Below are 288,358 nucleotides of genomic sequence, written 5' to 3' on the forward strand. Positions count from 1 at the left end.
GTTCCTGCTGGGCTTTTTCTACAAAAAAAAAAAGCCCTGGTAGTTGCACGCTTCATGGAATTAGAGGTGGGGAGTGCCTTAGGCAAGGCCAGGGGACCTTTGGGACATGGTTGTCCCTCACAAACTAGTCAGGACTGCAGAAATATGAACCTAAGGATAAGTATTAAATTTGACTTGTGAAACAGTGCAAGAAATGGTACTACATAGGCAAAAATAAAATGCAGAGAGAGCAAAATAAAAACATATAGTAACAGACTATACATTTCTACAATTCTGTTTCCTCTATTGAAACATCTTCCTGGATCATTCTGTTACAATGAAGTCCTCTTTCCTCTAGGAAACTGCCCCTAACAACGCAATAGTGATAACTATATCTGACCTAAAAGCTGTCAGCAGGCCTCAGATTCAGCAAGAGCTCACAAGAACACAGCTCCTGAACCTTTCTGAGGGTTCCCCCTCTTCCTCCCCACCTACCTTGTCCATTGAATAGCAGGTGCAGCTGCATAACAATCCCTGGATTAGGATGGCGGACAGCCAGTCAGCCACCAGGGGCTTTGCCACGCCCCCAACAGCCCTCATTAACCCCTGGAGAAGCCTGGACCACCCTTTCTCCACTTCTTATGTGCTTTTGGGGAGCGGGTGGCTTGCTGGCCTTTTGACTAGGGGGAGGCGGCCCAGGAGAGCCGCAGGCGAGTGAGGCCTGCTTGGGCTGGCTGGATCTCAAGCCTCGCTTGCCTGGGGCTCTCCTTTCTTGCATTGGGTTGTTTTTGGCAGGGGGGGGGGCATATGCTAAGGAGTTATGCTAATGAGCTCCACCACCTATTTTTCTACAAAGCAACCCCTGTCTGTCAGTATTTGTATATTAACATGGACCGCATCAAAGACACACACGCTGTGGTCCAAAGCTACCCCAAGCCTGTTTCTCACTGCCTTGTTCATAAACTTACTAATTCTCAGCAAAGGATAGGGGTCCAACTACCATATACTTCCCATAAAGCTCAAGGAAGGGCCTAGCAAGAAGGGCTTTAAAAAACTGACCCTTGTGTCCTCTCTTTTCCTTTCCCTCATGATAATAACTGGAGCCATTCAAATCAGTCCAGGAAATATCAGAACAGTGTCCAAACTCAACTGAAGCACAGTTGCCAACCTCCAGGTTTTGGTTTATAGTTTAGTTTATTTACAATTTATATCCTGCCCTTCCCACCGAAGTGGCTCAGGGCGGCTCACAGGTGGGGCCTGGATATCTCCCAGAATCACAACTGATCTCCAGGCCACAGATATCAGTTCCCCTGAGGAGAATGGCTGCTTTGGAGGGTGGATTCCATGGCATTATATACCGCTGAGGTTCCTCCCTCCCAAATCACCACCCAACCAGAAGCTGTGGCAACCCTAAACCCGAAGCTATTCAAGTCATTCTAGTCATAACAGGAAACAAGCAGAGGTAGCATAGAAACAGGCAAGTTTTCAGGGCTTTTTTTTTAGCAGGAATGCAATTCCAACTGGCTTGGTGTCAGTGGGTGTGGCCTAATATACAAATGAGTCCCTGCTGGGCTTTTTCTACAAACAAAGCCCTGTGTGAAACAATGGAGATATCAGGGCTGTGTGGCCTAATATGCAAATAAGTTCCTCCTGGGTTTTTTCTGCCAAAAAAAGCCCTGCAAGTTTTTATAAGCCTTCTTCTACAGGCGTGGCCTTCCCCACTCCACGTCTCTTTATGTCAGCTGAGCATTCCCGATTGAGCCAAGGAGGGAAGGAACTTCGAAGTCCAAGTTGTTCCAATTAGAAGGAAAACAAAGGGGGGGGTTGTTTTCTCTAATTTCCACTGCTATAAGGAAAAAAAGTAACTGACAGGCAGCCAAAAAAAGGGAAATCCTAAGTCATGCTGCCAGAAAACTGGCTGGACAGCAGCCCTTTCTGTAGATGTTCCATTCCTGCATTTACAGAAAGTTATACAGTTAGGCCATTCGTAACCCAGCATGAACTCATTTGCATATTAGGCCACACCTCCTGGCATCGGCATAGTTTCACGTAGAGTTTTTTCTAGAAAAGCCCAGTGGGAACTCATTTGCATATTAGGCCACACACCCTGACATCAAGCCAGCCAGAACTGTGTTCCTGCTCAAAAAAAGCCCTGTTCATAACTATTAGTGCTGATTAGATGTGGAGCCTGCTGTTTATTATTAATGCCTTCTGAGTTAATAAGAAGGTACTCCAGACCTGCACCTTACTTTTTTAGGAAAGAAAATATTGAGTTTAACAAGCTTATAATAAAGGTGAAAATCTTTAAGATATCAGTCAAATAATAATCCTTTCCAAAAAGTGAAATAATAGGTATGCTTTCCTTTAATTACATTACAAAAGTTGTCAAGTTATTCAGAATTGTTCCCTTTGTTCGAAGCAGGGGTGTCGAATTCATTTGTTATGAGGGTCAGATCTGACATAAATGAGGCCTTGTCAGGCTGGGCCATGTGTGTACCTATTTGAGATTAGGTAGCAGAGATATAAACTTTAAAAAGGACACAAACGCAATTAATGATTTAAAAAACCCTTAAAACATGCTTAAAACTTCAGCACTCGGTCTTAAAGATGCTTTCATTGTACTGAGTGGTGACATGATAGAGGTTTACAAGACTATGCATGGGACAGAGAAGGTAGAGAAAGAAGTACTTTTCTCCATTTCTCACAATACAAGAACTTGTGGACACTCAATTAAATTGCTGAGCAGTCAGGTTAGAATGGATAAAAGGAAGTACTTCTTTACCCAAAGGGTGATTAACACATGGAATTCACTGCCACAGGAGGTGGTGGCGACTACAAGCATAGCAAGCTTCAAGAGGGAATTGGATAAACATATGGAGCAGAGGTCCACCAGTATCTTTTAGCTACAGCGTATTGTTGGAACGCTCTGTCTGGGGCAGTGATGCTCTGAGCCTGTATTCTTGGTGCTTGAGAGGGGTAACAGTGTGTTGACTTCTAGTGTCCTGGCCCCACTGGTAGACCCCCTGATGGCACTTGGGTTTTTTGGCCACTGTGTGACACAGAGTGTTGAACTGGATGGGCCATTGGCCTGATCCAACATGGCTTCTCTTATGTTCTTATTTAAAGCAATATTCATTTTGGGTTCTATTTTTTAAACAGAAAAAAATAGAACAAATACTAGAAGTATTCTGAATGTGCAGAAACAAATAGCTCATGAGTGAAGAGCAGGAACTCTAAGGAGCTAATAAGCAGGGATGATGAGAAGGCAAATCTCCCTCATGATTCTGATTTTGGAGGGGAAAGTATCCCTTCCTTCCATCTGCATTCATTTGCCCTGAATTTCAAAGCTTTTTTTTTTTGGGGGGGGGGGGGAATGGTTTCATGTTATCATTTTATAATCATCATTTTTGTAGTCCTTTTTGTCATTGTTTGACTTGGGCACCTGTTACCTGGGAGAAAGACAAGCTTAAGGATGCTTTAAATCAGGGCTGGCCCAAGACTGGCACCCTAGGAAAGGCTAACTTCTGGCACCCCTTCCCCACACCGATAATATCAGCGAGGCACATGAGGGGTGCAACCCGGTTTTGATCCCCCAGAAGGCTGGCACCCTAGGCGATCACCTAGTTTGCCTAGTGTCAGGGACAGCCCTGCTTTAAATAAACATTTTGCTGCAATCCTGCCTAGCGATACCCAGTGGAACGTATAGAAGAATGGGTTTTTAATATAGCTGCAGAGGGATTTTTTCATACCACATTTCCTCATAAAACAGATACAGGTCCGACTGGCTTTCAAAGACAGCTTTTACATGAATGGTCACTACTGTGAGCTGTTCTTCTGTTTCCTAAGCAAACATTTTTGGACAGCGAAAGGTTATAAGGAAGACCAGGATTTCCTGGTATGCCAAAGCGACAATATTCTGCAACTGCCTGGACCGCCAGGACAGAAACTGGAGCAGCTAAGCTGCCAAGTGGAGTAAACAGTTCTGAATTCCCTTTGTAAAGCTTGGCACCGAAACAGATTCAAATATAAAGAAGCTTGCAAGGAGCAACAGATGTCAGAGTTGGTAATTTTTCCTTTCTGCCTCAGCTCCTCAAAACTGCCACAAACTGGCTAAGTGCCCACCCAAAGGCCTCGCTTGGAGAGCTAGCCAAACATATGCTGCCTCAGGAGCTTGCCAGCTCCACTGGAAAAATGTACAAACCTCAAACGCACCTGTGAAAATGCAGCCATCTGCACAAGCCACTCTGAACATTTCCTTTGCTGAACCTTGGGCCCTGAATGGTATTGGGAAATGCCAGCCAGCTCTGCAAGCCACACACACACACATTCACACACACACACACACACAGAAAACCTCCCACAACAGCTGTTGAAATGCAAACTGCCTGCAGTTTAACAGTTGGAGGATTTAAGTACAGAGTGTTACGCTGGCTGCAGAGAACTTGCACAGAAGAGCTTGGAAGTCTCAGTTAGTTGTTCAAGAACGGAGGTGATTCGCCATAACTGGTTCTAAATAGAGGCAAAGATTAGACAATTGCTAAGGCCATGAGATCTGGTACCCCTATTTCCACGTGGTATCCACAAACCCACAAATCATTCTTGCATCTCTTTCAGTGGTTCACTTTAATCTGCAAACACATTGCTGGGGGGCAGCCAAATAGCAGGACACGGATAAGTTAAAATCCACAGGTTGTGATGTTTCCTTCACTCTTAAACAATTGTGTGTGTGTGTGTGTGTTGTTTGACTAATTATAGTCTCTCACCAGACCAAGTAGGCATCCGTGTTGGTCTGAAGCAATAGAACAAAGCAGTAGACAAGTTCACCTTTAAGACCAACTAAGTTTTATTCAGAATGTAAACTTTTGTATGCACTAATCAGACTTCATCAGACAAAACTGGAATGGCAAGCAGCAATTCTTAATATAAGCGGGCAGTGAGTTGGTATGTAGAATCATGGGAATGTTTTTAGCAGATTAAAAGAATCACAAATTGGGGTCTGTGTTTTTTAGTGTTAGAACAAGGCAGTGCTGAAACATTGGAGGGTGATAAAAAGCAGACTGATGTCGTAGGTGTGAATTGCTATAAATCTGGGTGACATTCTGGCTTTGTTAGTTTAAATGTTGTTTCAGCCCTGCTTTGTTCTAACACTAGCTAACAAACACAGACCCCAATTTGTGATTCTTTTAATCTGCTAAAAACATTCCCATGATTCTACATACCAACTCACTGCCCGCTTATATTAAGAATTGCTGCTTGCTGTTCCAATTTTGTCTGATGAAGTCTGCTTAGAGCATACGAAAGCTTACATTCCGAATAAAACTTAGTTGGTGCTAAAGGTGCCACTTGTCTACTGCTTTGTTCTCTCACCAGACCAGTTTGGAAACTCAGGAGAGTTATTTTTCAAGCCTAAAACGGGGAGTGGTTTAAAAGAACTTAAAAGTTGCTTGGAGAAAAACTTGACCTTCGGTATTGAAACCGAAGTTACCATTTTACAAGACCCAGATTAGGTAATCCTATAGGCTTTGTGCCTCCAACTGGGAATAACCTGTATGGATACTTGTTCAATCTGTTTTAAAATATGCTACTTTTGACTGTTTTAACGGTTGTAATTTATCTGATGCTTTTAAATTCAGCTGTAATCAGCCCTGAGCCTGCCTGCAGGGAGGGCGGAATATAAAGTGAAATTTTACACACACACACACAAGCTTTTTTTCTGCAGTTCCTCTGGCTGAGCATATTTTGCAGATTTTGGAGATATACAAAGCTTCAAATATCATTTACTCAAACCTGGGATGAGCAAACAGACCATATGCAACTCCCCACCCCCCCCCCCACTCCCCGCAAACTTTCTACACACCCTAAAAAAAAACTATGATAGTAAAAGCATCATTGTCTGCGAAGTCGTTTCTCATCTGATTAAGCACGTAAAAACCCCTCAGACAGTGATGTTAGCCATGTAACAATGGTAAGGATGCCAGTAGGGTTGCCAATCCCCAGGCGGGGACAGGGGATCCCCCAGTTTGGAGACCCTCCCCCCGCTTCAGGGTCATCAGAAAGCGGGGGGAGGGGAGGGAAATGTCTGCTGGGAACTCTATTATTCCCTATGGAGATTTATTCCCATAGAAAATCATGGAGAATTGATCAATGGGTGTCTGGGGCTCTGGGGGAGCTGTTTTTTGGGGTAGATGCACCAAATTTTCAGTATAGCATTTAGTGCCTCTCCCCAAAATACCCCCCCCCCAGTTTCAAAAAGATTGGACCAGGGAGTCCAATTCTATGAGCCCCAAAAGAAGGTGCCCCTATCCTTCATTATTTCCTATGGAAGGAAGGAATTGAAAAGGTGTGCTGTCCCTTTAAATGTGATGGCTAGAACGCCCTTGGAGTTCATTTATGCTTGTCACACCCTTGCTCCTGGCTCCACCCCTAATGTCTCCTGGCTCCACCCCCAAAGTCCCCAGATATTTCTTGAATTGGACTTGGCAACCCTAGATGCCAGCCTCCAGGTGGGACCTGGGGATCCCCTGGAATTACAGCTCATATCCAGAGTACAGAGAACAATTCCCTTGGGGAAAATGGATGCTTTGGAGAGTGGGCTCTGGGGCACTGCCCCACACTGAGGTCCCTGTCCTCCTCAGGCCCTAGACTGTCTGGCACCCTAGGCAAGGTTAACTTCTGGCACACACACCCCCACACACCAAGTCACTGAGCCACAGAGGAGCACCCAATTCAGTGCCCCAGGAAGGCCAGCGCCCTACGCAATCACCTAGTTTGCCTGGTGGCAGAGCCGGCCCTGCCTCAGACTCCATCCCCAAATCTCTATGAGTTTCTCAACCTGGCAGCCGGGCGACAGGGGGGACCTGGTGGCAGCCCTATGTAACAAGCATAACACCAGTACAATAATCTCCTTCATTTCATGCTCTCCAGTACTCAACTTTGAAATTAATTCAGAGCATCAGCTCAGGAAAAAAGATGCAATACTCTTACCAGCCATATAATATCTATCATCATGCACGTTACATGCATATTATGTTCCCTTTCATGGGATCTGTGGCTTTTGGTCAACAAAAGTGTGAAAGTTAGGTGAGGCCCTCAGCCTCAAGATACATTCCAGTGCTCCTTTTAGAGTAGAACAAGTTGCCAAGCTTGTTTGGCAGGTCCTTTTATCTACAGTCATCCTTCCAGCTGTTTAGGAAAACTGATCAATGCACTTCAAGTACAGCAGCAAGGAGGGTTCCCAAGTCCAATTCAAGAAATATCTGAGGACTTTGGGGGTGGAACCAAGAAACATTGGGGGTGGAGTCAGGAGCAAGCTTGAGACAAGCAAGCTTTCATATGCATGCACACTTTAAACTCCAAAGAGAGTTCTGGCCATCAGATTTAAAGGGACCACACACCTTTTAAATGCCGTTCCTCCACTGGAAATAAGGATAGGGGCACCTTCTTTTGGGGCTCATAGAATTGGACCCCCTGGTCCAATCCTTTTGAAACTTGGAGGGTCTTTTGGGGAGAGGCATCAGCTGCTAAGCTGAAAATTTGGTGCATCTACCTCAAAAAACAGCCCCCCCGAGCCCCCAGATACCCATGAATCAATTCTCCATTATACCCTATGGGAATTGGTCTCCATAGGGAATAATGTAGTGCCCAGCAGACATTTCCCTCCTCTCCCCACCTTGCTTTAGGTGACCTTGAAGCGGGGGAGGGACTCCCAACCTGGGGATTCCCTGACCCCACTTGAGCACTGACAACCCTAGCAGCAAGTCAGAGCTGCCCACTTCTCCACCCAGCTAATTTCCCTTGGATTATTTACAAATGCAGCTCTCTGAACTCACATTTTCAAGACTCACAAAATATTGGATTTACACAAGTTTGTTCATGTGGTATTATTTCCAGAGCTGGTCCTATTGTTTGTCTTTCTGCTTTATTGAATCGGTTATACTAATGCTCTGAAACTCATACAAGGACAATGTTCTGCAATCTACCGTTAGCTTCACTGGGATAAAGTATGCTGGACCTAATTTCGATATTCAGTCAGTAGTGTGGCTTTGCCAGCAGAAATTTCTGCCATGTGGCTGGAGCACCAAGTTGTTATGACACTGTAGGATTGCTTGGTCAGTGTAGGAAAATACCTGGAGGCTTTGGGGGTGGATCCAGGAGGGGGTGGGGTTTGGGGAAGGGAAGGGCCTCAGCAGGGCTTTTTTTTGTAGCAGGAACTCTGTTGTATATTTGGCTACATCAGGGGTGTGTGACCTAATATGCAAAGGAGTTCCTGCTACAAAAAAAAGCCCTGGACCTCAGCATGGTACAATGCCACAGAGTCCAGTCTTCAAAGCAGCCATTGTCTCCAGGGGTATGTCAAGATAGAGAGCTCACAGGAATGAATAGACAAAAAAATCTAGAACACTCTGTGAGGGTTTTTACTAATGCATGTAATAACAAAACATTTTTTTTACTAAACAATATTGAATAGTATTCCAAAAATTCTTTTTTTACAAAAAATTATACAATGTTCTCTTTGATTGCAGAGCTACACCAAGTCCAAGAAATTCCAGAATAAATATGACTGCTTCCCAAAGCAGTGTGGCTGCAAATGAACTGCGCTTCTGTCCTTTTTTTGGAGTTTCCTTCTTCAGGCAGCTCACCAAAAATACTCTTATGTATACTCACTAAAATAATTTAGTGAGTATACATGGGAGTATCTTGAATAAGACTTAAGTAAATATGAATTTAAATATTGTTTAAATGCTGTTTAATTTTTATGACATGCCAGCCCTTTTTCGTTCCAGTTCCCACAGTAAAATCCAGTTGGAAAGTGCACTGAAAGTGCATTATTTAGTGTGTGTGATCGCAGCCTAAATTTGTATATAAGACATACTTTGCAATCAGATAGCAACAGCACATGAGATTTGTGTATAAGACACGCTTTGCAATCCAGATAGCAACCATTCATCAAATGAGAAATCAGAAGCATACCCAGACCAAGGAAACAATGGGTTTCACACTTGGGTGCTTCCCTGAGCAAGTTAAGAGGAAGGAGTTGTAAGTACCTCTGTATCGTACTGTGCCCCGCTCGGATGGAGGCCTGTCACCAAGTACATTTAATGCAGTAACACATGTACAAGCTCAGCTGCAGCTATCCCACATTCAGCCTCAAGCTCGCCACACTCTGTTGCTTCCATATTGGAACCAAATTTAGCAGGCAACTGTAGGATTTCCGGCAAATGTCCAGCTGACAACCAACTGCTATTTTTTGTCCCTCAGGCTTTGGGGAACAGAACAACAGGAGAAGCTGTCAGGCCTAAAGAGATGCACTCTCCTGCACGTCAGCAACTTTCCTGCACACTTTTAAGTGACTTGGCGGCAGGGGTCCGCCAGTATCAGGAACTGAGAAGGCACGAGGGTGTTTACATGGTTCATTACCCTCCTTGCAGTTGTCGCGGCAACCAAAGGGGACAGTTTATAGAAAGAAAGGAAGTTCACATATGGGGAGTACAGCTTTCGGAGTCTAGAATCAAATATGGATGTGAAACAAAAGATCAGAGGCTAGGGAGGAAATGCTGCTAAAGAAAAATTCCTGAGTGCAAAGTCATGCCAACGCTGGCAACACTTGGCAGTGCTGTTTATAAAAGCCTTCATTAAAATAGCCCAAGACCTAATAACATTTTTTTAAGTACCAGCTGACCTCATAGGATAGTTTAGGGGATATGCCATTCCGAGCTTCTTGCATGTATGAAGAATGAATACAGTGATTTCTCCGCTGTTCCAGTACTTTGAAAAGAAAAATCCAAACTCAGACACAACCAGATGAATGCATTGTTACATTTATAGAACTGCTGGTCAGCTGAATGGTAGAATCAGTGTTAAGAAGAATACAAGGTAATACACACTGAATAAAATAATCCCAACTATGCTTAATGAAGATAAGATACTGCCTTATGCTAAACTAGGCTTCTAGTCCATGTCGCCCCTACTTTGGAGGCAGCGTTTCCAGGTTCTAGGCTTGTTTGCCCTAGGGTTGCGAAGTCCAATTCAAGAAATATCTGGGGACATTGGGGGTGGAGTCAGGAGACATTGGGGGTGGAGCCAGAAGCAAGGTAGTGACAAGCATAATTGAACTTCAAAGGGAGTTCTGGCCATCACATGCAAAGGGACCACACACCTTTTAAATGCCTTTCCACCATTGGAAATAATGAAGGATTGGGGCACCTTCTTTTAAGGCTGATAGAATTGCACCCCCTGGTCCAATCCTTTTGAAACTTGGAGGGCCTTTTGAGGAGAGGCATTGGATGCTATGCTGCAAATTTGGTGACTCTGCCTTAAGAAGCAGCCTCCCTCCAGAGCCCCAGATACCCGCAGATCAATTCTCCATTATACCCTGTGGGAATCTATCTCCATAGGGAATGATGGAGTGCCCAGCAGACATTTACCTCCTCCCACCCTGCTTTCTGATGACCCTGAAGTGGGAGGAGGGCCTCCAAACTGGGGGATCCCCTGCCCCCACCTGGGGATTGGCAACCCTAGTTTGCCCCTTGGATAGTCCTATCTCCTCCGGTCTTGGAAGCTAAATTAAGTCAGCCCTATTTAATACTAGGATGGGAGACCACTAAGAAAGTCTAGGGTTGTAAGACAGAGGACGGCAATGGCAGACCACCTCTGAACAACTCTTGCATTGAAAATCTTATGGGGTTGTCTTAAATCAGCTAGAACCTGATGGCAAGAAACAAAAGCCATGCAACTCAAGATCATTCTTACTAGAACCAAATCCACTCAGGACTTTAGGAGGTTCTGAATGGAAAGCATGTGGTCTGCCATTGAACTATAGCATCTTTCTCCTCTAGTCCAAACCCCTGCTGACCCTGCGTTTAGGCAAAGGTAAAATCTGAACCCACAGCCAAGGCAAAACCACTCACCTTCCAGCTTGTTCTTCTTACAGGTTCTTTTTAAAGGTGGCTGCTGTTCTGGCTCAAAAAAAAAAAAAATGTGGTGGCTTTATTCTTTGCAGCCAACTTGCATTCTTCCAAGCAGTTGCCTGGGTGCTGGGATGAGAGTCCAGGGGCTGTGAAGAATGGGGAGCTACTGGAAAAGATGAACCCTTTATTGCACAAGGACAGCAATTCAGAGAGACTCGGAGCTTACCTGTACTGAAGCTTACCTGTACTGGTCTCTCCAGTGGCAGCAGTTTCATGCTGTGAGCCACCACAGCAACTACAAGCTCTGTGTTCTTGGTGCTTGGGGAGCAGCAGTTGGGAGCATTTCTGAAGTGCTGGTGGACCGCCTGTTGGCACTTGGGTTTGGGCCACTGTATGATACAGAGTGTCGGACCATGTAAGCCGCTGGCCTGATACAACATTCTTAACTTCTGAGGATCATTTTGCAAGGCCAGATTACGCCATTATGCATCAAATACAATAAATAAGTAGTGTACTAATAATGTCAGCCATCTGCACGTATGTAATAATGTTATTTGTACGTTTTAAAAAATTTCTGGTGGCAGAAATCCTAGCATCTGTTGGCATTTCTGATTCACACAAATTGACAATTACGAATGGCAGCTTTGGCGTACATACAGGTCTTTTCCTAATAGTAAGTACCCCAAGAGCCACTATAGGGGCTGTCGGCTTTTATCTAGTAACCTGCACAAACTCTTGGAAAATCTGGAAAAAAATACAGAATTGCAACCAACACACCATGCATTCAAATATTTCTTAATCCATTGATTTACCAGAGGTGGGCTTTTTCTATCTGATGTTGTAATGCGAGTCCTTTAGCTGTAATAAGAGCACAGAGGTTCCATTTTTGTTCACCATTGGTTAGCCTCCAAGAAAATGACAGATAGTTTAAAAATATATAAGCGTCCGCAAAAATCAATGAACATTCTAATCCAAAACTGATATAAGAATAACACAGCAGATTTATACCCCGCCCTTCTCTCTGACTCAGAGACTCAGAGCGGCTTACAATCTCCCCCCACAACAGACACCTTGTGAGGTAGGTGGGGCTGAGAGGGCTCTCAAGCAGCTGCGCTTTCCAGGACAACTCCTACAAGAGCTATGGCTGACCCAAGGCCATTCCAGCAGTTGTAAGTGAAGGAGTGGGGAATCAAACCCGGTTCTCCCAGATAAGAGTCCACACACTTAACCACTACACCAGACCGGCTCTATAAGTAATAACTTCTTCCCAGAAAAAACCTGAAAGGACATGTTTAAGAGATGCAACCTGTGAGTTACACCAGCAGCTAGACACTTTACTTAGTCCTTTGCTATAAAGTGGCTGTGGTGTAACAATCAATTCCTGATCCCCTAGGGCACTGTTTCCCATTTGCAGGGTCGGGACCCGGTACCGGGCCACAGAAGCCTCACTACCGGGTCACAAGAAAAGCCAAAGCTAGCCCCACCCCCAGCAAAGTATGACCTCTGCTCTGCTTCCTTCCTTCCACCATCTCTCTGTTGTGAAGAGAAAAGCTAGCCCTGAAGACTGACACAGGCTGCAAAGCCTGAGCTCCATTTGGCTTCTTTCCTTCCCCCATCTCTGTGTTGTGCAGAGAGGAGCTGGGCTGCCTCTCCTTCTTCTCCCCCCTCCCCCTCCCAGAGAGAAAAGCTGGCATCCACTGGCACTTTAGATCCATGAAGTGTTCTTCAAGGTATGAGCTTTCATGTGCCTTGCAGTATGTTCTTTTGGGGAGATTCCCGTGGGAGCCCTGGGTGGCAAAGAAGGGGGGATGTTTTTTCCAGCCAGGAGGGGCAGAGAGTGGGCATTCCAATAGCTTTTTTAACCAAACGACCCCTGAGCAGAATTATTGCTGGCTGGGGTAATCTGATGGTAAGGCTTTTTTCCCCTTTGTCCCCCCTTCTTTTTCCATCAGCAAGGGATGCTCTGTCAGTATTCTTGGTGCTGGGGGTGGGGGGAAGCAACAGTGGGAGGTCTTCTAGTGCCCTGGCCCCACTGGTGAACATTCTGGTGCTTTTTGGGCATTGTATGAGTAAATTTTGGACTGGATGGTCCACTGGTCTGATCCAACATGGCTTCTCTTATATTCATATGTTCTTTCTTTCCATGTCTTTCTTTTCTTTTCTTTTCTTTTCTTTTCTTTTTTCTTTTCTTTTCCTTTCCTTTCCTTCCATTTATTTCTTTCCTTCCATTTTTACTGGATGAAACTTTTCTCTTCATCATACTGTTGTTGCAGACATAGGAGCTCTGTCAATGAAAAACTGGCACCCCCAGTTGTAGCCAGCTGGCCTTTCTATGAAATTTCTGTGTGAGTGATTGAGAGTTAGAGGTGTGGGGCAGAAAGAGATTATTGGAGATTACTGCTGTATATCTCAACAGCAATGGAAACGATGGTACTATGAACTTGGCACCATTTTAATGGTCCTGCTTTTAACAGCTGTCTGCACCAAAATTAAACTCCTCCTGTATATATTAAAAAGGATGAAAGAAGTTCACTGGCTAAATATCTGCACAACAGGTTGCTTTTAAAGGCATGGGAAACACAGCCAGTAAAACACTGCAAGCCCCTCATAAATATCCTTTTTGGGATAACTGCAGAAAAGTTTGTATGCACTTTATATAACTTGAAATTAATTCATTAACTGCGGTACAATTCTCTGCTACCTTTCACAACAATTTCCCAGTGTTTCAGTCAAGGAAAAGTATGCAAAACAGCTGTCAAAAGTTTTTCTTGAAACCAAGCAAGCTTGGTTGTAGCTTGAGGCAGGGTTCCAGTAGTAGCAGTTAAAGGAAGGGCCTACTAAATGTGTCAGCATATTTTGAGGTACAGCAGCTGCCAGGGCCCAGTGTGGGTGGTACACAACACTGGCATTCCTGATGGCAATGGCAACAGTACTTCCAACTGCATACACTGGCCAGTGCTGTTGAGGAAACGGTGTGTAGGTGGTGCAGGCAATTGAACATGGGCATTAAGAGTGCTTGCAAGCTGGAGAAGAACACACAAACAGATAGGTGCATGCAGCTGTGAGGGTGGAAAGAGAGGACCCTGGGAATGTATGAAAAAGTTGCAGACCACCCACTTTCCACCCCCATTTTGGCTCAGCATGAGTTTCAGAGATATTTTTCTGAAAACGAAGTTACTTCAGAAGAAGAGGCAGGTTTGGGGGAGTGCCCTGGAAGTGACATCACTTGGCCTGGAAGTGACACCACAGGAAATGACATAATTCCTGTCTCCAGTCCTGGATTTTAGGGGTCACAAAGGAAAAGTGTAAAAATAACTGGGCCACAGGAAAGAAAAGTTTGGGAAACTCTGCCCTAGGGTGTATGTAAATTCTTAGAGCTTTCAGCCAATGTGAGGCCATGGATCCCTCTGTGGCAGATGTGGGGGGGGGAGTTGTGAGAGGGGTTCAGAGTATGAAGAACTGAGTTATCAGTTAGGGCAGGGGTGTCAAACTCATGAGGGCTGGATCTGACATAAAAGAGACCCTTGTCGGGCCAGGCCACGTTGGGCTGGGCCATGTGTGTACCTTTTTAAGATTAGGTAGCAGAGATATAAACTTTTTAAAGAACACAGACAAACACAAAGATTTTTTTAAATAAAAATAAAACATGCTTAAAACATTAGCATTTGTTGGTCTTAAAGGTGCTTTCTCTGTATTTCTCCCATGGGATCCAGGGAATTTGGGAAAGGAAGCTCTGGCTCTTTCCCTCCCTCCCAGGGGACCAGAAGGTGGAGGGCCCTCAACCAATGGAGAAAATAGAGGCTTTGCTCTTTAGCTCCTGTGCGATTGAGCAAGCCTTGCAAAGCAAGCTGAGATGTAGAAGGAAGCAAGAGAGAGGGAGAAGGAAGCAGATGACAGCCAGTTGCTTGGGGGCCTGATAGGAGCCCTCCGGGGGCCTGATTCACCCCCCAGGCTACATGTTTGACACCTCTGAGTTAGGGGGCTCAGACAGATGCACAGAAAGCAGATAGGAATTATCCTGTTAGGAGGCGGTAGGTTAGGAATGGGTGAAAGGATGAAGGGAAAATCCAGAGACACCAGCCAACTTTATCTTTAGGGTCTGAACTAAGGGGTGACTAGACTGGGGAAATGTAGAGAGTAAACAGATAAGGTCCACATGTCTACCCCTAACAGTGTGATGAAGGCAGTAAGTCAAAGGATTAGAGATCCCCAGGGTTTTTTTGAGCAGGAACGCAATTCTGGCTGTCTTGGCGTCAGGGGGTTGTGGCCTAATATGCAAATGAGTTCCTGTTGGGCTTTTTCTAAAAAAAAAAGAAACCCTGTGCAAAACAGTTGTGAAATCAGGGTGTGGCCTAATATGAAAATTAGTTCCAGCTGGGCTTTTAAAAAAAATACAAAAAAGCCATGGAGATCCCAGTGTGTAGTTAGCCTTTCCTAGATAAATTTCTCACCAAGAACAGCAGCATGTCAGCTCTGATGGGGAGAGGGGCAGGTCTATGGTTGCCAGCCATAGTTCTACTCAATAACGTCAGCAAGTTATCTAGCCTTAATATCTTCATTTTGCTTTCCTGACCCCTTGCCAATACACATTTATGTTCACTGCTCTCCACAAACCAGGCCTTAGGAAGACTGCAGATTTATACCCCACCCTTCTCTCTGAATCAGAGACTCAGAGCACCTTACAATCTCCTATATATCTTCTCCCCCAACAACAGACACTCTGTGAAGTGGGTGGGGCTGAGAGGGCTCTCACAGCAGCTGCCCTTTCAAGGACAACTCCTGCGAGAGCTATGGCTGACCCAAGGCCATTCCAGCAGCTGCAAGTGGAGGAGCGGGGAATCAAACCCCGTTCTACCAGATAAGACTCCATACACTTAACTACTACACCAAACTGGATTTGTTACAGGTGGAGGGGTTGAATCAGCCAGCCTACTCATCCCAGGGGAAAGATTAGTAGAAATCATCTCTCCCTTCTCACACAAGCGGGAATTAATTTTTACTCACAGAACAGAGGTTTGGATCCAACACACTTTATTGTCCATACCTGCCAGCACATAAAGCTTTTAAAAACTGAGGCTAGATGTTAAGAGACAGCAGCAGTGCAGATTTTGCCCACATCTGATAGGACTGTATAAAAATAAAAGTTATCTTGAGGAATATTCTTTATGAAATCTATTGTGTATTTCCAAACACCCATTTAATCCAATTTTATTTGATAATCTAAGTGATATCCTAAATAAGAAACAATTTAAGTTTTCTTGGAACTTACAGGTGCTTAAAGTTCACTAACCACTAAATGGTGTTGTTTGTCTATACTGGAGTACTTTAACAAGCTGTTGAAAAAATCAAGGAACATGGGAACAAAAATAATATAAACCAAGTGCGAGACTGGTTCTTGTACTGGTTCTTGCCTTCAGGACCCTTCAGGGGAGGGACGGTGGCTCAGTGGTAGAACATCTGCTTGGTAAGCAGAAGGTCCCAGGTTCAATCCCCGGCATCTCCAACTAAAAAGGGTCCAGGCAAGTAGGCGTGAAAAACCTCAGCTTGAGACCCTGGAGAGCCGCTGCCAATCTGAGTAGACAATACTGACTTTGGTGGACCGAGGGTGATTCAGTATAAGGCAGCTTCATATGTTCATATGTTCAAATACTTTGGGGCCAGGATACCTGAAGGACTGCTTCCTCTCCTATTGTCCAGACCACCAGTTAAGATCTGCCTCCCAAGGCTCATTCTTGGTGACCTTCTCTACCCTTCAAAGGTAAGGAAGCCATCAACTAGAGAAACCATTTCCAATATGGCACCTCACCTTTGAAATGCCCTCCCCACTGAGGCTTAAGTGCCAGGCCAAATGTGGTTACCCAAGTTCTTAATTAAGAATGTTTACCCTTTTACTTGCTTGGTAGTTTGTCTCTTGTAAGAAATCTATATTATGGATATCTTTAAGCTGTTTTGTGTTCTTGGTTTGTTTTATTTTTATACTGATAATTTACAATGATGATTTATCACGTTTTTATTTGTAAATCACCTCATGAAGAACTCTGGAGACGCAGCATAAACATTTCATTAATAAGTTTAACACAGGATAACATTTAACTGCTGTAGCTCATTACTTTACCTGAACCGGTATGTTTTATACACCTTCTGTTGGTTGATATTTCTTTAAAGAGCAGTGCCTCAAATTTTACACACTCTGTATGTCTGAATTAGAAGGGGAAAGCAAGCGACAAGTTAATCTGAGCCTCTGGAAAAATCAACCTAAACAAATTAACACTCCTTTTCTTCAGCACACTGAAGACAACACGGGGGAAAGAGAAAATTTAAATGTTTCAGGTGGAAGGAAGAAACCAGCTAGAGCAACCAAAGGTCAGTGTGAATATTTTAGAATTATTCTTTTTATTATTACTAAAGCTCAGGTTTATATATGGGTTTGTTTAAACAGAAGACTCCTTTCCAGCACCAGGGCGGTGCCAGGGGTTGGCATGGCTAGACCTGTGTCAGGCCCTGTTACTCCAAGATGGCACACTGCAAATTCACATGTGGCAATCAGTGCTGGCCCGAGGATGCATAGCACCCTAGGCAGACTTCCTGGCCCCTCATAGCACCACAATGCAGTGCTGTGCTCCGTTGTCCCCCCGCACATCGAGGCTCGGCTCCCCCTTCCCCCCAGTGCTGCAATGCACCCACACTCCATCTCCCCCCCTCAGAACACACTGTGCCGAGGCTGGGCCCCACCAACTTCAATGTGGCCGGTGTGCCATCTAATGGTTTGAAGCCTACGTGGGAGAAGGCTCCCCCCCTCCTTCCTGGAACCGGAAGTGAGGGGAGCAAAGCCTTCTCCCGTGCAGGCTTCGAATCATCAGATGGCATACTGGCTGCATCAAAGCCAGTAGGGCCCAGCCTCTGTGTGGTGCGTGGGGGGGGGGGGGTGACAGAGTGCAGCTGCTTTAGTGCCGGGGAAGCAGGAAAGGTGGGCGGTGGGGGGGAGGCAGGCAAACTATGCGTTTGTCATGGGCACTGAGAGGGGGGAGCCCAATTTGGCATCCCTTCCTCCTGGCACCTTAGGCAACTGCCTAGTTTGTCTAGTGGGCAAATCGGCTCTGGTGGCAATATATTTAATATCTCTAATTAGTCAATGTAAGTGGAGAAAACCAGGCAGGGACTGCAAAGATGAGGGGGTGGGGAATAGAATATTTCTTGGCACATATGCTTCCAAAATTTTGGTTAAACAAGGTGCACAGCTTCTTTTATCTGGAGCTTTGTACCTTTGGGCTAGCTTGCCACTGACTATCAAAACAAACACCCCTCTTTGTAAGATTACCTTTTTTGCTCAGCTGTTTGATTTTATTACAGTTATTTGTTGCTGTCATATTGTTACCTGTCTGGGGCTCCGGTTGTGCTGAATAAAAGGAAGGTCTAGAAATATTTTAAATTAACACAGGCCCTACTTGGCTTTAGTTTGTGAGGTGAAATGTAAATATTTACTATGTGTAGTTGGCATCACATCTTTCTCTGTGTGTATATCTCAGAGTTGCAGCACTCCCCATCCACACACACACACACACACACCACAATAAATACATTAAGTCATACAAAGAGTGATGCCTATTTTAAAACGTCAAATTTTTTTAAATATAACATTTTATTGCGTAGATTGTTTTATACAGAACAGCATTATTTTCATCATTTTGAATTTGGAAGTAACATACAACTGAGTAAGAGGAGGAATAGAAGTACCCAAACAAAAATGTGTGATTCTCTGTTCATGTGGCATAAACCAGTCTTGTACACAACTTGTAGCAGCAGTTTTATAAAGTTCCCTTTAGAAAAAAAAATATACATATAAATTCTACAAACTAATTGTTGTTTCCTTGCATGGGCTGAAAAATTTAGGATTAAACTTCCTTCTTGAGTAGAGAAAAGGAGAGACACCCTCCTGGTAACAATTCTACTACCAGTGTAGATAGGCTACAGAAGGGAGCTTACAATGAATACTTTGGCTCCTCAAAAGCAATACGATGTCCTACAGGGACTGAAAGAAACGGGGGGCAAGGATTTATTACACAAGGTGGTAAGGGTCTGTTTTGTCCATTCCTGATGTCTTCACCCTCTACAGTTGCTTTGAAAAAATAGAGGACCTGATGCAAGGCCTGCTCCGTCCTCACTCCCACCCCGCCCTCTAAACCACAGTTTCATGGGGGGAAAACACAACAACACACACAGGCTCATCACTGGACAGGGGGCATTCCAGTGCATATAATAGGGTAAATGGAAGAACTGGGGGTCAGAGGGAGAGAAATCTGAACCATTCAGAAGCTGCAACTGAACCATCAACAGAGCTATTCTCAGAACAGCTATTTCAACATAGCTGCCACCATCAGCTCTTGTTTATTGGGTTTCCTTTCCTTTTGATGCTTTCAGTTACGTGCTTAATGTAGTGATTGAAAATCTAAGGGGAGAATTTCAGAGGGGCGGGTAGGAAATGCTTGCTTGTTTTGTCTTTTTAAAGCCCTGAGAGAAGGGGGGAGGGAAATGAAATAAAAACCGGAGAGACAAATTATCTGAACACGCAAAACTAAGCCTACCTAAAGATTCACCCATAGTTTAAACACATTACAAGTTTCACAGTTTAATACAGGGAGAGTTGAGAATGTGAGGAAGGGCATGAGCGACAAAGGCGGGGTGGATCACAAACAAGGGTTTTTCTTCCTCCATCAAATGCAAACTAATAAAAAAAACATCAATAAAATGTGGCAAGATTTTATAATCTACTAGGATATAGATAAGGCTAAATAAAGCTTTAAATCAATAGTGATTATTGCTAGCAGATGTCCCGGCAGGATGCTGGGAAATTTATTTGCTACATTATTCCTGCAGCATACAGTTTAGTTCAGGCCTGTCAAACACAGACACCCCACCCTGCCCCACCCATACATGGCACACTGCCAGATGCCGTGCCCTGCTCAGGAGGTAATTAAGCACCTGGCAGGACACAAGGGGTCTTTGAGCACCCTTTAGAATCTGGGAGAAGGGGGGGTGGGGAGTCAGATTTGCCAATCCTTATTTAGTTAAATTCTTCTCCCCCCACAGTGTTATGCCATTTAGTGTGGAGAGTTGCAAAACAAAATTTTTAAAAAGTCAAGAACAAAAATACCCCACCCCCCAAAAATAATAATTATATAATAGCAATAAAAATTAAGGGATGCATGAACTACCTTTGATTAAAATCATATAGCAGAATGATTTATATATTTATTTTAAAAAAGGAATCACTGGTACTCTTTTATTCTATTCTGGAGGAATGGTTTCAAAACTGGGTTTAGCATCTTCCAATAAAAACCACATTATTCCTCCCCTCTTTTTAATTTTATATGAAGTATTTTATCATTCCAGGATGGGGCATTTTTCACCTCTTCCTGTGCAGTGGACACAAAACAGAAAAACTTAACATCCTTTTTTGAAGAACATATGGTGCATGATAAGTTTCCCCCCCCCCCCATACAAGTTCCATTCATTCAAATGGTGCTTGGTCTGGAGTCATCACTTGAGGTATTGACTCTGAGGACAGAGGATGATAGACGCCTGAACTGGATGAACAGCATAGTGGGGCTCCAGAAATACCGCTTGCCAGGGTTCGCTTTGTAACAGGAGCTCCTTTGCATATTAGGCCACACCGCCCTGATGTAGCCAATCCTCCAAGAGCTTACAGTAGGCCCTGCACTAAGAGCCCTGTAAGCGCTCAGAGGATTGGCTACATCAGGGGTGTGTGCCGTAATATGGAAAAGACCTCCTGCTACAAAAGTGAGCCCTGCCCTTTGCCTTCAAAACTGAGGGACACGATATACGCGTTGAGCACTCTAAAAGCTATAGTTACTTCAGAAGGATGTCCATGCCAGATCCACAACTCAGTCTGGACCAGAATACTGGGATGGAAACTCACTTAAACCTTACAGCAGACTGTGGTTATGATCACAGAACTACCGCACCCTCCAAAAGCTCCCTTCCTCATAGAAGAAAACAGGGAGTCACTGTGGACATATTATGGCCACTGGCCAGGGTTCCAGTGTCATCTTCCTGTTCCTGCATCTTACAGATGAAAGCACAGAATCAGATAAACAAGCAGAAGCCATGGGAGGGCTCATGAAACGTGTTCACAAGACTCCCACTAGTCCCTCACCTTTGCAAGAAGATCGAAGTTACTACCTCAAAATTAATACCTTTCCTGTTTCTTTACCCCGTTTTGTACTTGCATCTTAAGTAGTGATACAGGCATTTAACAAAGCAGCCATCTTAAACACTGAGTTTCCACTGAAATCCATGGGTTTTTTTTCAAAATTAATGGACTTTGCATAACAATCCCAGCACACCAGCTTAACTGACCTATGGATCGTCACCCGAATTATCAGCAGTTAACAGCGTCTCCTGTTGCCAGCAACAAGATACGCATTCCAATCCCAACTCTCAGCATCACTGCAAATTTAGGGAGAGAAAAACCCCACCAGAATCTAAGCATTAACCCTAGAAATCTTGAGAAGGAAGTTTATTCTGTCAGCCTGACATGTCTAATAGTTACCTGTAGTTTTATTGCCAGTAGTATTTCTTTGCTTGCTTTAAAGCACATTATGGTAGCAAGATCGCGTTAAGGCTTTCAAATTTATTTTTTTCTTTTCCATCTTTCAGTTGGAAGACTGAATCATCTTGCTCATAAATGTTAAAAAAAAAAAAGAATGCAACTATTGCCGTTTCAAACAAGTATCAACACTTCAATGTATTTGCAGTGCCTCCCATGTGCATTTGAAGAGCCTTCTTCCCCTGAGACTCCACCCAGCCTTTCACTTCATCCTTCCCCCTTTCTACTCACTCACATTGAACTTCAACCACTCAGGCTTTCCGTAACCGGTTTCTTATCAGCAGGGGTGGAGTTCTAGCAGGAGCTCCTTTGCATATGAGGCCACACACCCCTGATGTAGCCAATCCTCCAAGAGCTTACAAAAAAGAGCCTTGTAAGCTCCTGGAGGATTGGCTACATCAGGGGTGCGTGGCCTCATATGCAAAGGAGCTCCTGCTAGAATTCCACTGCTGTTGATCACTGATTAATCGACCTCCACTTGAATCTCCAGCCAGAGGAAGAGGGGTTCCATTGAAATACAGTAGAAGAGCTGCAAAGCCATGAGGGGGAGTCAGTGAGAGAGATCAGGCCAGAAACATTTAAGCAGGCAATTCAAGCTGCGTCATAGATCTCCGTGGACAAATATTGCCCATTGGTTTCTGCTGAACGCAGAGATTAGCAAACTGACAACATTTATAAAATATTAAAAATAATAATAATAATATATTGAAGCACAAATCAAACATATATAACGGTGCATAATTTCCATAGGTTTTTTTTTAAGTCACTATGCAACTCTTTCTGTATGTTCAAAGTCCACAATAGCCAGAAAGAGCCATTTTACAACATGACAGTAGCTAGAACATTATCGTTGCTAATGTGAGGGGAGTGGGAAGCAAATGTGTGGTTGCAGATTTTGTTTTTTCCTGGTTTTTTTTGGCTTGGACCAACTTTGAAAACCTTAATCAACATATTAATACTCAGAGCTGGATTAACTCACCCCCATGTGGCAAATATATAAAAAAATCTAACAAAGAAAAGAAGAAAAAAAACAAATCAACACCATTATCCCTAGGTTCCTCTATTGGGGAATTCTTAAACATTTATTCCAGTTATTGGCTGCAGTTTTCAGAGGCTTCCTTGCCCCTCTGACCCCCTTGTTTCCAGCTCAGAGAACACACACAGCGGCTATCACAGATATACAAGAACAAGCTCACACACCTCAATACAAAAAAAAGGTAACATTAATGCTTAAATGAAAAAAAAAGATCCTCTCCAAATAGTTTCATTAAAATATTTTTTAAAAAATCATCTTTTTTGCTTTTTTTTTTTTAAAAAAATCTATGATACCAAAAGACCTAATAAAGTAGTAAGGCACTCATATCAGTATAGAACTGTAGTCTTTTGCATTATTTATACTGAAAGGTGTATGGCACTGAATCCAAGCGGCCATCCTCCCCCACCCCCAACACTCTGCATCACAACTACATTGACTCGGCATTGAGGGATTTTTTTGGGGGGGGGGCGGGGAGGGAGAGAACCCTTGCTCCATCAATTTCCCGTCTGTGTGCTGGATCAGTTTGCTGGGGTGTGGTTAATGCCGTAGCTGTCACTCAACTCCCAAGAGCTGAGGAGCGCTCTCTGCAGAGGCAAGAATGTGACTCATGGGAGGTTTCTTGTTGTGTGTCTCCAGTAAATCCTGTATGCATCCGGATGAGCTCTGGTGGCCAACTTTCCCTCGAGACTCCTGATCTTTTGCTGCTGGCTTCTGTGCATTCTTGCTAGATTCTGCAAAGCCAGGTCCAGTTGTTCTGACATTAGGCCTTTCGGCCTTGCAAATTAAATCCTTTGCAGCACTAGCGAGGCTCTCTTTCCGGCTTCTAGTGAGGGGTGAATGGCTACCAAGACCCACAAGCAAGTCACACTCGTTTTCAGAGATGGGGTTGGTGCTGCTATGGAGAGATTCGTTTTCGCTGTCCTCCTCACCCCTGGAGCGGGTGTCCTCTCGGTCACTCTCCTTCCCATGATGCCGAGCGTTCTTTGCCTTCTGATGTATACGCTGATGGCGAACCAAGCTGTGCTTCAGAGTGAAGGTCCGTTCGCAGGTTTGACATTGGTACGGTCGTTCCCCTAAGACAAAGATAAAGAGCTGTTAAAAGGTTTCCCGTCTCCTCATTTTACGATGTCACTTGAAATTTGCAGATCAGCTGCATAACAAATGGGAAGTGACAGAACACAGGAGAAATTAAAATGCCGCAAGTGCATCATTCTTAAGGGGTTTTTCACAAGATAGTTAAAAAAACCATTTTTTGCATTTTAAGTGTCTCCACAATGACAATGCATTACAAATGCTGCACCATCACATTTTGTCTACTACTGCAGAAGATGCTAAGAGCCCCGTGGCGCAGAGTAGTAAAGCTTCAGCACTGCAGTCCTAAGCTCTGCTCATGACCCGAGTTCAATCCCGGAGGAAGCTGGGTTCAGGTAGCCAGCTCCAGGTTGACTCAGCCTTCCGAGGTCGGTAAAATGAGTACTCAGCTTGCTGGGAGGAAAGTGTAGATGACTGGGGAAGGCAATGATAAACCACCTCGCAAAAAGTCTGCCGTGAAAACGTTGTGATGCGACATCACCCCAGAGTTGGAAACAACTGGTACTTGCACAGGGGACTACTTTTACCTTTACAGAAGATGCTGCACTGCCAAGATGATGTTTCTCACTATAGCATTTAATTTGCAACAGGAAGTCATGTTTCCAACAGATCATTTGCATTCAATAGTTTATGCTTCTGGGGAAGGACGTATTTGCCAATCTAAGAAAAAGCCGCCCATGTTAGACTGTTCCTAGGGTCAGGGCTTTTTCTGAGCAGGAATGCACAGGAACACAGTTCCGGCTGGCTTGGCATCAGGGGTGTGTGGCCTAATATGCAAATGAGTCCCTGCTGGGCCTTTTCTACAAAATAGCTCTATGTGAAACAATGGTGATGTCATGAGGTGTGGCCTAATATGTTAATGAGTTCCTGCTGGGCTTTTTCTACAAACAAGGCCTTGCCTAGGGTCATCTGTAAATAAACTTCCAGATATCTGATGGTGGCTTGTTACCTCAGAATATGCATATTGGGATTCAGGTGATGGCCAAAAGCCAGTGGCCGAGAAAAAACATCCCCTTCCCCCTCAGCAACTTGGTCAAGAAAAACTGGTTTGGGTGCATAATATCAAAAAGTCCTCTAGGGTAGTAACTAGAGATTGCAATATCAAAACTATGGTTAGAACATGAGTCACCATTTAATATAAAGACAGATAGGAGGTAAGGAGAAGTTTTATGCAAAGGGTAGGAGTCACTGAACTCTTTCCTCTCCCATTCTTTTCCTGCTTCCCTCCTCCTCCATTGCTTCTCCCCTGTCTGGTCCCCAAGACAGAAGTTAAGTTCCACCGGGTGAGAACTGGGAGGGGGTTTATCGGAGGCGAAAGGCTTCTCCACATGAATCACAAAGTTGGAAGGGACCTTTAGGGTCATCTAGTCCAACCCTCTGCACAATGCAGGGAACTCACAAACACCTCCCCCTAAATCACCTCTCCCCTTACATCTTCTATAAGACCTGCATTCTAACACAGTGGCTCCCAACCTTTTTGGCACCAGGGACCAGTTCTGTGGAAAACACTTTTTCCATGGACCAGAGGGAGGGGGGGCATTGCTGGAGTTTTTGCTGCCCTAGGCTGTCCCCCCATAGCCCATTATTGCCCCCCATGGAGGTCTCTATGGGGGTGGGGAGACTGGGGCTTTTTCTGCCACCTCCCTGCTAGGAGGTCAGGCAGCAGAAGGCCAATCTGCCTTCCCTTCCCATTTAAAGACCCCCGCCCATCAGCTGATTGGTGGGGGTCTATAAATGAAGGGTAAACTAAGGTTGCATCCCCTCTGCCCTTTTCACCTGCCCAGGACCTGAGCAGGCAAAAGGGGTGGCAGGACTGCTCTGCCTCACTCCAAGGCTGCCTCCCTGCCTTGGAGTGAGGCCACGCTGCCTTTGCCTCATTCCGCAGCCCGGTTGCTAGCAGGCCACAGACCGGTATTTGGGGACCCCTGTTCTAACACACTTGTAGTCCTGTTGTCAGATCTAACTGGCACTCCATAGCATTTCCATTCCAGCTAAGCTCCTTTATAAAACCTTTTCTATGAAATGGACTCAGCTCTAAAGATCTTAGTTCTGGCTAAATATTACGTCCTCGTTGTTATTAAGACATCTTATGGTTCCATTATTATACATTTACCAATAACGCAAAATGCTTGGAAAGGAATCCATACTCGCAATGGGCTAATACACCAGTGAAGAGCTGTGTACATTTCTGTGATGTGTAGTTCTTTAGTACATTCCTTATGTCTTCTGGTTGTGTCTCAGATACACACCCTATTCGCATGCACGGCACACTCCCATCCCCTCTCCATTATTAACAGCTGTTAACACTATTCAAATGTCGGTCTGTTTCCCTGTTTGTTTTGCCCCTTCCCACCAATAGCGCACTAGTCCCATGCAACAACAGTCTTTATGCATGAACGTAAGATCCTTGCATGATCAGACCAACGGCCCACCTGGCCCAAAAGCCTATTGCACAGAGTGGCCAACCAGTTCCCCTAGAGGTACAACAAACAAAGCACAGAGGCCTTCCCCCCTGATGCTGCCTCCTAACGCTGGTATTCAGAGACTTCAGATGCAATCACTAAAAATGCACTTTCCAATCGGATTTTTGCAGTTCATACAGTAAAATCCAGTTGGAAAGTGCATTGAAAGTGCATTATTTAGTGTGTGTGATCGTAGCGTTCCTTTAGTCCCCATGGCTTAAAAAAAAGAAAGAAGGTAGTCCCCTGTGCAAGCACCAGTCTTTTCCGACTCTGGGGTGACGTTGCTTTCACAACGTTTTCATGGCAGACTGTTTTACAGGGTAGTTTGCCATTGCCTTCCCCAGTCATCTACACTTTTCCCCCCAGCTGGGTACTCATTTTACCAACCTCGGAAGGATGGAAGGCTGAGTCAACCTCGAGCCGGCTACCTGAACCCAGCTTCCACCGGGATCGAACTCAGGTTGTGAGCAGACCTTAGGACTGCAGTACTGCAGCTTTAGCACTCTGCGCCACGGGGTTTTTCAAGTCTCCATGGCTAGTAGTTATCAAATACCGTTTTAAAACCACGTGCTTGTGGCCATTACTACACTTACCAGCACTGAATTCTACAGTTTTAATTATTTCCTCTTGTCTGCCCTGAATTTGTTGCCATCAACTTCATTGAGTGACCCCTGAGTTTTAGTATTATAGGAGAAGAAGCTCTTTATCCACATTCTGTACCTAGTGTATAATTTTATACACCTCTGATGTCTCCTCTTCAGCTGTATTTTTTTCTACACTGAAAAGTCCCAAATCTCTTGTAACACAGTCACCACAAAGCTAATGGTTATGAATAGGTCATTTCAATATCTTGAAGCATTAACTATGTCCAACCAATTGTACCACCTCATATCATTATCCTAGGCCTAGTGAGGCTTGAAGGCTCCAGGGAAGGCTGTGTAGGAGTGGCTACAGGGCCTACATCTCCCAGGATCCCTGATTGGGTGGAAGAAGTTTTGGAGGGGAAACTTGCCCAGCAGGGTGGGACCTGGGAGGAAAGCATAAAAAGGCCAAGCTACAGGCTAGGTTGGTCTCGCTGAAGAGGCTGCAGTCTGGAGAGAAGACAGCCAGAGGATTCCCTCACCAAGGAGGGGTGAGTCCATTCCAAAGTATAGAAAGGGAATGTCTAAGTTAGACATGTCAGGGTTTTTATTTCTTTATAGCAACCTTTACTATTTTCTATGTTCACTGTGCATTAAAAGTTTTACGACCCACTTACTGTTTTTGAACACTTAAACCTGTTGTTATTGTAAAACTGCCTGGGTTCTCACATCTTTTCAGTCACAGCTAAAAGGTACTTGCTAATAAGGAAGACACAGGGGTTAGGTGGGTGCTCTGGGCCTTCCCATACAGACCCTTACCAGAGTGGTGGCAGCCAGCAGAAGGCCGTTCCTGGCCCCAGACCACTCAAGGCATTAAAGGTGTAGTTGCTGCAGCACTGGATGTATATTTGCTGCCCATGGCTCTCCCGCCAGGACTCACACCACTGCATTCTGGACCTGTTGGAGTTTCCAGGTCAGTCTCAAGGGTGGGCCAGTGTAGAGCGAGTTACAGTAGTCTAATCTAGAGGTGACCACTGCATGGATCACTGTGGCAAGGTCTGAATGGGACAGGAGGGGAGCCAATTGCTGGGCTTGGTGCAGATGGAAAAACACCACCTTGGCAATATGCATGACCTGGACCTCCATAGAAAGGGAGGTATCCAATGTCACACCCGGGCTCTTGGCGGATGGTGTCGTTGTTAAAGGTTCCCCATCAAGGGTCAGTAGTCTGAGCTCCAGCCCCAATCCCCCCCAGCTACAGGACCTCCATCTTTAATGGGTTCAGCTTCAACCATTCAGCTTGAATTATTCAATTCAACCAAAAGCAATGACCTAGCATTTTACTCCGCAGCCCCTATAAGCTCCTTCCACTAAAAACTGTAAAAATTATTTTCCAATTGGCACAGTACTGCTCCAGAAACACACAGTTCATGAATCTGCATTTCCTGTCCAGCCTCCAATTGAACAGCAAAGTCCTTTAGGCAATGATAAAATGAATGGAGCTCTATTTTCTTCTAAGTGTGCTCAGGGTAAGGCACTTAAAAAAGGGGGGGGGGGGACAAAAGAGGACAAGAAGAAGGCAAAGAGAAAAAAGACAGAAATTTGGAGGAAAAACATTAAAAATGAGTTTCATGTTGCAGCTAAAAATGGAGCCCAGATCTGAAGGCTGAAGGGAATCCAAGAGCTGATCTTTGAATAAGGTGCAAGTAAAGACTTTCCTGGTTATATGTTTTTGGAAGTGATAAAATTCTAGTATGTGTGCTCAGTATTAAGTCGAAAAATACTTGTTATTGGCATTTATCGGGTATTTTCTCAGCCGATCACTGAGGAAGCTGGTGATTTGACTATCTGAAAACAGCTGCCTGAAAAATGCAATAATATTCAAGATTTTTTGAGCGGTTACAGGGCATTTAAAGGGCTCTCGATCTATTTAAATGCCTTGGGAGTTCACTCATCATGGTGCGGAGTCACACTGCAGCATGGGGAAGACATTTAAAGGGACTGCATCCCTTTAAGCACCATTTCCCACTATTGGAAACAATGTGGGATGAGGGCACCTTCTTCTGCGGCCCATAGACCAAGGGGTCCAATTTTTTTGAAACTTGGTGTATGTGTGCTTGTGTGAGAGCTATGCTGCAAATTCGATGCCTCTACTTCAAAAAACAGCCCCTGATCAATTCTTCATTATACCCTATGGGAACTTCATTATACCCATAGAGCAGGGGTGTCAAATGTGTGGACCGTGATCCATATTCAGCCTCCAGAGGGTTCTGTCTGCTTCTTTCTCTCCCTCTCTTCCTTTCTTCTGCTTGCTTTGCCAGGCTCTCTCAATTGAACAGTAGAGCTACTGAGCCAAGCCTCTCTTCCTTCTATTGGCTGAGGCTCCTCCCCATCCTCTTCCCCTGAGGGAGGGAGGAGCGTCCTTTGCCCAGTTCCCTCAATCGCATGGGAGAAATAAGTACTGCATTTATTTCAGTTTTCCACAAAACATCAGTTTCCCTGCCGCAAATATGAAAGGGGGGGGGGGAGAGAGATTTCTCTCCATAGCATCAAAATTTTATGGAAATCTCTAGTCTCCCCCAAACAGAAACAAATGAGAGCGAACACTCAAAGAGACAACTTCTTAGGTGGGTCTGAGTAGCATCTCAAAAGAAGCCTTCGGGTGACAGTCGATGCAATTGGCCTGCAACCAGGGGTCCTGCTCACCCAATGGGCACAAGGCATTCCCCACCAGGCCAGGCCTATCCTTTCAAAAAAACCTCCCAACTATATGGCCCCTCCACTAGAGGCTCCCCAATCTGTCTCCTTTGCTCACTGCCACTCTGAACAAGTAGTACCATTGCTGCAGGTATTTTCGCTTTTTTCTCTCCCCTTCCCTAACACAGTGTGCAGAGCAAAGGGGGGGAAGGGTCAAGAGCTCTCTGCCTCTCTGAGAGAGGGGCACATAAGAAAGAGGTGAGGGGACCAGAGCTGCTGTGACTGCCCAGGAGAAGGGAGGTTAGCTTGTGGAACTCAAGGCAGCTTAGATTTCCAAGAGCCCTGAGCTGCCAAACTGGGTGGCCCTCCCTCAGCCCCCTCCAACAACAAAACCTACTGTGAGCCCCACCAAACATGAAATCCTGGCTACAGCCCTGTTCCCCACCTCTGTTCCCATTGCAAGGGGGAAAACCAAGTAAGGACACATGCAGCACTATGTCACTTCTTGTTTTTTTTCACGAGGGGTTGCTCTAGGTTTCGTCATAGTTTCTGGAGACTCCTAGAACTACCTGTGTCTGATTTTTGTTTTAAAACCAGAAGTGACATTGTGGGTGCTGAAGCCAGCACCATAGCCCCCACATCCCTACAGCTGTTTACCAGGCACTGCCTGTAACCATGACTGACGGCATCTGTGCAAGTGCAACATGCCCAGATAGATGAGCATTTCATTCTTTTAGGCCACATCAAGGGCTCCCCCCCAATAATTCACCTCCTTAGCTGTTCTCATGCAACTCCCCATCCCACTTCTGCAGACAACAGGTGGGATTATGCAGCGGTTCAAAAGAAAAAAAAATAATTTTGAAACAAATCACTGAACGCTATACTGTTATAGAGCAACGCTTTTCAGGAGAAGGTGAGTATTCCAAGGGCTACTGGCACCAGCTGTGTTCTTTGCATACCCAGTGTGCAGAAAGCTTAGCAAGGCATTGCTTCTTAATAAACAGATGCCACAGGCTAAGAAGCAGTCTGCAGGTGTATCCTTTTGGACTCCAAGTAAACATAACAATGGTTTGCTGTATGTGAAGTGGGGGGAAAAGACTGCAAATAAAAAAGGCACTCCAGTAATTTGCTTTGTTTAACAAACTTGCTGCCTTCCCTTCTCAACCCATCCTGCATTGCTGTAACGATTTCATCTGAAACCTGAAAGCATGTCTATACCATAAGTATCATATAAAGGAAGATACAAGATTTCTTTCCCTCTCTGTCCAATTTCACCTCCAGCATCACATTGCAACAAGTAAGACTTAGCAGCTTCTTACCCGTATGGGACCTTGTGTGCCTCGTCAAGTCTTGTAGAGACCAAAATCTTTTGTTGCAAATCGTACAGACCTTCTTCCTTTTGTCAGCCTTGGATTCGTTCTTCGCTGCACCATTAGCTTTTGGCTTTCTGTCATCGTCACTCTTTTCGGAAGACTTCCTCTCCATGCTTTCTTCCTCTGAAATGCTTTCGCTTTCTTCGTTCTCTTTCCCTGTGGCCTCACCATCTGTGGGAGACTCAGCTACCTTCGTGTCACTCGAGGGTTCGTCTTGTTCAGGAGAAAGGACCTCTGCAGCATATGCTTGGGCTCCATCCTGAACACTTCTGCTTTCGTCCTCACTGCTCTTTTCATCTTTCTTGTCTTCCTGTGCATGGGCCTTTTTGTGCCGGGTGAGTGTGCCAGCAAATTTGAAGGATTTCCCACAAATGTTGCAGGTGTGTCTGTTTTCAGTCTGAACACCACTTCCTGTGCTCTGGTCACTCTCTGCCAGCTTGAAGTCCATCAGCTTGCTGGCAAAATTGAGGTCCAGGCTCCTGTTGCTGGCGGAGTCTTCTTCCAGCCCTTCTTCATCCTCGCTTATTTTCATCTGTGCATCTTCCTCTCCTTGGGATGAGTTGAACTTGTCCTCCTCTTTGGGACTGCCTTCCGGTTGGAGAAGCCCAGTGGCCTCCTCTGGGGGGTCTCTTTCACCAGAGGTCAAATCCAGTGCTTCGCTTCCTGCACTTGTGTTCTCCAGGTCTGACTGACTGTCTGCAAAAAAGAACAAAACACGGAAAACCCTCAGTCAGCAAGAATGCCCTGCTACGTCATCAGAAAACTTCACTTCTAATCATTTCAACACTTCTTGTATGTATTTCTTTAGGTTCAAGATCCAGTACAAATAGAGCAGAGGATAACTTTAGACCAGGGGTTTCAAACATGTGGCCCAGGGGCCGAATTAGGCCCCCAGAAAGTTCCTATCAGGCCCCCCGAGCAACTGCCCGTCATTAGCTTCCTTCTCCCTCTCCCTTGCTTCCTTCAGTATCACAGCTTGCTTTGTCAGGCTCGTTCAATCGCACAGAAGCTACAGAGCAAAGCCTCTATTTTCTCCATTGGCTGAGGCTCCTCCCTTGGGGAGGAAGGGGGGGAGGGAGAGCTTGCTTTGGCAGACTCTCTCAGTTGCACAGCAGAGCTACTGAGCCAAGCCTCTCTTCCTTCTTTTGGCTGAGGTTCCTCCTCTCCTGGTCCCCTGGGGAAGGAAGGAACGAGTCAGAGCTTTCTTTACCCAATTCCCTGGATCCCATGGGAGAGATACAAAGAAAACACCTTTAAGACCAACAAGCGCAAATGTTTTAATCGTGTTTTATTTTAAGTTTTTAAAAAATCTTTGTGTTTGTCTGTGTCCTTTATATAGTTTATCTCTCTTCTACCTGGCGTTATATTTTATAACACACGTGGCCCAGCCCAACAAGGTCTCATTTATATCACATCCGGCCCTCATAACAAATGAGTTCAACACCCCCGCTTTAGACAGCCAATGGGGGTATGCGTGAATGCAGAAAACATGGGAGAGACAAACTGATACAACTTCTCTTATAAATGGAACGCAAGACAAACTGGTTCAACTTCTCTTATAAGTGACAAGTGATGGTCATGATCCAATGAGAGCCAGTTTGGTGTAGCGGTTAAGTGCATGGACTCTTATCTGGGAGGACTGAGTTTGATTCCCCACTCCTCCACTTTCAGCTGCTGGAACAGCCTTGGCTTAGCCATATCTCTTGCAAGAGTTGACCTTGAAAGGGCAGCTTCTGTGAAAGCTCTCTCAGCCCTACCCACCTCACAGGGTGTCTGTTGTGGGGGAAGAAGATAAAGGGAGATTGTAAGCCGCTCTGAGTCTCTGATTCAGAGAGAAGGGCGGGGTATAAAACTGCATGAGTCAATTATCAAGCACAAGATATTTTCAAACACAAAGTAAGATGCTGCAGACTTGAGTAACTTAATTTTTTTTAAAAAAGAGTGATCAATGTTTACTGCGGCCACACATCTGCCAATGTAGGAAGGTGCAGTGCTTTCGGTTACATAGAGCCTTTCAGGCAAAACAGAAAACCTAAGTAATACTCAAAGAGCAAAGTATAAACATATGTGTGGATATAGGGTTGACAGACAGTAATTATCACAGCATTCCTTGCATGTCAGTTCTACAGAACACACTGGGCTAGACTAGCTAAAAACTGGTGTTCAGCCTAAGAAACCCACATGACAGAAAGTCGGAAAGGCTTTCTTGACTTGTAAACCAACAGCAGCAAGCCAATCATTTCAGCAAGGTTATTCTAACTTAACCTCTTGCACACAAAGAGCATTCAAATGTAGCATGTCACAAACACAAAGTGGAAGATCCATTGAAAACAACTTTTGGTCTTTAAGAATCTAGACTTTTACATCACATGCTTAAAATTTTGCTTCTCCAGGGCAGCTAGCTTCAAGTCCAGTAGCACTTTATGGACCAACAAGATTTTGGGGTGTATTATCTTATACCCTGAAAATCTTGTGGGTCTCACGTGCGACTAAACTCAAACCTAGTTCTTCAGACCAGCATGGCTGCTCTCTGAAACTCTCTTTTCTGGGAGAGTATAATCTTGCTAGGATTTTGAACAACAGCTGTGCTTCTCAGTTCTTCTGATCAATCTTCTCCATCAGCACTGATCACAGCAAAGACACACAAAAGGACACACAGGTTAAGGCAAGTAAATATACAAACACAGCACCTGTGATGCCGCCCCCAATAACCCTTCCTAAAAGACTCAACTTTACCCATAGCCAGTAACAGTAGGACAAATCCTAGAATAGAGCCTTTTTCTTTCTTTTCTTTCTTTCTTTTTTTTTGAACTTTTCATCTTTAGGGGATTCTAGCCCCTAAAAATAAGTTACTGAAAAATGGCATGCTACCGATAGGGTTAAGACTCCATAAATGCAAGGAGAAAATTCAATTTATTCTCCCTGCAAGTCTATCATCTGGTAAACTTTGATTGTTACAGATCCCCACCCCACCCAGAACACACTGCTAGATTTTGTAAAAGTCAGACTAGGAAGCAAAGTTTAACCCTTGGCATGTGTGCCCACACTGGCACACCAGATCATTTTGCTTGGCACGCAGGACCAGATCTTAGCTTCTAACTTGGTTGAGCCAGACTTAAAAACTCACAACAGGGCTACCTGAAATGCTTTCCTCTGCATGACAGAAACAATAGAGTTTTACTTGCATGACATTCAGTTATGTAGCACAGGCACACAGTTACAATGGTCTGTTCAAGGTTCTCCAAAGGTTTCCTTTTTATTCTTTCAGTTTCTTAATCCAAAAATGGTAAACAAGAGTAAGGAGGATGCAAAAACTCAAGGTAATAAAGATCACCCAGATCAAAAGGGCAAGCAAGAGCCATTTGCCAAGATAAGGCAAACAAACGAAAATCCCCCAGCACCAGTAGACTTCAGTAAACAAATGGGTATCCAGAAAGAAAAAGAGCAGTTATTCTTCCCCCCCTTATGTTGCTGCAGCATATATTCCATTTCCTTTCAAGTGCTATGTCCACAAGTGCCAGAAACTGGGACTTAACCAATGGTTTTCAAGTGCACCTCTAAAGTCTTTCTGCAGAACAGCAACATCTCTTTGCCAATCTCCAACATCTTCCACTAGGTGGAACACTTTAGCAAGACTGCAAGTTTAAAAAAATTTTTTAAAGAAAGATTCATATTTCTGTTGATTAAAAGAACTTAAATTATCCCTAATGGGTCAATTCATAATATATGTTTCTTATTCAATTTCCCTCTTTCCATTCCTAATTGTATTTAATCCACATATATTAGACACTTGCAGATTTAAGTTAAAACCATAAAATTCCAAATTCATACCAGATTAGAACAGCATGTTTTAGTGAAGAAAATCAACAGTTGATATTTTGCTTTTTCTAGTATCTCAGGCCTTAAGCAAACATTAGGGTTGCCAAGAAATATCTGGGGACTTTGGGGTTGGAGTTAGGAGCAAGGTTGTGACAAGCATGACTGAACTCTAAAGGAAGTTCTGGCCATTATTTAAAGGGGCCACACTCCTTTTAAATGCCTTCCCTCCATTGGAAATAATGAAGGATAGGGGCACCTTCTTTTGGGGCTCATAGAATTGGACCCCCTGGTCCAATCTTTTTGAAACTCGGACACTGTTTGGATGCTATGCTGCAAAAATTTTGTGCCTCTACCTAAAAAAAAAAAAAAAACGCCCCCCCCCAGAGCCCCATGGATCAATTCTCCATTATACCCTGTGGAAATCAGTCTCCATAGGAAATAACAATGTGCCTAGCAGACATTCTCCCCCCTCCCTTTCTGATTACCCTGAAGTGGGGGGAGGGCCTCCAAACCGGGTGATCCTCAGCCCCCACCTGGGAATTGGAAACCCTAGCATACATTAACATTTAATTTATCAAGACCCAAACTGGACCCATAAGATGGGTGCTGCATTAGCCTGTTAATAGCCAGAAGCTGCCCTTGAAGGCAGAAGCTATTTGAAAGTAACTGAACAACACTTGGGATGAAAAGGACCCCAAAATATACTTCCCTAGAATGAATCCCAAAACATTATAACCTTTAGGTTCTGATCTTTCCAGTACTGCTCTTTAGCGATGGCTTCCACAGTGGTAAGAGTTCCCTCTAAGATGTGGAGTTTTGTGAGCAAAAATGCTACTTTATGAGCTACTGCCATTAAAGAAGAAGAGGAAGACTGAAGATTTATACCCCACCCTTCTCTCTGAATCAGAGACTCAGAGTGGCTTACAATCTCCTATATCTTCTCCCCCTACAACAGACACCCTGTGAGGTGGGTGGGGCTGAGAAGGTTCTCACAGCAGCTTCCCTTTCAAGGACAACTCCTGCGAGAGCTATGGCTGACCCAAGGCGGTTCCAGCAGGTGCAAGTGGAGGAGTGGGGAATCAAACCCGGTTCTTCCAGACAAGAGTCCACACACTTAACCACTACACCAAACTGGCTCAAAGTTGCGAGTTACTGCATAAATTAGTGTGTTCTGGGGCCATTTTTCCTGAGCTAAAACAAAAATGTGTGAGCCGGAGGATTAAAAAACCCGTGAGCTCGCTCACACTAACTCAGCTTAGAGGGAACACTGCCCAGAAATAGCCTAGTCAGTAGGTTAATGCCAAGAAACAATAACTAAGCTGTTCAAACAAATGAAAGAATCTGGATATTGTACATGCTTCTAAGAAGAACACTGACTTTTATTGGGGGTATACTTCCTTCATGCCTTGCAGAGAGATCTGCACACTCCAGATATAACTCAGGTATCTCATTGTGATGCACAATTGCACTCTACCCCACCCAGAAAAGGAAGCATGAGCAGAGGTTGCAACATCCTTTCAGTACTAGCATGCATCATTCAAACTCGCCTCAAGACGCGCCAGGATTTCTCAGGTGCATATTTTTCACTGCATATCACTGTGCACTAAACACACAGTCTGGGAACAGCTGCTGAATGATGCTGTAAACTTTGTAACCATCGGTCAAAGTTCTTCTCCTTTGACTACACAATAACATGAAAAATACATTTCTCTTACTAAAACTCAGGAAATAGTAACCTCTAAGCCATGGGTGTCAAAACATGTGGCCCAGGGGCCAAATCAGGCCCCTGGAGGGCTCCTATCAGGCCCCGAGCAACTGACTGTCATCTGCTTCCTTTTCCCCTCTATCTCCTGCTTCCTTCCACGTAACAGCTTGTTTTGCAAGGCTTGCCCAATTGCACAGGAGCTACAGAGCAAAGTCTCTATATTCTCCATTGGTTGAGGCTCCTCCCTTGGGGAGGAAGGGGGGAAGGCAGAGCTTGTTTTGTCAGTCTCTCTCAATTGCACAGCAGAGCTACTGAGCCAAGCCTTCTATTGGCTGAGGCTCCTCCGCTTCCTGGTTCTCTGGGGAAGGAAGGAAAGAGCCAGAGCTTCCTTTGCCCAGTTCCCTGGATCCCATGGGAGAAATACCAAGAAAGCACCTTTAAGACCAAGTTTTTTAAAAAAAAAAATCTTTGTGTTTGTCTGTGTCCTTTTCAAAGTTTATATCTCTGCTACCTAATCTTAAATAGATACACACATGGCCCAGCCTGACATGGCCTGGCCCAACAAGGTCTCATTTATGTCAGATCTGGCCCTCATAACAAATGAGTTTGACACCCCTGCTTTAAACGGACCAGTCCAAAATACATCTGCACAGGATCTAAATAACTTCATGACATGGTGTTATATGAACGAGTTAGTTAGTTGCAGGAGTAAGAAATTTTTGTTGTCATTCATAGGTTCTCTACATTACCAGAAATCTCTCTTTTCCTTCATATGGGCAGTATTCTTTGGGAGGGGGGGCGAAGATCTAACCAGAATGTGCTATGCACATTACTGTAAATGCCAGGGTCTGGATCATGAAGATAAGGCATAAAACTGAAACTAATCTGACATAACAAAAACAAACATCTGAACATATTGTTCAGAGTCCAAACTCTGCTACGATATATGCAATTTTACATTCTTTTAGAAAAAGGTGTTTGATAATTTTGCATTCAGGAGGACAAATTCATACTCAGCATCATTCTGGTTCTGATTTTTCAACAATACCATCAAAGTCTGAAGGAAAAAAAGGTCTCCCAGATAAAATTGCATGTACTTAAACCAGCATTGCAACTACAAATTTAGATTAATTAATGACCTAGACAAAATGCCATCAAGGCTCTTTTGCTAGCTACAAAAATCTATGAATTCTTATCCTTTTTACCAAACCAGGAACAACAGAAAACTGTTTAATTTGTTCTTTCTGAACACAAGACCAAACTAGACATTATAGTAATTTAGCCCCCATTTTACAATGTGGGTTGCACCAGGAGTGGGCCATTTAAATCCAGCATGGGGAGAAGGGATGTATGCTGAGCTACATATTTCTTTGCAGCTGTCTCTCTCCTGGTAGGGGTTACTTCTAGTCTCAGAGCACTATGGGCTATTCCACATTCTCTCTTTCATTGATTGTGTGTTCTTAATGCTTCACATTCCACCACCCCCTCCTTTTCCACAAATGTTTTGCTCCCTCTAGTGGCCAATTTGTTATTACATTGATGTATGTCTGGCAAAAAACCCTGTGGTTTAAATCTACAGGGAGATATGCTGGACATACAGCAACGTAATAACAACTCAATCACTAGAAAGAGCAAAACACATGCAGAAAAGAAAAACTGAAACAACAGAGAAATATATATATGGAAAATGAGAATGTTGAAAGACCTGCATGTGAAGAAAGATGATTAGGAAGAAACCGATCCAGGGAACACCACAGGCACTGTTCAGTTCAGCCCATACACTCTTCCTAGCATGCAGCTTTGAATACTTCCAGCTTCATAGCCCGCATTTGTCACAAACCGGTCATGCTTCCATAACCCCTAGCATCTGCCCCTCATGTTCCTTGAAGGACAAAGGTCTCATTTATTTATCTAGGGGACCCCAAGCAAAAGGAATACAACTCATCTTAAAATCTGGAACAACCTAAAAGAGCTACCTGTGCTATCATGAGATCCAGCATCACTTTCTTTAGACTGGGGGATAAGCCCATTTCTTCTTAGACAGTAGCTGGCAATTCCGTGTTTGCGTAAGAGGTGGCGTTCACAGTTAGATTTGGTGGAAAAGAAGGCATCACATTTTTGACAGGGGAAGGGCTTCTGACCTGAATGGAGCAGGGGGAAAAAAACAAAACACGTTTATCTATCTTCTAAGGCATCAGAGGAGCTCCAGCGTGCTTTTCTCTGTGCTTATTTTATACAACTTGTGGTTAATTTTCAGCTTAATACTTGGACCTAAAGTCCTACAGTATTCAGTGGGATTTAATTCACAGTAAGAGTGTTTGGGATTATAGCTACAGTCCAAGTTACTTTAAACATAAAAACACTAGCCTGAGAATTTGCCGATACAAGATATTCAAGTTAAACCACTCAGGTTCAAAGCAGAAGTACCATTTAAAAAGTGGAGTAAGTTAAGATGACCTCAACTGAGGGGAAAAAAACAAACCTGGCCTACTCTACCAAGCAGCTGAATATCAATCCGATGCCACCAGTTGAAAATAAAGGTAACTGCATATTCAGGTGACTCAACAGTATTATAACCCCTCATGAGAGACTTCGTAAGACCACTAAAGGAAAGGTCCCCTGTGCAAACATCAGTCGTTTCCGACTCTCGGGTGACGTCGCATCATGACGTTTTTACGGCAGACTTTTTTACGGGGTGGTTTGCCATTGCCTTCCCCAGTCATCTACACTTTCCCCCCAGCAAGCTCGGTATTCATTTTACCAACCTTGGAAGGATGGAAGGCTGAATCAACCTTAAGCCGGCTACCTGAATCCGGAAATGAACTCAGGTCGAGAGCAGACCGTAGTACTGCAGCTTTACCATTCTGCGCCACGGGGCCTTAAGACCACTAAGTCCAGAGTCTAAACTTAACAAATCGCACCTAGTGACTACCAGTGGCTGAAATTTACTTGGGTTCATTCAACATCCCATCTCACAAGAATAGAACATGAGGTACAACAGTGAGGCCTCCTTCCCTTTGCTTGGTAGGGACCCAAAGTCACATGGCTCTTCCCTTCCTAGAACAGTCTTCCTGCATTGTCCTTTCCACCTGGTCTGACTTAATTGCACTTGTATACAAGTTATTCAGTAACTGGTATCCAAGAAGCAGGCAATGGCAAGCCATCTCTGAACATCTGATCATGGGGTCACTGTAACTTAACAGCATGTTCCATCACCATCCAGCCTTTCTGGATCGCCTTTTGTTGTGTTATAGGTAACTCGTTTGACCTGTAAAACTACCTCAAGAACCGTGACAGAAAGACCACTGCATGTTCTGCATGAGAGCTTTGCTCCTCCCAACAAGGAGGGGTGTCGGGGCCTCCTTTGCCTACATCATGTTCTGCTGCAGTTGAGGTTTCAGCTTTTTAGTAGCTACCCCCATACTTGGGGATCAGCCTCTCAGAAGAGGTCAGAAGGGATTCTTATCGCTTCTGGATTCCCAGCAAAGCTGGAAAACATTCTGTAGAGCAGGAGTGTCCAGATCTGACATAAAAGACCTTGTCAGGCCGGGTCATCTGTGTCATAAAATCTAATGCCAGGTGGCAGAGATATAAACTTTATAAAGGATACAGACAAACACAACAATTATCAAAAAACTTAAAATAAAGCATGCTTAAAACATTAGCACTCATTGATCTTAAAGGTGCTTTCTTTGTATCTCTCCGGTGCAATCCGGGAAATTGGGCAAAGGAAGCTCTGGCTCTTTCCTTCCTTCCTCATGGGACCAGGAGGGGGAGGAGCCTCAGCCAATAGAAGGAAGAGAGGCTTGGATCAGTAGCTCTGCTGTGCGATTGAGAGAGCCTGGCAAAGCACGCTATTCCTCCCCAAGGGAGGAGTCTCAGCCAATGGACAAAACAGAGGCTTTGCTCTGTAGCTCCTGTGCAATTGAGCAAGCCTGGCAAAGCAAGCTGTGATGCAGAAGAAAGCAAGAGAGAGGGAGAAGGAAGCAGATGACAGCCAGTTGTTCGGGGGCCTGCGCGTAGAACTTCTGGGACAGTCCAACTTCAGGCAAAGAAGGGAATGCTCTTCTGGCTATAAGTACTTTTATACTGCTTATTTTAATGTAATGCTTATTCTACATTAATGGGTCCTGAGATATTAGGAGAAAAGCAAGCTTACAAATACTTCAAAATTTAAAAAAGGAAGGCCACACATACACAGAAAAAATTAATGCATAAATAACGATTCGGAAGGATTCTTCCGATCTACGCAGCAAGTGACTTTACAGCAGTTACTTGTTCAGGTGCCGTTTCAGTCTACCGGCATCCCAAAATTTATTACAATTCAGAATGGCAGCATGATTCTACACAAAAAATGTAGGTTCTGATGGGAAAAAAACCTGTTCCGCTAAAAATAACCCGACTAGGAATCATCCCAGTTTGTTTTCCTCATGCTGCAGAGAACAAAATAAGAAAAAAAAGAGAACCTCACCTACTCCAAGAAAAATTCATCTAACCCAAACTCACAATGACTAGAAAGGGTTTGGAGCCCTGCTTGATATTCCTGCAGGAATTATTTCAGAATAAATGGAATAAAAGGGACAAGGGCAAAAAGATTAAAGATGCAAAGACAGAGTCAGAAAAAAAAACAGAAAGCCAAACAATTAAAAAAACACATAAATACAACTTAACAGTATCTGTAAAAGACTCTACAGGATGGAAGAATGAGAAATGGCTAAAAGGCCAAGAAGGAAGTGGTTGCTATAGGAAGCCTAGGGTGCCCTGCTATTGCCTCCCCATAATACAATGGAGGCTTTCTAGATATTTCCCCCACATTAATCTTCCTCCATAAGTTGGCTTCTGCACTAATTAACATCTGAATCTGAATTAGGGAGGATCATGTGTTGTTTAAACAGCCCTGAATCTCTTAAGTGTGGCAGTCATGTGGTTCTGTCTGCTGAGTTTTTTTTTCTTCGCTGCCTGGACTTTCCTTTCATTCCCCATCACAGATTTTTTTTTTTTGTTTAAAGTTTGCTATTTCAGAAATAAGCACAGAGAGAGAAGCCGATCAGTTATTAGCTGGCTGGAATGAAAATTTTGCCTAGTTACATGCAGGTCACTTCCCAAACTTTAACAGATTGTGAAGCAACTTTGCGCTTGCCCAGTGGTTCCATAGCCTTTTAAAAAAATTATTTGGGTTGTATGGAAGGTGATTAGTTCAGATGAGAAAGGAGGAGAGAGAGATCTCCTTCAGCATCACCAAAGAACACAAATACTTAAGCCTTAGTCAACTTTCCATTTTGTCTGACAAAGAAGCCTGCCTAGTTTGAAATTCTGCACCCTCTTGTACCAACGTGCACTTAGCATACCTAGTTCAGATTTTATTATCTCTTAGCAACGTCCCTCTGTACAAACAAGAGTCATACTACACTGAAGACAGAAGGAGAGGGGAGAAGCAGAACAGCAGGTAAAATTCCAACAATGTTGGAGCAAACTACTACAAACATATTGAACTCAACCATCTACAGGAATTCCTCTGATTTGATACACTTCCTTAAACACAATAAAAGGTAACTACATTTCACACTTACTTTTCCAATATCAGCTCTCGGTTCATTACACTGAAATAAGGTATAAATGTAATTAAAAATAACTTCCCCAGAAATTTAAATGCATCAAGTGTACTTATATTTTAACTCCTACCTCCAGTGAGCTCAGAACTGCAAACAGGGTTCTGAGCAGAGTTCCCTCTAAGCTGCGTTAGCGTGAGCTAGTTCACAGATTGTTAGCCTCCACCTCACACATTTTTCTCTTAGCTCAGGAAGGATGAGCCCAGAGCACAATAATTTATGCAGTAGCTCACAACTTTAATGTCAGTAGCTCACAACTTTAACGCCAGTAGCTCACAAAGCTGAGTTTTTGCTCACAAGACTCCGCAGCTTAGAGGGAACATTGTTTTAAGGGTAAAATGGGGAAGTCAGAACCAAAGGCTGAATGTGTGTGACTGGCCCAAGAGCACCCAGCAAACTTACATGGCAGGGTGCAGATCTGAACCCAGGTCAACCACATTCTTGTCTGGGGGTGGTCAGACTGCAGCTCGGGAGGCACATATGGCTCTTTCACACATATTGTGTGGCCCTTGAAGCCCCCAATGCCCGATCAGCCAGACTGGAGAAGGCATTTGTCTCTTTAAATTCCTTCTCCAAGCCAAGCCAGCCAGTGGGAGGGGCTTGGAGAATGCATTTAAAGTTAAAATTGCTTTCCTTTCCCTCTCCCTCCCTCCTTCCTTCCAGCTCTCAAACATCTGACGTTTATTCTATGTAGCTTTTAATTTAAGCAAATTTGGCCATCCCTGTCCTAGTCTAATACATTTGCTGTCAGTATATATATTAGAATATAGATGCTGTTTGTCTGTATTTGTTTGGACCATACAAATGACTGAACAAGATTGTTTTCTACTTCCTGCTGGCAATATAACATTGAATTCCTATATTGGTTGCATGCTATAGCACAAGTCGGAATGTTCAAAAATAAATTCAAAAGAGTACATTCTTCAAAAAGGGCTGGGAAAAGGTGGTATTTTCAGAAGCGCTACAGATATTTCAAACACCACACTACAGCGATTCAGAAGTGCAAAGAAGACCTAAAAATGGAACAAAGGAGGGGTTTTTTAAAGGCTCAGGCACAATTTGCAAATGGGACACATGCAAGTTTGTTTGAAAAGGTTAAAAAAAAAATCCATTAGCAGCCAGGAGCCCAAAAGGTTGTGTCTGAAATGACACACACACACACACACAAAATGTTCGCATCCAGCAGCTAAAATGGATTACAAAGGCTGTTTGAAAGAGGTCTTCGTTTCAGCATGACACAACTTCAAAGAAATTACCTAACTTGCTTCAGTTTCAAGACTTACATACATGGGTAATAGAACCAAATTTGAGTCCAGTGGCACCTTTAAGACCAACCAAGTTTAATTCTGGGTATGACAGGGGTGGCCAAACTGTGGCTCAGGAGCCACATGAGGCTTTTCACACATATTGTGCAGCTCTCGAAGCCACCAAAGCACTGTTGGCCAGCTTGGAGGAAGCATTTGTCTCTTTAATTTCCTTCTCCAAGCCAAACCAGCCAACATGGGGGTCTTGGAGAACACAATTAAAGTTGTTTTCTTTTCACTTTTCCCTCCCTTCCCCTTCTCCCTTCCTTTCCACCTTTCTTCCTTTCTCCGCCACGTTCTCCCCCTTGCGGTCATGTCTTGCGGCTCTCGAACGTCTATGTGGCTCTTACGTTAACCAAGTTTGGCCACCCCTAGTATAAGTTTTCATGTGCCTGCACACATGAAAGCTCATACCCAGAATTAAACTTGGTTGGTCTTAAAAGGTGCCACAGGAATCGAAGCTTGTTCTGTTGCTTCAGACCAATGTGACTCCCCACTTGGGTAATGTTATGTTAAAAACTTGTCTCCGAGGTGGTGATGTTCGAAGCAGGTACATTTATACTATTAAATTCTCATTTATATGTTCGAAGCAGGTACATTTATACTATTAAATTCTCATTTATATCTAGCAAAAACTCTCTAGCTACTGGAACAACAATGGGTTCGCATGTTCTGCCATTAGGGAACACTTCACACTCCAGCTAAGGCAGCGGCTTCCAACCTTTTTGGCACTAGGGACTGGTTTTGTGGAAGAATTTTCCCACAGACCAATGTGTGTGCATGGGTGGGTGGGTGCTGGGATTTTTGCTGCACCCCACCCCACCCCTGTCCCACCCCTGTCCCCTGTCTTAAAAAGAGGGGTAGGCAAAGATCACTGCTGCACAGCCCTTTCCGCCCGCTCAGGACCTGGGTGGATGAAAGAGGTGGTGCTTTGAAGCAAGGCCATGCTGGCTCTTTCATCCGCCCGGGTTCCCAGGTGTGCAAAAGGGGTGGTGCAGCACCTCTGCCTCACTCCAAGGCCCGGTTGCTAACAGGCCATGGACCAGTACCAGTCCACGGCCCGGGGGGTTGGAGACCCCTTAAGCTAAGGATTCCAGGGCACACATTAACTCACATAGGAGTTCTGGCCCAGAATGCTGCTTGGCCAATTTGATGCACCCCACCCCATCCCCAAACTCTGCATGTAACTTAGAATAGTGGTTATCAGCCGGAGGTGCATGTATCACCACAGTGTGGCAGAGAAGTAGTCTAGGTGGGATGCAAGGTTTTCACAATAATTAAGAATTCACTTTGCCCTCCATCCTCTGGTCCACCTGCAACTCTGATGGGTAGTCTCCTGTCAACACTGTCTGCCATGGGAGGGACAGTGGCTCAGTGGTAGAGCTTCTGCTTGGTAAGCAGAAGGCCCCAGGTTCAATCTTCAGCATCTCCAACTAAAAAGGGTCCAGGCAAATAGGCATGAAAAAGTGCAGCTTGAGACCCTGGAGAGCTGTTGCCAGTCTGAGTAGACAATACTGACTTTGATGGACTGAGGGTCTAATTCAGCATAAGGCAGCTCCATATGTTCAGCCATGCTAGTAATAACCTTGGCCATTTGATGTTTCTCCAAATCCCCCATTTCCCCCTGCCCACCGGCAAGTGCCTGACATGCCTCTTCTGGCTGTTCCTACACAAGTACCCCTTAAAGACAGCAATAAATGTTACTCCCAACAATACAGCAATATTTATGTCCTTAAAATGTACTGTAAATGATAAACCAGGAAGCCTGTAAATGTATCAACATACTTCTCAAAAAAAGTGGGCTTTTTGTTTTCTCATGGTGGGATGCAGGTTTTTTGATAGAGTGATCAGTGGGATGTAATATATGAAAATCACTGACAGAATACACTCAACGTTCCCACAGCTATAAAAAGGTAAAGGTAGTCCCCTGTGCAAGCACCAGTCGTTTCCGACCCTGGGGTGACGTCGTATCACAATGTTTTCATGATAGACTTTTTTCGGGGTGGTTTGCCACTGCCTTCCCCAGTCTACACTCCCCCCCCCCCCCCAGCAAGCTGGGTACTCATTTTACTGACCTCAGAAGGATGGAAGGCTGAGTCAGCCTTGAGCTGGCTCCCTGAACCCAGCTTCCGCCAGGATCAAACTCAGGTCATGAGCAGAGGCCTTGGACTGCAGTACTGCAGCTTTACCACTCTGTGCCACGGAGCTACTATTCTCACAGCTATACATAGAGAGAAACAGGCTGTCTGTCATTCAGGGAAGTCTGAGAAATCCCTGATAATCTTCCAAGAAATTCCCATTTCCCTGAGCAGAGTTTGAAAAACAAACGGATTAGATGAAGAAGGCCTAAAGTAAGCACAATAACCTGTCTATTGACCAGGCATGTGTGCCTCCTCTCAAACACACAAAATACCAAAACAAAAACACTGAACTGTAGTAGGTTAACAATGCCTCAGGCACCACCTCAATGAGCAATCACTGGCTTTTTCTTCCCTTCACAAATCATCTTTTAAAAAAATATTGCTACTATAATGCAAATATTAAGTAGATCTCATGGCACAATCAGATTTCAGGAATGTATCACATATCCACATTTTGTTACATCCTGTTACATAAGCCACAAGTTACCAGTCTTTTGGAACTTAGATCCTTCATTTTTCTCCATTCACCCTGAGAGAAAAAGTTTCAAAAGGAAGGCCACCCATGAAGACACTGACTGAAAACGGCTTCAGTAAATGTGTTCTGCATTGCTGTAATACTCCGGAAGAAAGAATTTTTCAGCCTTGCCCACCCAGTAGAATGAACTAACCCAGAATACGCCCATCAGAAGCCTCCATACCTCTGTTTTAAGAAATATTTTCTTCTAGAGTACTGCAATAGTACAAGTGTAATAAACGTCCATTAGCGCTCCAGTATCCTCACATCGCCAACCAATATAGAGATTTAACTCTATGAACACACAGGGCTGTGCAGGGGTGGAATTCTAGCAGGAGCTCCTTAGCATATTAGACCACACACCCCTGATGTAGCCAATCCTCCAAGAGCTTACAAAAAAGAGCCTTGTAAGCTCTTGGAGGATTGGCTACACCAGGAGTGTGTGGCCTAATATGCAAAGGAGCTCCTGCTAGAATTCCACCCCTGGGGCTGTGTGATCCCACTGGCATATCTTGTGTTTCACAGGACAGGGTCATAAGCAGCTGCTTTAGCAGGCCATCCATCCAACAAAAACAACAACTAAATATGATGGATAAATACCCTTCTAACTAATGGCTCAGTGTTGCCAGCCTCCAGGTGGCACCGAGAGATCTCCCACTATTATAATTGAATTCTGGACTACAGAGATCCGCCCCCTGGAGAAAATGGCTGCTTTGGAGGGTGGACTCTACGGCATTATACCCTGCTGAGGTGTCCCCGCCTCCCCAAATCTTGCCTTACCCAGGCTCCAAATTGGGAAATCTAGCAGCTCAAATTTTCTTTACCCTTTATGCCTCTCTTTGCACTGGAGAAGCTGTCACCAGAGAACTCAGCAAGGACTGCCAGAAGCTCAGATGTGAAAGTCAACAGAACCAGACATTAAAGAAGTATTTTTTTTTTCCATCTTGCAGGAAATTAGTTCTGCTTTATTATTACGGGGCATTTAGAGAAGGAGAGCCAGAACTGCAGCCACAAACAGAACACTGACAGCAATCTTCACATTTTAAGATGTGAGAATAGGCTTTATACGAAAGGTTCAACGGACACATCACATGCAATCACAATTTATTGTTAGACAAATGACTCATTCAGATGAAAGAGTCACTTCTGGTGGCTGTGATTAGGAATAAAGAAGTTAGAGGGAAGAGTGTTTAAAACCAGTGGTTTTTACTGTACCAAGGAGAGCCCTTGGGCTCATCAAATTAAGGGATCCTTAATTAGAAGTTAAGTTGGAGGACGAAATTCTCTGAAGATTTTACTTTTTTTCAGCATTTTGTTCAACACACAGTGGTGTGTTATAGATAACATTCACAATCCATGCATGACGATGGTTCATCACGTCCTGCCATTTTTTGTGACCTGTATACATCCTGAAATCCACTGGCGTTCAACAGAGAAAGGGTTCTGAGTCGAGATAAAATACACCTCCGAGCAGCGAAAGGCTCGTTTCTCATGTTAATTCTCCACTGCTGATCATCACTCACCAGAACTGTCATTTCCCCACCTGTACCAGCTTTGGACTTCAACAGATCAATGATCCATCTCATCAGCAGTGCTTACCCTCCAGTGAGTCTCAGGAAAAGTTCTTACCAAAGACTTTTAACTATGGATTCCAGAGACTGAATCTGGGCCCCAAAAGATAACTGATAACTGAAACCTTTATTAGGCTTTTGTTCATAAGAATCCAGATAATAGGAAGGAGGAGGCAATGCAATTATATTATAAAAGAAAATGCCATTTAAAACTATAAACATCTAAATTTAGTATAAAATCAAGGCTAGACTAAAAAAAAGATCCTGCCAATACTTTGTTTCTTCCCTAAGCTGATAAACCCATCCTGCACAGTTTAATTACTGCCCATCAGTGAAAATAGGCAAGGAAATATTAATATTCGTTAAAACATGCATACAAGGAAAAATGTATTTGTTTAAAATTTAAACAGCGCAGATCTTACTTTCCAGCTTTGCTGAGAATCCTTAGCCTCGACTTACTGGGGAAGAGGGAAATAAACTGAAAGGGATGGGATGGGATGGGAAGAGTGAAACTGGAAAGGGAGGAACAGGTAAAGCAAAAAAAAAAAAAGCAAGGGAGGGAAAGGTGTATCAGAAAGGTGTGGGGGGGGGGGGAACAAAGGCTGCCAGGGAAAGAGGCCCAAAAGAAATCTGTTGCCCTAGCATGCACCTATATTCCTTCTATGTAACACCAGAAGAAATCTCCATGTGCTTAGATATTATGCACCTAGTGCCAGACAATACAAATGCATACAGTTATTCAAAACCAAAGCAGATTTAATATAACCACAACAAGGCTAAAAGGCTCCACTCCTTGAGCGTACCCTAGCTCAAGTGTCCCCAATCTTGTTGGACCCATGGACATTTTTTGGAATTTTAAGAACTGCTAGTGTGTGGCATAGCAAAATGGCTCTGTAGGGGAATCTAATCGCAGAATATGAGGATGTTCCACAGCAGGTATCCTCTCCTGTGATGAAAGCAGCTATTTCAAAACAGGTTCGTCCCGTAGACATAAACTGATGCATCCTAGGCTCTTCTGTGCCACCTCCTGCTCCAATTAAGTGGAACAAAGCTAAAAACGGCTGCTTGTTTGAAGAAGCAGAACCAGGAAACACGCCGGCAGGAGACATGGCGCCCACGGGCACCGTGTTGGGGGATCATTCCACTAGTTAATAAGAACCATTAAGATAACTGCTGCCAGCAAGCGCCGGGCACTAAAGCAGACAAAGTTTTCTGGCTCATCCTGGCAATTTTTAGCCCTAAAACGATACGCAGTCATTCCTGGCTTTGCCTTTCAGCTACAATTCCTGCTCTAGAACCAGTGCTGGATTAAACCCTGCGGAGGCCCCTAGGCGATCAAAATCTTGGGGGTCCCCTCACCAATTATCTCAGAGTGCCCGCCCTGCTGACCATGGGCCCTGCTGCAGCCTGCAGGCACCTTCTCAAAAGCCCCTTTGACAAAGCTGCTGGGGAGAGGCAGAGAGAGGCAAACTTGGTGACAATACCGGCAGCTGCCACACCAGGCAAGCTGGGCAAAGAGCGGCTCAGTTGCTAACTGCTCGTGTAGACTGAGAGGGCTGCAAGCAGGGGGGAAACCGGGAGGGAGTCACCACGGGGCCCCTAAAGGCTTGGGGACCCATAGGCCAGTGCCTACATGACCTAATTGTTAATCCGGCTCTGTCTAAAACAAATACCACCCTACATTCCAAAGGTAACAATGATACTCTCTTACCTGTGTGAGTCAGCATATGCCGCTGTAAGGAACTTGCCCACGGAAAGACTCTAGGACAATGAGGACAGCTGATTTTCTGGATGCAGTTTGAGTAGGTGTTCTTCTTTCCCCGGAGCACCTTGTCCTCTATCGGTTCTCTCTCTTCTTCACTGGTTCCATTTCGGTCAACCCCTTCTTTGAAGTCTGGGGCTGACTGCAGAAACGTGCTGAACTTATTAGTGTCTGTGGTCGCCAACATCTTCTCTATGCTAGCAAACTCACCGCTGGACTCCAGATCCACGCCGCTGCTCGCTTTGGCCTTGTTTTTGGTGCCTTTCTTCCTGCCTCTTTTCTTCAGGGATCCAGAAGAGGCAGACTTCTGGGGCCTCTCTGGACTGCACACCCTTTGCGGCAAGTCGCTAGGAATGCTGGTCTCCGAATCGACTGCACTCGCGGCCGTCGCTTTCGGCTTAGAACCCCCTGGTTTTTCGGGCCCAGCGGAGCTGCTGGCTGCCTTGGGGACAGGATCCGTGACCTCTGTTTTCAGCAAAGCAGCAGCAGAAGACACTGATGAAATAATCTGTGCAATGGAAGCGAGGGGGGGCAGCTCTTTAGTGATGGGAGGTTTTGGCAAGAGAGGGGGAGGCTTGGGCCTCAAGGGGCGCAGCAAAGCAGAGTTCCCCAGAAGAGCTGGAGAAATGATCGGGACAGTCAAATGCAACGGACCCTTCAGCGGCTGGGAATGTCGGAGAGCTTGGTTCTCCGAGTTGCCGTTCACTGCAGGAGGAGACGTTTGAACGTTACGGAGCCTCTCCTCATTCCCGCTGAGGTGCTCCTGCTTCTTCTCCTGGCTCAGAGCGTTGTCCTCTCTGTCCTTCTTTGGAGCTTTGGGGATTGACAGATCTATGGGCTCCAAGGAATCATCGTAGGGAGAAGAACCGAAGGGATTTTCCTGTTTCACCAGCACAGAGTTTAGGTTTTTGTTCTTTTGCGAGAAATCCAAAGGCTCATCAAAATCCACAGGGAAGCTGTTTGTGGTTTCAAGTTTGATCGGCGGGTGAGAGGGGGCGCCCACTAAGAAGCCGTTCTGAGGCTCTCTGAAAGGTGCGATGGGCTTGCAGTCCGTGTAAGTGCTGTCTTCCAGGAGCGGAGGGTCGGGCTGGCTATCTGAAGGGGAGCAATCTACTGCCAGCACGTAGCTCTCTACCTCCTTCTCCGGGATGTGCAAGTGCTGCTTGAGGATATGGTGGACACAGTTCCGCTTGGCCGAGAAGGTGGTTCCGCACTCTTTGCATTCGAACGGTTTCTTCTTCTGGCAGCTGCTGTGTGTCCTCATGTGAATGCGGAGCGCCCGGTAATGCTTCAGGTCCTCCCCACAGAACTTGCACACCGTGTCCGGGGCACAGAAGGTCTCCACAATGTTCGTTGTGTTGCTGGTGACATATTCTATATTCTTCTCTATTTCCTTCCGGGTAATCTTGAGGTGCTTTTTGCGCAGGTGCCTCTCGCAGTTTGCTTTCACCGTGAAAGGGTAGTGGCAGATTTTGCAGATGTACGGCCTCTCCCCGCTGTGTGTCCTCAAGTGCCGGATGAGAGCGGCCTTGTCAGCGGCAATGTACTCACAGATATTGCACTGGTAAGGGGAGATGCCCAGGTGGCTGCGGATGTGAGCCCTCAAGACGCCCGAGAAAGCAAACACCTGGTCACAAAACCGGCATGGATACAAGACTTTTCTCACGGCCTGAGACTTCTTGTTTGCTGCCCCGGAGATAATCGCTTTGAGGTCCGTTACCTCCTGCTTGATTTTTCCCTCCATCGTCAAAGGGAGAAAGGCCTCTATGATGCTGTCTTGTTCCAGTTGAGTTCTCATTTCACGCTTAGGCTCTGCCGTGGCCTGGGGAGAGGTGCTAGACTTGGATCCTGATTTGCCGTAGGAGTCTGAAGTTGATTCTTCAGCGGGTTTGGCCAGCCCGGGTGGCGCTGGAGGAAGGCTTGGGCTGATGCATCCAGGAGACGCCTGCTGTGCATTGACCAGAGGAGGTGGCGTTGAAGTCGCCACAACCGTCCGTGGAGCTACCAGGGGCTTTGGCTTTAGCGGCGGCATATGCTTGAAGACGGACTGCGCGCCAACGAGAGGTGCCTTCGAAAGAGGTGGGAGGCTGATCTGGGGGGTCACCGAAGAAGCCATCTTTAAGATCTGCTGGATGTCCGCTAGCTCAGCGCTGGGCTTGACTAGGATGCTATTGTCAGGCTGGATGATGAAGCTTTTCTGGAAAGGCTGTAGCGACAGGAGCTTCAGGTTCTCTTTCGTAGGGGGAAGGAACGAGAAAGGCCCTGCCACGGAAGCAGCCTCTAAAGGGGACACGTTCAACTGATTAGCACTACAGGGTTCCTGAGGTAGGTTACATTTCAGTGTTCGTAGCTGTGTTTCTCGGACCTCCTCTGGCGCCAGCTCCTCCTGCTTGACGGGCTGGACATCTTTGGTGTGCTGCAGCCCCAAGGATGCCATGTAAGACCTCAGGTCTTCGTCCTCCGACTGCAGGTCGTGCTTCTCTTTACCCTGAATTGTTGTGTGGGTTTCCACGTGCAGTTTGAGCGCAGACAGCATGGGGAATGCCTTGTTGCACGTCTCACAGACATACCGGTGGAATTCGCTGATGCATCTCCGCAGGTTGGTTTCGCACCAGACCTATCAAAAGCCACAAGAGAACACAAGGTGAGTAAAGGGGGAGCTGGTTTCAAAATCCAACAACAGTGACTTGATATAGGAACATAAGCTTTCTGTGTTACTCTTCCATCGGGCAGGAACAAGAAGATCATTCACAGTGAGAGCAAGAGAGAATCTATGCATGATTACATGCAGGTCTTTTTTTTTTTGTAGCAGGAACTCCTTTGCATATTAGGCCATACCCCCCCTGATGTAGCCAGTTCTCCAAGAGCTTACAGTAGGCCCGGTACGAAGAGCCCTGTAAGCTCTTGGAGGATTGGCTACATCAGGGGTGTGTGGCCTAATATGCAAAGGAGTTCCTGATACAAAAAAAGCCCTAATTGCATGTATTTAGATCCTGGCTGACAATGATCTATGTGTCTGCTGTAAAATCAGTTGTGGTAGGGGAGTGGGGGAGACCCAGGGCTTTTTTTTTTAGCAGGAACTCTTTTGCATATTAGGCCACACACCTCTGATGTAGCCAATCCTCCAAGAGCTTACAGGGCTGTTAGTACAGGGCCTACTGTAAGCTCCAGCAGGACTGGCTACATCAGGGGTGTGTGGCCTAATATGCAAAGTAGTTCCTCCTACAAAAAAGACCTATGTCCAACTCTTGGCCCACCAGCTCCACCACACTCCTTTCTACCTGGGGACAACAGTGAATTTATTACTACCTCCCCATCCCCTGACCAACTCTGGCCCCATAAGCCAACAAATCACTGATCTCTATTTTACAGAGAGGCTTACTTACAAAACTTTTAGCATACACTTTAACTGCTTGATGAAGGGCTCTTCCACATTCTCTGTTTTTTCGCTATTGCTTCAGGTTTCCCCCTACCATTATCCGCACACATTTTGCTCCCTCCAGTGGCCAGTCTAACATTATGTCCAGAACATTATTGCCTGCGTTTTGAGCTCCAAGTTGAGTTATCTGTGAATTCCCACCTATGTCTTCTTGCTTAGGCCTGGTATTAGACAGAACTGTGTTTTGGAAGGTGCGCCCATATCGCAAACAGAGTATCAAATTCATCACCAATGAAAAGGTGACTTAGGATATCAGAGTCTATGTAGTTCATCATAGCTTGAGTTCCCATTGGCCTGTAAAAAGCTCACACCCAAGGGTTTTTTCGTAGCAAAAACTCATATTAGGCCTCACCCCTCTGATGTAGCCAGTCCTCGTATAGCTTACAGTAGGCCCTATACTAACAGCCCTGTAAGCTCTTGGGAGGATTGGCTACAATAGCGGTGTGTGGCCTAATATGCAAAGGCTTAATATGCTGCTAATTGATTGCATGCAGGTCTTTTTTTTTTGTAGCAGTAACTCCTTTGCATATGAGGCCACACACCCCTGATGTAGCCAGTCATTCAAGAGCTTACAGTAGGCCCTGTATGAAGAGCCCTGTAAGCTCTTGGAGGATTGGCTACATCAGGGGTGTGTGGAAGAGAGCCCTTGGTCAAGTAGTTAAAGTGTGTGCTAAAGGTTTTGTAAGTAAGCCTCTCTGTAAAATAGAGATCAGTGATTTGTTGGCTTATAGGGCCTGAGTTGGTCAGGAGACTAATATGTTGCTACAAAAAAAGCCTTGCTCACACCCATGAAGGTACTGTAGGACTTAGTGTCTTGCTCTTGCAGAGTAATGATCCTTATGGAATGCAAAACATGTTATGAATTTGATCTTAGGTTTGTGGATACACTAGTTCACAACTTTATTTTTCCCTCTGACTCAAGTAGCAAAGCTTGTAGATGCAGCTTGCAAATCTGTATGAAAACTTTACTGAGCTGTGTATTTCCTTAATGCTGCTTTTTAAGCCAACCACTACCAGGTACCCTTCAGAGTCGCCACTTAAACATTAAATTCTCCCCAACAAGATGCAAATGTGGCCAGATCAAGTATGCTAATTCAGGCTCAAGCGCTTTATATCCCCAAGTACTCTGTTTCCAAATTCCATCTAAAATACTGCTAATTTAAAAAAAAAAAAACAAGGAAAAAAAGTCATCATACATTTGGATTGCCAGTCAAAGGAAGAGATTACCTGAGAGATGCGAGGAAACTTCCTGCAAGAGAAGTCAGTGAATCCCAAATCGTGGAAGCCTGCTGGAATCGAGGGGTTGTTCTGAATAAAAGGTTTTCCTGATAGGTCTCTTGGAAGTTGTTTATGAATGACTGCATTATGCCGTAACAAACCTCGGTGGGTGCGAAAGGTAATACAACAGATGTCACACCTGGAGACAAGGGGAAAAGACAGCTTTATTTGTTTTAGCTATCGAGTGGCTTTCCCTGTCACATGGACAAGATACACAGCTGCATCAAATCACATTAGAAATTGAGCATAGTCTGTTACCATCTACTTTAAGTTAGACTCAGATCACGAGATTATTCCGGAAAGTTACAGGCTAATGCAAACTTGCAATCTTTTAGCATCTTACAGAGACCAACCATTCCCCTAAGTGAGTGCCTCTGGCAAAACTGCACCCTGCTCAAAAATAGACACTCTTGTTCTGCCCACCTTTTCAAACATCAGCAGCCCCTGCAAGAAGAAACCAGCCAGTTGCACCCTTGGCTCAATACTAACCTATAAAGGTACAAGGTAGTCCCCTGTGCAAGCACTGGTCGTTTACGACTCTGGGGTGACGTCGCATCACAACGTTTTCACAGCAGACTTTTTTTACAGGGTGGTTTGCTATCGCCTTCCCCAGTCATCTACACTTTCTCTCCAGCAAGCTGGGTACCTCGGAAGGATGGAAGGCTGAGTCAACCTGGAGCCGGCTACCTGAACCCAGCTTCCGTCGGGATTGAACTCAGGTTGTGAGCAGAGAGCTCAGACTGCAGTGCTGCAGCTCTACCACTCTGCGCCACGGGCCTCCAACACTGAAACAGAGGCTGTGGTTCAGTTCCTGTTCAATACCACAACAGCGGCACAGTAAAGATGAACAGAAGTGGGCAAAAGTTGTAGCAAACAAAAAAAAAAATTAAGTCGGCAAGAATGGTGATGGCACAGAAGAGTGGAACACAAGCCTAGCAATTATTTCGATGTTAATTTCCAGAGCAATCAAATACAACCTTGAAGTAAGACCTACCCAACTAACACCAGACAGCTCACATACCGCTCTCACAAAGCACAGTGGCTCACCAAAGGCTTAATAAGATTTCTGTTTTCTCATGTACTTCCAGAGTGATCCTGAGGGCCCACTGTCTCTAAGACCACCCCACCTCCAATTCACAGCAACAATCCAACTGGGCCTCATTGAGCTTCCACCCCTCCTCCTTAAATTCCAAAAATAATTACAGCCATTCACCGTTTCTTGAGTTCTCTCTCACATATGAGAAGTGAGTATGCACTGGGGAAAGGGCATTCTCCAAAAAAATAAAATCCAGACCAAATGTTCTTTCAGTTTGTTAATTTCACTATTTTGCTGTCGGATTCAAACTTCGTACCACTTTGCATTTTTAACCACTGCCCACCAGCTATATGTAGCTCTGCTCACTGTACCCCAATCCATTGTCTGTGGCTTTGCCAGCAAAAATTGCTGCCATGTGGTTGGAGCACCAAGTTGTTATGAGACTGTAGGGTTGCCAGGTCAGTGTAGGAAAATACCTGGAGACTTTTGGGGTGGATCCAGGAGGGCGGGGTTTGAAGAAGGGAAGGAACTCAGCAGGGCTTTTTTCATAGCAGGAACTCCTTTGTATATTTGGCTCCATCAAGGGAGTGTGGCCTAATATGTAAAGGAGTTCCTGCTACAAAAAAAGCCCTGGACCTCAGCATGGTGCAGTGCCATAGAGTCCACACTTCAAAGCAGCCACTGTCTCCAGGGGAGTTGATCTCTGCCAGCTGAGATCAGCTGAAAAAGTGGGAGTTCTCCAGGTCCTTCCTGGAGGCTGGCAACCCTATTCCAACAGAGGCACAGACTTTTCAATTTCTGGTCTGTGGGGGTGGGGGTAGGCACATGGGATTTTAACTTTGTACCACTTTGCATTCTAAACCACTGCCCTTATGTAGTTCTGCACTGTACCTCATTCCTCATCTGAAGAAATGCGCATGCACACGAAAGCTTACATTCTGAATAAAACTTTGTTGGTCTTAAAGGTGCTACTGGACTCCTACTTTGTTCTACTGCTTCAGACCAGTGTTCCTTTTAAGCTGAGTTAGCGTGAGGTAGCTCACAGATTTTTAGCCTCCAGCTCACACGTTTTTGTCTTAGCTCAGGAAGGATGGCCCCAGAGCACACTAATTTATGGAGTAGCTCCCAACTTTAAGGCCAGTAGCTCACAAAGTAGAATTTTTGCTCACAAGACTCTGCAGCTTAGAGGGAACATTGCTTCAGACCCACACGGTTGCCCACCTGGATCTACCTCTTTTTGTAATGCTTGAGCTGAATTTCATTTTTACATGTCTCATTGAAGAGGGTGCTGCCTCTTCAAAACCAAATGCAAGGAGAAGGATCACGCAGGACACAGAAATCAACTGATCACGCAGGACACAGAAAGCAGTTTTGCGAAAGCCCAACAATGGTCCCAGCACATTTCAGGCTCATCAGGGGAATATCTACCAGACAAATGCTCCGTTTCCACTTCTTCCCAGAGGCAAGTCTCAATGCAGTCACTTTACTGCGTCTTCGATGGGACCCACAGTTGTAAATAAAACTGCTTCCTGCATCACTGGAATTACTCTTTGCACTTCCATTTTTACAGCCTTTGCTAGAACTTAAATAATGACCAGGTTTTTCTTTGACTCCTGATTTTACAGTAGACAGCTGTATTCTCTCCCCCCGGGGCATTTTAAGCAAAATTTCCCAGTAAATCACACAGCTCGAAAAAGATTATTCCTTTGGTAGGCACGGCTGCATTCACCAGACATTTTGCAATTCGTATTATCTCTGTTTCCAGGACACAGCATCTGATATAGTGCTCAACTGAGCCAAAAACAGGAGTATTTCAAACTGACACAAGCACGGCCGGAGCTAACAGATCCCACCAAAACATGATACACTGATGCTACTGGATCTGGGAGGATCTGCCAACCTACTACCCTCTTTGGGAGAAGGGGTCACTTAGCAGGGCTGTAGCCAGGATTTCTTGTTTGGGGTGGGGGGGCTGAGGGGCCACTTAGTTTGGTGGTCCTGGGCTCTTGGCACTGTCAGCTGCCTTGAGTTTCACAAGCTAACCCCTTCTTTGCCTGGGCAGTCGCAGCAGCTCTGCTCCCCCACCCCTTTCTTATGTGCCCATCTCTCAGAGAGACACTCTTGACTCCCCCCCCTTTCCTTTGCACTATGGGTTAGGGAAGGGGAGAGAAAAAAGTGAAAAGACCAGCAGCAATGCTACTACTTGTTTAGAGTTGTGGTGAGCAAAGGGGACAGACTGTGGGCCCTCCAATGGAGGGGCCATCCAGTTGGGTTTGAAAGGATGGGCCTGGCCCCCACTGTAGCTACGGGCCTGGGTCATTTGCCATGTTATGTGAACTGCGGCAGCCTACTTTAATAAAGCCAGGCGGCACAGTCAGAAAGCTTAAGAATTCTTGGAAAGGCAGGCAGAAAGCGACTCTCAGGTGTAGATAGCAATGGAGAAAAGTGGGGCTGCGTAGACAAATCTTCGTCCCAAGCACATCCTCTCCCGCTCATTTTCTTCCATGGCGTTACCGGCTAGCTCACTGGGCAAAAATGAATCAACACGAGATTTTAGTTTGCCCCGCTGCTGCATTTGCTCATTAAAGGTCACAGTGACCTCACAGCGAGCTCAGGGTCACAGCCAAAATCCATGCGCGGCGAGTTACAGAGAAGGGACCTTGGAAGTGCTCGGGATGATGAAAATATGGAAATCTCACTGGGCTTGTACTATTCTGCCTTAGTAATGCTCAACACCTGTTGTCATGACTGCAGAGGCAAAAACAGAAACAAAAGCTTGTGTGAAGCTGCCACCCAGAAACATCTGTAATAGCCTCCAACAGCCAAAGAGACTTAATCTCAACAACGGCTTTCTACCCAAGACCTCCCACCTTCTCTCTGGCAACCTTTTTTCGAAAGCTATCCACAAAGACAATGGGGACAACTGAAAGTGCACACTGCAAGTCTGAAGATGCAAGACAAGAGCCGTGAATCTGGAACACTCGCAAGGTCTCTCCCAGGATTTGCAAAAGTCACTTAGGCTTGTCAGATAGACTTTGCAGAATATCCTGTGGAGGACTGGAAGGGTAATGAGCAGACTGGAAGGAATTCTTGTTCTACCATGCAGGGAGCACAGAGAACTCTACTCAACAAGGACTCTTGCAGACCACTGGAAGCCTAGGACAGCTCAAGAAGATGCGAACACAAACTTACTGCAGCCGCTACAATGTGGTGCTGCTGGAAAATCAACAGTAGTAAGCCAGGAAAAAAGTGATTAGTGCACACTAGCATTGTTCTCCCCTCCCCCAAGACAAACATGACCCTTTATACTCTGCCAGTTTTAATAATCCGTGATGTGAAAAGACAGGAGGAGAGAAGAGGCAGGCAGCTTTAACGAAGCACCTAAGGGTTGGATCTAGACTAGATTTTCCATTAAAGGAAGGAAGAAGAAGATGATATTGGATTTATATCCCGCCCTCCACTCCGAAGAGTCTCAGAGCGGCTCACAATCTCCTTCACCTCCCCGCCCCCCACAACAGACACCCTGTGAGGTGGGATAATCTCCACCAGTTCCTTCTTCCTACTGCAGAGTCCCAATTTGCCTCTCATGCCTCTTCTTGAGGGTCCCCTGTCCCCAAGAAGCAGCATTTTGGGGAGATCAGTGGGCTGCAGTTGAAACGGGGGGTGGGGGGAGGGGAGGGTTGCCCGTTCTGGGTTGGGAAATATTGGGGGGGGGGCTTGAGGGGGAGCCTGAAGAAGGCTGGGTTTGGGGAGGGGAAGGGCGGGATATAATGCCATACAGCCCACCTTCCAAACCAGCCATTTTCTCCACATGAACTAATCTCTGTTCCCTGGAGAGCACTTGTAATCCCAGGAGATCTCCAGCAACCATCTGGAGGTTAAGTGAATAAAGAATAAACTGTGTTTGTAATCACTAAGAATAATACAAAAAATCACTTATAGAAAGATTCTGAAAAAATTAGTAAATTTTATCTCATCTCAATTGGTTTGATTCTTCACTATAATAAAGCGCTTGTGCATTGTCCTCTGAGATGGTTGTCAAAAGGAGGCTTGGCTACATCAGGGGTGCGTGGCCTAATATGTAAATGAGCTCTTGCTACAAAAAAAAGCCCCGCAAAACGTCCTTCTGTGGATTCCCTTGCACAATTTATAGATCGTACTAACTTGTTCGCCACAAGCACTTTATTATACTGAAGAGTTCAAACCAAACGTCGTATGGAGATGTGATAAAATTTATTAATTTTTCAGAATCTTTGTGTAAGTGATTTTTGGTATTATTCTTAGCGATTACCATACACGGTTTATTCTTCATTCACTTCTTTTTAAACACATCTTTTTAAATGCCTTTAAAAGGGCAGCACATCTTTTTAACACATCTTTTTAAATGCACATCTTTTTAAATGCCTTTCTTCCATAGGAAATAATGAAGGATAGGGGCACCTTCTTTTGAGGCTCATAGAATTGGACCCCCTGGTCCAATCATTTTGAAACTTCGGGGGTATTTTGGGGAGAGGCACTAGATGCTATACGAAAAATTTGGTACCTCTACCTCAAAACATAGCCCCCCCCCAGAGCCCCCAATACCCACGGATCAATTCCCCATTATTCCGTATGGGAATCGTTCTCCATAGGGAATAATAGAGTGCCCAGTAGACATTTCCCTCCCCCCCACGCTTTCTAAAGTGGGGGGAGGGCCTCCAAACCAGGGAATCCCCTGCCCCCTCCCTCTCTCTCACACACAAATACTTACTGGGTCTTGTTCCTGCAGAACTTTACTTGATCTGAAAACGAAAGCAAAACAAAGGGAGGGGCCGTTCTCCGAAGCCCTTCCTGTTTCCTGCTTCCTGCTCAGCCTTAAAGGCACATATTTCAAAAACGGACCTGCAGGATCTCTAAAACTACATGGTGACTGTGGGGGGGGGGGCTTCCCCTGCCGGCCAGCTAGCTGGGGGCGGGGAGAAGCCTGTAAAAACGGGGGATCCCCCGCTGGGACCTGGGGATTGGGAAGCCTAGATGTCAGGCATAAAAATAAAGAATCGTTAACACTAGACATAACAGTGAGTACAAGCAGGGCTTTTTTTTGTAGCAGGAACTCCTTTGCATATTAGGCTACACCCCCTAATGTAGCCAATCCTCCAAGATCTTACAGTAGGCCCTGTAAGAAGACGATTGCAGATTTATATCCCGCCATTCTCTCTGAATCAGAGACTCAGAGTGGCTTACACTCTCCTTTATCTTCTCCCCCCACAACAGACACCCTGTGAGGTGGGTGGGGCTGAGAGGGCTCTCACAGCAGCTGCCCTTTCAAGGACAACTCCTGCAAGAGCTATGGCTAACCCAAGGCCATTCCAGCAGCTGTAAGTGGAAGAGTGGGGAATCAAACCTGGTTCTCCCAGATAAGAGTCCACACACTTAACCACTACACCAAACTGGCTCTCTCTGTAAAAAGAGCCCTGTAAGCTCGTGGAAGATTGGCTGCATCAGGGGAGCGTAACCTAATATGCAAAGGAATTCCTGCTACCAAAAAAACCCAAAAACCCTGATTACAGGGATGTATTAAAAACTGTGACAGCATTCCTATAATGCTCTTGGGGAAGAACTTAATGTATAAAGCTAAAGGGGCCGGGACACAGAGAGGTGTATGGTATCCAGCAATCCTCATTACAATTCAGCAGCTAGGTTTCCTTTTGCATTCACGAGGCAGGTTTATAATTTCTCAGTGGTGAACAGAAGACACTCTGTATTACTTCTCAGAGGTGATATTATTGTCCATGAAGCCTGATACATTTAAAGAAGGGGCACGGCCAGATATGTGAATACTAACTACTAAATGTGAATGTCTAAAGGACAAGGGGGGTGGGTGGGAATATAAGACAGGGGTGGCCAAACTTGCTTAACGTAAGAGCCACATAGAATAAATGTCAGATGTCTGAGAGCTACAAGACATGAAAGTCAGATGTTTGAGAGCAGGTAGGCAGGAAGAAAGATGGAGGAGGAAGAAGTTGAAAGAAAGCAGCTTTAACTTTAAATGCATTTTCCAGGCCACCAGCTGGTTTGGTTGGGAGAAGTGATTTAAAGAGACAAATGCCTTCTCCAAGCTGGCCTGTCGGGTGGTGGGACTTCGAGAGCCACAGAATATGTGTGAAAGAGCCACAGTTTGGCCACCCCTGATGTAAGACCTGCAGATATGCAGACATTTCATTTTCTGCTCATACAGTGCAATCTGAAACTGAGTTACATCATTCTAATACCACTGACTTCATTGGGCTTAGGAGCATGGGGTTGTTTGGAATTGCACTGCAAATCATTTAATCTAGGCACAATTAAGAATCTCTAGGTCCCATTGATTTAAAGTGGCAGATTAAAAACATGCTTAACTCTCCTGCACTAAAACAATCGACAAATGCTTAACTTGGCCTGCCATATGACATATGTTAGTCCCTGCTGGGCTGGGGAATGGGGGTGGAAAATACCTGGATTTGTCCTTTTTTATTAAAGACCTGACACTGGTGATGGCACCACTGGGGGGGGGGGAGTATGATGCTGAGCTGAAACTGTACATGTGTGCATCAAAAGCAAAGCTTAATCATTTACACTGAAATATCAAAGGAGTAACAGAAATGTTGCTACAGAATTTTTTTTTAAAAAATCCTAAGAGATGACTTTTGTTTGCAAAAGAGAAGGACTGAAGCCTACTTCAAGGCAGGGTACAGAGGCTCCCCTCCACACCAGCTTTGAAACGAAAGGAACTCTAGCTAGCACTTTAAAGCAAAAGAATTATTCCTCGATGAAAGGATGCCATTGTTCGCTGCTGTTAAACGTGCACTGGTTTATGTCCTTGTTAACACCCGTCTGTTTGCCACATTGCCCCCCTTTCCTGGACAAAACCCTCCTCTGTCTCCACATGCAGGGCTCAGAGAGAAGCCGGGTCAAACAGCTGCACTAATCCGTACAGTTGCTGGCGAGAGGAGCGATGCTGCAGTGAGAGCTCTTATGTCAACGGGGAAAGAGCTGCAAGTCTGGCTCACAGACCAAGAGCTGGACAACAGGGCAATTATTCATCAGCTTCTAAATATTATGAATCTTTAACCTCAAAAATAAATACAGGTACTTTCACTGTGACTAAACGTTAACACCGTGCTCAGCAACACTGCAGACAATACAGCAGTGACATATTCCCTGCTCCAGAAGGCTTGTGGTGGAGGAAACAAAAATCCAAACCTTTGAAGCTGAAGCACAGCAAACTCCAAATGAGATTCATTTACACTTGGGATTTCCATATTCTGATCCAACATTCAGATGACCTCCATATGGAAAATTTGTTTGAGCCACCTCTCAAACTTGAGCAGGGTGTTTTGAAACATAAAGAGAAGCCATGTTGGATCAGGCCAATGACCCATCCAGTCCAACATTCTGTCATACAGTGGCCAAAAAAACGTGCCATCAGGTGGGGCCAAGACACTAGAAGCCCTTCCACTGTTGCCCCCACCAAAACCAAGAATACAGATCATCACTTGCCCCAAACAGAGAGTTCCATCTATATCTTGTGGCTAATAGCCACTGATGGACCTCTGCTCCATATGTTTATTCAGTCCCCTCTTACATATGAAGAAGCTTTATACTGAATCAGACCCTTGGTCCATCAAAGTCAGTATTGTCTTCTCAGACTGGCAGCGGCTCTCCAGGGTCTCAAGCTGAGGTTTTTCACACCATTTTGCCTGGACCCTTTTTTGGAGATGCCGGGGATTGAACCTGGGACCTTCTGCTTACCAAGCAGATGCTCTACCACTGAGCCACCGTCCCTCCCTCTTGAAACTGTATATGCTGGAATTCCTATGGCTGTGAATTCCATATGTTAATCACCCTTTTGGGTGAAAAAGTACTTCCTTTTGTCCATTCTAACCTGACTGCTGAGCAATTTCACTGAGTGTCCACGAGTTCTTGCACAGGGGAGGGGATTGCTGGCACAAGACGACAGGGAGGGAAGAGCCGAGACTCAACCAGCATGGGTGCTCCCCGTGCTGCTGCACATGCCTCCGCTGTGTTCACAGCGACCATGAGGAAACACCTCCTCACCTGGAAGTAGCCACTCCCTCTCAACTTCCTCTGAAGCAGAACCTCCCAAGGAACCACTGAACAGAGAAAAGCCTGATAAGATTAAAAGCAGGGGAGGTGGCTGTAGCTTGAGAAGGCAGCAGGTGAGCTCGTAATAAATGCAGCACATAATTTTAAAAGGACCAAGAAAGAGTGAGAGGGTAAACTGAGGACAAGCTATAAATCGGGGGAGAAAACCAGCATGATAATAAATATCATGCTGATGTCACAAGCTGCTTGAAAACAGTGAACTTTAAGAGGCTGTCCCTGGCTAGAGTCAAGTTCAGTCTGCCCTCCCTCCCTCCCTCTCTCTCTCACACACACACACAGGCTGAAAATCATTCTCTAGGGGCGAGCTGCTCCTCCTGCACACCCAAAAGAAAAGAGATTTGATAGGACCACCCCCTGCCAGCTTTACCACCAATCTCAAGCCCTGCTCACCCTGGCAGCACATTTTGCATGTCTCTCCTTCTCTGTTCCCCAAACTCGGCAAGCCATCCAACACCACGAGACATCCCACATAGCTTCCTATGAGGGATGCCCTCTCCGTGCACACACGTATCCCGGACATACTATCCGACTGCTTCAGATTTCCCAGTCCTGCATCAACTCTCGCACATGGCTCTGAGCATGTTCCTCTTTCTCCAGCTTTCCTAGTGCTGTTACTAGATCAGCCGAGCCCAATTTTCCTTCACTGCAAGGCTATGTAAGGAAAGCTGTTCTTAAAATGTATTTTAATTTTTTCTGCACAGGAACTCTGCCTTTTCCCCTCTCAGCCAGCAAGTGTCCTTTTCCTGCTCAGCTAAGTAACCATTATCATCAACGCCAAGGAATATCTATTTCTGAACAGTTAACATCTAAGCCAGCCTTGAAGAGCTGTGAGCATCTCGAACGCTTGCTAATTGGCTTGAAGGTATCGGTTTACTTGTGCTGTGTTTTGCAGGAAAGTTTCCAGCCCCCAAAGACAACTCCCCAAAATAGAAAAGCACCTCATTAAAGGGAATGCTTCCTACTGTGAGGGGTTTTGTTGGGCTATTGCCTTCACTGATGAAGCCTGACAACAGCCCAACTCCAAACGTGGACCCTGCTAGTGGACAGGGACTAGCTGCAATCAGGGCTTTTTCTGTAGGAAAAAGTCCAGCAGGAACTCATTTGCATATTAGGCCACACCCCTTGATGGCACAACTGTTTCACACAGAGCTTTTTTGTAGAAAAAGCATAGCAGGGTCTCATTTGCATATTAGGCCACACCCCCTGACATCACCATTGTTTCGCACAGGGCTTTTTTGTAGAAAAGGCCCAGCAGGATTTCATTTGCATACCAGGCCACGCCCCCTGATGCCAAGCCAGCCGGAACTGTGTTCCTGTGTGTTCCTGCTCAAAAAAAGCCCTGGGTGCAGTCATCCCCCCCTCTTCTGAAGTCATCATCTCCGGAGCTGCATGACTGGATACACCTCACAATCTGAGCTTTTAACCTACCTGACAGGATTGTGGTAAAGGGAAAAGGAGAGGAGGAGCACCACAAGCTGCCCCGAGCTCCCTGAAGAGTGAGATATAAATAATGTCAGTCCTGGGAATTAGCACTCTGGTCACCCACTATAGTCCTGGAGGGGAGGGGAGGGGAGGGGAGGGGAGGGGAGGGGAGGAGAGGAGAGGAGAGAGAGAAAGAGAGAAAGAGAGAAAGAGAGAAAGAAAGAGAGAAAGAAAGAGAGAAAGAAAGAGAGAAAGAGAGAAAGAGAGAAAGAGAGAAAGAAAGAAAGAAAGAAAGAAAGAAAGAAAGAAAGAAAGAAAGAAAGAAAGAAAGAAAGAAAGAAAGAAAGAAAGAAAGAAAGAAAGAAAGAAAGAAAGAAAGAAAGAAAGAAAGAAAGAAAGAAAGAAAGAAAAGGATCCAGTGGAATGAGCTCTAATAGAGCCCCTCAGCAAAAGTAAACAGGAGTCTCTGTGGTACCTTAAAAACTAACAGCATTTTGTTCCAGAAAACACTTCTATAAACTAGAGTCCACTTATTCGGATGCTACGAGTGGATCCTTACTGTGCAGGCAATTTATACAGGTGGTGTGGAAAGGGGGAGACGGGACAGAAGCATTGAAGAGCCGTGGAACACATGAAACACAGGGTGAAATACAGTTACATAAATTTTGAACCTAATCAAGAAACATACAAAAAAACTGGACACTGTTTGCTCCAGGTTTGAGCAAGGACAACGCAGGTAGTTTATTTCCTTGCAGAAACGACATCTTCCTGCTTTTTGGTCACACACTGTGTATTTGTTGAGCGCTTCACCATTTAATACTTCGTTTGCACTAAACACCCACTCGTTTAGCATTTCAGCAAAGGAAATGCAGTTACAGAACCTCCCTTTGGCGGAAGGGCAAAATTAAAACGCAAGGCAGCAGCGCCGTTCTCTGCAGGAAGCTTCGGAATTTCTGTTTCCCCTGGGCCTGTACTGCGCTTCTCCTGAAGCCACTGACCGCTTAGAGGCAGGCAAACATTTATAGTTCTCAACGGGAACAGCAGCAAAGCCGCAGGGAGGGGCAGGGGGGGAAGAGAGACAAGGAGTTTCAAGAGGGGGAAAAATCCAGTGTGTGGAGCTGCTTGTTTTCCCTATTGGTTGCGTGGCACTTCCCAGTGCCACTAATTATATCATCACTCCTATATAAATGCACCAAAATAGCCGAAGCCCTGCTGTTGGGGGTAGGCTGCAGAAGACTGCTGTCTTTAAATAATCCTAGCAGGAGGGGAGCCGGACTGAGAAAGGACAGTGTTACATCACCTCCCCGGAGGATAATGGCCACAAAGGAGACATCAGTCTTACTCTAAGCTAACTAATGCCGCTAATTAGGGCGTGTCTTCCCCAAGAGTTCAATAGGATGAGAAACTAAATGTGAAGAGTTAATTCCACGGTAAGAGCCTAGCAGCCATCGCCCTATTGTCAACTTAACAAAGGACCGTATTATTCCTCCCACCCATCTACCCAAAGAGAAGGGGACCCCCTGGCCATAATTATCAGACAAAGATGCATAATTTAAAGGTTCTACATCAGATGATAGGGCCAGTCTCTCCAAAAAAAGAGAAAGAATAGAGTCTCTCACCTGATCAATGGATTAAGCATTTGTTTGTTCTTCGGTGTGTAAACAAAGGCGGTGCTTGAAACCCCAAAGATTTTGCATTTCAAAAAGTGGCTGGCTCAGCAAGGTAATGGGGCAGTGTTTTTAAACTTTGCCCTGGGATTTCAATTTTGCTAATCTGAAAATGGAAGGCCAGCCTAAGGACTGGCTCTGCCATGGAGAGGCGCTCTCAGACAGATCCAAGGCTTAACCCGATCAGCTACTTGCCCAATCTCATCCTCTGCATTTCTCAAGTGTTAGAGGTTAAAAGGGAATAAACTGGGAAACAATTCAGCGAAACCTCACATATGCTACTGCAGAAACTAGAAGTTTTCAATTTAATATACAAAATGCCATCATGAATTGTTACTCTGAGAACAGACAGTGGAGACAAGAGAATAAATGGACACAAATTTGAAATGAATAGCGGAGTCCAACAGCACCTTTAAGATTAACAAATTTTATTTTAACATAAGCTTTTGAGAAACACAGTTCTCTTCATCAGATGCATCTGATGAAGAGAGCTGTGTTTCTCAAAAGTTTATGCTACAATAAAATTTGTTAATCTTAAAGGTGCTGAAGAGAGCTGTGTTTCTCAAAAGCTTATGCTACAATAAAATTTGTTAATCTTAAAGGTGCTGTCGGACTCTGCTATTTCTGCAGCAATAGACTAACACGGCTAACTCCTCTGAAATTTGAAATGGAAACTATTGGGAGAATGTCCTTGGACACTCAGTAACTATGTGAGTAGAAAAACTTCAAAGGGAGACTCCAGCAAGAAGCTGCTGGGTCAGAATTCATATACAGATTTAATACTGTCAGGCTCAGACTCAGTCAGGCATTGGAACGTCTGGCTCACTATAAAAGTAGTTCCTCCTTCCAAGTTTATGGAAACAATTCAGATTCCTCCTTGTTTGCCAGTTCATCAACAGTTGTGAGATCAGAATGGATCATTCTGTTTTTTTGGCTGGGGCTGGCTTTCACCTGTGCTCTGCAATGCAGCGTGGCACACTTTTGGCTTGGGAAATTGGGCCTTCTGACCTCTTTTTTTTGTAGCAACTTCCTCCCCACAATTGACTGGAACTCGGGGTATAACTCATTTTGCCAAATCAACTTCATCTGGCTTTCATGAAAGCCAATGCCATGCAAAATGTGATGTGTCTTTAAGTGCCCAAAACACCCTTTGGTTATTTTGTCTGCAGCAGACCAATAAGGCTACCCCAGAAAAGTTAAAGATGGCTGAAGTCAGCAACACGCAGGGCTTTTTTGTAGCAGGAAATCCTTTGCATATTTGGTCACACACCCCTGGTGTACCCAATCCTCCAAGAACTTACAGTAGACCCTGTCATAAGAGCCCTGTAAACTCTTGGGAGGACTGCGCACATCAGGGGTGTGTGCTTAATATGCAAAGGAGTTCCTGCTACAAAAAAAGGCCCTGGCAACACACCCTATACTTGAGGACCGAGCTATGTATCCAGCAGAATGAGGTAGCACAATCCTAAGGTAACAAATGAACCAGACCACTTCAGACAGCATGTGAGAGTGTGGGTGCTAGGCATCCCATCTCTCATATTTTTTTTTTTAAAAATCAGCCTCTAAAAAATCAGCACAAAAGGGAGAAAGGGGTTAAAGCTTGGCCCACTCCTTGCTGTACTGCTTCTTGTCACAAAGAGCAGCGGTTTTGTCCAGGGGAGCACCCCACAGTGCGCTTTCCTCCCCAGTGGCTAACTCTCCCAGCTCGGAACCCTCCCACCTGGTTCCAGAACTCCATTTGCATAAGATGTAGCTCAGGCCTGAGACATTCAGGTGTCTACACTTATCTTAGTACTCCACATTAATTTGGGAATCTGTATACCATCTAACGTAAATGCCAAGCCTCTCTACGACCTACACTGAGTTATCTCCAAACATACGTGGTGGGAAATAAGACAGACAATTTTTTGCCTTTCCCGCAAGAAGGGGAAAGGCAAAAAATGAGAAAAATCTATTTAACATCTCGTTATTTCAGTACCTGCATTTTCCTTCAAGCACAATGAATCTCTCTCTGCATGCCTTTCGTCTGCAACGCACTTGGTTTCATCAAGTCTCTCTCAAATTGTTTTTTTTTTTTTTAATTTCAGCCCCTTTCCAAGTTTACCTCTCCAGCCCTACACCAATAATCTATTTGACAGGGCAAGCACAGGGATATATAGTCATTCACAGCCTGCACAACACCTTCCTACTACTCACATATGGATCAGGGATAGTAAAGATGCCTTTTGCAGGAGAGTTCCTGCCTTCCTCTCAACCTGGTTAGCCCAGCTGTCTTGCTTGGTTCTAACCCTATTTCTTTATCTGTCAAGTCTGCTATATAACTGCTTTAAAACTGTCCTTTACTCCACACTTTCTGGTCCTACAATCCACACTTTTAGTCCTGCCGGATTAAACCCCGTGGAGGCCCCTAGGCAGTCAAAATCTTGGGGGCTCCCTTGCAAATAATCTCAGTGTTCCTACCCTACCACCCATTGCAGCCTACAAACACCTTCTCAAAAGCCCTTTTGACAAGGAGAGGCAGAGAGAGGCAAACTTGGTGACGACATCGGCAGCCACCACACCAGGCAAGCCGGGCAAAGAGCAGCTCAGTTGCGAGCTGCACGTGCAGGCTGGGAGGGCTGCAAGCAGGGGGGCAAACTGGGGGGGGGAGAGGCAGCCTGGGGCCCCTAAAGGCGTGTGGGCTCATAGGCCAGTGCCTACTTGGCCTAATTGTTAATCCAGACCTGCTGCAATCCATATTAAAAAGAGGGTGGGGATGGGAGCATGCTCATAAACAGTGGTGATCACCTGTAAGCCACTGTGTGTAAGGCATCAGGGTGGGGATTCTGACCAGGACTTTCCTTTGCCAGGTCCCAGTACCTTACAGCAGGCTCAACAAGGCCAGCTGAAATGGAAAGTCAGAAAAGGTCAAATGTCCAGGCAGCCCAACAGCATCACTTGCCCTGCAGTCTCCATTGAGATTTCTGGGATTATCTGACATTCTCCCAGTCAACATGACTTCAGAGACAAAATTCTGACAGCTCAGGTTGTGCCAAGTCTTTGCTTTCAGTGCAGGCAACACCTGCCACACTGCTGACAGAGCTGATCTAGACAAGGCCAAGTTCCACTATTCCCCTTACTGATTTATGGGAAATCCAGCCTTGCTTGTTTTTCACTATGAGTGTTCCTCCTGGCCATTGGGTTCATTTCTGACCTCTTGCAGAACTGAGCACTGCCTGGCCTGGATTTCAGACCTTCTCGCCTCTGGACCCCTTACTCAGCCCCCAGGCATTTTGCATTTTAGAAGGAGAAGTCATTCTGGTATTGCCATCCCATTTGTCTCCCCACCTAAATTATCTTGTATCTCCATGAGAGATCTTGCACTAAGAGTTGTGACCCGGGAGACACAGAGGCTTCCATTTGCAAATACTATTTTAATGTTTCTTGTCCCACGCTACTAGTTTTAAGAAAAGCAAGAGCTGATTAGCATTTATTAGCTATTTTAGTGTATCTCTGCAACACTGTATGTAGGAAAATGATGATATTGGATTTATATCCCGCCCTCCACTCCGAATCTCAGTCTCAGAATGGCTCACAATCTCCTTTATCTTCCTCCCCCACAACAGACACCCTGTGAGATGGGTGGGGCTGAGAGGGCTCTCACAGCAGTTGCCCTTTCAGGGACAACCTCTGCCAGAGCTATGGCTGACCCAAGGCCATTCCAGCAGCTGCAAGTGGAGGAGTGGGGAATCAAACCCGGTTCTCCCAGATAAGAGTCCACACACTTAACCACTACACCAAAGTGGCTCTCATGAGCTTAGCTAAGGATTGCCCATAGCTTAGATAAGGACTGAGCTGAGAGACAGTGGCTTGCATAAAGACATGTGCTCCATGGTACATCTTCTGCTTCGCAGGTAGAATGTCCCAGGTTCAACCCCTAGTATTTCCACAACATAGCAGATGATGGGGAAGAACTGCACCTGAGACCCTGAATAACCACTGCCAGTCAATACACAAGATTTGACCTTGATAGAACAATGGTCTGAATCACTATCAAGCAGCTTCATGCGTTCACTCAGTGCATTCCTGAGGATTTCCAAAGCTCAAAAGATCACACTTTATAAACAATCGGAATCACGCCAGACCAACCTTCCAACCCTTAGCATGCCACGTTCAATAGAATTTAAGCTGTTGGCAATGAAATGAGCTAAACCGAAACACCACAAAGCGAACACTTGTCTGCACAAAACCACTTGGTCTGTCGCATCATTTCCCCAAATCCAATCTCTTACCTCAGAGAAGTATCTGGGTGTGCCTCCATGTGGGTTTCGAGCCCATTCTTGCAAGAAAACTCCTTGAAACACACTGGACAACGATACACCTCTTCCTCTGCTTTCTTTTCAGTTTCACTGCTTTGTGGGTCCTCCACAACCTGCTGGGGGTACAGAACAGAAAATGACTGCAACCAGACAGACACGAAAGCAAAGGGTCCAGTACTCGGAAACCTCATCCCATAAGTGATTACAGAGAGTCATGACTTTGCTACAGGCTACTGAAACGGGACTCATACCAGAGAAAACAGATCAATAAGAATCTGGTACAAATTTGACTGGTGTGCATTTCTGCGTAGGGTTTACTGGCCGTTACTTCACACCACAAACACATCTCACAGGAGAAACAGGGAGGGCTGATAAATACAGACATGTGAGATGTTATTTAAGCAGGGTCTTTGGGCTGCTGTGTGTATTCCTCTTTCCATTCCCCCTCCCCTTGACCCCTTATGTTGTACTCCCTGACAGACAAGTGTAGCCAGGGCTTGTTTGGTAGAAAAAGCCCAGCAGACACTCATTTGCATATTAGGCCACACCCTCTGACATCACCAATGTTTTTGCAGAAAAAGCCCAGCATGAACATATTTGCATATCAAGCCACACCCCCTGACACAAAGCCAGCCGGAACTGCATTCCTGTGCGTTCCTGCTCAAGAAAAGCCCTGAGTGTAGCTTTTTAAGTAACAGGAGCTGAATCCCACTAGCACAAGGGAACTTTCTCATCCTCCCCTGCCTCACTGCAACTGTACTGGCTTGCAGGCTCCGATTATCAGGTGACAGATCTCAGGCAAGGCAGAATTATTCAGTCCAAGGTCAGGAGTCCAGACTGGCCTAGCATCTATCATACAAGCTGCACCCACGTCTAACGACCTCTCTTGGATGGTTTTTATAACCCAATGCCTAAGGGTCATGCTTGCAGCCAGCTGCTCAGAAGCAATTCTGTAACTACTCAACTTCATTATCAGCAAACAGCTGATGTTGGGCCAAGAGGCATGCATTTTGCCGTTTTGTCTGTAGCTCTGTTTTCAGACTTCATCTGCAGTGCTGTAAGGGTACAGATGGGCTGGGAATGCCCAACTGAGATTCACCTGCTGAATCATGGCTGGAGGGCATTGGTGGCTCTGCACCAGCTGCTGACTGTGAATCCTGACAAGCCTGCAGCTCATTTTCCTGCTCATCAGCTTCTCCTGTTAACTCAAGGCTGGCTACATGGGGCTCCTCTCCTCCTGAGCAATCCTCTTCTCCTCAGGAATCCTCACTATCATTGAGCCCTGGCTGTCAGCAACCTTCTGCGTCCCCCAAAATTCTGCTGACTGCTGGTCAGTGGATCCAAAACCATATTTTTGCACACCCACATCCATAGCAGGTGGGGGGAAATATTAAAAAGTCTCCCACCTTGGCATACAGAAAAGCTGTTCCGTCAGTGGAGCTGCTGCTAATGTTAACAGAACAGGCAGGACCTTAGGGTTTAGGAATGTATGAAGGGGATTGCTGTATCTCTCTACAAACAAGCAATTTTCTCCCAAAGCCGCCAGGCATACAGAAGAATTCACAGCCAGCCACTAAAGACAAGGAATTCCAGGAAAGAAAGTGCCACTGTTCTAACTATTAGCAGAACTCTCGATGAACAAATTACATTAAGATGCATGAAATGAAGAGGTTCTCTTCCTCCTCCCTTCAGGCTGCTATTCTGTTATACAAGGCCTGCCTTTTTAAAGATGTTTGTCACAAGCCACAATGGATTTGAAGCTTTTGTGGTGCACCTTGGACCAACCAGTTCTATGCAGTACTGCACATCTGCCCAACAATACTAACTTCAGGTAACAGGAATTAGTGCTGAGAATCCATGTCAGAATTTTGTCTGACTGGTGGTTGAAAGTGCTGACAAGTCACAGCTGACTTATGGCAACAAAGTAGGGTTTTAAAGTGGGCCAGAACTGCTATTCTTGGACTTCATATTGCTTCCAACTAATGGCTTGGATCCCATAGTACATCTCTGTTGATAGGACTTCTTCACCTCTCTCTTTGCACTGCAACCCATAATGATAACCTAGTCCAGTGGACCCCTGGGAACAGCAGAAGGGGAAATTGAAGGTCTGCAATGGGGAGGGGGGTTTCCAGTAAAAGTCACCACCACTACCCACACAGGATCTAACCCCGTAACAACTTAGTACATGCCCTAAGTTAAAGCAAGCGACTGCTGCTTCCTAAAACACAGAGTGGCTCCGGCTTGTACCACAACCCCTTGTTTATGGAAATTTAACCTACCATCCATAATCCACCATTTTTACCTTACCTTCCCCATGCTATTTACATGTCACAAAAAGTATGTTCTGGTATCATATTTTCATACAGGGGCTTTTTTGTAGCAGGAACTCCTTTGTATTTTAGGCCACACACCTCTGATGTAGCCAATCCTCCTGGAGCTTACAGTAGGCCCTGTAAGAAGAGCCCTGTAAGCTCTTGGAGGATTGGCTACATCCGGAGTTTCTGCTACAAAGGAGTTTCTGCTACAAAAAAAGCCCTGTTTTCATATAGTGTTCTTTAAAATGGCTTCCTCCCCCAGCATAAAAAGGTAAGAGATATTAGGCAAAGCAGGAAAAGAGGTTTCTGCTAAGTGTTTCCTAGAGAACCTTTTTTGCGGGACTTTGGTCCTCCCGGTCTGTCTCAGGCTCTTGGCTGATTTTTCGTTTGGTGGACAACCGTCTGCGTTTCAGTGGGGAGGGAGGCGTTGTACTCGTAGCGCCGTTCAGATCCTTCTCATGGATTTTCATGTGTCTGGAGACAGGTGGAAAAGGAAGAGGCCAGAGAAGAAGTAAGGGTCAGCCGTTCATCAGTTTCTAAGTTACAAAGTGAAATTTTAATGAAAGTTACATGAAACTGTAGGATTGGGGAAAAAATGTTAGAACTCTCCTGACCCTTCCATCCTGTCAATTTTATAAGCATCCAAAACCAAACCTGCTTATGTAGCATTACCATGAGGAGGCAAGTAGTGTACATGTCTATTTTAATCTGCTTGGTAATAAATCCTTGAGGAAGTAATCTACAATATTAAAAGCACATAATGTTTAACAGGTGCGTAACTGACAACAGACAAGCATAAAAATAAGATTTCGGGCTCTGTTTAAGTGATTTCCTTTCCCTTTCCTCCCCACCAAATTACACCACCTTAATCCCCCTGTCCTCTCAATCAGAATTTCAGGTCACATTTGCCAACCTTCATTTTAGAAGGGTAAGCAACAGAAAAACTAAAATGCAACTTCAGCAACACTCGAATGAACTCATGTAGCATGCCACTTGTAGTTTGGCCTTTATAGTTGCGGTTGACTCTTCAAGATGCACTTCCCTTTGTTTGTGTTGCCCCAGGATGCCTCGATGTGGAAAAGGAATGGCCCCTGGTGGGATACCTGTTTCCTGCTACCACAGCAGACAATGCAAAGGGACCCCAATTTCAGAGTGCCACTACTTTGATTTTAACCCATTCAACTATTCAGGCACGTTGGATAGCCGACTGGGGCTGTACAATTCAAAGGGTTGCTGAAGCCATGCGCTGATCTAATTGCTCTGCATCGTTTCCTGGGATGCCACAAGGTATTTTCTTAGAGGGTGCTGTTTTGCATACCTTTGCCTCTTGCCAAGCACATTCCCCTACAGTCATCTATTTCCGTGCAGGTGATCCACCAACAACATGCCTGCGATCCACAGGTGTCTCTTAAGTCTACCATAGGGTTGCCAAGTCCCCCCCCCCACACCAATATACACCATTTGCCAGATCCAGGTTGAGAAACTCATGGAGATTTGGGAATGGAGCCTGGGGAGGACAGGGTATAGGGTTACTCAAGAAATATCTGGGGACTTTGGGGGGTGGAGCCAGGAGACTTTGGGGGTGGAGCAAGGACATGGCAAGCATGAATGAACTCAGAAGGGAACTCTGACAATCACATTTAAAAGGACTGCACACCTTTTAAATGCCTTCCCTCAATTTGAAAACAATGGAGGATAGGGACACCTTCTTTCGGGGCTCATAAATTTGGACCCCCTGGTCCAATCTATTCAAAACGTGGGGGATATTTTGAATAGATTGGACCAGATGCTATTCTGAAAATTTGGTCCCTCTGACTCAAAAAATGCCCCCCCCAGAGCCCCAGGAATATCTTCTCCATTATACCTTATGGGAATCAGTCTCCGTAGATTTTAATGGAGTGCCCAGCAGACATTTCCCTCCCCTCCCCTGTCACCTTTCTGATGACCCTGAAGCAGATGGAGGGTTTCCAAACTGGGGGATTCCCTGCCCCCACCTGGGGATTGGTACAATGCCATAGAGTCTACCCTCCAAAACTGCAATTTTTTCTCCAAGGGAACTGATCTCTGAAGTTTACAGATGAACTGTCATTCCTGGGGATTCCCGGGAGGCTGGCCTTGCCAGTAGCATTTTGCAATTATTCTAGCAAAAACCTGTGTATATAAACCATTAATATAGCTGAAGAACTACAATAACCAAAAGAAATAACTCACTTTTTTCGTACAGGTACAAGAGTTGTTACCAGCACATTCTTTTTGGATATTACTTTTAAAATAAACACAAGGAGTAATAAAAAGCAGGGTGGGGGGAGAGAATGATCCAGCACACTGAACTGACTTATTTGTTTGACAAGGTCAGCAGATCTCTCTCCTCTCTGGCAAGGGTGGGGCAAAAGATTAATTGACGAGCAATACCAGAGATACTAGAACAAAACGGGGACTGTTTTTCTGCTCTGCCACTTTGCCGTCCTGACATGGGAATGCAGGACAACTGTTAAGTGCTGTGACTCTTTCTTCCATCTCTGCAAACACTTGAGAGGCTGAGCACAAAACAGACTGAGCCACATGTACAAAACCAACAGAGAAATTGGCAACAAAAGGACACCCTGCACAGACTGTATTAGCTGAGTATCTTATCCGCAGTAACTACAACACATCGATAAAACAGTTACTTCCCTTATTCAGCATTATGAAATTCAAGAGGAAGTTTAAGAAGGTGTAGATTATCTTACTCGTTTAGAGCATTTTGCCACATCTCTAGGAAACCTGCCCATGGTGGCTTGCAAAATAAAACACAATAAAAACACTACGCGCCATAAAAGTTGAGAGTCAAAAGGGAGAATTTAAAAACACAGTCAGAGTATAAAAATATATTAAGCCGCTTAGAATAGATTTTATAAACCATTTTCAGATTTTAAAAACAGACTATACAAATAGCATTAAAATCAACCACTCATTTAAAAAAACAGTAAAAAAAAACATTTTAACCTATGACCAGAGCTTTTTTTGTACCAGGAACTCCTTTGCATATTAGGCCACACACCCCTGATGTAGCCAATCCTCCTGGAGCTTACAGTAGACCCTGTATTAAGAGCCCTGTAAGCTCTTGGAGGGTTGGCTACATCAGGGAGGTGTGGGCTATTATGCAAAGGAGCTCCTGCCAAATAAAAGCCCTGCCTATGACTAAAAGGTAGCAAAGGTGCCAGGAGAACAGGAAGGCTAGGAATGCCAGTTCTTGGCTGGGGAAATTCCTGGACATTTGGAGGTGCAGCCTGAAGAGGGAATTCTGCAATGATGGGATAACATGAAGCCCACCCTCCAGAACTACCATTTTTTCCCAGCAGTACAGAACTGTGTAGTACTTATAGCAGAGATCCCATGATATCAAAGATTTCAGGTTTTCATGGCTGGTAACATCATTAGGGTTTGTAGAATCTTTCGGGCTCAAGTGCCGTGTTCTACTGGAGAAAGTTTTCCTTCCAGACGTTTCGTTCTCAGCTGCGGAGAACATCCTCAGTGGCGTTGCAGCCGGAGCAGGCGCTCTGACCTTCTTGGCTGCTGTGCGTTGAGCAGCCAAGAAGGTCAGAGCGCCTGCTCCGGCTGCAACGCCACTGAGGATGTTCTCCGCAGCTGAGAACGAAACGTCTGGAAGGAAAACTTTCTCCAGTAGAACACGGCACTTGAGCCCGAAAGATTCTACAAACCCTAATAGAGATCCCATGACTTTTGAAGCTTGTGGGCATTTTTAGAATTCTGGGCGCAACCACAAAACAAAATGGCAGCCACAGTTTACCTTCGGGAAACAAAGTAAAGATCCTTGTGCCTCAGTGGTAGCTGCTGTCAAAGCAACGTTTTAAAAAATCTGCATAGCCAACAAATCATCTTCAATGGCAAATCAGAGGCCTTACTGGTTAAAAGCCCCAACCATTTTCTAAAAACACTTGCTCCTAGCCCCACCCCTAACTCTCCTGGCTCCAGCCCCAAAGTCCCCAGATATTTATTGAATTGGACCTGGCAACCCTACCAACGGGCACATGTTGGGGACCCCTACTATATAAGAAGTGCTACGCAAAACAAAAAGCCTCTTGCACAATATTCTCATATAGAAAAACTTTGGAAGGAAGAAAAGGTGCTGTGAGGAGGGAACCAAACTGTTGTAGTCAAGCCAAGCTAATATTTCATGACTCATCATATTTCATGATTCATCATTACAGAAACTACAGCATTTTCAACGTCTTTACTTCACTACACCACACCCTAACTTAACAGGCATCCTCATAATCTTCTCCCCTCCAGGGCTTCCAGGTGAGAACAGATACATGAGCATCACACACTGGGGAAAAAAATGTTCAGACAGTGCTGAAGCAACACAGAAAAATTGCATTCCCACCGTTCCAGAACTCCATCTTCAACTATATTCTGACCCTTAAGCCTCCAGAAGAAAAGTAAATAATTTAGCAGGCCGTGACCAACTACCTCTGAACTTCTCTTGCTTTGAAAACCCTACTGGGTTGCCACATGTTGGCTGCTATTGGATGGGGCGGGGAGGAGAAAAACAGAAGTGGGATTGAGTTCAGTATTTCACGAGCATTTAAATATTCTGTAAGAATAAGACTTCTTAGGCCAATTTCGCACTAGACCTTTAATCCTGCTTCAGCCCTGCCCCCAAACTGACACGCTACACTTGAATCATGGAATCATAGAAACCAACCCTATAAATGTATGACTCTAGTGTGGAATTGGCCTCATAAATTATTAAATGATTAAGATAATATCCAGGCCAGGGGTGTCAAACCAGGCCTTTGGAGGGCTCCTATCAGGCACCCGAGCAACTGGATGTCATTTGCTTCCTTCTCCCCCTCTCTTGCTTCCTTCTGAATCACAGCTTGCTTTGCATCACAGCTTGCTTTGCAAGGCTTGCTCAATCGCTCAGGAGCTACAGAACCAAGTCTCTATTTTCTCCATTGGTTGAGGCTTGTTCCTCGATGGGCAAAGGAGAGTTTGCTTTGCCAGTCTCTCAATTGCAGGGTAGAGCTACTGAGCCAAGCCTCTCTTCCTTCTTGGGGATGTTTCCTTAGCCCAGTTCCCTGGATCCCATGGGAGAAATACAAGGAAAGCACTTTTTAGACTAACGAGTAATGTTTTAAGCATGTTTTAAGGTTGTTGTTTTTTTTAAAAAAAGGTTTGTTTTTAAAAAAAGAATATCTAGATTTTTTTTTGGATGGCTTAAATTTAGTACAGGAATTTGTCTAACTATAAAAGATGTAAATTTTACTGTTAACAGAGTATCGCAGCTGATGGTATACTTCCTCCTTCCCCTTTTTTCCTTCTGTAATTTCTTTTTTGAAAAATTGAAAAATAAAAATAAATTTAAAAAAAATCACAAGAAGTGGGATTTGAGAGATAATGGTTTCCCAACAGTCTCAGAGTCCAGGTATTTTGTACATCGTATGGTGTACCTCCCACGCTGCTCAGGGCCTTCCTTACCATGACCCCCTCCACTTGGGTCACTTGGGTGACTCTGCAGAAGAACCAGCCCTGGGCCCGGTGGTACTGGAGAAGTTCAAACTGGGATTTGCTCATTTCTCAGAATACTTATAGACCTGCTTCCCCATTCTCAAACCAACAGCTCAGCCTACATTTGCACTCTTGTCTCAGCCAAATCAGCTTTTCTAAAATGAGGCAGGGTTATCTCCTTTTTGGATGGGCTCATGATAAATGTAAAGCTAAAAATAAAATAAAAGGCACAGACCACAATTAGACAAATCTAAACAGATACAGGAGCCATGCAAGTCTCCTGAGAGACATAGGTCAACCTTGCATGCCAACAAGCCCATCACCAATACGTTAGGGACAAATGGCTATGACTATTGCTGCATGTTAAATTTCTAGATGGAGCAGATTTGCAGCACTTCCTTCAGTACAGGATCAGTGGAATGGACCCCCTCAGACCTGGCTTGGCCATGAGAGCATGGAACAGGATCCACCTTCTTTCAGGCTGCAGGTAAGTTTCATTTCTCACATTCCCCTTTTTAAATGGCTAACATGCCAGTAAGCCCCACTGTGTGACACTAGTATTTTTGAGAAGGCAAAGCAGTTCTTAAAGACACTTAAAGGAGGGGGGCATCATTCATTCCATGGTATCAAGACTTCCACTTGGTCATAATAAAAGCTACTGCATTACCTTTGGGTTAATGTGGCTACTGGAAACCTCTTTGTACTGTTCACAAACACTGACTGCTCTCAGAAGTCCTGCGTGCAACCCCACCTTCTCTTTCTCCATGGTTTCTCTGCCAACAATTCACCTAACTTCTAAGGCAGTGGTCCCCAACCTTTTTTGGCCCCGGGGACCGGCCCCAGGGCCGGCAGGGTGGGGGCACCCAATTCGGCCTCCCCTCCCGCAGGAAAACTGCTGCCACAGCAGCGAGCAATGCTGCCCTTACCTCCTTCCCTTCCCTTAAATTGGTGAAAACGGGAGGAAGAGAAGGCTCCGCGGGGGGTGGGAGGCTGTGCGGCCCATCTCAAACAGGCCACGGCCTGGTACCGGTCCCCGGCCCGGGGGTTGGGGACCCCTGTTCTAAGGGACAAATTAAAAAATCCCAGATGTGTCACATTCAGCATTAAGGATGCACTCTGAAACAACTATGATGTTATAGCGCAGCAGAAAAGCAAGTGTACGTGGGAGACCTTATGCATCATTGCTTGAACTGCTCATCAATATGACTGATGCTTAAGTAATGTATTCCATAAAACTCAGTTTACCTTCTACAAGGAAGTACAAGAAATGACATAACAACGTGGGGGGTGGGAGAGAGAGAGGGAAATGGCCCTATTTTGTATATGCTTGACTGCAGGGCTTTTTTGGTAGCAGGAACTCCTTTGCATATTAGGCTACAAACCCCTGATGTAGCCAACCCTCCTGGAGTTTACAGTAGGCCATGTACGAAGAGCCCTATAAGCTCCTGGAGGATTGGCTACATCGGGTTTGTGGACTAACATGCAAAGGGAGTTCCTGCTACCCAAAAAAGTTCTGCTTGACTGTATTGGAAAATTTTGCAGTTCTTCCTTAACACATGGACAGAACAAACTCCTCCTTCCAATACACACAAACACGAATGCACCACTCGCTGAACCTGTTCTAGTTTGGCATGCAAGAACTAAGCAAATATCAGAATGTACCTTTCTTGTCAGCTCCCTTTCAAGCAAGACGAAGAAACTGTCACCGTTTTTTTTTTAAGAGAGAGCTTGAAGCCAACGAAACAAGCTATGGAGTTGAAAGTAAACTGCTGGTCACCCCCTCCTCCCCATTTCTTCTTGCACCTTTGCTAGTACACTCTAATCACATTGCACCAGCTATTTCAATGTTTAAAAGAACAAGGGGGAAGAAAGGGACATTCAATGTATTCCATGCGTGCTGCACCAGGCTAGGAAATGTAAGCATTTAATCATTATCAATGCAAAAACCAAATATTATCCACAGCAGTGAACAAAGCGTGGCATGCCTATTAACTGTGACTTGTACAGTTCTAACGCCTTGTTATACTGTGCATACCAGCACAACAAGGCTGGTCCTTAGGTTATTTATCTATTCATTTCCTTCTAGCTGCACACCTGCCCCTAAGCAAGTAGGGACAAAGTTGCGGTTGCAAGCATGTACCTCACATGCATCGGAGCCCGGATTTATTGTACTTCCTTGCCAAGTGCACTTTCAACAACAAGCCAAGCGTATGGCACAGTGCAATGTTTGAAAACATTTTTAAAGGTCTCTTCAATGACAAACTTCAATGACAAACTTTAAAAATACATTTGATATAATGTGTACGCATAAAGATCTATATTTCTACCAGATGGTAGCACATTTGGGGTTGGATCCAGCCAGCCTTTTCATTATTTTTCCCCTCTTCACTTCCCCTCCTTAATAGAGGTTCTGTCCCACGTCTCGTGTACACATACTGGCCCCCTGATCCCTAGCAAACTTTTTTTCTAGTGGTCAAAAGGAAATCCCATCTTTCATTTTCACCAGCAGAACAAGTGGCTAAATCTAACCTTTTGAACTAAAAATAATAATAATCCACCTGTGTTTTCAGCATCTCTTCAAAAGTGCCACTTAAGTTTCCATCTCTGGCTAACAGACAGAATCAAGCCGCTTCCACTAGTAACTGAAAGCATGTCATTTTGTTTGCATTTGTATAAAGCTCAGTGTTAAAAAGCTGAAACCCCAAGTGGCAGAGACTCCCTCAGTCATCCATATCACTATGCGGATGGACAAAGAATCTGGGACCAGAAAGAGCTGAAGCACCAGCCCATGTGGATTTTAAGGATAAAATATGCTGCATGCATCAGTTATGACTCCCAAAATAACCACCCTATGGGCCTGCCCTTTGAATATCTCTGATCTATTCAGATCACACGCTCTAGGGCAGGGGTGGGCAAACTGCAGCTCAGGAGCCAAATGTGGCTCTTTCACACATATTGTGTGGCTCTCGAGGCCCCCCCCCCACACACACACACTGTTGGCCAGCTTGCAGAAGGCATATCTCTCTTTAAATCACTTCTCCAGGCCAATCCAGGCAGTGCCTTGGAGAATGCATCTAAAGTTGCTTTCTTTCCACCTCTCTCTCCCCCCAATCTACTTCCCTCCCTCACTGGGCTCCCTGTGGCTCTCAACATCTGATGTTCATGTATTTCATTTCTCAGACATCTGTTGTTTATTCTATGTGGCTCTTACATTAAGCAAGTTTGGCCTCCCCTGCTCTAGGAATATACTCTGAACACAATAAATCTCCAATATACTTACTATAATCAAGGAAGGAAGGTCAAGAACTTGAACCAGTATTGGTTTACTACTGGGAAGGTTATAAAACACCCATGACAGCACAGATCCAGAACCAGAGGTGGAGATGATGTGTAAGTTACAGAAAAGAAAATGGTCTCTCCATCCAAGCAACATACTTATGGGAATGCTGTTTACAATATGGAATCCACTAACATTTCACAGAATGGGCAGAAGTTGGGCGAGACACACACAACATGGCACTGCTTAACCATAAGCACAAGCAAACCCCTCCACAGACCCTGCACTTTGCACATTTTCAATGCTTGTCATCTCAAATATGAATGTCACAGATGCTACAGCAGGCCCAATGAAATGCTATTCAAAGATGTTACAATAACTTAACCTCATATGTGGAAAGGCATGACCCACAAGCCAAAAAAGGCTTTAATATCTACATGAAACTGCTTTATGAAAGGAAGGACAAAGGATCCTACTTTTGGGCAGAAGTTTGAACTAGAATGTCTTTGACCCTTTCTATTGTATTACAGAAGACAAATCTCCATGCAGCCAGCAAGTAAAGTAGATGGTCAACGGATGGGTAACATAAATACCTCCGGGTCATTTAATATCCCTCCAGAAGTCTTCTCTTTAAAAAGGCAAACAATGAGGGAAGACATTGAGAGCTTCTATCATGGGGTGGTGTTAGACCTGACAGACCCCTATCCAGCTGCTCTTCTTTTTCTCCCGTCCTCCCAGACATGAAAGCTCTAGAGGTGCTTCATTATTTAAAGAAGCCACTAAACAGCCAACGAAGGCAACACAAACGATTCCACCAACAGGAAAACAGGAAGACACAGTCCCCAACAGGGACCCAATCCTTCTAAAGAGAGACCCTTACGATAAAGAAAACGGAGAATTCCTCTCAGACGATGAAGAAGAAATCAAGGTCCCTGAGCAGTCTGTCAGGTTTTTCAGATCTGAAGATTATCAATATCTTTGATCGAAAACAGTAGCATCATTAGATTTAAAGAAGTCCCTGGTGGGAGACGATCAGGACTCCGCAGATTTAAAGAAACATTCAAAGGGAAATAAAGAGTTCTTTCCCAGATGAAGCTCAAAAGAGGTGTTTCCTTTCCCTGAGTTTTTGGAAAGCAATAGAAAGCAGAATGGGCAAAACCAATGGCTAACAGGCAGTTCCCAGGTTTCATTAAGAAACTGTAGGCATTACCATCCTGTGCTAATGAATTTTTACAGATGCCCCTGGCTGATGCCCCCAGGCCTTCCATCTAAAGACAAATGAGAGCCACATCAGAGATGGCCTGGAAAAGAGGGCTGATTTTGCATTAAAGAAAGCACATGAGGCCACAGCCACGGTGATTACAGCATCTACCACCACTTCTACAGTGCCCAGGGTGGCCATAGTCTGGACTAGAAAGGCGCTTCAATTGATCCCAGAGAACAACTGTGGACCCAACAAAGTTGTCAACAGACTTCTTAAAGACACATCATTCATGGTGGATGCAACTCTTGAGTCCTGAATTTTTTCACTGAGAGACATGCAGTCGGCGGCAGCAGCCAGAAAAATATTATGGCTACTGGCACGGCAGACAGATTACCATTCAAGGGCTGCAGGCAAGTGAGGCCTGTATCAACATTCTATGCAAGCACTTCTAGAGATGCCACACAGTCTGGTCTTCATGATCTCTCCTCACCCAACCCCATCTCTTTTGACTCTTCTATGAAGCCCTCAGTTTGTGATCCTTCAGGGACATCTCCCCAAACTCTTTTGTTCAGAATTTCAAGATGTATCACAGTTCAAACAGCAGGTGCTGTCCCCAGCAAATTGGCTGAAGCCAATCCAAGCAGCATACTACAGGATCAGGCTGCTAATCTTCTGAGATTCAAAGGCTCTACCTAGGGTGGAAGGAAGGGGTGAAGAATGCAGTATAGTTGGACAGCTGAAGGGAGTTCACAAGCTGCAACTTGTATTTGCATATACAGTGAAAGACCCATGTGCAGGAGGGATGTTTATCTATCCAGCATCTGTCTCTCTCACACAAAGAGCCGTAGATACAAGTCACTAAGCAGTTTCCCATTTTTACACTGAGGCAGGTACTGCAGGACTCTCAGGTGAATTCTCCTATACTGAGAACTACCACCACCCCATATTTCCAAATTTTGGCCCCAAAATGAACATATGAAGAACATATGAAGTTGCCTTATACTGAATCAGACCTTTGGTCCAACAAAGTCAGTATTGTCTTCTCAGACTGGCAGCGGCTCTCCAGGGTCTCAAGCTGAGGTTTTTCACACCTATTTGCCTGGACCCTTTTTTGGAGATGCCAGGGATTGAACCTGGGACCGTCTGCTTCCCAAGCAGATGCTCTACCACTGAGCCACCATCCCTCCCCAATGAAAAAGGAGTTGGTTTGTATACCCCACCTTTCTTTCTAAGGAGTCTCAAAGAGGCTTACAACTGCCTTTCTGCAACTGTACTGGCTTGCAGGCTCTGAATATCAGGTGCCAGAAGTCAGGCAAGTCAGTCCAAGATCAGGAGCCAGAGTGGCCTATCATATGTGTTGCACCCATGCCTAACAGGCATCTCTTGGTTGGTTTTTATAACCCCACAGCTAAGGGTTGTGCTTGCAGCCAGCCATTCAGAAGCAATCCTGCAACTACTCATCTTGTTTATCAGTAAACAGCTGGCATTGGGCCAGGAGGCGTGCACTTTGCCATCTTGTCTGTAGCTCTGTTCTCAGCCTTCATCTGCAGTGCTGCAGAAATTCACCTGCTGAATTTCTTCTTCCCACAACAGGCACCTTGTGAGGGAGGTGGGGCTGAGAGAGTTCTGAGAGAAATGCCTTCTCCAAGCTGGCTGATGGGGTGGCAGGGGGCTTCAAGAGCCACGCAATTTTTATTTATTTATTTAATTCCATTTATATCCCGCCCTCCCTGCCGAGGTGGGCTCAGGGCAGCTTACACAGACATCCATATGCATGAGTAGACATAGTGGTGGGACATAAAAACCCTAAAAACATAGAATAGTATTTATTTATTTTGGTTAACTTATATTCTGCCCTTTCCCGGATGGGCTCGGGGTGGAATACATCCAGATAAAACCAGTCACATATAATAAAAGCAATAAAACCAATAAATTACCATTAAAACAATAATACATCACCTAAAATAAAAACATAAAATACATAGAATAATTAACATTTTGATGCTATGATCTTAAGTTTCAGATTTATAATTCTCTGTAAAGATCTTAGATTGTCCTCTCTGCTGCTGCTGTACAGCAGATTGCAAGGGGTGGTCCATATGTTGCCTAAAACTGTAGTGGCCAGCAATCTAGTTTACAAATGCCTGGTGGAAGAGTGTCGTCTTACAGGCCCTGCGGAACTGTATGAGCTCTCACAGGGAACTTTCATTCCACCAGCATGGAGCCACTACAGAGAAGGCTCTGGTTCTAGTTGTCATGAGTCTGGCCTCCTTAGGGCCGGGGATTGCAAGTAGATTTTGTGATCCAGACCGAAGTGCTCTCCGGCGAACATGTGGGGAAAGGCAGTCCCTAAGGTACATAGCCCCCTGGCCACATAGGGCCTTAAAAGTGAGAACCAGCACCTTGAAACGAACCCGGTATGCAATAGGTAGCCAGTGCAGTGCTTTCAGCACAGGCTGAATGTGTTCCTGTAAAGGAAGACCCATTAACAAGTTGGCTGCTGAGTTCTGCACTAGTTGAAGCTTCCAGGTTGGAGACAAGGGCAGCCTCATGTAGAGGGCATTGCAGTAATCCAATCGTGAGGTGACTGTGGCGTGGGTCACTATCGCCAAGTCATTGCATTTGAGGTAGGGGACCAGCTGTCTTATCAGCCAAAGATGATGGAAGGCTGATCTGGTGGTGGCTGCCACCTGAGCCTCCATATTTAAAGAGGGATCTAGGGACATCCCTAAGCTTTTGACCTTGGGCACTGGTGTAGGTAGTGCCCCGTCAAAGGTCGGTAATACCTCTGTTCCTAGACCGCCACGACTTAGGTACAGGACCTTCATCTTTGTCGGACTCAATTTCAGTCAACTCAGTCTGAGCCACCCTGCCACAGCTTGAACCACCATGGTCATATCTTCAGGGGAGGAGTTGGACTGGCCGCCCATCAATAGAATAAAGCTTGGGTGTCATCTGCATACTGATGACATCCCAGTCCAAACCTCTGGGCAATCTGGGCAATGTGTATGAAAGAGCCACACGTGGTTCCCAAGCCACAGTTTGGCCAGCCCTGCTCTATGCCATGTTGACTCTTCACACCTGCTGGCTTGTCATGCTATACATTTAATAAATATTTAACCCGTCTTTATTAACAGGCCTTCCCCCATATCTCTGCAAACATGTATCTCCAAGGCTGCCCTGAAATCATCTTAAAAGAAAGTAGTAATTCCATTCCTATATTATATGTTTTTCTGTGTTTTTCTGTTCTCAGCTTAATCTTCATAATCTTGCTGGGAAACAGGTTTAGACATGAGGTAGCTGCTGTGATCTCGTTTCTGTCTTGTTTGTCACCCAGTTGGTTACTACTCTGCCTTAAATATCAGGTGTTCTAGGGGCATAATCCACCGGAAACGTCTCCCTTATGAGCTCCGTTGTAACAGGAGTGCTACCAGACCATTATTGCGCTCCTGTATATTCATTTTGATTGTTCTTGCACAGGAAGTCTTCCCTGGGGAGTTGAACCCTGAGGTGTGTCTTGAATTACTCACGGCTACTGACCTCTTTAACTTCTTTGTCTGTCGTCATCCTTGATTCCGAGCTCTCCTTTGCTTACCACATGTCTGAATTCGCCTGTTGTGCCAATTCGGCAGCAGAGTTTGAACAGAACGTTCTTTTAAAATTACTATTCTACACAGTCCTGGCTGGGCTGTTTCACTGCATTGTACTTTGGCTGTTTTACTCTGTGAGACCTGCCTTTAGGTTCTTGTTTACTGGATGCAAATGCTGCTTGCCCATCCAGTTTCTAACAGTTTTGTTAAGTAACCTCCTCCTTGCTGTACAGTGTTTTTCACCACAAGTACATGTCTCAGATTCCAGCATGATGTCGTGGATAAGAGAGGCAGACTCTAATTTGGAGAAACAGGTTTGATTCTTCATTCTTCCATGTGGGCCAGTCACAGTTCTCTCTTTAAATCACTTCTCCAGGCCAAGCCAGCTGGCCGCTTGGAAAATGCATTTAAAGTAAAAGTTGCTTTCTTAAGAACATAAGAGAAGCCATGTTGGATCAGGCCAACGGCCCATCCAGTCCAACACTCTGTGTCACACAGTGGCACAAAAATTTATATATACACACACACAGTGGCTAATAGCCACTGATGGACCTGTGCTCCATATTTTTATCTAAACCCCTCTTGAAGGTGGCTATACTTGTGGCCGCCACCACCTCCTGTGGCAGCGAATTCCACATGTTAATCACCCTTTGGGTGAAGAAGTACTTCCTTTTATCCGTTTTAACCCGACTGCGTAGCAATTTCATCGAATGCCCATGAGTTCTTGTATTGTGAGAAAGGGAGAAAAGTACTTCTTTCTCTACTTTCTCCATCCCATGCATTATCTTGTAAACCTCTATCATGTCACCCCGCAGTCGACATTTCTCCAAGCTAAAGAGTCCCAAGCGTTTCAACCTTTCTTCATAGGGAAAGTGCCACCTCCACCTCCCCCCATCTATTTGCCTTCCTTCCGCCCTGTCTTGCGGCTCTCAAACATCTGATGCTTATTCTGTGTGGCTCTTATATCAAGCAAGTTTGGCCACCCCTGGCACAGAGGTTAGTGCATCAGTCTATGATTTTGGAGACTCAGTTTTGAACCCCTACACTGCCACAGAAGCTTTGGCCTAACCTTTCTCACAGAGCTGCTGGGAGGATAAAATGAGAGAGATTGACAGGGTATAAATGAAATAAATAAAAGATTAGACTGACTAGCAGGATCACGAAAAACGCCTTTCATTGATCAACAAGATGAAGATGAAGAAGAAAAAGAAGGAGGAAGAAGGAAGAAGAAAGAAGGAAAAAGAAGATTTATACCCCGCTCCTCTGTCTGAATCAGAGACTCGGAGTGGCTTACAATCTCCTTTATCTTCTCCCCCCACAACAGACACCCTGTGAGGTGGGTGGGGCTGAGAGAAGAAGAAGAGGAAGATATTGGATTTATATCCCACCCTCCACTCCAAAGAGTCTCAGAGCGGCTCACAATCTCCTTTCCCTTCCTCCCCCACAACAGACACCCTGTGAGGTGGGTGGGGCTGAGAGGGCTCTCACAGCAGCTCCGCTTTCAAGGACAACCTCTGCCAGGTTGACCCAAGGCCATGCTAGCAGGTGCAAGTGGAGGAGTGGGGAATCAAACGCGATTCTCCCAGATAAGAGTCCGCACACTTAACTGGCTCTCCTGTGAGAGGGCTCTCACAGCAGCTGCCCTTTCAAGGACAACCTCTGCCAGAGCTAAGGCTGATCCAAGGCCATTCCAGCAGGTGCAAGTGGAGGAGTGGGGAATCAAACCCGATCTCTCAAATAAGAGTCCATGCACTTAACCACTACACCAAACTGGCTCTCTCTAGATGGAGCTATCTCCCTCCCAAGCAGGGTTCATTTCGAAAGACAGGGATGCAGAGTGGAAGACGTGGCGTCATCAGAGTAGCACACACTGGCTCTTTAGCACTCTGGCAGAGAACGAGCAATGCCCAGAAGGCCTTTGCTCTACAACTGGCAACATTAATAGGACTTCAATGGCTTCTCTCCAGTGGCCTGTTAACACGCCTACAAGTGCTCCAGTGATTAAAACATTAATATTCAGGCTGTTTGTGCTCGAAATGCAGCTGCCAGCATTACCCAAAGATATAACTAGGGTGGGGCACAGAAGGGGAAAAGACAACAAGACATATTATTACAGTGTCAAAATTACGCAATGGTGGCCCTGCTCAAGAGGTTTAAGGGAGGCCAGTTGCATCGTGAGGCAGAGAGTTCTTCCCACTGGACCTTTGTATATAGCAGGGGTAACCAAACTTGCTTAGCGTAAGAGCCTCATAGAATAAACATTAGATGTTCGAGAGCCACAAGACAGGAAGGAAGGAAAGGTGGGGAAAAAAAGCGAATAGATGGGGGAGGGAGAGGTGGGAAGAACATATGAACACATATGAACATATGAAGCTGCCTTATACTGAAGCAGACCCTTGGTCCATCAGTCAGTATTGTCTACTCAGACTGGCAGCGGCTCTCCAGGGTCTCAAGCTGAGGTTTTTCATGCTTACTTGCCTGGACCCTTTTTAGTTGGAGATGCCAGGGATTGAACCTGGGACCATTCTGCTTACCAAGCAGATGCTCTACCACTGAGCCACTGTCCCTCCCCAGAAAAAAGAAAGCAACTTTAAATGCATTCTCCAAGTCACCGGCTGACTTGGCTTGAAGAAAGGATTTAAAGAAACAACTGCCTTTTGCAAACTTGCCAGCAGGGCTGTGGGGGCTTTGAGAGCCACACAGTTTGTGTGAAAGAGACATATGTGTGAAAAAGCCACATAGCCTAACACAGCAAAACAGCCTCCGACCCTGAATACTACTGATGGATAAAGGTGAGAGCTGCAATCAGAAAAAAGCAACAGCAGTCCCAAGCAGCTTGAGAATTTCAAAAGCAGCACCCCACCACCTCCACAGCCAGCTCCTGAGGTGGAACGCTTCAGAACCAAAGCACATCCTAAATGCAGAAAGCTACGATACTACTGAAATACTTGCCCCTTCTCATTCTGTCTCTCGCTCACAAAAATACCCAGTAGGGAATTCCAAGAGACATTTCCCTGCTCAGTCATCGTGCCAGCTTGTAGTGGTGCACTGTTGCATCGAAGGAGCTAGTAAACGTGCTTCAGCAGTGCATACACTAAAACTGAAACACTAGAGAAGATTAGCATGGTCCCTGCGCATGAATGGACACACGGAGAAGCCAGCAAATGGGTGGTCAGGACACCCTGCAGAGAGAATTTTAAAAAGGTAAATTTAAAGACTGTCCCCTGTGCAAGCAGCGAGTCATTACTGACCCATGGGGTGATGTCACATCATGACGTTTTCTTGGCAGACTGTTTTACGGGTGGTCTCCCATTGCCTTCCCCAGTCATCTACATTTTCCCCCCAGCAAGCTGCGTACTCATTTTACCGACCTCAGAAGGATGGAAGACTGAGTCAACCTTGAGCTGGCTGCCTGAACTATCTTCTGCCAGGATCGAGAGAGAATTCTGCAGAGAGAATTCTGCAGTGTTAAATCTTTGCCTTTTCTCCGTGGCCAGGTGAGCTGAAGTGGAGCCCCCCCATACAGGAACCAAAACACTGAATTAAAGGTTTTCAGGGGGGGTTTTAGTAGAAGATCTTGTCAGAAAGCAGAAGATGCTAACTAACTAAAAATGACTGCATCTTTCTGATGGATCAGAGAAAGGAGGGAATTATCCTATGGATCCAAAACAGTCAGAACTGGGCAATGCAATAACCACAGGTGCTCAGCAAACGTTTCTGGGAATTCCAGAGAGGATGCTACAAAGCCCCTTTTAGGAGCCGCCCTCTCTTGAAAACACCACTCCGAAGGATTTCTTGGAAAGGAAGCCACAGCATGTTAGTATTTGTGATGCAGATGTGCCCTTACGCATATGACTCAAAGGCGGCAGCCTGCAAACACAATTCAAAGGGCCCCACCTTCCCTTGATTCAGGATAAGCTCACTGTGTTTCTCAAGGGAATGGGATCCCTTCTGGCACTGGCTCTGAATAGAGGAGGGAAATGCAAACCTGCTAGTGTGAACTCATACTTAGGTTTGCCAGCAGAGCGTATGCCCAAAGCTACCGCCACTCTCTTGGACACTATGCAAATTCTTCAGGCCCTTCGAGATTTAAAAGGGAATGGGTGAATAAAGGTCCCTGCAGCTGGCCTTGAACTTTCACACTGATCTTCAGCAAGCCTTATGGAAAAGATGGCATTACGGTTACCGGTTGTTCCCTTTTTCAGCCTTCACTTCTATCATTAGGGATCACTGTCCACTAGCAACACTGAGGCCGGCCAAGATTTAGGCCTTGCAAAAGCATCAGAGAGAGAGGGTGAGCACAGCAGCTTCCAAACACAGGCATAGCGCAATTCAAGTTTCCCCACTCAGAAAAGTGGCATGCCAAAATGTTCTCTTTCTGTGACCAGGGGAGAGGTCAGTATGATGCAGGTCAACAGAGCTTTGTGCTTGAGGCAAAGGGCATCTAGTGGTCTGCTACATTTTGCAAGTTATCAGTCCCCTTAACAAGGGAGTATCTATCTGAAGAGAGTTTGCTTCAGGGATCACATGCACAGCTCAGCGCAGCAGACAGGCAAAAATCCTGCCGACACGATCTCCACGTTCACAGACTCCTGAACGGCACAGTTGGATGCAATGACTCCCCACACCGAGTCGTTACTGTTACTCTCAGGAGACTGAACTTGTGGCTTGGTTCTAAAAAACCACAACACAAGATGCCACTGAAGATGCATCCTCAGTCTAAACTTATTTCACACGTTCACAATGTTGGCCACACTGAACTGTTTCTATTGAAGTGCAATTATCATTACAACAAAGAATACAGATTGCTTTAAAACAGGGGTCACAAACATGCAGTTCGAGGGCTGAATCAGGCCCCTAGTGGTCTCCTATAAGGCCCCTGAGCAACTGGCTATCATCTGCTTCCTTTTCCCTATATCTTGCTTCCTTCTGCATAACAGCTCGCTTTGCAAGGCTTGCTCAATTGCACAGGAGCTACAGAGCAAAGTCTCTAGTTCCTCCATTGGCTGAGGCTCCTCCCTTGGGGAGGAAGGCGGGGAGGGAGAGTTTGCTTTGCTAGGCTCTCTCAATTGCACAGCAGAGCTAATGAGCTAAGCCTCTCTTCCTTCTATTGGCTGAGGCTCCTCCCCCCAGTCCCTTGGGAAAGAAAGGAAAGAGTCAGAGCTTCCTTTGCCCAGTTCCCCGGATCCCATGGGAGAAATACAAAGAAAGCATCTTTAAGCCCAATGAGCGCTAATGTTTTAAGCATGTTTTAAGTTTTTTTAAAATATATATTTTTGTTTGTCTGTGTCCTTTATAAAATTTATATCTCTGCGATCTAATCTTAAATAGGTACACGACATGACTCAACCCAACCCGACATGGCCTGGCCCTCATAACAAATGAGTTCGACACCCCTGCTTTAAAAAATGAATACAACTACAGTGAAGCCTCCTACATCTGAAGGTTTTCAGATTGGCTTTTAACCAATTAGTGGGGCTGGATCCAAACAAGTCCTAGTGGTATAAAGCTTGTGAACAAAGTCTTCCCCCCAATCCTGCTGCAACCGACAGAGCACCTAAAATTCTTCAGGGGCCGGGGGTCAAGGAACCGCAGGATCAGAGTGATGACAAGCAAGAGGGAGAAATTAGGAGAAAGTGCCGTCTACTAATGGAACCACCCATTCCAACAGGATGACTGCCATTACACTGATACAGTGGCTTCTTTAGAGCCAACCAACAGACCAAATAAATTAAATGGGAACAGCTGAACAGAATGGCTGTGTTCAGAAGTATCAGAGGTGGGCAAATAAGGGAGGGCTTTTGCATTCACTCCTTTCCCATGGGCTCCTCAGAGCCATCCAGCAGGTTCCTGGGGGTAGCAGCCCAGATGAACCTTTGGTTTCATATCAAAGACCCCTATTTAAGGTTTTATTTTGAGGGGGGGGGTGCTGTCCTCTTTCTACATCTCCACAAATGCAATCCTCTCTGAGCTTCCCATCAGACTGGTTTCCTTGCCAAATTCCAAAAAAAGTTCAAAATACAATACAAAATGTTACAAATGAAAGAAATGTTTGAATTTGCAAGTTGAATTGTGCCCTTGGGCAAAACGTTTTAGTCATCTCGGCACAGCATTTGGCTTATTGGCTTAGGATGTCTTTGGGGGGGGGGGGGGAAGGCACACTAAAATACCAGTATATTTTCACTTGCCCTGTCCATTGTCTCTTTTAAAACTGAGCTTCCAAAGAAATCTGAAGAAATGGTGCCTAAAGACACCAAATGAACATGGAACCTGGCAACAGTTAAGCAACTTGTTTAAGATTGGCCGTATCAGTCTGCATTATATGCAACATTCTTTACTGGAGGGGGCCACCTCCCGTTATCTATGGAGTGCTACAGTATTTACTCTCAAGTCTTAGGGCTATAAATTACTGAATAGATACAGAAAAGTTTGCAGATTGAGGTTTAGAACTGAATTTTCAAAACGGTGACTGGTTTCAGATATTGTCCACAAATGACACAAGCAAGAAATGAAGTGCAAACTGAAGATGCTTTCAGAAGGGCAGTATTTCACGTGCTCTTCCATGGAGTATTGTCTACATTGGTGTGCCAAATAAAAGCAAACAAAAAAAAGTGGTTCAAAATTTGACACATCTGGGTGAACTAAAGATTTGGAGGGGCTGCTAGAGTGTGGCACAATTGTGGCAACAAAACAAAGCAATGCATTTGCGACCCTGGAGAGCGACTGCCAGTCTGAGTAGACAATACTAACTTTGACGGACCCAGGGTCTGATTCAGTATAAGGCAGCTTCATATGTTCATATGCATACCTCTGGATTGGAAAACACACTGATTTGATTGAGGGTGAAAAAATACTACAAGAGCAGTTTATTTTTCCATCCCACCTGCTCAGTTTTGACAGTCTTAGAGGGGTGGTTCCACTTTTAGGGGCGTGACACACTATTCCTGACAGCACTTCCCAGTGAGTCAGGAACCACCGCTGAGTCTGTTCGGGGAAGGCTGCCAAGCTCTCCACAATGGCAGCTTCAGAGATAAAATTGTTCAAAAAGTGTGTGCTGTTTTCTAACACAGGCATCTGAACCATCAGGGCGATCCCGATGACAGGACAAAAATTCAACCTGGAAAGCCCCCCAGTAGAGTACTGCAAACTATTGTTGCTAAAAAAAACTTGCTGAAGAAGAGGCCTCCAGTAAAGGGACCTCCTGGGTCATCTAGTCCAACCCCCTGCACAATGCAGGGAATTCACAAATACCTCCCCCTAAATTTACAGGATCTTCATTGCTGTCAGATGGCCGTCTAGCCTCTGTTTAAAAGCCTCCAAGGAAGGAGAGCCCACCACCTCCTGAGAAAGCCTGTTCCACTGAGGCATCGCTCTAACAGTCAGGAAGTTCTTCCTAATGTTAAGCTGGAAACTCTTTTGATTTAATTTCAACCCGTTGGTTCTGGTCCTACCTTCCGGGGCCACAGAAAATAATTCCACACCATCCTCTATATGACAGCCCTTCAAATACTTGGAAGATGGTAATCATATCACCTCTCAGCCGCCTCCTCTCCAGGCTAAATATCCCCAGCTCCTTCAACCTTTCTTTCATAGGACTTGGTCTCCAGACCCCTCACCATCTTCGTCAACCTCCTCTGGACCTGTTCCAGCTTGTCTATATCATTCTTAAAATATGGTGCCCAAAACTGAACACAATACTCCAGGTGAGGTCTTACCAGAGCAGAGTAAAGCGATACTGTCACTTCACGTGATCTATACTTCTGTTGATACAGCCCAAAACTGCATTTGCCTTTTTAGCCACCGCATAACACTGTTGGCTCATGTTCAGCGTATGATCCACTAAGACCCCTAGATCCTTTTCGCATATACTACTGCTAAGACAAGTCTCCCCCATCCTATAACCATGCATTGCATTTTTCCTATCTAGATGCAGAACTTTACATTTATCCCTGTTAAAATTCATTTTATTGGTTTTAGCCCAGTTTTCCAGCCTAAAGCCAAAGAGATCTTCATGTGCCCAGATGGACTGTCTCTCAAGTCCACAGTCCCACAAGCTGCTCCAAGAGAAGAGCCGTGACTCACTGCAAGGAGCAGTTGTCAGGACAAAATGCGTGTATGCCAAAAGGGATTGCAGCCACGAAATGGGATAAAGGACAAAGCAATGCATACCTTTGGTTTGAAAAATACACCAATTTGATTGAGGATGAACCATGCCCAGAGCATGCACATGCGAGCACACACTTATGTGTCTTCCACACTAGATCTTACCTGTGCATGTTCCCATTGGTAGTGAAGGACTGATCACACACCGAACATTTATAAGGCCTTTCACCTGAATGCACAAGCATGTGGCGATCCAGGGAGCTTGCTGAGCTCAAAGACTTTCCACAGATGCTGCAGGAATGGTCTGTCCCTCCAGTGTCAGTATTGTGCTAAAGAGAGCAAGACAGATTTCCATTGAGTTCTCTCTGTTCAGCTCTAAGGGAATGTCAAAGTCATTTAGTCAATTATCCTCCAAAACAAGGTGCAATGCAACATAGTTAGTTAGCAAAAAGGACCTGTCTTAATGCTATTTTTAAAAAAATTCTCCGGTTATGGTTCAGTCCAAAATAAGTTAGAGCAGAGGTCATTTCGTAGAAAAAGAGATGCCAGAGCTCATTAGCACAACATATTTGCATACACCATAGCCACGTACCCAACATCACCAGAAGGTGTACTAAATTATATCAGCTCAGTATCTACCTTAAAATGCTTCTTGAATTATAAATGTAATAAAACCTTACTCCCATCATACTCTTCTATGTGGCCAGAGTTGCATGATGCAGATTTCCATCATATCTGCTTGGTATGTTTTGGTTATTTCTGCATTTTTTGTGCAGAAAATATTAGAAAGTTTATCAAATCTTTCAGCAACATCCTCACAGGGGGTTTGAACAATGGAGCCAGGAAGGAAGCAAGGAAGGAAGCAAGCAAGCAAGGAAGGAAGGAAGGAAGGGAAAGAGAGAGAGAGAAAGAGAGAGAGAAAGAGAGAGAGATGGACAATAAAATCTCGAGCTTCTGGAGCACTGCTCCCGTAAGCTCCTGCCCAAAACGAAACCTGAGTTAGGCTGGGGAGAGAGTATACAACTAAGACCAAGGTAACCCACTGAGCTTTCATAGTAGAGTGGAGATTGAAATCTGGGTTCTTCAGATACTGATCTGGGACTCTTAACCACACCGAGCAGTCATCAGGCATTTGAAAACCTAACAACAATGGCTCCCTTGCCTTCAAATATAGCCTAAAGAGGGGTTACATTGCATGAAACATGAAGCATTCAGAAAAACAACTGGTCTAGTAAAAATGGAATGAAGTGGATGACTTCTTATTCTAGATGGGTGTATCAGAAGGAACTTTTGAGTTATCCAAGGCTACTGGTTTGGGCCACTCACTCAGAGAAAGATCTGGGGAACATGCTGCCTTGCAGCCAGCCAGTGCTCTCTCAGAGATACAGTTGGTGAGAATCAGGGCATTTTTTGTAGCAGGAACTCCTTTGCATATTAGGCCACACACCCCTGATGTAGCCAATCCTCCAGGAGCTTACGGGGCTCTTAGTTCACGGCCTACTTTAAGCTCTTGGGGGATTGGCTACATCAGGGAGGGATGGCCTAATATGCAAAGGAGTTCCTGCTACAAAGAAAGCCCTGGTAAGAATTCTGATGGGGGTGGGGGAGAAAAAGGAGGAGAGACAGCCAACAAAGGTTGCCAATGCCCAGTTGGGGGAAGGGTTTGGGGGCCCTCCCCCAGGCATCAGGGTTATCAGAAAGTGAGGGGGGGGTGTCTGCTGGCCATTTCATTATACCCTATGGAGACCAGTTCCCATAGGGAATAATGGAGAATCAATCCGTGGGTATTTGGGGCTCGGGGAGAAGGCCTGTTTTTTGTTTGTTTTTTTAAGGTGGAGGCCCGTTTTGGGAAGGGCAGGATAGAAATGTAAAGTAATAAATAAATAAATTTTCAGCCTAGCATCTGATGCCTCTTCTCAAAACACACATTTCAAAAAAGATTGGACGAGGGGGTCCAATTCTATGATCCCCAAAAGAAAGTGTCCCTATGCTTCATTACATTATTTCCAAATGCATTGAAAAGGCACACTGCCCCTTTAAATGTGATGACCAGAACTCCCTTTGAAGTTCAATCGTGCTTGTCACAAACGTGCTCCTGGCTCCACCCCCAAAGTCCCCAGATTTCTTGAGTCCATCTTGGCAACCCTAAGTCACTGTGACTTGCACAACTTGCACAAGTTCAAAAAAAGGGGGGGGGGGTTAAAGCAGGGCAGGAGAGCTGCACACAATTGCAGCAGAGGCACACACAGCCTCTGTGAGGATGCAGCAGTTCTCGCAGATGGAGCTTCTGCTCGTGCTCTCTCATGAGCAGCCCCTGTATTTTGAGGCACTGACTTTGAAGGCTGCCTTAGGATGTGAAGGAGCCAAGCAGGGATTGCCTAAAGGCCTAACCACAAAAATAACAGATCCACATCTAGTCTTCCTCTTTAACAACTGCCAGAGAAGGTGATTCCACAACTCTTCCAAGAAATCTATTTTGTTTAACTGGTAGGAACAGTCCTTCAACAGCCAGCCAAAAGTGGATTTCTTGCAAAGATAAAGCCCTTGCTTCTTATTCTTCACTTGGTTAAGTAAACCTTAGTTTGTCCTCTCTGAAATTCTGGAAACTGCCCCCAACCTTAACCTTTCCCCCTAAATATTCCTGAAACTTCTGTTTACATCTTATACCTTCCTGCAATCCCTAAAACATGTAACCTGTGTCTTTTTTTTTTTCTTACACCCATTGTCTCCAAAAGTTGCTTTATTCTGAACAAGACACAGAATAACATCAGCGCTGAGCTCACTTTGTGATGTTCTTCTTAAAAGAGCCAACTAAAGGACTGAAGAGTCTGTGCTGAAACTATGGGCAATGTTCATGGCTTAAGAGTTTTTCTCAAGTCTCCAGTGGTTTAAAGACTACTGCGGGAAGAGAACAATACAGCAGGAGCAGAAAGGGAGAAGAACAAAGAATACACTTCTTGAGGAAATGTGTGAGGATTAAAAACCACAGCAGTCCTAATTTCCTGGGTTTGATTGAGAAAATTTGTTACACTGGGCGGCAATCCAGACGAGGAAGCCGCTCTCCCACATAAAATTGAAGAGTCTAACCTACCTCACAGGGTAGATCAGAGTAAGCTGCTTTGGGCCCCCAGTGGGGGAAAGGGCAGGGTATAAATGAAGTGCATAAATAAATGAAACAATCTGTTTACCTGACGAATATGCATGGTCAGCTGATGCTGAGTAGTGCAAATCTTTTCACACAGAGGACATGTATAGGAAGACTTCTCATCTTTTGTTTCCTGGTTTTTTAAAAAAAAACAGAAACACAAATTCAGAAAAATGTTTGCTGAACTCAAGGAAGAGGAAACCAACATTTCAACATGGTATAGATATTATACCTCTGATATTGCTGAAGCAAAGATACAAATAGCCACCATCACCTTACCTGGGAAATCATCCAGCTAGATCCTCAAGAAGGCGAGTTCTTTTTTAAATATTTACAATCGGTGCTTAAATCAGTATAATGAAAGGGGCGGGGGTGAAAATAGCATCAGGCCTACGATCAGATTCTAGATCTGGTTAGAGCTTTTGGCCATTTACTATATGGAATCTGGCAACTAAGGCACACAGAATAAAGGAAACTAGAGTGGTTTTCAAGCTGCTGCTATTTGAAGGCTTTTCACACACGTTTGTCTCCAAAAGGACCCCTGCATAACATAGAAGATTCTTGATGTCTGAAAGGAAATAGAAATGAGGTACCAACCACAGAGCCCATGGTGTTACCATACAAGAATCACCCTACAATTGTGCACTGTGGGTGACTCTAGGTATCCCCAAACATAAGGAACCGGCATACATTCTAAACACTGAAGATCAGAGCAAGCTAGAGCCATGGAGGAAGAACCATTTGACTGAGGTAAGCAGGCGTCCTTATCCTACTGCTTATACCATCTATTTGCCCTCCCCTACAATGGCTTACTATCTGGATTATAATATTTGGGCAGATATTTATGTCTTATTCTGCAAAATGTGCCTGCGCCACCTATGTTATATATTCTATTTTATCTTGTTGTGCTTGTTTTTTGACTGTTTATTACTATTTTATTGTTGGATTTTAACTGTTTTTATTATGTCTACAATCCGCCCTGAAGGCAGAATATAAATCTACCCAAATAAATGAATTAATAGCAACATTAGCAACTTCATACAGCATATGTTATGGCTGCCAGCCTCCAGATGGGGCCTGGAGATTACCTGGAACTCCAGACAGCAGAGATCAATTCCTCTAGGAAAAAAACCCTGCTGTTTTAGAAGGTTGATTTTGGGGCATTATACTCCACTGAGGCCGCTCCTCTCCCCAAACTCTGCCTTCCTTAGGCTCCACCCCCCCCCAAAAAAAATCTCCAGTAATTTCCCAAACTGAAGTTGGCAATCCTAGCTACAAATCAGAATTTATTTCAGTGTAAGAGAACAGGATCCTGTGCTTTTGAAAGTACGTCCTTGAGATACTGAGTCAAAGGCTTTCAAACCAAGGACAGAATGTAACTCTGGGCTGAAACCAAGTCAAATGGCTTTCTCTTTCCCCCAATTGCTTTAAATTGTCAATGTGAGATGCCATTTTGCAAGGAAAGGGTAGAGTTGTCCAGTGACTAATGATTTCATACAATTCATACACAGACACTCGCTTCAAGCCTGTCTGATCAGGCCCTTCAGGGCTTAGGAAGGGCAGCCTAATCCTGCCCCCTCCCCGCTTCTCAGAAATCCTACCAATTTCAGTAGAACTGATTCCTGAGGAAATCTGCACCATGCTAACTTAAACAGCTGTCTAAGAGATGGAGGAGGAGGAAGAAGAAATCATGAAGAAACTGACTCAGTTGAAAATGCTGCTATCTTGCAAAGGGTGGGCTCCCCCTACCAGTCATTTTCATATGCTAAGCCTATAAGAAACAACTGTAAACCAAAATGAAATAGTCCAACTTGGAAATTGTGTCAATTCTAAAGATCGTGAATTGAAGCAAAAAGAAAATGCATCACTGAAAGGAACTTTAGTTTGATGTGGCTTCGTAATATCTATAGTACCACAGGCATACCAATGTTTACTGTGGCCAGCACAAAAAAAAGATGGCACAGAGACATGTCACACTGTTCCTCCAAAGGTTTAGGAACACACATCTCCTTTTTATACATGTTCATAGCTGCCAACACTGGTATAGATAGTGTTCTGCGACAGAGTGCTATAGCTGCAGAGCAGGATTTGAATCCAAGCCCTGGATCTCTTTATGTTCAGGATATCACTACCTAATTTGTGTTTTGTTAACCTCTGCACAACTGCAACATGGAACTGCTCTCTTTCATCTGCTTCTAGATTGTTATACAACCCCCCCCCAATACCTCTTATACTAATGGGTTTGTCCTTCTGTGTATTCCTTAGTCTATAGCTGATGTTCAACCATTCCTGTAGCAATGAGTTCCACAGGTTAATGCTGAACTGTATGCTTCTGTTGGTCCCACCTTCATTTAACAAATAGTTGATCTTAAGAGTTTTGAACAGCAAATAATAGAGAACTGGGGGAAGGGGGATTTTGTATTTCACACCTGCACATACAAACACTCCTTCGATGTGTGTGCAGGATATGTTAGTATGACAAGCCCACCCACCCCAAACCTCTAAATCAGGAGGTGGCCAAACTTGCTTAACATAAGAGTAAATGTTAGATGTTGAATAAATGTCAGATGTTGGAGAGACGTAAGACATGAATGTCAGATGTTTGAGGGTAGGCAGGCAGGAAGGAAAGCAAATAGATGGAAGAGGGAGGGAGATGTGGAAGAAAGCAACTTTAACTTTAAATGCATTCTCCAAGGGCTGGCTGGCTAGGCTGGGGAAGTCATTTAAAGAGACAAATGCCTTCTCCAAGCCAGCCAACAAGGCAGTGGGGGCTTTGAAAGCCACACAATATGTCTGAAAGACCCACATGCAGCTCCCAAGCCACAGTTTGGCCACCCCTGCTCTAAATATTAGCTTATGGAATAGCCTTCATCTCCCGCTTTGCTCCGGGTCTGTTAAACATGATCTTCAAGCAGAGGGAACAAACAGGGAAGAAAAACTCTTGCAGCTGTGCTAACTATTTACAGTTTAAATCCCCAAGGCCTGTGAAATCAGACAGTGTTTTCCCGGCTGACAGAAAGCCATCTACTGCCCTGTGCATTAATTGTTTGGAAGCGCTGCTCATCACATTTTGCAGGGTAAGGAAGAAGCAGCACCCTGCAAAAAACAATGAGGCAAAAGACACACTGTGGCTCAGCCAACACTGATTAGCAGGAGCCCTTGGGTTTAACATTAACCCAACCCCTCCAAACGTCTCTCTCATGCTCACTCAGGGACTGGGCTGCATACCGTAACAGCAGTGAACCGGAGAGCAGGGGGGATTCTGTGTAGGCGCAGAAGGCTGAGCTAGACTTCTGTAAAAGTAGCTCAGCCAGAAGACACTTTTAAAAAGGGAGACCACCGTGCCACCACACTACAGGGCTGGATTCCTGCCGACAGACGAGGGCTTCCCTGAGTTAAGAGGCAGAATTAGCAGCTAATTTGATAACGACGACGCTGGCTTTAATAAAGTGACCCCACTCTTTCCGAGCCCTGCATTGGGTTACTTCACTTCCCAACTCATTGAAGAGACAAATGAGATCTTGCTATGGGAAAATCGATGGGGCGGGGAGGTGAGAAATTATGTGCAAACTGACTAAGGGAGCTTTGACTCTTGAGAGCACATACTCTAAGGTGCCACAGGACAAGGGACTGCCAATCCACAGTTGAGTGAAACTATGGGATCTTAGTGTACAGCTGTGTAAATTTTTAAAAAAGCTAAGAGACAACATAAATTTTAAACAAGACAGTGTAATGTAAAGGTCAGTGGTGTTCTGACAAAGCTTGCACATAGAACTTCAAATAGAAAAGAGCATGTAGCAAAAAAACATTAACAGTAGACAGTTCAAAAGCAGTCTTTCCAATCACAAAGGAGTGACAATATTCCAGTATTTAGTTCATGGAACTAAAAGAAGCCCTTCCAAAGATGTCTGTTCTAGATATCAAGACACTTCATCCATCTTTCTTCAGTTCGGAGGCTTATTTATCACTGGAACCCAATCTTTACAATACATTCACAAGAAACCAACAAGGTTCAGAACATGTCTGTAAGATTTCCAGTTGAAGACAGGGGATCCCCCAGTTTGGAGGCCCTCCCCTTGCTTCAGGGTCATCAAAGTGGGGGAGGGGGGAGAAATGTCTGCTGGGCCCTCTGTTACATCCTATGTAGACTGATTCCCATAGAGTATAATGGAGAATCGATCCATGGGCATCTGGGGCTTATGGGGGGGAGGCTGTTTTTTGAGGTAGAGGCACCAAATTTTCAGCATAGCATCTGCTGCCTCTCTTTAAAACACCCAAGGTTCAAAAAGATCGGACCAGGGGGTCCAATTCTATGAGGCCCCAAAAAGGTGCCCCTATCCATTATTTCCAAATGGAGGGAAGGCATTTAAAAGCCATACAGTCCCTTTAAATGTGATGGCCAGAACTCCCTTTGGAGTTCAGTTGTGCTTGTCACAATCTTGCTTCTGGCTCCACCCCCAAAGCCCCCAGCTATTTCTTGAGTCAGAATTGGCAACCCTACCGACAGGACTCAAATCTAGCTATATGTACAATTGCAGTAGTCCGTGAGCTCTAGCTAGGATGAAGTTGTCAGGGAAGTGACACCCCACCTGGGCACACATACACAACCCTTTCTAGCACAGGAAGAGAAAGTTTACAGTGACCATGTTCAACATATGAGTTCCTTGAGAGGTAGTCAGAAAACCACGACCGCAAAGAAACCATCATCATCAGAAATTCCGAGAACCCTGGGTTTCAGATTTTCCTCCACTGCGTGGTTAGAACGGAGAAAGCCACCGAACTGTATCATCACGAGAACAGAATGGCTGGCCTGCAAACAGGCCACTCTAGCTTTCTGCCTCCAACAGCTGCTGGGAAATTCAGGAACAGGATACGATGGCATTTACTTGCTTGTTTGTCTCTAAGGTCCAATATGTCAGAGGAACACTGCCTTCTAGCATTTTGTTACCTAGCAAATAGTACTGCCACAGTAAAAGCCAGTTAGCAGGTATCTCTGACGCACAGCTATCAAAGACTTCACCATCCCTACTGCTCCCCCCCCCCAAACATGCCCCTCCTCTCTTCTTGCGCCAAAGATTTGCAATGCAAATTTAAAATCTCTAGGCAATCTCGCAAATGTCTCTCAGTTCAAAAGGAAGGGAGAACTGATGGGCAATAATGAGTCCACCTGCAGCAGAAGCAGCGACCTTGCAGCACCTGCAGGAAAGGAAACCAAATCCCAGGTACCGAACAGCCTCCACAAAAACCGCCACCAACTTGCCTGCTTGGGCAAACCTCTTTATCAGAGGACGGCTCAAGCAGCAGACATGATTAGTGGGCTAACTTCTGCGCTGACCTAAAGGGAAAGCCACTCTCCCCCCTCCCCCTCAACGCACACCCCCTTATTTATTTATTTTTGTAACACACAAGCATCTCTTTTAATCCCCTCAACATTTACTCTCTTGATCTAATGCCCAGTGAAAAGGCTGCTGGAATTAAAAGGTCAGCGGCTGTACGGGACTGCCCTTCAGCAGCGTGCACACACGCACACAACCCACCCACCGCATGCTCACTCTGACAGGCAGCTGTGCCGCGGGGGCCCCTCCCCTCCTGTCTCTGAGCAAGGCAGTTTCGGCCCTCCCGGAACAATTCAACTAAGTCTGGCACTGATCAAACGGGAATGGCAGCTCGCAGAGTCTGGTGCCTGGTTCCTGAGGGAGCTGAACGTGCTCGTTTTCTAATGCTAGCTATTGTCCAGCCCTTAAGGACAGGCCAGCAGTGAGAAATGAGCGGCTTCCGCATCACGCTGCTCTCCGGAAGGACTCTGGAGAAAGGAAAAAAGTTGTTTCTGGCTCTCCTGGAAGGAATAAACTTTAAAGCACAGCAACAGCTCTGAAAGCTTTACAAGGTGGAAAGCAGAGTTGCACTGCTGAGCTGCAGTGTTCCCTCTAAGTTGAGTTAGTGAGAGCTAGCTCAGTTTTTTAGCTTCTGGCTCACACTTTTTTTGTCTTAGCTCAGGCAAAATGGCCCCAGAGCAAACTAACTGATGCTGTAGCTTGCAGCTATAATGCCAGTAGCTCACAAAGTAGATTTAGGTTTAGGTTTATTTGATTTATATCCCACCCTCCCCTCCGAAGCAGGCTCAGGGCGGCTCACAATTCATAACCAACAATAAAAACATTTAAGTTAAAACATTACATTAAAACAATTCGGTGCTCATTTCAGCACAGTTTAAAGATGGCATTCAGTAGTCTTAAACATCCACTCAGATCTAATACCACGGCGACGGTCGCCATTTCAATTAAAAATTAAAGTAGAACTTTTGCTCACAAGACTCCACAGTTTAGAGGGGAACATTGCTTGCCTGTAACTGCTGTTCATCAAGCATCTTCTGTGCAGGCACACATGGGGGACTGCGCAAGAGCAGACCCACTATTGGATAGATTTTTACAGCTAAAAGCCTCTAGGGGGTGCTGCACACTGGAGCCAGAAACTTGTTTCCACCCAGGGACCACACACTCCTGCACACCAACCCCCCTTCTACCCTCAGTACCTCTAGCGCTGCCAAAGCAGCACTTGTAGCGGGGCAGGAGGGAGAGTACACGTGCCTGCACAGAAGATATTCAATGAACAGCAGTTACAAGTAACTGCAACTCTGTTTTCATCATTGATGGGGATTCTAGCAAGCTACACCAACAGGAAGAGGGGCACGCTCCCCTATTTAAACAGTGACTGAAGAACCGCCTTCCCCACTCAAGCTTTGCATTTTGCCTGCAGATCCAACGTGTTGTGTTATACAAAAGTGCCTGAGGACAACCAGGCAGCAGCTCTCCAAATCTCCATCAAGGGTATTCCATCCAAGAAAGAAGAAGACGACGACTGCAGATTTATACACTGCCCTTCTCTCTGAATCAGAGACTCAAGAGCGGCTTACAATTTCCTATATCTTCTCCCCCCACAACAGACACCCTGTGAGGTGGGTGGGGCTGAGAGGGCTCTCACAACAGCTGCCCTTTCAAGGACAACCTCTGCTAGAGCTATGGCTGACCCAAGGCCATTCCAGCAGGTGCAAGTGGAGGAGTGGGAAATCAAATCCAGTTCCTCCAGATAGGAGTCCACACACTTAACCACTACACCAAACTGGCATAATGAAGATATTCTTCAGAGGGCTCTCACAGCAGCTGCCCTTTCAAGAACAACCTCTGCCAGAGCTACGGCTGACCCAAGGCGATGATTGTAGCTGTAGAGAGTCTCCAGTGGCTGCTCTGAGCAAGTGCAATCCCATATGGGACTGCACAAGAGACTGAAGATAAATCAGTTTTTTATGATAATCTCTTTCACTGCCCCGTGGCGCAGAGTGGTAAAGCTGCAGTACTGCAGTTGGAGCCCTCTGCTCACGACCTGAGTTTGATCCCAGCAGAAGCTGGTTCAGGTAGCTGGCTCCAGGTCAACTCAGCCTTCCATCCTTCCAAGGTCAGTAAAATGAGTACCCAGCTTGCTGGGAGGAAAGTGTAGATGACTGGGGAAGGCAATGGCAAACCACCCCATAAAAAGTCTGCCGTGAAAACGTGAAAGCAACGTCACCTCAGTCGAAAACGACTGATGCTTGCATAGGGGACTACCTTTACCTTTCACACTAGTTGTTTTAATACATTTTTTTAAATCCCACCCTTTTTTCAAAGGTGCTCAGGGTGGCATACACTGTTCTTCCTTCTCCAAAAACAACCCTGCAAGGTGAGTTAAGCTGAGCAAGAGACCAAGCCTCTTCACACTATAGAGAGGGCACATATGGGGTCTGGGTTCCATACCTTGTGGCCTGTTGTAACATTCACACCTAACTTGCAGTTTCTTTCTAATTCCTGTGCCAATAGTGACCTGGATTACAACTATGGTGTGTACGGAGAATGGAGCTTCAGCTTTTCCCTCTGCACCAGTGTCATGACCAGTAATAACCACAGGTGTATGCTGTTAGGAGTGGTGGGCAGGACTTTTTTTGTAGCAGGAACTCCTTTGCATATTAAGCCACACCCCCAGATGTAGCCAATCCTCCAAGAGCTTACGGTAGGTCCTGTACTAAGAGCCCTGTAAGCTCTTGAAGGATCGGCTACATCAGGGGGTGTGGCCTAATATGTAAAGGAATTCCTGCCACAAAAAAAGCCCTGGTGGTAGGGGGAAGTACACTCATCCGTTTCTGCAACAGGCCAAGAAGAGACACCCAGGAACATTTCAGCAAGTGAAACTGGGCACTACATGCATGGGAACAGAAAACTTGCAAGCTTTCAAGGCTCAGCACTCAGTCCCTTTCATTCTATCTAGTGGCAAGATTTTAAAAAGCCACTGTGATTTCTCAATCACCAGGCTAAACATCAGGGGAGCACTTGCTAATTATGCAGCATGCTTGCCTCTGCCAACGAAAGAGGGAGTATTTCACAGCATGTTTTCCAATGTACTACTGGGTGACACTGTCTTTGACAGAAATAACCCCAAGAGGGCACAAACAATGGTTAGGAGGATTCCAAGTGCTTGACATCCAAAAGGAGCCTAGTTGCTGCTCACTGCTAACAGGCTCCACCTTTTCTCATATTATGGTTCCTACAGCTGAAAATAGACAGAAACCTTCCTTTCCTGCTCTGAAAATCACACAGCAAAAAATATGATATTGGATTTATACCCCGCCCTATACTCCGAATCTCAGAGCAGCTTATAATCTCCTTTACCTTCCCCCCTCCCAACAATAGACACCATGTGAGGTAGGTGGGGCTGAGAGAGTTCTCCTAGAAGCTATCCTTTCATGAACAGCTCTGTGAGAGCTATGGCTGACCCAAGGCCATTCCAGCAGCTGCAAGTGGAGGAGTGGGGAATCAAACCCAGTTCCTCCAGATAAGAGTCCTTGCACTTAACCACTACACCAAACTATCTCAAAGGATGCAGCCTGGAAAATGATAAAGGATACCACATGCTATGAGCATCTACGACTATAAAACACAAGCCCCAGGCCATGTGCTACCGCAGTTGCACTTTTTCCAGTTGCTGTAACATTTATTTATATATAATGGGATCAGTCCAGTAGTAATCGGTATACCTCCAATTTTCATAATACATTTTCTATGGCAAGCTATGCACACAAGGATGTATAAGCTTGAGTACAAGGGAAAAGACCTGTCATAAACTGGCAAAATGCCTTTACAAAGCCAAGTGTTGATCATAACAGTAAAGCTCTGGATATTTTTAAAAGTGCATTTGCGCTGCAATTTCATGTCTTTAAACGGATGATTGTAAGATACAGCGGAGTACCAAAATGCAGGTTAAACATATTTTAACAGACAGAAAATTAAATTAGTCTGCATTAGCTTTAACATACCAGGTCATGATGAGACTGGTATCGCAGAACTCAGTGCCCGCAAATGGTTGGGGTTTTTTGTTTTGTTTTGAAAAATGACTGTCTTGTGCATTACAAAAAAAAGTCTGCTTATCCTTTACCTGGTTTCTACGGCCAATCCGATTAGGAGTAAGTGATTTTGATGGGGATTTAACATTTGGAGACACAGCGCCATTTTCGGGCATTTTTCCCAAGCTCATGACAGCTGCCATCATTGTATCAATGGAGGACAAATCCGTGACTTCAACAGTTGGATAACCCTGGTGTTGCTGCAGAACTGCTTAAGCTTCCAGGTTTGTTCTCTGGATGGTAAGCAGAAAAAAACAAACAAAAAAGGAAGGTCAGATACCCAACCAATAAAAGCAGCCACAGAAACAATATGCCCTATGTGTCTTGTCCATTAAGAGGATTTTTTAAAATTCTGGTCTAATTCTCTGCACTTTCAAATCTGTAGCCTGTGCATTTTTCAAACACATTCTGTGCAGTTTTGAAATCTTTCCATTTTAAAAAATCTTGTTAATTTGCCCCCTTATGTTTTATATTCTTGCAACCTGGTGCTGCACTATTAGGTGCCTGAGAATGTAAGCTGGGATAGCATTGGTTTAAATAAATAAGGAAGACAAAACTCAGCCATTGAAGGACAATCACTTATGCAAAGACACTACATGGCTCATCTTTGTGCTCCTCCATTTCACCCTGACAGCAACAATCCAATGGAGGTAGGTTAGACAGAAAAAGAGTTATGGGACCAGCACAGACAAACAACCTGTAGACTGGGAGGAGGGCTAGAGTGAGAGAGGACAAATGGCTCCTTTTTCCTCTTCTGAAAGCACAGCTCCACTGCAGAAAGGAGTCTAATTCATCCCCTTATGCCTTCTCCATCCATCCCACCAATCCATATGACCAGAGGTTTTTTGTAGAAAAAGCCAAGCAGCAACTCTTTTGCATATCAGGCCACACCCCTGATGTCGCCATTGTTTCACACAGGGTTTTTTTGTAGAAAAAGCCAGGGCTTTTTTTTTTTAGTAGGAACACAGTTTCAGTTGGCTTGGTGTCAAGGGGTGTGGCCTAATATGCAAATGAGCTCCTGCTGGGTTTTTCCTACAAAAGCCCTGCATGAAACAATGGTGGTGTCAGGGGGTGTGGCCTAATATGCAAATGAGTTCCTGCTGGGAGTTTCCTGCAAAACATCCAACAGTAACTCATTTGCATAATAGGCCACACCCCTGACAACAAGCCAACTGGAACTGTGTTCCTGTGCATTCCTACTGAAAAAAAGCCCTGTATTTGATTGCTCCTAAACCCGGATCCCACAACTGCAGGAATAAAGAAACAAAGAAAGAAGACTTTCATGGATGGATGGATGGATGGATGGATGGATGGATGGATGGATGGATGGCCCCTCAGGACTATTTTGTCCAATGAGATATTGCAGCCATACAGAATAAGCAATTATTACAAATAGGTTTCTAAAATAGCTTTCATATCAAACCAACCATTCCAGCTGAACTAATTACCTTCATTGTTTTTTTCTTTTGACACTGTCCAGTGGGATGTCCACTCCTTGTTTGCTGCTCTCCTGTATCAGTGTCTCAGGCTTAGTCCCATCTAGATCCCAAGCCTTTTTCCTCGGCAGCACCAGCTAACACTGGATGATGAAAAAGAGAGGGGGTGGAAAAGGTTAAGCTCCAACAGCAAAGATCATGAGATGCATCCAAATACCATGTACAAAATAATATAACAATTCAATATTTAGAATCACAGCTCTCAGACCAGCAATGTAACTACCCCATGCCCAACTCATACTGAGACAATAAGAACCTAAGAGAAGCCATGTTGGAACAGGCTAATGGCCCATCAGTCCAAAACTCTGTCACACAGTGGCCAAAAAAACCAGGGGCCAAGACACTAGAAGCCCTGCCACTGTTGCTCTCCCCCAAACACAATGACTGGGAGGAGAGTTTTAGCATCTTGGATCCCTGTTTGAATTGGGCCCCCAGATGCTTAAAACTTAAATTTAATATGGAACTCCCAATACAGGATTGCTTGACAGGACCAGGGCTCATAAACAGAGTTTTGTGCAATTAGGCCTCAGATCAGTGGAAAGCCACTTTCACAATTACCATCCTGGCCCCACTGGTGGACCTCCTGATGGCACCTGGTTTTTTGGCCACTGTGTGACACAGAGTGTTGGACTGGATGGGCCATTGGCCTGATCCAACATGACTTCTCTTATGTTCTTATCAACGGTAGAGCCATATTTACTTCCCTTTTTGTCACGAGGTCCGCACTTTAGGGAGGCTCGCAGCTTATGCTTTCCAGTGGCAGCAGGTGTTTAAAGGTGGATTCACTGCTTCAATAAGTGGTGGCAGCTGCGAGAGGGGATTGGATAAACATATACAGTAGAGGTCTGTGAGTGGCTATTCGCCACAAGGTATAGGTGGAACCCACGCCTGGGGAAGGGATGCTATCCTTTGTGATTGTGGAGCAACAGTGGGTGGGCTTCTGGAGTTCAGGCCCCAGTGGTAGACCTCCTGATGGAACCTGGATTTCGGCCACTGTGCAACACAGACTGTTAACCGGATAGGCCATTGGCCTGGTCCAACATGGCTTTTCATGTTCTTACTGGCTGGTAGGATGCCAATTGACCCAATGGACAAATTCTTATGCAGACACTGCCTATGCATCTTCATAAGCATAGGTCTGTAAAACCTGGGTTTTTAAAAACCCTTATAATAGTCCAAGGTCACACAGTATTCAAGGTTCACTCTCCAAAGAATGTGGTGTCCAAGCACCTTTGAGAAACTTTAAGCCATATGTGCAGGGATTTTAATGTTGAAGTACTCCTTTCATACCTTCAAGGGAATATTCTGCCATTTAAAATGTAAATGGAAGGGCTACAAATGTGGGGCGGGGGAGGGAAACCTCTGCTTTTATGGCCATATTCTCATGAAATGCTTCCCTGAGGAAACTGACCTTTGCTCTCAAGGAGTGAGTTCCCAGGACATTTTGAGCACTTCCAAAGAAAGCTACTGCAACGAAAGAGCCCATTACACTGGGGGAAAATGGACCCGTTCAGATTAAGGCTAAAAGCATTATCGGAGGGTTAAGGTTCAAAGGAGAGTTCCAGTCCTTCCATTTTGATCCTGCCCCTTGAAAGACAAGCCAGACAAGAGCTACAGGATTTGAGATCTTCTGCAGACGTAAACAGGCTACCAGAAGTTGCTGGCAGTGAGAGGGAAAGGGGGCTTTTGACAAAGGCCAGCCCTGAAGCAGTACCACAATAGTCAGTCAAACACCCAAAATGATGACAGGGAGAAACACAAAAAAAGAAAACCCAACTGAAGCAAAAGATTGTTGCTTCCCAGTCTCAACAGGAAGACATTTGCTAGATCTATTTCCTCCTTTGGGATTATAAAAAAAAACACACACACACAATTGTGCCATGCAATGTTCACATCTTTTTTTTTTAAGAAACCCAAGAAGAATTGTAAACTGATGCTTCTTTCCCTGTACAAGTGAGAAAGCCAAAGGAAGTGACTCCAGGTCCTGTTTTCTTTTTCCTTCCTCTCTGTCCCCTTCTAAAATTTATGCTGCCACCGACTATGTGTTGACACCTCAGAAGGAACTGCAAGGAGAAAACCGTCCAAACTCTGCACACCAGCCCCCTTAGCCAGAACTATCTCTATGAAAATGTATACTGTACTCTCTTTGGTTGCCTGCTGGGTACTTAAAGATCCCACTTTGGGAAAGGTAGGGAAAGGAGAGGAAAAAACACACAATATGTACGGTGCATGCACAGAGCAAGGAGAACTCCAGGCCTCCAGAACACAACGGCCCATTGTTCTTTCTCTAACTCTCCCTCCCCTTTTGCACAGCAATGGTGTTGAGAAGCATCAATTCTTCCCTAATTAGGCCAAAGAAAGAGATTTAACACTTTCCTTAGAAGCCTGCTGCTGAGTACATCAAACGCAGGCCCAGTTTCATGCTTAAGGAGCAATTACTTTAGACTAGAGCAAGCGGCTGGTTGAAACGTTGCAAACAGGGAAATGCTAAAGGTGCAGGAGGCTTTGTTGCTTCCCGCACTTCACTCGCAATGGGTAAACTGTGAGCCCTCTTATGTCATTTCAGCTTGGAGATTTTGTTTCACATAAAGTCATGTGAGGGTTTTGTTTGTTTGTTTGCTTTCTATGTTTCCTTGTAGCACCAGGGTTTCCTCTAAAGCTGCAGTCCAATGAATGTGTACTTAGAAGTAAATTCCATTTTACAGAGAGGCAGGGCTTTTGGGGGGGGGGAGCAGGAGCTCCTTTGCATATTAGGCCACACACCCCTGATGTAGCCAATCAGCCTGGAGCTTACAGTAGGCCCTGTACTAAGAGCCCCGTAAGCTCTTGGAGGGGGTGTGGCCTAATAAGCAAAGGAGTTCCTGCTACAAAAAAAGCCCTGCAAAGCGGAGTTTAATTCCAAACAAACAGATACAAAGGATCAGGCTACTCATGTCACTCAAAACCACCAAGACTTATTTAAAATTCTAGTAGACATTAAGGTATGATCCATGCATACCTTAATGCAAATGGAGCTGCCTTATACTGTCTTTGGGTCTTGGGTCAGCGATAGCTCTGGCAGAGGTTGTCCTTGAAAGGGCAGCTGCTGTGAGAGTTCTCTCAACCCCACCCACCTCACAGGGTGTCTGTTGTGGGGGAGGAAGATAAAGGAAATTGTGAGCCGCTCTGAAACGCTGAGATTTGGAGTGGAGGGCGGGATATATATCCAATATCATCATCTTCTTTGTGTTTTTACTGAATCAGACCACTGGTCTATCAATGGCAGTACTGTCTACTCAGACCAGCAGCAACTCTTCTGGGTCTCAGGCAGAGAAGAAGAAGAGTTGGATTTACACCCCACCCTTCGATCGGATTTCTCAGAGCAGTTTACAATTTCCTTCCATTTGTCTCCCCACAACTGACACCCTGTGAGGTATGTGAGGCTGAGAGCACGAACTGCAATTTTAAAAAAATAATCACCTGTGGTCTGAAGTAGTATAACCTAGTCTACTACTTCATTGTACAGTATGTGTAGACGAGGGTCTCAATTCCCCTCCAAAACAGCAATACTTAAATCCAAGAACATGTGTTTACAAAGAGGAGTCCACCATTTGAGCATGTAAGACCTTCCCAAATTGTAATGGTGATGGAAATAAACCCAAGCACTTGTACCACAACAAGGACCTAGATGACCCTGAAGGTCCCTTCCAATTCTATGATCTGGAAAGAGAGCAGGGATTAAGGGGATGTAAACATAAGAACATAAGAGAAGCCATGTTGGATCAGGCCAATGGCCCATCCAGTCCAACACTCTGCGTCACACAGTGACCAAAAAAACCCTGGTGCCATCAGGAGGTCCATCAGTGAGGCCAGGACACTAGAAGCCCTCCCACTGCCCCACCAAGCACCAAGAATATGGAGCATCGCTGCCCCAGACAGAGAGTTCCAAAAATACACTGTGGCTAATAGCCACTGATGGACCTCTGCTCCGTATGTGAGTCAACGGCCTTCCCAACAAGGGGGCAGAGGTTAGTTCCTGTTGAAACTACTGAAAATACAAAACCAGGTTTACCCAAGATGACAAGGTAGTATGTACTCTGCAATCCCCTCCGAGTTCAGAATGCAGTACTTGGCACGCAATCCAGCATCTCGTTAACATGAGAGGGGAGGAAAGCTACTAGGATAGTCCAGGGCAGTGTCTTGTCAGATCCCAGAAGTAAGAGGGCACTGAGCAGACACCAGTCAAGTGACTTTTGTTCTTGGAAAATATCGACTTTCCCCGTCCATGTCATTCAAGGACACCTGTGCTACTGCTTCCCACATACTTCCAGATTAGCATCGCAGCTGACCGCTGTATGCTGTTCTCAGCCAATAAAAAACAACCTTATGTGACCCCAACGTTCTGTGCAGGTGACCCAGGGCTGCATCTGTCCTCTTGGGAGTTACAGAAAAAAGACTCATGCACACCATTGCTCAGAGACAGAACACCAATCAAGGCAGCCTTAATGGCAGCCTAATCTATTACCTGCCCACAGGAAAGAGAAGCCACAGAATAGAACAGCTGTACAGTGAAAAAAGGGATTCAAGCACCCACAAGAGTATACCAAAGGCTTATTGGGTTGGATCTCACAAAATCTCCACCAACTCTTCCCCGCCTCTCCATCCTGCTGCAAGCCAAAATACCCCTTGCAATGCTGCTCCTAAGGGAAAGGGGACTGCTCATCAGGGGGAGTCCATGGTCTGCCAAAGGAGGGGGGAAATTAACAAATCTCCCTTCTTCCATCTGCAAACATTTTCAACTTCACCCAACCCCTCAACTTGAAGTATATGCAAAAAGCAAAAAAAGGCTGAACACAAAAAATACACCCTGCCCATGCTGAATTTCTACAATCAACCAAACGAGTCAATATCCAAAAGCCAATACTCTCCTGTCAGAACAGTGCAATAGAAAAACTGATGCTAAACTTTTAAAGAGAAGAACGTAGAGAAGAGAAACTACTTGGATCACTGCAAAATGTATTTTCCCAGGAAAAGGAAAGGTCCCCTGAGCAAGCACCAGTCATTTCCGACTCTGGGGTGACGTTGCTTTCACATTTTCACGGCAGACTTTTTACAGGGTGGTTTGCCATTGCCTTCCCCAGTCATCTACACTTTCCCCCCAGCAAGCTGGGTACTCATTTTACCGACCTCGGAAGGATGGAAGGCTACCTGAAAACCCAGCTTCCACCGGGGATCGAACTCAGGTCGTGAGCAGAGCTTAGGACTGCAATACTGCAGCTTTACCACGGGGCTCTTTCCCCAACTGACCTGTAAAATCATGGATCTGTCCTTGCTTTCCAAGCGATGGCGCAAATGGGATTCTGATGGCTGTAACTGACTGGTAGTGTCTCTTCAGTATTAGTGTTGATGGAATTCCCGTACAACACTGCCTAGAAGAGAAAGGAAAGGTGAAATTAGGGCAATCCAATGATTAAATATATTAAACGTGTGTGTGTGTGTAGCAGACTTGGGGACATGCTGTCATCTCTCAAAGGTGTACTGCAGTGTTGTAAGTCTGCCATGGCCTGCCAAAGGAGGTGGGGGGAGGAAATCAACAAATCTCTCGCCTCTTCCATCCACAAAATTGTAAAGCCTTCAGTTGTAAAGCCTTCCCTTCAAGGAGGACAAGGTAATGCCCATGGATCCCACACCCCTTTCCCCTCTCAAGTATGCTGAGTGATGGTGAAGGGCTTTAGTAGCTTCATAACCTGTACACATTGGAATCCAGGTCTTCTCCATTTGAGGCTCAAAACTCTAGGGTGGCACACAAAGCATACACACAAAGAGCCAACCTCAAGTCAAATAGGAAACATGAATATAGATTCAGGTGGATAGCTATGTTGGTTTGAAGTTTGAGTCCAGTGGTACCTTTAAGACCCACAAAGTTTTATTCACGGTTTATTCAAAGTTTTATTCCTTGTATCTGAAGAAGCGTGCTTGCACGTGACAGGTTATTCCTTGAATAGAACTTCACTGGTTTTAAGGTTGCCACTGGACTCAGACTTTGTTTTGAGGAAAGATTAATGTAGACTTTTGTTCCGTGAAGAAAGGGCATGATGCAAAGGTTGAAAAAAAAATTAAATAAAACAGGACAGTTTTGAGAAATAAGACTCAGGCTAAAGTGGGTCATCCTTACAAACACAGTCTGAGTGACATAATGAGGTATTTACATGTTTAACTGCACACTGTTATCAGAATTTATATTTAATTTCAACAAACAAAACAGATGCCAAATTATAGTCTTGTTAGTGGGCATGTATTTATTCTACAATTGATATTTGTGAATGTGAAAAACACCACCTTTGAAATCATCAGAATTAGAACATTTGGCTTCAGCTACTTGTCATCCAGAAAGCTAAAACACTTTTCTTTAAAGAAAAAAAAACAGGGTGGAATTCTTAGAGTGGGAGCTTGAAGTAGGGATGGCCACAAACCGAACTACAAACTGAAATTTGTCATGAGCTGGGCCTGGTTCATGGTTCGCAAATTTTAATTCATGACACCCTGCTCCCCACCAACCTCCCAGGTTGCTTTGCGAAGTTTGTGCGGTTTGTGTCAGCAGACATGCTGGTGCTGACAGCAGGGCTTGGAGAAGTCTCCTTCAATGCCTTCTTCATACTGTTCCTCTATGGCAGCACGACTTGGCCGGTGACCTTGTAAATTATGCCACGGTGACAGCACAGCTTCCAAAAGCCATTTTAGGGGAACCCTTTAAACGGCTTTTGCAAGCCACATTATATCACAAACCTCGAACCAGTTCGTTAAATGGAAATGTTCGTGGAGGTTCGTGAGACCCCACAAACCTTCATTTCCCCAGTTCATGCCCATTCCTAACCTGAAGCTACCTGTTGGCCACCTGAGGCCCAAACAGGAGCTACTCTGGATCTTAAGCTCCTTTAAAAAAAATGCATCTACTTATAAGAACTGTGGAAGCATTGGCAAGAAAACAGCAGTCAAGCTTTGAGTCCGCACTTTTGTACGATAAACACGATTTAACTGGGGAACTGAGAGCTGCCGGTGCCTGGCGCTTGGCATATCCATTTTGTGTCAGTAAAGCACAAGCTTCTAATTCCAAAAATATTTTTCACCGCCTTAACTTCGCAACGGACTTAATTCATAAAACGCTAAAGACATCCGCTACTGCACAACATCTCTGTTAGGCGCTCCTGAATCTCTTGAAGCCTCACAGATACAGACAAGTGTAAAGGCATGGGGGAGCGGGGGGGAGGTAAGGTTAGCTCTCTTCACGGTGCCTGCTTTTAAAATTATATACCAGGGACCCCAACATGGTGCCATTGGACATCCTACTACATAACTAACTCACCTCAAAGGCAAAAGGAAGGTTTATAGCTCATTCAAAATTAAACAATACAAATACACAGAAATTAAAAGCAGATGCCTACTTAAGAAATTAAACATTTATTAAGCAGCATCTTAAGGGAGGGACGGTGGCTCAGTGGTAGAGCATCTGCTTGGGAAGCAGAAGGTCCCAGGTTCAATCCCCGGCATCTCCAAAAAAAAAAAAAAGGTCCAGGCAAATAGGTGTGAAAAACCTCAGCTTGAGACCCTGGAGAGCGCTGCCAGTCTGAGAAGACAATACTGACTTTGATGGACCAAAGGTCTGATTCAGTATAAGGCAGCTTCATATGTTCAACAGTCCATCCAAGATGCAAAATTATCATTTTATGTGTCCTGGAGTTTTGCATAACACAGATTTCCGTACAACCGCATTTTTATTGCTTGGGTTTCCTGTGACTGCCAAGCCTGCTGTACTGACCTTATTACTTTTTATACTTTTATTTTAATGCACAGGATTGAGCAAGGTTGTTGACTCCAGCATGTCGCAAAACACATCAATGATGCTGTACAGGAGAGTCTTCTCTGCCCCACTTCTGCAGCATGCTGGTTTTCTGAGATGCTCCTGTGCCACAATTGATTGCACTGGCTGTTATCAGGCATACTGGGATATCAGAACAGCCCTGGAGCAAACTGACCTCAGCTATGGCAACAGGTACAGGCTCACCTGTCAATAGGTACAGACTGCTCTGGGCTACCAGGAGGGCAGCCTACCAAAAACTTTCCTGGCAAGTTAAACTGCTGGTCCCTATCTTCTCTCACAGATAGGTTTCAAGACAGTGCCGGATTAAACCCTGTGGAGACCCCTAGGCAGTCAAAATCTCAGGGCCCCTCTTACAAATTATCTCTTAATATCTCCATCAAAAGCATCTTATCAAAAGTCCCTTTGACAAAGCTGTGGGGGAGAGGCAGAGACAAGCAAACCGGCTCAGGACCCCTAGAGGTGTGGAGGCCCATAGGCCGGTGCCTACTTGGCCTATTTGTTAATCAGGCCCTGCTTTAAAATGGCGTGCGCACTTCCTCAAAGCCTTATTTGCTAGCTCTGGGTGGACTTTTGCACATTCAACAGAATGAGAAGCCAGAATGCTGCGCTGCCAGCGTTCTGTTTCCACTGAGATTTATATACAAAGGAATGTTCGAAGTCTGAACCCATCTCCTGCCATCCAAAGTGACTCATCCCCTTCCACCCCTTTAAAATTCTATCACCTCATTTTTTGACCTAATTTGACCTAATAAGGATATAAGAAGACCATTTAGTAAATGCTAGCAAAACAACAACATGAAGAATGGGATTTTAAAAATCAAAATATTTGTAAGCCCGCCTCTCTCCCAAGCATCTCAAGACCAAGAAGGGTACACTCAGGGCCTTTTTTGAGCAGGAACGCAGTTTGTTTATTACTTTAAATTTCTAGGTTGCCTTGGGTCTCCATTGGAAAGAAAGGCAGGGCAGTAACTCCGCAAGTGGACTCAGTTCCAGATAGCTTGGCATCAGGGTGTGGCCTAATATGCAAATGAAATCCTGTTGGGCTTTTCCTACAATAAGCCCTATGTGAAACAATGGTGATATCAGAGGTGTGGCCTAATATGCAAATGAGTTCCTGTTGGTACACTGCACAGATGGGGTTGGTAGTGAATGAGCCAACCAGTGCTGAGCAGTTCTCTCTCCTTTAAGACTGCACAGCAACCCCTCGCCTTATGAGGTAACAGAGAACGCAAATTAGCCTATTTACTTCATTTGTAGAAGAAGACTGTAGATTTATACCCCGCCCTTCTCTCTGAATCAGAGACTCAGAGCTGCTTACAATCTCCTAATATCTTCTGCCCCCACAACAGACACCCTGTGAGATGGGTGGGGCTGAGAGGGCTCTCACAGCAGCTGCCCTTTTAAGGACAACTCCTGCGAGAGCTATGGCTAACCCAAGGCCATTCCAGCAGCTGCAAGTGGAGGAGAGGGGAATCAAACCCGGTTCTCCCAGATAAGAGCCCACACACTTAACCCCTATACCAAACCAGCTCAAAGTTGTGAGTTACTGCCCCGCCTTTCTTCCCAATGGAGACCCAAGGCAACCTACATCATTCTCTTCCCCATTTTATCTTCACTACAACTCTGAGGTAGGCAAGGCTAAGAAGGACTGCCCCAAGGTCACCCAGTGAGCTTCCAGGGCACAACTGGAGATTCATGTCTGGGTCTCCTGGCTAGTAGCCCAACACTTGTAACCACTGCACAACACTAGCTCTCATTTGCTCAACCAAACTCTGAAACTGGGGCTACACCTGACCCCGGAAGCAGCCATTTCTAGGGATAGAGGGAATAAGCTTCATTGTTCCTTCCTAAACAATACACCCACACACACACACACACCAAGCTGCTAAAAACTGAGCCAGCCTGTACTTGCACAAGTCCAAGGAGCTACTTTCTGATGTGTCTGGTACCTTAATCAACCTGATCCATGCCACCTCATCAGACTGAGTGCCCCCTCCAACATCACAGCCTTATTCCATCCCCTTGACCCTTGCACCATGAAACTGGAGATGCCCACAACAACTGAGTCCAAAACCTCACAACAGGCAAGCTAGTCCTCTCCCACTGAGTTCCTCCTCCGTCTCCATGGAGCATGACATGGGAAGGCTGCTTTCACTCAACACGTTGCCTCACAGCTCTTTTTGTTCAGTCAGTTATTGGGCTTATCTCCTCTGCAAATGCCAGAAAAAAATAGGGTTTGGCCTGTTCTAGTAGGCTTCCGAAAACATGTCTGGGCAAACTAGAGATCAAGATTTATTTTTTTCAAAGCAGTACAGTTTTTAGCAGCATCTCTAGCTGCACAAGTTAGAACAGCATTACAAATGCAAATACATGGAATACTTGGGGCTGCACATTACGTTGGGGGGGTTGAGTTCTCAGAACCCCATGCTTCAGGCAATGATGGTGCAGAAGGGGGCTGCTTTTCATTTCCTCCCCTGGATATCACTCCAGTTGCTCCTCTGAGGTCGCCACAGACGTGTCACTTAGAGACTTGCTTCACGAAACACTTCTCTACCTGTGCTTTGAAAGCAACAGTTCATGAGATTGCTCTTGTTAGCTACCGTTTTGTATGTATTCCAAAAGACCAAAGGCTAAAATAGCTGCAGAACAACCAAAATGAAATGAGTCTTCCAAGCTTCTGGCTCTCCTGGCCTTCGATTTCTAAAGTGGCAAAACCACATGGCATGCTCTCCTTCAGTCGCCTCCCTTTCAAGACTGAGACTGGCTGCAACAGAAACGGTGGGTTGTAAAGTTCTCCTTGGGGTCTTGTGAAACGAGAAACCTTCCTGTACAAAGCAGCACCCCTCATTAGCTGCGGAAATAAGGGGTCTGGAAACTCAATCTATGTCAACACACACATCTTTCTGGAGCGTTTTAGTTATCGTCCAAAAATGGGGATTCTTGGTATATTTCTAGATTTGAGTCAAGTAGCACCTTCGAGACCAATATGATTTTGGCTTTTAAAAGCTTATACCCTGAAAATTTTGCTGATCTTTGAGTTGCTAATGGACTTGAAACTAGCTCTTCCACTCAGGGCAACCCTAGGGTGCGCGGTGCCCCAGGCGAACTTGCCAGCCGCCGCCGCCCCCCTCCATGCCTGCTGGTCCCCACCTATGTACATTTGACTGACCAGGGGTGGGGTGGCAATTTATGGTGTACTAGGAATAAGGCCCGTTGTGGAGAAAAATACAATAGGCTCTTGAAAGCGGCTATGGGCGAGTGCCCTCCCATCCTAGCTGTCTTCCCACCCACATAAAGGCATTCACTCCTCTCACTGTTCTGGCAATTTGCTCAACATTCCCGGATCTGCAGTAGGCAGGGGTAGGGGAGTCAGCCAGTGGGAGGCCAGAGACTCCGACTGAGCCATGATAGACCAATTGTTTATGGAGACCCAATGGGAGAGCTCCATTTTGCCACAACAATACGGGAATTATTATCTATGATGATGACAGCTGCTAATCCAGCAGAGGCAGAAGAGAGTTCTACTGCACAGGTAGACATGGCGCAAGAAGTGCTACCAAGGGATTTCCAGCTAGACTGGCAGTGCATTTCCTATTCTTGTGCGGAAAGATGCTGTTGTTTTTAACTATTACTTCCACTGAATGATTCTTGGGCCTTAAAAGAGTAACAGGCATAATTCTCATGCGTTCTTTGTGAGAAAGGATCCCCCAGAACTTTTAGAATCTGCCGTTCTTGTGTCCTTGTTACCACTGCAGAGCCTCCCTGCTCTCACAACACATTCCCATCCATCTAGATTCATCAGCAGTTGTAGTTAATGGCCTTCAGTTCTTGGATGCCAGGAAAGCTTGCTGCAAAGAGGAATCAGCAGCTGTCTCAGCTACTCAACTTCAACAACTTGAGTGGTCAATGCCAAGTCAGCTAAGTCAGGTGCAATTTAACAGAAAATTCCCAACAAGTTTTGCAGACCTTTAGAGGAAGAGATCTAGCAGTTACATGGACATATGGGACATTGCATTCAGGTAAGCAGCTATATAAGTGTCATGTTTGGTGAAAGATATGCAGTTTGGGTCTATAAAAATTATCCTGAAGATTAGTGAAATGCTTTCAGAATTTTCTGTTAAAGCGCTTCTGCACCCTGAAGGTAAACAGAGACCAGAGATGAAGTAACCAGCAGGTGAGCGGGAGGGTTAGGAAGGGAAACTAGATCTAAGTCTTCACAGCTCTATGGATCCCACAAAGCAGGAAAATACCTAATGTTTAAAATGTGGGATGCAAGCAGAATTGTAATTCCTTCACAGTCAAGACTTTCAAGTCACACAAAAATCTTCTTCAGCAGGGTACGTTAGAAAGAAAGATGCCTAATTATTTCTACCATGTCTGTGGGATTAAATTAATTTGAACCTCCTGTACCTCTCTGCAACTGCTGGATGTAAGCTTTCAACCGCGAGCTGACACAATAAACAGTATCATTCGATTACGTGTTCTGCAAATCTTATCAAAGTCTAGGTGACAAGTGGCCAGTCTACACAACCAGGGATATCACAAGTAGTAGAAAGCGGAACCACACAAGAAGCATCACAAAGCGAATTCTAATTATGCCTGACCCTTAAAAATATTAAGTCTAACCCACGTGCCTGCAATTTGGGTCTGAAGCAAACAACAAAATTAAGAGGACCGCAGCAAATTATTGCTTGTGAGCTTTTTTTCTTTTTGCACCCCCATCAATAGGCCATGCAAATGCCTATGCATGCAACAAGATGAGCAGGCTAGGGAGAAGCAGACGGGATGTTCTTATTAAGGCACAGTGGAAACCAGAGAAGCCCTAGCGCTGTAATGAAGAAAAGGCTACTATCCAACAGTGTCAGGGCTCGCTGTGAGCATTTGCTCACTTGCACCTGTTGAAAGGAAGGAAAGGCAAGGAAGCTCCCTCTGCAGTCTTCCCTTGAGGGCCCCAGGGAGGGGAACTCCCGCCCAAGCTTCAGAACTTCCCTGCACCAACAACAACTACAGCCTCTCATTGAATGCATTTTCCCTCCATGCTTTGGAAAGGAAACGGCTGCAAGCTAATCTGGTAAATGCAGCGGTTTCTCTTCTAACTTGGGGGGTGGGTGTTGTAACTGACTGGCCGCTTTCCATTTGTTTGTTCAGTCAGAGGAGGGCTGGGGGGAGAGTCAGGTTGGGGGATATGAGAGAACTTAATCTGCATCTCTCATGCACAGGAAGTAGTGGAAAGATGCACATGATCTCCCCACACAGGTTGCCCTGGTGACGACCTTCTGCTACATCAGGGACTCCCCGCCCAGCCATCTTTCCAGCAACAAATCCTTCTACCATTTCCCCCCATTCTGGAAAGACTTTTAGCAACAACCTTCAGCAGCAGGGTCTGAAAGTTAACACAAAAAAGCTTCCCAGTAATTTCCCACAGAACACAGGGGAAGTTCCCAGGTAAGAATACAACTCCATCTGGATGGCATCAGTAAGCATTCTAATTTTTGATTCAATCCCCCCTAAAAAAGATAATGAACAATAAAATATATTTCTTTCTTTTTTTCCCCTGGGCAGCTACTGGTGGGTCCAGGGGAAATTTTATTATTATTTTGCTGTGATGGGCATTTTAAGAAACCAGCAAGCAGAAAAGGTTAGACCCCTCCTTCCTCTACTGTCATGGCCCCAACCCCATGGCCCCAACCCCAGATTGGGAGGGATCCCACAACAGCTTTTCATTACAGAAAATGGTGAGATGCAGTCAGAAATTCCACGTGCACTGTTTAGTTCAGTCCTCAGATCACTGGACTAACTGAACACATTCCCCCTGTTCTCCGGTTCTTGGTATGTCCAACCTCATGCTTGCATGGCTGGAAAACCATGGTTCTGAAATTCTAGCATGCCTGAAACAGCAAATTTATATTTCCCCCCTAAATTCTGAGGTTAAAATAGAACAGTAGTTTCCAGTTTGCCGTATGCTGAATTTGGGTTACAAATGGCTACCATGCCATGTTTTTCTCCAGAATCTAAACATCCATGTCAATAAACAATACAGGTGAATTATGGGAACCATATCCCATAATTCACTTCCCTATCAAGTCACAATACAGGGGCAACAAAAAGATACACTTGAGGGAGCAACAACGAAATACAAGGAACAAAATGCTAAGGGGAATCTGGGTATTGCTGGGGGTCTATGCCATCTAGGCTATCCAGAGGCCTGGCACATGTCTTAATTTAAGCAAAGTTAGAGGAAAGATTACACTCGTAATTTGTATTTACAATAAAGGCTACTCAAAAACTAATTGCAACATTTTAAAAACAGCGATCAAATCAGATTAAATATAGAAAAAAACAGGGTGCAACCCACAACCTCAAAAAGTGTTGCCATCAACTCCATTATGTGTTCTGCACCCACAGACCCCTCTTTTAAATAAAGGAAAGCAGCAGTTTTTCCCTTAAAGTTTTGTTTTTAAACAAATGTTTGAAGAAGAGTTTTGTGAAATTTAAATACTAGCATGATGTTTTGCAAAATCTGACTAGTCCTAGCAAATATTATTTTTATAGTCACCCGTAAAGACTGTTTTAAAACAACATGCCTGCAGTCCTTGAGGCTGCTTTTTTCTGAGAGGCAGGCCCTGCTGACAGGATTAAATCCAGCCAGACTCCAAAGCTGGAAGACAGCTGCCCCACAAAGTCGTTTATTACCCGGTGCCGCTCCTCTCAAGTCAGGAGAGAAACAGATCTCCTTATTTTCAGCTGTGTTATCAGCAGGGGTTTCTTTGCTCAGAAGCCTTTAGTGACTAGGCCTCTCCCTAAACAAATACCTTGTTTTCTACTCCCCCCCTCCTCCTCACCCACCCCTTTATCTGTCTCATCTTCTTGTCTTCTGTCTCCAGACAAACACAGGAACTACTCTCTCTTCTCTCCGATATCGGGCTCTCGCAGTGATCCAAGACCTATTACAGAAGTCAGCACTTCCAAAATGGAGTTTCAAGGGGAAGCTGAACAAAACCATAGGAGTTCCCCCACACTTCTGTTCATTGCTCAAACACACTTGGCCAAGGTGCTTTCCACTTCAGTCAGTAACAAGGTGCACGCAGGAGTTAATATTCAAGGAACGACAAGAGTGGGTACAAAACCATGTCTACTTGGATCAACATTGCTTGTGCTATCTCTTTGCTACGTCTGCCACGGGAAAATGAGGGCCAATTCACATGAAGCAAAGTTTTTGGGGCCACTGCAGAGATATTGTATCTGATGGGTGCTGTGAGTTCTGGGCCTCCCAAGCACACAGGGGCCATATTCCAGCCACAACTATGGCACGTTGGAGCATGTGAAGAACAGAACAAGCACCGGCCTTCCCACTCCCCAAACAAATGATGTCGTCAGGGTCTGAAACAGCCCTAGGGAACTGCTATTTGTACTGCTGAGAAACTTGTGTGCAATAATGGTTACTTTCCAAACAGAGCAACAACTCTGCAGTGGTTTCAGTTCACAAAAGTGGTGTGTGGAAGTAAGGATACTAACTTTCATGCGCAGACAGAGCATCTCCAGGAATTACAACTCATTTCTAGACAAGAGATGGCTGCTTTGGAGGGCAGGCGCCATAGCACTACACCCCACTAAGGTCCCTCCCTAGGCTCAACCCCCAAAATCTCCAGGAATTCCCTAACCCAGAGTTGGCAACCCTGAGGGAGGCTGAAGCCCCTTCCCCATGATCAGTATTGGCATGACCGTTTTGTAGAAAAAGCCCAGCAGGAATTCGTTTGCATATTAGGCCACACCTCCTCACATCACCATTGTTTTCCATAGCATTTTTTAAAAAGAAAAGGCCCAGAAGGAACCCACTTGCATATTAGGCCACACCCCTGACACCAAGCCAGCTGGAACTGTGTTCCTGCTCAAAAAAAAAAAAGCTCCCTGACTATTGGAATATAGTCCCTGTGTACCTTGGAGATAGAGAACTCCCAATGCATATGCGGCAGCGACTAGGACTTTGTCTCACATGAATATGGGCCAAACAGACATGGAGCATATTACCCCCATCCTACCCGCTACTGTGACGTTTGGCAAAATTCAGTCCTATTTGCCAGTACATTTTGACTATTACAAAACAAGCACTGGATTCAGGGCCAGTCTTGCCCTTTACACACACACCCACCCAAAGCTTCAATGCCACACTTCAACCTACTTCTAAGTTTAAATCACAGTGATGTTTTAATTCTGTAGCAGAATACTCATGCCCAGCTTTTCTGAGACTGTCATGTTACACAACATGCATATGCAAACTTGACATAAAAGGTGCCATCTCAAAACTGAAAATCTTATTATCCCACCCCCCCCCCACCGAAAGAGAAGTTCCACAAGGGTTAACTCTGATTAAATTGTGCGCTGGCACCACACTGAATGCTTCCAATTTTACCTAATCACGATTAAACAGCACAAAGCTGGCTGTAGAATTGTGTAGAAATCTTCCCCACCTCTTCATTTTCAGGCATAAACTCCCCCTTCACTAGCTCTGGTTAAGGCTAACCTGAATTCTATCAACGCCAAAATTTTAAGCCATTTCCAAGTCCTGGCAGCGAGGAAAGACAGGTTGCTTACCTGTAACTGTAGATCTTCGAGTGGTCATCTGTGCATTCACACTCATGGGATAGTGCGCCTGCGCCGATCCCCGAATCGGTATCTGCAAAAGCCCGGGATTTTTTCGCGCTCGGCGCCACCAGGCATGCGCAGGCGACCCACTGCGCATGCCCACCGGCGCCCGCGCGGCAATCCCGCCAGTTCCTCCCTGACCGCTGAAAGCCCCTTTCTGGAGAGAGAGAGACCGTCAGCAGCGGGGAAGGAGGGCGGGTAGTGTGAATGCACAGATGACCACTCGAAGATCTACAGTTACAGGTAAGCAACCTGTCTATCTTCTTCGTGGTCTCTGTGCTTCACACTCATGGGAGATTAGCAAGCAGAGCATACCTGGAGGCGGGAAGACGGTCAGCCTGAAGACACAGCCTGTAGCACCGCAGCTCCCAACCGAGTCCTCTGCTGAGCATGCACGTCCAGCGCGTAGTGCTTCATGAAGGCATGCGGAGAAGACCAGGTAGCCGCCTTGCAGACATCAGAAAGGGACACACCTTTCAGGAATGCCACCGACGTGGCCATCGCCCTAGTGGAGTGTCCACGCACAGGTCCAGGTAACGGCTTTTTAGCCAACAGATAACAAAGTTTGATCGTCTCAGTAAGCCACTTGGAAAGTCTTTGAGACGAAATCTTGGACCCTAACTTGGGGGCAGAGTAGGAGACAAAAAGCTGGTTATCCTTACGAAAACCCCTTGAACGGTTTAAATAAAATAGGAGGGCACGCTTAACATCCAGTGCATGTAGCCTCCGTTCCTCGTCCGAGGAAGGACTAGAGTAAAAAGTGGGTAACCAAACTTCTAAGTTAAGGTGAAACTGGGAAACCACTTTCGGGAGAAAAGTAATGTCCGGGGCCAAAGAAACTCCGGCCTCCCTAAAGGCAAGGTATGGGTAGTCACACCGCATCGCTGTGAGCTCCCCCGCACGACGTGCTGACGTGATGGCAACTAAAAATGCAGTCTTCCAGGACAAAAGCTGCAGGGAACATGTTGCCATGGGTTCAAAGGGACGGCGAGTTAACTTGTCCAAAACCAAAGTCAGGTCCCACAACTGTGGAGGGGATCTAGAGGGGGGATGAAGCCGGAACAGGCCCTTTAAAAATCTTTTGGAATGCGGGTGTGCAAAAACAGAGTAACCCTCGACCGAAACATGGAAGGCAGAAATAGCTGCCAAATAAACCTTGATGGAGGAAAAAACTAACCCCTCATCGATCAAAGACAAAAGAAACTCAAAAACTGCCGGGAGTCCAACCGAGTTGGGTGGCACAAGAGAGTCAGCCACGAAGTCACTGAACTTCTTCCACTTCCTCTCATAAGAGGCACGGGTGGAAGGTTTCCTGCTACTCTGGAGCACATGCTGAACCCTGGTGGAAAAGTCTAGTGGTCGATGAACCACGCTGTCAGCTTCAGGTGCGGCACGTTGTGATGGAGCACGTGTCCGCCCTGGGCCGACAACAGGTCCGGTTCCGCCGGGAACTGGTAAAAGATCCCCTTCGACTGCTGGAGCAGAATCGGGAACCAGCTCTGACGGGGCCACCACGGGGTCACCAGAATGCATCGTGGTCTCTCCTGCACTAACTTGTGGACCACTCTCGTCAGCAGAGGTAAGGGTGGGAACATGTACAGGAACCAACCCTCCCACTGAAAAAGGAGTCCGTCTCCCAGGGAAGTCGGGTCCGCACCCCCCCTGGCACAGAACAAGGGGCACTTCTTGTTCCACGCTGTGGCGAAAACATCTAGCTGCGGATAGCCCCAAAGTTGGAATACTGGTTCCAGGAACTTCCACTGCAGTTCCCATTCGTGTGGGGACGCTGCACCCCTGCTGAGAGAGTCCGCCTGTACGTTGAGGACCCCAGGCAGATGCGTAGCCTTCACAAAAATGTCCCACTGGAGGCACTCCCTCCAGAGATCTAATGCCAGTGAGCATAGCCTGCGAGACACTGTCCCTCCCTGCCTGTTTATATAACACATGGCAGTGGTGTTGTCCGTCAGTAATGCCACGGTCTTCCCCGCTAACAGAGGGCGGAAGGATCGAAGGGCAAAGTGGACCGCCAGCAGTTCCAGGTAATTTATGTGGTACTGGCCGAGTTTCAGTGGCCACTTGCCCCCCACACATAAGTCCTCCAGATGAGCTCCCCACCCCCACATGGAAGCATCGGTGGCGATGGTCACGGAAGGGGTTGGTAGATGAAAGGGAGCCCCTTGGCAGATGTTGCTCTCCGACCCCCACCATTGCAGGGATTGAAGAGCCTCGGATGGAATGGTGAACCTCTTCCGAGGTGAGTCTCTGAGGGGGCGAAAATGGCGCAAGAACCATAGCTGTAGGCCCCTCATGTGCAGTCTTGCAAAGCGCAGCACGCTCGTCGTCGCAGCCATCAGTCCCAGCATCCACTGGATCTGTTGTGCTGTGCCCCACTGTCGCCTTTGGAGAAGCTGTACCAGAGTCATGATGTCCCTTGCTCTCTGAGCGGGAAGAAACGCTCTGTGCTGATCCGTGTCCAACAGAGCCCCTATGAATTGAACTGTCTTTGACGGGGTGAGATGAGACTTCTCCACGTTGACCTGCAACCCCAGGGTGCCGAGAAGACGCAGAGTAATGGCGATGTGAGAAGTTAAACTCTCCCTCGACTTCGCTACAAGAAGCCAGTCGTCGATGTACGGAAAAACAACGACTCCCTGAAGGCGAAGATGAGCAGCCACCACACTCATCAGCTTCGTGAACACCCGAGGAGCAGTAGACAGTCCAAACGGCAGGGCCCTGAATTGGAAGTGACGAGCACCCACTGCAAATCGTAGGAAACGCCTGAACGCGGGATGGATGCTGACATGAAAGTAAGCATCCCTGAGGTCCAGGGTCGCCATCCAATCCCCCTGATTGATGAGGGGCAGGATCGTTTGCAGTGTAGCCATTCTGAACTTCTGGTATAGAATGAATTTGTTCAGACCCCGCAAGTCCATGATAGGCCGTAGACCCCCGTCCCTTTTGGGAACCAGAAAGTAGCGGGAGTAGAAACCTCCCACCCTGGTCTCCGGTGGAACAACCTCTATGGCTTGTTTCTGTAGGAGGTTGCTCACCTCCGCCAGCAGAGGTGGGGAAGGGGGAGTGGTAACTACCACGGACTGGTTTGGGGTCTGGATAAACTCTATCCTGTAGCCCTCTTGAATAATGGACAGAGCCCACCTGTCTGTGGAGATCAACTCCCAGGCAGGCAGGAAAGGGCGTAGGCGAATGGAATGGTCGACAGTGGGGGCGATGACGCGTGCTTGCGGGAAGTCAAACCCCCTGCTTCTGTGGCCGAGCCCCCTTAGATTTATTAGAAGGCTGGCCCCCATAACGGTTTCTGCCGTTGCCGGAGTAGGGTGGCCGTTCAGGTTGCTGCGAGCGAGGACGCCACTGCTCAGGGGAGAACTTCTGATAGGGCTTCTTGGTCCAAGGTTTGGACCATTGTTTTGACTTCGGAGACTTGGAGGAAGGTTGGACCCCCAAGTTTCTGGATGTCTTGACACTCTTGTCAAACTCTTGCAGCGCCGTGTCGGTCGTAGTGCTGAAGAGCCCGTCACCCTCGAAGGGTAAGTCCTCGATAAAGGTCTTGGTGTCTTGGTGCAGTGCCGTCGACCTGAGCCAGGAGTGTCGCCTGATGCAAACTGCCGATGTAATGGCTTTGGCTGAGGCTTCCACCATATGTTTCGCTGCAGCCAGTTGCTGTCTGGCTACAGCGAGACCTTCCTTTTGCAATTTCATTGCCGCCGTCTTCTTGTCCTCACTTAGTGAAGAGAGGAAGGGGGAAAGCTGTTCCCACACGGCATACTGGTACCTAGCCATGCAGGCTGCATAGTTAGATACCTTGATGCCGAGTGCCCCCGCTGAATAGACCTTGCGGCCCATCCCGTCGATTTTCCTACCCTCCTTGTCCGGTGGGGAGGAGTGCACCTTCCTTGCCTTCGAGGAGGAGGAGACCACCACAGAATTCGGACGTGGGTGGGTGAACAGAAATTCAGCACCTGCCTCCTGAACCCTGTACATATGGTCCAGGCGTTTGGAGGAGACGGGTGTCGAGGAAGGCTTCTTCCAAGATTCTTTGATGGCCTGAAGAATCACCTTGGTGACTGGAAGGGCCACCGCAGTGGACGTGTTCCTCTGCATTATATCGAACACGTTGTCATCCACTACGGGTTCCGGTTGGGTCACAGGCAGTCTGAGGGTGGAAGCGATGCGCCTCACGAGGTCGCCATAGGATTTTAGGTCTTCCGACGGCGAGATCGGAAGATCCTCCGCCGTGTTGGAACCAGGTGAGGGTTCCAGATCAGGGATCTCACTGTCCGACTCCGATGACGAGGAGTCACGCTGGGTGGAATGCTCGGAGAGCCTCGGTGTCGACTCTCGCGGTTGAAGTTGTACCGACGATAGTCTTGGAGGAGCTTCGACCGGGACTAGCTGTCGATCCGGGGGGACCGACGCCGACGCCTTCCGGGAGTGATGCGAGACCCTCAACATCGCAGAAAACTCCGAAGCTTGTTCCCAGTCTTGGTAGTCCTCCGGGTACCACCGACAGGATTCGTATCTGGAGTAGGGAGGCTGCCACCGCCGTTGCTCCCATGGTGGTATTGGGAAGCGTTGCGGGGTGTAGGATAGGTCCCGTCTGGGTCGGGGCTTGAAGGGCGGGTCTACGACCGGTGCCGAAGCGTCTACCCCCGACGTCGATCCGCTGCTCGACCGATGCCGTGAGCCTGAGGATGAAGACCGTTGGGTGAGGTCAATTTCCGGCTCCTGCTCCGACGCCGACAGGCGTTGTTGGGCTGTTGGGCTCCTGCGCGGAGAGACCCGAATCGATTTCGGCGGTTTTGCCGACGTCGATGCGCCTTCCGACGGAGAAGGAGTGCGGGGTCGCTTGCGCTTCTCCTTCGATTTCGCCTTTTTCGGAGCTCGGGTCCCCGAGTCCTCTCGGCGTTTCGTAGCGGGCGCATCCACCGAACCCTCGTGGGGACGCTTCGTGGAGCCACGCTCTTCCGGCAATTCCAAAGTCAGAATCGGAGCAGCATCGGCCGATGCAAGCTCCTGTGCCGGGGTGTCGGTCGACTTCGGTGCCGAAACCTCCATCGGTCGATGAGGTCGAAGCGCCGATTCGGTGAGCGCTGCCGATAATCGAGCCGCACGGTTCTTCCTGGTCTGTTTCGAGAACCGAAGGCAGTGCGGGCACGACTCAACTCTGTGCGCCTCCCCCAAACACAGTAGGCACAGGGAATGTCCGTCGGGAGGGGCAATCTTCCTCCCACAAGCCCGGCAGCGCTTAAAAAACCCCCAGCGACTTTCCATAAGCGGTCGCGCGGGAAAAATTTTTCCTTCTGCTCAGAAACGCCTGAGAGAAAGGGGGGTAAAAACGGAAACGGACCACCCCAAAGGGCGATCCGCCGGACAACAAAGAAAACGCTTCTTCTTCTTCTTTTTTTTTTTTTACTAACTATCACTAACTAACACTAATAACTAGCTAACTAACTATTTACAAGACCAAACGGGCTGGAACGAGAGAAAAAATCGCTCTCACCGACCGGAGAATCAGAAAGGGAACCTCTCTAGCGCAGCGGTCAGAAAGGAACTGGCGGGATTGCCGCGCGGGCGCCGGTGGGCATGCGCAGTGGGTCGCCTGCGCATGCCTGGTGGCGCCGAGCGCGAAAAAATCCCGGGCTTTTGCAGATACCGATTCGGGGATCGGCGCAGGCGCACTATCCCATGAGTGTGAAGCACAGAGACCACGAAGAAGATAATCTGGTTAACCTTAACCATTGTTAATGATGACACTGATTCTAAGCCTTAACAGCGATTCAGACAGGCAGGAAGAAAATAATTTGCAGCTGTAGAAGAGAGATACAATGCCACATCCAGATCCCGAAGCAATCAGAAGCATTATGTGTGCGCTAACCCTAGTAAAGCCTGATTTAACCTAACTCTAAGATATGCACAGACAGCATCACCCACTTTGCTATAACTAGAACACTTTGTGGAAATGCAAGGAATTTATATGCCAGTTCTCTACTCAGTTCAATAATGCAGCCGAGTTTAAATATATTTATTCCTTCTTTTCCTGCAGGCAATTCTAGTTAATGCAGCACCTTCTCGATTCCTTTTCCTACGCTTAAGGCAAGGTGGGAAGAGACACTTGTACATAATTTTCCTTCATGGTCAGTGAACAAGAAAGGAAACACTGCACGTCTCATCATTAGGTTAAGTACAGAAGCCTAATGGACCAACAATAGCAAAAAACTGCAGTCCGAGCTCTCTGCTCACGACCTGAGTTCGATCCTGACAGAAACTGGGTTCAGGTAGCCGGTTCAATGTTGACTCAGCCTTTCATCCTTCCGAGGTCGGTAAAATGAGGACCCAGCTTGCTGGGGGGTTTCGAAAGTGTAGATGACTGGGGAAGGCAATGGCAAACCAACCCATAAAAAGTCTGCTGATAAAACATTGTGATGTGATGTCACCCCACAGTCGGAAACAACTGGTGCTTGCACAGGGGACTACCTTTACCTTACCTTTTTACCCCACTCTGCTAAAGACACAAAGGCAGGCCAGTTGCCTGCTTAAGGTGGGGAACCTTCCACTTCCACCCCACCACAGGAAAGAAATACTGGGGAGGAGGGGAGACATTGCAAACATTGTGACATTTCTGTGTTATCCTCTGGACACAATATCACTGCAATGTTCTAGGAATTTCCCCATTCTTTACCAGAGTGGTGTAATGGTTAAGAGCAGCAAACTCTAATCTGAAGAACCAGGTTTGATTCCCCACTCCTCTACATGAAGCCATCTGAGTGACCTTGGGTCAGTCACAGCTCTTCCAGAACTCTTTCAGCCCCACCTACCTCATAGGGCGCCTGTTATGGGGAAAGCAAGGGAATGTGATTGTAGGTCACTTTGAGACTCCTTAGAGGCAGGGGTGGAATTCTAGCAGGAGCTCCTTTGCATATTAGGCCACACACCTCTATGTAGCCAATCCTCTAAGAGCTTACAAAAAAAGAATCTTGTAAGCTCTTGGATGATTGGCTACATCAGGGGTGTGTGGCCTAATATGCAAAGGAACTCCTGTTAGAATTCAACCCCTGGGTAGAGGTAAAAGAGGTAAAGGTAGTCCCCTGTGCAAGCACCAGTCGTTTTCAACTCTGGGGTGACATTGCTTTCACGTTTTCACGGCAGACTTTTTACGGGTTGGTTTGCCATTGCCTTCCCCAATCATCTACACTTTCCCCCCAGCAAACTGGGTACTCATTTTACCGTCCTCGGAAGGATGGAAGGCTGAGTCAACCTGGAGCTGGCTACCTGAACCAGCTTCTGCTGGGATCGAACTCAGGTCGTGAGCTGAGGGTCTCCGACTGCATAGTTTTCCAAGAGGTGAAATCTCTTCTTATCCTATTCATGGAAATCTCTTCTTAATCCTGTTCATAGTTCTCTGTTTTGGAACAGGCTTTCCAATAGCCACTCACCTGGCCAAAGTTAAGAATTACCTCCAAGCATGGAAACTTTTGTGAAATAGTTAGGGATATTATTTCCCCCTTTCAAGTCAACAGTGACTAGCATAGAGCCGTGTAGGCCAGTACAAGTATTGGTGAGTTAGTCACAAATCTTGCAGACTAGTAGTTTGGAAGGCTGGTTATAGAAGATAACAAAAAAAACGACGAAAAGATGGAGGAAGGTCCTCCAGAATTCTGAACAATTTCTCAGTGCGATGCAAGAAAGCTGTTAAGAATCTTAATGGCTGCAACCAGATGGTAGAGGACACCTATCAAGAACTGAGCCAAGAAGTGTCAGGCTCCCTTCACAGGGTTCAAAGTCTAAATTAGGAAACAGGGAGGGAGCCCACAGCTTGTCAATTAACTACTATTGCAAGGGCATCTGGTATCATATCTTCACTCCTGGGTTGGGGGGGGGGGGATCAGCATTCTCTCCAAATGCCAAACCTCCCATTTTACCAATGAGGAATGGGGACAGAGAAGCAGCTATTTGCTCAAGGCCTTTTGAGATGGAAATGGAGGCAAGACAAAGCAGCCTGAGAGCGTGCAAAGCACACTTTTAATTTATTGCGCCCATAATATTTCAAACTTTCTGGCATCAAATTATCAGGAAGTCAGGACCCAAGTTTTCTGGGGCACCACTTGTGCAAGCAACCGCTGCAGAAATTCTCCGGAGTGCTGGCATCAAATTCAGAGACACCAAAGCAACCGGATACCCAAGATTCTTATGCAAACCAGAACACATCCCAATCGAGCATCAAGCAACAAAGGATACAGAGTCACAAAACAAGGTCTGGATTTCTCTAAAGACTATTTCTCAAGCTCCTGAATGCTGGTTTCGGTTTAAAAAAAGCAGGACAGACCTTTCATTCCAAGTCACCTCGGTGGAATATAACTGAAGTCACTTATTTTGGAAAGTTAACAGTTCTACAGTGCCCCTTCTTTTGAGGCATCTTGATCTGGCAACCCTCCGAGTTAATTTCCTTTCTGAAGTAACAAAGGGCTTTAAAATAGCAGCAGAAGGGCTCAAGGGAGTGTGGCTCAATTTTAAGGATTACTGCACTTTTGAGGATGTCAGGAACCTGCATCCTAGCGATGTTTCATACCTTCCTGCACCCAGGGGAGTGATTAGTTCATGATAACACCATCCCCTGGAGTGCCTAATTGCTTAACTGGCTTACCAAAACAAAACAGCCATGCCAGCTGGAATCAAACTGGATTAGAAGAGACATGTCTTCTCTTTTCCTTTACAATTTGGGGGGGGGGGAGGGATGGAGAGGAAGGAATTGCTCTGCAGACCTATATTTTCAAGATTTACTTGCTGCTTCAACTCATGTGCATTCACATGAAAGCTTATACCCAGATTTAAGCTTTGGTGGTCTTAAAGTTGATTCTGGACTGGAAACTTTGTTCTATTGCTCCTTTACTGTTAACTGATGTTACACAGCCCCCCCCCTCCTTTTGAGACATCAGCCAATGGGGGGGGGGAATACAAAAAAGGAAAAAGGATAGAGCTCAGATGATTTCAAATAATAGTTCTATTCAGATTTAATTAAATGGCATACAATCAACAAGGACTTTTACATATAAAATTAGGGAGAGGCAAGGATTTTCGGCATCCTTGGGGACATTTTAAAAGGGGGAGGGCATGAAATCCAGGCAGTGAATTAGGGAAAGTATATGGAAAGGACTTGATGCTATTAGAAATGGCACGATCATTTGATTTAAAGGTGGGAGGAAGATGTCAGACCTGTTGTCTCATTTTATTGCAAAGCTAGACAATTTCTGATCCACTTAATTATTTAAAATACCTTGGAAACACTCACTGACACCCTCTCCTTTTCTCACAAACAGCCCAGTAAGCAGAGCTATTGCTAAGAAACAAAATAAGCAACTGCCCGTTACTGTTCATAAACACAAGTCACTACTCTGGGTACTGTTCATAAACACAAGTCACTACTCTGGGCTCATCTCTCTGAAACACAAACTCTGCAGAAATCATAAGAATAAGTCACTGAAGCCTTAAGAATAAATCAGATTACTGCAATTTACAGCACTTCAATGCAACATACAAAGAGCCCTGCTGGATCAGACCAGTAGTCCATCTAGTCCATCATCCTTCACGTAGTCCATCTAGTCCATCACGTAGAGCCAACCAGTTCCTCTGGAGGGCCAACAACAGGGCATAGAGGCCAAGGCCCTTTCCTGATATTGCCTTCTGGAACTGAGATTCAGATTCCTCTCAGTCACCATGGCTAGGACTCACTGATAAACCTGTCCTCCATGAATCCATCTAACCCAGGGATCTGGCATAAATGAGACCTTGTCAGACTGGGCCATTGTGGGCTGGGCCATGTATGAACATATGAACATATATGAAGCTGCCTTATACTGAATCAGACCCTTGGTCCATCAAAGTCAGTATTGTCTTCTCAGACTGGCAGCAGCTCTCCAGGGTCTCAAGCTGAGGTTTTTCACACCTATTTGCCTGGACCCTTTTTTGGAGATGCCAGGGATTGAACCTGGGACCTTCTGCTTCCCAAGCAGATGCTCTACCACTGAGCCACTGTCCCTCCCCAAATGTATGTACCTATTGGAGATTAGGTAGCAAAGATATAAACTTCATACAGGACACAGACAAACACAAAGATTTTTTTTAAACCACTTAAATAAAACATGCTTAAAACATTAGCACTTGTTGGTCTTAAAGGTGCTTTCTTTGTATTTCTCCCATGGAATCCAGAGAACTGGGCAAAGGAAGCTCTAGCTCTTTCTTTCCTCCCCAAGGGGACTAGGAGGGGGAGGAGCCTCAGCCAATAGAAGGAAGAGAGGCTTAGCTCAGTAGCTCTGCTGTGCAATTGAGAGAGCCCGGCAAAGCAGGGTCTCCCTCCCCCCTTCCTCCCCAAGGGAGGAGCCTCAGCCAATGGAAAAAATAGAGGCATTGCTCTGTAGCTCCTGTGCGACTGAGCAAGCCTGGCAAAGCAAGCTGTTTTGCAGAAGGAAGCAAGAGAGGGGGAGAAGAAAGCAGATGACAGTCAATTGCTGGGGGCCTCATTCGGCCCCCAGGTAGCATGTTTGACACCCCTCATCTAACCCTGTCTTAAAACTATCTATGCCTGTGGCCATCACTACATCCTCTGGCAGCAAATTTCACATATTAATCACAGAAACATTTCTTTTTATCTATCCTGAACCTACTGCCAATTGGCTTCACTGGATGCCCCCGAGTTCTAGGATTCTGGGAGAGGGAGAAAAAGTTCTCTTCAAAATATTGAATTAGTTTTAGGCAGCTGTCTCAAGGCAAAGTATGAAAGGACAGTGAACAATGAGAAAGAGATTTAGGTTCAAATCCAAGTATTACTTTGGTCTTGGACAACTCATTCTCAGCCCCCCATTGTGAGCAAGCATAACTAGAGACTCATAATATTGCCAGAAGAATGACAAGGATATTTGATTATAGATACCTGCTGGTAGCAGCAGCAGCATGCGTAAATACAAAAAAAAGTTGGCAAAGAACATATGGTGTCATAGCACATGGCAGCAAGACTACAAGAACCTATTCCGGAACAGTGACGTCTACCACTGACAGGCACCCTCTACCAAAACAGATAAATCTGTTACTCCTTATAGAAGGTTAAGTTAGCCTGTTGTCAAACAACCTTTTTTTGACAGTGTCAACATTGATTGTAAATGAATCTCTGGAGCCACAAGAGAGTGAGCCTTGCCCTTCATTCCATACAGGTTGAATCCAAGAGATCTACAAGTGTGAGGCCAATTCCTGCAATGTGAGGGGACAGTTTTTGCCATCTTGCCCTTTCCCATTTGCTAAATCCCGAGTTCCTGCTGGGCTTTTTCTACAAAAAAAGCCCTGTGTGAAACTAATGGCAACATCAGAGGGTGTGCAAATGACTTCCTACTGGACTTTTTCTACAAAAAAAGCCCTGATGCACGTCCATATAGGGTTGCCAGCTCTGGTTGTGAAAATAGCAAGGGATTTGGGGGGTGGAGCCTAGGGGGAGGCGGGGTTTAGAGAAAAAAGGGACCTCAACAAGGTGCAACGCCATAAAGTCTACCTTCCAAAGCAGACATTTTCTCCAAGGGAACTGATTTTTGTCATCTAGAGGTCAATTGTAATAGATCTCCAGGTCCCACTTGGGGTTGACAACCCTATGAGTATTTAAGAGACAAACTGTGCTCCGGTGTACAAGTCAGTCGTACAAAATTTGGAGGTGGTGAGTACCTGCTAGGACTGTAGCAATCACCCAAGATGATGAACCTCTTGACAACAACAGCAAACCCTACGTTCAAACTGACTATAGTTTGTCTACTCTGCCCCTGTACAGGAAAGCTGCTGAAAACGAACTTCTGAATATACAGGAAAGCTCATGTTTTGCAAATTTTCTGAGTCACCCCTTTAAGCAGACAATCTATATAATTCACTACAGATGGAGTGCAGTTCCAAAACGCTTTATCCTTATAAGAGAGCGCAATGCAGCTCTTAATTAACAGACTTTAATTGCTGTATTGAATATTATGAGATATGAGCAGCTTTTACCTGCTTCCCTACAGCAGCTCTCTACAGACCCCAGAGGAAATTGCTCCAGAGGGAAAATCTTGCGATGAAAAGGCTTCAGAGACCTGGTTGCTGCAATAAGGAAGCACAAGCACTCTCACTAGAAACCAACATAATATTCATAGTCTGCTTAAGAGTTCTCTGTGTGGCTCCAATCTCTCTTGCAAGAAGACAACTACTGAGGTTGAGTTAAGCAAATTAATTTGAAGTGAATGTAAAAAAGTATTTCCTCCACCCCAAATCCATTCTTTACCTCTTTTTTAAATATTCTATATTTTTTAAAGCTGAAGATTGCTGCCTTTGTCCAGCCCAAAGTAAATTTCCACATATGCCGACGCCTGTCTCACATATTGAACAGCAGTGAGAAAGACATTCTGCAGCTGAGGCACCACCACTGAAAAGGCTCTCTCTCTGACTACTAAGGTTGCCAGGGCAGACTCAAGAAATATCTGGAGAGCCCAGCAGACATTAAGAGAACATAAGAACATAAGAGAAGCTATGTTGGATCAGGCCAATGGCCCATCCTGTCCAACACTGTGTTACACAGTGGCCAAAAAAAACCCAGGTGCCATCAGGAGGTCCACCAATGGGGCCAGGACACTAGAAGCCCTTGCACTGTTGCCCCTCCTCCCCAAGCACCAAGAATACAGAGCATCATTGCCCCAGACAGAGTTCCATCAATATGCTGCAGCTAAGAGCCATTGATGGACCTCTGCTCCACATATATAAGAGAACATAAATGTTGGATCAGGCCAATAAGACAATCCCACCCCCCCGCTTTCTGGTGATCCTGCATGGGGGGGGGGGAAGGCTTCCAAACTGAATCCCCTGCCCCCAACTGGGGATTGGCAACCCTACTGACTACCACTCACCTCACCTTAAGGAGTGATGGCACACAGGAGAGGGCATTAGATGTCAATTTAATTGATGGGTAGATCAATACAGGACAACAGTCCTTTAGTTACCCCAGTCCCAGGTCCTTTAGAACTAAAAAAGGAGCAAGCCAACACTGAACTGAGCCTGTAAAACAAGAGGCAGCCAATGACTGGTTTAAAAACTGGTACAATATGTCCCCTCTGCCCTTATGCCACTTTGTGGCTGTATTTTACACTGTATGACATTTCCTAACAGTCTTCCATAAGCAGCCCCGCACAGAGTACATTACAGTAATCTAACCAGAGCATGGCTAAGAGAGGAAGAGTAGGCAAGGCCAAAAAAAACACAAACACACTCCTGTTTCTGAACATTTCATTATTGGCCCCCAGTTCTGGAATCCTTCATGGTTAACAGGATGAAGTTCTATTTATACTTGTTTCACCATCTTCTGAACAAGTGTCTTCCTTACAGCCTTTCGGGGCGGGAGGAGAGAAACTAAAAAAAGTTGGCCAATACCGCAACATCAGGCAACCACATGCCCAACTACCAACGAACGAAGGCAACTAAGGAACCACAACTTCAGTCAGTTCCAATTTCAGGCGAGAGCTCCCTCAGGCGAGAGAATCATGTGGAGCTTTACTAAAAATATACACTGCCTACCTGTCCATAAGATACCATCTTCTACACAAATAAAAATACTAGTCTTGTTTTCACCTCATAGTTTACTGGGGACTAATATTTTTAAAATAGGTTTCTAAGACTGCGCTTAAAGTTATCCTGAGTCTGCTGGGAGGGCAAGGAAGAATTTATTAGAGTAGCTTCAGCTTTCAGCCCTCGAGAGCATAACTGTAGAAGGTATTTTGATTTCATGCAGAAAACATTTTTCAAAAGACATTATCTCCAGAGATTCTAGAAATCTGTCTGGCCCTGACAGCAGAGTACAACACAGCCAATGGGCTCTAATGGTTTCCTCATGCGTTATTATAATTGTTGCCCAATTTGGAACCCCACACATAGCTTCACATTATAAAATGGCATCCTTTGTGTGAAAGTCATGCAACAAGCAGCAACCTACCTACATCCCCAATCGCTGCAAATGAGAGTCAGTTTGGTGTAGTGGTTAAGTGCATGGACTCTTATCTGGGAGAACCAAGTTTGATTCCCCACTCCTCCACTTGCACCTGCTGGAATGGCCTTGGGTCAGCTGTAGCTCTCATAGCAGTTGTCCTTGAAAAGGCAGCTGCTGTGAGAGCCCTCTTAGCCTCACCCACCTCACAGGGTGTCTGTTATGGGCGGAGAAGATAAAGGAGATTATAAATCACACCAAGTCTCTGATTCAGAGAGAAGGGCGGGGTATAAATCTGCAATTCTTCTTCTTCCTCACCAAGTTTCAAGCTCATTTTGTGCAATAATGTTTCATCCTTAAAACCTCCATTTCTACAGAGACTGTTGCTGCTATTTTGCTTTACAAGGCTATACTTTACTGTGCTTTTTTGGAGCTGTTTAGAGTCATGTGTTACATAATTGTAGTTCAGACGGTGTTGCTGTATGGAGGTTTCTAGTTTCCATAAGGCAAAGGTAAAGCTGAACCAGATGTTACTGGGAGAGAAAGATATGATGGGTAGAAGAATTTCTACGCCTGTCTCAACAGTAATGAGGCCTGTTTTCTTTATATTTGTAAGCTTGATGGGGGAACCTTGGGCCTAACAAACTCAGCCTAACCAACCTCACTGGGTTGTTGTGATACTGATGAAATGAAGAAGAGAATGAGTCCCTTATGGCAAGGGTCCCCAACCACCGATCTGTGGACCAGTTCCAGTCCGTGACCAGCTAGCAACCAGGCCGCAAAGCAAGGCTCAGCAGATCCACCACCTCTTCTGCCTGGGACCCGGGTGAATGAAAGAAGCAGCACAGCCTCAGAGCGAGGCCACACCACCTCTTTCATCCACCCAGGTCCCAGGCTGGCAGAAGGGGTAGCGCTGCTGAAACCTAAGCCTACCCCTCATTTATAGACCCCTGCCAATCAGCTGATCGGAGGGGGTCTTTAAATGGGAAGGGGAGGCAGATTGGCCTTCTGTCATCTGGCCACTTAGCAGGGAGGTGGCAAAAACAGCCCGTCTCCTCCCCATTTAAGACCCCCATGGGGGCAGGAATGGGGCACGGGCAGGGAGGCAGCCTGGGGCAGGAAAGACCCCAGCACTGCCCCCCCCTCTGGTCCGTGGAAAAATTGCCTTCCACAAAACCAGTCCCTGGTGCCAAAAAGGTTGGGAGTCACTGCCTTATGGGGAGGAAAGTGGAGCATTAAAGTAAACAAATAAGGAATCAGGTCTACTGCCCTTGTGCCTCTCCTCTACTCCCAAAAGCTGCCGACTCACCAGATTCTGTGAGGGATTTTAGGGTTACCAACCTCCAGGTATCACACCTGGAGATTTCCTGCTATTATATGTGATTCTCTAGGCAACCAAGATCAGTTCCCCTGGAGAAAATGGCCGCTTTGGAGGGTGCACTGTATGGCATTGCGCCCTGTTGAGGTCTTCTCCCCTCCCCAGATTCCACCCCCAAAATCTCCACTATCTCCCAACCCAGAGCAGGCCGCTCTAGTAAGACTACACAGATTACCTACAGCTGCCACATTATTCACACGCTATACATGAGTCCATATATGTACAATACTAAGAAACTTGGTTTGCAGGGATTGAAGTCACAGAAGCTATTAATCAGAACAGATACTCAGTGAACTAAAGGCCCTGGAGCAAAAATGGTAGCAAGCTGAACAATTTAATGCAATGACAGTGTCCTGGATACTTTTATGAATCTCAGCTTCTTAAATGGACACTCAGTCACACACCACTGGATGTCAGATGCTGAAGGCGCTGCCCCCCTCAGGTTTTCCGAGCAAAACAACTGGATATGTACATTTTCTATTTGAGTAAAGCATTCCAACTTGGGTCTTGTGGATAGGGCAGGCATGCAAGGTTGTAGAACTTCACCCTATCTTTTCAAATACATATGCAAAACCCTGTGGCTTCTGTGGCTTCAGGGTGATGAAATGCATGCAGAAAGGCATATGGACAGAGAGATTGCGGTACCATAAAAGCTCTCCCACCCCCCCTTACGTGAGTCTTGCAACTGACACAAGCAGGGAGTGAATTATGAGAGCACAGTAGTTTAGCAACTGCAGTCTGCCAATGTGAATTAAGGGTTCTTTCTGCAAAACAAACTTGATCTCCACAAGGCCACACTTGCCAAGTTCTGACAAATAAGCCAACTAAGCCTGTAGCTTGAAAATCTACTAAATCTCCGGTCTTTGTTTAGAGCCACTCAAACCAGCCAAGTTTTTACAGGTTACCTGTAATTTTAGCATCACTGGCCTTTTCTCCAGCTCCATTTCAATTCTAGCACTTCCTAAGATACCATATGCTATTATATTCCTCACCTAGTGGGGAAAATCTGGAAGAAAAACTGAGCCACTTGTCAGAAAGGATGCCATTCTATAAGCATTTCTTTAAAAACTTTCCCTGAGAAACAGTTTCTAGGTGTGTCGCATTCCTTCTCTAAGCATTCCTGCTGCACAGCAGCAAACGTACACATTGCTGCAGTGCACAACATGCACAGGGAGACAGCCGCTCAACAGGGATACTAGCTGTCAAGCAGAGTGTCGATACAATCCTAAAAGCATATCTTATACAAAGGATAACAAAAAGCAGCAGAAGTATTAACAATGTATGGTTTCTCATGCTACCCTTTTGCTTAGTATACATGCAGCAGACAGGAACAGGTGGTAGAGTGCATTATCTTGAACTGTAAGTGGGGAATGCCACTTTTAATTACTACACAAATGCTAAACACTCCCTGCAAGTAGAAAGCCAGTACATCAGGGTCTCCCCCTGCCATACAAGATGCAGTGTTCGTTTATTCACTTCCTATGTAAAGGAATATTCCAAAACACAATTCCTCACTCCCAATGGTACAATTCACCTATACATCTTCAGTACCAGATAGGGTTGCCAGGTCTTCCTTGACCACCAGCAGGTGATGGGAGGGTAGGGTTGGGTTGCCAGATCCAGGTCAGGAAACTCCTATAGATTTGGGGGTGAAGCCTGGGACAGAGAGGAACATCTGTGGGGTACAATGCCGTAGAGTCCACCTTCCAAAGCAGGGGTGGCCAAACTGCGGCTCAAGCGCCCACGTGGCTCTTTCACACATATTGTGTGGCTCTTGAAGCCCCCACTGCCCTGTTAGCCAGCTTGGAGAAGGCATTTCTCTCTTTAAATCACTTCTCTAAGCCATGCCAGCCTGTGGCTTGGGGAATGCATTTAAAGTTGCTTTCCTGCCACCTCTCTCGCCCTCCCCCATCAATTTTCCATCCTTCCGGCTTTCAAATATCTGACATTTATTCTTTGTGGCTCTTATATTAAGCAAGGTTGGCCAGCCCTGCTCCAAAGCTTCCACTTCCACCAGAGGAACTGATCACCATAGTCTAGGGATGACTTGTAATTCCAGGGGACTCCCGGGTCCCACCTGGAAACTGGCATCCCTATAAGTAGTAGGGAACTTCACTTTCCCTCCATAGAAAGTTGTGGAAATGCTTCTCCAAAGTCAATCGCCTTCCCACCACTGTTCTTGGAAACCTGGGCCACACGGACACTGGGCAGGCTGCATTTCTGTGCATAAAATTCCATTAAATGGAGATTTCCTTCCCCACCAGCAAAACATGTGGTTGGGATCTAACCTTTTCAAAAAAAAAATGTGCCTGCAGTAATTGTGTAACAGTTTGCTGTAGCATGGATGATAGTTTGTTTTTCCTGAAATTATACTCAGCTTACCTAATTAAGACAGATTGCCAATACCAAAAAAACATGGGTCACTGGAATGGGAGGTGCAGCAAATGGAGGGGAAAACAACTTTGGCAAGAAGGCTTAAGGAACAGCTTCCAAGCTGCACTATAATATCTCAAGGTAAAAAAAAGTTGCAATCTGAAGTGGTTGATGCCCTATAGACAGAAGAAATAGTGGCAAGTCTAGCAGTTTGGTTAAGGGCTATCAGAACCAGAAAAAGTTGTTGGGACAGGGTGTATCTAACTCACATGTCACCACCTATCTCTTGGGTCACTGCTCATAAAAGCTCATTTACCCTGCCACCAATTTTTTGTTAGTCTTTAAAGTGCTACTGGACTCTCGCTCTTTTCTACTACTACAGAAATATGCGGCAACCCATCTTGATTTATCACACATCACCAGTTTCTCACTGGCAGGTCAGTGTAGGAAAAAACCTGGAGACTTTGGGGGTGGATCTGAGGGTGGGTGGAGTTTGGAGAGGGGAGAGGCCTCAACATGGTACAATGCCACAGAGTTCATCCTTCAGAGCAGCCACTTTCTCCAGGGGAGCTGATCTCTGCCAGCTGGAGATCAGTTGTCAAAGCAGGAGATCTCCAGACCCCACATGAAAAATGACTGTGGCCAGACGAAGATTAGGATCAAAACACGTGCTTTGGAAACCTACAGAATGTGTTGCCACGGGACATTATCACAGCATAATTGTGGAGTCTGTACAACTCTCATCTACACCTTCTCCAGAAACTCTTTGGAATTCATAAGTCTATGAAAGAATACATTCCTGTATGTATCATGGTAGCTATGGACTCGTAATTTGCTTCTTTGTGGACTTTATTTACTCATTCTGGAATTGCAGTAGTGTAATTCATACCAGTGGAATTGTAAACTTATAAAGATTTATATGGAATTGTAGTCCTCATTGTGTAATTGTTTGTTGCGATTATACAGCTGTACTGTTATTTATAGGAGTTGATCATTACCACGTTTAAGCATTATATAGCTGCAAAAGACGCCTGTGGCGCAGAGTGGTAAAGCTGCAATACTGCAGTCAGAGCCCTCTGCTCACGACCTGAGTTCGATCCCAGCGGAAGATGGTTCATGTAGCCGGCTTGAGGTTAACTCAGCCTTCCATTCTTCCGAGATCAGTAAAATGAGTACCCAGCTTGCTGGGGGGAAAGTGTAGATTACTGGGGAAGTCAATGGCAAACCACCCCATAAAAAAATCTGCCGTGAAAACGTTGTGAAAGCAACATCACCCCAGAGTCAAAAACAGCTGGTGCTTGCCTTTTTATCATATCTGCATATGGCTTCTTCTACATTAATTAACCCACCTGGAGGCTGGCAACATTAAATTCAACAGTGTTAACTATTTCTGGAAATTTGTTCTACATATGCATCGGAAACATGCTTAGACTTTTTAAAAAATCATGGATTACTTAATCTAGAATAGCCCTCACAGATCTGAACTGGTACATCACATCCAGACACAAAGCAGGGGGGGGGTGCCCCCTTAATGCACTTTTAATCAATGTGCTTAAAGAGTGGTGAGAAGGACCAAACTAATCCACGTAAAGTGATCTTGAGTGCAAGCCCTTGGGGCTGAACAGGATTTGCAAGGTACAAGAGAATGTGAAAGCAGCGACTGCCAGAGACACTCCCTCTTTGCAGCGTCAAGGGAAACATTCCCCAAACATCCCAAATGGGAGGGGTTGGAGAGTTCATTTCCTCCTCCAGCCCTGCACCTAATTTTGTAGCAGCTCTCTCAGCTGAAGGAGTTCTACACTGCAGGCAAGAGGACAGGTTTGCATTTGGCAGCTGCGCTCACCGAAGGCTGGGTCCCAAGCTTTTAAGTGAACCTCGGAGGCAACCGCTACGTGCAAGTTGTGTTCATCACTGCAGCACATTGTGCCGGGCTCCGTTTCCCAGCAGAATTCTTCAGAAAGAAATATAATGATTTCAAAGTCATTCTTCCCACCCCACCCCGTTCTCTCTCAAAGCACAACCACACCTTGTTTTGGCTAGGTAATGAGAAAGGTTCCAGCTCCCCGCTCTCATGGAAGCTCCGTGTCCTTCGATGAAGCAAACAATTGCTAATCACTTCTGGCTTTATCTGAGATAAAGGATCAACCTATGACACAGCTGCATGCCAAACAGGCGACTGGCCCACCTAACCTAGTTCCATCTACTCAGGCAATGACTCTCCAAAAGGCAATGGCTCTCCAACAGGCAATGGCACACCAAGATCTCAGGAAAAGGCCTTACTCATCCCAGCAACCCATAATTCTTTTAGCTTAGAGTTGCCAAAGACTGAGGTGAATTTAGGACCTTTTGAGCAGCATTGCAAATGTGACAGTTTTCTGCTCCTTCACCCCAAAGTGCTCTTTCCATCTCAATGCATAGCACAGGTACCATGAAAAGAACATTTCCTCAAATATCAAACATCAGACAACAAGAATGAATTAACAAGGAAGCTAACACAGATCTAGCATGGTATGATGGTTTGTGTTTCACGCTAGCATATCAGAGAGCCAGGTCAAAATCTTCATTCTGCTATGGAAGCTTGCTGGGACCAGTTCTTCTCTCCCCATCTGTCCTATCTCACAGGGTTGTTGTAAGGATAAAATTATGGAAGGGAGAATGTTGTAAGCCACTTTGGGTACCCACTGGGAAGAAAGCCAGGATATAAATTAAAAGCCTAGTGATATTCCCACATTAGAAATAGTAAAAAGGTAAAGGTGCAAGCACCAGTCGTTTTCGACTCTGCAGTGACGTTGCTTTTGCAATGTTTTCACGGCAGACTTAATAGTAGGTTAGAGATAAAGAATCACCTCAGACTCGAACTCATTAAGTAGCCTCTTGTAAGTAATTAGCTCCCAATGTATAATAATGAGCCCCCTCATATGGTTGTTATAAGAGATAGAAAACACTCCCTATCAATTGAGAAATGCCATTTCGATGCAAGTTATTAATACCACTAATGCAACTACTTCTCTCTATCAGTCTTCAGATTATTAAGCTAGATCAGGGGTGGCCACACTGTGGCTCTTTCATACACAGTATGTGGCTCTCAAAGCCTCCACCACCCCATCAACTGGCTTAGAGATTGCATTTAAAGTTAAAGTTGCCTTCTTTCCACCTCTCCCTTCCCCCATCTATTTGATTTCTGTCCACCCTTCCTTCGTGTCTTACAGCTCTCAAACATCTGACATTTATTCTATGTGGCTCTTATGTTAAGTTTGGCCACCCTGAGCTAGATTCTCTTACCAATTTCCTCCAGAATATAAATTCTTAGTCTTTATCCATCAGTGATAAGATAAAGCAAGCAGAAACATTTAAAAACAAAAAACAAGCACATACTAAAATATAGGAGGATGTACAATTAGAAGCCTCTTTCCAATCTATTTAAAGCAAAGGGACTTGATGCATATAAAAAAACAGAAAAGGCAGGAATCTGGCCATTATTTAAAAGGCGTATTTCCACAAATAAGAGAAAGATTTGCCAAAAAAATACCCGTATTTTCAGCCTAGTTTGAGTCACTAGGATTTTATATTACTATTGCCAGCTGGCACGGCTCATGTAATTAACCATTAATTTTGCTAAAATTAATTTTGATGACAAAACCCACTCCTTTAATCCTTCCCATGGCACTGATATCTTGAGTGCTAGCTAAAAAGCAAAATCATTCAGAACCATTCAGAGTAAACTTTTGGATGCTATAAGGATTAGAATAACTGCAGTACATAGCAAAGCTCTGTTAACACTCAGCAAATTCTAATGGAAAGACTGCTCAGATTTTCCCCCCTCTATCACGAATTCTCTTAAGAATTTTTTTAAAAAAATGTTCAATTCTTTTTTGAATGCTTCCCCCAAGTGCTTAGAACTGGAAACTGCTTCAGGAAAAACACATGGACCTTTATTAGACTAAGTATTTATCAGCTCCTGTGTGATTAAACACTCACACCGGGGGCAGCTCAAATTAATAGTGTCTCAAAATCTCTGTTTTGTGAAGTGCTGCTATGGCTTTGTAGGTGTTTAATTGCTTAGGCAGAACAAACTGTTTGTTTGGAAGGGTGACTTACAATTTAAACACAGGAAGAGGGGCGCATGTGAAACCAAACTACACCCGAAACAGGATAAAAGGAGGTACAAAGACAAGCCCAGCGGACCTTATATCCCAGAATAATGGTGTCTCGACTCAAAAGGCAGATACCGTACAGTGTTTTTTGGGTTCTTTTGCAGAGGGCTTGAAATACTGAGACATTCTATTCCAGTGAATATGGCTTGATGTCTGTGCCCCTCCAAAATGGGGAATGTTTTCCTCATAACTCCGGGTTTCGTTTAAGATTCAAACACCCTAAAGTGCACAAGTCTACAGGGATACAGAATGCAAAGTCTACAGGGATGCAAAGTCTACAGGGATACAGAATTGCTAACACACGAAGAAATAAGGTGGCCAGGCCCTATCAGGCAACCAAAGGGAGATGGTGGAGGGGGGGAGAAGCAGCAATCAGCTACAGCAGGGGTCTCCAACCCCTGGGCCATGGACCAGTACTGGTCCACAGCCTGTTAGCAACTGGTCCGTGAGTTGTATAATTATTTCATTATATATTACAACGTAATAGAAATAAAGTGTACAATTGTATAATCCTGAAGCTATCGCCCCCCCCCCCCTGCCCGGTCCGTGGAAAAACTGTCTTCCTCTAAACCGGACCCTGGTGCCAAAAAGTTTTGGGACCACTGAGCTACAGCATGATCTCACATCCAGGAACATCTAGATGTAACATATTGCCTCTCTAGAAACCACTGGAAACTCTATGGTAAAACTATAGAGTTTCCAAAGATTACTAGAGAGGGCTGGCATCACTTCTGGGTTTTTCCTGGATATGACGTCACACCACCAACAGCTTTCAGAATTTATTTTTCTACTGTTTGTCACTGGAGGACTGGTGGACAATGCCTGCTGGGACAATTCCTGACCCCAGCAGGCACATGACAAGCCTATAAAGCAGGGGTGGCCGACAGTAGCTCTCCAGATGTTTTTTGCCTATAACTCCCAGCAGCCCCAGCCAGCGTGGCCAATGGGCTGCTGGGAGTTATAGGCAAAAAACATCTGGGGAGCTACCGTTGGCCACCCCTGCTATAAAGAAATGAGATGCTAAGCAACCAATAAGGTCACATTAGAAACAAGAGACTGATACTTCAATGCCTTCTATGTATGTATGTTTATATAATACTCAAAAAAGGCCCTGTTCAGACGCACAGTATAATCAGATGTCACTGCTGTTTCCTTCCGGATTTAAAGTGGCTGATCAGACAGCAACATCTGTCTCCCGGTATTAACTCGTGGTAGCCCCCCCTCCTCCCAATCCTTCTAAGAACCAGATTATTTTGTTACCTGCTCCTTTGCGGTGTTTTTTGAGTTCTTCGGTTTCACCTCGTACTTTTCTCTGTCTGGATAGTTCTGCTGTGATATTAACCAACTTCCGGATGTCGGAAGGCTGTCCCAGAGCAATAGGAACCTCAGACATCCGGTTTATGGTCACCATTTTTTTTACTGCCTAACGATATGCGCATAACCACAGAATGTTTTAACCTATGCGCATGTGCATAATAGTGGAGAAAAAAAGAACTGCACGGTGCTGTCGTGTGGACGGCGGATGATGTTTCACTGCGGAGTGATTCGAATTGCAGTATGGCAGTCTGATCAATAACAACTGGAACGAAGGTATTCGGAACAGAACCGGGTCAGTTTAACACGCACTCAACACGCTGTGTGAACAGGGCCAAAAAGTGTTTTCTCCATTGTACACCCACAAGATGGTATACACACACATTAAATAGATGCAAAAAGGAAGGAAGCCAGTATCTATTCATCAGAAGGAGATGCCCAGAAAACATCTCTCTAAACGGAACTGTATTTATTTACTTCATTTGCACACCTGCCTTCCTCTCCAATGGGGACCCAAAGCAGCTTACACCATTCTCTCCTCCATTTTATCTTCACAACAGCCCTGTGAGGTAGGTCAGGCTCAGAGCATGCGACTGACCCAAGGTCACCCAGCGAGCTTTCATGGCACAGTGGGGATTTATTTATTTATTTTATTTACCTTAAATTTCTATCCCACCCTCTCCGCAAGTGGACTCAGGGCGGCTAACAACATTTATATTTACAATTTAAAAACCAATAAAATACAGTTACAATTTAAAACCATCATGTGGTGCTGTACCACTTCAATATAAGCGAGTTCTTTTCTGATGGTGATCACATACTATCGTAGCTCTATAATGATGTGGGGTGGCAGTCCTCTCCCAGTTAGCTATCAAAGGCCTGTTGGAACAGTTCAGTTTTGCAGGTCCTGTGGAAAGTAGAGAGATCCCACAGGGCCCTTATGGCCTCCGGGAGAGCATGCCACATTTCTGGTGCTGCCACCGAGAACGCCCTAGTCCTTGTCTAGTCTCCTTTGGTCCAGGGATGGACAGTAGATTGTGTCCCTGAATGCAGTGCTCTCTGGGGAACATACGGAGAAAGGTTGTCCCGTAGATAGGCAGGCCTCTGATCATAAAGGGCTTTAAAGGTCAATACCAACACCTTGAAACGGACTCGGAACACAATAGGTAGCCAGTGCAGCTCTTTCAGCACTGGCTGAATGTGCTCCCATCAAGGGTCTCCCAAATAGTAATCCAACACTCTGTCACTAGGAGGAGGAACTGAATTTCAACCTGTAGTTGCTGGGAATTTAGAATTACATCAACCTGTGAATATCAGCATTGTCTCCAAGCTCCAACACTTCCTAGTTCCATTCTACCCCTTCCTCCACATACCTTCTGTGGGTGGGGAAATGCTTTTTTAAAAAAAATATCTTTAGAAAACGTATATGCTGCCTTTCTAGAGACCTGCTCAGGCAGCTTACAAAGTAAAGACAATTATATTTAAAAAAAAACACACACACAAGTCACAACAAACAAGCACAAGCCAGGGGTGTAAAAGCATGGTGGTAAGGTGCTTGGAAGTCCTCTCTGGCAACCACCCCCCTCATCTCTATAGCCAAGGGCATACAAAGGAGGGCGTGGAAGAGCATCTTAATTAGTGGGCTGGACAGTGCACTATATTCTACTACTATAGAAAAGTAAAGTTAAGCATACCTAAAAGGAAGTATAAAAGGAAGTACTTCTTCACCCAAAGGGTGAGTAACCCGTGAAATTCATTGCCACAGGAGGTGGTGGCATCTACAAGTATAGACAGCTTCAAGAGGGGATTGGTTAAACATATGGAGCAGGGGTCCTTCAGCAGCTATTAGCCACAGCGTATTGTTGGAACTGTCTGGGGCAGTGATGCTCTGTATTCTCGGTGTTTGGGGGGGGGGGCAAAGTGAGAGGGCTTCTAGCCCCACTGATGGACCTCCTGATGGCACCTGGGTTTTCCGGCTACTGTGTGACACAGAGTGTTGGACTGGATGGGCCACTGGCCTGATCCAACATGGCTTCTCTTATGTTCTTCTTATACCTCCTCCAAAAGAGGTCAGAAAGGGGGCAAAAAAGATGGGTATAAACCAAATTCTGGCAGTGCATGTAAAATATCTGGCACTGTGTACACAGAACTTCAGGAGTAGGCTGCAAAACACAACACTTTATTTCAGCCTCCTTTATGTCCTGCTGCTGCTTTAGCAACTTCATTATATAGGATTACACTTATGTACCATTCCTCCACCCACCCACCCCACCAGGAGAGAAGAGAAACATCAGGGAGGGAAGCAGCATGCAACTCCAAGGAACCAGGAGTAGCAGGCAATTCCCAGAGTATTAGATGCATGAGGAAACTGTAGGAGTCCTGTCAGGAATTGAGCTTCTGTGCTTTTCATGGTGTAGGAGGGGGATTTTCTCTGAACAGCCATGTTTCTCAGCTCCACATGACAAACTGTACCTGCCAAAATTACCACTCCTACACTCTAAGGGCCTTTCTCTCAGGGCCAGGTTGGGAGCTCGAGTGGCCATATGTGAATCTAGACCAGGAAGAAGAAGAAGAAGAAGAAGAAGAAGAAGATATTGGATTTATATCCCGCCCTCCACTCCGAAGAGTCTCAGAGCGGCTCACAATCTCCTTTACCTTCCTCCCCCACAACAGACACCCTGTGAGGTGGGTGGGGCTGAGAGGACTCTCACAGCAGCTGCCCTTTCAAGGACAGCTCTGAGATAGCTGTGGCTGACCCAAGGCCATTCCAGCAGGTGCAAGTGGAGGAGTGGGGAATCAAACCCGGTTCTCCCAGATAAGAGTCCACACACTTAACCACTACACCAAACTGGCTCTCAGTTTTTTCCAGTGGAGAATCCTTGAGGTCAGTAACTAGAAGCTCCTGCTAGAGAATCTGAAACAGAGTGTAACAACTCTGCTGGACAGACAATTAGAGAAGGGTAGGCTTCCAGTGCTCATACCAGGTCTGGTCAATTCAGAGGCTTTATATTCCCCACCAATCACAAGTGCTAACATTAGGCAGAATTAGGTGCCAGCTTCCAGGTGGGACCTGGGGATCTCCTGGGATCACAGTTCATCTCCAGAATACAGAGATCAGTAACCCTAGAGAAAATGGATGCTTTGGAAGGTCGACTCTATGCCACTGTACCCTACTGTGGTCCCTTGTCCTCCCCAGACTCCATCCTCCCAAAAAAATCTCCAGCAGTTTTCCAACCAGGAGCAGACAATCCTATCCCTACAACCCCTGATGACAGCCAGGGAGGACCTGCCAACCCTAGATCCCTAACAGCAAGCAAAACATCCAGAGACAAATTGATCCAGTCCAGAATATATCAACTTTGGCTCCCATATTCTTAAAAATCTACGGGCGTTAATGATATGGTGAGGCGCTTAGTTTAACCCCTACAGTGCCTGACGCTGCTCTCCTTTGTATCTGATAATCCTATCTATAAACAGGGTTCAGTCAATTTCAAATCTGCCCCCCCCCCTTTAAAATAAAAAAGCTTGTTAGTCTACTGCTGATCCGCAGCATTGTGCGGAATCAAAGTCCCCATCAATTAAACACGATGTGCCATCTGTATACAAGCTTGTACTTAAAAGCCAACATACAGATACCTATCGCACTTCTACCCCCATTGTTCCTTTACATTAACAATGAATTGGCCACTTTGCTTTAAAAAGAATCTGCACGCCGTCTTGAAGGAGTATTTGGCAGCTCTTCTGGAAAGGATAAGGCGTTCGAGGGATGTTGCGCACACAAAGATGCCGCTCTTACAAAGAGACCACAGTGCCCTCATTTAGTACAGCAAATAGGAAAAGTGGTTACTGTGTCCTGCCGCCGTTTTAGCGACTTCTCAAACAAAGAAGGCTGATGAAGGCAGACAGAGAACGACTTATCGGCTTAAGAAATGGGAAGGATGGTCCAATTAACTACCAGGCAGTCAGACGTAATTCACTCTGATGGGGCCAATGAAAGAGGACAAGATGGAGAAAATACATGGCCCAACCACTTACGTAACGCTCAAACATCCCCTTGTAGGTGGCCAAGCCACCCACTCCTTTCTACAACTTTCCCCAAACACATCAGTGGACATATGTAGGATGTATTTACTCACTTTGAAGATAAAATAGTCTACTGCGAGCTGCTCCAATGCAAACTCTCAAGACACAAATCTTCCTCCCTCATGACTTAAAGAAAAGGTTTCACCTGCTTTGTTTCTACATGTCAGGACAGTTGTTACAATTCCTGACGAATCTAGTTGTGTGGCAGCAGTGATTGATGGTTTAATAGTACCCATGGTATCTAGAGAGCCAGTTTGGTGTAGTGGTTAAGTGTGCGGACTCTTATCTGGGAGAACCGGGTTTGATTCCCCACTCCTCCACTTGCACCTGCTAGCATGGCCTTGGGTCAGCCGTAGCTCTGGCAGAGGTTGTCCTTGAAAGGGCAGCTGCTGTGAGAGCCCTCTCCAGCCCCACCCACCTCACAGGGTGTCTGTTGTGGGGGAGGAAGATAAAGGAGATTGTGAGCCGCTCTGAGACTCTTCGGAGTGGAGGGCGGGATATAAATCCAATATCTTCTTCTTCTTCTAAACTTCATAGAGCTGGGTTTTTTATGCCAATAAAGGTACTAAGTGACTGACTAACAGACATAGAGCTGTTAACACAAGGACTGTTGCTGAGAGGAGAAACATGTTGGTGAAAGTGAATGAACATTCAGTATAACCGATATAACTCACTGCAAGTGCTACTTCGAATAATGTATTTTATGCAAAAAGTGACATGGCAGAGGTCAAAGAGGCACAGGGCGGCCAAATGATTCATTGGGGTGCTTTGCCCGATCACATACTCAAACCACACACCACATCCTGGGAAAACACAATAGGTCAAAACAGATTTTTAGCCTCCAGCTCACACATTTTAGGCTTAGCTCAGGAAAAGTGGCCCCAGAGCACAATAATTTATGTGGCAGCTCGCAACTTTAATGCCACTAGCTCACAGCTTTAATACCAGTAGCTCACAAAGTAGAATTTTTGTTCACAAGACACTGCAGCTTAGAGGGAACATTCGTCAGAACTGGGACCAAACCTCCTCTTTCACCCCTCCCTCTAGTATTCTGTGCTTGTACACCTGTGTGCACAAAAAAGCCACATATAATTATGCTATGGCAAGATTTTGGAAGCTGTAATAATGAGCAGGTCCCCTGCTGGTGCATGGTGCCTGACGGATGCTTTCCAGAACTCTAACTGGGCTCACACTCTGGGCCTTGGCTTTGCTTGCCAGAAAACATGCATATACAAAAGGCACACAGTGCCTTTATGCATGTGGCGCAAGCAACCCCATGCATTATTGCAGAGTCTACTTCGCAGTAAAGGTAAAGGTAGTCTCCTGTGCAAGCACCAGTCATTTCCAACTTCAGAGTGACATCATATCACAACGTTTTCACGGCAGACTTTTTTTTTTTTACGGGGTGGTTTGCCATTGCCTTCCCCAGTCATCTACACTTTCCCCCCAGCAAGCTGTGTACTCATTTTACCAACCTCGGAAGGATGGAAGGCTGAGTCAACCTCGAGCCCGCTACCTGCACCCAGCTTCCGCCGGGATCGAACTCAGGTCATGAGCAGAGTTTAGGACTGCAGTACTGCAGCTGTACCACTCTGCGCCTTCTACTTCACAGTGGGATGCTGTAAAAGGTGAGGACACAGGCTATATATGGTACGTTTTCTGAACCAACGGGCATAAGCTGGTTACAGGAGAGCAGCAACAGTCAAACGTCTTACACCAGGCTCAGAGCTGCGCTTGGCTCCCCCCTTGCCCGCAGCTTTTCTGCTGCACACATGCAAACTATAGACTCCTTAAAGCTGCCTTCCTTCGAGAGGCTTTTCTGGGAGAGTGAACTAACAGCTATATGTGGAGTTATCGGTGCACTCCTGGCTCCTCCCGCTCTCTGCTGTCTCTCCTCTCCTCTCCCTCCCTCCCCCTCCCAGTCTTTCTGTCCATTCACAAGGCAACCCCGCAGAGGGCACGAAAGTACAGCAAAGAACACTGCCTGTCCCAAAGTTGACGGGCATGGACAAGTGTGTATCGACTCCTCGCTTAAGAAAACAGCTGGCAGCACCGGAGAGCGCTGCGGTGGCTCTCTGCCAACCTTCTACAGAGGCAGAGAGCGCCCTGGAGTCTTTATAAGACAGTTTCATAATAGACCCCAAAGGAAAGAAAAATGAAAAGGGGGAAAAAAAATAGTTGTCTAAAGGGGTGGAGAAAGCAAAGGTTTAATGCAGATGCCTTAGAGCATGGAGAGCAGACTCCTAACTGGATTTAGAGTCCTGCCTAACCTGTTTTGCGGTATGCGCTGTTCAACTGTTAGGGATTCCCCCCCTCCTTCTCCTTTCTTGGCAGCACGACTGCAGCCCCCTTTAAGGTAACACAGGCCTCTGGAAAGAAGGCATTTTTAAAAAGAAAACACCACTTCGCCTCACTGAAGGATTTAAAAAAAAAACCCTACACGTCCGCTATCTATATTCTGGACAACTGGATTGTATTGAGTAAGCCTCCTGATTTCAGTGGTTTATTGTTGCTGTTTTTGGAGTGGTTTTTCTTACATCACTGTCCTGTTTATTCTTGCAAGGGACAACATCAGCAAGCAAAAGCAAATAAGTATTTAGCAGAGAAATTACTTATCAAGAACCTTACATAAAAAGTCTTAGTGTGTGTGGTACAATGCGTAAAACATGTCAGCATATGCCACAGGTTTGCCTTTACTCAAGAAGTACAGGGGAGCAAATCTGTATCTCATTACAGGAGGAAAGAATCAGTTATTTGCCTATTCAATAAAAACAGCAACTTACAAGCAGAAGAAGAGAAGGAGCAACAGAAAGGAACACAGTGAGAGTTCAGTAACCTTAAGGTGTTCGTTGTGGCAGGAAAGTGCTGCACAGAACAAGAGTTAAGAAAAAAATAAAGTCTGCTCCAAAACCCAGTTAAGATTTTGCGGGAATTTGCTTTCCTTGCACAACCAAGATTTTCTGTGCAAACTACACTGAATCAGAAATAAGAAGTGGTAAGAGAAACAAAGGTTGACACCCACAATGGGGCTTCATAAGACAAAGTGGGTCAGGGCTCAGATACACACTTCCTTCTAGGTGTGCCTGGCCTCTCTGAGAGATGTTTGTTCCAGATGTTTTGGAGGGTGGACTCTATGGCATTGTAAGCCACTGAGGTCTCACTCCTCCCCAGGCTCCATCCTCAAATCTCTGGGAGTCTCCCCAACCTGGATCTGGCAACCTTCCCCTCTCCTCCAGGTGGCTGGGGGCACCTGGCAACTCTATTGAAGGGTTCTGTCTGCCCTTTAAGTGCTCCAAGCCTTACCCTGTATATGGGCAGAACCTAGTACACATTGTCAGCTCAACTGGCTAGAAAGAGAGGCACCCATCATCTACTCAGCACCACAAAGACTTCTGGTTACTCCAGCTTAAAGAAGCTTACCAGGGGGGAAAAAAACCCTTAACATATTTAAATTTTCTTGTTTCCACAGCACAAGCTGCTTAACAGAGTTTGCAGGGTCAGTCAGCTTAGGACCCCGACCATGTGCCTTGCCCTCCTCCTCCCTCCAATCCAGGATGCCCTAGAACAGAGGCGGCCAAACTTGCTTAATGTAAGAGCCACACAGAATATACATCAGATGTTTGAGAGCCGCAAGACAGGAATGTCAGATGTTCAAGGGAAGGAAGGGAGGAAGGAAAACAGATTGGGGGAGGGAGAAGGTGGAAAGAAAGCAACTTTAAATGCATTCTCCAAGCTGCCATCTGGCTTGGAGAAGTGATTTGAAGAGAGAAATGCCTTCTCAAAACCAGCTGACAGGTGGGTGGGGGCTTCAAGAGCCACGCAATATGTGTGAAAGAGCCACATGTGGCTCCCAAGCCACAGTTTGGCCACTCCTGCCCTAGAACCATACCAAGAGAAACCTTTACAACTATTTGTACTGAGAAGAACCAAGACTGTACTAAAGGGGAAACAGAACCAGTAAGGACCACAGCTTCCCCAAGCAGCTACATTTGCCTCCTTTGGAGCTTGGATCTCCCTACCTAGCAACCTATATTTCCTATGCAAATACAATGTCCTTGATGCACATCACACAGGAGCCGGAAGCAGGTGTGGCTCTCTTGCTGGGCATGCAATGCTGCTTGGCAACTTTCTTGTACATTACTAGGGGTGGAAGTCTTAGTCATTCTAGATCCAGTGCAATTCCCCCCCCTCCAGTAATTAAATTCATTAGACTCATAAATGTAAAAAAAAAAAGTTTCTTCTTCCAAATGAATAGGAAGGAGAGAAAACCTCACAGACAATACAGCATGGTATCCCCTTTACGTTTTCCTCTGCAAATAGCAGCTTGATTTGCAAAGTGGGATTCTTTGACCAGAAACGGGCAGGCTTTCACACCACCCTCTTTTCTTTCCCTTTCATTTAATTCTGGTAGTGGGGAAAGTCAGCAAGCGACAGCAGAAAGTGATAACAAAGAAATGTACCACCTTGTTATAACAAGATAAGCAACGACTGGAAGACAGATCAAAATGGGTAGCCGTGTTAGTCTGTCTGTAGCAGTAGAAAAGAGCGAGAGTCCAGTAGCACCTTAAAAACTAACAAAATTTGTGGCAGGGTATAAGCTTTTGTGAGTCACTGCTCACTTCTTCAGATATTGAAGATTATACTGAAGCTACTTCTTCAGATACTGAAGATCTGAAGTAGTGAGCAGTAACTTACAAAAGCAGTAACTTACAAAACCTGCCACACATTTTTGTTAGTCCTTAAGTGCTACTGGACTCCTGCTCTTTTCTGCAAAGATGAAGAAACTTCCTCTCAGATGCCGGTTTGATTGAGAGTGGCACTTCTAAAACAGGGGTCTCCAATCCCTGGGCCGTGGACCAGTGCCGGTCCGTGGCCTGCTAGCAATTGGGCCATGAGTTGTATAATTATTTCATTATATATTACAATGTAGTAATAAGACGACAACGAATCCTGCCCTCCACTCCAAATCTGAGTAGGCTCACAATCTCCTTTATTTTCCTCCCCCACAACATGTGAAGTGGGTGGGAGGGGCTGAGAGAGCTGTCCCAGAAGCTGCCCTTTCAAGGACTATGGCTGACCCAAGGCCATTCCAGCAGCTGCAAGTGGAGGAATGGGAAATCAAACCCAGTTCCCCGAGATAAGAGTCTGCACATTTAACCACCCCACCAAAATAAACTGCACAACTGTATCATCCTGAAACCATTGCCATGCCCCCTTCACCCGGTCTGTGGAAAAATTGTCTTCCACAAAACTGGTCCTTGGTGCCCAAAAGGTTTGGGTCCACTGTTCTAAAGGGTCAGTCCTATGATTTAAACAGCAGCATCCCTAACTTTTGAGGGCTGCCCAAAGAGAAAGGGACCAAGCCAGCTGTTTAGTTCCCTCGTATCTGCATGATCTGATATTTGTAAAATTCAAGTGCTACCATATTGCCTACTAAGCAGCACCAGAATGTGTAATGTGTGAAAGCTATCAACAGTGGCACGCTCAGCGAAATCTAATTTTTGAGCTGCTCTTCAAAGACCAAACTCTCCCCCCCCCCTTTTGATATTTTGTGTATATCTGTGTGTGTGTTTGCCCCTAGAAGTCATGTCGACCTCTGGTGACTGACCCCTACTGGGGGCCTGGAGGATATTCAGAGAGGTGGCTGAATAGGGCCTGTCCCTGCCTCCCAATTGCTGGTATTCCAAGGAGGTCTCCCAACCAAGTACTTGCCAGAGTCGACCCTGCTTAGTTTTTGAGATCTGCTGAGATTGGGTTTGCCTGTGCTACCCAGGTCAGGAAAGACTGACCTTCAAGTAAACACTACAGAGGAAAACAGCAGAAGAGTGCTGGGGTGTGTATCCTACAGAAAGAGTACATACTGAGTATTATTGCTGAATTGCTAACAATGCAATAGCTATAAAACGCTGTTACCCACAAAATCAACAAAGCGATATAAAACTCTCTATTCCTAGAAATGGTTTCTAGAGGAAATCCTGCAATTCAGGATTTGTCCACACCTGCAACGAAACAGCAGCTGGCTGCAAGACAGTTTTATGCAATTACACGTGCTGCCCTTGACTTATGCTGTGCAGGACAGAGTCAATAAAAGGTACAGGTATTTCAAATACTGTATTTTCATATCTAAGAATGCTGGCAGACCCAATTCCATCCCTATGTAGCAGAAAAAGTGCGTAAGGTGGAGTGGAACATCCCTGGCTCTTTTACAAAACACCCCGCAGGTACCAAAGAGCACAGTTGGTAGATGTGCTGCAAATGTTTAGCAACTGTGACTGCAAAGGTGGACAGGATGTATCATTAACAGCTGCACAGGAGGCTGGAATGTCTGTGATGGCTGTTTCCCTCCTCCACACTGAAATTTCCTCTTCTACCCAGTTACTAGAAGATATAGAATCCCTATTCTCCTTGGCATCTGAATGGACACTCTAGGAATAAAGTTTTATTGAAAGGCCATTAGGAGTTTACACTTCACCAGGGTTTCAGGAACGCAGTTGTCTGGCTTAGTGTCAAGGGGTATGGCCTAATATGCAAAAGAATTCCAGCTGGACTTTTTCTACAAAAAAAAAAAAGCCCTGCACTCAACCCAGAGATAATAATTTCTATTATTTCTTTCCACATCTCTAAACTGCTCAACATGAAACAGAAAACCCACAGACACTTTAGTTTCATTTTAAAAACCAAGGACACTGCAGCTGTATAGGAACTATGATTCCAGGTATTTCAAACTACAGTCTGTCCAAATTTTCTGTTTCCAGGTAGCTGATATAGCACAGTGGCTAGGAGAATAAGCTGAGAAGTCCCTCTTTCAAATTTTGCCATTGCCACAAATTAGCCAAATGCCATTAGGCAATCCACTCTCTCAGCCTCAGTTCCTCCATCAGCAATGCAGGAATGATACTGCTCAACCTTGCAGGGCTGTTGCGCAATTCTCCAATACAAGGCAATGCATGCAAAGCGCCTGTTAACACTGAAATCATTTGGTGAAACCAAGACTTTGAGAGTCACCCAAATACTGGTACCACAAGGCCCAGCCATCTTTTGCAACTGACAACTGAACCATGGATGGTGATACAGCGAAGCCATTTGCCTGCTAACAGTGCAGTCTTTTGCTGAGCAACTCCAGTTCAAGATCATCAATTTCAATTAGTTAGGATGAATCCTAACTAATTAACGGATTAATTCACACAGCCCTACTTCTAGTCTAAGGTGGGATTTTGCAGGTGTTTCATATTAACCCTATGTCGCTGTGAGTCATATAAGCAACCAGGAATTATGTTCTATATCCACCACCACTTCACAGAATTCAATCTACCATCACTAGCTTGAGGGGGGCGGGGAGTATTCAACTGCAAAACTGCCATTTTCATCTCCGCCATGAGCAATTCTGTTTTAGTTATGCATTATGTTCTTCTTTTGAAAAAAGTTTAAAACTTCTTACAGATGGAAACGAGGATAAAAGAGCTGACTGTTGCAGACAAAACGGTGCTGGTTTAACACAAAAATCTGGTTTGTGTGAAAGCCTTCCATGGCCCAATCTGGTCTCAAGCCGAGTGGGATGCAGCCAGTTATAATCGAACAGTTGCACTAACAGCAACAAATAGGCCATTCATAGAGCCTGGAAGAGCCTCTGTTCTGAGGCTTTAAATTCTGCAAATGAAACAATTCACCACTGACGTTTTCCTTCTGAGGGAGTGCTTTAAAAAAAAAAAAAGAGGGGGGAGAAGAGATGCCTCAGCTGCAGAAAATGTTGTATGCAGAAGAAATAACACCACATACAAAATGAACAAATGCGGCTGTTGAACACTTCCACCCTTTTACTGCCTTCAGCCGGCAACGTAGGAAATGTTGCCTAAAGGCAAAATACACAACATAATAGAAAGTGCAGGGAAAATTTAGGAGGAATGGCAGAAGGAGAAGAATGAGAAAACAAAAGAGCACACACTTTGTGCTTCATAAAGAAATTAAAAGAATATGCATTTATGAAGAGACATTCTAAAACATGCCATATTTTGTCAAGCCAAATAAAACTGTGAAATTCTATGTTTATTGCAGGTGCCACCTCCAAACCTGAAATAAGCAAAAAAAAAAAAGGGAACATCTGGTGCTAACTAAATGTCACTGTAGACAATCCCTAATAAATGTTTTAAGAGCTGGAGCTATTGAACCAGAAGCCTTTTAAACAAAACAGGACCCTCCCTTCATCGGCTGTGTCAATAAGGAATCCCCATCCATATAACCACTACTAAAAATATGCTTTCCCCAAGTTCAGTAACGTGCCATTCCCAGAATTTGTGTATGGTGGAGATTATCTACATATTTTCTTTCAATGAAACTGGTAGAAACAAATCAAAAGTTTACGAAGAAAAGAAAAACAGTAGCTGGAACTAGTAACTAGCTCCTAATATTATTATTAAACAGAAGACTGAAGTAGACACCATCATAAGAGCATCAATATGATGCTGTGTATAAACTCTGCTCAGATAGCTCCCTGCCTCCAATTAATCTTCCTCTTCCCCCTCATTTAGCTCTTTTGCTATAGAACATACATGAGCATAACCTCTAATATAGGTGCGGCCAAACTTGTTTAATGTAAGAGCCACATAGAATAAACAACAGATGTCTGAGAGTCACAAGACATAAACGTCAGATGTCTGAGAGCCGCAGGACATGAATGTCAAATGTTTGAGAGCTGCAAGACAGGAAAGAAGAGAGGGAGGAAGGGACAGCAAATACGTAGATGGGGGGAAGTGAGAGAGGTAGAAAGTAAGCAACTTTAACTTTAAATACATTCTCCAAGCTGCCAGCCGGCCTGGCTTGGAGAAGTGATTTAAAGAGACAAATGCCTTTTCATGATGCTCCAAATGGTATGTGGATAAAGCCACCAAGGAAGTTATTAGAAAAAGGGGTAGGCAAGATAATCAGGATCCACAAGTTTCCACACACAAATTCTAAGCACAGTTCCAAGTTTTGGGAGGCCTGCTCATGCGACCTTCACAGATGAAGGAAAGGCATTCTTCAAGGAAGTACAGAAGGAAATCTGCCCATTAGTCTGCACCGACATGTTGGCAAATTCTGTATTAGGGTATCTCAGAAGTTACGATAGCAACTGAGAACATACGTTATCAACAAAGAAATACTTGTAGTGTTTGTGCCCATCTGTTTGGAGCTGGGAATTCACCGTGTATCTGCAGATGCTTGGATAAACTGGTTTGCGTTCTTTTGCTCTCTCAACCACGGCTGCCAAAACTTCCCCCTGTTTTGCTAAGAGTATTCAGGTATACCTATTTTTCCTGAGACAGGTCAGACAGCAAGCAGAAATGCAGCCCTTTTTGTTCAGGAAATGCCAGTGATTCTGTTCTATGTGGCTTATGCGCTGAGAACATTTTGTATCACTGGCTGGTTTAATGGAGTAGCAGGAACATTCAGGTAGAGAATGACAAGAACATGGTTTTTCAGTGATAAGACCTATAAGGAAACCTTCTGCAGACATTCACTTTGGGGAGGGGGAAGAAAAGTTAAGTTTCTTTGGATAGGCCTTAACTATATACATCATCAGGGCTTTTTTGAGCAGGAACACGCAGGAATGCAGTTCCAGCTGGGCTTTTTCTACAAAAACCCTCTGTGAAACAATGGTGATGCCGGGGTGTGACCTAATATGTATGTGAGTTCCTGCTGGGCTTTTTCTACCAAAAAATCTCTATGCATCGTCATTAACTCTTAAATGATGAGGGCAACAGCAGCCAAGTTGCGTAGGTGTGGCGTTCCTTATTCAAAAGTGAGCTCATCGACCATTTGGGTAGTCACAACCCTGGTCCTGCAACACAGGCAAGTATTAGTCCAATTGCAGATGAGGACTCAAAGCCAGGAAACAGTGAAGTGCCTGAGGCTACTAGGGAACTTTCTGGCTCAGGTGGTATTTTGTTCACAGCCTATCCCCCACCTATCAGGTGTTCCTCATCAGTTAGCTGGTGTGGGGGGAGAGAAACAGCACCTAAATTGGGAGAGTGAAGTCAGCAGCATCCCTGCACACCAATGTCACTTCCTGGCACACGGGGAGTGACATCAGTACATCCGCCAAAAGACTTTGGGGATGTTCTGGCGTTTGGACAGAGAATTTTCACCATAGAGTTCTGCCCAAATGCCAAAGCATTCCTATCAGCACAATGATTTCACTTCCAATGAGCAAAGGAAGTGACAGTGCATCGCCAATGACACTGGAGTGTCATCAAGTGGTTGGGGGCCCTTACCAATAAGTCCCCTCCTGTTGGTTGCCAGGGGGACATGGCAACAGTAATTACGGTGCTATGTACAACCCTGGGAAAGCCCTGTTCTCAACTGACATCGTCCACATTGCCTGGAATTGTACTAGCACATCCCCTGCGCCAGTCCACTTCTCTTCATTAGCAGTCGTATCAGTAAAAAGTTAATGCACGAAAAACTTTGTTATAATCATGCAAAGGGCAAGACCTTCCCCCCACCCCCAACACTATTCCCTGCATCTTTGTGAATGCAAACCTCTTACCCACTGGCCAGCTTGATGCCTCTGCTAGACTGACTGCTAGTACAGTTCCCTGATATCATTCTCAGGTGCCTCCTTCCCTCTCTGACTACCTCAGCTTGCCAAAGGGCTCTTGGGCAGGTGGCCCACTTTGTAGAGGCACAGAATGCCTCTGTGGCTCAAGAGAAAGGTGGGCAATCTTAAATGTTCCTTTGACTAAAACAGGAGTGGCCAAACTTGCTTAATGTAAGAGCTGCACAGAATAAATGGCAGATGTTTGAGAACTACAAGACACAAACATCAGAGGAAGGGAGGGAGGAAAATAAATGGGGAAGAGGAGGGAGAGGTGGAAAGAAAGCAACTTTAACTTTAAATGCATTCTCCAAGCTGCTGGTTGGCTTGGCTTAGAGAAGCGATTTAAAGAGACAAATGCCTTCTCCATACCAGCCAACAGGGTGGTGGGGGCTTTGAGAACCACACAATATATGTGAAAGAGCCACATGCGACTCCTGAGCCACAGTTTGACCACCCCTGGACTAAAATTTCATAAGAGTTCCTGAAAGGTAGCAAAACACCTACACACACACACACCCCAGACAAGATCAGGGGACTTAAATATGATTCCATATCCTCCCAGGAATAACACAACACACAGCCTATGAGGAATCAGCATGCTCCCTGCACATCAGTTTCACCAGGTGCAGAGAGGGTTTACCATATTCAGTAGTGTTGTGAAAGAGAAGCTTCACCAAGCATCCCTAAGTACACAACTGGGAGTAGTTTTTACTACTGAAATTCACAGCTGCATGTTTTCCAGCAAGATGGGTCCATCCACAGGCAAGGAAGACTAAAGACTCCCCAGATATGCATAAATAGCTTGTCAATTAAAACAAGAAACACACCCCCACCCAAGAAAAAAAAAAGACTGCTTTCATAAGCTACAAAATGCTTAGGTCAGACAAGCAGGGGGAGGGGAAGTTGCCCCCTCAGTAAGTCCAGAATTCTGTAAACTTTTATGCGTTCTGATGACATCACATCTTAAAGGGGGCGGGGAATCAGGATTGGATAAATGCTTCCTCTGAACCTATCATGTGCAAAAACACCCCACTTTTAGCTACAAAAGGGACAGAGCTCAACAGCGCAGGTCTGGCCTACATGGGCAGAAGAACGGGACAGCAGAACGGACTGGGCCACTTCAAAGGAAAGGCTGCATTTAAAAAAAAAAAAATTCTCTCTATGAATAATCTACTGTAAACAGGAAGCTTACACAGTTTGCTAAAGGGCTAAACTAGACATTTTCCTCCCAATCCTCTAATCATAATTCCCAGGGCAGTTGTATATGAGAGCAAGCATTAAACATCTGATTCGTTCACCCCATCTCTAGTGGCACAGTGCCTTCTACCACATCATGGTTCTGCTAGCAATATAAAACAGCCTGGAATCTGTGGGAGAGGGCTCAATTAAAGTTGGGATGTGTGTATGCATTCTCTCCCACCTTTCCCCCTCCCCCCCCAACTTTCATATATGCTAGTGGTGGCCAAACTGTGGCTCAGGAATTACATGTGGCTCTTTCACACATATTGTGTTGCTCTCAAAGCCCCCATTGTCCCATCAGCTGGTTTGAAGAAGACATTTTTCTCTTTGAATCACTTCTCCAAGCCAGCCAGTTTGGAGAATGCATTAAAAGTTAAAGGTGCTTTCTTTCCACCTCCCTCCTGCTTCCCCCATCGATTTTCCTTCCTTCTAGCTCTCATACATCTGACATTTATTCTACGTGGCTCTTACATTAAAAGCAAGTTTGGCTGCTCCTGCCATATACCATGGAGAGGAAGAGATAACGTTCCTCAGGTTTGGAGTAGTGGTTAAGTGCACAGACTGTTATCTGGGAGAACCGGGTTTGATTCCCCACTCCTCCATATGCAACTTCTGGAGTGACCATGAGTCAGTCATAACTCTCTCAGAACTGTTCTACTCAAGAGTCCACTCGTGGAGAGGGTGGGATAGAAATTTAAGGTAAATAAATAAATTAAATAAATAAATAAAAACAAGAGCAATTTTTGAAAGCTCTCTCAGTCCCACCTACCTCACAGGGTGTCTGTTGTGGGAAGGGAAAGGAGATTGTAAACTGCTCTGAGACAGAATAAAGGGTGGGGTATACACCCAATATCGTCTTCTATGGTGCAGGGCAATCATACAAAGTTATGGGACTAGAAACAGCAGCTACTATGACCCCAGATTATCACAGCATTGCCTTATTGTGTGTAAGCGGGAGGGGGATCCTTGCTTCTTGCCCCCTCCACCCTATTCCTCTAGTTCCACACTCTAATACAGGGGAGTCAAACAAATTTGTTACGAGGGCCGGATCTGCCCTAAATGAGACCTTGTTGGACCAGGCCATTTGTGTATCTATTTAAGATTAGGTAGCAGAGATATAAACTTTATAAAGGACACAAACACAATTTAAAAATTAAAAGAAAACCAACTTTAAATAAAACATAAACACTCATTGGTCTTAAAGGTGCTTTCTTTGTACTTCTCTCACGGGATCCAGGGAACTGGACAAAGGAAGCTTTGGCTCTTTCCTTCCTTCTCCAGGGGACCAGGTGGGGGAGGAGCCTCAGCTAGTAGAAGGTAGAGAGGCTTAGCTCAGTAGCTCCGTTGTGTGATTGAGAGAGCCTGGCAAAGCAAGCTCTGCCTCCCCCCTTCCTCCCCAAGGGAGGAGCCTCAACCAATGGAGAAAACAAAGGTTTTGCTCTGTAGTTCCTGTATGATTGAGCAAGCTTTGCGAAACAAGCTCTGATGCAGCAGGAAGCAAGAGAAAGGGAGAAGGACGTGGATGACAGACAGTTGCTCAGAGGCTTGATAGAAGCCCTCTGGGGGCCTGATTTGCCCCCTGGGCCGTATATTTGACACCCCTGCTCTAATGGATAGGTGGAATGTGCGCATCATGATCGGGGCTCGGCAGAACAAAGGTAACAGACAACAAACTGCAATCAGTTTGCAGCCTCAGCATCCACCAAGATGGAGATGCAGATGTAGAAGGGAAAACAGATGCATCAGGATAACCTTCATATTATCTCAATAGTCTGTTTGCCTAGGATAGTTTTTCCAGCCCAACTCAAGATGCACTTCATAATGTAAAGACTTCTTTTAAAAAATATTACTTGGAAGTTGTATCAATTGTTCCCCCAGGCAAAACCTGTCAAAGGTGTAAGAGACCACCATCTTCCGAGTTTCTTGGGGCTCATCGCGTTGTACAGAGCACAAAACAGTGTGTGTGTAGCACCAGGAAATAACGAAGGATACAGCTGCTTCTATCCAAGGTCTCATAGGTTATATTAGCAGGAATAGTAGAGTCTGAGATGACTCAGGCTTCTAAGTGGCCAACTAACAGCTTATGAATTCTGAGTTTAGCCTTTCATAGAGCCCAGCTGTCTGTTTAAATTTCATATAGCTTCTAATGTGCCCAGAACTATTTGGGGGATCATTATCGAGTAAGACTGAACTGAAGATGCATTATTTGCCTAAAATTTTCACCTAGAGTCAGATCGGTGTCCAGGAACGAACTTTGGGAAAACATGAAGTTAACCACAGGTGAGATCCTGAGATTAGTGATTCATCTGTTTGCACATAGTGCCACAACAGATTCAGCTGTTCCCACCGACAACACTAGGCATGAACCTGTCCTGAAAATACTTCTGAAAACTCAGCTTGTTTTCTTTTGGAACATAATTTTGATTGTGTCGATGAGTGAAGAAAGCTCTATGTATTAAAAATGAGCTAGTTGCTACCATATGCGAGGAAGGAAGGAGACAAAGCATGACAGTGACTTACAAACTGGGACGGGGGGGGGGGGTGGAAACAGAGGACTCAGGATTTTAAGCAGCTACCATTCTCCCCGTTTGCAGTGGCTTCTGGCAATGAGCAAAGAGCTGTTTTATACTACTTAGCTTGCACACAGAGGGAAAAAATTACAAATCTCCCCCCCCCCCCGCCTTAAAAAGTGGCATACAGCAAATAGGAATAAAACCTTGCATTAATGAGTTACCCAATGACCATCAGGCACAAGGGTTTCATGGAAAGTATGCCAAGATCTGTGTACTGTATATCACAAATACCCCTTTATAAATAGGGTTATGTCTGTATCCTCATTTTTTACTCGCTATGAGTTTGTTTGCTACCTGAGAGACTCCCTTTCCAGGGCTGCCTCTGGATTAAACCCTTCCTTTCACCACAGGATAGGCCTACTCTTTTGAGGTGAGGGCTCCAGAATTACAAAACACTCTTTCCCAAGAAGATATGGTGTGTCTAGTCATACCTTAAAGAGTAACATATTTTAATCCAGCATAACCTTTTGTGTGACAGAGTTCACTTCAGATGTTCAAGAGTGTAAATCTATTAGGCTTGGGTTTATATACACAACTGCGGAAGGGAGTTTACAGGGATAGGCCAGGTGAACACAAGATGTGATTCAAAGGATGATAGTATGTCATTTCTGTCTGGTGTAGTGGCTTGGTGTAGTGGTTAAGTGTGCAGATTCTTATCTGGGAGAACCGGGTTTGATTCCCCACTCCTCCACTTGCACCTGCTAGCATGGCCTTGGGTCAGCCATAGCTCTGGCAGAGGTTGTCCTTGAAAGGGGAGCTGCTGTGATAGCCCTCACAGGGTGTCTGTTGTGGGGGAGGAAGGGAAAGGAGATTGTGAGCCGCTCTGAGACTCTTTGGAGTGGAGGGTGGGATATAAATCCAATATCTTCATCTGTCCTGAGTGAGCCTAACTGCAGCAGGGGAGTAAGAATATACATACCATAATAACCACTGCAATTAATATATCAAATTCTCAATGGGGCTAAATGGAGAATATGGAACCATGAACAGACAAGACAGATCTTTCTACAAACCTGAGAAAAGGTTTGCATGAAAATCTAATTTTAAAAAAATTACACTGGGAGGGTTAGAAACCCCCCAAATAATAGTAGCAGCACCCGTGGCTTTAAGAAACAAATGTTTTCAGTGGGCACTGCTAGACAACCACAACAGTATTGCCATCCCTTGGTTTCTGTCAGTAACCAGAAAACAGCAGAGGGGCAGGGCAATTTCCAGGGCAGTTTTAGCCTTTGAAAGAAGGATTTGTGCGGCAAGGCCCAGCAGCAAGCCCTGGGGGTTTTAATACAACACGACTTGCATGACTCACCTAGGCCCAGCTGCTGGCTATTATTCTACAACAGCCACCCCACCAAAAGCCAGTATGGTGTACTAGTTTGAATTAAGATCTGGCAGATTCAAATCCCCACTCTGCCATGGAAGTTTACTGGGTGGCTCTGGCCACATTCTTAGCCTAATCTACCTCATCTTGTTGTGAGGATAAATGGTGGAGAGAAGAATGATGCAAGCTGCTTTTGGGGAACCCTCATGGTGCAGTGGCAAAGCTGCAGTACTGCAGTCCACGCTCTCTCCTCACAACCTGAGTTCAATCCCGGTGGAAGCTGGGTACAGGTAGCCAGCTCAAGGCTGACTCAGCCTTCCATCCTTCCGAGGTCAATAAAATGAGTACCCAGCTTGCTGGGGGGAAATGTAGATGACTGGGGAAGGCAATGGCAAACCACCCCGTAAAAAGTCTGCTGTGAAAATGTCATGATGCGACATCACCCCAGAGTCGGAAATGACTGGTGCTTGCGCAAGGGGCTACCTTTTATCTTTACCATTGTGCAGAAAAGTGGGGTATTCATGAACTATAGTGCAGGGGGTTGGACTAGATGACCCTGGAGGTCCCTTCCAACTCTATAATTCTAAGTAAATAATAAATACAGCTGAAGATGGAGGGCTGATAAAAAGTAGTCTGCTTGGTGGGTGGGAAGAATAGAAGGAAGCAAGGAAAGATGAGGGTGTGGGAGTTGTCAGGATGAGGGAAAGAAGAGATAGTGCAAGGAGGGAAATACAAGAGAAAGTGAGGTACCCCACCGCATAGCTGGGCCCAGCCCGAAACAGCAGCCAGCACCATCCAAAGTGGCCCATTGTTTCCCCAGAGAGAGGCTGCCAGCATAGGGAAAGCAGAAAACAGGGGCAGATAAAGGCAGGTTGGCTATTGCGTGGGAAGGATCGAAGGAAGTAGAAAAAAGGGAAATGTATGGGCACTCAGGGAAGAGAAAGAAGAAATTCTGAGGGAGGGGGAATTGAGATGCCCCTCCGCAAGTCCTTCCGAGTCCCAAGCTTGTATGGTTCTAAGTCCCCAAAAAGAGATCTTTGTTGTAAAGGTATTACTTGAACAAACTTATGACCAATGTGATGTCCTCTGAAGTCTCCGAGGAAGTTCATAGCTTGTTTTGCTCACCCTTGCAAACAAGAGCTTCGTATTCAGAAACTTGTTTTTTGATTTCTGCTGCTCTCCATTTCCTAATTTTCTGAATGCTGATACCATTTTAAAAAAAAAGACAGTAAGCAGTTATATTTAGCAGAACTGTACATCCTTCCAAAGGCTGTAACTGCTAGACTGCCTTTAAACCTAATCTCTTTCTCTTCTCCCCTCCCTCCCCCCTTCCTCTCCAGAGCTACAGGCATGAAGATGCAGGCCAAAGTACAAGCAAGGAAAATTAGCCAACCGTGGCTGCAGAGGATCTCCTCCTCCTCTCCCCACATGACGTCTCTAGACCAATCGCTGCGCTCCACCCAGCTGTTCAGTCCTGCTTCGGCACCCAATGACTGACAGCAGTGCACTGTTCATGCAGAAGGTGTCATCCATCACTGGAGAAAGCGAGCTTTGCAATGTACCAGAAACTTCAGACATCTTAAAGCCATCCTAACATCTGCATTTTCTCCTTCCACAGCTCTTCTGGGGGGAGGGGGGGAAGAGAATGCATGCATTTGCACTAACAAAAACCAACCCCCACAAAAAACTTTCTGAAGAGTTTGGACTCTGCCTTGTTGCAACAGATGGTTTTCAGGCACATAAAAGAAAAACATCAAACTGAATGTACAGACAGCTAAGGTCCCAGAACACCTTGTCAGGCACTTCTTTCCTCCAAAGTTTTAAAAGTACCAGTAAAGTAAATCACGCACAGTCCTTCCAATGCTTCTCCCTGCTAAGCACTTTGCGGGCTGCTTATTCCAGCTGGAACCACTATAGAACAAGAAAGGAATCTGGCAGAGGACAAGATACGCCCAGACGACATGCAGAAGACCCAGGGGCATGAAAGCTGCTTATCAAGTGAGGCAGCTAGTATTTCTGAGGCTGAGACTCCTCTAATTTCCTTGCACTGAATCTATTTTTAATCACTAAATAACAGACATGCTTGCAGGTGCATAGCATCACACACGGTGTTAGATTTTCACGTGCTACCTAGTGAGCAAGCATGCAGCCCCCTACTTTTTGGTTTTCATTTTAGCAAAGAACTTTACATTTTCCAGATTACCAAGGTGGCATTGTTTTTTTTAAAAAAATATCTACAGGACAGTAAAAAGACCAAGACACCTCAGTTTGGGCAAAACAGCACCTTGCCTCCAAAAGGGAGCTTCTGCACCTTAGAGCACCATGTGACCAAAAAAGCATTTCAGAATTCTTCTGATGAAGCCTACACACTTCCAACACTCTTAGGGTATGTCCTACAAACAGCATGCTGTGGTTTGTAGGGCAGAGAGGGAAACAGCTGTGCAGGTGTCAAATAGGTAGATCTATCCAGGCCTTTTTTGTAGCAGGAACTCCTTTGCATATTAGGTCACACCCCCTGATGTAGCCAATCCTCCTGCAGTTTACAGGGCTGTTAGTACAGGGCCTACTCTAAGCTCCAGCAGGACTGGCTACATTAGGTGGGTGTGACCTAATATGCAAAAGAGTTCCTGCTAAAAAAAAAAGCCCTGCATCTATCTCTACAGCCCAGCTACCATTACGAATGCCTTTAACTATTCTGTGACCCAAAATTACATCCCACAACTGTTTTATCTCTAGAACACACATTTCACACAACTAGAATATTCACATCACCTGAACACTTAGCCAAGCAGTCCTGGCGTTTCCCCCCAAAACTACCTAAAACTACCTTCCCAATGAAGTTCCAACCAGGAGGGCGCACATAATTCCTGTACAGATCAATTTAATTCTGATCACGGCAATAATACGTTGCAGCAGCAAGGCTACACAGCATGCTCCAGAAAGAACAAAGTGACCCACAAATCTGTTTACTTGGTCCTAAATTTGTGCTTTGTTTAAAGATCAGAAAGGAAAAAAAAATCTAGGCAATGTTCCTCTATGATTACTGCTGCCCAAAGACAGATATTAACTACAATTATACCTATCTGCTTGCTTATATGGGAGGGGGAAGGGAATGGTAAAAAGGAAAATCGCACACACTCACTTACTGTACAACCCCATATTCCCTTATTTTTAAGTATATAAATACATATAAAATCTTCCATCCTTTTGACCTTGGACTTGTTAGTTTCGTTGGTGTCTTTCAGCACATTCTCTTTGCTAACCATTCAACACACTGTGAGCCCTGATAAAAGTGGTTAATGTTTACTGAAACCTGCGCGTGAACTGTACTAAAGCAGATAGGAAAAAAGGCAAAGTTCTGCAAACAGCATCCATGAACAACTTTTTTTTTTTAAGCTGGACACATTTTGACTTCGTAGCCAACTACTTTCAAATAATTGCACGTGTTCGTGTAGGAGAGGTGAAAGACTGGCCAAGAGAAGCAAGGAAGCCCCCATCTGACCGGCAGAGCATGTGACCAAAGCTTTGAGACCTGTACTGTCCTTTGGCAACTTACCTATTATGTTTTCTTCCTATTAAACAAAGGTGGGGAAGATCAAGCCACACAGCATCAGTTCATGTTCCCCACTTTACATATAGCTTAGTAAGAAGAAAGCACCCGCAAGAACGTGGTTTAGGACTCCTACCAAAGGCAGGCAGGATATTTAGGATGAGTTAAGACCTACAATCATGCTGGTGCGATTCACAGAATACAGCACTGCTAACCCACATAGAAACCTGACTCTACAGTCTTCTGGAAAAACGAACAAACAGATGAACTGTCACAGATATGACAGGACAAGAATGCCAGAACGAGTGAAGGAATTCACTCACATTCTCCAGGTAGGTCCCTCTCACCCATCGCTATTTTAGACAAATGAATCCTAGCAGAAGAAAGAGGGGTGTTCTATCTCCTACTGAGTAATTTTTTTCACATGGAGAATTTCTGAATGTGTTGTAATTTTTTTTATTGATTCAGTACCATTTGTTTTGTGCGATGTTGATTTTAAAAAGCTCTCCTCAAGCACACAAATGTGTTTCAAAACAGACAAATACTTAGAGTCAACATGAATTCCAAGCTACAAACCATTTCACATCCCTATCTTAAGCCATCGGGGGGGGGGGGGGTGTTTTCATGTCAATAAAACATCCGTATTCTCTTGATTATCAACTGCTGACATACCTCTGCTCATGCGCAGAAACTACAACTCACTGCCACATTGAACATATGAAGCTGCCTTCTACTGAATCAGACCCTCGGTCCATCACAATCAGTATTGTCTACTCAGACTGGCAGCGACTCTCCAGGGTCTCCAGCTGAGGTTTTCCACACCTATTTGCCTGGACCCTTTTTAGTTGGAGATGCCGGGGATTGAACCTGGGACCTTCCACTGAGCCACCATCCCTCCAGCGCATATGTTTTTAAAACATTGAGGGATACATTGAAGGTGACTGGGAGAATAATTCTCCGAACCCTCTGGAGGGGGTGAGCTGGTGCTGGGATTCAAACAGGATGCTCCCAGGTGTTTAAACCACCCCCCTTCCCTATGCAGCAGCAACAGAACCACAGTCACCTTGGAAACAAACATTGCCCTGTGTTTGCAGAACAAACAATGGTACCTTTTCAGCCAGCGTGAAGCAGGCAGGGCAAGGGGCAGCGAAGCAATTCTGGGGCTTACAGGAGTGTTAACATATTACATTCATTCAGTGAGTCAAAAAATAGTTCAACACTAGAAGTGAGGCTCTCTGAAAGAATGAATCTTTGGCTGCAAACCACAGGCAGACAAGTCCTGGAGAAGGGTCAGCCCCATCTCCCAGTGAAGTGGCAAACTCTTTGCATAGATAATCTAACAATTATTTTTAATTGTCTTGTGGAAAAGGACAAGTGGCTTAAAATCACCTTTCCAAAGCAAGTTTAAAGGATGAAATCTGCACACCCTTGCACAACCACATTTACCAAGGAGTAAATTGCTTCCAAGGTGAAACCACAAGAATCTCCCAGCAGATAGCTAACTCTTCTATCTGCAATATGTTGTTCAACATGTTGCACTCCGGTTGCAAGATTATGCGAGCAAGGAGACATCCCATCATTAACAGCCACCTTCCCCCACCTCTAGAGATGTTGCATTCAAAGGACAAAAATCAGCAATTTATAAAAAGCCACAACCCCAGTTTGAATATATACAGCTATATATTGCAGCTCAAGCCACAATGCTAAATTAAAAGGACTATAAAAAGTGGGAGAGAGTCTCCGTGCAATTCTGCAGATAACAAACTTTCTAGTAAACAGCAACTCCTTAACCCATCATAAAAAGCAAAAATGCCGTATTTGTAGAGTTTACCCATTAAAATCTTAAAGATGTTTCAGGCATGCATTTTAAGGACAAAGAAGTTAAACATCTGCCATACCATAAAAAACAATTTTATACATATTTACCCCAGAGCTAAAACAGTACTAAATACTATTGTTTAAATTTCAGTGCATCTCCATATTAAATGACAAACTTGTCCAGCAGTTTTCTCTAGGAAAGATACCTAACTTCTGGGCTCTATTTTTACAGCAAAATAAACTGGGTAATATACATGCCCTAAAACTAAGGCAACATGTGTTTTTAAAATAAACCTTTCTACATCCAGTTACTGCTGCTAAAGGAACCCGCAACCTGATAGAAATCTATTTTGCATGCATAAAATATACATTCCCTTCTGAAACAGAAATATCAAATCAGTTGTAAGATGCTTGGTTAATTTCCTTTCTAAAAACAGCAGCAGCAACAACTGGTAAAAAAATGAGAAGGACTTTTTAAAAAAAGAATCCATCACAAACAATTCTGAGTGGAACATTTCTGTGCTTTATCACCAAGCAGCTCTGCCCTGGAATCCTGGCTACATTCCTCTATTACTTCTGGCAAGCTCTTCTTTATGTTAATTGTATTCCTGCAAGGTAAATAGTGGTGGGTTGGGTTTTTTAAGGCTACCACTTAGCTGACATCTTTTAAGATCACCACCCTAGGAAGCCAAGTTCCATTCCCCATCTACCCTCTTCCTCACAGGGCCAATGAAGGACTTAACAGGCTGTATGTGTGTGTTTTGCATGATTCACAATTATATATGATTCACGATTATCTGGCCTTCACTTAAATGCATACAGAGACACATGACTGAAAGCAGAAATAACTTGAGGTTGCTCCTATGTTGATGTGTTGAGGAACCCTTCTTACAAGAAAAAGCACGGATGCTAAGAAACTCAAACTGCCACCTCACCCTCCTTCTACACTTCACCGCCCCCCTCCCCGCCACCTTCCAATTTCTTCCTGGAGTCTCTAAGAGGTAGTTAAACCTGTTCCTATTGCTAAAATAGACCTCCTGAACTTTATTAAGGAAGAAAGGGCTTAAACGCTCTTATCTGCCGAGCAAGAGCTCGAAGCAAAGAGAGAACAAGCTGGAGGGTAGAGGTACACACATACAAACAGGAGAAGGGGGGCGGACTCAGAGTGAAAGTTGTTTGTAGCCTTTAAAAACCGCACCCGCAGCTCCAAACCCAGGCAAGCAGAAGCAACAGCTATAGCAGAGGTTACTAACCAGCCCCCTTTCTCCCCACTCCTTGACCTACCCCCCACCCTAGAGGAGCTATCGCAAATCCTCAAGCTGCCTTGGCTACCAGCTGACAGAACTGTTTAGTCAGCAAGGGGGGTGGGGGAGTGGGGGGGGTGGAGAGAGAAAGAGCACAGCAGCCGTTCTCTCCCCCTCCATCACTCCTCCGTGCCTGTACGAGTTCCCCATCTCCCTTCCCGACTAACCCAAGGCCTTTGCAACCCCTCCCTGCTTCTGCAGGGCGATGATTATTAACAGTTCTCCGTGTGCAACAACTATCTAAACATCTGCAGCTTCCTTTTCTGGGCCGAGAAGCCTCCTCTTCCCCTCCCCAAGGCATCCCACCCAGCTCCACTCCTCTCCTCCAACAAACCGAGAAGCCATCCCGAGATCTGCCAAGGCCCACTGTATCACTGCCCCTACCTTCCAATTACCCTTTAGGCCCCTTTAGAAAGTATTTAACGTTGAGTCCAGGACCTTTTTTTTTGTACCAGGAACTCCTTTGCATATTAGGCCACACACCCCTGATGCCGCCAGTCCTCCAAGAGCTTACAGGGCTGTTAGTAAAAGGCCTTCTGTAAGCTCCAGGAGGACATCAGGGGGTATGGTCAAATATGTAAAGGAGTTCCCACTACCAAAAAAAGCCCTGGTTGAGTCGTTGTAATGCCAATTTTGTGCTAACTTCCACTCACCTTAAAAGCTGCATAAAAGGAAGCAGGAAAAACAGTAAATATGCCAGCAAGCTATTTATTGGGGCGGAGGGCTTGGCTTTTTTTTAGTCCCTATCCAAAGTGGCCTGATACTAAAAGCTGATGCCAATAAGACTGAATTACCAGAGATGAGTTGGGAAAGCCATTGGGACAATGCTCTTGAATTACAGTGGGCTTGTGGGGTTACCACCATAGCTTAGGAGGCTTGCCAGGTTTTCCATTGGCTCCTGCAGCTGTTCCTGTAACAATAATAATATCAATCTCCTTGCCCAGGAAGAATCTTCACCTGAAGATTTTTATATAACTCACAGCAGGCACAGTAACAGGCCAGGCCCCTTCTTCCCCTGGTCAGTCGGTACTTTCCAAAATCAGATGTAGAGAGCCACTACTATCCAGGTCTACTAGTTGTCATTTTTTTTTTACCCTAACCCCAAATGCATCACTGTAAAAACATGGCCCACTGACTTTCACAAAGTTTACTTCAAGCCAAATGTACTTAAAAGGCAGAGTCTTTTCCAACATAAGCAGCTGACTGCAGTATGATAGTAACAGCACATGACTGAAATGGGAAGCATGTACTGCAGTTCAAACTCCTCTACAGTAAAAAGTTGTCACTTTGTGTCATGGCTTTTAAGTTTGCTGAGAATTCCACACAGAATCAGAGTTGGAAGGGACCTCTAGGGTCATCTAGTCCAACCCCCTGCACAATGCAGGAAACTCAAACACCTCCCCCCTAAAGTCACAGGATCTTCATTGCTGTCAGATGGCCATCTAGCCTCTGTTTAAAAACCTCCAAGGAAGGAGAACCCACCACCTCCCGAGGAAGCCTGTTCCACTGAGGAATCGCTCTAACGGTCAGGAAGTTCTTCTTGATGTTGAGTCGGAAACTCTTTTGATTTAATTTCAACCCATTGGTTCTAGTCCTACCTTCCGGGGCCACAGAAAATAGTTCCACACCATCCTCTACATGACAGCCCTACAAGTACTTGATCTGGACACTACTCTTCTGTTGATACAGCCCAAAATTGCATCTGCGTTTTAAGCCACCGCATCACACTGTTGACTCATGTTCCGCGTATGATCCACTAAGACCCCTAGATCCTTTTCGAACATGCTACTGCAAAGACAAGTCTCCCCCATCCTATAACCATGCATTGGATTTTTCCTACCTAAATGCAGAACTTTACATTTATCCCTGTTAAAATTCATTTTATTGATTTTAGCCCAGTTTTCCAGCCTGTCAAGGTCATCCTGTATCCTGTTTCTGTCTTCTTCTGTGTTTGCAACCCCTCCCAATTTAGTATAATCTGAAAATTTAATAAGCATTCCCTATTCCTTCATCCAAATCATTGATGAATAAACAATGCAAATCGCCACCTTCACATACATGATGCAAGTAACTCCTGCAAGCCCCACAGGAGGCAGGCTAGGGTTGGCACAGTACAGCAGAGATGGGATACAGGCCAATATTGTTTCCCAAGACCAGGGCCGGCTCACCCACTAGGCAAACTAGGCATTTACCTAGGGCGCCAGCAGGGTGGGGGCACCAAATTCAGCCTCTCCCCTCCCCCACAGGCAAATGCCTAATCTGGCCCCCCTGCCATTTCCCTTCCCGGCATTAAAATAGACCTGGGGTGGGGAAGGAAGGGAGGAAGAGGTGCGAGGTGACATGGAGCCATGGGGGGGATGAGTGCGGGGCGCTGCCGCAGGAGGCGCTGTGGAGGGGGGCAGCAGACCACCAGTCTGCCTAGGGCGTCATGCACCGTCAGGCCGGTGCTGCCCAAGACCAGTTCATAGTGAAGATGAGATCTGAAATAGGGGCTTCCTTTTCATGCTCCCAGTCACCGTGTTACACTGGCTCATGAATTTGGTTGTACTGTACGTGCCAATATACCAAAGCATGCTCTTGTATAAAGATCACATTTTTTCAAACATTTAAAGTTAGTAAGCAGTAGTTGCCCTAGCTTTATACTTGGCAAAATATTGCATCCCTTAAAAAGAAATAAGAACCTTCACAAGCTGTGGGAGAAAACACACATAGTGAACATATAAGATTTCCAATCAACTATGAGGGGGGGAAGCTCTATGGCTGTGATCAGACACATAAAAGAATGCACTTTCGATTCACTTTCAATGCACTTTCCAACTGGATTTTACCGTCTGAACTGGCAAAACCCAGTTGGAAAGTGACTGAAAGTGGATTGAAAGTGCATGATTTTGTGTGTGTGATCACAGCAAATGTGTATTATCTCTTGATCCAGTGAACTGCAGCTGCTTTATGACAAATTCTAGCAGATTCCTTACTAACTAGGAATGCTGCTGGATTGCTATGTAACTAACTTTTTTTTTGTATTCTTGTATTTTCCGTGTGTGCGCGCACCTGGAAATCATGGCAAGTTCTGGTGATGGACCCCTACTGGGGGCTTGGAGGATATTCAGGGAGGTGGCTGAATAAAGTCTGCCCTTCTCATCCTGACAGCTGGCATTCCAAGGAGGTCTCCCATCCAAGTGCTTGCCAGGGTCGACCTTGCTTAGCTTCTGGGATCTGACAAGATTGGGCTTACCTGGGCTATCCAGGTCAGGGATGTGACTAACTTCTTGAACAGGAGGCCACCTCTGAAATTTTGAGAAGGAAATGGCTGCCACAAGAGATGGCACCTACCCAAAAATGGCTACCACAGAAGGTGGAGCCAAAAAATAAAGCAAAGGAAGTGTGAGAGGGGAGGAAGAGAGACTGGAGATTAAAAAGACACAGAGGAAAGCCTGAGGGTCGAATGGACCACACTGTGACTAAGGAAAGCACAAGTGCTTACAATTTCTCATCATCCTCCAGTGACTGCAGCTGTTATTGCACTCATGGAAAACCATTTTATTTGAATAATGGCAGCCAGTAACAAGCCCTGCATTACAATGGCCTAACCCAGGACCTTTTTTAAGCAGGAACACAGTTCCGGATGGCTTGGCATCAGGGGGTGTGGCCTAATATGCAAATGAGTTCCTGCATGAAACAATGGTGATAGCAGGGGGTATGGCCTACTATGCAAATGAGTTCCTGCCAGGCTTGTCCTACAAATAAAGCCCTGGCCTTGCCCATTTTCTGAAAATTCAGTGGGTGCAAGACGAAGCACTTGCAGGCACCATGCTGAGGAATCCTGCACATGTCTGGAAGTAAATATTTAAAAGGTGGGAGGGTTGTTTATACAAGAACTTTTGAAAACTCAAAATAAAGTCCAAGTTTGATTCTGCATGGCTTTTTTTTTAAGCAGGAACTCACAGGAACGCAGTTCAGGCTGGCTTGGCATCAAGGGGTGTGGCCTAACATGCAAATGAGTTCCTGCTGGACTTTTTCTACAAAGAGCCCTGCGCGAGACAATGGTGATGTCAGGGGGTGTGGCCTAATAAGCAAATGAGCTCCTGAGCTTTTTCTACAAAAAAAGCCCTGTGATTCTGAACATATTAATACAGTCCAGTCTACCTAGCAATCCTTTAAAAATATTGTATGTAATAAAATGTTTTAAAAACTCATTTCATTTTCATTTCATTTTATTTAGTTTATATCCCGCCCTTCCCACCAAAGCGGCTCAGGGCAGCTAACAACACAAAAGTTCTAACATAGAATTAAGTTTTTAAAATACATCAATTTACAACATTTAAACAACTCAACTATAGACTTATTTCTCTTTACAATCAGAATAGGAAGCGATATTGATCGTAACAAGTTAAGCAAGACAACAATTCAGAATCACCAGGGAACCCTGAAATTCTTTCCCAACATCTAAAATGATTGGCATTAATCACCACAGCTTCCCAGAAGTCAAATCTTACCAAGTCAGCTTATGACTGCCATATCCCATACCTTCACAAACCAAAGATACCAAGATTACTGGGACTACAGTTAAGCAAGCCCTGTGATTCTGAACATTTCAATACAGTTCGGTCTACCTAGCAATCCTTTAAAAATATTGTATGTAATGACTGCCATATCCCATACCTTCACAAACCAAAGATACCAAGATCATTACTGGGACTACAATTTTTCCTGAGCTAAGACAAAAATGTGTGAGCCAGAGGCTATAAAACTGTGAGCCAGCTCACACTAACTCAGCTTAGAGGGAACACTGGTCCCAGCCCGCCCACCCGTAGCCTGGCAGGGGTTGGGGAGTAGGGTTGACAGATCCAGGTTGGGAAACTTCTGGAGATTTGGGGCTAGAGCATGGAGAGCACAGTGACTTCAATGAGGCATAATACTTCCAAGCATTCAATTTCTCCAGGGGAAACCGATTTCTAGTCTGAAGATGAAGTGCAATTCCAGGAGATCCCCAGGCCCCACCTGGAGGCTGGCATCCCTACTTCTTACCCATAGCCAAAGAAATTCCTAGAACTGCTCAGTGGGAATGGTAGGATAAAGAGGGAGAGAGGGGAGGATGCCCGTTCACACAAGATTAGCATCATGAATTAATACACACCTCCATCTTTGCCCAACATTTGTTCATCAACAGATGCAAAGAGATACCACTTGAAAGCTACACCAGGAATGCCAGTGAGAATGGAACAGATTGTCCCCCATATCTGTTGAAGCACCCCACGCTGCTTGGCAGAGTCAGGTGACAGCAAACCGAGATGCAGGAGAAATGGGAAAAATCTTTGCCACCAAACCCTTATCCTCAGTGAGGGAACAGGAATGAAGCAAAGAGACCAAAAAGTCCAAAAAGACCAAAGAGGGAAAAGTTTATCTGGATTACAGGCAAAAGGGTATCAAGAGACATGAGAACGTGAGTGGGAGACAGTGGCACATGCAACTGCAGGTGTTGGCAATAGGACATAAATTAAAAGAGAAAAACAGAGGTGTACACAGCACAGGCTTCCAAGATGAGCTTATATTATCACAGGACAAGGGTGGCCATCAGAAGTTTGTTTCCATGCAAATCATCTGACATATTTTGAATATGGTTTTCTCATCTATGGTCAAGAGGCATGGTTTAGTCTAGAACAGGGGTTCCCAACCCCCAGGCTGTGGACCTGTACCGGTCCGTGGCCTGTTAGCAACCAGGCCGTGAGTTGTATAATTATTTCATCATATATTACAATGTAAGGAGATGATGATGACGACATTGGATTTATATCCCGCCCTACACTCCAAATCTCAGAGTGGCTTACAATCTCCTTTATCTTCCTCCCCCACAACAGACACCCTGTGAGGCAGGTGGGGCTGAAAGAGCTCTCCCAGAAGCTGCCCTTTCAAGGACAACTCAGTGAGAGCTATGGCTGACCCAAGGCCACCCCAGCAGCTGCAAGTGGAGGAGTGGGGAATCAAACCCAGTTCTCCCAGATAAGAGTCCACACACTTAACCACTACACCAAACTAATAAAGTGCACAATTGTATAATCCTGAAACCATTGTCACCCACCTCCGTCCATGGAAAAATTGTCTTCCACAAAACTGGCCCCTGGTGCCAAAAAGGTTGGGGACTACTGGTCTAGAATACTCCAGACGCACAATCCGACAGCAGTGAAAAACCAAGAAAGCTCTCAGATCTCCTGCTCATGATGAGACACGGGGATTTTTTTTTTTTAGCAGGGATGCACAGGAACACAATTCTGGCAGGCTTGACATCGGAGTGTGTGGCCTAATATTAAATGAGTTCCTGCTGGGATTTTTGAACAAAAAAGCCCTGTGTGAAACAATTAGGCTTCCCAACCCCAGGCCCCAGCGGGGGATTCCCCGGTTTTACAGGCTTCCCCCCGCCCCCAGCCAGCTGGCCAGGGGGGGAAGCCCTGCCCTCACAGTCACCATGTACTTCTAGAGCTCCAGCAGGTTTAGAAACCTGCAAACAGATCTGTTTTTAAAATGTGTGCCTTTAAAGTTGAGCAGGAAGCAGGAAACAGGAAGTGCTTTATGGGGAAGGGTCAGCAGCAGTTTCGTCAGAGCACAGACCCTCCGTTTGTTTTGCTTTCATTTTCAGAGCTAAATTTGTGGAGGAACCAAACCCAGTAAGTGTGTGCGTGTGTGAGAGAGAGAAAGAGGGAGGTGGCAGGGGATTCCCCGGTTTGGAGGCCCTCCCCCCACTTTAGAAAGCTTTAGAAGCTGGGAGGGAAATGTCTACTGGGCACTCTATTATTCCCTATGGAGAACGATTCCCATAGGGAAGAATGGGGAATTGATCCGTAGGTATCTGGGGCTCTGGGGGGGATGTTCTCCATTATACTCTATGGAGACAAATTCTCATAGGGCATAATGGAGAATGGGTATCTGGGGCCCTGGGGGGGGCTATTTTGAGGTAGAGGCACCAAATTTGCAGCATAGCATCTGATGCCTTTCCTCAAAACACCCTCCAAGTTTCAAAAGGGTTGGACCAGGGGGTCCAATTCTATGAGCCTCCAAAAAAAGGTGCCCCTATCCTTCATTATTTCTAATGGAGGGAAGGCACTGAAAAGGTGTGCAGTCCCTTTCAATGTGATGGCCAGAACTCCCTTTGGAGTTCAATTGTACTTTTTCCAACCTTGCTCATGACTCCACCCCCAAGTCCCCAGGTATTTCTTGAACTGGGCTTGGCAACCCTAGAAACAATGGTGATGTCAGCGGATGTGGCCTAATATGCAAATGAGTTCCTGGAGAAGAAATATACTTACTTCTACATTCTCTAGTCATGGTCCATGTTCTATTCTACCAGCAGGAAGAATAAAGAACAGCCAAAGAGGCCTCATTAATATCAAAAGGATAGAGAAAGTCTCCTAGAGCTTAACGTCAGCTAAACAGGGCACAGACATTCCAGCTTTACTGCAGGCAGAAAAAAATGAAAGCAATTCTTTCAAGGTGAAAGCAGAAAAATTCTGCTGTTGTATAAAATCAACAGAAGGATTATCAGCAATGTAAAGGACACTGGCCGCTGCAGTGCATGCCCTGAAAACATCTAGATTAGATTACAGCAACATATTCTAAAAAGGGTTGGCCCTTGAAAAGTTTTCAGAAACTTCAATTGGTGCAGAATGCTCCAACCAGATGTTGACTGGAATGGGTCATAGGGACCACATCGCAGGCCTCCAATTGGTTTCATTTACACACTTCAAGGTTTGGAACCAATGCACCCGAAGTACTATCTACTCCACTATGAACCTACCTGACTAATCACCTTCCAAGGACTTGCTTTGGGTATCTCCACCTTGAGATTATACAGGTGGCAATCCAAGAGATGGTTTTCTCCAGGGCCTTTTTTTTTTAAGAAAAAGTCCAGCAGGGACTCATTTGCATATTAGAACACACACCCTGACACCAACCAAGCTGGAACTGCATCCCTATGCGTTCCTGCCCAAAAGAAACTTTGGCCTTCTCAGTTGTGGCACCAAAACTCCAGAACTCTCTCCCCAGGGAGATTTGTTTGTCCCCTTGCGTTGCCATCTATCAGCACGTGAAGACTGTTTGGTTTGGTGTTCCCTCCTTTCTATCCAATATTTTAATTATTTAAATGTATTTTAGCTTTGGTTTTAATTATGTGTTTTTGTTTTAATGTTTAAGATGTGCAGAAGAGGGAAGTGGGCAGAAATGCAGGGTATACATTTTGTAGAATAAAAAAAAATAAGGCCATTTCAGATGTTAAATTGGAGGAGGTCTAGTCACACATATTAGTAAGTGCATGCTAGCAACAAAGCTAGCAATATGCTCATTTGCTGTTTTCACTGAATAAGGTAACACACCTATTTTTAAGCTTTCGTACATGCCAGCAGAATGCTACATTTCTCAGGGCTCACACATGCAAAATCTATAAAATACACGTGTTCTCCAATTCAGTCAAAAATTAGGGTTGCCATCCTTCAGGTGGGGTCTGGAGGTCTCCTGGAACTGCAACAGATCTACAGAATATAAAGATCAGTTTCCCTGGGAGAAAATGACTGATTTGGAGGATGGCCTCACTTGCAATAAACTCTGCTAAGGTCCCTTCCCCACCCCCAAATCTCCAGGAATTTCCAACCACGCTCCGGCAGCCCCAGACAAAACAGTGACCATGTATATCAGGAATACTACATCCTTCCAGGAAACCCAAACACAATGCCTGTACTTTTAGATCTTTTTAACAGTAACCCAAGCTATGGATTGATTAATTGGGCTTGTCTGAATACTGCAGGCGCTTTTAAGTCAAAACCAGGGGTGGCCAAACTGCAGCTCAGGAACCACATATGGCTCTTTCACACATACTACGTGGTTCTCAAAGCCCCCACCCCTCCCCTTCAGCCAGCTTGGAGAGGGCATTTGTCTCTTTAAATCACTTCTCCAAGCCAAGCCATCCAGTGGCTTGGAGAATGCGTTTAAAGTTAAAGTTGCTTTCTTTTCACCTCTCTCCCTCCCCTCTCCCCACATTTATTTGCTCTCTTTCCACCTTTCTTACCACCCTTCCTTCCTGTCTTGCAGCTCTCAAACATCTGACATTTTTTTTATTCTGTGTGGTTCTTATGTTAAAGCAAGCTTGGCCACCCCTAGCCATATCCATAGAAACGTGTTCTATTCGTAGTAGAAATTAAGGATTACTTCTGAACAAATGGCTGCTACTACTGGGCATGGACTCTGGATTGTGAGAGATTGTGCTTCACCACCATATGGTAGTGAGAGAAGTGTTTCACTGTCCATATGATGCATGTATATGTCGTTACGCTTAGGCCTTTCATAAGGCTGTTCACTGCTCCTTCAGGTAACTTCAAGATGGCAGCTTGGCAGCTCCAGATTTTCAAGCTTAATGTGAATGAGATTATAAACGGACAACCCTTCAGATGACAGTACCCCATTTTGAACACATCCATTTAAGTGTCCAGAAATACTGGAAGGAACCCACAGGTTGAAGCTTGTATCTTTCTAATGGATTTGTGGTGAAAACAAATGAAGTGGGAAAGCAGATGAGGGCAGAACAGAGATACTTCAAGAGAGGCTGCATGCACCTGAACAATAATTCACTGCTGTGTATCTTTAAGAAAATAAGATCATAATTATGGTCCTTACAACAATTGCCCTTGGGCAAGAACCCAGGAGGAAACGCAAGTTGTGCATGCATGCAGCTACACAGTGCCACAGATCACACGTGCAACCTGAAAGACTGGCCCACCACCGCTATAAGACACAAGCACGGTTGTGTCTTTTTGCTTTAAGCACTATTTCCATAGCAACTGAAAAAAGTAAGCTCCTGCTCATGAATGCCAATATTGGTTAGACTTTAAGGTGCCACAGGACTCTCTTCCTCCAGCAAAGTATCTGTCTCCAAGTCTATTTTCTCAGATGCAAGGCAGGTGGAGACAAAGATCAACTCCACCCTCTCTCTCACCTGGAGCTGTGGATCCAGGTGGGAAACTGGTGTCTATACCTGTGTCTCAGCAGCAGCCAGACCCACAAGTATGGAGATTGAGCCATCTACTTTTTGCTGTTTCAGCCAAATGCCTAACTGGCTGAGGGAAACTGTAAAGGGGGAGGGGGGAGGAATGTGGGCTAGGCAACTGCCTTCTTGCAAGAGGGTGGCAACTATTATCTACCCTATCTCCTAGCATGCCTTTGAGTACATCTGAAAAACACATAAACTAATCACAGTAATTATATTATGATAAACTAGCTTGTTGTAGTGTGACGAGCACATCCTGGATGCAATTTCTCCCAAAACAAAAAGTTCCCCAACAAAGGAGAAAAATGGAAACTACCTATTTTGCTCCAATCTGAAAATTCTTTGCAAGAAACAAAAGGGCAGAGAAGGAATCTCCATATTAACTACACCAGGGATGACCAAACTGCAGCTCTTTCACACATGTGTGGCGCTTGAGGCCCCCGCCACCTGCCAGCTGGCTTGAAGAAGGCATTCATCTCTTTAAATCACTTATCCAAGCCAAGCCAGCCAGCAGCTTGGCAAATGTATTTAAAGTTGCTTTCTTTCCACCTGTTTCTCCATCCTCCCTCCCCCATCTATCCATCCTTCCTGCCAACTTTCAAACATCTGATGTTCACATCTTGCGGCTTTCAAATATCAGACATTTATTCTATGCAGCTCCTACATTAAAAGTAAGTTTGGCCACCCTTGAACTATACTGTATTCTGGAACTGAAAAAAAATAATAGGAATTTCACTGCTTGAAATTGCCAGAAATTTTAACATTCCCTCCGCTTTATACAAAGCCAATTCCAAACTATTTGATAAAGGCACACAACCCAATGTGGCCTTGAGGCAGCAAGCACTGACAAATTAATAGGTGCCAAAACAATCCCAGCAGGAATTCCCGCTCATGCAGTTAGGGTGTTGCCCATTTTTGAAGATTTTTCCCTCCCCTTAGGCTGCAAGTACCCCAAGATTTACGGGGAATAGCAGCAAATTACTTTCAAGTATAACCAAGAACTATTTACCAGGCTTACACAGTATGGATTATTTCACACATTTTTATTCCACCCTTCCTCCAAGCAGAATGCATGATTCTCTTTCTATTATTTTAACCTCACAACAACCCTGTGAGGTAGGCTAGGCTAAGAGACTGGCTCAAAGTCACCTGGTGAGTTTCACAGCAAGTGGGGATTTGAACCTCAGTCTCCTGGTCCAACACTTGAACATTACTACACCGGCTCTGCAGCACACTGACTGTAAAGGATCTAAAGCCCTCCTAGTCATGGAAAAGAGCCACTCTTACCCCACTATAACAAGCCAGACCACAAACTCAGAAGGCTATTTAAATCTACTATGGTCCATCTCCTATTAATACTAGCCCTCTTGTCAAAATATTCACAGGTACCCAAATGACCAATAATACACACCACAGTCTGATCAACTGCAAACTCCTACATTCTCAAAAGGACAGTGATATTATCCCAATAGTCTGTGGTACATCTTGAAACTTGCTTTGCACCCTACACCATGTAAGCCAATTAAATCCTGTACTTCATTTTGACACTCTACTCATGGCATACTAGGCCACTGGTTAATAGCAGGGTTGCTTAATGCAAGAGCCACAAGACATGAACGCCAGATGTTTGAGAGCTGCAAAACAGAAGGAGGGAGGGAGGGAAAGGAAGGGAGGGAAAGGGAGGGAGGGAGGAAGGAAGGGAGGGAGGAAGGGAGGGAGGAAGCAAGCAAGCAAGGGAGGGAGGGGTGGAAAGAAAGCAACTTTAACTTTAAATGTGTTCTCCAAGCTGGCAGCTGGCTTGGCTTGAAGAAATGATTTAAAGAGAAAAATGCCGTCTCCAAGCCAGCTGATGGGGGCTTCAAGAGCCACACAATGTGTGTGAAAAGAGCAGCCACATGTGGCTTCTAAACCACAGTTTGGCCACCCCTGGTTTATAGTATGTTGGCTGGCCCTAATTAAAAAGTATTATGCTACTGTTTTAAGAATTCTTTTAAGGACCTACACAGATATTCTGCAGTCTTTGTCTATACTGGAGGCAGTCCCTGACAGCAAGCACCAGCCCTTTACATTATTACAACAATTTAGGTAAGTTGAACCTTCTTAGCTGTGCAACAGTAGTAGGGTTATTAACTCTAAGATGTGCCCTGCAATTACAACTGATCTCTAGACATCAGTTGTCCTGGAGAAAGCGGCAGTTTCAAAAGGTGGACTCTATGGTGTACCATTGACTGGCTACAAACGATGGCTGCTCTAGGCTTCTGAGTTGTGCCACAGAGACTAGGAGAAGCTAATTGTCACCTATAAACTTAGGGACTGAGGCAGCAGGTTCCCTCTTATACCCATCTTCAGTGTTTTTCTGAGAGCCAGTTTGGTGTAGTGGTTAAGTACGTGGACTCTTATCTGGGAGAACCGGGTTTGATTTCCCCACTCCTCCACCTGCACCTGCTGGAATGGCCTTGAGTTAGCCATAGCTCTGGCAGAGGTTGTCCTTAAAAGGGCAGCTGCTGTGAGAGCCCTCTCAGCTCCATCCACCTCACAGGGTGTCTGTTGTGGGGGGAGAAGATATAGGAGATTGTAAGCCGCTCTGAGTCTCTGATTCAGAGAGAAGGGCGGGGTATAAATCTGCAGTCTTCTTCTTCTTCTTCTCCCCTTCAGGGTATTTTTCTCCTTAACATTGAAGAGGATTTTGAGAGGTTTTTTTAGGTTAACTGGAACGCAACTGGATAGCAGCAGGGCCGGCCCTAGACTGTCTGACAACCTAAGCAAGGCTAACTTCTGGCATCCCCCCACCCCCCACACGGATAACATCACTGAGTCAGATGAGGTTGCCCAATTTGGAGCCCCAGAAGGCAGGCACCCTAGGCAATTGCCTAGCCCTGGATAGCAGTCAGTAATACTGGCACAGATATATCTGATCAAAGGTTTACAGTACCAGATTAAACCCTGTGGAGGCCCCTAGGCAGTCAAAATCTTGGAGGGCCCCTTGCAAATTATCTGAGTTGGAGCACCCACCCTGCCACCTGTGGCCCTCGCGGCAGCCACTTTCCCAAAAGCCTGCGACAAGGCTGCGGGGGGGAAGACAGAGAGGCAAACTTGGCAACGACGGCGGCAGCAGCCACACCAGGCAAGTTGGGCAAAGAGCGGCTCAGTCGTTGGCTGTGAATGCAGGCTGGGAGGGCTGCAAGCAGGCAGAAACCTGGGGTGGGGGGAAGCCAGCCCGGGACCCCTAGGCCAGTGCCTACTTGGCTTTATTGTTAATTCAGCCCTGAAGGTTTACTGACATACTGATAGTGTGCATGCAGAAGCCGAGGACCTGCCTACCTGAGGGACCGTCTCTCCCCATATGAACCCCAGAGAGTGCTGAGGTCAGCTGGAAAGAACCAGCTGAATATCCCTGGGCCAAGGGAGGCCAAATTGAAGACTACTCGGGAACGGGCCTTCTCTATTGCAGCTCCACTACTGTGGAACCAGCTCCTGGAGGAAGTGCGGGCCCTGCGGTGTTTGGACCAATTCCGCAGGGCCTGCAAGACCTTTCTCTTTAAAATGGCCTTCACTTAATGCTGAGCCAAGATAGATTCGCTAAAGATGTTTTTAGCCACTGAATTTTATAGAAGATCTGAGTTATAGCACCATAATGTTAATTTAATATAAGTCAATTTAAATGATGGTTTTATCTAATTATAATTACTGTGTATTATGGTTTTATTGTATTTATGTGTCGTGAGCCGCCCTGAGCCTGCCTTGGCGGGGAGGGCGGGATATAAATAAAAAGTTATTATTATTATTAAGCCAACATGGGATGCAGGGGGGAAGCAAAAACCAAGGGGGAATTGATGTATGGTACAAACATTAAATTTTGGTGCACCATTTGTGACACATTTGAAGACATTAAATTATTTCAGATGACCAATTTAAGAAGCTGGTGCTCCATTTCTAAAAATATAAGCATCAGTAACCATACACTGGGTCAGGGCTCTTTTTGAGCAGGAACGCACAGGAACGCAGTTCCAGCAGGCTTGCCATCAGGGGGTGTAGCCTAACATGCAAATGAGTTCCTGCTGGGCTTTTTTCTACAAAAAAAGAGACCCTGCATGAGGTTGTTCATTACCAAAACAATATCCTGTACAAGGCACAAGAGATACAGTCAGTCCTGCTATTCTGGATATTCCCCTAGAACAGGGCTTTCTTGGTAGAAAAAGCCCAGCAGGAGCTCATTTGCGTATTAGGCCACACACCCCGACATCAAGCCAGCCGGAACTGCATTTCCTGTGCATTCCTGCTCAAAAAAAAAAGCCCTGCCCTAGAATATTCTGAACAGGGCTTTGTTTGTAGAAAAAGCCCAGCAGGAACTCATTTGCATATTAGACCACACTTGCTGATGCCAAGCCAGCCAGAACTGCATTCCTGTGTGTTCATGCTCCAAAAAGTTGTGTAAGACAATATCATGTAAGACAATAGTAGATAAGCCCAGTCCTTGTGTCACCCTCCACCACATCCATATTACACAACAGGCCTAAAAAATACTGTGTTCAATGGGGTCTATTCCCAAGTAAATAAGATTACAGCCAGCTTTTTGCAATGGTTCTGCACCACATGTGACTATGGAGGATTTTCCTAGCACTGAGACTCCAATCCATGGTGTGAAGAAACATTAGGGAACATTACACACTACTTTTGTATTGAAGTAAGGACACCACATGCCACACAGCAGCATTATACTGAAATGCATAAGATCAGTCTCTTCAAATACTGTTAGAGAAGCTCAGAATACATTTTCAACTGTAAATTCTGATCATGTTGTTAAAACTCTTTCCTTCCCTCCTTGTGAGGAAGGCACTAATGTTGAACAACATTCTATGTTTAAAGAAAACATTAATTTCAAACAGATAATCAAGTATACACACCTATTGTAGATATTCCTGAAATGTACATTACTGGAGCTACAGCCTAATGGTAGAACAATGAGTTTGCCCACTAAGAATAAGCTTCTTTGCAGAGAGAGCACATCAAGGTGGAATGAAATGGCAGGGGAAGGTTTTATCTTTGGGTTGATCATGTATACGGCAGAGGAGCTGGTTTTGCATCAGATCATCCCAGACTGTTTACACAACAAACAAGAAATGTGCTATTTAGCCACAAATTCCAGAGAGGAAGCCTTGCTAGCTTGCTACAACAACAGCCAGAGTTGGAAAGTAACTCCAGTGGAATTGCCAGACCAAAGCACTCCACAGGATAGCGCTAGATAGAACCAGGCCTTTCATCAGCAGTACTGCTCCACTCATGACGTAGCTGGCTCCGGCTTCCACACCAGTCTTGACAAATGAGGTGCGCAAGATTTGTATTTACTAACAATGCCATAATTAGTTCCAACATAGTCCGTTTGGACCCAAGGGACTGGAGTTCACATCTCAGTCCTGCTAACACTGGTATCCTTGAAGCAGAATGCAGACTTTCAGCTTCAGCATCCCCTTCTGCAAAACCCAAAACTATGCAATTGCATGCAACAAAACCATGAATTCTCAACAGTGCCAGAAAACAGAAAGAAATGGCCTCGACCCTCTTGGTCACTAATGGTGTATTTGACCATACAACCTACCCACCACCACAAGAAGAAACAACTCAGGTCTGGAATGCAGTGACAATTTGTGGCCAAGACTTCTTTAAGATGCTGTTTTTTATTTTATTTTATTTTTTTTAAAAAAATCAGGAAACAGGAAGCCATCCATTAGTGACGTGAAACAAGTCCTTATGGTACGTGCTGCCATGCAGCTCCAGCTATGAGGTGAAGTCATGAATCAGCCACCAGCATACTTATTTGTGAGGTGAGTCTCTTAAACTCTCATGCGCACCTGCCCACTTTCTTCAGACCAGCTGGCTCTGCAAGTACTGTATGTACTGAAGGCAGGCGGCTTACTAGATAGATTTCCTTGTTTTGGCATGTGTGCAATGCACAGAGGGGTAAATAAAGTCTTCCTCTCAAACCGAGTTTCTATTCCTTCACGTGTGCCTGAATCCTTCCCTATTAAAAAAAGAAAACTCCAAAAAAAGCTCTAACCAGCTAGGGGTCTCATAGCCTCTTCACTTTCTGTAGTAAATCTACTAAAACTTCAGTACACTCTCTGACCCGGGAGGCAGTTATAACAACACACAGAGCTGTATATGGGAAGACAAGTTCAATGGGGAGCAGTGAAGAGGCAACAGGGTGCACACAGTGTTTGAAAGCTAAGACATTCCAAAAAACCAAGGGTGAAAAGATGCAGGTAAGCACTAAAATTATTTGGCTTAAACTCAGTCCAATTCCCAAGGTTGCAGAGAGGTTTGGGGACGTGACAGCAATGTTCCCACCGGAACTGAACACAGAGGGCAAATTCTAAGAACCCTACACTACCTTTGCAAATCTCATTTTGTAAACATACTGGAGTGACGGGCAGCCCAATCCAGACATACGTGGTGGCCGGCCACTCGGGCGTGGGCAGATCTACGGCGCCGCTCGTTGGCTTCCAAAGGGGAGACGTTACACCACGCTTGGAGGGGGAAGAGTGGCCCGACGAGCAAGAGAGAACCCGCTGCCATGGTGATTCTGCCCAGGCGCATGCCATTGGTCCGCTGCCAAGGCAGAAGTGGGGGAGGCACAGGCTCGTGCGGGACCACGGGATTGGCCAGTCCGCTGCACGTGACCGGGTGAGGGGGCGGAAAGCCCGCACCTGAGAGGCCATCAATCCCCCCACTCCTTCTCACTGTCAGAGACTCTGCCAATGGCAGGCAGAGGCATGCGCGGACAAGCAAGAAGTGCCAAGTGAAGGGGTTTGCTGTCCTAGACAGCGGCTGGAATGTGTGTCTGGGAGCTGCCAGACCAAGTCTGAAAGACACCCCCTAGAGCCCCCCACCTGGTGTTGCCCTGCTGCTGCCCCCTGCTATGTGCAAGGAACACCTCCCCTGGGGGCCGCAGAACTCAGAGTGCGAGCCACTGGGCATGCATCCACTTCAGCGCCCAGCGCACAACAGCCCTGTGCGGTCGGGCAGGCTGAGGGGCGGCACCCCCCCCCTCCCCTGTCCAGCCAAGTGTCATACATCGGCGCAAACCCTTCCTGCGCCCACATAGCAGCTTGTCTGCTCCCAAAAGACTTCTGCACCCCCCCCCTGTAAGAGAGCAAGTTATAGGAAGTCTCGATCTCACCTCTGCTTTCAACTAGCTAGACTTCCCCCCTTCGCCCTCTGCACCCCCATTTGCAAAAAGGGGATAAGTCAGGCCTGCCTTGTAACTTTTTGCAAGGGTTACAACAAGCTCATGTATATGCACAACAGTCTAACGCATCATACAAAATGCAAAGCAATAATAAGTCTCCAGTAACCTACATGATATAGTTTACCATGTTTTTCTGTACATAATTTGTGAAAGAGTCTCTGAACAGGAGCAGCAAAGAGCAATTCCCTCATCACTGAGTAGCTACAGAGTCCCTATATATCAGAGATTAGGGGAAAGGTTTTTAGGGTTACCAGGTCCCTACCTTGCACCAGCCAGGGGTGGAAGAGAGCTTTCCAGGAATATGGGGGATGGTATGACATCCCCAACATGATGACTTCATGTGAAAGTGACATAACACAGAGGATAGCATGTGACAATGCTCTGATTTAGGGGTAGACTCTATGGTAAAACTAGGCTCAAGCTATAGAGCTTTGCCCCAAAAGCAGACTATTGCTGCGTAACACCCAAACGTGATGTCACTTCCATGCGAGGTCATCCCATCAGCGACATCACACAGGGTGGCAGCTGTTGGGGTGGGACTTCCTCCCACAGGCAAGAGGGCTAGCAACGGGTGGGAGCCTGTGAAATTGGGGGATCCCTCACTCCCACATGGGAATTGGCAACTCTAAAGTTTCCCCAGTCAGTTGGCATTTATAGACATTAAGGTCCAATACTTCCTATCATTTAAGGGAATTAATTCCTTCTAGAAACTTCTGCAGCATTCATCAAAACATTCATGGTGCCAAGCTACTTTTATCCTAGTACAATCCTCAACGGTGTGGGTCAGTGTTGTACAGTGGTTAGACTAGAGTACTCTGGAAGTCCCAGGTTTGAACCCCCCCCCCTCTGCCATAGAAGCTTGCTGGGTAAACTGTGGCCAGTTTCACATTCTCAACCTAGTCTACCTCACAGGGCTGTTGTGACGATAAAATGGAGAAGAGACCCATGTAAATTGTTCTGGCTTTCTACTGGGAATAAAGGCAGGGTATTAATGAAGTAAAATAAACCGGCCTTAAGTACTCCCTACTTTCATCTTTTCATTAGGAACCAGCCAAATCGGCATCACAATCAAATCCCATTAATCATTATTATGCCAACTATGTTGTAAATTTTCAATTCACAACCCACCTGTAGGGGGTTTACAACCCACCTTCAATTTACAACCCACCTCCTATGATTTCTATGGATATATATTTTAGTATCCCAGTTCAAGCCCAAAAACAGTTCTGAAAAACTCATAATGAAGCTACACATAAGCAGCAAACAATAAAACAACCAGAGTTGGGAAAAGAAAGCCTGACCTATTTTTTTTTTTTTTGGGGGGGGGGGGGAGAATGCAGTAGAGTAAACCACAGAAGCACATGGTACACACATGGCAACCTTCTTGGAGGGCACTGCCCATATTGTTCACTGACACAGCAGAATTCCATACGAATGCTAAACAGCCGGCATTCCCTTGCAAGCCAGCCCTATAACCACTTGCATGGACATGGGTCCTTCAGCTTCAGTGGGATGGGACGCAACAGGCTGAAACTGGGGCTAACAGACAAACAAGGGTACCTTCAAAAAGCTGGGCAGAAGGACAATAGCACATGGGTGGCCAAACTTGCTTAATGTAAGAGCCACAATGAATAAATGTCAGATGTTTGAGAGCTGGAAGACATGATGAACATCAGACGTTTCAGAGCCACATGACAGGGAGGGAGGGAGGGAAGGAAGGAAGGAAGGGTGAGGGAGGGTGAGGAAGAGGTAGAAAGAAAGCAACTTCAGCTTTAAATACATTCTCCGAGCTGCTGGCTGGCTCAGCTTGGAGAAGTCATTTGAAGAGATAAATGCCTTCTCCATGCCAGCCAACAGGGTGGTAAGGGTTTCAAGAGCCGCACAACATGTGCGAAAGAGCCACAGTTTGGCCATCCCTGCCCTAGCACAAGAAACACAACCTGCCGAAGTAATACTTAAAAGACTAAAGGTCAGCAGACTAAAGACTAAAGGTCAGTCTTTCTGGTCCTGCTGGTCACTCTGGTTGAGGCATTGCAAAACCCATTCAAACCAAGGCCCTAAGGGTTCAGCTACAAGTTACTTGTTTAACCTAAGCACTGTTCTGTTGCAAATATAGCTCCAGGGACTGTTTTATCAGGGAGGAGAAAGAAGGCACATTAACCCTTTCCGTCTCAGTTGCTGACCTAAAAGCATCAATTCTCTTACAGAGGAATTTCAAAGGGAGATCAGAAAGAGACCATTGAATGCAAACTGATAATGAAGCTCAAGACAATGCATCCTCCTGGATTGAAAAGAGAGAGAAATTTCTTGTCTCCTTATCAATGCTGATTTCTCCATGTCTGCTACCACTTTGCATACCACACCTAATCCAATCTGTTGTCATTCACCTCTTATCATTCAGCATCTGAAATCACTTCACTTTCCAATATATAGAACAGATGGGACTCCCATTCTAGCTGCATCTGAAGAAGTGAGCTGTGACATACAAAAGCTCACACCCTGCCACAAATTCTGTTAGGCTTTAAGGTGCTCTTCCTCCTTCCTTTCTTCTCCTGCCATTAAGTCCCCACCCTGCCCCAGAGCTGCAGTTGGGAGGGAAGGAACACAGGTAACCTATAAGTTTTCCCCCCAGCAGGAGTAAAAGCAGCTCAAGGGTACCTTCTTCCTGTGACACAAATAGCAGAGAAAGAAAGGAATATATTTTCTTCTCCCTGTGTATTTTTCCTCCTCCTTGATAACACCAATCCCAGTGCCTGTATTTGCAAGAGAACAAAAGAGATGTCTAAAACAAGGCATCTTCAGTTTCCATGCGGGCAAAAGAACTACAGCCAAAAGGAACAGATAACCAAGCAGAACTGTAGCATCTCCTTTATTAATTTAATTAGGGGTTTTTTTTTTTAAATGGGAGCGCTTCACAGGTTCAGTAAAAATCGGTGATATGGCTGTTTGGGTGGCTAACTGCTTTAAGCAATATTTAAGACACATATTTTGTTTTAGCATACAGAAAGTACTAGACTCTAGTAAGAGACTTCCAATTATGGATCATGTAACTACACCATTTCAAAATCTGCAATGAGCAATCTTTCCATGCATTTCCTTCCAACTCTGCTCTCACTAAAGTTAAGAATCAATGTGCCAGTCCAAAGAACCCTTTGCACACTGATTTATCTGCCATGGCATCTATGTTCATAACTGGACATATAGTGTTTCCTGGGACACTGGTCAGACATACTGGGCTTCACAGCCAGTCATACATTTAGGATATATATATACCCTTGAGTTCACTCAATATGCCCTTGCGGCTGCACACTGCAAAGACTAATAGTGATGTGCAAGCCATCTTACAGGGAAGTTTTTCTTCTCTTAAAGAAATCCCAGGATCAAGTCCAACATCTTTTCCCAACAGCTGCTAAACAGATGCCTTTGGAAACTCACCAGCCTGATATGAAAGGAAGCTTCCACCCTCCATTTTGTCCCCAGTAGTCCAAAAAGTATTCTTAGGGTTGCCAGCTCCAGGCTGTAGAGTTGCCAGCCTCTAGGTGGGGCCTAGAGATTTCTCACTTTTACATTTGATTTCCAACTGGCAGAGATCAGCTCCCCTGGAGAAAATAGCTGCTTTGACGGGTGGACTCTATGGCAGGGTTTCCCAAACTTATTTCCCGTGGCCCAGTTATTCTTACACTTCTCCTTCTTAGCCCACTAAAATTCCGGGGTGAAGCCGGGAGACAGGAATTATGTCATTTCCTGTGGTGTCACTTCCAGGTCAAGGGCCAAGTGATGTCACTTCCAGGACACACTGAACCAAAACTCCACTCAAACCAAAACTCCACCTTTTCCTGTGATGTCACTTCCAGGGCACTCCCCCAAACCTGCCTCTTCTTCTGAAGTAACTTCGTTTTCAGAAAAATATCTCTGAAACTCATGCTGAGCCAAAATGGGGGTGGAAAGTGGGTGGTCTGCAACTTTTTCAAACATTCCCAGGGTCCTCTCTTTCCATCCTCACACCTGCATGCACTAATCTGTTTGTGTGTTCTTCTCCAGCTTGCAAGCACTTCTAATGCCATGTTCAATTGCCTGCACCACCTACACACCCTTTCTTCAACAGCACTGGCCAGTGTATGAGGTTGGGAGTGCTGTTGCCATTGCCATCAGGAATACCAGTGCTGTGTACCACCCACATTGGGCCATGGCAGCTGCTGTACCTCAACATATGATGACACATTTAGCCCTTCCTTCAGCTGTTGCTACTGGAACCCTTCCTCAAGCTACAACCATGCTTGCTTGGTTTCCAGAAAATCTTTTGACAGCTATGTTTCATACCTTTCCTTGACTGAAACACTGGGAAATTGCTGTGAAAGGTAGCAGAGAATTGTACCACAGTTAATGAATTAATTTCAAGTTATATGAAGTTCATACAAGCTTTTCTGCAGTTATCCCAAAAAGGATATTTATGAGGGGCTTGCAGCTTTTTACTGGCTGTGTTCCCCATGCCTTTAAAAGCAACCTGTTGTGCAAATATTTAGTGAACTTCTTTCTTCCTTTTTAATATCTACAGGAGGAGTTTGATTTTGGTGTCAGACAGCTGTTAAAAGCAGGACCAGTAAAATGGTGCCAAGTTCATAGTACCATCACTTCCAGTGCTGTTGAGAGATACAGTAGTAATCTCCAATCTCTTTCTGCCCCACACCTCTAACTCTCACTCACTCACACAGAAATCTCATAGAAAGGCCAGCTGGCTACAACTGGGGGTGCCAATTTTTCATTGATAGAGCTCCTATGTCTGCAACAACAGTATGATGAACAGAAACGTTTCATCCAGTAAAAATGGAAGAAAAGAAAGGGAAAGAATGAAATGGAAGGAAAGGAAAAGAAAAGAAAAGAAAGACATGGAAAGAAAGAACATAAGAGAAGCCTGGTTGGATCAGACCAGTGAACCATCCAGTCCAAAATTCTCTCATACAATACCCAAAAAGCACCAGAATGTCCACCAGTGGGGCCAGGGCACTAGAGGCCCTCCTACTGTTGCTTCCCCCCACCCCTAGCACCAAGAATACAGACAGAGCATCCCTTGCAGATGGAAAAAAAGGGGGGGCAAAGGGGAAAAAAGCCTTACTCACCAACAGATTACCCCAGCCAGCAACAATTCTGCTCAGGGATCGTTGGGTAAAAAAATAGCTACTGGAATGCCCACCCCCGCCCCTCCCAACTGTAACAAACACACACCCCTTCTTTGCCGCCCAGGCCTCCTGGGAAATCTTCCCAAAAGAACATACTGCAAGGCACACAAAAGCTCATACCTTGAAGAACACTTCATGGATCTAAAGGGCCAGTGGACGCCAGCTTTTCTCTCAAACACTGGGAGAAGGGGAGAAGGAAGGAGAGGCAGCCCAGCTTGTCTCTGCACAACACAGAGACGGGGGAAGGAAGGAAGCCAAATGGAGCTCAGGCTTTGCAGCCTGTGTCAGTCTTCAAGGCTAGCTTTTCTCTGGACAATACAGAGACAGGGGAAGGAAGGAAGCCAAATGGAGATCAGGCTTTGCAGCCTGTGTCAGTCTTCAAGGCTCTGCACAACAGAGAGATGGTGGAAGGAAAGAAGCAGAGCAGAGGTCATACTTTGCTCGGGGCGGGGCTAGCTTTGACTTTTCTTGTGACCTGGTAGTGAGGCTTCCGTGGCCCGGTACCAGCTCCCAACCCTGCAAATGGGAAACAGTGCTCTATGGCATTGTAACATGCTGAGGCCCCTCCCTAAACCCCACCCTCTCCTGGATTCACCCCCAAAGTCTCCAGGTATTTTCCAACACACACCTGGCAACCCTACCAGGTTGGGAAACATCGAGAGGTTTTGGGGTGCAGCCTGAAGAGGGCATGGCTTGAGGGAGAGATGGACTTCAGTTGGGCATAATGCTACGAAGTCCACCTTCCAAAGCAGTCATTTTTTCCATGTGAACTGATCTGTCACCTGGAGATCAGTTGCGATCCCAGAGATCTCCAGCTACCAATTGGAGGCTGGCAACCCTAGCATTCTCTCTGCACAAAGCAGTTCCATTTAGCTATGATATTTAGCAGCTTAACAGGTGATTCTTCCAAGAACCTAAGTCTTGATTACTTTCTTAAAAAAGAAAAGTGAAAACACGGTAAGCTATTCTTCTGTGGGCTCCCAATCTTATATGTGGTGGGGTGATTCCTACTCCATTCTAAAGAAAAATAAGGTATATACTACTACAAAGCAGAAATTCTCATATTACCCAGCAATCCTCCAGAAATCCAGTAAACACCAACTAACAACTTCTACTGAAACAGCAAATGGCCTAATTGGTAGTACTAATCTTTTGAGGCCCAAGGACAGACAAATACAATAAAGAGAGAAGACACAAAACATCAGCCTGAAAGAATCCTTTAACATCCTAGGGAAATGTGCCTTGGAGTAGCAAAATGAGGTAATGTGGATTGTCCCTAATGATTCTTCTAGAACAGTCTAAACACCACATCTGCTACCACCTTTGCAATCATGAAGGAAGGGTGACTCTATAAACTTCTTCCATATCTAATACAGACAAACACAAACTAGATCAGGACTGGTCTGGAAACGTGTCCCTTCCTTACAGATGTAAGAATTCTAGAAATTCTGAAGCCACAGTTATTGGTTTTCATGCGAGGTAGGGATGTAGGGAAACTGAAATATACATGAGACTTCCTTTCCTATAAAGCCTGAACTTATTTTACTGATTAACAACATATACATCCTTTCTAATTTAAAGTAATATCTTGAACATTTATGGAATTTTAAAGTATACATACTTCAGCATATACACTTTATACTAAATTGCAAAGATACCCAATACTTAAGGGGCCAAGCTGCTGTATTCTATGCTACTTTTGCACATGTATCTTCATTTCTGCCATCTGAGGGGAAGGGGAAAAAATAAAAAGCAACCGTAGAAAACGAATTTTGTGGTAAACAAAAGAAATTATTTGGACAGAAACACTCATACAGTCACGACATAGACAGCTATCAGTATATCTGAATATCAAATTATTTATAACACTGAGAACACTATCATTAAACGCAAAGCATATTAATTGTTGCCCAGACTATTCCCAATAAACAATCAAAATAATTTCAGGAGTAGGTTTATTATGTCTACAACATACAGAGAAATTACCATATGTAGACTGTCCTAAAATATTCACTACACATTTCCACAAACCCTGTTTAAACACTTCTAAAAGGGAAACAAAACCATATATTTAAGTGCTTCCAAAATTTCTCCCAGAAAAACTGAACTCTTGGGGGGGAAATCCCCCTCTAAATTCTTCTGATTTTTCTTCTCATTTCTACCCTCCCGTAACAACATATACATCCCCTAGCAACCAGCTGTAACCCACAAAGAGGCCCAAGTTTTATGAAGTCTGGCTTTAGATGTGCCAAGAGACCAAATTGTGCATGCACAGAAAGGTGTTCAATTCCTCCACACCCCTCAACGGATGTATGATAAGTCTATCATTAAATTGCAAGTAACTTATTACAATTATAATTATCACTTCATTATTAGATTTAAAACAAACTCCCAACCTTCCCTCAAGGAGCTCAGAGATTCATACTGGTACCCTCCCTCCATTATATGCTCTCAATAACCCTCCAAGGTACCTAAAGCCAAGAGGAACTGACTAGCCTAAATGAGCTCCAGAAAAGAGAGAACACCAGTTCTGTGGTTTTGCCCACTGACTCCAAGAAAGACAAGATCCTATCAGGGAAAAGTCCACACATCTTGAACCTTTGCTTGAATTTAAAGGGGTGGGGTGGGGGGGACAGATATCTGTAAAAGGGCTCACTGAATTAGTTTGTGTTCCAGTTCCAGACAGTAGGAGTCTGGGAGCGGATTTATTCTTAGGATACCATGCTGACCGTTTTGAGCGTCAGTACCAAACTAAAGCTGAAGTGTACATACAAAATTAGTTAAAAATAACCACAGAGGAACAGGGGAAGAAAGCAACTGATCAAAGCCCCACGTCTGCATTGAACCTATCTGAAAACGGACCTACATTTCAACACCTTGACACCATAAAACTACTATGACCTCAGCCCAACTCATATATATTATCTCAGTCAACTTTAAAACATCACTGTAAGGTAAGCTAGAATTACTTCTACCTGATGAGGGAACTGGGACCAAGAGTCACGGCTTAAGGTCACCAAATGATTCAGTGCCGATGTGACTGCTGCACCATTGCTTAACCGTAGTTTCATATTTGAGAGCAGCAAACAGACTTAAACAATCTTTCCCTCTTCCACAGGTGTTTCCCCTAGGGTCGCCAAACTCCATCTGGGGCCTGGAGATCTCCTCTATGACAACAGGTCTCCAGATTACAGAGATCAGTTCCCCTTGGAAAAAATGGCTACTTTAGAGGGTCGACTGTACGGCATCATAACCTGCTGACATCCCTCGCCTCACCAAACCACTCTCTCCAGGCTCCGAACCCAGAGCTGGCCACACGAGAGAGAGGGAAGTATGGTTGCCATCTCTGGATTGGGAAATTTCTTGCGATTTGGAGAGTGGAGCCTGGAGAAGGCATAGTACGGGGAGGAGAGGGACCTCACTGGAGTACAATGCCATGTCCACCCTCAAAAGCAGCCATTTTCTCCAGGGGAACTGATCCCTATTGTCTGGAGACAGGGCTTTTTTGTAGCAGGAACTCCTTTACATATTTGGCCACACACACACACCCCCGATGTAGCCAATCATCCTGGAGAATTGGTTACATCAAGGGTGTGTGACCTAATATGCAAAAGGAGTTCCTGCTACAAAAAAAAGCCCTGTCTGGAGATCAATTGTAATAGCAGATCTCCAGGTCACACTTGGAGGTTGGAAAGTTTACAGTTAGTGCTTCAAATACTGTCTGTAGCTGTCTCCAAAACTAAGGCCAATTTCGCACTAGACCTTTAATCCTGGCTTAGCCCTGTCCCCAAGCTGACATTCTACACTAAAATCATAGAATCATAGAGTCACAGAGTTGGTTTATCTGATTCTCCAATTCTAGTGTCGAATGTCAGTTTGGGGACAGGGCTAAACCAGGATTAAAGGCCTAGTGCGAAATTGGTCTAAGAGAAGAAGTGGGGAGACCCAAGCATTTAAGAGGAGTAGACAAAAAGATGTTATCAAATTATGATTAACCTACATCTGACCAGTCTGATGAGTTGACAGCCAGGCCAAGATTTGAAGGGAAAACTCTCCAGGGTTTCTCTTAACCACTACACTGGTCTCATTTCAAGAAATATCTGGGGACTTTGGAGGTGATGCCAGGAGCAAGGTTGGGACAAGCACAACTGAACTCTGAAGGGAGTTCTGGCCATCATATTTAAAGGGACTACACTCCTTTTAAATGCCTTCCCTCAATTTGGAAATAATGAAGGATAGGGGCACCTTCTTTTGGGGCTCATAGAATGCGACCCCCACTCCAATCTTCTTGAAACCTGGGGGATGTTTTGAGAAGCATCGGATGCTATGCTGAAAATTTGGTGCCTCTGTCTCAAAAAACTGCCACCCAGAGCCCCAGATACCTACAGATCAATTCTCCATTATACCCTATGGGAACTGGTCTCCATGGGGTACAGTGCAGAGGTCCCCAACCCCCGGTCTGCGGACCGGTACCGGTCCATGGCCTGACTGGAACCGGTCCGTGAAGCCTGGCCGCTCCCCCTACCTGACGGCGCTGTGCAGCCTCGCCATCCTGTCTTTCCTCATGCGCCTCCACCACCACTCTCCAATAAGGCAGAAGAAAGGGCAGTGAAGCACCGCCTTCCCCAGCTCCTTAGGGCTGACCCCCTCCCCGCACCGATCTCAGCAGGAAAAACCTTTGTAGCAGCTGACGGCAACCCACTGAAGAAGCGGCCCTGCCCTTGCCTCCTCTCCACTTCGTTCCTGGGCGTGGGAAGGAAGTGGGGGGGGGGAGAGACAAGGATGGCACTGCTTATTCAGTGGGTTGCCGTCCGCTGCTACAAAGGTTTTTCCCGCCAAGATCGGCGCAGGGAGGGGGGGGTCAGCCCTAAGGAGCCAGGGAAGGCGGCACTTCACCGCCCTTTCTTCTGCCTTACCAGAGAGCGGAGGTGGAGGCACGCGAGGAAAGACGGGGCGGCAAGGCTGCACAGCACTGCTGGGGGGGGGGGCACGGGGAGGGCCAAATTTGGTGCCCCCACCCTGCCAGCCCTGTAGCTATGGTGGGTGGGCTGGCCCTGGTGCCGGTCCCCGGCACCACAAAGGTTGGGGACCACTGGTATAATGGAGTGCCCAGCAGACATTTCCCTCCTGCCTGCCCCCCACTTTCTGATAACCCTGAAGCAGGGGGAGGGCCCCCAAACTGGTGGATCCCCTGCCCCCAAATGCCAATCTTGGGATTGGCAACCCTTCCATAAAAGGGCCTTTCCCCTTCTCTGAAAACAGCTTCCTGAAGAAAAGTCCATTTTAAAACTCAAGCAATCCCTTAAAATAAAAGGAAATGTGTTTCTGTACCAAAGGAAGAAAGCGAGTAAATATTTTAAAGTTTATAAAGTGACCATATTTAAAAGCAAACATTGTAGCTAATATAAAGATACAGATTATCTTGGTCTCTTCCAAAGTTCCAAATTCCACCCCCCCCCCCAAAAAAAAAACCTTTTATCCCTCTCCCTTCCTGGCAACAATGCTGTATAGGGACAGGGCTTTTTTTGAGCAGGAACATAGTTCTGGCTGGCTTGGCAAATGAGTCCCTGCTGGGCCTTTTCTACAAAAAAGCCTTGTGAAAAACAATGGTGATGTCACCTAATATGCAAATGAGTTCCCGCTGGGTAATTTCTACAAAATTGTTTCTCACGGGGCTTTTTTTGTAGAAAAGGCCCAGCAGGAACTCATTTGCATATCAGGCCACACCTCCTGATGCCAAGCCGGCCAAAACTGCGTTCCTGCTAAAAAAAAAAAGCCCTGTGTATAGGAATATACCAAATGAACAGTTAATGCTCAGAACCTAAGTGCTTATACCATATTAAGACTTCACTCCAGCTGTCTGCTTCAGAGGTGCTAGTATTAAGTACTTTGGAAAGGCAGAGCCAGAATCTTTTAAATTCCAAATGGATGCATTTGCAAACTTGTTCCAGCCCCCACCCTCCCAAGGCTCAGTGACATCTCAATACAAGGAATCACAATACAAGGAACAAGAACAGAAGGCAGGCAAGACACCCCCCACAAAATCTAGAACTTCAAAAGGACTTAATAATCCGTTAATGGAGTATTTAAGATGTAACAGTACCTTTGTGGGGGGTTTCAATTGCTTTGCTCCACCCTGCTGGTACTACCCTCCCTGAGGTCCTGCAGGTGAATCCTCCTTAAAACTATTCAGCCACCCTGTCTCAGAGGCCTTCAAATTCCCTTAGCTTTACTTGCTGGAACCGCATTGAATAAACAGTCTCCACCCATTGCCTACTTCTTTTGTCTACAGCACCTATTCACAAGAGAGCTAGCTACCTTTATTGACTGCAAGGCAGATTAGCATGAAAAGCTGGAGAGGTGCTAAGAGCAAGATGCAGGGAGAAAAGAAGATCCGCAGGCTGGCTGTTACCAGGACGCAATCAATCCCAAATGTATTCCTCTTGGACCAGAAGATGGGACTCAGAGCTGCCTGGCAGAGTTAAGAAGCCCATTTTTTTTCCAGGCTCACTGATCCTCAGCTGTTTTGACGCATGCTTTTTTATTTATTTTCATAGCAGAGTGACAGCCATGTGGCACAACTACTCTTCTTTTCAACAGAATTTAGAAGGATGTAACAGGCCTTTGAGAGGCAAAATTCAAGCCTCAAACAAAACCAGGGTGGCTTTAGTTTGGCTGTTTCTGCTGCAAATGGCAGTTGCTGACTTAAATGCTGTCCTATTAAACACCAACAAATGGGTCGAAGCAGGTTTGAAGGTGGAAAAGTTCCAAAGACAGAGAGGGATTCAGGTAAGGATTACCATTCAGCTTCTGTACTGGGCAGCTTTGCCCAGGCTAAAAAGGTAAAGGTAGTCCCCCTGTGCAAGCACCAAGTAATTTAGGCACCACTTGTTTGGGGTTTTTTTTTTAATACTTATCTCCCTTATTTCAGACCAAAACACTCCATAACGCGGATGTCCTTTGTTTCAGAACTCACTGGCTTCATATTACTGCTACCCAAAATAGGATGGTTCAGAGTTGGAGCTTATTTTTGACAACTGAGTTTAGTACACTGAGCATAGGCCTACTTATTTCCCTAAACACTGTAAAGAAAAAACTAATTTCCCCTAATTTCCTTCCATCCTTTCATATCCTGTTAAAAAAAAAAAACACCTGTCTGCCGTTTCCCTCAATATCTCTGTCACAGGGGAAACAAGCAAAGGTGGGAGAGAGGATGTTAAAACTTGTCCTAAAGCCACATGGAAAAGATCAGGAGCTTACATTCTGACTGAGTAGGATAGCAAGCAGATGAAGTATGAACTTGGCACCCAACTATACTCGGTATAAAAGGCACTCTCCATCCAGACAGAACATCAACAAAGAAATACAACCAAACAAATGAATGGCAGCTGATATATTTTTTGCTATGCCAACAATCAGCAGTATGACCTAGCGGGAAGAAAGCTGGTTCCTGATACAGCAGTTTAGGAAACCTCGGGCTAGGTGACCTTTAGAAGATTACCACTGCACAATCTACAATACCTTATATGGTTGCTGGGCCCAGAGAACCAGGCTAGCCCACCTTAGAGGAAGGTCAAGCAAACACTGAATAGCTTTCTGTTCAGTGTACTTAATAGGCTAATCATTCTCCTTAAACGAATGGCACAATCCTGCAGCCAGCCTATAAAATGCCCTGGACAGCAACCAAGCTCTACAGTGGCAAAACATGGAGATGTGCTGGCATACCACCCTGCTGAGACTATGCCAGTTAAAACCCAGAGCTGGTGAAACTACAATGGGCTATAAATTGGCATTAACAGGGGCAGAAGAAACCGGCATTCTAAGTTATCTCAGCCCATGTTCTCAAACCACTGGAGCTGGATTTTTTCCAAATAGTATCTTTTGGAATTCAGGTTTCTAATCCTTATTAATAGTTTCAAAACCAATTTTGTATTCATCCCATACTCATGAGGGCTAGAAACCTTAGGCTTCCGCTTAGGATGCTGCAGGTGGCATAAACACACTTTACAGACGATGTGTTCCTCACCCTGATGTCACTAAAGCTGTTCTTTGCACACTCCACTTTAGGTCTACAATCTTGACTCAGTGTACACATTAAGGCTGAGGATCCCTAAATAGGATCCCACATTAAATAATAAGACACTGGCTATTGTCATCATTTCCCTGGACAATTAGTATTAGTTTTCCAAATATTTTTAAAGGATAAAAAAATAAACAAACTTAAAGTGGGGGGGGAACAAAAAACAATTCTTACCACTTTCTAAGCATCGGACTGTTCTTCGGAAATACCCTTTATATCTGTAATGGGAAGAAAGAGAGGTTCAGTGAAGGTACTATAACAAGGCATAATGTGAAAACAAATGAGCTTATAAGAAGTAGAAAAGCAGCTACAGAAAAATCAATCATCATTCACTGAGCAGATTAGCAGAGTTGACCTAACCATGGAAGGGATCTGCGTGAGAATGCAAAAAAAAAAAGCTTCAAATTAATATCACCAAAATTGCACATCCCTAAAGGGGACCCAACAGACCTGTTTGTTTCCAACACACAACACATCTCAGTGCTGTTTCCCTCTCAAACACAACATTCCACCTGTGTTTGAACTCACCACATTATTCAGAACCTGCAAGTGGTAGTGGAGGTGGAGGGGCTGAAAATCAACAGATTTATATCTGGAGACCGATCACTGATTTCAAAACCTGCTGCTAAACAGAAGTTCTGTGATTATTCCTAAGCCACTGTAAGTAAGCACATCATCCATTTCAAAGGAATAACAGGAAGAGGCATGCTGCCCTTTATTTATGGCCGAGATGTCATATGCTCTAAAATATACAACTAAAATCCATCCCCTGTAAGGGATTCTATTAAAGCAATATCACATGGTAAAATTCTGCCAGGGTGCTGTGGCTCATTGGAAAAGCCTCTGCTTTGATGCAGAAGGCCCCAGGTTCAATCCCCAGCATCTCCCGTTAAAAGAACCAGGCTGCAGGTGATGTGAAAAGACCTCTGTCTCAGATCCTGGAGAGACACAGACAGTCTACTGACTTTGATGGATCTATGGTCTGATTCCGTATAAGGCAGCTGCCATATGCATGACCTTTTGTGTGTGACTTTACAACGCCATCCTAAGCAGGGTTTCACCCTTCTAAGTCCATTAACTTCAATGGGCTTAGAAGGGTGTAAGTTTGCTTAGGATGGTACTCTAAGTACGTGAGTTCATTCTCACCAACAGTTCAAGCAAACATTCAGAATACATTCTTGAACCAAAATTTCCAATTTTTGAACTTTTAAGTTTTGGGTTCTTTTTTAAAGTTAGAGATGTCAAACATTTTAATTAATGACCAAACAGGATTCCATGTTATTTCCAAAAGAAAAAAAAAAGGACAAGAGAACAAACCCCTGATAGATGCACTAGAGTTAATTTTAGCATCCTTCTCTTTAGCTGCTTAGCAAAACACTTATCCTATGACCTTCCATGCACTATCTGCTTTTGCAAGGGATAACAAGTATAACCTCAGTGTAGTAGCAATGATAGCTGGTTTTGATTGGCAGTATAAGACTACCATCCCCCTCAAATACACCCATACAAGTTCAGGACAAAGTATCTCTTACAAGACATTTCCAGTGGGAAGGAGGGGTTTGACATATAAGGATGCATTTTAGGGAACAATAATTATCCAAGTAATGAAGCCCTATGAAAAGAATGACAACTCATAAAAGAACTAGAGGGAGGAAAAAGTTTTCAGACACTCCATTTACCCTTGGGCCAAACATAGATTTATCTGCAATCCACAAAAGGACTTTCAGTTTTCACATCTGAAGTTTCACTTCAACAAGCTCTTGACCCTGAAAACACTAACGGAGGATCATGTGATCAAAAGATCACCTTAAGATTCAGGAAAGGATGCAGCTTTAAAAAGAGAAACTAACAGTATTCAATAAAACAGATTTTGAGTCCAGTGGCTTTATGCTAGCTCTTATTCAAACTTAAACATTTAGATGTTCCAAGATCAAGAAGCCTTTTGGACTTCAGCTTGATACAACTCCACTATCATAAAAGTGCTAATTAGCAGGGAAAATAGTTTGTGGAATGCTATTAGAATGATTAAACAACATTCCATACATATTACTTTTCTAGGGAAAGACGTCTGAAAAACCATCCTTTTAACACTGCTGTTAAAATAATTTATAACTCTTTTGGATTGCGATAAGAAGAGAAGCACCCACCCACGATGGCATCAAGTTCTGGCCAAATGAACTGAAACAAGTAAAACCATTAGGTGTGTCTTAAATGAAGGATGAGGAAGAAGTGCTGTAGTAACTTGATTGAGAGGATGATGGAGCCATGCTGCTTTGGCGTTTCCCAACACAAAGGGGTCTATTCTCCCAGGGATGTATGTAACAGTAACACCCATTAATGCTAATGGGCATTATGTCCACACACTATCTTCCCTAAGTCTTCAAAGGGAAAATAAAACCCTAAAACAAATATGGCTGGTGTGATCATGAGTCACATCTTCTGCCTACACATTGTGGTACACACAACCAGCTGCAGAAAGGGAACGGCTTTTAAACATTCCTCATCTGCACCAAAAACTTCTATTTTCCAGTGGATACCTACCATCACCAACATGTAAATTGTCCAGTCAACCAGTACTGGCCAAAGAGATCAAAGAATTACTGAGAAAAAATTATCTTAAACAGGCCAGAGCATTAGCAAGGAGGACATAAGGTTCTCTCTATTATTCTGAAGTAAGGGATGGTTAATGGACCAAAAAGAACTGCATTAACCACTGCTGATCTGGTTTAAAAGATAAGATATATTCAAATTAGGCCACCATCAAAATACTGCCTTGAACCCCCAACCCAATCACTTAAGGACAAATACATCAGTCCTTTGTCCTATATGCATACTTGCACCAGATCACTCATATGCAAACTCAAGAGAAAACCCCACACTTTCTGTGACACTTTCCTGGAGTAATCTTCTAAGATATAACCCTTTAAAAAATAAAAATAGAACTGTACTGCAGCCACTCGCTCCAGCCCACCCACTGCAGAATCAAATGGCCTTTTTAAATATCCTGAACAACATCTTGTCTACTTATACTGACACACACAATTCCTAAAAAGTGTGCGACCCGGTATTGGTACTGCTACTTGTTGTGCGGCAGTGTAGAATTTCGTAATGGAATGCAAAACGCTTCATCCAGATCTGGGCTCGAGCACTTCCCATCTTCTACCCAGCAAAGGAGCAAGGGAAGACAAATCTGCTGAGCCAGGAGAAAACGCTGGCCCTTTCTCTTTTATAACCCATCAAGGATGCATTGCTGAGCACTCCCAGAAAGATAGTGTAACTAAGAGGGGCGGAGGGGAGAGGGGGAGAGCAAGCACAGAAGTGGGGGGGGGGGGGAGAGCCAACAGCAAACTTATCAAACCGACATGACAAAGTTCAATCCACCTCCACCATCAACAAGCAGCGGCAGCTCCTCCCCTCCCCATTCTCTCTCTGCAAAGCAAAAAAAAAAAAAAAAGTTTTTCAGCATCACCAGCTCGCCCTCGTTCTCGGTTGCTCTACTCTGCCCGGCAACGAGATGCATTTCGCCTGTTGCACAACTTTGCTTGCAAAGCTGGAAGTTAACTTTAGCCGAGGAGGGCTCGAGACGAGAAGCGACCACGTTTTCCACGGCAGCTCTTGCTCGCTCGCTCCCCCGAGTTCCAGAAAGGGAGCAGGCAGCCCAAGTCCAAACGACGGCAAAGTCTGGTCGCATCCCAGAGAGCAAATGAGAATCTTTTGCAGACTCACCCCCATGCTGTTACTTTACACTACTGGAGGGGAGAGGAAGGATCGGGTTGATTATTATGTTTTAAATAACTGCCAAAGGGCGCATCGCTCGCTCTGTCTGTGCCCCCTCCCCTTTATTTTTGCAGTTGCATGCACTGGCGAAAGTAAAGAGGGGGAGCAGAGAAATATGCCGATTGACAAGGGGCGGGGGGAAGACGGAAACCTTGCCCTGCTTCTTAGCAACGATTAAGGTCGCAGTTTCCTAAGAGACGAGTCCCGACTAGTCTACATCAACACGTGGGGGGGCGTGGGGGGGGGGCGAGAAACAGTTCTACAAGAAGTTTCAGATGTAGCCATTTGGCAAGTAATTAAAAACGAGATGATTGCCATTACTGCAGTCTTAGGGGGGGAGAAATATTTAGAAAAAAAGTACCGAAAAGTAAAGAGATCTGGATCAATAAAGATGAGGATCAGCCAAAGGGCTCGTTTTATTTGAGAGACATAGCAAGAGGCGATCTAGTGCCATGAGTTTTCCCCTAGTCTCGGATCCTGCGAGGGCTTCTTTCCTGCACTCGTGACGATGCGTGCGTGTTTCCTCCTATATAATCCAGAGACTCGAGAGATGTGCCTCTCTGACGGCGCAGGGAGGGAGGGAAGAGAAAAGGTGTACAAGTTTTCTCTCTTTTTACACCGCCACAAACTCCTTCCTAGAATCTTTCGGGGAGGGGGGAGTTTGTACGAAGAACGGCTGCACCTTTTCTGAAGGCCGGGGAGGGGAGGCGGGAGAAGACAGATAGGGCAGGCAGGATCTTGCAACAGGCTTTTCCCACCTCCATCTCTTCCCCGCCCGAGGGAGGAGAGGGACGGCTAGTGGAACAAGGAGTACCAAAGGGCGAAAGGCGAGAGAGACGCGGATGCTTTTCCCCAGCAAACAAGGCGCAAAAGCGAGCAGACAGACGGAGAAAGATGTCCCGGAGGAAGGGACCCCAAACTTTTTGCTTTTTTTTTTTTCTACCTTGAAAGAGGCGAGTCCATGGCAACGAATGCGAAATCGTCTCCCCGGGCCGGGTCACCGCATCATTAATAAAGTAAAAACCCAAAGAAAAAAACCACTACAAAAATAACAGGGGGGAGGAGAGGGGGGGCTTCCAAGGGAGATGTTCTTGAGGAACGCGGAGGCCAAGTGGGTGAAAAGATGCTCCTTCTGGAAGGCCCATCCAAATCGCTGGTTAAAAATAAACGCTGCATGTAGGAGGGGAAGGAGGGAGGGAGAGATGATCTGGATGGATTCCTGAGCTCAAGACAGTTTAATATGGATGAGCATCAGGTCCTGCAGGCAACAGGCTGCAACGGGTGTTGCTGGTTGGTAGAGCTTGCAACACGGAAGAAGGGGGGGGGGGAGAAGAAGAAGAAGAGAGGAGGGGAGAAAAAGTGGAGGGGAGGCAGGGAGGAGCGGAGGATGGGGGTGGAAAGGAAGAGGAAGGCTGCAAACCGACTCATCATCTCTCTCTCTCTCTCGCTCCCTACCAAGTAACTTTTTAAAAAGTTCGTAATTCTCAACAAATCCCCCCGTTTGAAAAACCGCTACCGCCATGTCCCCCCCACAATGCAAAAAAAAAAAAGACACTAAGTCACTAACCGTCATAAGCAGACTGTTCTACCTTTGGGTACAGCACGTCTCTTCTCTCCTCCCCCCAGCCTCCGGCCCAACAACAAAATAAAAGTTTCTTTCCAGGCCATCCGAGCGATCCCCGGCTGGCGTTGCAACACTGGACGGATTATGTCCCCCCCCCCCCACGCCCCATCCAAAGCACAGGTAGAAGTTGCACCCCTCGTACTTACGGCTGACTTCTTCCGAGCTGGGCTGCTTGACTCGAGCCATGATGGAAAAGCTGGGAAAGGGATGAGGAGCCCGCGGGGGTGAGCAGGCAAACAACTCCGGAGAAGTGACGGGAGAGAGGGAAAAGGAGGCAGGGGGAGAAGAAGACGGGGGGGGGGAAAACTCCTCCAAAAATTCTAAAGAGAAGCAGAAGTTTGTTCCGGAGGGAGGAGGAGGGCTGGGGGGGGGGGGAGAGGAATCAAATTCAAAATGGCGTTTCTATGGATGTACAAAGTTCATCTGCAATAACTTCCCTTCCCTCCTCCCCGAAGGAGGAAGATGCACCAAAGTTATGGACCCCTCCGGCGCCGGAGCCGCCCGCGCCGCGCGCCCCTCTCTCCTCGCGCCCCCCTCGGCCCACTCAGCGGCAGCGCCTCGCGCCCTCCTCGCGCACCCTCCGCACTAGACACATCACGTGTCGCTCCTGCCTGTCTCCTGGGGACGTGTTACTCAGCCCGGCTGCTGCTGCTGCTGCCTGTTGCAAGCAGGAGCATCCCTATCTCCTCTCTCTCTCGCTCGCAGGCGCTCCCTCGCTCGGCCCGGGAGGGGCTGCTGCTCCTCCTCCAAGAAGAAAAGTGAGCAAAGGAGAAAAAAAAAAACCAACCACCAAACTTTTCCTCTTCCTCCTCGTCCCCTCCCAGCTTGCGGGGAGCCACTCAGCCCTCCTCGCCTTCCCTTGAGCAACTTTGGAGGCCAAACTTGTCCATCAGGACGAAAGTCCAAACGGAGCGGCCTTCACTTTGCCTACGACTTTTTCTTAAAAAAAGAAAGCAACGGCGGCACCACCCCGCCTCCCTCGCTTGCCTTTCCAAAGGATGGAGAGGGCTAGGAAAGAGAAAGAGGGAAGTTACCAAACTAGAAAGTCTCTTGGTGCTAATGTACCATCTGGCTGTTGCTGCTGCGGCGGCGGTTCCCCTCCATTACAGACTTCCAGTTGCAAGGAGGAAGCGCTGCCGCTGCGCAGAGAGAGGCGAGCTGGAGTGTTAGGGACTGATAAAGCGTCAAGGGATGCAGACGGCGCTTTGAAGGAGACTCTGCTCCCCGCCTGGCTTCTCGGTCTCTAGCCGCCTAATCCATTGTCAGCCAGGTGCCACGCATTCAGACCTCGCTCGCTCGCTCTCTCCCCCGTCTAATTAAGGCGAAAGGCAAAAGGAGCCCCATGTTGTGGCGGCCCCTCCAGCCTAGGGCGGATGGAGCAACAAGTCCCAGCAATTAGCAAAAAGCACTTTGCAACCGTAGGCAGGGAAGGCTTGGGTGGCTGACACCTCTCCTCGCCGGGGAGGGCACCGGCCGCCCCAGCCAACACAACGGAGGCTGCTTTTTATTATTAGTGTCGTTCTCCGTTTCGGGTATTGATTTTGGGAACGCTCGGTTGCATTAAAACGCGGGCTTTTGGATGGAAAAATCCTAGATAGTTGGGAGGGGCCAATACACTTTGAAGCCCCTGATGTGGCTGTCTGTTGATGTTACCTGTGCAGAACCAGTGTTTTAACTGGCGTGGAAAGAACTTCCTCCTCCCCTATTCCTAATTGTGTGTGAATTTCTGAAGTTAATAAAGTTATACTCCTCTAAACCCAAAGTCCTTCAAAGACTGGATGTAACATGATGGTCCTGTAAACCTGGAAAAGTGGAGGGCCTTTTTGTATTTCAACATTGGGTTTTTCATCATCATAAGGCAGGCTGGTCTAAGTTACATACACATGAATTGTATTATTATATACGTAATGCAGTCCTCAGCCTATTTTCTTGGAAGTTGTTTGTTTAAACAATCTTTCCTTCAGGCCACTCAGGACATGACAGGCATCAGTTTCCTCCCCTTCATTTTATCCTCACAACAGTCTTGTGAGGTAGGCAAGGCTGTGAGAGTGATTGATCCAAGGTCACCCTGCGAACTTACCATGGCAGAGTGGAGATTTGAACCTGGATCTCACCAAATCCATCAACAGGACTTAATCTAAAATAAGTGTACAGAGATTTACAACCTTAAATGACCATTTGGTTGGAAATACTGTGCCAATTAATGCTCATCCTGGTTTTCCCCATTTTCTCCTCTTCCCTATACTTGACAGATATAACCCATCAGTGCGTGCTCACAGGGATAAAATGGGACAGTTCAGGGATGAGAAACATGGCTGGACGTTAGCTTGATCTAGTTCCTGCCCAGCCGTAACCCTCTAAACAAGTCACAGCAGCAATACATCCAGTTGGGGTTTTGCAGTAAGAGAACCACCCATTTTGGGGCCAAAAACAAACAATCCAGAGCACTCTCACATGAAGTCTGCTTAGAGTATACGAAAGCTTACATTCTGAATAAAACTTAGTTGGTCTTAAAGGTGTGCCTTGTCTACTGCTTTGTTCTATTGCTCCAGACCAACACGGCGCCTACTGGGATCTATTACAAAATGAGAACATTGTTAAATGAGAGAAAAAAAACTATGAGCCAGCGCTATTCTGTTCCCCATGGAAAGGTTCATATGGAAAAGGTGTAAGCGGGAGTAAAAGAAATATTTTTTTAAAAAATCTAAATTCTAAAAGTTCAAGAAAAGCAATATAATTCAGTAGTACATCTTGATGGCCCTTAAGTGCATTAAGTCCATATCCGCAAGCCTCAGTTCTCCATCTGCAAACTGGGAATAACTATGCAGATTTACTGTGCAGTTAAGTGTAATAACATGACTTATACTTCAGAACATTCAAAATACTTTACATGTGGCGCTAGACTATTTTTTTACTTACTAAATCATTCTGGGGTGCTAAACGACCCTGTACAGGTTTAAAGAAGGTACTAAAATTTAACACACAATCCTTGCAAATTTAAGCACTTGTTAACCTGCTCGCGTAGATGTTTGGTGATTAGAGTGTTGGCCTGGGACCTGGAAAACCCATGTTTGAATTCCCACTCTGCCCATGGAAGCTCACTGGAAGATTGTGGGCCAGTCACAGGAACACCCAACACACACAGCCTAAGCTACCACATAGGGTTCTCAGAAGGAAGGGAGATTGTAAATCTCTTTGGATCCCCATTGACAGGGCTTTTTTTTTTTGAGCAGGAACTCCTTTGCGTATTAGGCCACACACCCCTGATGTAGCCAATCCTCCTGGAGCTTACAGTAGGCCCTGAACTAAGAGCCCTGTAAGCTCTTGGAGGATTGGCTACATCAGGCGGGGTGTAGCCTAATATGCAAAGGAGTTCCTTCTACAGAAAAGCCCTGCCCATTGGAGAGGCGAGTGTGAGATAAATAAATACATTTTCTGCTTCCTATTATTCTGATCCATGAAAGGCCCTGTCCTCTTATAATAAGTCATTACTGCTAATTTTACTAAGGGGCCTTGCATAAGGTTGGAAATCCAGGTACATAGGCTAGAGCAGGGATGGCTAAACTTGCTTAATGTAAGATGTTTGAGATCCGCAAGACATAAACATCAGATGTTTCAGAGCAGGAAGGAAAAAAATAGATGGGGGAGAAGGGAGGGAGAGGTGGGGGGGGGACTAATTTTAAATGCATTTTCCAAGCTGCCAGCTGACTTGGCTCGGAAAAGTAATTTAAAGAGAGAAATGCCTTCTCCAGTCCAGCCGACAGGGCAGTGGGGGCTTCAAGAGACACACAATATGTGTGAAAGAGCCACATGTGGCTCCCGAGCCACTGTTTGGCCACCCCTGGGCTGGAGCCTTTCAGCCTTTCTGTTCTGTCTGTTCTGATTCCTCTCTTTGATGTAATCACAATGTTGTGCATCTTTTGCCCACAAGGAGTTCCGTGACCCCCAGTATAGCTTTTTTAGTGGTTGAATGGGCCAACTCCTTGTTTTTTTCAGTAGTAGAAAAGCTGGCAGAATACAACCCATTATTGCTATCAGAAGATCTTTATTTACATGCCGTGTTAACACTCACAGTGAACTCCGAAATAATGGCGAGGCCAGACTTTATTTTACAAAAGCCATGCTGATTCTTCCTCAGTAGGTCATATTCTTCTAGGTGCTTAATCATTCTATCTTTAATAACAATTTTCACCAGTTAATCAAAAAACAAATGTTAGGCAAATTGGCCTGTAATTTCCAGATTCTCTCATCTGGACTCCTGTTTTAAAAATCAGCATTACACTCTCTACTTTCCCGCCTTCAAGTATGGAGATCAGTCACAGGTCCTATATTTTTGTTAGGAGAGCCTTGGCGAGCCAGTATGATTTCACATTGGAGAGCTCTCACGTTGGAGAGCCAGTATAATTTAGTGGTTGAAGTGTTGTACTAAGATCTGGGAGATCCAAATTCAAATTCCCATTCAACCATGAAGCTACATTGGGTGACCTTTGGTCATTTACTCTCTTTCACCCTAACCTACCACACAACAGCAAAGGGGAAGAATTATGTACATTCATTGCCCCGGGCATCTTGGAGATAGGGTAGGATAAATATGTGGTAGATTACAATTCTTTAAGAACCTTTGCGTATATACCATCTAGACCCAATGATTTGTTCATTTTTTAATTTGCCACTAGAAAGTCTTCTCATCACTGCTACTTGACTCAGTTCTTCAGACACTTCCCCCAAAACAGCCTTTCTGGCATCAGAAACTGCCCCATATTTTCTGCAGGTCTGCAGTCATTTCACTTCTTTTTCACCCGAAGACCCAACTACTTCCTTGGCCAGTGTCTACAGTTGCCAGGTCTGTGTTGGAAAATACCTGGAAATGTTGGGGTTGGATCAGGGAGAGGGTGGGATTTCGGGAGGGGAGGGGTCCCAGCATGGTACACTGCCATAGAGTCCACTTTTTAAAGCAGCCATTTTCTTTAGGGGAGCTGATCTTTGCCAGCTGGAGATCAGTTGTAAATGCAGAAGATCTCCAGGCCCAACTTGGAAGGCTGGCAACCCTACCTGTGTCTTGCTTTCATTTTATTTAAAGCTGTGGTTCTCAGCTGTGTCTCAGAACCCAAAAGCAGGGCACAAGTCTTGCAGGTGAGTCATAAGGCAAAGAGGGAAGAGGAATTGGATGAGCACTGGCAGGAAGCTTTGGAAGACTCAACAGCAAATTTGAGTTTATTTCTTCATAAAGTGCAAAATGACCACAAAGTACAGCCAGTTCCTCAGTAATGCTACATATTTTATAAAACCATAATTGAAAAACAGAGGGGCTGTGGCTCAGTGGAAGAGCCTCTGCTTTGCATGCAGAAGGCCCCAGGTTCATTCCCTGGCATATCCCATTAAAAGGATCAGGGGCAAGGCTCTTTTTGTAGGAGGAGCTCCTTTTCATATTAGGCCACACACCACTGATGTAGCCAGTCCGCCAAGAGCTAACAATAGGCCCTGTAAGAAGGGCCCTGTAAGCTCTTGGAGGATTGGCTACATAAAAGGGATGTGGCCTAATATGCAAAGGAGCTCCTGCTACAAAAAGTGCCCTGACCAGAGGGTAGGTGACAACGTGAAAGACCTCTGCCTGAAACTCTAGAAAGCGACTGCCAGTCTGAATAGGCAATACTGACCTTGATAGACCAGTGGTCTCTGATTCAGAATACAGCAGTTTCATGGGTCAATATAAATTTGCTGAGTGTTAATGGATATGTTACCTGATTCCTGCATTTATATTGAGAAGGGGGGAAGTCATGTGGAGTATCTTTGCAAGTAAGCTCAGTAAAGTATAGCCCATTCAGAAGGAGGTCCTTCCCAAAGAGCACAGCAAGTTTAGAAGTTGGCCCCATTTTAAAAAGTTTGAGTGTCATTGATTTAAATAAATTATTTTGCTTTGTTTTAACGTTTTAAGCAACATATTGCCTCAGAGTTCTCTCTTTTTTCACCTTTTTGTCAGCTTACCTTTGGTGTAGTGGTTAAGTGTGTGGACTCTTATCTGGGAGAACCGGGTTTGATTCCCCACTCTTCCACTTGCACCTGCTGGAATGGCCTTGGGTTAGCCATAGCCCTGGCAGAGGTTGTCCTTGAAAGGGCAGCTGCTGTAAGAGCTCTCTTAGCCCCACCCACCTCACAGGGTGTCTGTTGTGGGGGAGGAAGGTAAAGGAGATTGTGAACCGCTCTGAGACTCTTCGGAGTGAAGGGCGGGATATAAATCCAATATCTTCTTCATCTTCTTCTTCTTCTTCTTGTGCCCAAACTGATGCTCCTTCCATTTACATAAATGCTAAAGAGCCAGCATTCAGTGTCCCCTCTAAGCTGAATTAGTGTAAACTAGTTCACAATTTGTTAGCCTCCAGCTCACACATTTTTCTCATAGCTCAGGAAGGATGGCCTCAGAGGAAACTAATTTGTGCAGTAGCCAAATTTCTCACTCACTTTAATGCGAGTAGCTTACAATGTAGAATTTTCGCTCACAAAACTCCACCGCTTAGAGGGAGCATTGAATATGGTGTCATGGTTAAGAGCAGCAGACTCCAATCCGGAGAACCAGGTTTGATTCCCCGCTCTTCCTCCCTATGAAGCCTGCTGGGGGATCTTGGACCAGTCATAATCCTCTCAGAGCTCCCTCAGCCCCACCTACCTCACAAGGTGCCTGTTGTAACGGTGCCAATTGTAAACTGCTTTGAGACTCCTTAGGGTAGAGAAAAGCATGAGCGCTCCTCCCAATTGGTGCAACAACACATCTCACACCCTATGCAGCATTAAATCCCTGGCATCTCCAATTGGAAGGTCCCACCCACCCGAGGCACAACTAGAGGATACATTGCCCTTGTGTCCCACTCCGTAAGTACTTCAGGTCTCATCAATCATATGGTCGCTGGAAGTTCCGTGCTCAGACCTGAATTCCCAGGTATGCAGGGGCCTCCTCCCTAGGATTGGGGGTGTGGTATGTAGGGAGAGGAGACTCAAGCTTCATTATGATTTCCTGTCCTGGAACAGACACAGGGAACCACTTCCTGGCCCACTGGAAAAACTGCTACATAGCCCATGAGGACAATTGTAGTCCATCAGCATACATAAGATTCCCCAGTGAGGCAACCTTCTCAGGAACATTTCAGGTCTGTTAAATGGCCCAGGTTGGACCTGCATCAGGGCTTTTTTTGTAGCAGGAACGCCTTTGCATATTAGCCCACACACCCCTGATGTAGCCAATCCTCCAAGAGCTCACAGGGCTCTTAATACAGGGCCTACAGTAAGCTCCAGGAGGGTTGGCTACATTAGGGGTATGTGGCCTAATATGCAAAGGAGTTCCAGCTACAAAAAAAAGCCCTGACTTGCATGCTTTCTCCCAATGCACCAAAGTTCTGATCCCAGTTGGACCCTCAGACTTCTGGGAATTCAGTGCAAATGCACTGAACCGCCCCCCCCCCCCACACACACACACTGCATTTCTGACTAGCAGGACCTGCAGCAGACACAGGAGGAGCGCAAGGATTGTGTGGGTAGATACTCAGGTAACAGAACTGGGCAAGTCTTCTGCCCCAGGGAACTTGAAGAGAAGACCTTACTGGATGCAATGGTCCAATGCGCTGCTGGCTTAGTATGAGATGGCTTCATGCATTGCAATACCTCCCTGGTTTCACTGTGTCTGTCCCCACTGAACCAGGAAACAGAGGCAGCCCACGCTAAAATACAAGTAAGGTTGCCAATCCCCAGTTGGGGGCAGGGGAATCCCCTGGTTTGAAGGTCCTGCCCCCTCTTCAGGGTTATCAGAAAGCAGGTGGTGGGAGGGAAATGCCTGCTGGGCACTCCATTATACTCTACGGAGACTAGTCCCCATAGGGTATAATGGAGAATCAATCGGGGGGGGCTGTTTTTTGAAGCAAAGGCACCAAATTTTCAGCATAGCATCTGGTGCCTCTCCCCCCCCACCCCAAAAATCCCAAGTTTCAAAAAGATTGGACCAAGGAGTCCAGTTCTATGAAAAGAAGGCGCCCCCATCCTCCATTATTTAAAAGGAATGTGGTCCCTTTAAATATGATGGCCAGAACTCTCTTCAGAGTTCAGTCATGCTTGCCACAACCTTGTTCCTGGTTCCACCCCCAAGGTCCCCAGATATTTTCTGAGTCCGACCTAAATACAGGAAGTACAATGTTCCTTGTTAGGAACAGAAGTTCAAAGACTGACTTTGGATTGCCCTCCCACAGTTATCTTCTTTCCTCTCTTTCCACCCCATGAGATTTGAGAAAGAGCTTCAAGGGAAAGAAGGATGGAAAACTGCTTCCAGTCTTTCCCCACCCCCTGCCCACAACCCCCTGCCCACAAGAAGGAACGGACATCTTTTTCCGGGTCACATTGGAGCGAGGAAGAAAGAAACCTTCCTGGCAGTGATATGATTCAGTAGTTTCATACTCTCTTCCTTTTGGGTGGGAAGGGAGGACAAGACCAAGCCGATGAAAGATCCTCTTCTCAGTGAGGTATCTTGGCCCCTCCCTTCTTACCTTCTAGGAAACCCAAGTGGCAAAGGATGCCAGGAAGAGAAGCAATCCTCCCCGGCACATTCAGGTCTTTTCCTTTGTTCCTGCCTTTTTTCTTCAGAAACTGAACAAGAAGGGAGATGAAGATTTGAGGTGTGTCAGACTGCAAAGGAGAAATGTTCCATCTCTCCATTCACTCACCATCCTCAAATCCAGCACAAAGGGAGGGGGGGCAGCTGGGATTGCTGGCAGGCCAGGCCATCTGGTGGAAGGCAATCGATTGCAACACCAGCCTCGACGTTAGTCTTGTGTGCAAAGCTTTCCTAGAACTGCACTGAAACCCAAGCCAGAAACGTGGCAGCTAGCTCCGTGTCTGCTGAATTTCTTAGCAGAGGGTAACTGACGTTTGCCAATCCCTGCTTTAACCAGCCAGGACAGGCTTCTTGGATGGCACAACAGCTGGCAGCAGGCGGAGAAGTTGAAGAAAGCAGAAAGACAAGAGCTCAAAAGGATGAAGGAGTGGCTGAGTGAGCAATTCCTGAAACTGCAAAGCTGAAGTAATGCATGGTATATAAAACCCAATATGACTCAATGAAATCCGTCCAGCTGTTGTCGGGTCCAATACAGGATTGTTCCCACAAAAACAGAGATTCCTTGTAAGGCTGAATACTTAGCGTTTAGACACCATCATTCATTTATTCAGATGATAGTTCATTTATTCAGATATTGGGGAGGGGCAGTAGCTCAGTGGTAGAGCATCCACTTGGTGAGAAGGTCCCAGGTTCAATCCCTGGCATCTCCAACTAAAAAGGGTCCAGGCAAGTAGGCGTGAAAAATCTCAGCTTGAGACCCTGGAGAGCCACTGCAAGTCTGAGTAGACAATACTGACTTTGATGGACCAAAGAGGGTCTGATTCAGTAGAAGGCAGCTTCATATGTTCATATCCCGTCACATATATTATCTCAGGAATACTTAAAAAAACCTTGTAAAGTTAGCAACATTAATTAATAAAGGCAGTGTATGAATTAATATTAATTAATTAATGCACTACCTTTCTCCTTAAGGGGCCCAAAGTGGCTTACATTAAGAACATAAGAGAAGCCATGTTGGATCAGGCCAATGGCCCATCCAGTCCAACACTCTGTGTCACACAGTGGCAAAAAAAAATTATATATATATATATATATATATATATACACACACATATATATATACACACTGTGGCTAATAGCCCCTGATGGACCTCTGCTCCATATTTTTATCTAACTCCCCCTCTTGAAGCTGGCTATGCTTGTAGCCGCCACCACCTCCTGTGGCAGTGAATGCCACGTGTTAATCACCCTTTGGGTGAAGAAGTACTTCCTTTTATCCGTTTTAACCTGACTGCTCAGCAATTTCATTGAATGCCCAGGAGTTCTTGTATTGTTAGAAAGGGAGAAAAGTACTTCTTTCTCTACTTTCTCTATTTGTTCTTCAGTTCTCTATTTTACCATCACAACAACACCGTGAGGTGGGTTAACCTGAAAGAGAGTGACTGGTTTACAATATATGGTAGGGAGAGAATCTCAAACAACCATATTTAAAACTTTGGTCATGTGCAAAATTATTTAAATTTAATAAATTCATTGATTTAACAAAAACAATTAGGATGAATTCAGATGATCACGTTAGTAATACAATTATGGTAGCTCTCATCTTATAGCCTGGTAATTTGCAGTTTTCAGCATGCTATTTGCCGCAGGAAGTTAATCTCATTTTCTAAGAAAAGTATTTTACAATGGGAAGAAAGGATCCTTGGTGATGAGTACCATTCAGATAAGCTATTAACAGGCGACCTGAATGAATTACTTCAAAATATGTTGGAACAGAAAATAATAAGAGTCCAGAAGCTCCTTAAAGACTAGAAATATTTGTCACTGCTCACTTCTTCAGATCTGAAGAAGTGAGTAGTGACTCATAAAAGCTCATACCTACCATAAATTTTGCTAGTCTTTAAGGTTACTGGAATCTTACTCTTTTCTACTGCTACGGACAGGCTAACATGGCTACCAATTTTGATTCAAAATATGTTGGGATAGGTAAATTGACCTACCTGCAGTGCATATATCTTCCATGACAGTCAGAAATGGGGACATGCTTCTTCTCAGGGGTCATTTTGTAGAAAAACAGGCGGTGGAGCTCATCCAGGGATCGTTATGCAGCTGCACCTACTGCTCAATGGACAAGGTAGGTAGGTTGGGAGGAAGAGGGGGAACCCTCAGAAAGGTTCAGGAGCTGTGCTCCTGTGAGCGCCTGCTGAATTCAAGGCCTGCTTCTTCTAGAGGTAATATCTTGCGTGTCAGATATTGAAGACAAATATCAAGCATTCACCATCATGATCCTGCTTCTGGCCTCCCTCAAGGAATCTGCCTGACAAATGCTGGAGAATTTTATTAAATGGATCAATGATCTTACCCAGGAAGGGATTTACACATTCTCAAAAGCCCCGTGATGCAGAGTGGTAAAGCTGCAGTACTGCAGTCCAAGCTCTCTGCTCACGGCCTGAGTTCTATCCCAGCGAAAGCTGGTTCAGGTAGCCGGCTCAAGGTTGACTCTGCCTTCCATCCTTCCAAGGTCAGTAAAATGAGCCAGCTTGCTGGGGGAAAAGTGTAGATGACCGGGGAAGGCAATGGCAAACCACCCCATAAAAAGTCTGCTGTGAAAACATCATGATGCAATGCCACCCCAGAATCGGAAACGACTGGTGCTTGCACAGAGGACTACCTATACCTACCTTTAAAAGCTCTAGTAGTTGCTCATGATGCAAGACTCTGGAACTTTTCCACATTTGCCCAGGGTGTAGCCAAAGTTTCACTGAAGACAAGTATTGACCTCAAGTGGTACCAAATAACAGCCTAAACACCCTGTAGTTTTTTTAAGTCTAAATTTTAATGTGGGAACAAGACTCTCGTGCACAAAAAGGAGAATTAAGGCAAGTGTGCTAGTCCTTATTGTCCTTCTTTCCACTGTTTTAAGAAGAACTGTTGTGGATTGGACCAATAGGCAATCTAGTCCAGCATCCTGTTTCACTTCCACACGACATCATCATGTTGGGACATCTGGGGCTTTTTTGGAGCAGGAACTCCTTTGCATATTAGGCCACACACCTTAGATGTAGCCAATCCTCCTGGAGTTTACAGTAGGCCCTGTACTAAGAGCCCTGTAAGCTCCAGGAGGATTGGCTACATCAGGAGTGTGTTGCCTAATATGCAAAGGAGTTCCTGCTACAAAAAAGCCCTGGGGACATCACATGGAGTCATAGCTATTGGAGGGCGGGGCTTTCCCCACCAGCCAGTTAGCCGGCAATGAGCAGGAGCCCACAAAATTGGTGGATCCCCCCAATCCTACCTGGCAACTCTAATATCTATCTAATCCCTTTTTAAAGCTGCTTATTCCTGTGGCCATCACTACATCCTCTGCAGTAAATTCCACATTTTAATCACTCTTTTGTGCGCTGCTCCTGAGTGCTTTTACCAGTTCACAGTCAGGACACACCCACTCTGACTGGCTCTTTTTCTTTTTGGTTTGAATTTTATTGTCATCTGCGTGCATAATCACTGTGCCTTCTGGGCACACATTGTAAAAACGCACACACACCCCAATCATACACTTACACATATTCTTCAAGTATCGAACTGCTGAGATTGTAACTTTACGCATCTGACAAAGTGGGCTGAAGTCCACATTGCTTACGCTGCACTAAAATCATTAGTCTTTAAGAGACCAAAGGGCTTTTTCTTTTCCCCCTCCCCGTTGTTATTCTAAAAGGACGGGATCCTTGCATTCCTCATTGGATCTGTCAAATTACTTGTCCTTGATGTATGTTTCACTCACTCCTCTTCATACTCTTATCAGATTCTATCCCAGAATGTTTTGAATAGCTTCATATTAGTAGCCTGGAAAATCATGGAACGGGTGCAGGGCTTTTTTTGAGCAGGAACGCACAGGAACGCAGTTCCAGCTGGTCTGGTGTCAGGGGATGTGGCTAATATGTAAATGAATTCCCGCTGGGCTTTTTCTACAAAAAGTCCTGTATGAAACAATGGTGACATCGAGATGTGTGGCCTAATATGCAAATGAGTTCTTGCTGGGCTTTTTTCTTTTAACCAAAAAAGCCCTAAATGGATGTGATAGCAATTATCTGTCCAACAGACATGTTTTCCTGTGGCTTTGATGGCAGAAGCAGCACCTACATCACTTCTGATTCTTGGAACTCCTGATGGAAGAGGAGCTAGAAGGAAGCAGAAGAGGAAGAGGAGGAGATTGGATTTATACACTGCCCTTTGCTACTTGAAGGCGTCTCCGAGTGGCTTACAATCTCTTTTCCTGTCCCCTCCCTACAACAGACACCCTGTGAAGTAGGTGGGGCTGAGAGAGCTCTCCAGGAACTGCTCTTGAGCAGACCAGCTCTGAGCAGTGGCGGACTGGCCAGGGTGTCAGCTTGCCCGATGGCAAGTGGGCCCCCTTAAACATGTTAAAAATGTTAATGTCCTTTTAGTAGCTTGAAAATATAGATGTTCCAATATTATTACTGTAATGCAACTAAACTTTACATTGTATTTAGGGTTGCCAGCCTCCAGGTGGGGCCTGGGGAGCTCCCGCTTTTACAACTGATCTCCAGCTGGCAGAGATCTGCTTCCCTGGAGAAAATGCAATTTTTAAATTTTTAATGTTTTAAATGTAAATGTTTACAATTTTAAAATGTAAATCTGTATTTACATCTAATATCTACTGCATACTGCCAGTAAAATGTACAATATATGTACACTGTAATTACTAAATACATATATATTTCATAAAAGTTTTAATTGTACCTTTTTTCCACTTATGTATTTTTTGAAAATTCCAGTTATTTCTTATAAAAATTAAATAGTTATGGATTGAGCCCTCTTGTCTCCTGGCAACCAATATATTTAGACCCAGTCCGCCCCTGGCTCTGAGAGAATTATGACTAACCCAAGGTTACTCCAGCAGTTGCATGTGGAAGAGTGGGGAATCAAACTTGGTTCTCCCAAGTAAGAGTCTTTGCACTTAATCACTACCCCAAACTGGCTGTCATACAGGTGTAGACCTGTATAGGTTTCTTTTGCAGCAGTGGTTCTAAAAATCCATAGGTCTTGTAGGCTTTTGAGAACAATCTGCTCTGCATACCACCCATCTTTCCCACAATTCCCTTTCAGTTCAGTTCTTGCATCTATATGGACCCACCTTCTCACTTTTATTCTACCTGTTGTTCAGGTTACCAAGCTTCAGATGGCAGCTGGAGATCTCCTGGAATGACAACTGATCTCCAGGCAACAGAGATCAATTCATAGAATCATAGAGTTGGTAGGGACCTCCAGGGGGTCCAATTCTATGAGCCCCAAAAGAAGGTGCCCCTATCCTTCATTATTTCTAATGGAGAGAAGGCATTTAAAAATTGTGCAATCCCTTTAAATGTGATGGCCAGAACTCCCTTTGGAATTCAATTGTGCTTGTCAGTGTCGCAACCTTGCTCCTGGCTTCACCCCAAAGTCTCCTAGCTCCACCCCCAAAGTCCCCAGATATTTCTTGAATTGGACTTGGCAACCCTATACTAAACATAAAAATCGATTGAGGTTTACAGTCTAAGTAGTCCAGTTAGGTTTTTCATCCCACCCCATGGGCTTATATAGAGTAACAGTCTTTTAAAAACAAATCCAAACTGTGTAACACTTAGTAAAACATTAATGTTCTAAATCATTACTCAGATTGATTAAGAGTCAGAGAACACAATGCTCATTCCACCTGAAAAATGGCCTGTTAGTGCGGTGTGTTGAAAGGTGGGGTATAAAAAACCAATCGGCTAACAGTGGAGTACCGAGCCAAGTTCAAGGTTCTGGTATTAATCCTCAAGGCCTTGTGTTGTCAGAGATCGACTTATCTACAGGATCGTCTCCTCCGTTATGTCCCTGGGAGAGTGCTATGCTCCTTGGACAGCAATAGGTTTGCCAGGTCCCTTTACCTTGCCAGCAGGAACCTTTTGGTGGAGCTAGGGATGCGTTCTGTGGGAGTGGGCATTTTGGACCAAGCTGGAAGTGGCCTGAAAAACAGGAAGTGGGACACAGCGATTTGAGTGGTCCCTTTTGCTAGGTGGAAACAAAGGGACCATTCAAATGGCTGCCAGCCATGGTCTGTTTTGCTCCCTGCCCACCCACCCACCCTACTTCTAATCAGGGGCAGGGGGGCGAAATTGATCACTGAAAAGGCTTGCAGCTGGTTTAAGCTATTAACATAAACTTGCTGCTAGCCTTCAGGGCCATTGAAGGCTTGCAGCCATTTAAGTGGTCTGCATTTCAGTGGCTGCTTTGGGTACAGCACTTCTGGTTTTTCAAGCATCTTTGGGGCTGGGGACTACCAGCAAAATTTACCAGAAGTGGTCTGAAAAAAATGTCATTTTGGGGTGAAATCCCCCCCCCCCCCCGCCAGCCAACTGTCTGGCAGGGAGGGAAGCCACCCCTAAATCCAGATGGGGGTCTGGGATCCCTAGTGATTTTCTGGTGGTCCCCAGCACCAAAGACATCCAGCTGTCCTTGACCAGGGCCAGGGCCTTCTTGGTCTTGACCCCAACCTGGTGGAACTGTCTGCCGAATACCATCAGGGCCCTGCAGGATCTTCTGAAATCCCACAGGGCCTGCAAGGCAGAGATGTTCCACCAGGCTTTGGGTTGAGGCCAGCAATGGTTACCGTCTTGGCTGGCACCCTCTTCTCCTCTCCACATTCAACTTGCCCCTCTCTTCCCCCTGCCCATGGAGTGGCAGGCAGTCTGCAATTGTAATAACTGGATTTCACCATCTGATTTTAGATTGTAGCACAAATGTTATTTTAATTGCCTGTTTATGTTTAATGTTTTTTTTTATTTTTTATTGTGCATTGCCCAGAGCCCTGCTATAGCAAGGATGGAACGATTGATTCATAAATCTTGGAAGTGAATAAATAAATAAAAACCCTTCTTTGTGGTCTTCTTCTTCTGCCTATGGCAAGCAATCCTCAACAATCCTGTAATATTTACAAGTAACTTCCTCCCATTATATGGTAAATGAGAACCAGCATGGTAGTAGTCTAGAGCAGTGGTCTTCACCTTTTTAGCACCAGGGACCAGTTTTGTGGAAGATGATTTTTCCACGGGTTGGGAGGGGTGGGGAGAGTGATGGTTTCGGGATGATACAATTGTGCACTTTATTTCTAGGAAAATCACAAATATCACCCCCCCACCTACCATTTTTTGCGTTTACTATTTCACTTGCAACAAGCACGCTACACAAGCGTCGCAGCACTCCTGATCCCTCTCAAGCTTCCTGCGAGCTTGTGTAGTGTGCTCTTTACAAGGAGCGTGCTATGCAAGCATCGTAGCACTCCCCCGACTCCAACTTTCCTTTGCAAACAGAGGGGGTGGGGAAGAAGATCAGCTCTCATGCAGCCCAGTTGCCAACAGTACTGGTCCACAGATTGGGGTTGGAGACCCCTGGTCTAGAGTGTTAGACTAGGATCTGGAAGGCTGCACCGTGGAAGCACGCTCTTCTCTCTCAGCCTAACCCACCTCATAGCGCTGTAGTTGTGAGGATAAAATGGAGGAGAGGAGAATAATGGGGTAAGCTGCTTTGGGGGCCCAGAGGGATACTAATATATATATATTTTAAAAAACTAAACTCATCAGCAGATATCTCAGAATTTCAAACTGGCTGTGTACATGATGTGCTAATTTTAATCTAGTTTCTACCTGGTGAGCGATTTATTTGTGCATTCTTCTAGCCTCCCAAACTCAATTTCTACTAGTTAACCCAAAAATGAAGGATGTTTGGCAGAAATAAATCTTCATCCGCAGATGGGATGGTTTTTTCAGTAATGAGTGGAGAGAAGCAGGAGTTCTTTTTTGTAAGCTCCAGGAGGATTGGCTACATCTGGGGTGCATGGCCTGATGTGTAAAGCAGCTCCTGCTAGAATTCCACCCCCGTCTCAGAGAAGTGGAATGGAAACCTGTAATACGATAATAGAAGTCCCATGGAACTGTTAAATACAGCATTTTAAAGAATGAATAGCTGGATGACATAATGTGGCATCACATTTGTCCGTAAAGGCACTGTTAAAGGCCACTTTTATTCAGCATGCAACTCAACGGGTTCTCAGGATTTCCTCATGCAGGCACTGCCTAACTTTACCAAGATGGCTGCTATCATGTCCTTTCAGATCATCCCAGACTTATATTTAGGTATATGTTGTTTCAAGTTGACTCATGATGCTCCCCTCCACCCCCTAAGTGTATCCTTCAGCCCTTTCATCGTAAACTTTCTGGTTACAGGCCAGGTACCAAAATGATGCCCAGTGTTATATTTTACTGCAGCAGGAACTCAAAGTCATCATGTGGGAGCCATTTCCAGCAGTCTCAATGTGATGGGAATGTATTCCATGCCTTATAATGCTCCCAGGAAATGATCCTGTTCTAGATCCAGATATTGTCCATGAGGAAGGATTTTCTTAGCTTGGATTCAGCTTCTGATTGGTTGGCAGATAGTTAGACAACAGAACAAGGAATGGAGGAGGGGGCAGCCAAACTATATTCCAACAGTGTATTGATCTTACAGGCAATGTTCCCTCTAAGCTGAGTTTTTTAGCCTCCAGCTCACACATTTTTGTCTTATCTCAGGAAGGCCGGCCCCAAAGCAGACTAATTTACACAGTAGCTCACAACTTTAATGCCAGTAGCTCACAAAGTAGAATTTTTGCTCACAGTACACCACAGTTTAGAACAGGGGTCCCCAACCCCCGGGCCGTGGACCAGTCCTGGTCTGTGGCCTGTTAGCAACCGGGCTGTGAGTTGTACAATCATTTCATTATATATCACAATGTAGTAGTAATAATAATAAGACATTGGATTTATATCCTGCCCTCTACTCCGAATCTCAGAGTGGCTCACAATCTCCTTTATCTTCCTCCCCCACAACAGACACCCTGTGAGGTGGGTGGGTCTGAGAGAGCTCTCCCCAGAAGCTGCCCTTTCAAGGACAATTCCACCAGAGCTATGGCTGACCCAAGGCTTTTCCAGCAATTGTAATACAAGTAGCTACAGCAGCTACAAGTAGAGGAGTGGGGAATCAAACCTAGTTCTCCCAGATAAGAGTCCGCACACTTAACCACCACACCAAAATAAAGTGCACAATTGTATCATCCTGAAACCATTCTTCCCCCTGCCCCCCAGTCTGTGGAAAAATTGCCTTCCCCAAACTGGTCCCTGGTGCCGAAAAGGTTAGGGACCACTGGCTTAGAGAGAGTATTGCTTACAGGCATCTACTAGATATATTATATCAAGATTAAATGTTGCATATTTCATGGGATTACTATCTGTAATTATCCCTACTGATCTCTCCAGGGGAAGGATATTGACTAGGACAGCAACCCTAAAACAGGTCTACACAAAGTTCTACTCTCTTTTCTTCAGTGGGGCTTCTTAGAATCAAACTGTAAAGTGGCCAGTGTAGGCTTAGACTCAAACTATATGACTTATAATGTGTAGGATCACAGTTTGCTTGACACAATTGTGACACACTGAGGTATCAGGAGGAGGGGAACTTGTTTCTCAAGCACCCAGGACTACAAATTAGGACTTGGGGCCATGGCATGGCATGGGGGGGAAGGGGCTTCAGCTCCCCCCTTGTGGCATTTTCCTGACTCAAAACAGCCCTGGGGTGCTATTTGCCCCACTGGGGGAGGTGCTGAACTGTTGGCCTATCAATATAAACACAGAACCTGGTGGAGCAGGTTCATGATCCAAACAGTCAAAAACTTTACCGTAACCTGTAAAACACAAAGCTGGTTTTCTTCTGAAATTCTCTCGTGTGCTCCAGCAATCAATGTAAGTTAGCAAGATGGTCTCTTCTTTGTCTGAATCCAGCTTGAACATTTGGAATTTCTTGTTCCATATAGAACCATTCTCAAGCTGAAAATTTGGTTTCCTGATATCTAAGAACCCCGAGTATCCAAGTATCCATCTGGATGCTGCAGAACAGGCACCTGTTCAGGAACCTTTCCCGAAAAGGGAAAAGAACATGGAGCAGTAACAGGACTGGAATTGAATGCAAAGCTTTTGATTCAGTGTACTAAAAACCAAACAACAACAACAAAACACTAGTGTGTTGATGGGCTACATATATGCAACCTCCTGTCATCCTTCTCTTCCAAAAGGAAGCACTGATAATTCCAGATTGTAAGGGTTCCAGATTCTTTGAACTTGATTTCATCATCACCCAAGATGTCACGACTTCTCCCAAGCTGGTGACACCCATGGATGTTGATAGAGATTGAGCCTCTGATTAACACCAAACTCTACCTTTGTAGTCTAACTAATGGTCCCCCCCCCATTGAACTCAATCCAAGCAACTTTGTTAGGAAAAAATAGGTTGTAAATATTAGTAGAGCAGGGTAGATGTTCATCAGTCTCTAGAAGCAACAGGTTGAATGCATCAGGCCATTTAACTATACTTTTATCCAATCCTTCTCCGAGAAGTATACACCCCATTTTGTCTTCACAACAAACCTGTGAGGTAGCTTAAGCAAAGACTGGCCTAAACATCATAGCCGAGCAGGGATTTGAATCCAGGTCTCCCAGGCCCTAATCCAACACCCAAATCATTGCACAACCAATTTGCCATATTTTAGTACAAGGGAGACCTTGGTTCAAACCTTCACTTGCCATGAAACTTACTGGATGACCTTGGACCAGCCATTCTCTTTCAGTTTAACCTACCTCACAGTTGTCACAAGAGTTCAACGAAGGAAGGGAAAACCCCGTATGCTTTCCAGAACTGCATGGAGGAGGGGGGGAGGGGAAGGAAAGGAAAGGTCCCCTGTGCAAGCACCAGTCATTTCCGACTCTGGGGTGACATTGCTTTCACAACGTTTTCATGGCAGATTTTTTACAGGGTGGTTTGCCATTGCCTTCCCCAGTCATCTACACTTTCCCCCCAGCAAGCTGGATACTCATTTTACCGACCTCGGAAAGATGGAAGGCTGAGTCAACCTCGAGCTGGCTACCTGAAAACCCAGCTTCACTGGGGATCGAACTCAGGTCGTGAGCAGAGCTTAGGACTGCAGTACTGCAGCTTTAACACTCTGCGCCACGGAGACATTGCACTAAATTGCACTAAATTACAGGTCCAAACAGTAAAACAATGTCCTGAAAGGTAACCTGTACCAGGGTCTGGATAATCAATAAAATATAGCATGTCTTACGCAATTCTGCTGCTCATATCCCATTTGGTTCTATCCTAGCTCAGTCAGACCTTGTTGGTTATGCCTGGTTTCTGTTCAGTGACGCAGAGCTGTGGGAGCCAGGATTCAGTAAATCAAAAGATGGCAGCCCTAGCTGAACTAAATAGCAGAGTTTGTGGCAATAAAGAAAAGGAATTTGGCATCATCTGCATTGCCTAGCCCAAGTTATCTGTGAGGGAACCTCAGGTACTGTTGTTATCCAGGAGAGAACGAGAAAACAAGACTAACATTCTATTGCACAGACATGTTCCATTTCCATTTATTTTCTGATTTGTTTTCCCTTCTTGACATCCCGCAAAGTGATAAGATCCTAATTAGTGGGTTGCATTTGTCACTTCTTTCTTGAACACGGGTGAAGACTAACCTTAGGAAACCAAGACCCACACCCACATTGCTTTCTTGAGCAAAATTAGCAATAAAAAGCGGATGAAATGAAGTGCCAATTGCCTATTGAGAAAGAAGGATTGGGGTAGAGATTGCTAATGAAGCTGATGGCAGGGTGGATTAGGAGCAGAGCTAGCTGATTACCTCTGGAAACCTGGATTCCAAGCCTCATTAAGAACTCATAGGAAAATAAATTTGATGAATTCATCCTAGCCCTGACCTGACCTGCTGTCTGTACATCAGGACACCCTAATACCACCTGTTAATGGATTTTTTTTTTTTACAATATATTTTTATTAACATATAATTCAAAATTCAAAATTACAGTTATATTTATAATACAATATATCTAGGAGACTTAAGGAGGTGTACTTTTCATGCATTAATATGTAATCTAAATATCTTAAGCAAATATCTCATTACTTATATGGACATATGAAGCTGCCTTATACTGAATCAGACCCTGGGTCCATCAAAGTCAGTATTGTCTACTCAGACTGGCAGCGGCTCTCCAGGGTCTCAAGTTAAGGCTTTTCACACATATTTGCCTGAACCCTTTTTTGGAGATGCCAGGGATTGAACCTGGGACCTTCTGCTTACCAAGCAGATGCTCTACCACTGAGCCACAGTCCCTCCCAATAAAGTTCAATAAAGCTGTAATACTTCTATAATATTTGGTATCTCAGTATGTAAATATTCTAATATCGGTAACCAGATTGCTATAAAATCAGATTGATTTTCCACATTAGTTATTGGTTTCATTTGATTTAGCCATGACATATATATTCCAAATGGTTTTATACCAGAGGTTGATTGTTAATGTTTTTTAATTTTTCCAATTACTCGCTATTACTGACCTAGCTGCAAATATAAGTAACATTATATGTTTTTGGATAACATTAAACGCTTTAACTTCGTTTCTGAGATTCAATAATAGTGATTCAGGTGATAAATTTATTTTTTTTGTCCTGTCATTAAATGAATTTCTTTTATTACTGTTTGCCAAAAGGGTTGAATTTTCGGGCATTCTAGCCAACAGTGTATCTATGACCCTATGTTGTTACATTTTCTCCAGCAATAGGGTTGAGCCTCTTTATTTAAATATATCAAATTCTTGGGAGTCATATACCAAAAAGTTAGAATTTTAAAAGCTTGTAGGATTAAGAAATAATTGAAGTTGTATGTTCCATGTTATGCCAAATGGATGTTTCTTTAAAAATGTACAAAAGCAATATCACAGACATCTCAAAACAATTCTAGTAGATCAGGGATAGGAAGGATCACAGAATATAGGGATATTGTAACATGTACATACAACTACAAAATAATTGACAATATACAAGAAACTTTACAATAATAAGTTCCCTGTTAAACCTATAAACCTTTAAATAATTGCTGCTGCTTCTGCTGTTTTATGTATTATGTTTTCTCCATTTCTAACTGCTTTACTGTATTAATAACTGCGACGGACTTGAAAACAGTCCATGCAGCCAAGCTTGGAGTGAGTTAAATAGCAGGCTCACTGGGATTGGCTGGACTGCCTCCTAGCAACCAAAGAAACTTAAATAGGGGGCAGGGCAGAGACTAGGGGTTCTTGGGCTTCAGTCTGGAGTTGCACAGACAGGGAAAAGACCTGTTTTGAGCATTGAGAGCTGTGAGGGACAGAACTAGTGATGAAATAAAGCTCTTTTCTGAAGAGATTTTTATTTTCTTTTTAGAGGCCAAGTAAGCCTCTGGTGACAGCTCTGTTTTAGGAGTGCTGGTAGGCCAGTAGTCAGACTCCTGTGTAAAATCAGAACATCATACACACACTGATAGCTGAGGGGCTAAAGTTTGGTTATCAGAGCAGACAAAGGCTTCAGACAAAAAGGGACATGACTCTGGAGTGGTGGGTTAGTGATAGAACCCTGAGACAGAGTCAGTGTCCAGGAGTCTGGAAGCAGAGTCTGAGGTGGACCTTCAGGGATAACCAGTACCTCAGGGCTTGAAGTGCTTCTGAGTGTGCGGGACAGTATAGTACCAGCCAAATTGATACTGGGCACAGTTTGATTTTATTTGGGTTATCCAAACGTAGAATAACCTAGCTTTCAGTCTGCTTGAAGGCTCTGCCAGCATGGATAAGCACCCAGAGGGAGTGCTGTACTTCTTTGTATACTGTTAAGTTCTGCCAACTGATTTACTTCATTCCATCTTATTTCTATAAATACATTCCTATCCCCTGCCTTTGAAAAACCAATAAACCTTTTCCTTTGGTTTTAAAAATTAAAAACTTGTGTGTGTGCCACTTTCTGCTCAGGGTATTTCTGTCAGACGGCCAGGCTGGTCTGTGAGGAGAAAAGTTTTATTAATTGACCACCTGGGCTGGGAAGAAGCCTCAGCTGGATAAGGGCTTCTTCACAATAACCATCCTAGGAACTAGTTTTCTGGTTGAGAGGTGAAATAGAGATGTTCTAAATAAATAGATAAACACATTCATTCATACTTTATGTTACAAATAGGTGATGTGTGTTACTGTCAGTTGTAGTCTGTTCTGTCAATCTATACTTGGGAAGAGATAATTCTGTTTCTACTAAAATAATCAAAACACAAACTACCAGTACCTTTGACAGTTTGTCTTGATTTTGATGTTACTTTTATAGATCTATTTTATAGAGCTATTGTGTGTGCATTTTGTACAGGTTTACAAGCAATTACTAGGTATAAATACATACAATATCTTGTGAGGGGGAAGAGAAAGAGGTTTTATCAAGAGCCAGTTTGGTACAGTGGTTAAGAGTAGCAGACTCTAATCTGGAGAATCGGATTTGAATCCCCACTCCTCCATATGCAGCTGCTTGGTGACCTTGGGTCAGTCCTGGTTCTTGAAAGAGCTGCAGTTCTGGAAAGAGCTCTCTCAGCCCCACCTACCTCACAGGGTGTCTGTTGTGGAGAGGGGAAGGGAAAGGAGATTGTGACCACTCTGAGATTCAGAGTATAGCAGATTATATGCTACTCCGAGAGTGAAGGGCAGGGTATAAATCCATTCTCCTCCTCATTGTTCTCTTCTCCTTCTTCATTTGTTTTCCTGGAGTTTTTTCTTCTTCTAATCTCCATCACCAAAAACATGCAAGCAAGTTTAAATAAAAGTGATTCAAATGTGGTCAGTAAGAGAGCAAAGACAGAATACAGTAAGTTTTTAAAATATAATTAAGATCTTATAAATCTCAAATGCATAGGGCCCCGGGCAAATGGTTTTGAGTCTGTCGTTACAGAGAACAGCTGTCAGCTGACTCTGTGAACCAGTACTAGACTGAGCAAGCTGTTCTGAAGAAGTAGTTTGACTGGCTAACCCAACTGCATCCCGTTGCCTCCTGGGAGTTTTTAAGAGGAAATCAGGAAACAGGAAGTGTCTGGCAAATGTACTGAGTACCTTAGATGCTGCTGTGGAGAATATCTATTGTTCAATGCCTTGTTTGCCTTTCACTCCCTTCCCTGACTTCTCCTTCCTGTTCCCATCTTGCACCTGGTTTTCACCCTTCTCACCTGTGGAGCTAACTTCTGGTTATGTAAAAAATGCAAGTATTGGAAGCCCTGCGCCATTAAAAAAAAAAAAAAACAGTTTTGTGAAGGGGTGAGTCAAAGACAGAAATGAGAGGTGAGGTTACTTAGAGTTTTCTTCTCTTTCTCTCGCCCAAATTGCCCTGCAAGGAGCTTCCCTCTGACCAGACTGAAAACATAGGTAAAACACGATGGAATTACATGATACGTGTTTGCAAGAAATGTGAAGTTTGCTCCTTGCCCTTCCTGCCTGGCTTACTGGCTCGACTTGATATTTATGCAGAGTAATTATTTATTAAAATACTTCCACTCAGTCTTTTGCTACAATCCCCAAAGTGGCTTACAACATATGAAAATAATAGTATATTTACTTCTGAAAGTCAGAATACAAACCGTAAAAATACAATATATAGTGAGAGTACAGTATTTCAGAAATGGTTTTCATGGTGGTGTACAAAATAAAATAATCCATAGAAGCCACCAGAGAAAATAATATGATTTTTCATATGATAGTTTGTCCTTTCCCCCAACTTCAACATCCTTCTTTTTTAATTTTCTGCTTGGCTTCTGATTATCTAGTCCATGATATGCCAAGCTGAGATAAGATTTGAACACAGGAGATGCTGATTCCCTTGTTTAACCACAACATTCATCAGTTTTTAAATCTTACCGCAGATTCTTTTGCACACTTGTAGCCAGTTACCTGGCTCAAGAGCTAATCTGCCCTCCTTGTCCTGAGTCTCTTACCCTTATGAGGGACACTGCCTGGGGTATGATGGCCCCTTCCTCTTCCTGCCCCGCTGAGGGCTTCCCTTCCCTTGTGGCTTGATTGGCAGGAGCCACTGCCAATTGGGTGTGACAGGGTTAGGCCATCTTCCAGCTGCACTCTCCATCTCTTTTAAATGGCTGCCCTGTCACCCTCAGCTAGCTGGTGCCCGGACATTAAGGCTCAGGGCCACCCTCCCCATGCGGTGAGTTCTTCCTAGGGTTGCCAACCTCCAGGTGGGGCCTGGGGATCTCCCACTTTTATAACTGATCTCCAGCTGGCAGAAAATGGCTGCTTTGAAGGGTGGACTCTATGGCATTGTACCATGCTGAGGCCCCTGCCCTCTCCCAGATCCACCCCCAAAGTCTCCAGGTATTTTCCAACAGACATGGCAACCCTAATTCCTCCCTCACCTGACCCCACCATGCCAGTTTCCAAGTCCAGCTGCCCCTGCCTTTCCTTTGCTGTCTGTCTTGAATGTTTCCAAGAGCAAAGCTTAGAAAGTGGCATGGAATCTCACCCCACCCCAGATTCCCAGTTTTAATGAAATAGAAATGGGACGAGAAGGGAGAGGCTTCAGTGGGGATTTCCACACAAGTAAACTTGATCTGGGTTCAGCGCTGTTGAGAAGCTGGATTGTCTTCTGCTGCTGCTGCTCATCCCCTACCCCCACCTGTCCCAAGCGTTCACTGGCTTTTCTGTGATCTTTCCCAGATCCGGTTAATAGCAAGGTTTTGGAAAATATCCCAAGTAAAGCCTGGATGGGCTGCCATTTAGGTGGGGCAGTTTTTCCTGACCGCCCCCCCCCCCCATATAACCATTTTCTCCCTCTTCAGGAGAGGACAATTTTCTTCTTTTTCTAATAAGCAATTAAACATTCTTATATTAGAACAATCAGTGTCTCAGAAATTCTGAATGCCCAGTTTTCATTTTTTTAATTTAAAAAATGCTGCAACCCCTTTCCTTAGGGAGATATATGGGGAAAGACATATCATTCCTTTTTTTATGAAAGCTGACAATTTAGGGAACCTGATACACGGCTTGTTATAATGATATATTGATATTTGGTTGCCCATTTAAAATTCCAAAAGCACCTCGGTTGGGGGTGGGAGAGGGAAGCCACTGCAGGAAAAGGTGCAGGAAAAATATATTCCATGTGGATGAGACAAAATATATTCCATGTGGACGATCCATGTGGAAAAATATATTCCATGTGGACGATCCAAAATCTCCCACCCACACCTCAGCCATACAAGCTTTGCTAGACCATTCCTCAAACTTGGCAGCAGGGCAGATGTGGGAGAGATCAGAGGACAGTTGGAGAAATCCTGAGAGGCACATGAATGTCCCATGATGCTTTGAGGAAGCAGGGGGGAAAACAATGCTTCCTAGCAATAATTGACTCTGTGGTAAACACAGGCCTCATTCTGGGCAGGAGCTCATGGGAGTTGAGCTCCAGAACCTCTAAATTTTATTGTACTCTTTCTTAACCCCTCCCCCCCCCAAAAAAATACTTGCTTCTGGGCTCCATTGTTCAAACCCTTTGTGAATTTTGCTGAGCTCTAAGATTTGACAAACTTTCTAATATTTTTCCCCACAAAAAACGGGGAAATAACCAAAATGTATAAAGCAGACATATGGAAATCTTCATCATGCCACTGTGGCCACATAGGAAAAAATAATTTTAAAAGTATGATATGGGAGTAAGGTTTAATTATGACAATTATAATTCAAGAAGCAGTTTAAGGTAGATGCTGAGCTGATATAATTTAGGACACCTTCTGGTGATGTTAGGGGTGTGTGGCATGTGCAAATGAGTTGTGCTAATGAGCTCCGGTGCCTCTTTTTCTATGAAATGATCCCTGTGTAAATGGAAAAGGTGTGGAAATGATCAGATCAACATATTGCTACAGAAGAAGCCAAAGAATATAATTGCAAAGAGATGCAGCAGGCAACTTCTCTAGATGGATGCTTTGAGGCAAAGGAGAAACTAGAAGAAGATATTGGGTTTATAGCCTGCCCTCCACTCCGAAGAGTCTCAGAGCGGCTCACAATCTCCTTTACCTCCCCCCACCCACAACAGACACCCTGTGAGGTGGGTGGGGCTGGAGAGGGCTCTCACAGCAGCTGCCCTTTCAAGGACAACCTCTGCCAGAGCTATGGCTGACCCAAGGCCATTCCAGCAGGTGCAAGTGGAGGAGTGGGGAATCAAACCCAGTTCTCCCAGATAAGAGTCCGCACACTTAACCACTACACCAAGCTGTTCTGTTACCGCTTATTTATTTTGTGGATACTCAGTATTTTTGCAGGAGGATGACCAAAATTAGAAACCAACATGATAAAAAAAAAAAAACCCTCTCCCCCAATACTGTGTGTTAGTTCTTACCACCTTTGTAGCTAACCAATATTCTATCTGGACCATAAGTGACCCTAGTTCACATGTGTCTCTTTTGGAGCTGCCTCCTCCTTATTGTTTGAAAGTAAACTGTCCTAGACAGTTACTTTTAAAAAAGAAATGTTGATATTCCCTATAATAACAATTCCATTTTTTTTTCTGAAGAGAAAGGAAGTGTCTTCATTCCCATCACTTCGCTCTTTTCATTCCTGCAGGTGATGTTCAGGAATCAAGAGCCAAGAATGAGGGGTTCCTCATTCAAAGATGTCACTTGGTGGACTAACAGAAACAGAACAGTTGAACAGTGAAGATGGAGAAAAGCTGCTAGAGGCAGAGCCATCCAGAGCTCGACAAGATCGGAAAATGGAAATTAAAATCAAATCCTCAGGCCAATAGGGCAGACTTGGCCTGCTAGCAAGTGGGGCTGTGTGATGTTTGTGAGATCTTGTTCGTAGGATTCCAGTTGTCCTAATTAACAATTGTCCTTTTTTTTTCATTTGGTTTTATTTTTCATTTTATCCAGTTTTAAAATTCTTGCAAACCACCTTGAAGTACAGTTTGAATGACAATTTAAATAAACTTTTTTTAAAAAAAATTATTCTTAACCTGCTCTATAACTGAATCTATGAAACATTTTTGTTAAAAAATTACTTCAGCTATATTTTCAGTCTACCTGATCCTAATCTGCAGGAAGAACACATTCCAAGATTTGTATAAGCATCTTCTTAACTGCCAAGTTGCAAACCATCATTAAAGATTTCTAATGCATTTAAATAACAAAATTCTCCAGGAAAAATTAAGTGAATGTTTTCCCTCTCCCATTTTAGAGTCCCAGCACTCTGTGGTTACAAAACAAGGCCCTCAAGCAGATGGGTGTTATGAAAAAGTAGTCCAACTGGTTTTAACACATCTTTTTGGAACTGATAAGAATTCACATAAGTTATTCTGAAAACTATAGAAGCACAACAATCAGCTCCTTAGACTTTTCATTCAGTGTCATTCGATCACAAAACAATGTCACATTTTCAATTATTCTTGTGAACCAGAAGTTCTATGCATATTTTTAAGCAATTAGAAAGTCTCTGCTGTTATCTGGACCAGTGTCTGCTTTTAAACCTGTTGGGCAAGTATCAAGAGTGTCTGAATCTTCCACTGCAAGAACCTTTGACTGTGGCACAGTGTTTTTCCTCGCTTTCACCATGCATGTCCATTGGGTTTTCTTTATCATTTTGCATTTATTTTCTTCTCTTCAGCACTCAGTTCGCTTTATAGTCGCTGCTTCCCAGGGTTCTCTGAGAGTGTGCTTGTGCCAATTTCCCCCTTGTTTTGCTTTCAAATCTAAAGTAATTTAAAAGCATACAGTTTCCCTCAGATTCATCCCCTGCCTTTTGCTGCCCCTTGAAGGTTATTCCCCCGTCCGCACCAAGGTCATTCCGCCCACTCTGCATCTTCTGCCATCTTTCCCTCTTCATCGGTGTACAAGCTCCATTTCCCCCTCATTTTAATTTTTTTTGACAAGCGCATAAGTCTAGTGATATGAAACTACTGCTAGTTTCAGATGGCTGAATTTAAAAAAATTAAAATGATGAGGGAACATTTAAAAGGAGCTGTACTAGGTTTAGATCAGTGCTGGTATTGACTGGAAAGGGGGAAGAGAGAGAAGGCAAATGGCAGTGTCCCTAGTGCAAAAAGGGAGAGATTTCAGAGCTGCATGAAAACAAAATAAAGGGGACTTCCTCAATATGGAATGAAATTGACACGAAATGTAAAGAGAGAGAGAGACTGGTGTGGAAAGCCTAAAGTTTTGAAAACATTTTTTTCCTTTAATGCTATAGCGAACAAAGTTTAGGGAGGACCATTTTGGCAATCTCCAGAAGCCTAACATTAAAACAGCGGCTGAGTCACATGAGCCTTCTACAAACCGCCAAATTTAAGATTCACTTGGGATCAATCCATTTGGAGGACAGAGCACAATTGCACAGAGCGTGCTCTTAAAAATTGCGAAGATCATGACCAGTGTGCAGAATCAAATTAGCAAATCACAAAGAGAAAACCATGCAAATGTGCAACGAAAGGCAGGCAATTAGCGTTAATCTGCAGCTGCACTAGGGCAACTGTGAAAATATCGCCCCCCTCCCCAAAAAAATTCAATGTAGCGAACAAGACTAAAACTTCCTAGAGCTTTAGCCAGGGGACACTTCCCTATATAAATTGCAGAGCTGTGCAAAGTGTGGTAGAGTTGCAGCTGACTTTGCACAGCTGTACATGCACACACACACACACACTGCCACCTATCACAGCTTGCAATGCCAGGGTCAGTGGGTTCTGCTGTGCATTCTGTACACTCAACATATTCCCCCATATTTTGAGATCCTGCGACAACCTATTTTTCACAGAAGCTGATAGCACAACAGAGAATCCCCTAATTCTTGGAGATATGGAAAGCAGAAATTCGCAGCTGCTTGGCAATTAAAAAAAAAAAGTCTAGTCAGTTTCAACACAGGATTCCCTCCCCTTTTGTGTTTTTTTCTGTTCCCTTTCATTCAACAAACTAAGGCTAAAATCCATGTGCAAAACCTAAAGCACAAGGATTTAAATGGAAGGCACTTGCTGGATGCTACTGCGCAGCTGCAACAGGGCAATTATGTACATTTTTTTAAAACCCTTTGGAGCCCCCCCCCCCGCCATGTCACAAGTGATGTTCCACCCCGATTTAGAAAAGTGCTAATTTTTTTAAAAAAAATTATAGCTGCAGAATAAACATACTGTAAGAAAAAGAACGCTACATAAGGCAGGCACAGAATCCAAAGTCAAGATGAAAATATGCAATAATATGAGCATGCATAATACGGCTGTTAGCCAGTTTCAAAGTCAGAATCGACACTTGTATTTTAAAGAAGGACTTTCTCAGTTTGTTTTCTGAAGTCTGCTAATAGCTGACTCAGGAAATATCTTAACTCTGATATAATTAAAACAGGAATGAATTTTGACATCCCTGCACATGCTTATTTGGGGGCTTGGTGAACAAAGCCTCTGCAATTATTGTTTCCAATAGTTTGTAAAATTTGGTTTGTAAGAATAAGATAGAGAGCCAGTTTGGTGTAGTGGTTAAGTGTTGGACTCTTATCTGGGAGAACCGGGTTCGATTCCCCACTCCTCCACTTGCAGCTGCTGGAATGGCCTTGGGTCAGCCATAGTTATCACAGAGCTTGTCCTTGAAAGGGCAGGTTCTGTGAGAGCTCTCTCAGTCCCACCCACCTCACAGGGTGTCTATTGTGGGGAGGAAAGTAAAGGAGATTGTTAGCTGCTCTGAGATTCAGAGTGGAGGGTGAGATGTAAATCCAATATCTATCTTCTTCCATTCAGGAAATGAAATTTGAGTTTGCGCCATCTTCCAGTTTCTTTCTAGGCCTTATACAAGATGCTACCTTTGATTCTGAAGGCCCTAAATAGGTCCTGCATCTATAAGGGCCTGTCTTCTCTTGTATTGTCTGTTTAGGAACTGAAATTAAGGTTGCCACCTCCAAGCTGGGAAATTCTGAGAGATTTGGGTGTAGACCCTCATCCTGGGGAGGGTGGGGTTTGGGGAAGGGAGAGACCTCAAGCGGGTACAATGGCATAGAGGCCACCCTCCAAAACAGCCATTTCTCCACAGGAATGCATTTCCATAGTCTGGAGCACTGTTCCCTCTAAGATGAGTGAGTGTGAGCTAGCTCACAGCTTTTTAGCCTCCAGCTCACACATTTTTGTCTTAGTTCAGGAAGGATGGCCCCAGAGCAAACTAATTCATGCAGTTGCTCACAACTTTAATGCCAGTAGCTCATGAAGCAGAATTTTTGCTCACAAGACTCCGCAGCTTAGGCAAAGCATTGGTCTGGAGATCAGCTGAAATTCTGGGAGAGCTCAAGGCCACACCTGGAGGTTGGTAACCCGACCTGAGAGAGCATCCAAGGCCTTCCTTAGGGAACCATCCTTAATCAAAGGCTGGCTGGGGTCTCAGGGTTGCTGCCCCCAACTGTGGAATGACATCCCTCAGGAGATACAAAGGACAGTATCCCTGGTGGTTTTTTGAACTGGTTTAAAGAACTACTGTTCTAAAGGGCCTTTGATTTTAAAATGAGGGGATTTATTTATTTATTTATTTATTACTTAAGTTTTCTATCCTGCCCTCTCCGCAAGCAGACTCAGGGTGGCTAACAGCCATTAAAACACAATTTAAAAACAATTAAATTTAACAATTAAAATACAATACATTCATGGTGAGGCTCAAGAGATTTTTGGTCTAGGTGGGATCACAACTTGCTTCAATTGGCCGTTAGTTCTTGTTCTGACAGTGATCCTATAGTAGTCACAGTTGCTCAGCAGTATAAAGTGGCAGTCCTCTCCCATTTAGGTATTGTAGGCCTAGCAAAATAATTCAGCTTGCTAGAGAGGGCTATATCTGTGCTCTTGGATGAAAGTAGATTCTGTCCCACTGCTTGTCAGGTGAAGTTATCGGGCATGGCCTGGCAATTGGCAGTGATGTCATGCCTCTCTGTGAATCACCTGAGACTCTATAGTTTTACTATAGAGTTTTCAACGATTCCTAAAAAGAACTGACATCACTTCTGGATTGTTCCCAAAGCAACATCATGTAGTCAACTCAAAGGGGATATTTGAGTTCATTTTTCTTCCACTCAGACCTGGCGTGAAGGGAGGAGCGCCAATAGGAAGTCAGCTTCTATAGTGGTAGGATCAGAGAGCTAAATCTAGGGGATTATGGCGAACTGGAGAAGTACAAGGAAAAAACCCACTGTGCTATGATTCTACTTTGACATGTGGAATGGTGATTAAATGTGGTAGGACAGAGGGAAATATTCCACCAAGGGCTGAGTTCTTCCACATCCTCATCACCCCCCCTTCAACCACTGTTCTTGTTTTGTTCCTGTATTGTGATTTTGAATTGTTCATTTTTTTCTTTGCTTGCTTTTTGTAAGCTGCCTTGAGTCTCCTTTGCAGGAGAAAATCAGAAAAACTATTTAGGTAAAAATAAAATAGATATCATAAACTGTTTTCAAAATTTCTGGTTTTATGTTTCTAAATTGTCTGGTGTTGGTGATTAAATATGTCTGAAAGCTGGTTAAAATATTACTTTTTTTAATGAACCCTTTCTTAATAGGTTTTCCTCAGGCAAATTGTATTTTTCTTGGGAATGCTAAATTAAAACCATTTAAGAATTCAGTTGTAACAATAAATCATGGTTAATCATGATGTGAAGAAGCCTGTGGTACCCATGCGGCTTGCACAGTTCCAGACAGGTAGCCACATTAGTCTATATCAGCAACATGAAACAGGAATCCAGTGGTGCCTTAAAACAGGGGTGTCAAACTCATTTGTTACAAGGGCTGGATCTGGCATAAATGAGACCTTGTTGGGCTGGCCATGTTGGGCCGGGTCATGTATGTACCTATTTAAGATTAGGTTGCAGAGATATAAACTTTATAAGGACACAGACAAACACAATTAAAGATTTTTTAAAACCACTTAAAATAAAACATGCTTAAAACATTAGCACTCGTTGGTCTTAAAGATACTTTCTTTGTATTTCTCCCATGGGATCCAGGGAACTGGCAAAGGAAGCTCTGGCTCTTTCCTTCCATCCCTAGGGGACTAGGAGGGGGAGGAGCCTCAGCCAATAGAAGGAAGAGAGGCTCAGCTCAGTAGCTCTGCTGTGCAATTGCCTGGCAAAGTAAGCTCTCCCTCCCCCTTCCTCCCCAAGGGAGGAGCCTCAGCCAATGGAAAAAATAGAGGATTACTCTGTAGCTCCTGTGCAATTGAACAAGCCTGGCAAAGCAAGCTGTTATGCAGAAGGAAGCAAGAGAGAGGGAGAAGAAAGCAGATAATAGCCAATTGTTCAGGAGCCTGATCAGAGCCCACCGGGAGCCTGATTCAGCTCCCAGGCCGCATGTTTGACACCCCTGCCTTAAAGAGTAACAACATTTATTCCAGAATAGGTCAGAACTCACTTTGACTTCTGACTTTCATGAGTCACTTCATCAGGATGCACTGTGTGCACATCAATTGGTTCATCCGTACAGATCTCTTATGGATGTACACTTCAATGCATCGAATGAAGTGAGTTCTAACACCCATGAAAATTTTAGCCTAGCGTAATGTTCATTTTTAAGATGCTACTGGACTCCTATTTTACTTTGGGCTTGCACACTCCCACTCCTCAAAGGACTTCCACTTTTACTAGCATGATCAAACTCAAGGTAATACTGAGAGTTCTCCTGGAATTAGAACTGATCTCCAGAGTACAGATATCAGTTCCCCTGGAACTAGGGTTACCAACCTCCAGGTGGTGTCTGGAGATCTCCTGCGATTACAACTGATCTCCAGTTGATAACGATCACCCGGAGAAAATGTCCACTTTGGAAGATGGATTCTAGGGCATTATACCCTGTTAAAGTCTTTCCCCTCCCTAAATCCCACTCTCAGGCTTCACCTCCAAAATGTCCAGATATTTTTGAACCAGAGCTGCCAATCCTACCAGGAAAAAAAAGAGGGCAAACTATGGGATACCATAGATTCTAGGTGATATCCAGGTGTGGAATTCTAGCAGGAGCTCCTTTGCATATTAGGCCACACCCCCTGATGTAGCCAATCCTCCAAGAGCTTACAAGGCTCTTTTTTGTAAGCTCTTGGAGGATTGGCTACATCAAGGGGGTGTGGCCTAATATGCAAAGGAGCTCCTGCTAGAATCCTGGTGACATCCCCCCTAAATTCTCACCTCCACAGGCACTGCCCCAAATCTCCACAATTTCTGAGGCCAGGGCTGGCAAAGCTAACTTTCACAACTAGTCATGTTGTTTTGTCCAAAGAAGTATTTGCCACTTCTAAAGTGTATCCTAATCATAGAAAGGTATCCTGTTAATTTCCAGGTGGTCAGATTTAACCACTCCACAGGAATGCAGCTCTGTAATCTGGAGCACTGTTCTCTCTGAGATGATCCAGTTGTGGATGCAAGACTGGCCCCTGTTGCAGTATATCCCCAGGTACTTGGAGTCTCAAAGGTGAGCCTGTCAACATTTGCAACAAGGTCAAAAGCTATGGGTGACAGAGCCAAAAGAGGGCCACTAGTATGACCTCTGCTTGTTGTTCTTTGATCTTTCAAAGTAGCTTTGGTAAGGTTGGAATTGGTGGGAAGGCATACATCAGATCTCTCAGCCATCTTGATGTTAAAGCATTTCTTCTTTCAATCTGAGGATGATGGAACCTGGTAAATAATCTATCCATCTGATGGGATGCAAAAAGGTCCACCAGAGGTGGGCTGAAATGAGATAAGATCAGGTTGAAGAGCTAAATTTTGAGGGACCATTTCCCCTCCTGTATTTCTTGCCTCCTTAGTCAGCCCGCTGTGATATTTGCTGTCCCCTTGATGCGATCTAATGGAGGACAGGTTCTTCTCTCCCCATGTTAGGATTTTGGCTGCTTCTCTGTGAAGCACTGTGGACCTGGATCCCCTCTACTTGAGGTAAATGTTTGCTGCTATATTATCTGTTCATATCAGCATGTTGGACCAGCCTATTTGGACTCCGAAATGCAGAAGGACGAGGCAAATGGCTTGGAGTTCCAGCAAGTTTATTGGAAATGTTGGCTCCACCAACTTTGCACAGGTTTCTCATTCAGCATTGCTCCCTACGGACCATTTGGACCCTATGGGTTTGGACCATTAGCCATGGGTTTGGACCAGTCTGTCTTCAAAAGCCAGTTTGGTGTAGTGGTTAAGTGTTGGACTCTTATCTGGGAGAACCAGGTTTGATTCCCCACTCCTCCACTTGCAGCTGCTGGAATGGCCTTGGGTCAGCCATAGCTCTGGCAGAGGTTGTCCTTGAAAGGGCAGCTGCTGTGAGAGTCCTCTCAGCTCCACCCATCTCACAGGGTGTTTGTTATGGAGAAGGAAGGTAAAGGAGATTGTAAGCTGCTCTGACTGAGATTCGGAGTGGAGGGCAGGATATAAATCCAATATCATCATCTTCTTCTTCTTCAACTGCTTTTCAAAAAACTTGGGAAAAGGAAAAACTTTCTAATTTGTACAGGATCTAGTGGAGAAATCTTTATTTCTTTCTTCATTTTAAGCCTGGCACTGTGGACATTTGTTCTTCTCTCCCCAAACCTCCCAAGAGCCCTAAAACAAGGGTTCTTTCTGGGCCCTCCTCTCCAACCAGGTCCAATCCAAAGTCATATGCTGGGCCTTTTTTTTTTTTTGAGCAGGAACGCACAGGAACGCAGTTCCGGCTGGCTTGGTGTCAGGAGTGTATGCCAATGAGTTCCTGTGCTGGGCTTTTTTTGTAGAAAAACAATGGTGACATCAGGGGTGTGGCTTAATATACAAATGAGTTATCCCAGTTTGTTCTTAATGCCTTGAACAATATAAATAAACTTTTGTTTGATGGACTGGAATTGTTCTTTGAGAGGAAAACTATATGAATGAAGCAAGGAAAGGAAAAGCCCTGGTTGTATGAAAACAGCGCATGATTTTCTCAGCTCTATGAGCTCCCAGGTAGATGAGAGACCCTGAAATTCCGTCCCCCTCACCCTCTCACACAACGCGCAGGCTGTATCTCATGCTGGTATCTCACAGGACTGTTGTGAAAATAAAATGGGATAACCTCACTGTATATTATCTTGAGCTCCTTGGAGGAAGCACATGATACAAGTACAATGAATAAAATAATAAATACTTTTGAACAATAGCTCCTGTCATGGGAATCCATTAAAACAAGGGACAGCTGTCAGCCCAGCACTGGCTCTGAATTCTACTTTCTGCCGCAACTGATTAATTCCACTATAATGTACAATAGCCTTATAAAAATACAGTGATGTGATTCATCTCTAAGTAGCAGCCTAAGGGCATGAACCTACTTGAAAATGAGCTACTAGGACTAGTTCCCACAGACGCTTTTATTAAGAATGGTAAAGATATTTTACTGCTGTTGCTCCCTGCTGCAGGTATCATGGAAGCAATTTTGTGTATCTGGACACAAAAATATAGATGCCTCCCTAGATTATTAGAAATGTAAATAAATTCCAATCGTACTTCATTTATAATCAAAGAGCTCCCCCCTCCCCCTTTTCTTGTTTCATTCATGTAATTTCTTCACTTGGTTTCGCCCATTTTGGATCCTGTTTTGTTTCCCTCTTTTACGCCATTAAAGGTTTTGAATCTGAATATAATTTTCCTCTCAATTTATTTATATTGTTTAAGGCGTTAAGAGCAAGCTGGGAGAAATTCAAGAAATTATATCCCAACAACATTCTGCATGGGACTGTGAGTTGTACAGGAGTGAAGCAGGTACTCTAAAAGTGATGCAGAAGGAATTTCCAAAAGAACTTATTGAATAGTTAAACAGTATTTCCCTCAGGATTCAATTCCCGTAAAAGGGTATTAAAACGAGGCGTGAACTGTGTCCTCTTTAAAGAGGGGGGCGCCAAATTGGGTATGGAGTCCATTCTATTCTATGGGCCCATAAGGTAGAATGGGCCCATAAGGGGGTGCCATTTTTTTAATGTTGCCCCCCCCTCAAAAAACATGTTGATCCAGTCCTGTCCTGAACAGAGTTACACTAAGTCGTTCCATTCAGAAGAATACAGCCCTGTTTAGGATGACACTATTAACCAGTAAAAGAGATATTTGTATCAAGAAAACAGATACAGGAACTCATGGTGCATTTGAGGGAGAATGTCTCATTATTCAGAAACACAGACATTTAGAAAATGAGGCAGCCTTTGCTGATGGCGGGATCTTCTGTGTATCACAGATGCAAAACAACTTGAGGGGAAGAAGCAACTTCAATAACAACAAGTTAAGATGGTCTTCCTGAATCGAAGGTTGCAATCCTAAACAAACATATGTGGGAGAAAGCTCCAGTGAACTCAGCGGGACTTATTTCTGGAAAGCAATTCACAGGAGATGGGCTCCATGTGTGTTCTAGGTCATGTGTCCTACCTATTCGGCCTCCAAAGCTTACTATTGTCTTTTGTGATTAGAAGCAAAACTAGACAAACACCAGCTCCATGCTGTCCCCTAAAAGAGGATGGATGATGGCATTTATGAATGTGTAGCATTGTTTTCAGACGTGTTTAGAGGTCCACTGCCAGGAATTTAAAATGCTGGTTTTGACATATAAACCACAAAACAGCTTGGGATCAGGATAGCTAAAACGCTGTCCTCTCACATACAAACATGGCCATGTACCTAAAGCATCATCCGGAGGTAGGGTTGCCAATCCCCAGGTGGGGGCAGGGGATCCCCCGGTTTGGAGGCCCTCCCCCCGCTTTAGGGTCATCAGAAAGCGGGGGGAAGGGAGGGAAATGTCTGCTCCATTATTCCCTAGGGAGGCTTATGCCCATAGGAAATAATGAAGAATTGATCCACGGGTATCTGGGGCTCTGGGGAGGGCCCCTGTTTTTTGAGGTAGAGGCACCAAACTTTTAGTAATAGAATCCAGTGCCTCACCCCAAAATACCCGCCAAATTTCAAAAAGATTGGACCAGGGGGTCCAATTCTACGAGCCCCTAAAGAAGGTGCCCCTATCCTTCATGCTTTCCAGTGGAGGGAAGGCATTTAAAAGGTGTGTGGTCCCTTTAAATGTAATGACCAGAACTCCCTTTGGAGTTCAATTATGCTTGTCACACCCTTCCTCCTGGCTCCAACCCCAGGGTCTCCTGGCTCCACCCCCAAAGTCCCCAGATATTTCTTGAACTGGACTTGGCAACCCTATCCGGGGGCCTGATCCACCTGCCCTCTCCTTCAGAGAACTGTGGTAGGGATCACAGATAGGTTGTCCTTGGAATACTCCTACCAAATAAAGCCCAACAGGCTCTCATTTGCATATTAGGGCACACCCCGAATGTCACCATTGTTTCATACCAGAACTCATTTGCATATCTGGCCACACCCCCTTATGCCAAGACAGCCAGAACCGTGTCCCTGTGCATTCCTGCTCAAAAGAAAAAGCCCTGATCTCGCCAGAGATTATAATTTAGTACCTAGAATTTTTATTATTTAAATGGTAAACTAAGAGTATTTTGCTTTCCTGGCCTTCTGATTAAATGGCATTGCTAAATTTGCCACTGTCGTTTTTGACGCTTTTAAAAATCACTACCTGATTTTATTGGCTTAATTTGGGGTTTTTAAAAACAGTTATACGTTTGTGATACTGAACACACCTGGTGGAAAACTAGGGGATGAAAATATTAATAAATAAACAAAGGACAGATGGAAATCAGATGGCAAGAGACTGAGGAGATTATTGCATGCTTGGGGTTACTGCTGGATTCGTAACAACTCCAAAATGATTCACACCATCGTCCTGCCTCTTCCTCCTGGGGAAGAGCTCTGTCCCAATGGAAATATTCTTTAGCTTGGCCCACTGAGCAGCCAAAATCTGCAGTTGTCTAGCCCCATCACCCCAGTGATCTCTGACATTCTCTCTTCCTAGCACAGGTGCAATTCTATGCACAGCAAATGATAACAAAGTTCCATTTTATGCCCTGAGACTGACACCCACTATTGCAGCTACAATTGGGAAAGGCTCATCTAGCAGACAATCTTCCTACATTGGGGCCAAATACAAATACAAATTCAATAAAGTCGAAGGGCCAAAAGTAAAAGACACCGCAGAACCACTGTGAGCTTTAGAAAGCCAGGATGTGTTCTGTTCATCGGCTAGCATGGCTGAGGCTGGGAGCTGGGCTGTAACTAGATGTTTCTGCCCCTTCAGCTTTTTAACTGAGCAAAAATAGCAATTACAATTCCACAGTAAAACAGCATTTGATTCTTTCTGTCTGTGCCAGAATCCTATTATTTCAAGCAGCATGGCACTGGGTAAACGCATACTGCCTGATCCCTGCAGATGAGTAAAAGAGAACAAGTAACAGCCAAAGGAACAAACAAATTTTCTTCCTTAAGTCCTGCTGCAAGCCCACCTCACCTTGAACTGTTTTCTTCAGGAACCCAATCTCTGCCACAGATCCATTGTGGATAGATCCAAGTGGGCAACGCAGTTGGTCTCAAAGGTGAAACTTGTCTACTGCTTTGTTCTTCAGATCCATTGCGTAACCTTCAAGCCGTTTTTTAGCTTTGGTCCTAGATGTCATTTCTTATATATAAGATAGAAAAAGTATGTCTGATAGTATTGACCTGTTCAGGTGGGTAGCCATGTTGGTCTGAAGTAACAGAACACCATTTGAGTCCAGTAGCAACTTTTAAGACCAACCAAGTTTAATTCTGGGTATAAGCTGCCATGTGCATGTGAATTCAGTGTGCATGCACACAAAACCTTATACCAGAATTAAAATTTTATTGGCCATAAAGCTGCCACTCAACTCAACATTTGTTCTTTGGCATTGATCTGTGAGAGTGTAAGTGACAGCCCTTCTAAGGCAGTGAAAATTCAAAAAGTTATGGATTGGTAGGGAGTAAAGGGTGCTACTAGTGTTTCTATGGTGTTACCCTTCTTTTTTACAATTAAGTGCAGGCTTAAAAAACACACACACAAAAAATGATTTTGTATCTTGCCCTTCCTACAAGGAGCTCAGGACAGTGTAGGTAGAATTACTCTGTTCAGAAGAACTCTATGAGGTGGGTAACAGGGCAATCCTACAAATATTTTTTTTCTGGGAGTAAGCCCGCCGAATAGACCTGAGTAGAATTCTGAGAAGACCCGCTTAGGATAGCACTGTTAGAATACAAGATAATAATATGCCCAACAAGGCTACCCAGTAAGCATCAGGGCTTTTTTGTAGCAGGAACTCCTTTGCATATTAGGCTACACCCCCCTGATGTAGCCAATCCTCCAAGAGTTTACAGGGATCCTCTTAGGCTACACCCCCCTTGATGTAGCCCAATATGCAAAGGAGTTCCTGCTACAAAAAAGCCCTGGTAAGCTTGTGTGCGGACTCGCACCCAAGTGACCCCAATGATGCAACTCTATTGGTTTATCCCTTATTCAGAGGCCATCTGGGAAACATATAAGGAGGACCAATAGTAGCCCTAAAGGAGAAGAGGGTTTTTCAGAGGTTTCCTCCCCTCTTTCTAGTGAATGTGAGTTGGTTTGTCGAACCAGCTTTTCAAGAATTGCTTAAGGCTCAGCACTGTAGCATGTTCAATCAGCCAACTCCAAGGGTGTGTCTACAGGGCATGAAAAATGGCACTTCATTTCTGCAAAGTACTTTTGAATTAGTTTATCAAGGACAGGAAACTTGACAGTGGGAATTACAGCAGTAAAAGGAGGCTTAAGGCCTCCTGGGCAAAATGTGTTGCCTTCGGTCTTCAGCAATTGTCAGAAGGCCCATACATACCACTTGCAGTTTTCTCCTCTTCCATCTCAAAAAGCTCACCTAGGCTATTTACGTCATCACATCCAAACTAAACTTGGCTGCTGAGGCAACGAAAGGGGTCCCCCCCCCACCCGCCTTCTCGTCACAGAGAAACACACCCTTCACAATCCCTTGGTAACCATCAGCCAGCATGGCTGAGGAACATCAGTGGTATAATGCCTGTTTTCTACCCTAAGGCAGTGCTGCCTTGTGTTTGAAACTGAAGGGTGTGTGTGTGTGTGTGTGTGTGTGTGTGTGTGTGAGACAGAGTCTAGTTACATTCCTGACCCACTTTCACATTCCCTCCCTCCTCCCTCCCTCAGGGAGCAGCCTGCAGACGCAGAAGAGCCTCTGCTTACAAGATCCATTATATGCACCTTCAGCAATCAGGCCGAGTGAGCTGCCTGCTTGGCGCTACTGCAGTTTCTGAACAGCTAGGATTCAACTCAAAATATGCCTTTGGGGTAGGATACATTATACCAGTGATCCTGCCGTATAGGGACTGCAACCTATGGAGTGCAAGAGGCCTCTTTCTTCCCCAGTCATCCAGCTGAATGCTCATGTATAAACCAGTAAATACAGCTCTTTCATTCTGAAGCAGAAATCCCAATTAATCAGGGGATCATCAAAGAGGGTGTGCACTGTACAGTGTATGTATGTGATGGGGAGGCAACCATGAGACAAGTATTTGTAGTTTGACCTGTCTAGAGAAATATATTCCTGAGTGCCATTCTGTGGCCTGGCTGACACACAGAACAAAAGATGGTGGTGCTGATGTGGCAGGAATGCGGGAGTAGAAGGGACTGTACTACTTTAGACTACAGGAGGTTGACTCCAGCTAGAAATGTTTCTTGAGATAAAAATTCCAGAAGGGCAGCCATGTTGGTCAACTTTATGAAACAGAGCACAAGTCCAGTGGCAAACTGAAAGACTAACAACTTTTATTCCAGCATAAGTTCTGATTTAGAAAGGCTCATAGTCTCATACTGGAATAAATGTTGTTAAGACTTTAGAGTGCCACTACACTTCTCCTGTTCACAGAAGAAGCCTCTGTGGAAATACAAAATTAGCATAACATGTTAAGATCTAGGCTAGAACATTTCTCTTTTAGCTGTTTTTTATATGCAGGGAGTCTTTACATGGGGAAGCAAGTAACACTATGACTCTCCCCTCACTCTTGCATATGTAAACCAGGCCTGTGATGGCAACAGTTATGAGGCAAAGAGAAGGAATGGCCTCTTTTCAGACTTTTGAGTTATATCCAGATGTATAGAAAGATGTCAGTTAATAAAACTTGCACTCTAGAACAGATTTGTTTTGGCTGCTATAAGCATTCTTCCTTCAAAAAATATCTGGGCTGTCTGTAATGGATCTTCACACACTGATTTTTGTGTGCAAAACCAACAGTCTGCTTATACATGTGTCTATTGTTGCTTCTACACAACTATTTCTCCTCCATATCATGAGCTTAGCTTTGTCTCTAAGCCATCCTAGTCTGCATCTTTTCTGAGGGGTTCCACTTCACTGACAACTGGTGCTGCTGCTGAAAAGGTGTATTCCAGGACACTAAACAAGTGATCTCCAACATGGCACAAAAGGGTCCCATGGTGCCAGTAATACATTTCCTTGTATTCACCTCCTTCTTCCACAAAGCAGTGATTCAGTCTCGTTTTTTCTTTAGTTCAATAGAGTAGAAAGTTCTTCAGAAGGGACCAGGTGGCATCCCCTCTGTGGCTGAAGAACCCATTCAGAACAGTTGCCTCCATTGTAGAACAATGTGTAGTTTATAACCTCCCAACATTCTGTAGAAACTTCCAGCATCGTGATTGGTCCCATCCCCCATAGCAGCCATTTTGCTGTGGTACCTACTACCTGTTCTCAAAATTTCCAAAGAATCCACAGGATGAGCACATTTCAGGATCCCCTAGAGTCAGCGACTGCCTGAGTAAAATTTAGAGAGACACTATCTTAACCAAACCGAGGATTGAGTTTATAGTTCCCGTATTTATATTATATTCTTATACATTATACATAGATTGTGAACCCTTTGGGGCTAGGATTGCAATAACACCTCTCCCTTGGTATATAAATAATCAACACTTGATGGATTTTAGTTTGTTTTAATATGAAAGGGTTTTGTTTTTAAAACAACTTTTGGAGATGTTTGGTTCTGCCACTTTCAGCTTTATATTTTGAGTAGTTGAAAGTGTGGTGGAAATCAGAAATGTTATCTTACCTTCATACTGTGAGGTTTATGGGAAATTACTTAAAAGTGTTCACTATAATGGGGCCATATTGAAATATTCCCTATTATTATTTGTAGACAAGCTATAACATCTTCCTAACCGCATTTTCTTATTCAGAATGCCACTCGAATTTAGCAGTGTCCTCTTACCTCCGCACGTCTATATACATGGTTTGGGATGTATGGAATCTCTGACACACAAGAACTTCATGGGAGAACCATTCCAACCACTTACTTTTATGCTAGAAAAGGTTGTGTCTACTTAATGTAAAGCTCTGCGTTTAGGACCATGGGGAAATAAAATATGTTCATTTTATTCACACCTTACAGTGGCTCTCCTCTTTCCTGGAAGGTCGGGGACAAAGGGTCGCGATTGGGGGGAGCTATCCCGGAGGCGCGCACTTGATTGTGGTGTGCCCCAAGGGGCGGTTCTCTCCCCGATGTTATTTAACATCTTTATGCGACCCCTTGCACAGATTGCCCGAAGGTATGGGCTGGGGTGTCACCAGTATGCTGATGACACCCAGCTCTATCTGCTTATGGACGACCGACCGGTCTGCGCCCCAGAAAATTTGGATCGGGCATTACAGGCCGTGGCTGAGTGGCTCAGACTGAGTGGACTGAGACTAAATCCTGCGAAGACAGAGGTCCTTTGCTTGGGTCGTCGGGGACCGGGGAGGGAAATCCCCCTGCCAGCTTTTGACAGTGCGCCGCTGATGGCGGCGGACAGGGTCAAGAGCCTGGGGGTACTATTGGAGCCTTCTTTAAGGATGGAGGCTCAGATAGCAGCCACTGCCAAGTCTGTGTTTTTTCATCTTAGGCGGGCAAGGCAGTTGGCTCCCTTCCTGGATCGCGACGACCTAGCAACAGTGATCCATGCTACGGTCACGAGGTTGGACTACTGCAATGCCCTCTACATGGGGCTGCCCCTGTGTCGAACTCGGAAATTGCAGCTGGTGCAGAACGCCGCGGCCCGGCTGTTACTGGGCCTCCCAAGATGGGGGCACAAAGCCAGCTTTGCACTGGCTTCCTGTAATGTACCGAGTTCGATACATGGTGCTGGTCATTACCTTTAAAGCCCTATATGGCCTGGGACCTGCCTACCCGAGGGACCATCTCTCCCCACATGTTCCCCAGAGAGTACTGAGATCGGGAACCCAAAACCTTCTCGTTATCCCCGGGCCAAAAGAAGCCCGCCTAAAATCCACCAGGGATAGGGCCTTCTCTGTTATGGCCCCTACATGGTGGAATCAGGTGCCGGAGGAGGTGAGGGCCCTGCGGGACCTTGTTCAGTTCCGCAGGGCCTGTAAGACAACTCTCTTCCGGCTAGCCCACACCTAACTGATGAGAAACGAAACGTAGCTTGCCAGACTCCTGTTATATATTTTGCTGTGATATTTAATGTTACTAAGGTTTTAAATGTTTTAAATATTTTAAATGCTTATATATTTAAATGTCAGTTTAATTTTATGTTTAACTCATTGTTGTAAGCCGCCCTGAGCCACTTGTGGGAAGGGCGGGATATGAATCCTAAATAAATAAATAAATAAACAACCTGGTCAGGTAGTTCTGACTGGGAATTATTGTGCAGGGGTTGGACTAGATGACCCTGGAGGTCCCTTCCAACTCTATGATTCTACCCAACCAGGCTTACAGCTTGCACTCACTGGTTCCCCTTTGCTTTTCTTGTTAAGTCCTCTCAGGGCACCGGTGAACTGAAGGCCAGGCTGAAGGAACTAATCCTCCAGTCCCCATTTCAAGAGGCCCATTCGCAAAGCACTCTAAATGGCAAACTTCAGTCACCTCTCCTCCAAGTATTTATATACAGCGGTGAAGGAAATGTTTACAACACATGCTCAGAGACACTCCCCTTTTTATTAAACCACACGTACAAAAAGGACTTAGACCCGGAGAAGCATAACGCAAAAAAACATTTCACTAAGAACCGACGATTGATCCGTATTCTTATCGGCATGGGCTTTGTTCATACCGAACTTTAGCCCCAGAAATCCTTCCCAGCACCAATAAGGCCAAAAGTAGCAACTTGATCCCTCTCCTCCACTCTGTGCTACCAGATCCTACGTCTAAAGCTGGCTCTTGCACGTTAGCTCGACTCCCCAACGCAGTGCTCTAACTCCTTGGAAAGCAACGCGCACCTTCCAGTATCCGGATTCTCCCAGGCGTTGTGCAGGTCTGCTAGGCGCCGCCCTTGACTTTTAGGCGGGCTTTGGCACGCCTCCGGTCAAGCGCCCAGCCTGCGCCCGCTCTCCTGGGGGAGGGTCTGGCGGCATGCGGTGTGAAGGTGGGGGGGGACTCCTGAGCAAACATGCATCCACTCCGGCGAGACCTCCAGAGTCCAAGCGGCGAGGCTGTCCGGTTCAAGCGCCCGCCTTGGAAGGAAGGAGGGCTCGCCGCCATTCACTCCCCAAAACAAAGACCGTCGCAGAGCCGCACCCCGCCCCGATCTGTGCAAAGCGAAGCTCGGGATCCTGCCGGATCGGACGCGGGCGCCGGTCCTCGCCTCCTCCCCGCCCGCCTTCGCCAGCCACGTGTGTCCTGCTCCTGTAGTCGCTTCCCACCCTTCATAAACGCTGGCGGGCTGCAGAGTTGCACCAGCAGCGCTTGCTGCGAGAATTGCGTTGTTTCCCCCGACTGTGCAGCCGGATCGCCAAGGCTTTTCGCGAGGCTCTCTAGCGCCTCTCGGGCCGCCTTCCTCTTCCTTCCCTCCCGCGGCTGGGGAGAGGCTGGATCATGGCAACGTTAGCAGCAGCAGCACTTGACGGATGTGCACGTCCCAGGCGCGCGCCGAGACCTTGCAAGGACGAGGAGGCGGCCCAGGCGGGAGCTGCGGCAGCTGCTCGGAATCCAGTTTCCTCCTTGCCTTGGCTTGGCTCGGCTCGGCGCGGCTAGCGGTGGGAGGAGGAGCGTTTGCAGCGCAAGGCAGAGAGAGGGGTAAGGAGGACGTCGTGCTGGAGCCTGTGCAGGGTGCCGGCTCGGGAAGAAGGGAGCAGGCGAGCGAGGGCTGCCTCTTTGGGAACAGGGCAGCTGGCCGCTGCGCCCTTGCCACAAGCCTGGAAAGCAGCAAGAATGCTGTCCGGAGGGAATTTCTTGCAGAAAGTTTGTTTTTTAAAAAATTAGGGTGCGACAAGACTTCTTGTTTGTTCCTCCCCCCCTTGCAGGGTGAGACAGAGATAGGTCCCCTCGCCTGACATGTTGCCTGTCGTTTAAATTAGGCGGTGACGACGAGAGCTGTGGTTTACAAAAAAAGCTTACGCTGGAACAAATTTTGTAGCGGGTTAAAGCGCTGCCGGCGGACTCCTGTTTTGTCTTGTCAGACTACCCCTCTGAAGTGCAAAAGCCAAAGGAGCCCATAAAAGGGATGGGATGTGAGAATGACTGCTTCTGTACCACGCTGGCTCTCCCCACACACACACGCCTTTCTTTCAAGACATTCAGAGCAGAGGGGGCATGATCTCTGCCTTGCCTTTTCATTAGTCCTCCTGAGAACCCTGCAAGGTAGGTTAAACTGAGATGTAAGGAGGGGGTGCAAGGAGACCAAGTGACCTTCATGGGTGGGGGAGGAGAGAGTCAAACTTAGCACTCCTATTGTGATCGCCCAAGGGTGGCCAAACTTCCTTAGCATAAGAGCCACATAAAGAATAAACATGAGGTGTTTGAGAGCCGCAAGCAAGGCGGGCAAGCAAATAGATGGAGGGAGGGAGGGAGAAGTGGAAAGAAAGCAATTTTAACTTCAAATGCATTCTCCAAGCCGTTGGCTGGCTTGGCTTGGAGAAGTGATTTTAAAAAGAGAAATGCCATTTCCAAGTCATAGGGGCTTTGAGAGCCGCACAATGTATGTGAAAGAGCCACATGTGGTTCCCGAGCCACACTTTGACCGCCTTTGTGATAGCCCAACGCTGTAGTCTCTGGATCTTTACTAGGATCTTTATCAAAGACCTTACCTTTGAGAGACAGCTGAGGACTATCGCACTTGCTCCTGCTGGCACAACATGAAGAGCTGGTCGGCCCCATTATTAATGGCCATGGTTCTTTTATTTTGCCATCAGGTTGCAGCCAAGTTACGGTGACCGCGTAGGGTTTTCACGGCAGGAGATGTTCAGAGGTGGTTTGCCTGCCTCAGCGTAGCAACCGTGATCTGCCTTGGAGGTCTCCCATCCAAATACTGAACAGGGTTGATCTACTCAGTTTCCAGGATCAGATGAGTTTGGGCTAGCCTGAGCTATCCAGGTTAGGTCATCCTATTATAAAAAGGTAAAGGTAGTCCCCTATGCAAGCACCAGTCGTTTCTGACTCTGGGGTGATGTTGCATCACGACGTTTTCACAGCAAACCTTTTACAGGGTGGTTTGCCATTGCCTTCCCCAGTCATCTACACTTTTCCCCCAGCAAGCTTGGGTACTCATTTGACCAACCTCAGAAGGAAGCCGGCTACCTGAACCCAGCTTCCGCCGGGATCGAACTCAGGCCGTGAGCAGAGAGCTCGGACTGCAGTACTGCAGCCCTATTATACTTCCACATTAAAAGGAATGTGCCTGCACTAGCTGCAGTGGTGTGGCTTGTTTCTACGTGATGATGTGTGATGGTAGTAACCAGCTCTTCACAATTACTGCAGCAAGGCTAAGTTCTGGGGGCGAGGGTCCCCAATCTGTGTTCCCTCTGATTCCCCCCCCCTTACTGAGCAGAGCAGTTTTCATCCTGATCAGAATATAACTGCTGTAACCCTAAAGTGGGCAGTTCAAGCCCCTTTGTGGCTCCAGACGGCTGCCGAGTGGGCCTTCCTCTGTTAATGAGCAGCCACTCACACACACAGCATACAGGGAACACTGGCAGACGTTTAAGTTGTGTCTCTCTCAAGCTCAGGACTCAAGAAAAAGAAGAAGTGAATGTTGGGGACAATATGATCTAGAGAATTAATGGCAGGGTTTGGACTTAATCCTACGTTATAATTTCCACATGCCAGTTTTGGATTGCCTTCAAAGCTTTCGCCCCGCACAGGATTTGTGGCTTTAGCCAAGTAATTTAATAATTTCCAAAAGGCTCATTAGTTTATTCATATCTTGTACTAGCAACCTTCCAGCGGTACTTGTGTAGGTGAAACCTTATTTGAAATCCCTGGTGCTTAATTTCTTTGTTTAAGAAATTGTTCTGGGAAGAAGCACCCTCTGTTTCCAAAGCCCTGGCTGTAGATGATGTTGGGTATGCAGGAAAAGGAATTCTGTACAGGCTTACAGCCTCTTGTTTGCATGAGACAGAGGATGTAGCAAATAGTATGTTGCTCCTGAATTACGAAGATTTAGATAACGTTCTCTAATCAGCTGTTAAATTCATTGGGTGATATTGGGCATTTCTTACTGTACCCTCAGAATGGCTGACGGTATGGATAATACAGTAACCCTGTGTATGCTATTTTCAATTCCTTGGAGAAAGGGTGACATACAAATCAGAGACTCGTTCTAAGATCTTGGCCTAGAGTCCCAACTAGTTGCACGGGTGGCTGCGCAAGATTTGCCTTCTAATGACCAAGTATTTGGAAACTAGCAAACCCCAAATATTTTATGCTAGCAAATAATCAGTGTAGTATAGTGCAGGGGAGTCAAACATCAGGCCTGGGGGCAGAACTAGCCAATCCAGGTCTCTTAGTTGTCCCACAAGCAACAGATATGTACGAAATATACAAAATTTTCCCCTTGGGGAAAAAAACCTAAGTCTGTTGGGGATTTTGTGGACTCCCCAGTAAATCATTTGCTTTCACTGTTAGGAATCAGTTGCTTTTGTTTGTATTTTGAGTAAAAAAAAAAAATCATTTATTGGGTTTGCCTGTGTCGTTTATAAAATTTATATCTCTGGTACCTGGCATTACATTTTATGGCACGCATGTCCCAGCCTGACAAAGTGACATTTATCTCAGATCTGGTGCTCATAACAAATGAGTTTGACAAAGAGGGTTGGGGGCTAATATCTGGGAGACCCATCCAATCCCCGCACTGCCAAGAAGCTTCACTCGGGAACCGTGGGCCAGCTGTATCCCCTCAGCCTAACCTACCTCACAAGAATGTTGTGAGGATAACATGGTGAAAGAAAAACCATGTATGCTCTGCTGGAAAAGGGTGGGCTAAAAGTGCACAAGATAGCAGTTTAAAAATAATATTGAGACGTCCGGTTTTTGGTCTAGTAGTTTTCTGTGGGGCTTGGCTGATAAACAGCCTTTTAGATAAACTGCAGTTTGAAATGGTTGGGAAAGAAGGTAGCTTGAGTTCATTCCTAAATGTATTGGTAAATAATTAAATTGCACTATGGAGGTATAAAAATTCCAGCTGGAAGAATGCCTTCTTGTAGGAAGCCTAAATCAGTTTTGGGTTGCATTTTCACTGCAAGCTAGGAGCGGATCTACATGTTTTTTGAGGGGGGGGCAAAATTAAAAAATGATGCCCCCTTATGGCCCATTCTATCTTATGGCCCCATAGAATACAATGGACTCCATACTCAATTTGGCGCCCCCCCTCCATTGGTGCCCTGGGCAAGCACCCCCCCTCTGCCCCCCCTAGATCCGGCCCTGCTGCAAGCTGATCCGAATTCTCTTCTGTATTTAATCCCACCAAATGCATCACATTTGCACAGAACTCGGTGAGTGCAAGAGAGAGACTTCAAGGTTGCATTTATATCTCACGCGTGAAAAGCTTTCTGTTGGCCGTTTAAACTAAGAAAAAGAACAAGTTGCAGATCAGGAGACAGTTTGAATTGTGATTTTAAGTACAAATTAAGTTATGAGGAACAAGTGTTTGACCATACGGTTAGGTAAGAAGTGTCTACCTGGGGTTGCCAGCCTCCAGGTGGTGGCTTGAGATCACCTAGAATTGCAGCTGATCTCCAGGTGACAGGCCTGAGAGCCAGTGAGATAAAATGCCTGAGAGCCAGTTTGGTGTTAGTGGTTAAGTGTGCGGACTCTTATCTGGGAGAACCGGGTTTGATTCCCCACTCCTCCACTTGCGCCTGCTGGAATGGCCTTGGGTCAGCCATAGCCTATCGCAGGAGTTGTCCTTGAAAGGGCAGCTGCTGTGAGAGCCCTCTCAGCCCCACCCACCTCACAGGGTGCCTGTTGTGGGGGGAGAAGATAAAGGAGATTGTAAGCCACTCTGAGTCTCTGATTCAGGGAGAAGGGCGGGGTATAAATCTGCAGTTCTTCATCTGCTTTGGAAGGTGGTTTCTATGGCATTGTAGTTCATGAAGTATCTCCTCTCTCCAAACCTCACCTTCCTCAGGCTCCACCCCCAAAATATCTAGATATTTCCCAATCCGGAGCTCATAACACTGCCCACCTTCCTCCACCCAATTCTTTCTTTTGTTCTTATTTCATATTCATTTACTCTGGACAGATGGTAGGTATAAACCATTCAATATTTCATAGACTTGACCATCTGCCTGCCTTTCAAATTTTCAAGAGGACCTAGACTTAACCAAAAGTCTGGGCCTGTAAAATATACTGGTGGCGATCCCTTTCATGAGATCTCACATGTTTAGAATGCAGTGGTGTGAATCCCTCTCCAGCTGGCGTGCTTCATTTTATTGATGCAAAACATGCTTCAGAAAATTGAATGCAAGCAAATTGCTGAGCTGTTATCCAGGGCTTTTTTTGTAGCTGGAACTCCTTTGCATATTAGGCCACACACACCCTGATGTAGCCAATCCTCCCAAGAGCTTGCAGGGCTCTTAGTACAGGGCCTACTGTAAACGCCAGGAGGAATGGCTATATCAGGGGTGTGTGGCCTAATAAGCAAAGGAGTTCCTGCTACAAAAAAAAAGCCCTGGTTATGAGTCCCAATGTTCCCTCTAGGCTGCAGTTTTGTGAGCAAAAATTCTGCTTTGTGAGCTACTGGTATTAAAATTGTGAGCTACTGGCATTAAAGTTGTGATCTAGTGCATAAATTATTGTGCTCTGGGGTCATCCTTTCTGAGCTGAGACAAAAATGCGTGAGCTGGAGACTAAAAATCTGTGAGCTAGCTCATGATAACTCAGCTTAGAGGGAACCCTGGTTACGACTATTTCAACTGTACTAAGTAGAACCCATCTGGTTTACCAAAGTCAATCTTGTTGAATTGTGAAAAATGTAGTCCTAAAGTTAGTGTCGTTAGAGCATTATACTAGGATCTGGGAAACCCATGTTCAGATCCCTGTTCTGTGAAGCTCCGTGAGTGATCTTAGGCCAGTTACGCTCTTTAACCCTAATCTACCACACTAGGTTCTGTGAGGATAAACTGAAAAGAGAAGGGAAACGAAGGAAGGGTAATATTACCAATAGAGTGCCATGGTGCAGTGGTAAGCTGCTCATGACATGAGTTCAATCCCTGCAGAAACTGGGTTCAGGTAGCTTTAGTAAAAGTAAGTACAACTGGAGCTGGTGTGAAGATAAGCAATATAATTTGCTAGCAGCAAATTAAAGCATGCGTGGATCCATGTTGTAAAGAGTAGAACTGTGGCTCCATGTAACGTCGGGAGAAAGAGGCTGAGGAAGAACTATGAGGAGTCCTTTTAAAAGTGGTTCCTTATTCTCTCTTTACCATCACGAGTGAAACACTAAGAATTTTAAGACTTCACCCACGTCTTCATTAAGTTCCATTTGAAGAGGCTATGATTCTTTGTGACTGTTGAAGAGACCTTGTGGGAAAAATTTCAAGAATGTTCAGCGTTCCTTAGTTTTGTTCTGGGGGTTCAGGTAGCTGGCTCAAGTTGACTCAGCCTTCCATCCTTCCGAGCAGGGGTGGAATTCTAGCAGGGGCTCCTTTGCATATTAGGCCACACACCCACTGATGTAGCCAATCCTCCACCAGCTTACAAAAAAGAGCCTTGTAAGCTCTTGGAGGATTGGCTACATCAGTGGGTGTGGCCTAATATGCAAAGGAACTCCTGCTAGAATTCCACCCCTGCTTCCAAGATTGGTAAAATGAGTACCCAGCTTGCTGGGGGTAAACTAAGTGTAGATGACTGGGAAAGGCAATGGCAAATCACCCTTTAAAAAGTCTGCCAAGAAAATGTTGGGGTGTGACATCACCCCTTGAGTTGGTAACGACTGAGTGCATGGAGGACTACCTTTACCTTTTTAAAAACTTTTAACAATGTACTAAAGAGGCATACTCAGAAGTGCATCTTGACTTGGCTAGCCCAGGCTAGTCCAATCTTGTCATATCTCAGAAGCTAAGCAAGATCAGCACTGAGTAGTATTTAAACGGGAGACCTTCAAGGAATACCCAGGGACATGATGCAAAAGCAGGCAATGGCAAACCATCTCTGCCCATCTCTTTCCTTAAATATTTGACAGCAAAAAAAGAAAAGAATGCATCCTGCTGGAATCAGTGGGATTTATTTGGGGTGCTATCGGGTGAAATTCTAGGAGGAACTCCTTTGCATAATAGGCCACACACCCCTGATGTAGCCAATCCTCTAAGAGCTCACAAGGCTCTTTTTTGTAAGCTCTTGGAGGATTGGCTACAACAGGAGTGTGTGGCCTAATATGCAAAGGAGCTCCTGCTAGAATTCCACCTCTGGGTGCTATTATTAAATATTTAGCTGTAAATCCTACAGCAATGACTGAACAAGCAAGTCGAGAATGGCTCCCATCTGTGGGCTGCTCTTTCAGTCCTCCCATGTACATGTACTATTAGAAATTTCTCATGGGGAAAGAGGGAAAATGAATGACTCTGTGATTTAACTTTGATAGTAAAGTGAAAAATCAAACCCCCACATGCAGGTAGTGGCTTACTTTAAAAGTGATCTGGACAGACATAAATTGACATTGGTTGGAGAGAGAATAGTCTATTGTTCTGCAAGTAATATGGGAGGGGAAAGAGAATGTAGGAGAGCAATTTGGCTGGAATTAAAAGGAAGGCACCCTGCTGATTCAACTTCTGTGTATAGTAACAGGGAACAAAAAAAAAATCCTGCTACAAAAAAAGCCCTGTGCCTCTCCTAAGATTCTTCATACTCTGTAGCACATTCTGCCCCAAACATGGATCATCCTGACAGAAGATAGAGCCTTGGAGTTCTTCCACGGCTAGAGATGTAAAATTTCTGGAAATTTTGAAGCTCGGAAAAAAACCCATTTTTTCCCCAGAAAAAAACGGAAATTTTCGGAAAAATTGAAAAAAAAAATGCCACATTAACACTTCTTTTTTCTTTTCCAGATTGAAAGTCATTCAGTTACTTTAGGAACACAAAATATGACTATGGACAATTTTACTTGGCATGAAATTATCATAACTAGCATATTAAAAATATAGTGAATCCAAACAATTATTACAAACAGAATTTACTTTTTACATAATATTTATTTGTAATTGTAACAAAAGGATCAACAATCTCCTATTTACTAGTTTATGTGGAACAGACAAAAAAACCTCCACAAAACAATTTTTTAAAATCCAGAAGTAACAATTATTCATATTAAAATTGGGAAGTTAATCTCCCCTCTCCTGAAATAATAGAAGCAATACCTGCAGCTTTAAGAAACGAATGCCCTTATTGGCTGTTGGTCGGCAATTACAACAGTATTGCCAGCCTTCAAGTCTTTGTTTCTGTCAGCAAAAGGCAGGAGGAAGAGTAGGGTCTTGGGAAGAGGCTATGGGACAACGGAAAGAGGAAATAACAAGGGAGGAGAAAATGAGATGCTGCCCCCTTGTACTAAACTTTAAGACTGAATTACAGTTTTGCTGCTGAGATACACAGCTAGATCTGTCATGGGCAGTTGAATCTGGGTAGTACATAATACTAACTTCTGTAAAGATCTCACACTGGAACAAAAGTATGAGTCCAGTGGCACCTTTAAGACCAACAAAGTTTAATTTGGGGAATAAACATACATGTGCATGCCCACTTCTTCAGTAGTCTAACAGCGAGCTCCTAAAAGTATGGTTAAAGCAGCATTTCTCAAAAACTCTTCATTCACCTGTTCTTTACCTCCTAATCCAAAGGAAAGGAAAGGTCCCCTGTGCAAGCACCAGTCGTTTCTGTGCTGTTGCTTTCACAACATTTTCACGGCAGACTATTTACAGGGTGGTTTGCCATTGCCTTATTTTATTTACCTTATTATTGCCATTTATTTATTTACCTTAGATTTATATCCCTCCCACTCCGGAAGCAGACTCAGGGCGGCTAACAGTCATATTAAAAACAACAATTTCAATTACAATTTTAAAACGATAAAACTTGAACAAATAACAATTTAAACTAAATATTTGGTGGTTGGGTATGCTGAGATTCTCAAATGCAGCTATCGGCCTCCCATTGCTGTCGCCACATATTACAGCTTTCTTACAGTTTTTATTACAGCTGAGAGCCAGTTTGATGTAGTGGTTAAGCGTGCAGACTCTTATCTGGGAGAACTGGGTATGATTTACCACTCTTCCATCTGCACCTGCTGGTATGACCTTGGGTCAGTCATAACCAATGTTCACTCTTAGCTGCAGAGTCATGTGAGCAAAAATTCTGCTTTGTGAGCTACTGGTATTAAAGTTGTGAACTACTGCATACATTGTGTTCTGGGGTCATCCTTCTTGAGCTAAGACAAAAATGTGTGAGCTGGAGGCTAAAAATCTGTGAGCTAGCTCACGCTAACTCAGCTTAGAGGGGACACTGGTCATAATGCTCTCAGAGCTATTCTGCTCAAGAACAGTTCTTGGAGACCTCTCTCAGCCCTACCTACCTCACAACACAAGGTGTCTGTTGGGGGAAGGGAAAGGAGATTGTAAGCCGCTCTGAGACTCCTTCAGGTGTAAATCCAATCTCCTCTTCTTCTTTTAACAGGGGTGCTATTTCTTTTCCTGTTCAACATTTGCAATCTCTGCTCTCAAGTTTGCCTTCAGTGCATGTGAAATGATAATATGGGAGAGCGTATGTGAGGCCACACAAAGTGCCTTGCCGCCCAGGTGAGTAACTCGGCCCATCCCTGTTAACAGGACTTAGGCAAAAGGTTATAAACACCCAGCAAAGGATACAGCTGTGCACAGGATGAAAGGAGGGAAGAGAGCGAAGCCAGGTCATCATGGGCTAGTCTGCTTGATATTTCTTCGGTTTTATGGCAGCATTCTGCAAAATTGAAGCCTGGGACAACAATATTAGGAGCCACAAGCAGGAAAAGAAAACTTATGGTGGTTGTTGAGACAACCAAAATTGTGGCTGTCTTTTTTAGAAGAAAATATGTGCAGAAGTCAGTTGTCTTTGATGCTCCACGGGTTGCTGATAGCCAGGGTAGAATTCTAGCAGGAGCTCCTTTGCATATTAGGCCACACCCTCTGTTGTAGCCAATCCTCCAAGAGCTTACAAAAACGTGCCTTATAAGGTCTCGGAGGATTGGCTACATCAGGGGTTTGTGGCCTAATATGCAAAGGAGCTCCTGGTAGAATCCCACCCCTGTTGATAGCACTCTGCATAGTAGAATGATGAGCAGGCCTTGACACCAACATAGGCATAGCCCAAAAGGAGGAAGCCTCTGACACTTCATGTTGGGGTAATAGAGGTCAGCCAGCTGGCCAAGTTATACTTTAATCCAAGATTGCGTAGGAGTTCATTATATTGTTATAGGTTTGGCTGTCTCGATTACTGAAAACAAATCAAATCACTATTGCAGATGTCCCCAACATAGTGCCCGGAGGCACTATCACGCCCATGACACCTTTCCTGGCACTCACCAGGTGTTTTTAGAAAGTGGGTGAGGCTTTTGCCCAACAAGCAGGGCTTTTTTTGTAGCAGGAACTCCTTTGCATATTAGGTCACACCCCCGATGTAGCCATTGCTCCAAGAATTTACTGTAGGCACTGCATTAAGAACCCTGTAAGCTCTTAGAGCAGGGAAGTCAAACATGTGACCCAGGGGCTGAATCAGGCCCTCTGAGGGCTCCTATCCAGCCCCTGAGTGACTGGCTGTCAATTGCTTCCTTCTCCCTCTCTCTTGCTTCCTTCTGCATCACAGCTTGCTTTGCCAGGCTCTCTCAATCTCACAGCAGAGCTACTGAGCCAAGCCTCCCTTCCTTCAATTGGCTGAGGCACCTTCCCCTCCTGGAGGGAAGGAAGGAAAGAGCCAGAGTATCCTTTGTCCAGTTCCCTGGATCCCAAGGGAGAGATACAAAGAAAGCACCTTTAAGACCAACGAGTGCTAATGTTTTAAGTATGTTTTATTTTAAGGTGTTTTTTTTTTAAAAAAAATCTTTAATTGTGTTTGTCTGTGTCTTTTATAAAGTTTATGTTTCTGCTACCTAATCTTAAACAGGTACACGCATGGCCCAGCCCAACAAGGTCTCATTTGTGTCAGATCCGGCCCTCATAACAAATGAGTTTGACACCCCTGTCTTAGAGGATTGGCTGCTTTAGGGTGTGTGGTCTAATAATGCAAAGGAGCTCCTGCTACAAAAAAAGCTGTACCAACAAGGCTTCTCACTGACCATTGGAGATTTGCTTGGCTGTGCTGATTTTTAGAGAACATTCCTTTGACAGCAACTGCCACCATAGCACAAGGATTTTCACTGTGTGGCTGAAATTAAGCCGTGGCTGCTATTTTGTGGCTGGATCTGCCTCCTACAGCAGCCGTTTTGTCGCTGCATCTGCCGTTCTGTCTGAATTCCAGAGGTGCCTGAAGCCTCAAAACGTTTAGGGACCCCTGCACTGTGCATATAAGTAGCGTGCTACTTTCCCCTTAACACTAAAGGGCGCTGCTTAATGTCTGAAAAGCTCTCTCAAGCCTTTTGGATTATCACAGCATTGAGCTGGTAAGGGAAGCAGAGAAACAGCCATTTGAGACTGGGCACAGGCAGAAGGAATTCTTAGGTGGCTTTGGCTGAAACTGGGTTACAGCAGAGGGTAAGCTGCAAGAGTCGCTCTGTGAAAATACAAAACTGGATTAGCAGTCATGCTGCTTTGCTTTAGCATCTATCTACATATAATATGTTGAGCCTTATATGTATGTAAATAAACAGCTATTACAAAGATGCTGTAGTCTCCTGTGTGATCTCTAACGTCAAGGAATTACAATCAGAGGCAATCCTCAAGCATTATTTGTATATATTTATTCGAATGCTCTCAGCTCACCTTTTGGCAAATGGTGCTCTCAAGGCAGCTTACAGGAATCTTAACAGTCATTATTATTTTTTTAAAAATGTAAAATTAAAACTGTTAATAGTTTAACAGCTCGGAAAGCTGCAAGGCTATTTGTATATTTAAAAGGGGCTATAGTAGCCCAAGTAGACTTGTCATGGAGACAGCTGAAGTCCAATCAAAAGCTTTGAGAGTAAGTACTTCCTGGCCCTCTAAAGACTGCAGAGAAAGGTGCTAGTTATGCATAACAGGGAGGAGTCACTTAATCTTGGTGCAGCCACTGGTAAGGCCCTATCACGTGTTAACTGTCAACCACTGATATGATCATACAAAAGCCTGCTCTTGGCATCTGGTAGTATTTATATTGAAGAAGATGATCTTTCAGGTGTCCTGGTCCCATGCCCTTTAGGAATTTAAATGCTAAAACTAGTATTCTGGACTAATGCAATTGAATCAGAACTGATGTATCCTGGTGGTACTCCAGATAATAACTAGGTGACCACATCTTAAATTATTTGAGGTTTCCAACAATTTTCACTTCAGGAAGAAAGGTAAGCTGTTATTTTTTTCCTTATAATACTGCTATTTTTCAGAAGATAAGTATTTTTGATCTGGTCCAGTACGGCAGTGGTCTCCAACCTTTTTGGCCCCAGGGCCGGCCTGCCAACCGCGACCCCAGGGCCGGCAAGGTCAGAGCACCCAATTTGGCCTTCCCCTTCCCTTCCCGGGAAAGAGGTAAGGGGAGCATCCCTCGCCGCTACTGTGGTTTTCCCGGCCAATCAGCTGATCGTCAGGGGGGGAGGTCAGCCTGGGAGGTACTTCACCGCCCCTTCCCCAGCCTGAAAATGGGGGAAAAAGGCACCGTGGGGGAGCGGTGAGGCTGCGGTGGATGGGGTGACGAGGCTGTGTGGCCCATTGCAAACAGGCCATGGCCTGGTATCAGTCCCTGGCCCAGGGGTTGGGGACCCCTGCTATATGGCATGGAAATATACATTTGCTCTTCTGATAAATTTTCACTAACATTGAGAAGGAGTAATCTCCCCCCCCTCCGCAACCTCCACTGCAGACCTCTGATGTCCTCCCCCCCCCAGAAAAAATGTTCCTGGGGTTTCCTGTCCTCCAGGACCAGCATTTTGGATTGCAGTGGAGGGAGGGGGGTGAGCACCATTTGCCTGGTGGAAGTGTCTCCTATTAGTGGAGGCCTAATGTGAAATCCAAGCCATAGTTAAAGAAAAAGTACCCTCATTGTCAAATGTTTAAAAACGGAGAGCGGTAAGTACATCTATATGTTTATGGTTTCCTTAACTGGCAGAATTTTATCAGTCGTATATTTGAATTTCCTTATTTATATTGGCATGCATCTTGGCACAGTCCAATTCAATGTGTCTTTTGTATTTGGCTCTTGCAAGAAGAAAAACTACCCAGTGTTATTAGAGGAAATCGCAAACGGGCCGTTTGTTAGTTCAGGGATTTTCTATCTGCACGGAAACCTTTTTTTTTCCTTCCCTTTTAATGAATGTCCCCACCTGCAGTCTAAAGCCATATTCAGTCCCTTTTACCATCTTGGCACACCAGTGCTTTATTGCAAGCATGTTTTTCTGGGTGTGTCTTGATCTCAGCGCTGGGCTCGCTGTGGTCTGTGCTGCGTTAACCTATGTAACTTTGCCAGCTTGCATGAATGTTCCATTTTCTCCAAGACAGCTTTCTTCTCCATTTTATCTTGTACTCAGTGGGGTGACTAGACACAAGGTATGACTTGCTGCCCTGTACCCATAAGTAGTAATGTTCAGAGAAAATTAGGTAACTTATTACAACCGCCACTGTGTGCTCAAGACAAAAGCCAACTCCTCTCTGCTGTTTTCTGCCTGGAGCTCTTCAGGCAGGTGCAAGCACCAACCTGCACAAACTCTTGCCACTAAGGCCATGATGTCAGCTGCCTCTGTGCATTTAGGCCTTATTAGTTCAAGAAGGGTGTGATTAGTGAAGGGAAATATTCTTTCCTGGAAGAGGTTAGCAATTTCCTTGAATGTGCTTTGTTCTCCCTGTTTTGTAGTTTGTACAAGAAAAGATGTAAATGCACAAGAAGTACTGGTCATGGATCAGATCTGTGCAGGGCTTTTCTTTTGTAGAAAAAGCCCAGCAGGTACTCACTTGCATATTAGGACACACCTGACATCACCAGTGTTTCACACAACAGGAACTCATTTGCATATTAGGCCACACACCCTGATGCCAAGCCAGCCGGAACTGCATTCCTGCTCAAAAAACCCTGGATCCATGTGAGCAATTTGCTACTATAAGGTCACAACCAAGAGGCTGAAGTATGCAACAGTTGTTATCAACTTTTTTTGTAGTTGGAACTCATTTGCATATTAGGCCACACACCCCTCTTACATAGCCAATCCAATAGTTTACAGGGCATACTGTAAGCTCTTGGAGGATTGGCTACATCAGGGGTGTTTGGCATAATATACAAAGGAGTTCCTGCTACAAAACCCCTGATGGTTATACCTGGTTGATGCGAGCCAAATTCTGTCGCATCTAGGTAAAAATAGAGCTAGTCAACCCTCATATTTATTGCCTGGTGGGCTTAATTCCCCCCATGCCAATTGCAGGCTTGTGCAGCCCCATTTTGCACTGGCCAAGAAGCTGAGGGTGGGGAGGCTAACCCTTCAACCACTACTTGGTATTGCTAATAAAAAACAGGTTCCATGTTTAATTAGAATTTTGAAAGGGAGAGGGGGACAGGTTTTTGAAAAACAATTTGAAATGCACTTAGTTGCACAAGGGAATCAGATTAAACCAGCAAAAGCAAATAGAGCTGAGAGGATTAAATCCCTTCTCCCTTCCCCATGGCCCTGGTACAAACTGGGGAGCCCAGTCCTGCAATCTGCATTTTGAAAAATCAGGCAGGGATCTTTAGATCTGGGTTTGCTCTTAAACTGTGGCATTGCTATAGCCCTTCAGATTGCAAATACAAGTCTGCATGACTGACTATTCCTCCAAATAAAAAATGGAGCAGGGGAATCCCTGAAGCAAGAAAAGTTGTCATGGAACAGGCCAGGTGCAGGTCTGTTCGTTCTCCCTGAATCTAATGTGAGTGGATGGCTGTACAGCAGTGGTCCCCAACTTTTTTGGCACCAGGGACCGGTTTTGCAGGAGACAATTTTTCCGGGGAGGGGGGGCAATGGTTTCGGGATGATACGATCGTCCACTTTATTTCTGTTTGTTTGGTGTGGTGGTTAAGTGTACAGACTCTTATTTGGGAGAACTGGGTTTGATATCCCGCTCCTCCACTTGCAGCTGCTGAAATGGCCTTGGGTCAGCCATAGATCTTGCAGAGTTGTCCTTGAAAGGGTACATATGAACAATGAACATATGAAGCTGCCTTATACTGAATCAGACACTTGGTCCATCAAAGTCAGTATTGTCTTCTCAGACTGGCAGCGGCTCTCCAGGGTCTCCAGCTGAGGTTTTTCACACCTATTTGCCTGGACCCTTTTTTGGAGATGCCGGGGATTGAACCTGGGACCTTCTGCTTCCCAAGCAGATGCTCTACCACTGAGCCACTGTCCCTCCCCCCCATTTTTTCTGGGGGGGGGTAGTTTCTGGGGAGAGCTCTCTCAGCCCCACCCACCTCACAGGGTGTCTGTTGTGGGGGAGGAAAGTCAAGGAGGTTGTGAGCCACTCTGAGACTCTGAAATTCGGAGTGGAGGGCAGGATATAAATCCAAGGTCGTCATATTATTACTACTACATTGTAATATATCATGAAATAATTATACAACTCATGGCCCGGTTGCTAACAGACCACGGACCAATACTGGTCCACGACCCGGGGTTTGGGGACCCCTGCTGTACAGGACATTCCATCAAGAGTCCAGAGCCTTGTAAGACAAAAGTAACCACTTCAAAATAGAGTTTGAGTCCAGTGGCACTTTTAAGACCAACAAAGTTTTATTCAAGGTATAAGCTTTCACGTGCAGAACTTTGTTCTGATGCTTCAGACCAAGACGGCTACCCACCTGAGCTTACCACTTCAGTAACTGCTACTGGTATCATTATAACAGCAAATGTCTGATCTGGAGACAGCATTATGGTTTTAAAAAAATTGGTCCAGGATAGCATCTGTGATCATATAAAGTTGCCCTTTGCAGAACTTGGCAATGGGAACTATTGCCTATCCTGACTAGTTGTGGTTTTCCAGGATCTCGACCTTTCCTAGCCCCCTTTTCTGGAATCTTTTAGCTCTTGATATTAACTGTGGATGCTGAAGCTGAAGCTCAAATACTTTGGCCACCAAATGAGAAGGGAGCACTCACTGGAGAAGACCCTGATGCTGGGAAAGACAGAAGGCAAAAGAAGAAGGGGACGGCAAAAGATGAGATGGCTGGACAGCGTTACTGATGTCACTAACATGAATTTGAGCAGACTTCAGAGGATGGTGGAAGACAGGAGGGCCTGGCGTGACTTGATCCATCGGGTCGCAAAGAGTCGGACTCGACTGTGCTACTGAACAGCAGCAAAAATTAACTGTTGCTGAACCTAGGAATCTAAGTATGCAGAGCATGTCTTGCTCCTGAACAGTGGCCTCACCCTTTTCCAGCCTCAAAAAGGTACTGATGAGATTATTTGGTTATCAGATCTTTACTCCACCCTTCCACCTAGATGGCAGGCATACAACTATGTGAAAAGACTGACATATTTGAGGCCAATGTTCCCTCTAAGCTGTGGAGCCTTGTGAGCAAATATTCTATTTTGTGAGCTACTGGCATTAAAGTTTGTAGAACAAAGCAGTAGACGAGTGCACCTTTAAGACCAACTAAGTTTTATTCATTTCATTTTATTCGATTTATATCCCGCCCTCCCCCCAAAATTTTTTGTCTGATGAAGTCTGCTTAAGAGCATACAAAAGCTTTCATTCTGAATAAAACTTAGTTCTTAAAGGTGCACTTGTCTACTGCTTTGTTCTATTGCTTCGAAGCAACATGGCTGCCTACTGGGATCTATGGCATTAAAGTTGTGAGCTACTGCATAAATTAGTTTTCTCTAGGGCTGTTTTTCCTGAGCTGAGACAAAAAATGTGTGAGCTGGAGGCTAAAAAATTGTGAGCTAGCTCACACTAACTCAGCTTAGAGGGAACATTGTTTGTGACCGCCCCGTGAGTCTCAGGGCTAAAAAAAGAAGTGGAACCCCTGGTCCAAGGTGATATACCTTATACGTTCTATGTGGATATACAGCTATTGTTCAGCTATAATCCTGTTTGTGCTGCATTGACTGGAAGGGTAAAAAAAAACTTGCTGTGGATATCCTCTGGTCAGATAAAGTGCAAAAGTCCTATGACTCACAAATTTTAGGAAACAGATGAAGATGGGTGGCCATGTCTGTCTGCAGTAGAAAAGAGTAAGAGTTCTTAAAGATCAACAAAATTTGTGGTGGCAGGGCTTTTTTTGTAGCAGGAACTGCTTTGCATATTAGGCCACACACCCCTGATGTAGCCAATCCTCCAAGAGCTTACAGAGCTCTTCTTACAGGGCCTACTGTAAGCTCTTGGAGGATTGGCTACATCAGGGATGTGTGTGGCCTAATATGCAAATGAGTTCCTGCTAAAAAAGAAGAAGCCCTGGTGGCAAGGGATGAGTTTTCATGAGTTGCTGCTCAATTTTTCAGATACCAACATTAGGAAGACAGCATGCAGGAATTTTTGTCGCGCCCATCAGGTTACTGAGGTATGAGCTTAGGAGGACTAAAGGCCACTTTATCGGTTTATTAAGTGGATCCTCAGCTGGCAGACAGTTAAATAGAGGAGGGGGGGAGAATGTAAATAGTGGCATCAAAGATCATGAAACATAAGATAAGCATAGCGTGGCGTTATTATGCAAACTCAAATGTTTCTAAATAAACACAGTGACCATTCACAATAGCAGTAATTGGTGATAACACAACCTGCCTTGTTTTAATAAACTGATTAACCTCCATGACTGGGGAGAAATTCTGGAGCCTCCCTTTGAAGCTGTTTTGAATGTCCATAATTTGCAGCTGTCCTTGACAATGATAATTTTCTGTTGGGAGGCCTTGAATGACAGGTCTGCCTTTGTTTCCAAACAGGCCCTTAATCTAAAACACCTTCTTACTAGCAACAGCTTCACAGACAGAAGCCCAAGAATCAGACCCTGGAACTCACCCAAATGCCAGTTCTATTCCCGTATCCACTCAGCCAACACTATTACAGGAGCTGATATCAGTTGTACTATGAGGTTCAATCACTTGCTTATACTCCAGTGTGATTGATAGAAGTCAACATCTGTCAATAGCGCTTTTTTTTGTCTATACCAAACAAACAGGCCAGTCTATGCAGAAGAATAAACTTTTACAAATCTGATAATCAGAACTCCCTGGGAGAACATTTTCGTTTCCCAGGACATTCTAAGAATCGCCATTCTTCAATAAAATAATTTTAAAGGATGACTACTGGGGAAACTGCTGAACTAGGTTTCATTACCTCAAACAAAGACCAGATATTTCTTGCTCATTCTGGGTATTCACTTACGCCCAAGTTATATTAAATCTATCATACCAGGGCTGGCTCTGCCAATAGGCAAACTAGTTAACTGCATAGGATGCCGGCCTTCTGAGGGCACCAAATTGGGTACCCCCCTGTGTGACTCGGTGATGTTATCAGTGCAAAGGGGCATCAGAAGTTAGCTTTGCCTAGGGTGCCTTACAGGCTAGGGGACACCCTTGGCTCATACCAGTGCTTGGGAAAATCCACTCTAGTAACCTTGAGTATATTTTGTATTTTACGTAAAATCACAGACCGTATTCATGGTCTTTAAAGCCTTCTGTTTAGAAGTTAGCAGGGCTTTTTTAAAGCAGGAACACAGCTCTGAATGGCTCGGCATCGGGGGTGTGGCCTAATATGCAAATGAGTTCCCGCTGGGTTTTTTCCGCAAAAAACTCCAGTGTGAAACAATGGTGATGGCGAAGGGTGTAGCCTAATATGCAAATGAGTTCCTGCTGGGCTTTTTCTTTTAAAAAAAGCCCTGGAAGTTACAATCTTTTTTTCTGCAGCTCCCCATGAGTATGTCAGTCACTTGAGAATCTGCTTCATGCATTTGACCGCACAAACTTAAGCCGCAATAAATCCATGAGTCTTTAATGTACCATTCATGACCCTGTTTGCTTTTACTTGTTTGAAAAGTTATTTTTCTTACAGTAATCTTAGCGCTACGTTGTGCTGTGGCTCTTTAAGTTTGACAAGGCAAGAATTCCCCATGATGAAGGTAAAGGTGTTGGGGTTTGACCAGTCCTAGGAGAGAAAGGATTTTCCAGAAATCAAACACAAGGACCTAGTTGGATCTGTAGATTTTATAGAAATACCTATGCAGAAAAAGTGGCTGCAGTCAAGTCCTAGTACTCTTCTTGGGTTAGGTCCAAATCACCATAAGTGGGGCCAGGGGTTGAATTCTAGCAGGAGCTCCTTTGCATATTAGGCCATACACCCGTGATATAGCCAATCCTCCAAGAGCTTACAAGGCTCTTTTTTGTAAGCTGTTGGAGGATTGGCTACATCAGGGATATGTGGTCTAATATGCAAAGGAGCTCCTGCTAGAATTCCACCCCTGAGCAGAATTTCCCACCTCCCATCCATTACAGCCATGGGCTCCACCTTTGCTCCCAGATTTCAGGGGACTCACATGAATGGTAGTGGGCACTATGAGGTCTGCAATGGGAATAGGGAAGAGTTGGTAAAAATTGCTTCTCTATATACCACTGGTGAGGAAACAGTCATTGACCCCCAAACTATGTCTTGAGGAGAGAAACAAAATGGCTCCTTTCCGTTCTTTCTCACTCTGTAAATGTGCAAGGAAACACACTTCCACAAAAACACACTTGGAGTGCGATTCTGTATGATGGAAACCATGGACTGAAACCGTAGTCTTACGATATGGAAACAGGTGTGGCTCCTCCTTTATGGTGCCATTTGACAGTTTCAGAAAGGTATAGCATTGAAAGCATGAATGGGCAGGATGACATGTAAAGAGCATTGCTAATAGTATCCAACGGCAGCCTTTGATGCTTATGTAGTTGTCATTTAACTTCATACTCCAAGTCCTGGGTGGTTTTTGCCATTCTTCTGTTTCAGAGAACAATGTGGGATGGCACTGCAAGGAAGCAGCGCCTACTCCACTCTTACCTATCAGAACTACATCCAATCGAGATGCTCTTCTGGAATAATTTTTAACCTCAAATAGCTTCCCTGATCTTACCATGCAGTAAAAGAGAGACAAAATGGAACATTATGATTAACGCAAAACTCCAAAACAAGGAATGTAATGCTACATTTAAGCTAATCAAATTGCTGGCTTTTGGTGTTATATGGCATTTGTCCTGAGATTTTGCTATGGGCTAGGCATCTGCAACTATTGTGATTACCAGTGGCTACACTCCCGAGGGCTGGCAAGTATATGGGTTGTCTATGGAAAATGAAAGCTCCTTTTATGTGCCATGCATAGTGGCCAAGACTGGAAGCTGTTATTCACAGCAATTCCTCTCCCAGTTCCGCAGGGCTTGCAAAACCGAACTCTTTCGACAGGCCTACAACAACTAATGTGGGATGAGGCTGCCACTGCTATGCCGCTGAGCTATAATCTCTGTAGGACCACTAGCAGATTAACAGAAGAACTGAGATATCCATATAATCTGATCCGCCTGTGTTACAAAATCTTTTCCATAACACCAAATGTTTCATTTTTAAATAGTTTATACATGTTTTTTATCATTTAAAATTGTAATTCAAATTGTTTTTACTATGACTGTTAACCACCCAGAGTCCGCTTGTGGAGTGGGCGACATATAAATCCAAAGTAAATAAATAAATAGAGTCCTTTAAGATCAACAAAGTTTTATTCAAGGTATAAGCTTTCAGGTACATGCACACTTCCTCAGATACACTGAAATGGAAGTTGACCGTTTATATATATAGACAGAAGCACACCTGGATATATCTTCACGGACAGTACCACATTAGGCCACATGGAATGGAACTCCATCAACCTTACAAAAGGCATCCTTCTATATGTATGAACTGAACTTCCCTGTCAAAATAATAATAAGGCCTCAGATTCAGCGGGAGCACACAGGAGCGCAGCTCCTGAACCTTTCTGAGAGTTCTACCTCCTCTTTCCCACCTTGTCCATTGAATAGTAGGTGCATCTGCATAACAATCCCTAGATGAGCTCCACCATCTATTTTTCTACAAAACGACTAATAATAATATCTATTCCACGCATTACTGAGTTCAGGCTCAAGATGGTGCACAAATTAACAGCACATTGTAAAAGAATATAATAAATATGAATAAAATAATGAATGTGTGCAATATCTGAGGAAGTGCCCATGTAAGCTCATACCTTGAATAAAACTTTGTTGGTCTCCAAGGTTACACTGGATTCAAACTTTGTTCTGTTGCTTCAGACCAACATGGCTGCCCGCCTGGGCTGGTTATTCACAGCCTTAGTTACTACTAGATGCAAGCTTCATCTCATCCCAGGGCTTATTTGAACACTGATAAATGGGCACAGAAGATCGACTGGCTGATTTTATTACATTAATTGCATCTTCTTTGTACTCTTTCCAGTAATGTTGCTAATGGCCTGTTGCCTGATGAGAAAGGGAAACAAAGAGAGAAGTCGCATGCCCTCCTGTGGCAAGAGCCTTCGTTGATGCTCGTCATGCATATAACATGCGCTTCCGCAACGACCAATGGCAACCAATCTGGGCATACTTTGACAATTCCAGTTTCACCTACAGATGTTAGAAATTATGTTCTATCACTAAGGTTCAGAGCTCTTTTGAGACCCAATGTGGTGTAGTCCACAATGTAGACCCAGCTTCAAGATACAGAATCAGAGAGTAGGAAGGGACCTCCAGGATAATCTAGTCCAGGGGTGGCCAAACTACAGCTCAGGAGCCACATATTGTGTGACTCTTGAAGCTCCCTCCACCATTTTGGGTGACTTGGAAAAAGCATGTATCTCTTTAAATCACTTCTCCAAACCAGCCAGCAGCTTGGAGAATCCATTTAAAGTTCAAGTTGCTTTCTTTCCATCTCTCCCTCCCCCATTGCCTCCCTTCCTTCTTTCTCTCAAACATCTGATGTTCACGTCTTGTAGCTCTCAAACATCTGGTGTTTATTCTATGTGGCTCTTATGTTAAGTTTGCCCACCCCTGATCTAGTCCAACCCCCTGCACAATGCAGGAAATTCACAAATACCTTCCCCCACATGCCCTCAGTGCCCTCTGCTCCATGCCCAGAAGATGGCAAAACAAAACCCCTCCAGGATCCCTGACCAAACTGGCCTGGAGAAAATTGCTTCCTGACCCCAAAGTGTTGATCAGCATTTCCCTGGGCGTGTAAGAAAGGGCCACAAGAACTAAGCATTGATGCAACCCTTTCCCTGTTTTTCCTCTCACGATCTGCCTAATTCACATAATCAGCATTGCTGTCAGATGGCCATCTAGCCTCTGTTTGAATCCCCACTGGGCCATGAAGGCTCACTGTCTGGGTGACCTTATATCATTGGCACTCTCTCAACCTAACCTACCTCACAGGGCTGTTGTTGTGAGGACAAAATGGGGGATGGGAGAATTATGTAAATCCTTCTGGAACACCATTTGGAGAAAAAAGCATGGTATAAATACACCATGCATAAAGAGAGAAAATGAGAACAGACTGACTACTGAAAATGAACTATAATGTGCATACGGTGTTCGAGAGTCACAGTAAAATGGGCTAGTTCAGATTCAATTATTGCCATGTCAGTTTGGGGTTGAGAGAGAAATTCAAACCACAAATATCATGGCTTGGATGCTAAGCCTTTGTCCATGGCAAAGGTAGTTGGTCCTACACTGCACAGCACTTTCCTCAGGCACTAGGTGCTTGTAGGTTCATTGAAAGATGCTGGTAGAGGAAGGGTTTGTGCTTCTCCTTAATTTCCCTCTTGAGAGTTCCAGCACCTCCTCTTGCAGGAAAAAAAAGAGCCCCAAACACCCTCAATGACGGAAAATAGAGATGCCAGCCTCCAGGTGAGACCAGGGGATTCCCAGGAATTACGATTTCCCTCCAGACTACAGAGATCAGTTCCCCTGGGTGGACTTCATGGCACTGTAACACCCTGAGGTCCCTTTCCTCCCCAGGCTCCCTCCAAGTCTCCAGGAATTTCCTAACCTGGAGCTGGAAACCCTAACCTCCATCTCCTTTTGGTGGCCAGGAGAGATCTGGAAACTCTCATGGAAGAGGACAAAGTGCAGACAGAAGAAAGGTTTAGGATTGAAGCCCATGATGTTGACAGTTTTGACCATAAAGATGTAAGGTAGGGATGTTAAACATGTGGCCCAGGGGCCGAATCAGGCTCCTGGAGGGCTCCTATCAGGCCCCCAAGCAACTGGCCGTTGTCTGCTTCCTTCTCTTTCTCTCTCTTGCTCCCTTCTGCAAGTCTTGCTCAATTGCACAGGAGCTACAAAGCAAAACCTATTTTCTCCATTGGTTGAGACTCCTTCCTTGGGGAGGAAGGGAGTGGCAGAGCTTGCTTTGCCAGGCTCTCTCAATCACACAGCAGAGCTACTGAGCCAAGCCTCTCTTCCTTCTATTGGCTGAGGCTCCTCCCCTTCCTGGCTCTCTGGGGAAGGAAGGAAAGAGCCAGAGCTTTTTTTGCCCAGTTCCCTGGCTCACATGGGAGAAATACAAAAAAAGCACCATTAAGACTAATGTTTTAAGCATGTTTTGTTTTAAGTTTTTTGAAAAATCTTTGTATTTGTCTGTGTCCTTTATAAAGTTTATATCTCTGGTACCTAATCTTAAACACATGGCCCAACCTGACATGGCCTGGCCCAACAAGGTCTCATTTATGTTCGATCTGGCCCTTATAACAAATGAGTTCAACACCCTTGGGTGTCTACAAACTTTCCCAAGATTTTTTTAAATAAATGTTTTGCGGATTTAATACACTCTGCGCTTTCCTGCTAGAATGGATTTTAATTATCAACACCAGCATTACAATTGCTCTCCAGAGATCTGTGCTCCTGGAGGAAAGGACAACTTCAGAGTATGGAGTCTGTGGCACTGTACCGCATTCAGGTCTCTTCCCTAGCCAAACCTCACCCTCTTCCAGCTCCACCCCCAAATTTCAGAAATTTCCCAACCAGGAGCTGGCATCCCCTAACTGTACTCTTTCATGTGAATTTGCTTTACATCCTAGAGGCAGTAGTCTTCATAAATCTTGAATAAGTGGGATTCCTTTGCCTCACATGTCTTTGTGTTTATGTAATGTTGCCTGAATTCCTGGAGCAGAATGGTTTACCGATCAATAAAAATAAAATAGTAAAATAAAATAGTTTGAAATAGCCTGTTTTATTTATTGAAAAAATTTCTGTGGTACCTCTGAAGGGCTGGGAGCGACCTGTAAAAATTTTTTTGAAGAGAAAACTTAAGTTAAAAAGAAACAAAACAGGTTCCTGGCAAGACTCAAGGGGGAAGGTAAGTAGCTTGAAGTACAGCAAGACTGCCATGTTCCTATTGCCTGTCTGCTGCTGCCACGATCTCCTCCATTTGTTTTAATAAAGCCCATAGCAAAAAAAAAAAAAAGGCGGGGGACTCTGATGTTTTAGTTGAGACTTACTACTTAGGTTTCTCCATGTGCCTTCATTGTATGGCCACAAACCCAACTAATCTTTCTTGTGATACATTTTTGCAATCACTTCTAAAATAGATAGAACAACTTCTAAAATAGATAGAACAAAGTTTGACTCCAGTGACACCTTTAAGACCAACAAAATTTAATTCTGGGTATAAACTTTCACGCGCAGGTACACTTCATCAGAGGTCACTGACAGGAGAGCCGAAAGCAGGCAAAGCAATCTAGTCAGTGTTGTTCACGGAAAGGATGCATCCCACCCTGCAAGCACAAGGAGAGGAGGAGGAGGGGAGTTGGTTTTATACCCCGCCCTTCATTACCTGAAGGCATCTCAAAGCAGCTAACAATCCCCTTGCCTTCCTCTGCCCACAACAGACACCCTGGGAGCAGTGTTCTTTCTAAGCTGAGTTAGTGTGAGCTAGCTCACAGATTTTTAGCCTCCAGCTCACACATTTTTGTTTTAGCTCAGGAAGGATGACCTCAGAGCATACTAATTTATGCAGCAGATCACAACGTTAAGGCCAGTAACTCACAAAGTAGAATTTTTGCTCACAAGACTGCAGCTTAGAGGGAACATTGCCTGTGAGGTAGGTGGAGCTGAAAGAGCTCTGAGAGAGCTGTGACGGACCCAAGGTCACCCAGCTGGCTTCATTTGGAGGAGTGGGGAATCAAAGCCCATTCTCTACTTACACCAAGCTGGCTCTCAGGAGAGCACAGTCATGTTTCCATGCTTTACAAGTCCAGTCACTTTAATGAATTGACCATAAACTTACCTGATGGAGAGGATTGAGTTCATTTATTAAGCAAAGGGAACTGTAAGTGACAACCTAGTCAGGTAGCAAAAATGTTTAATGGGCAAAGTTGCTCAAAATTAACTTCAACAATGACTGTTGGGGTGATTAAATCAGGAGCTTTTATGTATATAATCAAGGAAGTATGAGCAAAATAAGCTTGCCAGGTGATTGTGTTTGTGTCAAAGCACGGTGACCTAAGGCTTGATCTGATGTTAGTGAAGGATGCCGGGCAATCTTCTGGATATATAAACATGCTGTGTATCATTATAGGTTTAGCAGGGGGGGGGGGTGTTTCTAGAAAAAGCCCAGCAGGAACTCATTTGCATATTAGGCCACATCTCATAAGTCATCCAGAACTGCACACCCCTGACCATACAGAACTGTACACCAGAACCCACACCCCTGACCATAAGCCAGCCATAAAAAGCCCTGAGGTTTAGGATAAATTGTATGGAACTCTGTAAGATTTCCTTCCAAGTGAACATGCTTAGGATCATGACTGCTTTTTTGCCAGATTGTGCTTATTACCACAGTTTATGGCATTAATAATAATATTTATGAATATCTAATGAACACATATAGAAATTTTTGTGCTGAGATCAAGAGGATCCATCACTTGGTTCCGCACCCATGAGTGAAAACTACTTTTAACAATCTAGCCCTTCTGCCCCACCCAGTCTCTCATTCGCATTAGTGACTATTTCCTTGTATCCTGAAGAACAAATCCAGAATTCTCCCTCTACAGCTGGGGTGTCAAACATGCAGTTCAGGGGCCAAATCAGGCCCCCAGAGGGTTCCTATCAGGCTCCCAAGCAACTGGCTCTTGTCTGCTTCCTTCTCCCTCTCTCTTGCTTTCTTCTGCATAGCAGTTTGCTTTGCAAGGCTTGCTCAATTGCACAGGAGGTACAGTGCAATTTCTCCATTGGCTGAGGCTCCTCCCTTTGGGAGGAAGGGGGGAGGAATAGCTTGCTTTGCCAGGCTCTCTCAATTGCACAGCAGAGCTACTGAGCCAAGCCTCTCTTCCTTCTATTGGCTAAGGCTCCCCCCCCGCCCCCCATCCCCTGGGGAAGGAAGGAAAGCACCAGAGCTTCCTTTGCCCAGTTCCCTGGATCCCATGGGAGAAATACAAAGAAAGCATCCTTAAGATCAATGAGTGCTAACGTTTTAAGCATGTTTTAAGTTATTTAAAATATATATTTGTGTTTGTCTATGCTCTTTATAAAATTTATATCCCTGACATGGCTTGGCCCAACTCGACATGGTCCGGCACAACAAGGTCTCATTTATGTCAGATCCAGCCCTCATAACAAATGAGTTTGACACCCTTGCTCTACAGCTATCAGGCAAATGCAGAGACATCCCAGGGAGCTTCCCCTCATTCAAGCCGCAGCTGGACAAACACTTGTCAGAGATGCTTTTGGCTGATCTTGCACTGAGCAGGGGGACTGGACTAGATGGCTTGCACAGCCCCTTCCAACTCTATGATTTGCTGGTGGGGTTTGCAGATTATTGCACTATCTGCATGAACTGTGCTCAGACCTGCTCCGTGACCTGCAATTTTTTTTGAATCAACATCAGAAACCTGAAAACAATGCCATGCAAAAAAAAAAAAGAAAAAGGTTCAGTTCCTTTAATTCTGTTGATAACTTTTTTTGGGGGGGCGGGGTGGAATGTTGTTATTAAATAAAGAACACGGATCAGGGAAAGCATCTTGGGCCAGGCCTTTATGCAGCTGATTCCCTCACTCAGGCCTTCCTCCGTTCAGCCTTACCCAGGGTAACTTGATAGCGGACAGCTGTTTTGCTGCATCACTCCCAGCGACATCTTTCCTTTTGCGTTTTCAAGCTCAACATTCCAAACCTAAAGCCAGCCTTTGTCCAGGATCCCAGAAACCACAGCACATGTCGCAAAACAACAAGATCCTCGCCAGCCTAATTTCCTAGCTACTGGAAAGCTACATCACAGAACCTATGGTACACAAAATGTCCTATCTCCAGCCTGGGATTCTAGCCCCCCCCCAAAAAAACTTTCTTATGCCTCCCCCTTCAGCAGTCTCTCAGGCAGGGTGGGGAAGGCATCTTTTTTGCTGCTGTAGAAAGCTCTGGTCGGTTTGTGCAGTTCTAGTTAAATCTGTTCCACAGATGGCTGCTTCCGGATGGTGCTCGGTGGCTAGACCCTCCCTTTTTAATGCTTATCAAGCGAAGCAGAAAAAGAGCCCCCATTTCAATACGCCGAATGAATAACCAAAGAGACAAGTCTCTCTCAGCCACGAGTTCAAAAAAAGCACGTGACCCATCCCGTATGGAGACTCTTGACATTACCAACAAGGTCTGTAATCCATTTTAATAGAGAAGCCCTGGAGGTTAATTATAAGCCAAAAGAAGGGCCCATTGATGAATGTACAACCATGGAAAGAGAGCCAGGGTCATATCATGGGCAGAGCAATGGACTTGGGCCTGAATTAAAAACCTCATCCAGCCATAAAAGTTGATAGGGACCCCGTCTCTTAGCTTAACCTACCTGACAGGGTGGTTATGGGAAAGGAAAGGTCCCCTGTGCAAGCACCAGTTGTTTCCGATTCTGGGGTGACGTTGCTTTCACAACGTTTTCACGGCAGACTTTTTACGGGGTGGTTTGCCATTGCCTTCCCCAGTCATCTACACTTTCCCCCCAGCAAGCTGGGTACTCATTTTACCAACCTTGGAAGGATGGAAGGCTGAGTCAACCTTGAGCTGGCTACCTGAAAACCCAGCTTCCGCCGGGGATCTAACTCAGGTCGTGAGCAGAGCTTAGGACTGCAGTACTGCAGCTTTAACACCCTGCACCACAGGGTTGTTAGCATCAACCAAATTTCATTCATTTACCTCTGCCTTCCTTGGAGGAAGTGGGTAATACATTGCAATAAAAATGTTCCAAAAATACACAGGATCACCAAGCCAAGAAAAACCATTATTCTTCTGTTTTGTCAGGCTGATGTGGAAAGCACAGAAGCACTGATTTCCCCCCCCCACCCCCGGCCACCAGCAGCGGATGGGGGGTAGGGTTGCCACATCCAGGTTGGGGAACTCCTGGAGACTTGGGGGTGGAGCTGGAAGAAGGCAGGGACTTCAGTGGGGTACAGTGCCATGGAGTCCACTGTCCAAAGAATCCCTTTTCTCCAGGGGAACTCGTTTTTGTAGTGTGAAGAAGATGAGCTGTAATTCCAGGGGATCCCTAGGTCCCACCTGGGGGCTGGCATCCATAGCCTGTAAAAGTGGCAAAGCTAGTCTGGCTGAGTGGTAACAGTGCATCTTTTCCACTTCTCAGTACATGCTCATGTCTGGACTGCGGACTCTAAAGGACGTCTGTGAAAACCATCATGTGCCAGCAGTTGTTCTAGATTGGGGTGGCCAAACTTGCTGAACACAAGAGCTACACAGAATAAATGTCAGATGTTTGAGAGCTGATAGACATGGACATCAGATCTTTTAGAGCTGCAAGATAGGAAGGAAGGAAGGAAGGAAGGAAGGAAGGAAGGAAGGAAGGAAGGAAGGAAGGAAGGAAGGAAGGAAGGAAGGAAGGAAGGAAGGAGGCTAAAAAATTGGAGGGAGAGGTAGAAAGAAAGCAACCTTAACTTTAAAGGTATTCTCCAAGCCACCAGCTGGCTTGGCTTGGAGAACTAATTGAAAGAAATGCCTTCTCCAAGCGAGTTGGTGGGAGCATCGAGAGCCACATAACAAGTGCGGAAGAGCCACATGTGGCTCCTGGGCCATAGTTTGGCCACCCCTGTTCTAAATTAATTCATCGAGACCATACCTGGCTGTGCCCTTTCCTTGAGCCTTATCACAGCAGCCCTCCTTGGAAAGTAAAAGTGGCACTACAGTCACAGAATCTTTATTGGCATAATGAAAGTGGCACTAATTAGAAGGCTGGTGGCTCTGGCCAGCTCACCTTGTGGTTCTGGATTTCTGTTACTGTTACTGCCATATCCTGGGGTGGGTAGTCCTTTGATGTGGTGGTGGGCCTGCTTTATATCACAAGGAACAAGAAAGGCACAGAAGAGCGTCTTGGGAGTGCAAATAATGGCTTTGTTGCCCCAGGAGGACAATTTAAATAGCACAACCCTTACTGCTGGTTACTGTTCCCTTTATGACCCCTTCCCCTTTATAATGATATTATATAAAGATATTTTTTAAAAGCCCATCATCCAACCCAATATAAAATCTCCACTTAGAAGTCCAAATTAAATCACTCCTTATAACAAGTTCCTCGTTATTATTACATGTCACAGTTCCTAAAGTTCATAAAAAATGTCGTCCACACAATGGGATCCCCTCCCCACTCCATGGTTAGAAGAGATGTTTCTGTAAACTTGGGGGGACCCTCAAGTTTGCAGAGAGGTCTGGAAAAATAAATGGGGGTTTAACACCACCCTTCATGGAACATGTAAAAAAGTACAATTTTTTTTTATATCACAAACTATAAAACCAATTAACTTACAACTAACAAATGGAAAGGCAAATGCATACATGAGAATATTCTTTACATAACTATCATTTTAACAGGTATTTTTCACCTGGACGTTTCCACTGTTGCTTCTTCCCAGAAAACCAAAGATGCAACCCGACAGTGGCGGCTCCTAGCACAATTTTATCTGGGTAGACCTGCTGACCATTCTATAAAGGATCAAAGTCAGAAACATCATTCCTTCCTGTCCCCTTTTAACATCCAGAATTCTGAATAACTCACAAGCTTGCCCATTGTTTTGTGTTAAAAGCAGGGCTTTTTTTGAGCAGGAACACACAGGAATGCAGTTCCAGCTGGCTTAGTGTAAGGGTGTGTGGCCTAATATGCAAATTAGTTCCTGCTGAGTTTTTTTCCCCCTTACAAAAAAGCCATGGTTAAAGGTATTGCAGGACTTTTGGTTTGGGTGAACGGTATTGCTTTAAATAATTGTCTAGCAGCAGGAGGAAACAGTAGATAAAGTATGTTTGTTTCATCCTGAAAACATCCATTCTAAAAAAATCTTCTACTGTCATTAGTTTTAGCAGAATTTATGGGGGAAATATCAAACTTTCATACTGCCTTACAGTCTTGTTTCTCTTCTGCAAAACAATTGTCTACTGTCAGCTTTCCATTGTTTTGCTCAGTTAAGTTTTAAACAAATCAAGATGGGTCCAGTTTTTATCCCCCAAATCACCTATTCCCTGCCACAGTTGAAGCAACGATGTTAATATGCTAATAAAACATACATCCATATTTTGTAATTTCTACAGTATTGCCCAGGGCCTTTCATTATATTCTAATAAATTGACTGGTGAGATTTAATAGCTGTCGGATTTTGGCTGTATGCCTTGGAGCAACACCTTTGGCATGTATCTGTTATAGTGGTAGCCTTTGCAGGTGTAAATAACTGCTAGTTAAAAGTTTACTCTCTAGGATTTTAATGCACAATTGTTTTAAAATCTGCTAAGTAAGTGAGGTGGATGTGTGAATGAACATCGGAACACACGTGCTTGCATTTTGGGGACTGGAAATATTCCCAGATCAGGGGGAACAGATGCAGAAGGAAACAGAGTTTTGTTTTGTTGGGTTTAAACAGTGTTTTGTAAAAGAGGGGATTTTGACAGGCATATATAAAAACAGCTCACAAAAAAAGTAAGATACAAGAGCTTAATTAACTGCTAAGGACTCTTTATTGGCTTTTCTGAACATAACACATCTGCCTTTGTAGAATCTATAACTATTAAAGGTCAGAAACGCTTTCCTTTTTTGCATCTAATCACACTTGGCACAGTTCATCTGGCACATAGTTGTTCTCCCAAATCATGCCTTGGATGATGGATGATGTGGCCATGCTTTGAACTTTCTCCCTTTTCTCATTTCCTGCAACTGTAGTTTGCTGTGACATCCAAAGTGGGCAAAAGAGGGTAGGTAGAGCACAGCCTTCAAATCATTATTTGAAACGAGAGTCCCAAGTTGTTTTCTCTCGCTATGGCTTAGAGGCGGCCCTGGTTAGCAGCACAAGCCATCATTTGCTTGATTTGGTTGCTAAGACAGACATCTAAGGATGCGTGAGTGGAAAGGGAAAAGGACTTAGTGCTGTTCCACTTGGATAGGCAGCAGCGCAGCGGCTTGAACAACACATTGCACACTAATTTAATTTTAATGAAATAACAATGTGCATACGGAACAACGGAATGGACAACAGATGCTTCCCAGGATTTCATTCAGTTTAGTCTTGAAACTGTATCAGAAGAAGCACCATGTGCTATATTTTGTGCACACAGAATAGATACCGTGTAGATATATATATTGTTTTCACTTGTGCAAGCAGACAGGTGTAATTCTAGTGCCACTGCTTTCACAAGGACTGTTGCACACATGGAAATATCCCATGGGATTCAGCCCCATTGGTTAGAGGAAACCAGGAAAGAGAGGAGCAAACTGGAGGAGGGAAAGAGGGCAGGCTTGAGCTAGGGTTGCCAGCCTCCAGGCGGGGCCTGGATCGCCCACATTTGCAACTGATCTCCAGCTGGCAGAGATCAGCTCCCCTGGAGAAAATACGACACAGGTACTGATGTATCAAGCACAATACAACATTCAAAACCTCTGTATGGACTTATTATAAATTGTGCACTAAATGTTCATTTACACACTCATTGCGTGAGAGTGATAATTCAACCAGTGAGGTTTTGAATGTTGTATTCCTCTGGAGAAAATTGCTGCTTGGAAAGGTGGACTCTATGGCATTGGACCATGCTGAGGCCCCTCCCCTCCCTAAACCCCTCCCTCTCCTGGATCCACTCCCAAAGTCTCCAGGTATTTTCCTTAAGCACAGTGCGTTCCACCTTACATGTTGCTGAGAGGACATGCTATGCTCCATCCTCCACGATTTGGCAGAACAGGACATGACAACTGAACTCTATCTCAGATCCTGCTCCTCTTCATAGTGTTTCCCCAGAACTGGAGGAACTACAGAGTGGCTCAGAGTGATCTTTGCATTTATTCAGGTGTAAGAAGGTTAATGTATCCATTATGGCTGCCATCCTGTGCAGTGAATGTCACATCCCATCTCATTTGTGCTGCATGGGTTGCCACCAGTGTTCCCTCTAAGCTGAGTTAGTATGAGGCTAGCTCACAGGGTTTTTTGTCTTAGCTCAGGAAAAATGTCCCCAGAGCAAACTAATTTATGCAGTCACTCACAACTTTAATGCCAGTCACTCATGAAGTAGAATTTTTGCCCACAAGACCCCACAGCTTAGAGGGAATATTGGTTGCCACTGAAGCTACTTGTGACCAAATACATGTGGATTGGCCATGAGTTATACATTTTCCATGTCTGTAACTTCTGAGGAAACACAACTGGGCAGAAAGACTTACTCCTACTGTTCAAGCATTGAAAGTAGGGTTGCCAATCCCCAGGTGGGGGCAGGGGATCCCCCGGTTTGGAGACCCTCCCCCGCTTCAGGGTCGTCAGAAAGCGGGGGGAGGGGAGGGAAATGTCTATTATTCTCTATGGAGATTTATTCCCATAGAAAATATGGAGAATTGATCCGCGGGTATCTGGGGCTCTGGGGGGCTGATTTTTGGGGTAGAGGCACCAAATTTTCAGTATAGCATCTAGTGCCTCTCCCCAAAAT

At 45.0% G+C, this 288,358-nt stretch overlaps 1 protein-coding gene across 1 annotated transcript; it reads right to left on the bottom strand.

The window, feature by feature from the left end:
- Positions 1–20,914: 20,914 nt before the first annotated feature.
- Positions 20,915–211,921, bottom strand: RREB1 (ras responsive element binding protein 1). The gene is made up of 14 exons (XM_060244191.1): positions 211,672–211,921; positions 205,411–205,454; positions 113,822–113,943; positions 108,488–108,618; positions 107,072–107,270; positions 97,656–97,745; positions 94,633–94,796; positions 73,109–73,253; positions 70,438–70,577; positions 53,846–54,035; positions 49,129–51,796; positions 38,255–38,419; positions 30,701–31,450; positions 20,915–23,622 (listed from the first exon to the last, which is right to left on the bottom strand). The coding sequence occupies exons 5-14, from the start codon at positions 107,183–107,185 to the stop codon at positions 23,102–23,104; spliced, it is 4,947 nt and encodes a 1,648-aa protein (XP_060100174.1). The 5' UTR covers positions 107,186–107,270; positions 108,488–108,618; positions 113,822–113,943; positions 205,411–205,454; positions 211,672–211,921; the 3' UTR covers positions 20,915–23,101.
- Between the last annotated feature and the right edge of the window lie 76,437 nt (positions 211,922–288,358).

Source organism: Heteronotia binoei, chromosome 7 (genome assembly GCF_032191835.1).
Source record: "Heteronotia binoei isolate CCM8104 ecotype False Entrance Well chromosome 7, APGP_CSIRO_Hbin_v1, whole genome shotgun sequence".
Lineage (NCBI taxonomy): Eukaryota > Metazoa > Chordata > Lepidosauria > Squamata > Gekkonidae > Heteronotia > Heteronotia binoei.

Excerpts from the sequence above, each read along its gene's own strand:
- RREB1 (XM_060244191.1), bottom strand. The coding sequence starts at position 107,185 with ATGATGGCAGCTGTCATGAGCTTGGGAAAAATGCCCGAAAATGGCGCT. Across the intron at positions 54,036-70,437 it reads CACCCAGATACTTCTCTGAG|GTGTGACATCTGTTGTATTA; the intron begins GTAAGAGATTGG and ends CCTTGTCTCCAG. Across the intron at positions 23,623-30,700 it reads GCACACAAGGTCCCATACGG|GGGAACGACCGTACCAATGT; the intron begins GTAAGAAGCTGC and ends TCTTTGTCTTAG.